This window comes from Filicampus tigris, chromosome 20 (genome assembly GCF_054856515.1).
Source record: "Filicampus tigris isolate MCC_2025a chromosome 20, RoL_Ftig_1.0, whole genome shotgun sequence".
NCBI lineage: Eukaryota > Metazoa > Chordata > Actinopteri > Syngnathiformes > Syngnathidae > Filicampus > Filicampus tigris.
In genome coordinates, this window is record NC_141236.1 from 6,069,442 (window position 1) to 6,357,799 (window position 288,358).

Sequence of the window (288,358 nt, forward strand, 5' to 3'; positions counted from 1 at the left end):
CATGCGACCATGCCGCCCTTGGCTTTGAGCAGTATCGGCAAAGACGGCGCAGCAGTGTGACGCTTCTGTAGCTGGAGAGAAGAATAACACATCGCCCGTCTGTCTCTCTATCTCGGTCTGTGTCTGTCTCACTTTCTACCCTGCGTCTCTCTCTTGCTCAAACTTTCTGACACACGCCATACACGTTTCTCTCAAGAGTCTCCATCTCCTTTCTACTGTCTCTCCCTGCGCGTTTGTCTCCAATGCTCTTTCTCGTCTGGCTTTACCTTGCTGGCTGCTCTCTCTCTCTCTCCCCCCTGTCTCACTTTTTTTTCCCCCTCATCTCTCTCCCTCTCGTTCACACACTAGCTCACACACTTCCTCTCTCTACTCTTGCATTCACTATCACTCTCTCACGCACACACACACACACACACACTCAGACACACAAACTGTCTTTTGCTCCCTTTTCCTCTCTCTCGGTCTCTCTCTCTCTCTCTCTCTCTCTCTCTCTCTCGCTCTCTCTTTCCACTGCTCTCCCACTCGCGCACTCCCTTGCTCTGTCTCAGTGCACGCGTGTGTTCGGAGGGTCTGTGAAAGCGTTTATTTTGGGAGCTGCAAGAGACGGAGAAGAGAGATAAGAAGAGGAGACCATCGAGGTAAGGAGGTGATGACTGTCTGGAATGCTTTTCTATTTTCATCCATCACGCTAACAGTAGGCTTGTGTCCGTTAACTTGGATTGGTCCTGTGTTCTGCACTAAGGTGTGTGTGTGTGTGTGTGTGTGTCAGAAGGGACTTGACACTTGCTTGTTATGTGTGTATTACCAAGTTACATTACACCATTAGAGCGCTAGCCATAATAATGAAGTGCTTTAATGCAGACTCAATTTCAGTGAGTGCTCGCTTTTTTTTTGGGGCGTGCGAGGTTGTGGCTTGACACCTGTATGTCTGCGTTGCCCAAGTAAACGCGTGCACGATTATCGCCTCTCATCAAAGTGATTCTACCCCTGCACATTTTTGAAATTTTATTTCTGTTCAACACCGGATTAATGACAGTTCGCCACAATTCAGAATTGTCAGTGTACAGCATAAACATAGATTTAACAATACAGCAGGCAACAAAAGTGAGTACACCCCGAAGTGAAAAAGGCAAAATTGGGGTGTTCTTACTGTGAGACACTATCTTCTGTGTGTGTGTGCGTGTGTGTGAGAGAGAGTGAGAAATAAAGAAAGGCTAATTTAGGCTGCAGCTGTTTATGAAGTGGTCCTCAGAGAATGGAGAGACCACCTCCTGATGCTTAGGAGAGCGAGAGACATACCGGAGGGCATGATTTACTAAAGGTTTGCACTTGCAGAAACGGATGCAAACAGATGTGAAAGCTGAATTACTAACCGGGCACTCCCGGGATGGCGTCTGCCAAATGCGCAAAATTCATTTTGCGTGTTCTTGGAAGGAGCCTCGGCAAGTTTATCATGCACGATGTGATTTATCAGACCTGAGATGAAATGGGACGGTCCGTCTGAAAGAAGCAGCCATGCCGTGTTATCACAGATGAAAAATCTCCTTTCGAATTGGAATTTTCTTGCATCTTGGGACGTTTCACTTCATGATGACAACTGATGCCGGTCTCTCGCTGAGTTTTGGGGTTTACGATGTCCAAAGTTACGTAGGATGGCCGCACACTTTGTCTCTCATCTGAAATGAGAAAATCACTTTCGAGTCTTTTTAAATGGCCCATGAAAACTTGCCACAATTCTCCCTTGACTTCTATGCAAAGCTACTGTAGTTGCCCATCTTAACTCTTTCAATGTCAGTCATAAAAAAAAAAGAGAGAACCTACTGGCTGATCTTTCAAGGTTCACATAATATTGTGTTTGGTGGCAACGTAAACACAGAAACTTGCAAATGAATGATTAGACTGTTATTTTCATCATTCTATTTTCAGTCAGCAGTGAAACATGGGTTGGTTTCACCCAAATCACCTATTTTGGACCAAAAAAAACCACAGGAAACACATTTTGTGAAAAGATATATATTATGCACAACTTTTCAGCTTTTTTTTGCTTTAGCTCAAACATCTAAACAGTCCTTTTCTACTATAAAATACCAACAGCAACAATAGAAAAAAGTGCTTTGATGGCATAATAATGCAATGGACTTTATAGTTGTAGTAGTAGTTAGTCGTGTGTGTGCATGCCTCGTGCCACGTGCATATGTATATCGTCGCTGTCCTGTGAAAAACACGGATCTCCAATTTTGGAAACTTTTTTTAATCTCCATTTTAATGCGATTTCTGTAACGCGGAAACATGTTTCATGTAAAAATAAGAAAATGAAAGAAAATGGGGAGAAGTGTTTTTCACATGTCAGCGACGATATGCATAGGTAGATTGTCATCGCTTCTACTTCTACATTGAAATAATCGTTGTCATCTCTTCTCTCATTTTGCTTTAATGACAAGATTCTTGTAACGCTCGAATTTCCGGTGGTCTGCCACGTCGACAAGCGTCAATTCTTATTTTGCTACATGCTGATCTCATCTAAAAGATACCCATTTCTGCCATCTGCTGGCCATAGATTGCGCTTTTTTTATTTATTTTTTTAACAATTTTCCAGTTTAAAGCTCTAGCCAAGACTTTTTTTCCGGCCATTACATAAAAAAAACAAAACGCAGTCAACAGCACTTTTGACGTTGACGTCTTTCAAACTATTTTACTATTAACATTGGTTGATTTAATTTCTTATTGTTTTATGGCAACGCAACTTATTTCTATGGAAAGAAATTGCGAGTTTAACAAGCATCCCCGGAAGAGATGATTTGACCCTGGGGCTTGCAGAGTAGTATGAGCGTGCAATGATATGATGATGAATTTTGTGAGAGGGACAGCTGCTTGCTGGCTTGGTGGTGACCTCAATTTAGAGGAGGCTGTAACTCGGTGTGTAAGAACTTTGCATGTGGTCCAGGGGGTTTGTTGGCTGCAGTTTGTGTCATTCATTAAACACGAAAAGACAATCGGGCGTGAGCACAAATTCATCACGTTGACTGGACAAGTCATAAAACTGTTGCGCATTAGTGGAGCGATGCCAGTTTTTCTTGGCCTATAGAGAGAATTTGAAAAGACTTACTGTCTAAAAGTCAGGCTGACACTGGCTTTGCTGTTTTAATATTGTATTTTTCACAGCTGTTGTTCTGTCACAGGAATCATAATACAACACCCATCGTTGTTCAGTGGTCACAAATTGTGTTTTTTTTTTTTTTTTCTGTGGATCCGAATAAAAGTTATACTAACAATCGTCTTGTGGTTTGGGATGTGTTGGGAATGTCTCATCCTTGCCCATCTGCTTGTATGTCATGATGCAATGTGGACGGGTCCACATCGAAAAAAGTGCAAGTGTCAGGCTTCATCACAGAGGCCGGTGAGAAATGAGGAGGTTGTTCTCCAGGAACCTTCATCTCAGAGGGCACTTGGAGGTTTTGATGGAGCTATAACCTGCTTGGATGCAAATTCAAAATGATGAAATGAGCCAATCATCTCAATATTTTACATCTTTTTGGAATGTCATGGTGAAAAATGTCCCTCCTATTTGGCCAAAGTCAAAAGGAGACATTTTTTTTTTATCACATCTTTTGAAGGTGCTGGAGCCACTCCACTCATCTCCCAAACCTCATATGTCTCAAAATGATTATTCTGAGCGATAATACTGTGATGTGGGATGTGACATAGTAAGAGTGATATTTCCTTCCTGACTTGCTCGGGAAATGGTGAAAGCCGACGATTGTAAATGTTCAATCATTACGATCGTAAACGCTTTCGGACGAGCCATGTTTTTTCAATTTCAGTTTTAGTTATTTAGATGGTCTTTGTTTACTAGAATAACCCTGATTGACATGCACCCCCCCCCCCCACACACACACACCCACGCACACCCACACCCACACACACACACTATTCTGGTTTACATGCGTCGTGGGGACCGCAGGGCTTCTTCATATCTGCGTGGGAATCGTTGGTGGCCATCTCTGTGCAGGTTTTGGTAGAAGAACTTTGAGTGATGGATTTGTAGCAGTAGTAGTAGCAGCAGTGTCAGTTGTAGTTGTTGTTGTTGTTGTAATAATGAACCTACTTGTCTCTCTGTCATACCCGTACGTTGCCTTCACACCCATGTCATCTCCATATACTCATGTGGAATTCTGTGGCATTATTATTATTATTTTTTTAAAGCAGTTGACCTTCCTTGCATTCGCAATCAGGCTGCTCATCTCGCGCATCTTGCCAAACCCATCCCACTGTTTGTTTTTTTCGTTTTTTTGCAGTTGTCCATCTTTGTTCAACCAGCACCAATAATGACTAGGTCATTTTTTTTTTTAAATACAATATTTATGTTTGGGTTTAGGATTCATGGCATTGATGAGTTTGCCTCCACACATTCGGAGGGCGTATATACACAATGACTCAACCGCTTCTTTCCTGACTGAGCCCAGTTCAAGGCCAGAACCACTCAAATCCCACCACACACACTGTGTTGACTGCAGTGTCAGCATCGCACTTGTCCTGATGCGCAAGTTCTAGGCCATCTTTGCACAAGGCTCAGAGCAATACAAACAATAATGTCTTACAGATGTTTCAGAATCAAGACTTGGTTCTGGTATAGCAAAATGGAAGATGTCGGTCCCCAAAATGTGATAAATATGCACACGTGCACACACACACACACGCACATGCCATTGTTTGCGGAAAGTGGAACACTTTGTGTTGGCAGCCACCCATCAGTGCAACATTCATGAATTTTTCAACAAAACCCAAGTAAAACACCGGTACAGTGTACACTTCCTATAATATTAATACAGCATATGGCAGCCTCCCATCTCGCAGTAATATTTTAGCAACTAATTGAATGTTTTGTTTTGAGGACGTAGAAATAATTCACTCAGACATCAACAATCTCCTTTTTCCACCCTCCTGAGCTTCTCGTTATTTCTTCTGATATTGTGATGATATGGAGCACCTCCCTGAATCGATTTTTACAGGCAACTAGGACGCAAACATAAAGTATAAGGGGGTCAAACCTCCCGTCAACTTCCTGGATCAATACGACCTATAGAGAAGCTTGTTATTTTGATAGTTAGTGCTTATTATTTTTCTTAAATTGTGGCAACAATGGCTAAATAGTTAGAAAAAAAGAAATGAGTATAGTTTACGATAATCCTGATTCTCTCTAGAGGTAAGCTGCCTTCTAACATGGAGAAAGGTTGAATTTGCTTTGTAAGAAAATACTTTTTGTTTGACACATTTTCATTGGACACCTTTCTAAGTTCTGGATTTTTAAAGCAACTAGCTGCACTGAAAGGAAGTACAACTTTTTTTTTTTTCTGTGTCAGTGGATTCATCCCGCCCCGACTTACCTCTTGTGATGATACAACTGTTAAATATTTCATACGATCATTTTTTAAAATCCAAATGCTATATCCTGCCCAAATCAACTTTAGTGGTAAAATATTTGCTAACACGCTGATATTCTGTATTTGTGTTACTATATGTGTATCTGCCTGCCACTTTCATTGACGCGTGAGCCGTCGTGTCCAGCCATCCCCTTCCCACCACCTTTCGAGTCATTATTAGCGTCACCTGTGCCACCATTCACTCCCTCGTCAGCCGTCTCCTTGCGTGTTTTGTCCAATTTGCTCCATCCCTTCTCGTCTTGAGACTTACTCGAGAATTGCATGTGTGACTTCATCCCATCTCTTGTATGTGTGTAGATCTACTGATTTGTATTCCTAGTTGTAGTCCTAATTTGTTGCCTGTGCCGCCCAAAAAAAAATGAAATAAGAGTTGTATCTTACATGCCATATGAATGCCACTTAGATGACGATGCAATTAGTGAATTCATAGAAATATATTTTTTATGGGATTCTAGTTTAAATGTAGTGGATCATAGAATCTTTGAATTTTTAAGTAGGATTTTTTTTTTTTTTTTTGCAGTGGGACATGTAAAGCAGACCCCCATCATATTCAATGAAACATTTAGCACTATTATATTTATATTCCAAGTTTATACTCCTTAATTGTAGCATGAGAGTTTGTGGTTCAATTCTGTACCCTGGCCTTCCTGTGGGGATTTTTTTTTTGTTTTTTTTTGTTGTCGTTTAAATATATCTTCTATTTTTTGTATGCATTTCAAAAATATTTGTTTACATAATGTTATTGTTGCTCACCATATAAGAAGTTGCAAAAAAAACAGCAGCGTCTGACTCGTCCCTTTTGCTCTTCCTTTAGCCGCAGCTGAACCCTGATGGAGGGACATTAAAGTCAAGGACGAGAGTGTGACGCGGTTAAAGAAGACAGGATAACAAGTGCGGGGAGGACTGACAGGAGGCGAGGAGATGGCTGAAGCACCGATACAACAACCGCAACAATCGACAGAAGAAGAAGAGCAGCAGAGTGAGGAGCAACTGAGCTCTTGCGGGTCTACAGAGGCCGATGAAGAGGTGGAAGACCTGAAAGAAGATGTCCAGACGCCCCCGACCAGACCCTTGCTGTTCATGAGGTCCTTGAGCATCGTGGACCCCGATGACGACTCCCCCAACATGATCGTCTACAGAAAAGTAAGACAAACTTTGCTGATTTTCTTTGCGATCAATTATTGTTTGACATGAGCGTGTTTGGATTCAAACTCAGCACTTGTCTCTTGTGCTAGTCTGACAAAAAGATGGAAAAAAAAAAAGACAGAAGTTGCCAACCTATCATAAAATTTAATATTTCACTGTCAAGCGGCTATAACAATGTTTTTGGTGCCAGCGAGTGCAAATCTTTACCTGTCCCAAGGTGGTTTTATCTTTTTCATCTGAATAGGTTTTCATCAAAAACAAACGAGGGCTGAAACGGTTCTGCCTTTTTTTTGTTAAATTATACTGTGAACCACCATTTATTGTAGGAAATATGTTCCAGGTGCACCAATGACACTGTAGGTGAAAATCTGCAATATAGAGGGACCATATAGAAAAAATGTTCAATAACGATGTATTAAAACATCCTTAAAGACACCTCCGCAACGTGTTTAGCCACATCAGTAGCCTGCCAAAGCTTGTTGCTACTTGTACGGTAGCTAGCTAGCCCGGCGTAAATTGCACCGAGCTACTCCAGCCTCGACCTCTGACTGGCTTTTCGGGGTTGTCTAGTTAGTGCAAAAAAAATGTTGCCTCGTAAACTGCGATGCGAAACCGCTTATTTCAATCCTTGTAACATTACATATCTAAACACTAAAACGATCAGCCATACCATATAATTTCATCGAGTAAAAACCTGTTTGCTTCATGCTAACCTCTAATGCCTGCCCGGGTCACCGAGTGGTAAGGAATGACTTTGTTGATACGCATACTCAAACTGCACGTGCGCGCAGGGACATTCCGCACTGTTAAGCACTACCTCTGGCGGTTAGCAAGGGATGATATAGAACAACAAAACGGGTATTACACTTTAATTATGCCGCATCTCCTCCGGTGGAGCTCAGTGCTGCCTGGCACGTCGAACATAACGTGATACTACATCGGGACGCCCCTATAAACTATAAAAACCCATAAAAAGAATCACAAAAAAAACCCAAAAAACTTTGGTCCAAGCAAGTGATGAACCGCAATATAGCGAGGAGGGGGGTGGTGTTCAGTGTCGGTGATAAATGGTAATGACAAATTGTCTTGGCTTGCTCTAGTTATGGCTCGTGTCAAAAATTAATCTTCATGCGCGCACCGTTGGTTGGAATATGGCGCTATGAGTGCACTATTGACATATTGTTGCAATAAAGTTGGATTATAGAGCAGGCCAACATCGCTATCGTTCCCTGGCTATCTGATGGATGTCTACGCCGCTGCTCCTATCGGCCTCCTGAGGGAAATATCAGGCTCCAGCGGCTCTGTGCTCCACTAGCTTGGTCTGCTTGTTTTGCCGGGGCAACTTTTCCCTCCTGATAACATTCACCCGGAATGACAATGATTAGAGCGTGGAGGTGGGAACTAAAGCGATTGTGTAACCGAAAAGTTAGAGGAGCTATAAAGTATTTTGAGAAGCTTGATTTTGGGTGCTTTTTCACACCAATGTTCATCTTATAAAATCGAATGTTTCAATATGTTAATATTTTTTTGTTTTCCCCGGTGTAACAAAAAACCTCCAAAGTGCTTGATTTACTTGATACAAATGCATCATTGGCATAATTCTTGATTTGATAGTTGGCCGTCTTGTGTCATGGGGGCCATTGGTAATGTAGCGATCCACAGAGATGATTTAATGGTTGATGCTACTTCTTTCATGTACTCAACTAACAAATACCTCGTACGGTACATGCTAGGTCAGATTTAGTTTTTACAAGTACAGTGATGCCTTGAGATAGGAGTGAGGAGCTGCTGCAACACATGTAGACAGACAATTAACAATGCTCGCAAGCACATATTCTTTATCCTCTGTGAAAACGACCAATATGACGCACGTAGTTGCGAAATTCTGCGTGTATTAAAATGGACAAAGCGATAAGTTGCCACTCCCATGGATGCAGTGTAGATACACGCAAGGGAGCAACAAGATGAGACGACTCCATTCCAAAAACCATCTTGCCCCCACCTAAAATAATGCAGCGCGTGTGCGTGGCGTGCGAATGAATGCGGGAACATGACAGTCGGCACCCGCCGTCACGCTAGATGAACCGTGACGCACACCATGTTTGCATGCGGCCCTCACACCAGCCAGAAAATAACACCGCTAATGTAATGACCGTACGTCTCACTGCTTCCCCAGCAGGCAGCAATTGCACGCATTTACTTATTTATAGTGCAGCAACATAAAGCATTGCGAGGCGGACGAGATTAGAAAGTGATGGGCGGAGGGCATCTAGGCAATTTGAATTATATTTTCATCGTTGTAGCCTTTGGAAAATAAAGGAAAAAAAAAATGGCCTTAAGCAAGTCTAATCTGCTGTAAACTTTTCAATCAGAATAAAGACTCGCGGAGTGCATTGTTGAATAATTCACATGTTCCAGTGTGCCGGTATATTGAAGGGAGCCTGACAATGAGGGAACAACTATAGAGGCATGTTGACACAAAGAAGACAAAGCAGCCAGCAGGACAACCGATTTTAGGTTTTTTTTTACACCAAGAAATGTTTTTATAGTAAATTCTCCATCTACGGTGCCTCTTAGTTTGCGCTGACTAACCCAAAATGCTGATTATTTAAAGGTATTTGATAAATATTTCAGGTACTGTTTTTGAGTTTGACTACTGATGAATAGGGATGGAAATTGATAAGACGTTAATGATTCCGATTCAACGTCTGCTACTGCTAATCACTTTGATTCCTTATTCGATTTTTATTGAGTGAAGGGATGAAATGATGCAAAGGATGTGACATTTTGTCATTATTATTAAATATATCACTGTACTGTAGGATATGCGCAATGTGCGAAAGGTATTTCTGCATCGTACTGTGGGGTATGGACACATGGATTTTGTTTCCTGATATCGGTAATTTTATGTTCTGATAATGATATCCGTCCATTCATTATCGATACCGCTTATCCTCGCAAGGGTCGCGGGGAGTGCTGGAGCCTATCCCAGCAGTCTTCGGGCAGTAGGCGGGGGGACACCCTGAATTGGTTGCCAGCCAATCGCAGGGCACACATTGTTCCATTTACTTACAAAGCATAGTTTGTATCGGAAAATAAAAATATGCATCCGGAAAAAAAAACCCACCATTCAAAATATTTACCGGTAAACAATTTTTCAAGGAATGTACACTGTTGTGTATGTTGTAATGTATTGTAACATAGGTACATGAATGTGCCCCCAGCAGTGCTGTAAACAAGTATTTTCTGGTGATATAGTAGCATTGTTACATTAACATTCATTCATTTTTCATACAGTGTTAACGTCTGACCTGGAGGGCGTCTAAAGTCGCTTTTGTCACACAAAAACTCAGGAATTCATTCTAGCCCGGACCCTATCCCACACAGATAGTGGAGATCGACTCTATAGGCATATTTTAGAATGCTTCTACCTTGTCAACAGGGCATCAAACCTGATACTTCAATTCTGAAGTATTTACAACATGCCCAAACATCCTTATTTGTTCAGCACATTCATCTACAATTTCCTCAGAAACGCCATTTGTTGTAGTAAGCAGAATTGCAACATCATCGGAGAAACAGATTGTGCATTTGTTGCATCAGATTGCGGATATCTGCCACTTGTCCCATATGGCAAGCATTGTGGCTATTACTTTAGGTATTACATAACCTATTTTTAGCAAAACTTGTTTATAGTGAATACTTTTATTGGGTGATTTCATTCTTAATTGACTGAGATGAATCAAGCTGCTGGATATAAGGTGATCAGACAATATCTCTTGTACGGGTATCATGCCTGTGGAATCAGTTCGTAGTTATGAGAAAGTGGGATTGTTTAGGGAGGAAACCAAAGCGCCAGAGAGGACTACACAATTTCAGCCTGAAAGTAAAGAAAGGGAAAGGAAAGGGATTATAGTCAGGATAAAGCTGCGAGAGTGTCGCTTAGAAGAGTGCGCCACCACTCCTCACTCAGGTCTGAGTGTGGTTGTAATCGGGAGGCTTCAGTTGGAGTGAAGGTTACTTCAGGTAACAATGCTAAAAGCTCGCCATTGAATTGTGGCAGACATTAAACTTTATGTGCATTGTTTATTGCTTCGGCCGAGCAGGTTGTTTTCAGCGCCCAGCAGGATGACACAAAAACTACTTAACCAATTTCCACAAAACTTATTGGAGTGAGCCAGCCACAGGCTAAGGATGGGAAAAAAAATGGGGGTAGATGAGGATAAAGGTGCAGAAATTTCCTACAATAGGACATTTGTCATTATTTGTGAAATAAATAATACATCTTTAGGATTATTTGGCTTTAATGGATTTTTCTTGTTACGCATGCACACATACAGTACAAAAGTCGCCACCAAAAGGAAATACTTTCTCATGAACAAAATGGTGTCATTGCACTTTACCTGCAGCTAATTCAAGGCCATTAAAGCGGAAGTCAACCCAAACATAATTTTTTCAAGAATATCTTCCCAGCAGGCCCACTAGTTGAAACACGGCATTCTAATTAATTTGGCATTTGTGAAATATCGATTAAGCAGCAACATGCACTTGTTTTTTAGCCATCTCTGTGGGCGTCCATTTTGTCTTCTGACCAATCACGGCTGACCCGGTTTCTGAATCTGAGCCATGATTGGTCGTTGTGAGCAGTTGTGATGTCATTTTCACTGGACAGAAGACAAAATGGCCGCCCCCAGAGGTGGCTAAAAACGAATGGATTAACACTTATTCCACAAACGCAATATTTATCAGAATGCCCTGTTTCCACTAGTGGGCTTGCATAGAACATATTCTTGAAAAAAAAAAAATGTTTGTGTTGACTCCCTTCTTTAAAAGTGGTTTGTGAGGGCCAAGAGAAAGCGACTTGTTAAGATTTTCCCAGCATCCTCTCAGCAGTTCTACTTTAAAACGATAACAGACTCGATGATTCCCAACATTTACGCTCTTACGCGAAAGGTTGCCTGTTATGAAATATGCATGCCCCGGACCGCCGTCCCATTATCTCTTCGGATGAGTCATCAATCATCCACGAACGGGAGTCGGTGAAGAATATGCAAATCGTGCCCCCGGTTTACCGCGCACAAAGCTTTGGGATGCAAACTAACAAGCTCTCCTCATAATTAACGCAAGATCCCCCGACCACCTGTACGTCCTAAACGAACAGACTGACATTTAGAGGATGGAGTGTGAGGTTTTGAAGTCGAAAGGTTAAACTGGGGCCGATCACACGAGCCGATAGTGGAGGATAATTAGAATGAGAAGTGATGGCTCTCGCCCACGGGGAGTCGTTCATCTCCTCCGACCGCTTCTTTCTTCCAGCTTGCCTTCCTCTTGACATTCCTCCTCCTGTTTTGATTCATTCCCCCGTTTGTGTCCACCTGCCTTTCTCTCTTATTAAAACGAAAGTCCGTGTGGGTGTGTGCCCTGGATCCAAACATACTGTATGTATCTGTGTCACACTGACACACGTTGCATCACTGCTGGGCTATGCTTGTATTGTTTGGAAAATGAGACGAATGGAGGCTCTCAGCATGTCTCAAGACAAGCATAAAGTTAATAGAATTGTGAAAATTGATCATATACAACTTTACTTTACAATTACGTGATACTTTTCATGTAATTTTGTCATACTAACCTTTTTTTTTTTTTTTTAAAGTGTGGCAGCAATACACTGTCCTATGGTTAAAAGTCAAAACGCATCCATTTTAGACATATGAAGACAAATCGTGCGTGTTCTTTTGTTTTAGTCAATCAAGTGACCCCAACCTTGAATTATGAAAGACTTGTATTAGGGAAATGCAAAAACGAACACCAAAAGATGGTTAATAAAACTATGGAATAAAAGGATTAAGTCTAATTTCCATTCCTCAAAGGGAAATTCAATTTGGTCTACTTCAGGTCTTCAACTTTAAGCGTTGCTAGTTTTATGAAAGCAAGACTGGAATGATTTTACAGGATATAACCTGTACCCCAATTTCCATCCGATAGCCTCACGCTTATCCTTGAAAGTTATCTTGTTTGACCGAACGCAAGACGAGTCATAAAAATGTCCTGTTTTAGGGTGACTGGGATTTATAGACATTACAATGAAAACTGTGACTTGAATTTCAAAGGTTGGCTTATGATCATGTACCCTTCTCTTCCTCCAAGAGGAAAAAAATACAATTCTGGTCACATGCCAATCATATCGTTCAGGTTAGCGCTCAACGCTACTTTTGCTTACCACGACTAACGCCTTCGATCGGTCAAGAGGTGTACTGAATGAATTTCAAAATTTAAATACATTCTTGAATGGTCTTGAATCTCCGGCCGGTTTGGCCTTCTCGTTAGGTCCACTGACGACTCTAAATTGTCCACGAGTGTGAATGTGTCCTGGCAGGTGTAGCTTCATTTTCAAGACGATGCTTTTAGTTTTAGTGTAAACAGTGTCTGCGAGTTGTTTGTAATAAGTTATTCAATGACTTTACTTTTAGGATGCACATGGCAGACTTGGATACTTTTCACCCTGCATTGACTTTAGTCTATAGCTTTCATCCTTTGAGTCGGAGCTGTAAAACCAAAGTCATGCCCGCTCGCTGCAGCCCACAGGATATTTATTAGCCAATTTCACACCGGTCGGATATTTATTGGACATGAATCACCTGCTGGTGAGACTCTCCTGAGCTTTTTGTAGCTTTACTATTATTTTGGGGTGGAATTTCTCTAAGTAACAAGCGTTTAAACTTCAACCAATCTGTGAATGCACAGTAACAGTAACCCCGGCGGTCCCCAACCTTTTTTGCCATTTGGTTTCATATACTGACGTTACCGGCATAAAAGAAAAAGATTGAATATACAACTCACCGTTACGTTGTATTAATTAGTGGAAGCTCTGCACTTGTTTCTCTAAAGTGAGCCTATTCCATTTTGGGATCATCTTTTTTTTCCTTTCCAATTAATTTCTCTGGGTGTTTGGACTTCATAAGCAGTTTTGATGGCTCCAATCCCTCATTTGTGAGGCTGTCATGACACATTACACAGTTCAGGTTTGATTTCTGTAAATGAGCTGTAGCAATAAACCTGTGCCTTGAATATTAACATGCATAGTCATTTTTATAGAACAAAAATGTACATACAGTATATTTTCAATAAAGATAATTTGTATGACCTCAGATGCTTGTAGGTTCCACCCCCAAAAATTATATATATATATATATATATATATATATATATATATATATATATATATATATATATATATATATATATAGAAATTAAATAATACTTTCAGGTAGCAAAATGTATCCTCAGTGGAGAATGGGGGTGAACTCCATCACTGCATTGCCACAATAAATAATAAAAAATAAAAAAAATTTTAAAGAAAAAAAAAATTTAATTAGAAAACAAACAACAACGACCAAGACTAGTGGTACCTTATATCTGACTACAACTGGCTTGTTGCAGCCTTTATCTGATTTTCCCCTCGCGACTTATCAGCACACTCTTTTTCATGTGGTCTTTTTCCTTTCAGTTAATTTTTGAATTTCTGGAAAATATAATAAAATGTCCCTCACGTGTCGAGCCACTTGGGAGAGGCGTGATGACTAAGCCCAGCTGTCTGCAGATATCTAAGGAGAGCACATCGCGCCAGCAGGTAGGAAGCAGCGGGCTAATCGAATCAAGGCAGTGGCGAGAGGTTAATTGGGGGGGTTTAAATTGCAAATTTTGAGATGAAAGGATTATTACCCACATCACATGTTTCTGCATCTGTTTAATTCACGAACCCAGTTTACTGATGTGGCACATCATGCTGGATCATTAACATATGCAGCCTATTATTCAAAATAGAATTTTCTTATTCATATAAAACTTCCAATGTCTTTTTAGATGGACAACTTTGCCAAACAGTCCGCTGCATGGATCAACAAGTTAGTAATATTGGGATTTTTGGTGAAATTTCTAGGACGAGCCTCAAATGTGCTGTAACCTTTCCAAGTGTGCTTAAAAGAGAAATCAACTCAAACATATATTTTTCCCAACAGGCCTACTAGTTGAAACACGGCATCCTGATTAATATTGCATTTGTGGAATATGAGTTATGCAGCAAAATCCACCCCTTTTTTAGCTCTCTCAAGGGGCGGCCATTTTGTCACTTCTGTCGACTGAGCTTCAGAAAACATCTCAGCCGTGATTGGTCGTTGTGAGCAGTTGTGATGTCATTTTCAGTCGACAGAAGTGACAAAATGGCCGCCCCCGGAGATGGCTAAAAACGGTTCAATTAACTCTTATTCCACAAACGCAATATTTATCAAAATGTTTTGTTTCAACTAGTGGGCTTGCGTAGAACATATTCTTGAAAAAAAATGTATGGGTTGACCTTCACTCAACTTTGAAATGCACATGTTCAATGTTTTCTAACAAGGAAGTGAATGGTCAAATTCACAACAGATGTTCGATTCACGAAAGGACCAATACATTCCCCGGTCCAATCCGAATTGATATTTAAACAGTCCTTTTCATCATGAGACCCAATTGATCAAGAGTTTTTGTGGCTCATTGTCCAAGGTTATTTTTTACTCTGCCTCCCAAGTCACACGGCAACTCGTGTTTATAAGTGTGGCAGCAGCTGCCTCATTATTTCGAAGACCGTGTGCACTGCATTCAGTGCATCTGCTCTGCCTTTCTTGCAGGAATAAAACCAGAAAGACAACTCTTGGTGTTTCCCAGGGCAGTAATATCGAAAATATTGAGACACATGATGGGACTTACTCTCGTGAGGGTAGAACTCACAATTTCGCTCTCTGGCTTTATATATTCTAGCTTCAACTTCTCTTGTTATAGCTTTAAAGGACTTTTCAAGACCAAATGATGCTTCCTTTTCGGAGTTAGGAAGACGGGGGGGGGGATGATTGGTCGGAGTGCTATTAATAAGAGCAGCAGTGAGGTGTCACGGATTTAACAAAATGTCTCATGTCTTTCTACTCTGTAATCTTCTCCAGTGTAGTGGTTCTCTATAAATAGTTCCCACTCATACTCTGATGAAGGAATAGATATTATATGGACCGAAATTTCATAATCACCAGTCGAAAAATTCCATGTAAGGTCAAACAAACCGTACAGTGTACATGACTATGAGTTGAATCACTGTTATTGAGGATGTATCGTCACAAGTGACAATAATAAACATACTTACTGTATTCATATTTACTCCACACTGAGGTATTATGCTTCCATCAACACTTTGCTGCAGTGCAAATGCTTTTCTTGCTCCCATAAAATCCCGCGTCTCAAATGTCTTCCAAACCTCGCAGTTGTAATCCAAACAAATCCTCATTAGCCTTCATTTCAATCCTTTAGTGCAGTTTTCATACTTTTGAATCAATAATTGGATCAATTTGATCAGCGTGCTTTTACCTGAAGTCGTTATAGTCCTGGCACAAGTTGCACAATGAGGAGTTGATTGTTCACGGCTTTAACCCCCCCCCCCCCCCTTGTGAAGGAGTCAGTGTAAATGAGCTCTGAGGTTGTGTATGTTAGTTTATTCAAACACGCAAGCAGTGCAGCCCAAATGGAAGCAGCGCAGCCAGTCACACTTGAATGAGCCTGATGTGAATCACTTTCCAGGGTGCTCCGTTCCCTTGTTTGCTCATCTCTCCCCCAGCACAGCCGGTTGGCTTTATTGAGGCGTTCAGTGTATTTTTTGTATTTTTTTTTTATGGTCCCCACACTGACAGCAGGTGTCAAAAGAAGCCGCTTGGCCTTGATCCTTTGTCAACACTTTGACTGTTGCTTGTTCATACAGAGTGAAGGTGAGGTGAATGCAAATGCAAACGCAGGTCCAGGTGGGAATTGCTGTAGCGAGCGTGTGAGGACGTGAGTCAATCCGCAAAGAACGATTGCTTTGGTTTCGTATGGGGTGAGAGGGAATGGATGTACACGTGAGGGGTCAGGCGTCTTCTTTAGAGTCAAGTCGGAAAAAGTGTGACCCCGGAAAAAGCAACGATGCTTGATACATTCAAATGGTTGAATTGGACTTTTTACAAAGTGTTGCCTTGTGCAGTCAATTTGCTCGGTGTTTGACTTTGAGCAAATTAGGTTTGCAAAATGAAGGGTCCAAGCCTGGTTTAGGATTTTAAGTCTTAGGAAACAATTGGCACTAAGCTGCAGAATAAATAAATAGATAGATAGATAAATGATCTTCAGCCATCAAGCATTATAGGATGAGGTCATCTTCGCCCTATCGTCTGGGGGTGTGACCTCTCGTATGCGCCAGGTCACGTTTATAGCATGTTGCCGTCCCACCTGCACATACCAATGAAGGAAGTCCAGACGTTTGCTTTTTCAAGCAAGAAATACAGTTTCATTTGTTGAGTCTGTGTCAGCTGAAAATGAAAACATGACGGTTGGTCGTACACTTCGGACTGTCAACGAAGTCTTAAAAGAAAAAAAAAAAAAATCACATCACAACATTTGGAGTTGCAGCACGGTACATTCAAGCTTACAAAGTGGCAGAGCTGTGACCTAACACAGTAACTTGAAATGTTAGTTTTACACTCTAAAAACAGTTGTGTTAAAAATAACACAATTTTGGGTCAAAAATGGACCGATCCACAAATTGGGTCAATTTGACCCACCTTCTTGCGTTGTTTTGTACAAAACAGCCCACATTTTGAGGTTGTTTTGTACACAACTGACAATTTTTGGGGTTGTTGTCTGCAAAAAAAAAAACATAAAGTTGGGTCAATTTGACCCAAGTAGTGGATCGGTCCTTTTTTGACCCAAAATTGTGTTATTTTGAACCCAACTGTTTTTAGAGTGTAAAATCAAGTAATCAGTAAAGTAACCTTGATAAAGTAAGCGTGGCAACACTGTTGAAAACAGGGATTGTAGATTCGAAAAATCCACTCGAACTTGTCCTTTTAGATTATAGTTTCGATTTTGGTTTCCAAATCACGGGACGCCACCAATAACACCGAACTAAAGTGACAGCTTTACGAACTAAAGTAACGAATGTAGTATCATTGTATATGCTATGTCTTTTTAGCATTTTATATTTCCCGATTTTTTTTTTTTTTTTTTTTTTTTACCATTTTATATTTCCAGGAACGTTCGATTAGCACCTGTCCCCCAGAGGTGTACCGTGCATTAGGTGTGTTTGTGCTCTGCGCGTGTGCATCCGTGTGTGTCCTGCTTTTGTGATGCAGATGGTGACTCACACGCATAGCCAGCAATAATAATCACATCCAAACAATGCGGGCCGGGCGAACGGTTTGTTGCTCATCTGGGTTTTGGTGGGCGCTGTAATTCTTTGTTGTGAACACAGTGGCCTTGTCCTGAGAGCAAACTGTTTAATTCCTAATTAATCCCACGGATAATCATAGTCGAAAATGGATTAGCATAGTTTTGTCGGAAAAAAACAATAACAGACGTTTTCCCGGCTCAAATGAGATGTAGTGCGAATTTTGTTCCGAAATTACAAAGGGGAGCGCGGCGACACAGCAAACATTGGCTTAAAAATTGAAAGGGACAATGTGGGGGTACATAATGTAGTTCAGAGGATGGTGCTAATATTTTGTGAGCCCCTTGACCACATCTGTAAATAAATACACCTGCAGCCATTATTGAGGCGCGCCAGCGGAGAGGAGTACCACCTGTTTCTTTTGTGAGTATTAGCAAGCGGGTAGCGATTGTAAATGACGAGGTGCTCGTCAATTACGGCAAATTCTCTCAACAGCCTCCAGCTTGGAGGTGGGACCATTGGAAGAAGAGAAATACAAATGATAAAAAATGAATACAAAAATTCCCCTCAACTAAATGAATACAACAAATTACTGGATATACGGAACTGGCTGCACACGCTCATATGCTCACTCGTTTTATTCCACTGCCATCCTATTTGACATCTCTCACTTTTTAAACACAACCTACTTATTTGACACTTTTTGCCCAAGAAATGTAAATCCAAATTAAAATCGCAAAAGCGGCAACAGATAATTGAAGATAATTATATGTTTTGCTTTGAATGTTTTAAAGCACTTTGAGTTGCATTTTTATGTATGAAAAGTGCTATATAAATAAAATGTGATTGATTGATTGATTGAACAGTCTTTCACCGTCACCATCCCGAGTCTCGACTTGTCTGAGGCATAAAATCACGTTTGAAAGGTAGCCCAGGCAGCAAATAGAGATACGCGTTAAAAATCTAACCATAAACATCTTTGCGTTGGTTATTTAGCTACACGGTTTGAACAGTCCAGTCAGGAGAACGACGATATGACGAATATATAAAACCGAAGTGGTTTGCTAATATGTGCGCACACACTAAGGCGAAGGACATTTAAAACCCCTCAGTCACCCCAGTCAAAGGTCAAAATTAATGCAGAACAGATGCAAGATTAGTGGTTGCTAGAATGTCATGGTAGCCTCGAAGTGGCGGTAAAATGTTACCGCTATAAAAGCCCCAGTAGCGGTGTGTCTGCAACCAGATGAAATCATCTCATTTAATTCGACCTTGATAGTGCCTGCGGTATCATTCCAGTTAACTTAGTGTCATCATATTTGCTGTACTAATTTTTTCCTTTGTCACTAAAGGTAGAATTTGAGCTGCCTTCCGTCGATTCTGCACATGCTCATAATGCAGTGCGTGTTTCCCTGTTTTGATGGAGGCACCGTACACGAAGGCACAATGTGACACGAATAACAATTGTCAAAATATTGATCTAGGAAGAGTCGAGAGGACACGTGATATTCCTCAGCGTAGTAAGTTAATATTCATCGGCCGCATGATGCCCTACCCGCACATAAACGGCTTCCTGTAGTAATCGATTCCGATTAAACAAGATGGAGTTTTGTTTGCATCTGGAGACACGTGTTTGGGATAAGGCAAGCGATACAGGAAAGTACATCGAACTGCTTTGCATTGATATAGAATGTAAGATTTGCTGTTTTTTTTTTTTTTTTTTTTCAAGGGGGATGAATGAAAAAAAACTCAGCCACTGAGGTTAAAGCAATCCAGATAAGAATAGATTTCTTTGAATCCATTAAGATGAAGACCTCAGGCAATCAATCAGCATAACAATGTTTGTTGCTCCGTCTTCATTGATCCGGGCACGAGAACATTCTTTGCATGTTTCATTCATTTCCACCGTATAAATAATTGGTTTTATTTGCCTTTGTCATCAATCCTGTTTCGCACCTTTAACAGGGAAACATTATGGAGAACGACTTTGATTGCTTCTATATTGCTACTCGACAGTGTATGAAATTACACAACCGAGTATTTTTTATTTTTTTATTTTTTTTAGTGAGCTCACTGTCATAAAATGTCTGTATGCAAGCTGTTCAGATTTCAACCCTACGGGATGATGTTATGAGCAGCCTGGGCGATGGCGCGACAAACATGTAAACCCAAATGAAGCCGAGTTAGTATGTTGTTAAAGACACAGAATAGCGTGAACGTATCGTCAGCACGGTGGAGGGGGGGGGGGTTCAAATCCCTGCTCCGGTCTTCCTGTGCGGAGTTTGCAAGTTCTCCTCATTGTTCCATACTTGCCTGTCTCATCTTTACCGTAACCCTTTCGATTGCCAGTGATTTGTAATAAACTTTTATATTAGCTTAGCTTGAGACAAAGTACTCAAACTTTTACAATTAAAAGGAGGCTTAGTGCTTTAGGGATGAAGGATGGAGAAAACCAACACTGATCAAATTTTGGTCATGCGTCTGCATTAGAGAGACACTTTAACATCTTAAGCAACTACAGAGCTCCGATGTTTTGAGCACTTAACTCCCATTTGATCCATGAGAGTGCCCCGAGAGTGTTAATATTTCATAGGGATGCACATTGTTGGACAAGTCTTCTATGGAAGTGAGTGATCAATATCTATCAGGGGGAAGAGGTAACGTTACGTTGATGTAACGTTGTGCTTGAGACGTAAGTGTGGTATGTACGTGATTTATTTCTTTAGAATGATGCATTTAATACTCGAATGTCCAGATATAGTACAAATGTTAAACTACAGATAGTTAAAAAGTAAATGCGGGCCTCTTGAGATTGTTGTTGTGTGTTTGAGTCCATTTAAAGCAGTTAGTGTCATTGCAAATTGCTATGTTAGGATTTCATGCTAACTGCTAGCTAGTTGGCGTAACGTACATATTAGTTTGTGCTAATTTTATTTATTTTTTTACTTATTGTCATTCATCATTAGAGGTTAGTATTTTTTTGTTGCACAGGTTTCATGATGGTGACCATTGACAGCTTCATGGGAAAATGTAGTTTTGAAAGTCGACCAAATAGTCAAGCGGATTCTGGTCGATCTTTGCGACACCGCTGTAGTATAATAAATATTGAAATGGTGAGTCTTAAAATACTATCGATGCCCCAAACTTCCACGTTTGTGTAAACAACTAACACCACATTAATATGCACAAGGACGGTCGTCCTCATTATGTCTCTCCACATAATTGTGCCTCTCGAGACTCTTTCATCATGTATCTATTGCTTGAATTTCTAATTGAGGCAAAAACATTCAAAACACTGCCGAGTGCCACTTTCGACAAACCTGTAAGGAAATGATAGATCATTGGTGCAACCATCCAGCTCCGATGGCTATTGACATTCTATTCTTTCTCCTATGCCTTTTCCCACTAAAATGTAGGTAGCCCTTGTCTTTATCCTGCAGGAACTCTTGTTTTGGGCATCCTTCATTTTGAAGTGGAGCAAATCCTGTTGTACATGATCTTTCCTTTTCTTCTTTGACCTTTCTATTGGTCTGTTTCATCTTCTCTTCCATGTCCATTCTAATCTCCTTCAACGACTCCAATGAAAGCGGTGAAAGTATGACATGCCGGGCCTTATACCCGTCGTAGGTACAATAGATATGTAATTTATATATAAAAAAAAATAAATTAAAAAAAATCAACAAGATCAAGTCACCCAAATCTACCCAACAAATCCTTACCAAATAAATCAGCAATTGCGAAATGTTTTGACAGAAGTACAGGTTGATGCAGTATATATATTTTTGTCCTCTTATTATTCATTGTTTTTTATTAATTAAACATATTGGGAAAACAAGTTTGTTATATAACAAACCAAAACAGTAAGTTAAAGAGGGAGTCAACGCAAACTTTTTTTTTTTTTTTCAAGAATATGTTCTTTGCAAGCCCACTAGTTGAAACAGGGCAACATTGTCAGTATTACGGTGAAGTTTATTGTGGAATAAGTGTTAATTCACTCGTTTTTAGCCTGGGAGCGGCCATTTTGTCGCCACCCCCAGAGATGGCTAAAAACGAGTGCATTTTGCTGCTTAATTTATATTCCCCAAACGCAAAATTAATCAGAATTCCGTGTTTCTACTAGTCGGCCTGCTGGCAACATATTCTTGAAAAAAGGTTTGCGTTGACTTCCGCTTTGAATAACGAACCGTAATTGGCTCATTTTTCATTTGACACTGTTGGCTCTAATTCTAATCAAATATTGCGATTTTAAGTCAGAAACATTTAAGTCAGCAAATGACGTGGTTAAACGCTATATACAGTATTAATGGTATGCTGCCTCCAACATATACAGACTACTGTTAAACATAGATGTCCTTAACATAGACGTTCTTAATTTCTGTGTGTGGTTTATAATACATTTATAATACATTAATAACAATCTCACAATTTGAATACTGTCCAATTTAGGCGGGGGGAAAAAAATAAATAAATATTCATATATACATACATATATTCTTTTTTGGGGGGGACATTCTTCATTTCAAACAATAGACAACCATCTATATTATATAATATTATATTATATTATAATTAAAATCAGCCTTATTACTAAATATATATATATATATATATATATATATATATATATATATATATATATATATATATATGTGTATAGTAATAAGGCTGATTTAAACACACATAATTTTGATGGTTGTCTATTGTTTGAAATGAAGAGTCTTGTTTCCAGTATAGCAAAGGTGCTTCTTTTATATGTAAATATGCAGCAGTATTATGCATGATAAACTTGGCTTTTATATGATAATTTATTTAATACACAGCCTGACTAGTGGCAGCATATGTACACATTAAGCCCTCTGGTTGGGAAAAAGAGCTACAGAGAGCTGTTGACAGAAATAGAGCGGGCTCTCTCCTGCAGGGAGGTCTTAAGCTGCATGCTCACAAATGACTCGGTGTCACTCTCTGAATTAATGCGTGAAAAATGAAAAAGGGGGCCCGAGTGCAAGCATGCTGAGAAGCCGACACTGTTTGGGAAAAAAAAAAAAAAAGAACAAACACTCCGAATTGCTTCACTGTGACTGGAGATGCCACAACTGCGCAGGCAATTCAGGTAATTGCCTAAGGCCCTAAGCCAAAGAGTGGCCCCCTGAGCAGCTGCTGATATCGGTCCATATCAGCGACAGAACCGGAAACCTCATTTTTTAAAAATTGCTTTTCCATAGTCCTTTGGGTTTTTTTGTGATTTTTTTTTTTTTTTTTGGGGGGGGGGGGGGGGGGGGGCCATGGCCCTTCTTGCCTGTGGCCCCCAGGGTATCTAGACACACCCCTGGCTGGCTAAGTTTGGAGTGTTTGACACTAAAACAGCTTCCAAGATGTTTTCTGTTCACTTTAAAGTGGAAATCAACCCAAGAGAGGGCAAAGGTTCTTGTGCCCGGACTCGTCACTAAAGAGTTAAGCAGCAAAATCCACCCGTTTTTATCAATCTCAGGCGGCGGCCATTTCGTCACTTCTGTCGACTGAAAATGACATCACAACTGCTCAGGGCTCGGGTAACGACCAATCACGGCTCAGCTTCAGAAAGCAGGTCAGCTGTGTGACAAAATGGCCGCCCCCAGGGATGGCTGAAAACGAGTCGATCAACTCTTATTCCACAAACGCAATATTTATCAGAATGCCTTGTTTCAACTAGTGGGTTTGCATAGAACATATTCTTGAAAAAATATGTTTGGGTTCTTCCACTTTAAGAAAATGTGAGTTATTTTTCAGTCTACTTGGTCGCTTTGGATTGCATGTTCACGTTTGATATTCGATACAAGCAAGTGCTATTAAAATGAATCACTTGATCCCAAGTGATGCATCCAGGAGAAATGCATTAGAGGACGTTCATTTGCAAGACAAATCCCACTTCAGTAGCTTTATCTGGCTTGGAACCATATTTGGTAACTGAAGTGGGTGTTCAAAACCAAGCCTGTACACCTACTATGACACAGTAAAATAGCAATCAGTTTAGAAATAAATGGCTGAAACCTTACATAATAGGTAGCGGGATGTAAAATTAAAAGTACAAACTGGTTACAATATATTTTCTTTTACAGTCAATTGGATCATAAGATATGCTAACATTTGACGACTGCAGTTTACTAATTATATATTATTTATCTGTATTTCTCAAGAGGAAAACATATGCATAATCTCAAATATAGTTTTTGGTTCAAAATGACTCACGACATTTTTGCGGCCAGCTTTTCATTGTTTATAACCAAGGATGAGACATTTTAAGACTCGCACGTCTCCATTAGGTTATCTTTTATTGAAAGCCAAAAAAATACTTTCAGTGTACACAGTACTACAGTGTAAATGCGGCCTTTTTTTATGGAAACATAGTGCCGGTGATGTATTGGTTTTCTTCTCCTTTCACACGCTTCAGTTCAAGTAATTGGCAGGTTGGGGCATTCTTTTATGTTTTTTTTCCAGGGAAACAAAAAAACTGAAAATGTCTTTCTCTGCCGTCACACTTAGTCGGCCACAAAGCTGGTGGGATTCGAAAGTGGCTCTTAAAAGCTTTAACGTTTCACACACAACACACCCACAAAAAGAATGAACACAAAAAGCATTTCCTCCTTTTTTTTTTTTTTTTAAATTTCCATATGGCAACATACTGAATGAATTTGGAAGCACAGATATACCCATAATTAAAACATATCTCCGCTATTACTTTTGATTATAACAACAATATTACTCTTGATTTTATTCAACTATTGATAAAAATGATAAAAGTGTTACTGATGGTGAAAATGCCAACAATCGTAGTAAGGTGTCAGAAAATGGATGGATGGATAATGCTAATTATGATGATAATTACTACTTGATATATCAAATACAGTACAGGAAGTTGCTCACCAATAAAGTGTCCGAAATTCTAATATAAATTTGTAAGCTAAAGGCTATGAAAGTGAAACATGCATGAACACATCTGATCGTTTAAATGTGCCACAAAGTAGGCAGTCAAGTGTTGCCATGGTAATGGCAGATGTTTCCCACCTTTAAGTTAACACATTTGATTGGCCATTACTTCAACAGTTAAATTGCCTCCTATGTGTACGCTGCTGTTATGTGGCTAATCATTTCCAACAGCTCCATCCCTGCTCCCTCGCTTCTATACTGCCGCTTTGTCTATAGGGGTCAGAGCTATCCAATTAACCTGCACGGCCCAACGGTAACTTGTAATGCTTGGTGATATATCACTGTGTTTCATAATGAATGTGACATTTGCTCACTAATTAAACTGTCTGCTAGGTTACCACTCAACTGGGGTATTGTCATCGTGTTTTGGCATTCATTTAACAGTCTTGTTTGCCATTTACATTTAAGGTGGCACGTTTAGCATGAAGGTACGCTAATGTCTGAGATAATAGGCCGACTGGTTAATATGTTTAATTGGATTTTAGTGTTTGGTAAATTTACTATGGGAAGATATGTATTTTTCATAATCTTAAAATTAAAAAATCGGCTGGGATAGGCTCCAGCAACTCCCCGCGACCCTGTATAGGATAAGCGGTTTGGAAAATGACATGACATGACAAAATTAAAAAATGGCTCCCGGCAAAAAACACTGTAGTGGTTAATGCAACCCGATTGCAGTAGCTAATGAGTCAATGGTTGAGTTTAATAATCGTCTTTAAAGCCAGGTATGTTTTTTTTTTTTTTTTTCCTAGCTTGCTCATTTTAGTTTTCTCTTTTAGGTAATTTTATTTAAAAGAAAAAAAAGAAGAATACAGTTTCATTGTTCCCATTTAACACAATCCACAGTTTTAATGGAATACATTTAAAGGATACTATTTTCAAACAAGGTACACTTTTTTCATGAAATGATTGTTTGCAACAAGTAAAAAAGAAAATGTGTAGAAAACATATACATGCTGAATCAACTAAATTAAACAACTGCGGCACACTAAAAAACGTGAGCATCGGAACAAAACATTCGCTCCATATGCGCTGTACAACAATCCATTAGCTGCCTGTATGCTAGTAACAACAACAACACAAGTTGGAGCAGACTGTTGGGAAACAACCCAGCGCTTCAAGTCCACGTCACTACTCTGTAGGCCTCCTCTCGTTTTCTGCTGTGTAATTTATTGAGCCAAAGGGTCGCTGTTGTGACATTAGCTGCATCACAGTGGCCTTTTAGCAGCCTTGTGAAATAAATGCAGGACCCCTGCTGCTCTCCTTAATCAACATGACATCTGGAAAGATCACTGTGCAGCCAGATGCAAAGGCCAAAGGATCTGCATGTCGTGACAGCACTGATCATTTGTAGCGCTGTACCATACGTTGTGCATAGGCTAAAAGCCCTGATAGGCCAAAAAGACGCTGGCCAACAGTGACAGACGCTTACCCCCTGTGGCGTCCGGCCGGATGTCGGCACGTCACGCTGGAGGAATACACCGCAACGACGGTCAGCGACGCTGACCATTAAAGGACCTTCTGCGCATGCATGAGATGTAATACCCTTCCATACCATCGGCGGCGGTAGTCACCATTTCTCATGGTTTGAAAACTCCGACCGGAAAGCTGTTGGCCGGGGGCGGATTATAAAAACGTAAACAATGAATTCAGCTACATTCTTCGCTCACGATGTACTCCCACGCGAAGTAAACCATCACGTTCTTGACACGGTATTGTGAAATACTTCCATTGTCAACCCTCGATCTTGTAGTTGTAAGACGATTAAGGCAGCGGAGGCGTGCTCGCTGTTTTTCCGCATTTGTCACTTCCCGTCGGTGCTCCGCGCGCTGATTTGCTAGCAAACAGCCAATCAGAGTGACCAAATGTCACGACTGGCGACGCCGATTCAACATTCGTAAACGCCCCCGAAATATCGGTACCTCCGATACCAGATCTTCTGAAATTGATACTCAAATCTAAAGAATAATACTAATAATTTTGAAATGTTGATAATGTAGCCTATATCAGTGGTCACCAACCTTTTTTCTGCCACAGACCGGTTCATGCAAGTCTATAACCTTTGTGGCCCTGTAACTATTCCCTGTCTGGGGGGTGTGGGGGTGTGGGGGGGGACGAAATTTTCCCAAAACGTCTGTTTATTTTACTCATTTGCTAGCTTGTGCATTCAATATTACCGTCACGCCACGGAGACGACTTGACATGCGTTAAGAGTCAGCCATAGACGCATGTAACTTTTCAAAATAAAATATTTTCCAGCCTCAGATAATAAATAAAACGGGAGTACTGTACTTTTTTTTTTTTTTGTGCGGCCCGCTCCAAAGTGGTTGGGGACCCCTGGCCTATATCTTTAACAGGAACACAGTGAAAAGTAACTATTGATCACGTCTCAATGATATGCAGTTTGTCGGAACCACTTTTTCTTCATATACGACTATACTCTATAGGACTAAAACATACGTCGTGTGTCCATTATGCCCATCCGTTTTCCTCATGCACCTTTGCACGTATGAGTAAATAATTGATGGTGAGAATGGACGTGTGAAAGTCCTCTTTCACTCAGCCGTGTTCAATATTGCATCGCCATCCTCCCTGACATACTCTGAAGATGTTCCCTCTGCTTGGTAATATTACAGAGACACTTTGTCTTTCTCTCGGCTTCATCTCACAGTCCAGCAGCTTCCCTTTTTTTTTTTTTTTTTTTAATCCTACATCATCAGTCATCCCTCAACTTATTCTGACACAGCCGTGCTGTCCAAAAAAAAAAAAGCTCCTGATACAGCAACAAATGGACAAAGTGTGCATATTTAGTGCTGGAGTGACTGAAGGTGTGTTAATCTCCCATCCAGCAGCCACCTGGGAATAAAAATCCAGAGCTTTGCCCGCTAATGGCGTGCTGCTATCTCTCTCCGCGCCGCACTGAAAAGAAATGACTCTGTAAAGGTGAACGTTTTCCTTGACTGCTCAAGCCGGATTCATGAATTGGACCTCCTCTTCTACATTAGGAATTCCGTGCAAACGCTCGTCTCCTCAAAAGTGACACCTCCGCTTTATTTGATGTGCAACAAACAGCTCGTTGAAAAAGACGGCCCTTCGTCATCAGAATGTTGAAAAGCATTTTGCTGGTGATGAAATTGTGAGCGCTTGCTGTGAAATTTAACAGGTGATCCGAGCAAAGTCGAGCATCCCTGAGGCCGTAACATTTTGTGATTGGACCAAACGTTTCTGCTCACACAAAATATTGCCTTGACTTACATGACACGAGAGAAATATGACTCCTGCCGATTATTGAGTTTTCTTGTCATTTTACATCCAATAAATCAGTGCGATGGAGTCAGCACCGTAAATGGTGCATCTCTCCTATAAAAGACGATTCAACCCGTATTCGCAATATATTTTAAAGTGGAACAATTTGATTCGATTCCATGCACTCGCATCTTTTAAATCCGATTTTCCGATTCAAAGCGTTCTTTGTTACACCCGTCGTGTTGACTAGGAATGTGCCCTGCACTCTGGTCACTAGTCAATGTGCCCTTTTCGCTCACCTCCAGTCAGCTGGGATAGTGAGGCTTAAATGTATAGAATATCAATAGACTTTGCTGAATCACATTGATTGCGCAACAAGTCCAGGTCAGGCGTGCTTTAGCATGGATTGCTGTCTTTTCAAACCATCCAGACTTTAGATGTCAGGCATGTACTAATTGGTTTTGAGTGTGCCCGTAGGATTAATCTAACTCTCGTTTTACCCCCCCCACCCCCCGGCCTCGGCCTTATTTTATCTGCCTGCAGTTTGAGTGTGACCCACCGGTCACGTTGTTGCTGCATCACAGTCGTTAAATGACAGCCTAACTTGTTAACGAGCGACGGTTAAGTAGCGACACTCACTCGATGGCAGCGGTTTGATGCTTTTCAACTTTCAAACGTCCACTTTTGGCCGAGAGCCTCCGCACTCGCCCGTTTGCAAAGTGGCTTTTTTTTTTTTGCCTTCATTATTTGCCAAAGTGCACACTGGAGTGAGTCGCTGCCAGAGGGCCGTCACGAATGGCTAAAAAGTCCTGGCGGCTGTACCATCTCCACAATGGTTCTTCTCCAGGGTCTGACAGGGGTGGAAAAAAAAAAAAAAAAAAAAAAAGCATATGGCTTTGAGATGTGGCAAATTGGCCTGTCCTGCAGCTCGGTAGATAAAGTGTGCTGGAGGACTAATGCGTGGCCTCTCCATCTATCAGGCGGAAGGTCCTGGGGGGGCCATGAGTGCAGTCGATGGCGTTCCTCGATGCGAGGCAGATATGGGGTCTCTCCTGCCGGGTTGCTGTTGTTCTACCTTGAACGCCAATAATTGGATTGCCTCTTAGTTTGTTTGTTTCACCCCTGAAAAGATCAAGCCGTCTATTTGCTTTGCTTTTTGCGTCCCGCTTCTATCTATGAAGCCAAAGCTTGTACGCAAGATGCAAATACATAACGCAGCGGGGTATTTCTCCGCGGGATCATTTTGAAGCATTCCTGAATTTCACACTTGTTTATCCAAGCTAATGCACTGTTGTACAAATAGGCGCTATTAGCCTACAGCATTGTGTGGTCATATGAATGAAGCTGGAAAAGTGCTGAGTCGGCCATTCCTGAGTTCACACGAATATTGACATATTTGTTGTGAACGCAGTTCTCGTCCTGCTTGTATTGTTCATCGTGAGCAGTTCACGGAAGCCCCCCAGAATATACGGAGTCGTAGATAAAATGCAACGTTTAAGTAAAGGGTTGGCAAATATTGCTGGACCTCTGCCTCATGGGAGATGTATTATTTCTATCAATTCCTGCATTGCTTTGAATGCATCGACGTCTAAATCTGGAGACGTTGGAAGTGATTTGAGAGCAATTTGCCTTGCAGCACTCTCTCTTGGACATTTTATTACGGTGGTCCAACTAATAGGTCAGTTGACATATTAAGTGCTTTAAACCACATGCTTCAGTACGGAAGAGGATTAGGGCTAGCAGGGGGGATAGGTTGGCAATAGTCTCACTTTTATCTCAGAATTTGGACTTTATAGACTTAAAAGCGACTCTAAAGCAAGAATTCCGACTTTAAAGTCAGAATTCTGACTTTAAAGAATTTCAACTTTAAACGTTATTAATTTCATCCTCAGAATTGTGACTTTAAAGTCGGAATTCTGACAAAATTCTGAAAGAAAGAGTCGGATTTCCGAGAATAAAGTCAGAATTCTCACCCTTAAGTCACTTTAAAATGAGAATTCTGAGATAAAAGTGAGAATCTTGCCAACCTATTTCCCCCCCCCCCCCCCCACTGGCCCTAATCCTCTTCCATACTTTAGTGTTCATTACACTTTTTTTCTGGGTATGAAAAATGCAGTTAAGCTTCATCAGATCATACTAAGTTGTTTTATTTCTGTAGCAAATATGGCTTACTATTCACTAATTCTCAAATGGTATTTTCTACATAAATACAGCCCAATTTCAATATAGAATCCAATACTGTAATACAGTATTGCGCAACAAATGGCTTGTCTGAGCGTGGCCTTTAACGCGTGAAATCTGCGGTCCCCATCTCAAAGGGCAAACAGTAAATGAACAGACTCATCAATTCTTTTTAGTACGCCTTGCTTCACTTAAAGCTGTGTGGCATGAAGTGGAATCAATCCTCTGTGTCAAGTGCCGCCGTTGTATTTCAGCAAAGTAGTGTTGTAAATGGAGCTCACACAGCTCCTCTCTAATTGGACCTTAGAGGGTGAAACACTTGGCTTTGGTGTGTAATCTAGTGAGAGCACACTATTGGACACACTGACCTTTGAGTGTTCATTTCAAAAAGACTACAGAATAGCTACAAATGTAAATGCGCTGTCTGTAAACACAGTTACTAAACATATAATGTAAATAACCAAAGAAAACTTTATCAAGTAGACTATATAAAATATATCGCTCATCTGCCTTGTTTTCCAGATGAACTCAACTCATTCGCTGCCAGACATTTTCAGACCCTCTTTTACCCTAAAATTTGAAATCATTTGGAAAAAATATCAATAAACTCCTGGGATTGAATGGCTGGACTGTGAAAAGACGGAAATTGTAAAAGAATCTGTCTTGATTAAGGAGCATTCGATTGTTACAGTCAACGTCAGTCAAAATCAATCTCGTCACACCGTCGTAAGCAAACATGGCAGATAAGTCATTGTTTATCATACCATCCACAGTCATGGGTTTTTGAAATAAAATGCGCACGACTACCAGTCTTGTCCAACACACTCAAAATACAAGCAGGAACAAACCTAAATAAAAAGCAAAGTTTCGAATTGTGAGGAATTAAGAGACGTTTGCGTCAGTGTGATTTTTAGATATGATTTGAATGAATGAGCCATTCATTGTTGTAGTCAAAATGGTGTCGGCCTTTGGTGACTGTTAATCACTCTGATTGGCTGTTAGCTAGCAAATGCAAATCAGTTCATGAGATAGAAGTTCTAAAGTGAAGATAACAGTGCTTATGGTTCATTTTTTCAACCTGTATGTAAAAAAAAAAAAAAAAAAAAAAAAAAAGCATAGGTCGCTAGTTTGTGAAATCAATTAACTGCTACAAGGACCACATTTTATTTCTGAATATCTGAAAAAAGATGCCTGAGCTTACTTTCAAATAAAATAGTCAATGTCTAGTCCTCAATTAAAGCGAAATATTTATTTTCAAAGTCACAGAGAGCCGCAACAGAACAACACCACTTGTTGTACAGTCTATGTTGTTGTTCATGGTCATGAGTGGCCTGAGCAGAGATTCGAACCCCAAAATGTATGGCAGATGGGATAACCGCCACTCCAACATGCTGTTAAAAACGTATAAATTGCCTTCGCGCTTAATCAAGATTGTATGACAATTGTCCCTGGAATAGATTATTTTCCTATTTGCTTCAAAATCCAATTAAATGGAGGTCAACCATTGCCTCGGCAGAGATTGCATTCGACCACGGAGGTTGGGCGCTGTTTGCCTGTGAGACTCGAGGAAGCTGAACAAGAACCCAGGATGTCACATTAGCCGGGATAATTATTATAAATGAAGATGGAAAGATTCATCTCGGGTGTTCGTTTCATTAAGGGAACACGCTCGCAAAATGTTATTCGATTTCACGGTAATGACACACTTTGATCTATGCAGAGCGGATGGCTGGACTCCATCGAGTGAAACGGGGAGGAGAGCAAATAATCAGCCTCCCAATGTGATGATTACTCACATTCCGCCAGGTATGGATGTCTTTGGGAGGTCAGCAACGTTCCGATGCCACTCGCCACTTGGGGCGATAAAAACTTGTCTCAATCGATTATTGCCCAGGGAATGTTTGCCCTCAATTCGTATTCCTCTTCTCTTTGGCTGCTCTGCTCTGAGCTATGAAAACTTTAAATGAGCTTTCTGACCTATTTCTAATATAAATTCATACTTTATGGTTAAAAATACATGTACCTGTACATGTACATGTGTATCGTGCAGCGCTTAAGCTGATGTTTGTCAAGCGTGAAACAATTTCATTATTTGAGTTATTTAGCCGGCAGATGAATTTATGCATGCCATTTCTTAGGACCGACTGAGATTTACAGAGGTTTCATTTCACATACCGACATCTTTTTCAATCCCAAATTCCCATGGAATCCAACGGACCCAAATGGAGCTTCCCCGTTCTGAAATAAACTTTCAAATCACATTTAATTAAACTCAATCATAACGTCTGGCACCTGCGCCGCCTAACTTAATGGGATGCACTGATTTGGAAAAAGTGATTGGCCACCAACCTTTACTTGACAAGCCAGTAATAAGCTGCCTCGCAAGGTTGCCTGCCAAAAGCCTGCCATGGAGTCAGCATTCTTTCACTGTCAGAAAGTAAGGCATTGTTTGCCTGTGTGACGGCAGACATAGAATGATGGATGGGGAAGCCCATTGAGGAAAATATGCAGTCATTAAATATACACAACCGGCGTGTATGTATCATCGCGAGTGGAACACAAATCATTTCAGGAGCTTCTACAACGAAAGAAATGATGAAAATGAATTCGATCCGGATCACTAAATCGGAATAAATTCAGCCATGAATATAATCAATATGTCCAGTTATGTTTTTGTAGGTAACCCGCCAATCTGGCCCGTTGTTATTGTAAGATCTCACTCCGGGTAAACACAGCCGTTGTTCTGTTGTAAGTGTTGGTTGCCCCCACCAATTTTATGACGGTAGTTCATCTTTTCATTGGCTGCGTAGAAACAAAACCAAGCAATTTGTTTTAGAGAGACATAAACTGATTTGCCGGTCACAACTTCCTGACCGGCCTCATCAATTTTTGCCGGGGACCATCTCGCCTCGCTTGTCAGGCAGAACTGCAGTGGCAGTCAAGTGTGCAGAAGCCATCCTGTTGTCATTACACTTCCATTAAGCGTCACATCCCCCTGCTGCCAGGCGCACTGGCCCGAAACCAGTAAGACTCATCGTCCTCGTGACTGTCAGCCAGGCCTCGTATCTGACCTTCAAACATAAAACCTGTATTTGCCGCAGGAAGACCGTTCGCCATCTCCGCTGTGAGTCATTACGCCCACTCTGGATGAACGGCAATTTGTTTGGCGTGTGCGCTTGGGTTTTGAGACGGCGTGTCATCGTGCTGCTGTGCAAACCCGCGCGCACGCCCGCTTTCTTCCGCTCTCGTCGCGTACTTTACACAACATCGTCTCGGTTTACTCGTTTTGATTCAAGTACGTTGGCCGTTTATGGTTTGCGTCACAGTGAGCCGCTTGTGTGTTCGTATTTTATGGGAGTGTTTATTAATATGCATCCCGTTCGGAGTGAAACTTCAAGAATGCCTCAAAGGAAAAAACAGCTTCCGTGCGTCATCTTTACAAGAGCACCCGGTTTTTCCAACTTGTCGTTGCGATAGCGCCACGCAATTGTTAGCGTTTGTTTCTATTTTTCAAGCTGTTTTTGTTCTTTCAAGATGAGTTGTGTGGAAGTACTTACGGAGTGCAACCTCTTAAAAAATAAAAATGATCATCATTAGCCTCGCAGAATGTAGCCCAGGGCTTCGGGGACCAACATGTTGTGCCGCTGAGCATCCCAGCTCACTGAATACCGAATGAGAAAGATGCTGTACTTTGTGTATACAGTAAAACTGAAGAGGCTTTTGGCAAGTCGAGGCTTTAATTAATAACTCTTTTCAGTTTTTCAAATAATCCATCCCCCTCCATTTCATCATTCATATCTTTGACTGTTTCCATTGACATTTGTCTTTCCATCCATTATGACGGTTTAAGATTTCCAAAGTACCCAAGAAGATCGTTTTATAAGTTTACTTATAAACGTACTTTTGCACAGTGAGGATATTTTACCAATTTTACAGCAGCAGCTTGTAAAATGTATTCCTCTATTGATTTAAGAACAGAAACGCTGAATTTTTAGGGCTACAGTGCTGACATTGCAACTGGAATACGTGAGGAATGTACCATTCCGCCACACACAGCTCAACCAGTTGTCTCCAAATCCCTCCTCCAACAAAATGATCAGGATTTGTTATCAGGCCTCTGCAGAGCTTGCTGATGAGCTGATCGTTTGAATCAGGAATACGTGGGGAATACATCACATTGCCTCAAATAGCCAGACACCAGCGCTGCTGTCTGTTGACTGCCCGACAGAAAGTAGTTACCGTATGTCACAATCAGAGTGAACGATGCCACCGGCTCACATTCGCATCCATTGTCAAGCGCTTGCCCTCATTACGGTTGTGGGTGAGCGAGAGCCTATCCGAGCTGATTTTTAGGCGAGAAGCCCGTTGATGCTAGCTCTTGTCGTCAGTCAATTGTAGGGCACATACACTGTAGACAAACAACCATTTGCGTTCACATTGACGCCATTTATTGTCTTCAAGTTCTAATCTTCGATAAGCCTAGAATGAGTGTTATTGGAACGTGGGAGGAAGCCGGCGTACACAGCGAAAACCCACAGAAGCACTGAAAGAATGTGCAATCAAACCAGAATCTCAGAACTGTGAGACACACATGCTAGCCGACAAGTGCTGCAAGTTCCTATTCTTGTAATTGTATCCTTTGTTTGGGGTTGCACTTGCTGCCCAGCTTAAAGACAATGCTGAGCTGTTGTTTTTGTTTGTTTTAGTGGCGATATTACGGAGTTCAAAGTTCCCCTTTATAAATTTCAAATGTACAATACATAATACATTTATTGGCTAAAAACGGGTGGATTTTGTTGCTTAAACGGGGAAGTCAACCCAAACGTATTTTTTTCAAGAATATGTTCTATGCAGGCCCACTAGTTGAAACAAGGCATTCTGATAAATATTGCGTTTGTGGAATAAGAGTTAATTCACCTGTTTTAGTCCATCTCAGGGGGCGGCCATTTTGTCACTTCTGTCAACTGAAAATACATCACAACTGCTCAGGTAAAGACCAATCACGGCTGACCTGTTTTCTGAAGCCTAGCCGTGATTGGTCATTATCTGAGCCCTTGAGCAATTGTGATGTCATTTTCAGTCGACAGAAGTGACAAAATGGCCGCCCCCAGGGAGGGCTAAAAACGGGTGGATTTTGATGCTTAACTCATGTTCCACAAACGCAATATTAATCCGAATGCCGTGTTTCAACTAGTGGGCCTGCTGGGAACATATTCTTGAAAAAAATGTGTTTGGTTTGATTTCCCCTCTTTAACTCATATTCCACAAACACAATATTAATCAGAATACTAAGTTTCAACTAGCGGGCCTGCATAGAACATATTCTTTAAGAAACTATGTTTGGTTTGACTTCCGCTTTACGGTAAAACTTTCCAAAACTTTAAAGTTTTTGAATACAGTCCATCATCTTGACTTTGTAATCAAAGTGCAATTGCCACTTTAGACACAGACATGCAATCAGTGGCTCAGCTCTTGACTGTGTAGGAGCCAAAGAAGGTGATGCAAATGAAGCAGTAAAGGGGGAGCTTCCAATCAGCGAATGTCCTCTCAAACTACTTGATTGTATACTTTCTATACCCAGAAACTGAACTCAGCCATGCGGGGATTTAATGCTAGCGTAAGTGTTCTTTTTTTAAAACCTTGAGGCCTCCTCACCCTTCTCCAATCTCGTACTTGACCTGGTGATGACGAGCTTTAGAAATAGCTGCACGAAGGTTAAAAAAAAAAAAAAAAAAAGATGATGGAGGGACGATTACGATACAATCATATAATAGAACAACAATATGCTGAGTAAGCAAGTTATGCAAGAGCCGCAGGCCGGGGTGCATGTAAGACATTTCTTTGTCTTTTGAAGAATTTCAAATGAGGCACAATCAGTGAAACTATTCCACTTTTAAAAATAGTTCCACAAACAAGGTGGCCTCAAGTGTGCCTTGCGATGTGAGTGTCACTATTTTATTATTCTTTTCTGTCAAGACCTGTTAGCCATGTATGTCTGAGTAGACATCGCCGCCCCCGAGGGCCCGCACTGACATTTTCTCTCAGCAGGACGTCTACCTGTCTTCAATAAAGCCGCAGTGGTCTTGTCAGTCATTTCGATCAAAAACAGCAAAGGGTAAATTGCTATTGTCTCGGGATTGAGCATTTAATTGTTCTGCCCTTCGCCTCTTGTCACTGGCATTGATGGATAAACAAAGATAGAATATTTGTAGTAAATGATTAATGATGTGTTACGAAATAAGGGAAATTAGTCAAGAGAGCGATTACTGTTTTTATCCTTCACTAGTGAGGACACGCAGGAGCCACTGGCAGATGGCCAGGATGTTCTTGCAATATATTACTTTATTCTCTGCCCGACAGAATGTTAAATGCAGCTAATGTTTGATGAAATCTGCACCCACTCATCAAGCAATAAATCACATTGGTGATTATATTTTAGGTTTCGTTTAGTTGACAGTGAAGCCTTGGATATTTTTTTTTTTTTCTTCCTCTGGAATAATAAATAGCCAAAATTTTCTTCAAGTGTGGAAGGAGGTCATAAATCGTTTTAAATTCAACAAAAATAACTTCTAAATTCAACATTTTTTTTTTTGTTTTTGATGAGGAAAGGGAATGGATAGTAACATGGCAGCTGCGCTTCTCAGTTATTCGGCCAGCAGCCTCAGAACGCCGTCGATTCAAAGTCTTGTTGGAATCGTTTCGTGACGATGATTGGAATGTTCAGTAGCCAATGGCAGGCAGCCAGGATGTGTTCTTTTAACAAGGATGACAGCAGTCTGATTGTCACGTCGCCCCAAACAGAAGGCTTGTCAGTTGGATTTTCCACACGGGCTGCAAACATCTGTGTTGGATGTAAATGGCCGTGAATTTTCCTTCTGTCGCCACTTTTGGAGATTTACATAAGTTAGGACTATCTTTACTTTTGAAAAATGTCAGACTGTTTGTTTTTTCTACAGCCAATGCAGCATTAGTACCGCTGTTGAAACTGTCCGAGGCTAATGATGAGGCTAGCGCTAAAGCACTGGATGCTAGCGTAGTGTCATTTGTTTTTACAATTCTGAGGTGATGTTTATCCATACACATAGCCTATGTCTCAATGGCTATTTACACACTTAATTAGCTGAAAAAAACCAAAAACAAAACAAATTGTCTTTTTGGCTGAAAATGAAAGGACATGGACAACTGTGCATTACAGAAATCTGTACGTGCATGATTGTGAAATGTATTTTTCGACAGTAGTTCTCCTAAAAATAATACACACATAATCGGATCCTTCTGTTCTTTTCTGGAAAAAAAAAAAAAAAAATTGAAAAAAACATGTTTTAGCCACTTTGTCCGAAAGCAGTATTATTGTGTAAATCACTTATTTTTGTCTGTGGAATGAAAGTAAAATCGTTTTGTTATAGTTGAGATAAATTAATTTAGAAGTTGTACCTTTGTTGTAGTTAAGTTCTGTTGTTGAAGTCTTGACCTTAAAAAGTCATTTTTGTTTAGTATGCCCCTCAATGGCCAGGTATGGCAACTACATTTAGAGGTGCGCTCTACTTGGTGAGGTCAAGGGTTAAAAGCAAGATGGCCGCCTTAAGTCAGATATATGTGTGTGTGCGGACTAAATAAGGTTTTTCAAGTTCAGCATTATCTGAAAGCATCATTTGGACATTTGGAAGCATTATTTGGAAGCAACCACAACTTGACTCTGGATGTCCTCGCCTGAACAAACAAATCGTGAGTTAATGCATTGAAGCCATGCTGAGACCTGTACGTGCCCTTGAAATGTATTGAAAAATGGCTCAAACAAAACATGTATGGAACTCTTTCTTCTTTCTTTTTCATGCATCCAAAGCAACCAACATCCCACTCTCTGACACCAGTAAAAAAAAGAAAAAAAGGGGAGGGGGGAGAAAAAAAACAGCAGTGTGCACAAAAAAAAATCCCATCCCAATCGGAACAATTGATGTTTCTGCATAATCTCACTAAAAGTCAATAGTAAGTTGTCTGTTCCTGTTGCCTTGTGAAATATTTTAATGCTCCGCTCATTTTTTTTTGCCAACATATTATGAGTAACTATGAGTATAAAATTGATTACATTTTGTATCTACTATGGGTAACATTACCAATTCATGAATTGCCATGTTTTTTCAATGTTAGATTCTTGAATTTTTGAACTCTTGTTTCCATGCCTATTTCATTGCCTGTATAGGAGGAGTTGTTCTGTACTAAAAGTTTGCAGAGAAGTAGGTCAACTTCCAATAGCTGACTCAATTTTGTCCTTATTTAGACAGCAAACTAGTTAAGACTGAATCAAAAGTCCCTCTGCTGGTTTAACCCAAATATTGTTTTATATTCATTCAGTTCAACTATGAACCTTATTTTGCATAAAATCAGCTATGTAATGATGGGGAATGAATGGAGAAAGAAACATACACTCATTTACCTCTTTCTTGTTTGTCACCGTTTGCAGATTGAAGACATTGTCACTCTCATCCAAGATGAGACGGAGGGTGTTCCCATCAGGACAGTGAAAAGCTTCATGACCAAAATCCCCAGTGTTGTCACAGGTAAGTGTACATGCGTCCTAAATTAAAACATACCTAGTTTGTTTATCGACATGAATCATAACGTCTTTGCGGCATACGTTTTTTTCGGTCTTTTGTTATTAAAACAGAAGCCCTGAGAAACAAGTAGCATGTTGCAGCTGCGTTTCATTGTGCGCTGTTGTGAGGCGAGCACTGTGTTGCCTTTGTGACGAATCAGCGTCGAGCGGCTTGAAGGGGAAATCAACCCAAATGTTGTCGGGTTTTTTTTTTTCCAAGTTGAAACACGGCATTCTGATTGATATTGCGTTTGTAGAATAAGAGTTAAGCAGCAAAATCCGCCTGTTTTTAGCCATCTCAGGGATTGGCCATTTTGTCCTTTCTGTCCACTGAAAATGACATCACAACTACACTACGCTACTAAAACAGAAGCGACAAAATGGCCGCCCCCAGAGATGGCTGAAAACAAGTGTATTAACTCTTATTCCACAAACGCAATATTTATCAGAATGCCTTGCTTCAACTAGTGGGCTGGCGTAGAACATATTCTTGAAAAAAATATGTTCGGATTGACTTCCACTTTAAATAGCTGGAGGTGAAGTTGGAGTAAACATATAATTAAACGTACACAAAAGAAAATGGGAGCGTGGAAATAAAATGAGTAATGCCGTCCTCCTGCTGTCAAGGTGCCCTTAAGCAAGACAATCAACCCCTGACTGCTTCAGTGGAGCCGCTGATGTGGATGTGTGTGGATGTATGTGCGTTGTCGCTCCGCAATGTTGTGTGTGTGTGTGTGTGTGTGTGTGTGCGTGTGCATCTGTGCATTTCCCGGTGTGCATCCAAGTTTATTTCCCAGTGAGTCATGCGGTGTTTTTGTTCCGCACATCTGCCTCACTTCTCACCGTTTTGCTGCATTTACCCACGATACAGTGATCCTGTTTATTTTGTAATCTGCAAAAAAAAAAAAGTCATGCTTTCCCCTAATAGATTTTTGTCTGACTCCTTTGCGCAAATGGAAAATGCATTACCCTTATAAGCAGATCATATCAATAAAGCAGCCTTTACTGCAGTCGTGGATGGAGGTGCACAATCGTTTCCCGATGGGTGCCAAGGGCGATGAAAGTAATAAATGATGGAGAATATAACAGCAGCTCCTTTGGGAACACAGGGAGAGTGGTTGAAGAAGAGTAAGAAGAAGTGCGTGTACAGTATATCGGCGACGTGAATTAATAGCCAGCGTTAAGTTGTACAACCCTGAAATGTGACTTTTTCTGAACCATTAATCTATATCATGTTTGTGTCTTTATCTTTTACATTTTGTCAATTGTCTTAAGCTTCAGTACAGGATTTTCAAGTTGTTTGGAATTGTACCAAATAACACACTGCGTCTTTGTCTGATCTGACACAGGTACAGACATTGTTCAGTGGATGATGAAGAACCTTGCTATTGAAGATCCAGGTATGTTTTCCAAAGGAAGATTCTGATTGGTTTTTTTTTGGTTTAAAAACATCATCGGATATACATTAGAGTGGTTTAGATACCACCATAGGGTTTATTCAAAATATGAGTCATCATTCTGCCATTTTTTTTTTTAACCCAAAACAATCACACTTTGTGCCTTCAAAACAATCACACATCTTAGCCTTTTGAACGTCTGCTTAGCTTGATGCTAACAAACAAGGCAAAATGCCACAGACAGTCCAACAAATAGCTTCAGTTTCTCCGCATAATAGCCTTTTAAGTGATGGGGAGCAAGGGTTATCGTACCGAAGCAAGGGCTAATCGTAGCCAAAAATTAGTAATAATATTTTTTCTATAAAATATCCCCTTTAAAGTGTAAACGGTACCATTAGCCCCTGAAGCTGATGCCAATGTGAGAGTTGTCCATCCCACTTGTGATAGATACGTACCCCTTACAAGTCAGTGAACAAACAGTTTATTTGTTATTAGGTCACACATAGTGTTGCTTCTAAAGCCATTTTGAGGTGAAATTCCATGACCAAATACATTATAAAGTGCATGTTTGAAGATAACTGCTGTAAACGTGCAAAGGCTGAGTACTGTGTAGCGCTGAAATGCAGCGCTATAGGGCTCTATTTTCGCAAATCCGGTTCGAGGAGCAGTTTAAATCTGCATGGAGGCGTGTTCGACCAGGTGTTTGTAATTTTGATTACAACTGTTTACGAAAGGACTGTTTACGCCGTTGTGGGCGTGAACACAGCCGACTCCATTCAGCATCAATCAAAACGGCTCCTTTCCTTTCAGTTAAATGTGATTCACTCCCATCTGTGGATCCAGCGACCTGTGCGTTATCACTGCGCTTGGCCGGCGTGGCAACAAACAACATAAGCCAGTGCCCTCATTAAATGAGGTGGCGATAACCACTGCCGACTTTGAATACACACGGATACCTTCATACATACAAATATCATTCAGTACTTAGTGTAGCTTATCAGATAATTCTCATGTCAAGCGTGCAACCAGAGCAGGAGGCGTCTGGCCGTATATTTAGTAGTTATTTTGACTGGAAAGGTATCGTTGGCCTCTAGTGTAAGACTGCAGGTGCTTTCTCGAGTTGCCTAAATGAAAATATGGTTTGGCAGTATGCAGCTAAATATAGACACTAACAGACCCTCGGGCATGGTGGTGGGAGAGCTGTTTTCATTGTGGAAGCCCACAGCCTGGACACTGAGTCACTGCATGTAAACGTCAGCAATAAAAGCTATAGTCTCGCTCGAAGTTGGAGTCTTCAGGCTACAACAGTTTATCCAAGGATAAACTTGTTTGTACTGACCGTTCTCCAACGCACGTTACCATCTCGGTTTCATTTCGCAAGCATCCCAGTTGAGTTACTTGACCGCAAATAACTCAAGGCTGATGTCGTGGAACTTGCTGTGATCCGTATGTCTGTTCGACCACTTCTCCCTCAGCTGAAGCCATGCACATTGGAAGCCTGATTGCAGCTCAGGGCTACTTCTTCCCCATCTCCGACCATGTCCTCTCCCTTAAGGACGATGGCACCTTCTATCGTTTTCAGGTAAGCAATACATCAAGGTCAAACTGTTTTTTTTCTTGTTTTTTTTGCCACCTTTTCAAAGAAATTATTAACCGTTACCTCAACGTGGTAGTCTCGTTGTCCTTACTCATCCTCCCTGTGCTAGTTAGCTCACTAACAAACAGACAGAAAATCAGAAACAAATACAGCACTCCGATTCCATTTTGTAATGAACATTTATAGGACAGGCTTCTACATGTGATCGGATAATGTTTGTCTTTAGATGTCGGTAAGCGGCGTGGACTTTTTGCTCATTATTCAAGGTTAATGTTGTGCGCCTTGTTCCAAGTAATTGTAAACAATTGTATATATTTAAGATCACAAGGCTGTGAATGCAGCTGCCATGTTGGATTGCATTTTCCTCCGTGTGTTTGATCTGTTCTCTTTCTTGCAAGAAATACACTAACAAGCCAACGCTTGGTGGTTTCCAGTCTTTATTACAGTTCTTCTCAGGGCATCGAATCTTGCGCAATTGGATTTTGTTCTCTAAGACAACCAGAACAGTGCAGTTGCGATCGATTCAGCGCCTTCAGAATGAAGTGACCAGGATGAATGAGAATATTCACAGGCTTACAAAAGTAGAAGATATTCCCCACAACAAGTTCAATATCAAGTGTTCTTGATTGACGCCTAACGACACCGTACAAACATAAAATTGTCTTTGAAACACAGACAGTTTTTAATAGACTTGTAATTGTGACATCACAGTAGGGATAGGCCGATTATTGGCCGGGCCGATTATCGGCGCCGATATTCATTGTTTTGACGAATATTGGCATCAACCTTTTTTTAAGATCGGTTAGCCGATAATAAATCAATTTCAAACTGTGTTGAAATCAAAAACACGATATTTGAAAGTTTAACTTTTCTGTCATTTTGAAATTTTGGAGGACTTCGTTTACTGTGGAAAACTATATGGAGCTATTTTTTATTGATCTTTTTAAGACATGCTGACAACCCTGGGTGCTCGCTGAATTTTTTGAATTTGATGATGTATATTGTCAAAAATGTGTAGTAATAAAAAAATAAAAAAATCTCCATTATGAATATACTTAAAGGCATTTCAACAAAGTTGAGTTATTTTTTTATTTTTTTTATTTTGATGCCAATATTTTCTTTTTTACTGAAAATGAATATCGGCTCCAAATATCGGTTATCGGCCTTCTCGGCTACTAATAATCGGTATCGGCCCTGAAAAAAACCATATCGGTCTATCTCTACATAACAGTCGATGCCTTGCCACTTACAGTAGCTCAACCCAATTAATCAATCAACGAACTAACTACGAAGACTAGCATGCTTGTCATAGAATTACTCCCTCATCTCGCTGGGTGATGAAACGCCCTGTCCACCGTTTGCAGCATCCTCAGTTCTATGTTAGGATCCAGTGACCTTATTAAAAATGAATGGTGATCCGATCAAATATTCATCAAGCGCACAAGGAGCGCTGGTTTGGGTTAGAGTTGACTTAGTTGGCGGCTGCCAAAAGCCTGCAACGAGACGCGTTTCAGTAGTAGTGGTAAACCAGTCACGTCGGGGACAAAAGGAAGATAAATGAGTGCCGATATCTCACTCGTCTTTCATAATCTGCAAATACGACGGCGTTATTGAAGCCGCGCGTTAATTGTGCCGCATTTTATCCTGAAAGTCCTAATTAAAAACGAAACAATGTTCCTCGGCGGGAAAAGCAGCGCATGGAAAGATCACAATGATCTTTGTGTCGAATCGCCGTGTTTGCTTTTGACTCGTTGGAAAGGCCGAATCTCCACTGGAGCCGGAGCCGCAATTTAATTAAGGCAGACAGCGGTGAACGTCGCAATTCTTTGACCTTGCTTCTCTGGCTTCAAAGTGAAGTGCAAGACAAGACAAGCAAAGCGGAGGGAGAGGTGAGCCGCTTGCTAGTCCGCAAGGATAATCACTGTTTATTTCATTTTTACAGTCACAGGAAAGCGCAAAACCACCAGTCAAGAAAATAGTGCCCAAATATAATTGACGTCGAATTTCAAGTAGAGCGTGTGTGCTACAGTATGTCAAAACAAAACAGAAGGAGGACTGTTTATTCTTTGACTGCCGGCTTTCTTTCCCTGCTTCGCCATTGTGTATCCTGCGCCTTTCACTGCCTCTCGTTTTATTGTGCTGCTGCAATGTTCCCTCGCCTCTGCAAATCCCCGGGATGCCTCTCATACGGGGGGATTTGGAGTCAGCTATTTTGAATTGGTTCCATTTAGATAGGCAAAATATTTTGATCACACACAGCACGGAAAGTACCGCAAGGGAATCTCAGCGAGCTTTCACTTTGCCCAATAAGCCATCGCTTTAAATTTGTACAAAAGTTTGGAGAGTGCATTTCCGTGCAGCGTTTCCGAGTTCTGCATAAGGCATTCGGCGATGATGCGCACTTATTGGCTGAGTAAATGCATTTCATGCCTAAGTTATTAAGCGGGTCGAAAAATTCAACACGCCCCTTGATGAATCCAGTGTTTTGTCACATACAATAGAAAAAAATCAAAATGTTGAATGTAAACGGATAAAATGTGTCATATTGAGTCTGCTGTGTAAAGCCGACTCTAAGTACAGTAACACCGCCTTTCCGAATTTTTTTTACTCCCCTGTTTTATCTTTGTATTCTTCCACAGGCACCATATTTCTGGCCTTCTAATTGCTGGGAGCCCGAAAACACAGACTATGGTAAAAATACTTTCATTATATACTGTATGTTTAACTCATTCACTGCCAGACATTTTCAGACCCTCTTTTACCTTAACGTTTGGCAAAAATTGAAAAAAAAAAAAAAAAAAATAGAAATAAATTCCTGGGATGGTTGGACTGTGAAAAGACAAGTATATCCGTCAATGGCACTTAATGTGACATGTGGCAATTTGTCCCAAAATTGAATGAAATTCTCGAGTTATGCTAAAACAAATCCGAACCAGACAACATGGCACACACTTAACTGCACGGTGTCATGCTGAATCAACACGTCAACGGGATCAGCCCGTCGTCATTCCACTTGGTGTCTTTCAACCTGATGGATGAAGTGTGAGAGGCCTGCTGTTTTTTGTTTTTTTTCCCGCACTCGACCCGATAATCCCAAAGCAACAGTGAAGAGAAACTGATTAGAAGAAGACGAAGATTTAGATGGTCGACTGGATGGATGTGTGTACTGTAAAAATGCAAGCTCATTCATTGTTGTGATGCTCCCCGTGTACCCCGCAGCCATCTATCTGTGCAAGCGGACCATGCAGAATAAAACGAGGCTGGAGCTGGCAGATTATGAGGCGGTAGGTGCCAAAGAGCTCCTTGAATTTATTATTTATTGATCCGTTTGTCCAGCTTGGGCTAAAATACCCCCTCAAAGGTCACGCTCAAGCGGATGTGACCGTGACAAACTGTAGCTGAATTACATCACAGAGGAGTCCAACTTTTAAATGGTCATGTGGGGGTTACATGAGCAGCCAAACATGAGAATTGTTTTCAAAAACTTTTTTTTAACTACAGTATTCATTTAAATGTGATGCTGGAAACTTTTCTGGTGATTTGATGAATATGCAAGTGATTGGCTTTTCCCCCAATTTGAAAACTCCATACAAGGCTTTTCAACAGTTTGAATTGTTTGAAAATTTTAGAAATACTGACTGTTGGTTGCACTGCTCTTACATTTACTGTACAGTATTAGTGGGACATGCTTGACAGGCATGAAACTGAAATTTTGACAGCCATTTTTCACAATAGCCTAAATATAGGCCGGTCAACTTTCAATGTAATCGTGTTTAACCATCATCAAATCTATAGGCAAGCACAATTTTAAAAGATGTGAAATTATTTTTTTTCATTTTGAAGTAGTGACGCACGACCACGCTGAGCAAGTATGCTGCTTTGAATGTGACTGCTCACGTTCTTCACTTAAAAGCCCTTGTTGAGGCTCCTCCTTTCACCAAAATCAAACACATTCAGAATTATGTAATCAATTGTCGCTGTGTTAAGTTCTCACGAGAAACTGTACATTCAAGTATTGTGTGTCTTCACGCATGGTGGCAGGTAAGCTTTCCACGGTCCTAACTAATTGTTATGGATCACTAATCCTCATATAAACAAGACTATTAGTTGTTTTTTTTTTTTTTGTCTTTGAGCTAACAATACCAATTCTATTCGACAGGAGAACCTCGCGAGGCTCCAGAGAGCCTTTGCCAGGAAGTGGGAGTTCATCTACATGCAGGCTGAGGCCCAGGTCAAGTAAGTGGGATCTGTAACTACGGCAACAAGGCGAAATAAAACAAAAGGCAATGACATCAGAGCATGATTATAAAGCTACAGTGCCACTCGTTAGATTATATTACAAGTATGCACTTTGGATAAAAGTGAAATCGTTTTTGGGATGCTAAATAGCTCCCTCCTTCTTTGTTGCACAAAACGTTTGTGTCGCTTCAATCTGAACTTGAAAGACAAGAAAATGTACGACTGCAACTGTCCAGTAGTGTAAATAGAAACTGCGTTAAAGCGGAGTGTTACCTGGTAAATTGGCAAATCCCCCATATTACCTGTCGGTATCAGTACACATACCTCGGAGACTTCACAACCTTCAAGTGGTGATTCATGCTCCTCATCCAGCGCTGATAGCAGGACGGCTTGGGGTTGTATTTCTCACCCCGACCGATCTCCTCCGCAGGATTGACAGGAAAAAAGATAAAACCGAGAGGAAGATCCTCGACAGCCAGGAGAGAGCCTTCTGGGATGTCCACCGGCCCGTGGTAAGCCTCTACCTGCACACGGGGGATTGATACTGCCGCACACCTTATCTCACATCTCTTTCTTTGAGCACCCTTTGAGAAAGTTCGAGTGTTGACCACTAAGGTTCCATGTTGGTGTTTCCCACAGCCTGGATGTGTGAACACCACCGAGATGGACATCAGGAAATGCAGACGGATGAAGAATCCTCATAGGGTTAAGAAGGTACTCCATTAAAATCGGCTTTGTATATATTTTATATGCTTTGCATATTTATGTACACGTGCCTTTTCAAAGCCTATTTGTAAACAATGAATATTCTTTATTGTGATGAAGTTTTCTAAAGTTGGCGAACAAACACATCACCAAACACAAACTGGAACAGTAGTGCGGAAGTGCAGATTTACTTGTTTGTTGTTTTAATTTCACACTTGATGAGTCAGCATTTTTTTTTTTTTTTTTTAAATAAAAGCACTTGAAGGGATATTTTCCCCACGTCCCCTTTTGCAAAGTATTTCTTCCACAGTTGATACCGTTTTTATGATGGCCACAGTTTGACCTTGCGACTAATGTTTTTCATTCTAGCAGAAAAAAAAATGAACGCGTTTTAGGTGGTGTATGCTGTTTGGAGATGAAAATGTTTTTAACAAACTTTTAAGCACTGAATTGTTTTGATTAGTAGCCTATGTAAAAAAAAAAAAATTCTTGTCTGCTCTCACACATTCCCACCAATTTTCAAGGATGTGATTACAGTGTTGAACACATTCTTATTTCTGTGTTTTTAAACTTTTCCCAGGTATCCCTGTGATATTGTAATCATTTGTTGCCCACATCTAAAATGATTATTTTATTTATTTATTTTTATATATATTATACTTCACTGCTACAGTCTTGGCAGTACAAGTGAAATCTGTCTCTCCCTTTCCCTACATGCTCTTCATCATCCTCCAATGGGGCCAGTCAGTGTACGGTTTGGCAGAGGAGGGCACGCAGTCACGAAGTCCGATCCATACTCCCTCTCACCACTCCAGGAAGGGAACTAAGGAGGATGTGGAGAAAGAGGTAACAGTACAGCTGGTGAACAAACAATGGCATCATCACACATTTAGAAACTGTTCTAAATAACTGAAGTCATTTATGCATTCTTGCCATTTATTTCCCACTTCCAGATCTTATTCCTGAATGCCCAACTCGATCGGCACTGTATGAAAATGTCCAAAGTTGCTGAAAGGTAAAAAAAAAAAAAAAAGCACAAAAATGTGAAGTGCCTGATGTGATTTTTTTTGGATGCAAGTGGGCTCCAAACATGCCATTCACAAAGTTTTCCTGGAGAATAAAACCTCAAGTGGCTGGCAACCAGTCCAGGGTGTACACCTCCTCTCATCCAAATTCAGCTGGGATACACTCCATCTCACTTGAAACCCTAATGAGGACAAGTGCTATTGAATATGGATGCAGGGGAGTTTGGGCAGAAATGCACAATACTTCCCACAAACAAACTAAAATAATGAAATACTCATGGAAATATTGCCTACTTGCATTTGTCTGTGACACTCGAGCTCCCATATCGGCCCTGCGAGCTCTCCCGCTTCTGTCCCCTCCCTCAAGTCAGTGGGCATAGTCATTACCTTCTAGCGGAGCAGCAAAGCTGCCATTACTGGCGGCCAAGTGGTCCACTGCTGCCACTGCGCCCCCTTGACCGTTTAACCTGCTGACATGGCTCATTGGCCTGAGTTAATTGGTGCTTCACAGAGCACGTTTGGACCGCTAACCCATGAAACAACTTGCCATAGAACATCAATCGTGAACAGTAACGACAAGCATCATACTGTATACTGTATTGATTTTTAACCCCCCATGTCTATTTGCAACTCCAAACATACTCCAGCAACTAGCAAACATACAATGAATCATTAAGGAAATCCGTATTATTTTAACATGTTACATTTGTATTTTTATATTTCTTACAGCTTATTTTACTTTTTTCTGGAGAAAAAAAAATCATTGAATGTTTGTACTTTTTACCAAAATATTTTGTTTTTGTTTTTTTGTAACAGCCACCGATAACCAAAAATGGTCAGAAATGATTAACACGCAGACCGACTAATAAGCTCACCAACTACAAGACAAATTTCTAGTGTAAAATGTTTGATGATTGGGAAATAAAATAACCAGAATAAAATAGACACTTTAATTAACTGTCGAAAAATGTCTCTCTTAAAAGTCTCTCTCAATATAAGATACTGTAATGTTATGCACAGTTCAAACATTGACAGTTTGATTAAATATATGAAATGGGGTAAAAAAAAAAAATACAAATAAATAAAATAAAGTTTAAAGTGTAATACACATTAAAGCTGAATACAAATTTGACATAATACATGAGTGAAAACAAACATTTATAAACGATTACATTCAAATGCATTGTACTAAAAAGTTAATATAACTGAACTGTACTTCCGTGATTGGTCGTTACCTGAGCAGTGAGCAGTTGTGATGTGATTTCAGTCGACAAAATGGCCGCCCCCATAGATGGCTAAAAACGAGTGGATTAACTCTTATTCCACAAACGCAATATTTATCAGAATGCCTTGTTTCCAACTAGTGGGCTTGAATATAACATATTCTTGAAAAAAATATGTTTGGGTTAACTTCCCCTGTAACAAATATACTGAGCTGGATTTAAAAAGGAGCCACTGTACCTAATTTTTTCGAAACTATGACATGCTAGTGTTTTGTGTCTCCTGTCTTGTGTGATGTCTGTGTCAGTCTGATAAGCTATACTGAGCAGTACTTGGAGTACGATCCCTTGGTGACACCGCAGGATCCGTCGAACCCATGGACCAGTGATGACCAATCCTATTGGGACCTGGAGGCCAGGTACACTCATTATTTTCGCCATCAGTTCCAGTACTCCAAAAACTTTTGGTGGGAGGTTTTGCTGGAGAAATTTGAAAAAAGAGACTTTCAAGAAAATGTATTCAAACATCCATCCGTTATCCAAACCGCTTATCCCCACATGTTAAAATTAGCTATTTTTATTTAAGCTTTTTCTTTTTTTAGCTTTTATTTTTTAGCTTTTTCTGTTGTGTGTCGGTACTTAAATTTTTTTTTAAAAGATAATAAGTAATACTTTTTTAATCTTCATAGTGTGATTATTTTATATCAGTTTGCATGCGAATTTAGACATTGTTGTCAAAATTCCAATCTTACGTCTTATTTTTCTCGTTATATTATATTTATTTCATTTTGTGTGTTATTTTTGTGACTTCTGCTCAGGTGTACATGGGCCTATGCGATTTTTTTTCAGACAATTGGTTTTGGTTTGATTTATTTATAGACAGCCTCTGCAGTGCACGTGCACTCACAAAATACACATTCGTCTTCATTTTCTTGTCACCGAGCTGGCTTAAAGCGGACGTATTCTTTAAATAAATAATCAAGCGGCTTTTTGCAGTGAATGAGTGTCAGCGAGACGCAATAAAAGGAGCTCGGTGCAGTAGATTTAACAGCTACATAAAGCTCCGTGCGGCATATTTACAGGTAATTACTTTGAGTAATGGACTCTTTTCTGGAGCACAAAAGGAATTTCAGAGGTCACTCTGATTAATCAATCGAAATCAAATCGCAGAGCGCCACTTATGTGGTACAGACAATAAAGGACAATGTCAAAGTATTGATGTCTACTGAATGGGTAGCTGTATGATGGAAATGAACTGAACCAAATAAAATTTGAACAGACTGCATGGAAGTATGTCAAAGGTTGACCCTGAAAATAAAAAAAAAATGTTGTTTTTTTTCTTCATGTTCAAATAAACATTTATTCAGAATAATGGTTTGTAATATTAATAATGGCCCCATCCCCACTTTCATAAGAACCATACGAGCTTTCATTAGCTAGCTAGCCATGCTACATCTCGAAAAAGCATCTTCTCTTCGGATAATCTGTTAGTGTGGCCGCTTTAGAGTGTCTCGTTGTCTCAAGTCACGCAGTGGGATATTTTTCAGCCATTGGAGGCTTTGGCGAATATATTTTTCCCAACAAAAACATGCAGTTATGTAGATGCACAAGATAGATGAAGTAGCACCATTTTTCCAGGTCATAGTAGTGGTATTTGATTGACAGGTGGGTAGGGTGTGGCTTCGGAGCATACAGTGGACACGCCCATAGCGTTTGAGAGCGGCGAGAATGACCTGTATTTTTTTTTTTTCATGTTTTGATTATTTAGCACCTATACTCATTGTAGGTTCAGTAAGATGTACACTGATGGGTTACGTAAGTTAAACTTACGTATAAAGCGACCTTTGGAGTTATAAAAATTTTTAAAAACGTTAAAAAACAATATGCAACTGTTCACTCTGTCATTGCCAACCCAAAGCAAGGAGCCTAGTCAGCAGAGAGTGAAGAAGTGGGGTTTCTCCCTGGAAGAGGCTCTGAAAGACCCAGCGGGACGCGATCTCTTCCTCAAGTTCCTGGAGTCCGAGTTTAGCTCTGAAAACCTGCGGTGAGCACACGGCGCGTCGCTGCTTGTTTTGCCGAATGGAAAAAAACAAAAAACATGTATGATTTCTAACTGTTTTTTCCATGTCAGAACAAGTGACGGGTCCCTCATTGAAGTGGAAATTATTTATCTCTCTATTATGCATTGTCAAAATCCTTTACAATTATTATTAGTCGTGATGACATGACTTATTTTCCTACCACTTATTTTCACTACCACTTGAGAACTTGAATATAAACAAATAGTGGAAAAATCAATCCGGAAAGATCACCTACGAGGACATATCAGCTGTATCGCTTGTGGCGTTTGATCACCAACACTGAGCAGTGTTTCACCGATTGAATGTTGTGTAGCTTCTGGTTGGCCGTGCAGGACCTGAAGAGAATCCCACAGCAGGAAGTAGCACAGAGAGCGCAGGAAATCTGGGCCGAGTTCCTGGCCGAAGGGGCTCCCAGTTCCATCAATCTGGACTCCCACAGCTATGAGCGTACGAGCCACAACCTCAAAGATCCTGGACGCTACAGCTATGAGGACGCACAGGTGTGTGGGGGGGGGGGGGGGAGTCAAGACCATTGGAATGCAACGCTAACAATGACTGCAGTTAGCATATTTCTTCATACAGTATAGTAGCACGTCGTGTTTATTTCCAAATAATGCTCGGCATCCAATAGTAGTAATACGGAAAGCTGTCATTTGATATCCTACTTGTGCACTAGTTTGTCCGTGTACAAGGCCGGTAACGTATTTATTAGGTGGAGGCTTTTCTATGTACAAATTATCCAATGATACTTGGCAGTCAATTGTAGGGCTCATTTCGCCCAAAAAAAATGGCTTTCGCACCTACTGCTGTATTCTATTGTGCTTCTATCCACTATGTATCAAAATGAGAAAACTGGAATAGATGACTAGTGGAATTCATTTTGGTCATCTACACCCATCTGTGTGCTGTGTGTTCAGGATCACATCTACAAGCTGATGAAGAGTGACAGCTACACTCGCTTCCTGCGCTCCAACATCTACCAGGACCTGCTGAACTCAAGAAAGAAGGTTTGTTTAGCAGAACATAACACAAGACAAAAAGACAAACGGCCCTATTTTGGTAGATTGCTGCCCGTACGCTCGGCGTGACACGGGCGTGACTTCATTTTTGTGCAAGTCAAGTCTAGCGTGTTTGAAGTCGTGTTGCCCCTGTCTGGGTGTTCCGGCGCGCTGAGTTGCCTTGCCCCTGACTCATCTGACAATTTGGTAACAGAAAGTAGTCTGTGATTGGCGTAAAAAGGGGTGCATCGTAATTTTCGTGCAGAGGTCTAGTTCAGCATGTTTGTGAATTTGGTAGAAACGCTACGACTCACTGGGCGTTCCTAACGCGCCCCACCTCCCCCCACCCCGCCGGCGCATCTGCAAATTAGGTTACTAGGTACAACTGTGCATGTTCTGTCCTGTAACATTTGAGCTGTAGCTGTGATCTCCTCCCATATTAATCATTCTCTTCTTACAGCTGGAAACAGAGCAGGGCCGACGGACCTCGCTGGAGAAGTTCACACGCAGTGTGGTAGGTTTCAACTCAACATTTACAACAGTGACAATGTGAAACAAACAAATAACTGTCAAGAGAGATATTTGTACAGTATACTGTAGCACACTAGTACAGTAGCACGCATACCTTTGTTGATCATATTTTTGTATTGCTCTCATTAGATCACACATGCATGGCGATCTTGTAATGTTGTTTTAGGAGTTAACTACCAGGATCAATTGGTCTTTTATTGCACTGAAACGTACACACGCAAACATTTACAGTACTTTAACAGCTCCTGTTATTTCTCTGAGGAAAAAGCCTCTTTTTTTCCAGTAGTTTGAGAAATGATGCGCTTTGCATTGAACAATACGAGTTGTTGTTGTTGTTGTATGTAAGGCATAATTAGCCCTGGTTGGCGCATTGATATAAAGCCAGTTATCCATGGGGGGGGGGATACATGCCAACACTGTAATCAAACAGTTCATTGTACTTGAACTTCCTGCCCTCTGCTCTCGGAAGAAATATTCTTTATGAATTGTGTCTTATTAGGGCAAGTCGTTGACTGGCAAACGTCTGACGGGCCTCATGCAGTCATCCTGACGAGGTCTGGACTCTGAGCTGCATGCATGGTACCCAAAGGACCCTGGCGTGCGCGTCTGGGGTGTTGTGCGGGAGGCCATGAGGGCGCCTGACTGCTGGACCGGACCGCCACCGCGCTTCATAACTCTCCCCAGATGAGTTGACGAAGGCCGACAGCATGCAATAAATCATCCGAATGGACTCTGGGACAGAAGAATGACAGCGCGGGGGACACACACACAAAAAAAGTACAAAAGTGGTACTTGTTCAAGACACCTGGTTGATTTCTTTCCCCACTCACGTTTCTACGTTAGCGAGCTACCGAAGCTATCCATTTACTTTGATTGATGTAAAGAAAATGAACCTTGGCTGACAACGTAATGAGCTTAATGCTGGGGTTAGACTTTCTATGGAGACTGTAATTGACAGGGAAAATATTCATGATGACTTCCCACTCTGAGTGGATCTGCTGGAACATTGCACAAACAGTGAAGGTGAAGTGGGGAAAAATACCAATTGAACTCTGTATGCTGATCACTTTACAAAACACAAGCTGTAATGCTTAAAATGACGCATACATTGATATTTTCCAATGTATTCCAATCTTCCAAACATTCCACTTCATACAGCCACAGCTTCAAATATAGTGGGCGACTCTCCAACCATTCTTATGTAAAGAAGAGTATAATAATAAAAGGGGAATGCACAAGACAATGATTTGGCCTATTTTTATGGACAGTAGCAAACGTGTGTGTGGGGGTGTGTGCGCGCGTGCGTGCGTGTGTGTGTTTAAATACACAGTATGCACAGATTTAATCTTTAGCCTTTATCCAAGTAATAGGATAATACAATATATATTTTAGCTGACCAAGGCAAGTCATGTTAAAACTGCTAAATGTTCAATTTTTAATTCTAAAATGAAAATAGAATACATCACGAGACACAAATCAAAATACGGCTCATATATTGGTTTTAGGTTCCTGGAAGTTGTCACCGAAAGCATTTCTCCTAATGACCAGGAGATGGCGACAGCGTATAGCGCCTGAAGACGATATCGTGAACTGTATTGTAACCTGGAAAAAAGGGTGGTTTCCTCTGTTAAAATAATAATAATGAGGATGATGATAATAATAATAAAAGAAAAGTAATAACAAAACTTGAATGAAACTAACTAATGAAAATCAAAAATAGCTTATGATTGAACAGCTTCATTTTTAAATGATAATAATAAACTCATGAAACAGACCTGGACAAACATGGTAGTACTCCGAGAAAAGATTGAAAATAATTTGACCATATGGACATGTTCAACCAATGTCTCGTCGAAAGAACATCACAGGTGTCTTCCAACTTGTAGCATTTTCGGTCATAAATACGACACTACAACCATGGGGAAGACACAACATTCTCGCCTGGACGATTTTTACTCTTAAGTTATTCTTTTTTTTTTTTTTAAATAAAAATGCCAAGCACTCAGACCTTTTCTGTTTTGTGTGCAAAAGGCTTGGTGACAACAATGATGAATTACTTTTTTTGTTGTTGGTACCCATTCTGGAATACATTATCTTGAGATTTGTGCTTCACTGTGTTAAACCCCATGGCCGTTATGCACTTTAAATGCATGTTCCCCTTAAAGGGAATGGTTCAGTAAGATCAGTCAAGATCAGGAGTGTTCTGAATACATTGTTGAGATTTTTTAAAAATGTTCGTATATGAATAAGCTTAAATTTTAGGTGTCTCACTTTGCTCTAAGAAGCTATGCTGTCGATGGAGGATGTGAGATGGACCACCTTCTCACTTCAGGATTTCCTCAATTGTTTGTTTCATTTAAAATAAAATATTAACAGTTCCCAGCAATGGATCCACTAACATCAATGGACATCCAAACAGTACATGAGATTTTTTTTTTTTTTTATTTGTGGCCACATTATTAACATAGCCACATGTAATTGGTGCACAGAATACTAATTTGTAAATTAGATTCACATGACCAACTTTGACATCTGGGTTAGCAAATGCCGCACATCTTCGCTGGAGACCTCCGTGTCTGGTGCCCTGAAAGACAAGTGTCTTTGAATAGTCTGTTCTCATCTTTCTTCTGCAATGGCAGCTTCTCCACAATGTTTTTGTTATCTTATTACCAGCCTAAAAGAAAATGCAATCTTGTATGTCACCATAGTCTTTAACCTCCCTCATTTTTGTCCAGGCCTGTCTCATGAGTTAATTTCTTAAAGGGAAACCTGCTGAACCACAATCCAAAAGCAATGTCTGACTTTCAATGGTTAATTTTAATTAATTTGTCGTGTATCTATTATTATTATTATTATTATTGTTATTATTATTATTATTATTATTATTATATGTTTTTGTTCACAATCGTGTGCTCGACCATGGTGCTAAAATTAGTAGTATATCCCACAATCCCATGCGGCGGGGCGTGCTTCGCCTTTGCGAATGCAGCTAGTGGGTGTAAACAACATTTGCTAGGGAGTGTAAATATTTTGATAGTTTACGCGACTATAAGTTTTAAGTGAATTTGAACAAGTTGTGGTGATGGAGAAGTACACTTAGACTTCAGACAGGCGGGCGAGTGTGCGGGAAATTGCGTGTGATTGGAGATTTGGATCCTTAGAAACGTCAACAGGAAGACTGGATTACTGACAAGAGGTATGATATCAATATTGTCAAATATGTATGTACAATACACAAGTCTGTGTACAATAGCCAAACGGCAGTGGTCATCTGAATTCAGGCAAATTAACTAAACGTGTTCTCATCGAGCTACTACATTCAAGATGATCTCAGGGCAGGGCATTCTTCAACCACTTCTACAAGTAAGAGGCAAACGTTTTTACTTCAAGATCATACAGTGAAAGGCAGACATGCTAACCAAAATTAGCACCGGTGTTACGGTAAATAAACCTTTAAACAGCACGCAGGGAGCAGTCAAGGGTTGTTGTATAATTATCTTCTTCTGTGATAACTATTAACGAGGACACGGGAAAGGAGAGCACATCTGCGTTTAAATGTGAAGCTATCTTCAGAATGCTAACGATTGCGATGTGCGTGCCTTGTAACCATGGCAACAGCTCGCGGTGAGCAAGAGACGGACAGACTTTTTTTCGTCGATCGCTTTTCTTTTGGGTGGGCGTCAAAATACTGGTTTGTCATGATTTTCAGAAGGCTAACGAAACCTTTTCGTCGCTAACAGAAGCAGATTCGGTCTGGGAGGAGTTTACTAACTTTTGGTCATTGAATATTGGGTTTGGAAGCAGATACTAAAAATGTAAAAACGTCCGAATTCGTTTTTCAAAACGCGACGGGAAGTTTAAAAAAGGACTTGTTTTGTCAATATCAAAAAGATCACGCCAATGTTTGAGATTTTATGGACATTGTACCATTTCACGCTTCATCGTGAGCGATTTGTTTTGATATTTTAAGAGATTTATGTGGGCACAGGTTGAGATGTGCACGTGAAATTTGGTGGCGATTGGTCGTTGTTTATTCTCGTTAACCTTTTTCATGCACACACTGGTAAATTTGGTTTGGAGGTGGTGGTTTTGGGGGTAGAGGTGGGTTGGATGAGCGGTGGTGTCCCCATGACACGCAATACTTTGGGGGTGCCCTCGGAAAGTCTTCCCATTTTTCTCCCCAATAGTATTAATAGATATTATTACATTTGATTTCATCATGTTTCGTTGTGTGTTGCAGGCGAAGGCTGGACCTGTCGCACCAGTAGAGACACAACCGACGAAACGAGAGGCTTCTCAACCTTTCAGCAGAGTTGCCATTATCGACAAAGCATCTTGAAACTAAAACACGAACTGTTTGTGACTGACGCAGACAAGAAGACACGTGTGTTTTATTCAAGCACTTTCTTCACGATCACTAATAAAGAAACGTAACAATTAACTACACTGCCTCTTTGTCATGTTCTTCAATTTCAAAACAAGTTGACTTTGCAAACTCTCTCCCGATGGATGACGTCATGAAGTTAGTGGAAGTAAACACTGGTGGGGTTGGGGGTTATTTGTTAGGTTTGAGTGTCTTCACACAGTCCACGTGTAATGTTAGGGATGCAAACCCTCTCCCCAATTACATTTTCTTTTTTCATGTAACTGAAGATAAGCTGCTCGGGTAATGCCTGGATACATCAACTGTTGACCATAATCCTATAAATAAACAACAAAAATTCGATTTTTCCACGTCAATATGGCCGAGTGGTATAAGAAGTGGCTTGGTGTTCCGGAAACCCGGGTTCGAGCCTCACTCTTTGCTCCATTTACAAATCAAATGGAGAGCAAAGCAAGAATCGAACCCGGTCCTCCCGAAGATCGAGTTATAACACTAACCATTCGACCATATGAGATCTTCTGAGTCGGTTTGGTTGTTTATATATGTACATTAATAAACACATTTTGTCATCACTGTGACATCATATCAGATATATATTACTATATAAGAGAGGCGAGTGCTGCAACGTAGCGGTGGTCAAGTGGTAATCTACACTACTTTACACGCAGGTAACCCTGGTTCGAACCCTGGCAGGTGTCAATGACATTATTTCCATTATTTCTCTCCAGTTTTTTCCAATGTAACTCAACTTCCTTACTAGCGTCGACAACTTACCTTTCTGTGTAAAATAAAAGTTTTTATTTTTTTTTTCCCCTCTGGAAGTGACGTCATCACCGGAAACCTATTTAAGCCGCGGCAAAAGACACAAACCATTCTTTCTCAGCTTGCTGACAGTCTACCGTCGTCCTTGTCCACTTGCTGGTCCGCACACATCTCCACAAGACCATCGACAACTTTGATAAGGTGAGTGCACTGCTTAATCTTTAATAGTCTCTGAAAACTCACTGCTTTTGCTCACTTTGAACTTACAGAATCACTTTTGGCGTGCTCACTCCTTGCTAACATGGCAAGCTAAAGTGTTTGCTCTAGCGTTGGTAATGAACGCTTTCTACGACTTTAAATTGCACCAAAACGCGTTTTGGGGATGTACATTCTGATAAATGGATGAACGCAATCTAAATATTTAGTCATGGTTAAGTTGATGTTTATTCAGCAGTAATGCTGCTACTTTGTGTGACGATGACTAACGAAGCGTTTGCTCAACCCTTTTCCAGTATCTGGACCAAAGTGCCGTTTTGTCGAAGGTAAGTAAACAACACTTCACAATTAAACTGAATAAATCAAGGATATTTTCATGCATGCGTGTTAACTGTCTTATTTCTGTCCACAGACTTGCATCTTAAACAGGACGGCCTGTTTTTTTTTGGGGGGGGGGGGGGTCGGGGGCATGGCGTCGTGAGACTTTTGTATAGCTTTATTCCTCATATTAAAAATGTAACCAAGATTGGTTTTTATCACCTTAAGAATATCGCCAGAGTCCGCCCGTTTCTCTCTCAGGCTAACACGGAAGTGCTGATGCATGCCTTTATTTCCTGTCGTTTAGATTACTGTAATGCCCTGCTCTCTGGCCTCCCGAAAAAGAGCATTTCACCACTGCAACTACTGCAGAATTCAGCCGCTCGGGTGCTGACGAGAACCAGAGGGCGGGAGCACATTACGCCAGTTTTGAAATTGCTGCATTGGCTCCCTGTGTGTTTCAGGATCGATTTTAAAGTACTTTTATTAGTTTATAAATGTGTTAATGGTCTTGGGCCATCTTATTTATCTGATTTGCTTTTATCATACCAGCCCTCGCGGATCCTGAGGTCCTCTGGCGCCGGCCTTTTATTTATTCCAAGGGTGAGGACCAAAATGCATGGCGAGGCTGCATTCAGCCATTTTGGTCCTCACCTTTGGAATAGCCTGCCAGAGGATGTCAGGTCTGCAGAGACTGTTGATGTTTTTAAGAGGAAGCTCAAGACACACCTTTTTAGTTTGGCTTTCAACAACTTTTAAATAATTTATCTTTTCTTTTGATTGAAGATAATTCTATGTTTTGCTTTGAATGTTTTAAAGCACTTTGAGTTGCATTTTTATGTATGAAAAGTGCTATATAAATAAAATGTGATTGATTGATTGATAGCTACCAAAATGCCAGGTTGCTAAGCCACTAGCTTGTTGGACTGAGTATTTTAAAATCTAATGCTTACGTTCCTTGTCTTTCAGGCCACCGTGCTGTTGAAGAGGGGTCCAGCTCTGCTCTCCTCATTGGTAAAATATACACTCTTTTATACATGTACGTACACATTTTTGACTAATTATTTCATCTTGTGCTGACCAAGGGGCCTCCTGTGATCATCTCAATCAGCAAAGGTGTGTCAAATCAAGGTCCAGTTAGTGAAAACCCAGCCACAGTTTGACTTGCGCCACAGGTGCTTCCACTCAAGCAGCTTCTGGGGAGCTCGTTTACCTGCCGGTTGAGTGGAAGCACCTGCGGCTACAGCTGGACTGTGGCAGGGGTTTTACTTTCTGGACCAGGATTTGACAGCTGTGTCAGGTGGGAACATGAACTCAATGGCAACTTTAATGTTTGCTGCAGTATCACTCCAGGAAGAAGCACCAGCCAGGATTCTGGATGAAACCGAAGGAGGGGCAGGAGACCTGATGTGACTTTCCAGCAGTGTCCCATCCAAACTTCTGCTTTTTGTTTGTCCTCCAGTCATGCCAGAACTTCATTGAGAGCTGTGAAACAAGATGGCGGAGTATCAAGTGAGGTTTTTTTTTTTTTTTTTTCTCTGCAGTTTTGCCAAACTAATCAGTCCTGACTTCTCTTCAAGGTTGGGACGTGTTGGAAAAGACAAACTTAAAGTACTTGACTTGACTTTTTTTTTTTTTTTTTTTTTCTCTAGGTGGCGCAATGATCAACTTGCTGACCGGTTAAACGGGCTACAAGAAACAGCATGTTGAAAGCAGGAGTGCTGTCAGGGGCTCTTCCACCTGCTGGGCAAAGAAATTCTCTAAAAGTGGAAGGTCCTCAAAGCTGCCTACATTTTCAATATTAAGACTTGCAAATAAACATACTAAAAATAGCAGCTTGTCTCGTCCATTGTTTATGGTATTTGAAACTTTGTCCGTTTGGGAGAAGTCTCTGCACCAGTCCAGAGTTTCAGGCGCTCAACCAGCTGCTGCAGTGCAAGGTTCCAGTCTACAGTGAATAAAAATATTTTGAAGTCAATAAGAGTGATCATTAAAGACGAAACACCATTGATATGTTGCTTGATGCCATAAGCTTTTCAGTTAACGTTTGACTCTCCTTTGTTTTTAGGTCCACATGCTGGCCAACTGTCAACTTTCCCACGACAAGGTTGTCTTTACATGTCATCCAACTTGAATGGTGCACATCATGAAGCTTGCCATGGCGTTCATCAATGAGGAGCTCCTGCAGAAGCGTACGAAAACGTAACAGCATTTGAGGTTAGTAATAGAATCGTCTACTCACATGTTCCTTGTCCTGCAGATGGCGCCACTGGAGTGCTACAAGCTGCAACATGACTCAAAGTGCGTCTGCCTGAGGAGAAGTCATCTGCTGGTAAGAAAAGGGACATTTCATTTCAGCTAGCATGTTCCAGTTGTCTTGACAAAGTTGAATGATTTGTTCTTGTGTCCAGTGTGGAGCATGTTCGAGTACCTGCTCACAGCTCGAGACCAGCGACAAGCAGCGCAACACTTTTGCCTTTCTTGTTCCTTGCTCGTCCACGAGGTGCTGAAGCCAAACTTGGAGGCAGCCTGAGAAGAAATGGAGACATTTACACTTTGAAGGTAAGCCCTAAAAAAAATGTTCACTGCACAATCCTCATGCCAACTTTTCTGACCCAATACTTATGTTTTTTGTCCCCTTTCTAGGCAGCAAGGAACAAGATCATCTTCCATCATAACGCACCTGTGAAGACTTGAGTCCTGATCGCTGGTAGGTTTCCAGCCCCAAACATCTTCTGCACCAGACGTTGACTTAACTTTTGACTCACAGATGGTTTTTCTTGTCTTAGGTCCACACTTGCCGAAGTTCTTCTCGCTGGCCGACCACTTCGCAACCAGCAGACTCATCAGACTTGCAACTTTGTCTTCTCGCTGGCCGACCACTTCAGCACTTGGCAACGAGCAGACTGTCATCCGACTTGCAACTTTGTCATCTTCTTGCTGGCCGAGCACGCAGCAACCAGCAGACTGTCATCCAACTTGTAACTTGTTTGTTTGCGATTGTCTACTCTGCAAAAGAAATAAAGCTTGATTACAAATAACACTTATGCTCTTAACTTCATTCTTACACACACAATACAAAAAACTTGCTTAAAGCAAAGTAACCCAAAAAAAAAAAACCTAAAACATTTTTTCAAATTTTTTTTCCCGTTTTTTTTTCAAATTTTTTTTTTTCAAAATTTTTTTTTCCCCAGTTTTTTTTTTTTTTCAAAAGTGGGTGCGGCAAGGCTGGAATGAGGCCTTCTGATTCGCTGATGGGTCTGGAAGTGGGTGGAGCAATGCGGATAAAAGGCAGTGATTGGTTGAAGAGTGGGTGGGACTATGCAAATTAGAAGCGCTGCGATTGGTGGAGCTGGAAGTGGGCGTGGTTATGCAAATTTGAAGCGCTGTGATTGGTCGGATTTGCAAAAGTGGGCGTGGCTATGCAAATTACTGCAATCTGATTGGCTATGCAAATTCGAGCCGCACCGTGATTGGTGGGTTCAAAATTGGGCGGAGTTAGGGGCGGTCCTAGCAGCAGATAGGTTTTGGGAAGGCACTTTTGAGTCTTCAGGTCAAAGTTGCACTTCAGTCACTACATGAGACACAAGTCTTTTACTATTCCCCTCAATCTCACACGACCCAAAGCTCGATGAATTTCAAGATTGCTCAAGTTTTGAGTCGTGAGGAGACAAACAGGAGTAGTAATGTGACACTTGTGTCCACAGTAGTCGAGACTGACGTGCAACTCTCACCTCAAGACTTCAAGCGGCCTTTGGAATAGTTTTCCACTGCAGCAACCGACACGCATGAAAGGCTTCAAATGAGGGCAGATTTACCAATAAAACACAAAGACTGCAATTCAACTTGAACTATTTATTGGACAGAGAAGCTAACATGACAATTTGAAAGCATTTCACCAGTCAATGTTTGTGTGAGCTAACTCAAGTTGCACACACAGACATCCACGATGAAAGCAGCTTAAGTGTTGCCTGCTTGACGCGCTCATGTGTGATGTCACTTACTTCAAATGACGTGCACACACTTTGGCGATGGCACCAAAGGGGGACGTGAGCGCACTGGGGCAAAAACTAAGTGCACAGCACAACACCATCATCACACACTGCTGGACATGTTTTTAAATGACACTGATGTGAACCAAATTTGTCAAAAATAGATAGACTTTTTTTTTTAACATGACATTATTTTTTAACTCACTTGGCCCACATCATTGTCATTCAAAAATATGCCCAGAAGTGTCTGAAGATGGTGTGGCAGTGCATGAAACAGAAGTTGAAGTTCAGTGCGCTCACGTCCACCTTGTGGTGCGATGTGACATCACACATGAGGTCGTCAAGCACACGACTTTGCTCAATACTCACAGCGGTCCAAATGCAGCTTGGCCTTCCCTTCCGCGTGTCCCACAAGTCCGTCGGCCACACCTTTGAGGCCCAAACCTCCTCCATCCATCTGGTCAGGCAGAAAATAAAGGCAGTAAGTAACACTCTTCTGTACATAAAAATTCTAAATAGTCTATTTCAAGATTCAAGTCATCTTATGAGTAAAATAAGGTGGTATGGTTTGACTTAACATTTGCAAATGTGCCCACACACGTCATGCATCTGTGTGAGCAATCAGTTGGTGCAAGCATTTCTCTCCACACCTGACATCCAATGAGCTACTCATGCTCCTTTCAATCAACTGGTCAAGCAGGGCCTCAAAGTCCTCCAACTTGAAATACTCCGCTCATGTGTTAAAATAGTGTAGTTTAATATTGTTCAATCACATACAATTTTTATTTAAAACTCCTCCAACAGGCAGCAATCTTGTAAAATCTTGTAAAAATGCCACTTTACAACATTACATTAAGTATATTAATTTACATTTCCAAAATACACAACTTCTATCAAAAGTATACAACTTTTTAAGATGACGATGTAAGATTACACATTTTTGTCTGTTCTTTTTCGCTGTGGCCCAAATAATCCTTTGTATTTGAATGTGAAATGATTAATTGTGGAAATGGCAGATCAAATTGTCCATTATTACAATTTTGGACTCTAATTAGGGCTGTCAAAATTAAAGCCTTCATTCTGGAGATTCATTTAAATTTCATAAAAAAATGAACTCAGTTTTATTTAATTCCCGTGGCAGCTGACCTCTGCTCAGCTTGCAGCCATACTAATGAGGAGAGTCACTGGTACAAAGACAGACAAAGATGGACTTCTACGTAGTTTTATTTTGAATAGTTGCTCATTGGAGAAATCCAAAATATGTCTTTGGCGTAGCGTTCAACAGTTGTATTCTACACAGTACAACTTTAATTATGTAGCGCATTTCATAATGGCCGCAGCTGTCACAAAGCACTTCACATTACAATAACAAAACAGCAATAATATAACAAGTGAACGCAATAAATTAACACACAAATTACTATATGCAGTAGACACTGGAAAACTGCAGGAAACGGTCAGTCTCACGTCGGATCAAAAGTCAAAGACTAGAAATGTGTCTTCAAACGGTTTTTAAAAATGGACAGAGAGGGGGCTTGCCTGACATTGAATGGAAGGTCATTCCAAAGCCAAGGAAGAAGAAAAAGAAAAGGCTCCATCCCCGCATACTCAAAGAATCATATTCAAGGATCAAAGAAAGCTATTTGAGCAGTCTCTGAATCGAAATATACTCTATTTTTTAATTCCAAGATTGAGCAAAAGTAAATATCTGTTACAAGCTTTATATAAAATTATAGTTGAAAAAATGTGATTACGATTTGTATTAAATTTTGCATTAATTACTTCAAATAAATTAATCGCTTGACAGCACTAACTCAAAATGTTTTTTCCAGGATGAATTTAGATACATCATGACATTCTTAATCATTTTAAGGCGTTTTTATTTATTTTAAGATTTTCCATTTATTTATTTATTATAGAATTTACATTTCTGTAATGCTTTATCTATTTAATGATTTATTCACTGCAATTGCCAGCATAAAAAAAGCGACACAACATTTTGGTCAGCAACATATTCAAGACGCCTCTCAGTGAAGCTGCACCTGTGCACCGCATACTCAAAGGTTTGGCTAAGTTGTTGATGTTGGGGTGGAGGCTTTTTCTGTCTGGCAATGTCACACCACACTACATTTATTGACATCATACAATTGGACAGCTCTGTCTTTAAAAACTGCCTCTACAATCAATCTTTAGGGGTGCTCACCAGAGTGGTGGCCAACCATAACAACCTTGGTAACTTGCTACTTGCTTTTTTTATTTATTTATTTATTTTTTTTTAACAAAGAGGGGTTAGAAAAGTCACAACATTTTTTCAAAAAAGATACTAAGTTACCAACACTGAGCAGCCCTAGCTGTAGTCACAAAGCTCCAGGTTGTCAAGGTAAGAAAAAACATTCTCTTAGGCACCTGACAACTTTTGAATTTAAGAAAAAATAAGGATTGCGTTAATACAGAGAAATCACATTCATTAATTTTAAACATTAAAGTATTGTAAATTAGTGTAAAATGTACATAAAAATAAACTGTATATTTTAATGTACTTCAATATTTTTTTCTAATAGGTCTAACAGAAAATATTTAAACTAAAAGTATATTTATATATTAACAATATTGGGTGTCATTAGACCAGGGGTCACCAATGTGGTGCCCGCGGGCCTCAGGTAGCCCCCAAGGACCAGGTGAGTAGCCCATGGACCTGTTCCAAAAGTTGCTCACCAGTGATGGGACATTGTGATTATCCAGATGTTGTAGAAGTGGCAGGTATTTACAGAAGTAATGTTGCATATTGATATTTATGTTTCATAATTATTGTGAGAAATAATTAACATGCTCAGTGTATTCACATACTGTAAATGAAAATTCTAATCGGTACCCAAGAAGTAGCTCTCAGTTTCAGAAAGGTTGGTGACCCCTGCATTAGACTGTGCCGGTGTCCCTAATGTTTTGACCCTCTCGAACCACTAGAGGCATAATGCTACAACATAAGAAAATGGAAGGAACGAGCAGCATGCAGTACCTTTGAAGAATATGTTGATGGTGAGATGTGCAGGTAGACGACCAGCAGCAGGTGAACATGGGGAGAGATTTGACTCAAAATTAGTCACACAATTGCATCCGCGATGTTCTCGTGTTTTTCAGATCCACAAATTGGTGATTTTCACATGTGTTTTTTTTTAATGTTGTGTGTGCATTTATCATGACTGCGTGTGAATTGCGCCTTTGTGGCTCAGCGGACACCCGTATTTATTTTTGACACAAACGTCATGCCGTTTACAAGATATTCCCACACTGGAGACTGACATTTCAATCGCGCAAACAGCAAAGGCGCTCCAACTGTGTCCGTCTGTCGGACTGCGCGCACAAGGCGGAATAAGCCCATGTGACCCGCGTCATGGTAAATCGGTCCTCTCGGAATATCCCAGTCTGGGTGTGTACTCGGTCACGTTAACGGCCGTCGAACTTAACTAGCAGCGATCGCTGGTTCAAACGGATCATAACGGGAACGTCACATTGAACATTGACAACGTTCGGGCTTGGCCGAGACGCGAGGTGCGGTCGAATACAGTCGAGCACTTCACACCCGAACAGAAATAAGTGCATCAATGCATTAAAACGTTAATAACTACAAAATCAAAACAATGACATAGGCCTATATCATGCTTCGATCCATAAAGTAATTGGCCAGTTTCGTCAGCCACCTTTTTGCAAAACAAAGTTCTTATTGCAGTAAAATATTTTCCAAACACATCACGAGTCACTGTCAATCTTTATATACGAAACTACAGTATGCCAACTGAGACGTCTATACATCAGCAAATATGGTCTTGCTGTACCACACCAAAAAAGGGTGCAACCAGATCCTGTGCCGGTGTGACCAACTGAAAAAGTGCAAAAGCCCTGCAGTAGGAAAAAAAATGTTGCGAAAATAGAGAGCCTTTGAGGAGAGGGGTGGGGGCGACAAACTATTCAATAAATGAGGAAAATGCAACTTTATTTATTTATTTTATCTGACCTCTAAAATAGGCAGCGGTACGGGAGTGTGTACAATGCTGAACCCGAGCGGGGTGGGATAAAAGTCGCTTTCACCGGGACGGGTTGGGACAGGATTTTTTACTCATTCTAAGTGTTTTTTATACTGTGGTCTGGGACTTTTTTTCCTGTGGCAGTCGGATGGTACGCGAGTAAAATCCACTCCGGTGTCCTCTACCCCAGACACAGCAGTTGTCAACATTCACATGTGTTTTAAAGGCCATCCCTCTTCAGTCCGCTAGAGGATAGTGTCTGTCTCCAACAAGCCATGTATCATTTGTTCATTATGTTTTTTTTTGTTTGTTTTTTGAACAAAACGGGTCGTAAAAAAATTAAGAAAACTTGTTTTGTCAATATTCGTTCAAAAAAACAAAATGAAACAAAACTGACAACAAATCATTTTCTAATTTTGCTACAGAATTGAAAAATGGGGGAAAAAAAACAGAACAAGCGATTTGGATGTTTTATGTACAAGTAAGGCGTTCTTCTGCTGCCAATTCGACGCCGCTGTCGCAGCAGACAAAGAGAAGGCGAAGAAGAAGAACGTCTTCAAGTCAAGGCAAAACAAGCTTGGGGTAAACAAATTATGGTCGTATTTAGTTTGCCGAGTTATGTCAAATAAACACATAAAAGATCAACTTTCAATCAATCAATTTCCGAGTTTTAAACAAAAAACAGAATATAGCGCATCCCCGTTAAATGGAAACACACAGTTAGACTGCCTTTAGCGGAATGAGTAGGGATTGCCTTTCCACACATGTAAATACCTGAGACCTGTGTGTGTGCGTGAACATCTTGAAACTGCGTGCCTGCTGATCCACAAACGCACATTCGACATTTTACATGCAGAATTGAATATTTACACGATAAGTCATGATAAATGCACACAGAAAAAACGTGAAAATCAAAAATATATTTATAAATCTGAAATGCACATCTTGGTGCAACTAAATCATTCAATTCAAAAACATAAATATTTAGTTATTCAAGTGAAAAACATTTGTTAAAATCACAAATATTCGTGGATCTGAAAAACACGTGAAAATCACGGATGCATTTGTGTGAATCATTTTGAGACAAATCTCTCCCCATATGTGAAGCCATCACTCTTCCATTGTGGACATAAACCTTGGTGAGGAAAACACCAAACAACATCCAAGTCAAAGGCTTTCCTTGATTGACTTTTGATTGACAGCTGAGTTCGACTTGTGGGCGTGCTAGTTGACGAGCCACCTTTGTTGACATTATTTTACGATAGCTAACGAGCTTCCAATGACGTAGCAAGTAACAACAAACAAACTAGAAGGGCTCAGTGTCGTAATTAGGCTCCTAAATAGTGTACATATATACATTTGTTTATAAATGGCAAATAGACAGTTTAAAAATGTTTAAATTACTCACTGAAAACACAGCTGCCAGTCACTGGAAAACCTGGTCATGGAGCCGGATGTGTACAGTTCATCTTTTTCTGCCACTTCTTCTTCTTCGTGTTTATATTGGCGGGTTACATCTTGGTGCATATCGCCACCGACTGGACAGGAGATCGCAAAGGCATTTGTTATCCAATCAATGTGATCCTATGATGTTATCTTTTTTATTTATTTATTTTTTTTAATTAATGAAAAGCAATTGTACAAACATCTTGGCAGGTAACATATGCGGATGCATCCTATGATGTTATCTATCTACCGTAGGTCAAAGAATGTGTACTGTACGGTATGAGAAGGCTCAATTCAAATGGAAAGAAAAGCGTGTTTGACAAATTGTGCAACGACTCTTCAAACAACAACAACAACAACAACAACAACAACACCGTATCGTGTGTATACAATAGTGACCCTGTTAGTAACAACAGAAATATTAAAATATTTTTTATTCGCCTTTTGGTGTTGGAAGATTTTTTATACATAAAGGCACCGCTTTGAGACTTCCACTTGCCTTTTTTTTGTCTGTTTGTTGTTTTTGTAGATGCAGGAACAGGTATACATATATATTTTACTAATATCTTACAAATCTTTTAAAAAGTAACAATTTTATGAATAGAAAAAAAAAAATTCACAGTATAGCAGAGGAGTCGTTGCACAATTTTCACAATCACGCTTTTCTTTCCATTTGAATTGAGCCTTGTACCGTACAGTCGTACACAGGCTTTGACCTACGGTAGATGAATAACATCATAGTATAACATTGCTTGCCAAATGCCTTTGCGATCTCCTGTCCAGTCGGTGGCGATATGCACTAATTAGATTTAACCCGCCAAAAACAAGACGAAGAAGAAACAGCGGCAGATAAAGAAGAAGTACCAAGTCCAATTACCAAGTCTCCCGGTGACTGGCAGCTGTGTTTTCAGTGAGTAATTCAAACATTTTTAAGCTGTCTATTTGCCATTTATGTACAAAAGTATGTTTGTACACTATTTAGGAGCATAATTACGACACTGAGGCCTTCTAGATTGTTTATTGTTACTCGGTACGTCACTGGAAGCTCGCTAGCTATCATAAAACCTTTATTTTTCATCTTTTATTTATATACATTCTCGACCAGGAAAACATCTGGCATTCTTCAGAAAACATTGTCTTGATAAATTAAAACCGAAAAAGAACAATTGCAAGGCTTTTTCAAAAATGTCTTTTACAAAAATTGCTTTAAGTGTGTAAAAACACAATTTGAAAGTAACAATTATTGAGCCTCTTCACATTCAAACAAATTATATTGTTTTGCAGTTTCCACCACAGTATTTATCTTTTCACTTTTTTCTACCTTTAGGATTAAAGATTGGAAATATTTGTTCAACTCATTTTAGAAACATTTGAGTGACGGGCACTTATTTCTCCATTTGCTGGAGTGAATATGGTATTTACCTAGTATAATTATTATAGTTATCAAATTTGACAACGGGGGGATTCATCTTTGAATAAAATAAGTTGTTCATTATTAAAGGGAGTAATATTTACGATATTGTGTTTTAGCCAATCAAACAAATATTTCCAAAATAATTTGACTACTGGACATGAGTAAAAAAGATGTTCGATCGTCTCATTGTTTGTATGACAAAAAACACATGGCTCCACATCCAACTAAGGGGGCTGGAATAGCATTTCTGTATTCTCTATAAGAACATTATATTCCATACTTATCATGAAAAGAGTCAAGTGGCATAATTGATCCAGAATTATCCATAAGGTCAGCTACAAATATTATTCCCTTGTCATACCACCTTTTGTTTGAATCGAGTTTTTTGATTTATTTTTATTGTTCTGTTGTTCCATAAAGTGGAACCATGTGGACTAAAGTTGTGGGTAAATGCCATTTTCCAGTAGTGTAACACTTGCTTATGAAAGTCAGATACATTTATGGGCAGTTTTGTGATTTCAGTTTTGTAACGCGGAAACACCATTCATGTAAAAATAAGAAAATGAAAAAAAATGGAGATAAGTGTTGGAGCGACTTTGCCGTTTGCGCGATTGAAATGCCAGCCCCCAGTGTGGGAATATCTTGGAAACGGCATGACGTTTGTGTCAAAAAGAAATGAGGGTGTCCGCTGAGCCACAAACGCACCTTCGACAATTCACCCGCAGAGTCATGATAAATGCACACACAACATGAAAAACACATGTGAAAATCACGAATATATTTGTGGATCTGAAAAACACGTGAACATCGCGGATTCATTTGTGTGACTAATTTTGTGTCAAATCTCTCCCCATGTTCACCTGCTGCTGGTCGTCTACCTGCACATCTCACCATCAACATATTCTTCAAAGGTACTGCATACTGCTTGTTCCTTCCATTTTCTACTGTGTAGCATTATGCCATATAACATTAGGGAAACCGGCACAGTCTAATGACACCCAATGTTGTTATTCTAATAAATGTACTTTTAGTTTAAATCGTGTCTGTTAGACCTATTAGAAAAAAATATTGAAGTACATTAAAATATACAGTTTATTTTTATGTACATTTTACACTAATTTTACAATACTTTAATGTTTAAAATTAATGAATGTAATTTCTCTGTATTAAAGCAATCAGAGAAAAGCTGGGGCTTTGTGACTACAGCTCGGGCTTCTCAGTGTTGCTAACTTGGTATCTTTTTTGCAAAAATGTTGTGACTTTTCTACCCCCTCTGTGTTTAAAAAAAAAAAAAAAAAAAAAAAAAAGCAAGTTACCAAGGTTATGGTTGGCTACCACTCTGGCGACCACCCATAAAGATTGATTGTAGAGGCAGTTTTTAAAGAGAGAGCTGTCCAATTGTATGATGTCAATAAATGTAGTGTGCTGGGGCGTGACTTTGCCAGACAGAAAGAGCCTCCTGCACCCCAACATCAACAACTTAGCCAAACCTTTTTTATGCTGGCGATTGCAGTGAATAAGTCATTAAATAGATGAGCCATTACAGAAATGTAAATTCTATCATAAATAAATGGGAAATCTCAAAATAAATAAAAAACACCTTTAAATTAAGAATGTCATGACGTATCTAAATTGATCCTTAAAAAAAAATATATTAGAGTTAATGCTGTCAAGCGATTAATATATTTGAAGTAATTAATGCAAAATTTAACAACTCATAATCACAATTTTTTTCTATAATTTCACTATAGATATACTATATACTATACTATATACTATCACTATAATTTCATACAAAGATCGGGGATGGAGCCTTTTCTTTTTCTTCTTCCTTGGCTTTGGAATGACCTTCCATTCAATGTCAGGCAAGCCCCCTCTCTGTCCATTTTTAAAACCTGTTTGAAGACACATTTCTAGTCTTTGACTTTTGATCCGACGTAAGCCTGACACTTTTCTGCTGTTTTCCAGTGTCTACTGTATATACTAATTTGTGTTTTAATTTATAAGTAAAGTGGTATTTGAATTTGGCTTTGCAAAGTGCACAAATTATTTTGGATTTCTCCAATGAGTAACTTTATGTTAACGCTTTATGAAATTTAAATTATTCTCCAGAGTTAAGACTTTGATTTTGACAGCCCTAATTAGAGTCCAAAATTGTATTAATGGACAATTTAATCTGCTATTTCCCCAATTAATAATTTCACATTCTAATACAAAGCATTATTTGGGCCAGGGAAAAAGAACAAACAAGAATGTGTAATCTTACATCGTCAATTTAAAAAGTTGTGTACTTTTAATAAAAGTTCTGTATTTTGGAAATGTAAAGTAATACTTATGAGATAATGGAGTGTTGTAAAATGACAAGAGTAAAGTAGCATTCTTACAAGGTGAGTTAAAGGAATGTTATCAAGGGGATCAGATTGTTGCCTGTTGGAGTAGTTTTAATTTTTGTGTATCTTTGAACAATATTAAACTACTCTATCTTAACACGTGGGCGGAGTATTTTCAGTTGGAGGACTTTGAAGCCCTGCCTGACCAGATGGATGGAAGAGGCTTCGTGCTCAAAGGTGCAGCCGACGGACTTGTGGGACACGCGGAAGGGAAGGCCAAGCTGCATTTGGACCGCTGTGAGTATTGAGCAGTGTCGTGTGCTTGACGAGCTCATGTGTGATGTCACATCGCACCACAAGGTGGACGTGAGTGCACTGAACTTCAACTTCTGCTTCATGCACTGCACGACACCATTGTCAGACACTTCTGGACATGTTTTTGAATGACAATGATGTGGGCCAAGTTAGTTAAAAAATGATGTCACATTTAAAAAGAAAAAGTATATTTTTGACTAAGTTGGTTCACATCAGTGTCTTTTAAAAACATGTAGAGCAGTGTGTGATGATGGTGTTGTGCCTGTACACGTAGCTTTTGTCCCAGTGTGCTCACGTCCCACTTTGGTGCCATCACCTAAATGTGTCATTTGAAGTAAGTGACATCACACATCAGCTCGTCAAGCAGCTTTCATCGTGGATGTCTGTGTGTGCAACTTGAGTTAGCTCACACAAACATTGACTGGTGAAATGCTTTTAAATGGTCATGTTAGCTTCCCTGTCCAATAAATAGTTCAACTTGATTTGCAGTCTTTGTGTTTTATTGGTAAATCTGCCCTCATTTGAAGCCTTTCATGCGTGTCGGTTGCTGCAGTGGAAAACTATTCCAAAGGCCGCTTGAAGTCTTGAGGTGAGAGTTGCACGTCAGTCACGACTACTGTGGACACAAGTGTCACATTACTACTCCTGTTTGTCTCCTCATGACTCAAAACTGGAGCAATCTTGAAATTCATCGAGCTTTGGGTCATGTGAGATTGAGGGGAATAGTAAAAGACTTGCGTCTCATGTAGTGACTGAAGTGCAACTTTGACCTGAAGACTCAAAAGTGCCTTCCCAAAACCTATCTGCTGCTAGGACCGCCCCTAACTCCGCCCAATTTTGAACCCACCAATCACGGTGCGGCTCGAATTTGCATAGCCAATCAGATTGCAGTAATTTGCATGGCCACGCCCACTTTTGCAAATCCGACCAATCACAGCGCTTCAAATTTGCATAACCACGCCCACTTCCAGCTCCACCAATCGCAGCGCTTCTAATTTGCATAGTCCAACCCACATTTCATCCAATCACAGCCTTTTATCCGCATTGCTCCACCCACTTCCAGACCCATCAACGAATCAGAAGGCTTTATTCCAGCCTTGCCACACCTCCTTTCCCCCCAAAAAAAAATTTGGGAAAAAAAATTGGGAAAAAAAATTTTGAAAAATATTTTGAAAAAAAAATTTGGGAAAATAAAAATGAGAAAAATTTTAGAATTTTTTTTTTTGTTACTTAGCTTTAACCAAGTATTATGTGATGTGTCTAAGAATGAAGTTGAGAGGTCATGTGTTATTTGTAATCAAGCTTTATTTCTTTTGCAGAGTAGACAATCGCAAACAAACAAGTTACAAGTTGGATGACAGTCTGCTGGTTGCTGCATGCTCGGCCAGCAAGAAGAATGAAGACAAAGTTGCAAGTCCGATGACAGTCTGCTCGTTGCGAAGTGGTCGGCCAGCAAGAAGACAAAGTTGCAAGTCAGATGACAGTCTGCTCGTTGCGAAGTGGTCGGCCAGCAAGAAGCAGCGTGTGGACCTAAGACAAAAAAAAAAAACATCTGAGTCAAAAGTTAAGTCAACGTCTGGTGCAGAAGATGTTTAGGGCTAGAAACCTACCAGCAATCAGGACTCAAGTCTTAACAGGTGCGTTATGATGGATGATCTTGTTCCTTGCCACCTAAAAAGGGAAAGAAAAAACAAAAGTATTGGGTCAGAAAGGTTATCATGGATAGTGCAGTGAAATTTTTTTTAAAGTGCCTACCGTCCAAGTGTGAATGTCTCCATTTCTTCTCAGGCTGCCTCCAAGTTGGGCTTCAACACCTCATGGATGAGCAAGCAACAAGGCAAAAGTGTTGCTGCTTGTCGCTGGTCTCGGGCTGTGAGCAGGTACTCGAACATGCGCCACACTGGACACAAGAACAAATCATTCAACTTTGTCAAGACAACTGGAACATGCTCGCTGAAATGAAATGTTCGTTTTCTTACCAGCAGAGGCCTCAACGTTTGACTTTGCAGACGCACTCTGAGTCATGTTGCAGCTCGTAGCACTCCAGTGGCGCCATCTGCAGGACAAGGAACATGTGAGTAGACAATATTACTAACCTGAAATGCAGTCATCTGGAACACCGTGGAGACAAGTTGGATGAAATTTAAAGTCTCCTCGTTGCTGCATGGTCAAGTCGTCAGTTGGCTAGCTTGTGGACCTAAAGACAAAAAGGTAGCCCAAACGCTTATGGCATCAACAGCATATGTGGTGTTTCACCTTTAATGACAACTCTTCAAAATATTTTGATTCACTAGAGACTGGAACCTTGCACTGCAGCAGCTGGTTGAGCTCCTGAAACTCTGGACTGGTGCAGAGTCTTCTCCCAGATGGACAAACTTGCAAATACCACAAACTGACCAGACAAGCTGTTATTTTTAGTACGTTTATTTGCATGTCTTAATATTGAAGTTGTAGGCATCTTTGAGGACCTTCCACATTTCCGGAGAATTTCTTTGCCCAGCAGGTGGAAGAATCCCTGATGGCACTCTTAATGGAAGCTGAAGTGCACGCCAAGCCAAAGAAAAAGCAGGAGAGTGCCCTTTCAACTTGCAGAGTTTTTTGTGGCCTGTGTAGCCGGTCAGCAATTTGATCATCGTGCCACCTATAACAACAAAAAACAGTCAAGTACTTTGAGTCATCAAATTTCTTTTGCAACAAGTCCCAACCTTGACCAAGAGGAGCTGACATCACAAGTTGATCCATGCTGCACTGATCAGGTTCTTCGGCGTCACCTGGTGGACAAGAGCAAGACAAAATTAGCCTGTTGACCAGGGTCTTCAATCCTGTTCCTTGTGAGTCGCTGTTCTGCCAGTTTTCAATTGCGCCCCTCTGCAACACACTCGATTCAAACGATCAGCAAGCTCTTTAGGAGCCTGATCATTTCAATCAGGTGTTGCAACAGGGAGACAAAACATTCAGGAAAGCGGCCCTCAAGGAACAGGATTGAGACCCCTGATGCGTGTCCTGACTGCAAAGAAAAAAAAATGCTCACCTTACACCCTGCCATCTTGTTTCACAGCTCTCAATGAAGTTTTGGCATGACTGCAGAAAAAAGAGGGGGAGGAAAAACAAAAAGCAGACATTTGGATGGGACACTGCTGGAAAGTCACAAAGGATCTCCTGAGCCTCCTTCGGTGACATCCAGAATCCTGGCTGGTGCTTCTTCCTGGAGTGATACTGCAGCAAACATTAAAGTTGACATTGAGTCCATGTTCCCACCTGGTTCAGGTGTCAAATCCAGGTCCAGAAAGTAAAACCCCTGCCACAGTCCGGCTGTAGCCGCAGGTGCTTCCACTCAACCGGCAGGTAAACGAGCTCCCCAGAAGCTGCTTGAGTGGAAGCACCTGTGGCGCAAGTCAAACTGTGGCTGGGTTTTCACTAACTGGACCTTGATTTGACACACCTGCGCTGATTGATAAGATCACAGGAGGCCCCTTGGTTAGCTCAAGTTGAAATAATTAGTCAAACATTTGCACATTTATAAATGCACACTGCGTTTTACCTGGGAGTAGAGCAGAGCTGGACGCCTCTTCATCGGCATGGTGGCCTGAAAGACAACGCAAGCGTTCGACTTAAAATACTCAGTCTGACAAGATAGTGGTTTAGCAGCCTGACATTTGGTAGACATGCAAAGGTCTCATGACGCAGCGTCCCATAAAGACAGGAAGTCAGCCATTTTGTTTAAGAACTCAGCCTGTAGACAGAAATAAGAATCAACACACAGTAAGATATGTGATTTAGTCTGTTTAATAATGATATCTCGTATATAAAAAGACAAATTGTGGCATTTTGCAGTCAACCTGGTCGTTGTTTTAGATGGAAGCCTGTGAACAGAAATGATAGTTAACACGCATGCATGAAAATATACTTAAATTTATTCAATTTAATTGTGAAGCGTTGTCTACTTACCTTTGGCAAAACGGCACTTTCGTCCAGATGATGGAAAAGGTTTGAGCAAACGCTTCGTCAGATCGTCACACAAAGTAGCTGCATCACTGTTGAATAAACATCAACTTAACCATGAATAAATATTTAAATTATTGCGTCCATCCGTGTATCGGTATGTACGTTGCAAAAACGCGTTTTGGTACAATTTAAAGTCGTAGAAAGTGTTCGTTACCAATGCTAGAGCAAACGCTTTAGCTTGCCATGTCGGCAAGGCGTGAGCACGCCAAAAGTGATTAAGTTCAAAGTGAGCAAACAGCAGTGAGTATTAAAAGAGGCTATTAAATTTTGAGCACTCACCTTACATGTTTTCGATGATCTTGTGGTGGGAGATGTGTGCGGAGCAGCAGGTGGACGAGGACGACACGAGGCTGGCAGCAGCAGAGAATTTGTATCTTTTTCCTCGACTTAAATAGGTTTCCGGTGATGACGTCACTTCCAGAGGGGAAAAAAAAAAAAAAAACCTTATTTTACACAGAAAGGTAAGTTGTCGACGCTAGTAAAGAAGTTGAGTTACATTGGAAAAAAACTGGAGCGAAATAATTGGAATAATGTCATAGAGACCTGCCAGGGCTCGAACCAGGTTTACCTACATGTGAAGTAGTGTAGACTACCGCTTGACCACCGCCACGTTGCAAACCTAGTCCCTCTTAGTAGTATATATCAGATATGATGCCACAGTGATGACCAAATGTCTTTATTAATGTACATATATAAACAACCAAACCGTCCAAGAAGATCTGATATGGTCGAATGGTTAGTGTTATAGCTTGATCTTTGGGAGGCCCGGGTTCGATTCTTGCTTTGTTCTCCATTTGATTTGTAAATGGAGCAAAGAGTGAGGATCGAACCCGTGCCTCCGGAACACCAAGTCCGTTCTTATACCACTCGGCCATCTGGATGGAGAAAAAGCGAAATTTTGTTCTTGCAATATAGTCAACGGGTGGTTGGACGCGTTTTCCCTGCAGTCTTCCAAAAAAACATCTATACAGCCATTGCCCGCTTTTCCTCAGTTACATGAAAAAAAGTTAATGTGATTGGGTAGATGGTTGGCATCTCTCGTGAAGTGGTCACTTACACCACTGACATTCCACGTGGACTGCGTGATGACCTCACTTACACCACTGACATTCCACGTGGACTGCGTGATGACCTAACAAATAACCCCCAACCCAGCAGTGTTTACTACCACTAACTTCATGATGTCATCCATCAAGAGAGAGTTTACAAAGTCAACTTGGTTTGAAATTGAAGACGAACATGACAAAGAGGCAGCGTAGTTCGTTACTTTGCTTTATTGGTGATCGTGAATAAAGTGCTTGAATTAAACACAGACAAGATGCTTTGTCGATAAAGGCAACTGCTGGGAGGTTGAGAAGCGTCTCGTTGGTTGGGGGAGTGGGTGGGTCGTTACTGGTCCGACACGTCTGTAGCCTTAACCTGTAACAGACAACGAAACATGATGAAATTAAATTTAATAATAGTAACCAATAACCCTTAATACTATTGGGGAGAAACATGGGAAGACTTTCCGAGGGCCCCCAAAGTATTACGTGTCATCGTGAATATACACCACCGCTCATCGAACCCACCCCTACCCCCCAAAACCACCACCTCCAACCCAAATTTACCAGTGTGTGCGTGTAAAAGATGAGCGAGAATAAACTACGACCAAATTGGTAGGACCAATCGCCACCAAAATTAATGTGCACATCTCAACTTGTGCCCACATAAATCTCTTAAAATATAAAAACAAATCACCTCACCATTGTATGGACATTAAGCATTTTCATCTTTGAGTGCGCACATATGGAGAAGAAAATTGTAATGTCCATAAAATCTCAGATAATGGTGCGATCCTTTTGATATTGACAAAACAAGCCTTAAACTCATGCCGGACCGAATATGCTTCTGTTTGCGACGAAAAGGCTTCGTTAACCTTCTGAAAGTAATTACAAACCAGGGTTTTGACGCCCACCCAAAATAAAAGCGATCGACGAAAAAAACTATATAGTACCTCTTGCACGCCGCTAGCCGTTGCCATGGTTACACGGCACGCACATCGCAGTCGTTTAGCATTCTGAAGATAGCTTAGCATTTAAACGCAGTTTCCCGTGTCCTCGTTAATAGTTATCACAGAAGGAGATAATGATACAACACCCTGGACTGCTCGCTACTGTTTAAAGGACTGCTCGCTGCTGTTTAAAGGTTTATTTACCGTAACATCGGTGCTCATTTCGGTTAGCTTGTCTGCCTTTTACTGTATGATAGCATTTAGCTAGTGGGCGTTCGTTGTTTAATCACTTATTTCATACGCCGGCGTTGCATGGAACAAAAGCTTGGAGTGACAATTAAACAACTTGAAGAAAGAACTTTTGCCTCTTACTTGTAGAAGTGGTTGAAAAGTGTCCAGCTGCCCTATCATCTTGAATGTAGTATCGATGAGAACACGTTAAGTTAATTTCGTTCAGTTAATTTGCCTGAATACAGATGACTACTACCGTTTAACTATTGTACACAGACTTGTGTATTGAACATATATACATACATATTTGACAAGATCGATAGCATACCTCGGGTCAGTAATCCAGTCTTCCTGTTGACGTTTCTAAGGATCCAAATCTCCACAATCGCCTGCCTGTCTAAAGTCTAAGTGTACTTCTCCGTCGCTATAAATTGTAAAAATTCACTTAAAACTTGTAGTCGGGGAAACTATCAAAATATTTACACTCACTCGCCGCATTTGCAAAGCAGACGAAGCACGCCCCGCCGCATGGGATTGTGGGATATACTATTAATTTTATCACCATAGTCGGAGCACACGATTGTAAACAAAAACATTTAAAATAATAATAAATAATGATAAATAATAATAGATAAATGACAAATTAATTTAAATTAACCATTGAAAATCAGGTATTGCTTTTGCATTGTGTTTCAGCAGGTTTATCTTTAAAAAATTAACTCATGAAACAAGCCTGCATGGACAAAAATGAGGGAGACTATGGTGACACACAAGATTGCATTTTCTTTTAGGCTGGTAATAAGCAACAAAAATATTGTGGAAAAGCTGCCATTGCAGGGGTAAAGATGACAGACTATGCAAAGACACTTGTCTTTCAGGGCACCAGACACGGAGGTCTCCAGCGAAGATGTGCGGCATTTGCTAACCCAGATGTCAAAGTTGGTCATGTGAATCAAATTCACAAATTTGTATTTTGTGCACCCATTATATGTGACTATTTTATAGTCACACATTAGCATTTTGTGTCCGTGGTATGTTAATAACGTGGCCACAAATTAAAAAAAAAAAAATCTCATATTCATTTGGATGTCCATTGATGTTAGTGGATCTATTGCTGGGAGCTGTTTATATTTTATTTTAAATGAAACAAACAATTGAGGAAATCCTGATGTGAAAAGGTGGTCCATCTCACATTCTCCATCCACAGCATAGCTTCTTAGAGCAAAGTGAGACACCTAAAATTTAAGCTTATTCATATACGAACATTAAAAAAAAATCTCAACAATGTATTCAGAACACTCCTGATCTCGACTGAGCTTACTTAACCATTGCCTTTGCTGTTGCGACAGCGCTACCTCCTGGAAATTGATTGAGGTACACTTCGAAATTCAAAATGTACAGTACCCATAAAACGAATAGAATGTCACTCATCGTACATAATAACAATCACTACGCAGATAAAAGCATACCAATGCGTATTTAAGTATACGATTACTTCTTATCTTGTAAAAAGTACGCAGTTGTAAGGCTTAAGGTCCCAATGAAGAAATTGGAGCAGCAGCCACAGTACAGCTAAACGCGTGTCAGAGAGAAGCCAGTCAACAATCAAGTAAACCTGCTTTATTCATTCATGTAGCACCTTGGACAAACGTGTGGTCAATTGCACAGCAAGAAACAAGCAGAATTCATTCTTTTACAGTTTGGAAATAGGTGGAAAGAAGTAAGAAAAGGAAAGGAGGTCAACTGATTGGTGAAGCCAAGTGAGTTACTGTGTGAATTTGTGCAGTAAAAAGAAAAACCTAGATAAGACATGACAATAAGGAAGGGAAGTCATATTGGTATGGTATATTTTTTAGACCAACACAAAATGTATTAGGATATTATTTTAACTGTAGTTCATTACCATGTATTACAAATGGTTGGATTATGATTTTTGACATGTTTCTTAGCCGATTGCGCCTAGTTTTATTTAAAAAAAATATTAGCGACAGCTCTAAATGTGATGCAGTGCGCACCACATGTGATTATTTTTTGTAAAGGCACAATATTTGATCCAACTCAACTCAAATTAGTCAAGTGGTAATGTTGTTTTCGATGAAGTTAAGTGAATTTCACTTAAATTTGGAAACTCAAAAACCATAGATCGATTTACTATCATTATTTTGAGTGAACGTTGTTGCGAAATGGCGCGATGACACAAAACGGTTGATTATGCTACACTTTGGTAAGGAGCCATTACATATTTATTGAATCAGACTGTACATTCAGCCAGACTGAAATCAAGCTGCATCAAAGTCAGTCAGTATCCAAAACCACCAAGAGTCCCTACCCAAATGGACGCGCTCCATTTAACAAGCGTTGGGGAAATACCAAGTAGCTTTATGGGCTGGTTCGGCTGTTAAGCAGCAATGGTGGGACACGAGAGCGGTTGGGCTCCTTTGACTTCCAAAGCCTTGTTGAAGTGCACCTCCATGACCTTTGAGGCTTTGGTGATCTTCAGGTTCCTCATGCAACCTCTGAAGGACGTGCGGCTGGACAGAGCTGCCTGACGAACACCGTCTGGACATAACAAGTACAATGCTGATTGAATACTTTAAATTTTTGTCTTCAACATGAATGGCTGGCTGCATTCTGTTTACATAGCTAACGCTGCTTTTGCCTTCCTGCCTACTTCACATGTGCGCTACATCTGAATTTAGCATTCCACTGGACTGTGGCGAACTAATTTTGCCGTACTGCATTTTGTAACGTTGACTTTTGTGTGTTAGCGTCATACCCGGGTAGCCTCCCACGTAAATGGGGTCATTGGTGTCACAGGTGTTGGAGCGTGCGTTGGGACTCTGAGCTTGGCTCTGTTTCCCGTCCACCAGCAGCTCCACCCTGTGGCGAACCTTGTTGGCGACGACAGTGTGCCACCGGCCGTCACAGAAGCCGTCGCCGTCGGGCACGTGCAACGCCGTGATGCGCCCGGCGCCGTTGTCCACGTGGAAGAGCAGCTAAAAGAAGGTTCGCATCGATCGGTCTTGGTCTTATATAATCTTAAATGGTTCTTCATACCTGGCCCTGAACAATCTCGAGACCAAGTCCATCGTTGCCTTGGTTACTGATGGTCAAAAGGACGCCATTAGTTCTGCTTGTCCGGAACTCCAATGCAATGGACACGTCGAGACCCACTCTGTAGCTGGACACTATAAAAGGAAAGAATAATGAGCCGATTACAGTAAAAAAAATAAAATAAAATAAAACTTTACTTCACCTGCCAGGAAGAGTTTTCTAAAAAAAATATATAGTCCACTTCAACATCAGTGAATACACTACAGTTAATTAGAAATAGGCAAAAAATGCATTATGCAGAGTTATTGGCACTTAATTCCAGAAAAAGGTGTTTTTTTTGCAGGGATTAACTGTAGACTTATTTTTCTTACATCTGAAATAAATATATACATTTATGTTGCTGGGTGTCATCTCACCCGCTTTCAAGAATCCAGTTCCGTCAAAATAAGTTCCTGGCTCGGTGGCAGCAAAGCATCTTCCGATCATGTGACTCCACGTTGGCGTCGCCATGTCAAGCTTAAAGTCTTCAGTAAGTGCTTCGGTACGACCTGGGACATCCGGGGGGGGGGGGGGTTACAATGAATCATGAACATGCACGGAAAAACGAAAATGCCTTCAGATGTATAGTTGGAATACATTTTAGGGGCCTTTGAAAAAAAAAAGCATTCTTACCCGGAGCGGCAGCCTTTGTGCTGACAGGACCTCCCACCATCTTTAAGCGACGCATGCACCCGTTGATGCTGTAAAGAATCTAAAAGCAGAGGTTTGCCGTCTCAGAATTGATTTAGTACATTTCTCATACGTTTGTTACTCATATTTTTGCTTTGCATTACCGGTCCGATCCTCTTGGTGGTGTAGTTGTGCGGTAGACCACCAACGTACAGCATTCCCACCACGTCTAACAAGTCAGCCTTTAAAATGACAAGCAAAGGAACGGGACTCGTGATTTCAAATGCTTTCTTGTCACAAAATGCATTATTGGCACTTATACTAGTAATCATCATAAAAGTGATGAACCTTTTTGGGGCTAATCATCTGTTTACTGTATCGACCATCCACCACCAGGAGAGCCCTCTGCTTGCTTCGAGCCACACGGATCTGAGAGAATAAAAAAAAAAACTAATAATAATAATAATAATAAAACAAGACGTATGATAGAAAGGAATTCAGTTCCAACTAATAGCCTTTTACACTTGATGTTCAAACTACGGCCTAACCAGCCGAGTGCGTGGCTGTCCCACCTTATGCCAGTTGCCGTCATTGATGGAGAAGGGGACGCATCCAGACGTGTTGCCATGACCGAGGTCGTAACCCAGGCACACCTGTCCATCTTTGATCTGCACCATCACACAGGAGTGGATGACAAGCGTTTCAAAGTTAATACAGTACTATTACCAGTGGAAACAAGTGTTCAACTTGATACCTGAATGGAGACAAAGTCAGCGTGGTTGATTCTGGCCATGTAGAGAACAAGTCCTGACTCCTCCCGTGTCCTCAGCTCAAACTCTAAAATTAACCTGAAACACACGCACATTTACGAAAACAATATCCGAATCGATATCTGATTTCTCCCCGCTTCTAAATACAAACCTTTCTCTCACTTTGGCGTCATCGAAGTCGAAGCTCATGTGACTGTTTCTGGCCAGACCGAACTGGTAGGACTTCTCCAGTGCTACGGGGGCCACTGCCGAGGGGCACGAGTCCTGGAGATGAGCATGTCAAACATGTCAGAAACTCGGACAACATTGTCAGTTTACTGACTCTGTTTACAGCCACAATAATGAGCAGATTGTAAAATATATATATATATATCGTTGACAATGTCAATAAAACACTAACAGGTCTCTTGTGTGAAATTGTAGTCAGTGAAGCGTTTTCCTAGATTTGATCAGTTTTATGCTGACACGTAGTTTAATGTGTGGCCACAAGGTGTCACTGTTGCAATACGAGACATCAATTATTTCATAATTCTTTCATAAATCTGTTGCTATTTTCTCATCTCATCTTAATCAGTTTGCCTCCTGTCCCGCAACCTTTTTTTTTAATTCTTTCATTTCATTTTTCTGTCCAGTTTCATCCTGACTTCAAACCTTCTTGCCTTGTTCTTCTTTCATTATGTCTGTGCTTTGGTTTCATGTATCTTTTGTCATCTCCTTATTTTCAACGTGTGATCAATCTCTGAGGATTCTGATTTTGATCGTCACTCATCTGTGTGTTCCTCCTTTCCTTCCTTTACAAGTAAAGTTGTAAGCTGAAGGTGCCCAACAGAAGAAGAGTGTCAAGATACTCAACTGGGCTAAGCAACTCCATAATGAGGTCAAAGGTATTGTCTGTGTTGGGCAATACTTTTATTCAAAACTAGTTTTGCTGCAAGTCATTTGACAAAATTTTAGTGAATGGCATCACGGCTAATCAATAATGGCATTCTAGTGTATTTCTCTATGGGCATCTTGTCCAGAGATGAACTTAAATGATATAGGGGGCCAAAATATGTGCTCTTAGTATATTACATTTTCATATTACATTTCTAACTGCATGTATAAAAGGTCCAGTCTTCAACAACAAAGGGTTTGAAAAATTTAAAAATAACCATCCATTTTTCCCCCAGAGCAAAGGGCTCGCGTGTGTAAAAATGACCATTCAAGGACGGCACAAAACTGCTGAACAGCAAACCAACATTAGGGGCTAGCACTCTTTTTTTTTTTTTCCAAAATCTATTCACACCAAATTATTGAGGTACTATGTTTGTCCTGCATATCATTCCAAATTCACAAATGAATATTAGACAGAATCATGATTTTTGTTTCCTTTAAATTAATCAAGGGGCCACTCAGAGCATAGTCGCAGGCTGTATGCGGGCCACCAGTTGCCCATCCCTAATCTAGTTAATTCTCCTTCCTCATTTCTTTTTCAACCCTTTCAAATATTGCTTTTTCTCCTCCTATCTCTGCACCTGCATACTTGTGAGACAAAAGTTAGAGACACTATTTGAGTGTGTTTTTGTGTGTGTGTGCGTGTATCTTAATCTCCTCTGGTCTCTTGTTCTCTTTCAAGTGAAGACATTCCCCGCACGGCGACCTTGCTTTGTTACCGCCGACACTCACCTCTTATCATGCTCTGTCTTCATATCCGCTCCTGCTCAACCTCTGCCTTTCTTCTCTTTCTCCACCTCACCCAGCCTCCCTCTCACAAAAGAAGCTTTCTCGCCCTCTCTCTCGCCTTCTCATTCTTCCCTCCGCTCCCTCTCCTGCGGCTTTCCATTAAGCCCAAAAAAAAAAAAAAAAAAAAAAATAGCACAAGCAGCCGTCTTCAGAAAGAGTCCTCTTCGTCATTGGCCGGGGCCTTCGTCGTCGTCTTCTTCTTCTCCTCCTCCTATGCCCTTTTATTCTCTTCTTCCTCCCTCGCTTTCTCTCATCTCCTCTGTGGCTAACAATGAGGAGATGATACTCCATTCAGAGCGGCTAGTCTTTTCTTGGAGGTCACACCGATTGAAAGTAAAGTCATTAAGTCACGATTTTGGATGTGTATGTATGCATGCATGTGGACTGTGTGTGTGTGTGTGTGTGTGTGTGTTGCCACCAGGTTTCCTTTAGAGAATAGACTTATTATACGGTCGAAATGAGCCACTTTTTCAGCCGCTAGGAGTTATCTTTAGCCCCAATGTTTTATTACTCCAGAGAGAACCACTCAAAGACTTTGCCATGTTGCTCATATTGTAAATGAGTGCTCATTACATGCCTTAATACTGTTCTAACCTCTTTATGGTCTTTGAGCTGCAACTGTGTAAAGTTTAGAACACGCGAGACGATTCTATTAGCCCTAATTGCCCTCACAGGATTAATATACATTTATCTTTAACTTGGAGCTCTGGAGAAGCCGCCTCTTTGAAAGTATTTTCAAGTTGAGATGAAGCGGATTTATATTGCTGACAAAGATCAGGATTCAGTATCTGCTCACACTCGAAAAAACAGTTGGGTTAAAAATGACAAAATGTTGGGTGAAAAATGGACCGAGCCACTAATTTTTTACCTTTTTTTTTTTTTTTTTTTTTTTACAAAACAGTCAAATTTTTTGGGTTGTTTTGTACAGAACTACCCATTTTTAAAAAGTTGGGTCAAACTGACCCAATTAGTGGATTTTTTTTAAAAATTTTGAGCTTTAATGTAGTTCGCTGACTGTAAACTTTTTCTTGATATCATCAATTATACTATCGCCACAGGGGGAGGGATGGGCAACTTCAGTGATAGAGGGGGCCACAGGCCAGGCTAAAGAGTGCACACCAGAGGACACTGTGTGGTTTGTGGAAAATAAGTGGCTTATAAAACCAGTTATTTATTTATTTATTTTTTTGTTTCATATATATCAGTGTGGTCACGAGACAGAATTTTATGGCACTCACATTGTGGTGATGAGATTGCGCAAGCCTACCTACTGTGATGTTCTACAGGCGGAAGTAATCCTTACAGTGCAACTTCTGTCTTAATTACCCATTGGGGAAAGATGAAAAAAAAAAAAATCCATTTTGCATGGTCAATTGTGTGCAAGTGTGTATACCGTGTCAGCAGTGGGCGAGGCTTCAGCAGAAGTAGGTGTAGCAGTGGGTATGGCGGCAGGTGCGACAATTGCTGTGGGCTCCTGTCAGTCATCAGGGGGCGGGAAGGAGGCGATTATATGATACGGCCAGGAAGCACATGTAGCCACTCCAACCGGCAGCAGCATTAGCCATGCAATGATGGTTAGAATGATTTTTTTTTTTTTTTTTTACAGTCTACTATAACACTCTTTCTTGGGTTAAGGTTAAACTACTCAAGTATTGCATCCAGCTATATCAAGGGTTTAACCAGTAATGTATCTAAAGGCCAAGGTTCAGCATACAAAACAAACGGCCGACTATTAGCATCGCATACTGCTTTGGCTCCTGCAGGCCCATAAAGCATAGCTGGCATGCACAGTTAGCTTGCGCATCAGTGTGACTTGACAGTGCACGACCGGCTGCTAGAGAAGGAGTTTAGTGGCTCAAGGCTAAAGGGACAATAAAGAACACTTAATGGGCTGTACAAGTGCAGCGTGATGGAGCGCTAAGCTAACACAGGAAGGCCACGGATGCATTGTATCCCTTCGTCGTGTGACGATGAAGGCATGTGTTTGCCTTTGTTATGGTGGGTAAGGTAGCTAAGATATGATATCAGCGGAGTCCGTGATATTCTTCAATATTAACGTTGGTATTAATGATGAGAAACAGGCTTTAGTATGGAAAGGGTATCATAATTTGATTGGATCACTCACAGCAGGAAGTTCAGGAAGCGATGTAACAAATGCAGGCGTGGGCGCGGGGCGGTGCGGTTTGGCCGCTTCTTCTTCCTTCTCAGCCTCTTCTGTCGGATAGGGAAGAGGAACGAGCGGGGCAAGGCTGGGGCACTGGCCGATTTCAGCATTTTCAAAGGACACCGCCTGGGAGAAGTCTGACAGGCTGTGACAGGGACGAGGAGATTAGCTAGTTGAAAATGGCACTAACTGATGCAGCAGAGTGAACCAAAAAACGGACAAAACATTTCAATGAAAAGATTTGAAATGAACGACGGCGCGTGTTGATGTAACTTGAGGAAAATACATGTACGCTAAACTCCATTTCTACACTAATGATCAATCAGTCAAGTACAGATAAAACTGAAAATGCCAATTTCACATTCAGTTCGGCTGTACGTGCAAAATCAATAACCCCACGCAGGATAGCGCCCGTCAAATCTACATCCAATGGTGATATGCATGAAATAGACAGGCAGCCTGTCTGGAGGACTCGTGAGGGACAAGGAGGCATCGCATGGGGAGGGGACGGGTTAATAGGGGTGAAGTGAGGTTAGAGACGGACAATCAGGCACAATCAGAGTCATGAATATGTTTATGCAGTTGGACGGATATATTACTGCCGACCAGGCACAAAGAGACAAAGACTGTATTGCCGTCGTCATGCCGAAGGCTGCCCTGCTGGAATTTGCCGCAGCAGGGTCAAGGTGGACATCTCAGCTCTAATGAAGTGAAGTGGCGCGATCAATTGGGCCTTGGTGAACATCATCGTCGGAAAGCCAAAAGTATTTAATGCAGTAACCGTGGATGATGTCGCGATGGCTTACACGGAGTTGACCATGAGATTCCATATGCATCCCTGGAATGGGACGTTGGCCCTGTTGGATGTCTGCTCCACCTCGGCAGGAATACCGCCGAGGAATACACGCTGTAAGATGATTGGCTGGTCATTGGGGAGCGGAGATTCCCTCTTTACCTCCTCATCCACTTGGACTGCAAAGGATCTGATGAAAAGGCAAGTGGTCACCGAAATGAAAAGACCTGGAAGACATGCGCCACCGCGGCTCTCTAACCTGCCGGGTAATCTCTCGATACGCAGCGAGTGCTCTCTGCCGTCACTCAGGGTGCCTTGCTCGGGCCGTCTGATGATTCGACGCAGGCTGTGGCTGCCCGTATACACCAGCACCTCCAGGGAGCCTTTGTTCAGCATCACAGAGAGGAAGGGCTGAGGGAGAGAGGATGGATTGAACGTCATTAGGCCTTGATATCACACGCTGAGGACCACCTGATAGTGATTAAGAGGAAATGGATCCATTTCAGCAACAGCACAAGATTAAGAGCCAATCGCTGACGATTGCTGACACTCTACAGCCATTTCGGATGAATAATAATTGCTCAGAGCAACTTTGGAATTTCTGCAGGTAGATTGTGGATGTTAGGACAATGGCCCAACTGAAAAATATCCAATAATTCCAGTCAGGTATTGTGTAGGGTTCTCAACTCATTCACTGCCATTGACGGGTTTATTCGTCTTTTCACAGTCCAGCCATTCAATCCCAGGACCTTATTTATATTTTTTTCAATTTTTTTCAAACATTAATGTAAAAGAGGGTCTGAAAATGTCTGGAAGTGAACAAGTTAAGAAAACATTGGTTAACGCCATATTCTTAAATGGTTTTCGGGTGTGTTGATGCAAAGCGTGTATAACTGTATATTTACTGTGCGCTCAAAATAGCTCCATATTACACATGAAGGCCATTTTGAACTTCCAGTGAACTGTATGAGAGTGAGTGAGAGCGCAAAACTTTATAACATGAGCAAGTCAAATGACACCAGGGAGGGAAAATGGTTACCGCTAATTGGGCCAAATGTAGACAGTTTCACTAAGGGGTGGAGTCACTTTTGTTGCCAGCGGTTTAGACATTAATGGCTGTTTGCTGAGCTTTTTTGGACGATATCATGAATTCACTGTTATACAAGCCATACAGCGACTACTTTACATTTTAGAAAAGTGTCATTATCCCATGAAGAGATTTATAAAAATGTATGGCGTGTCCTCACTTTGCTCCTCCCTGGCACGTAAAGCTTGTGACTCAGTCAAGATGTGGAACTTCAACATACTGTACTTTCTCGGCACTAAGGTGCCACAAGATGGTGCTAAAGACCTTTCTGATAGGAAAGTAGTCCAGCTTTTCTATTATGCCACAAGATGGCGCTAAAGTCATGCCCAAGAGAAAACAAATCCTACCTTTCTAGTAGAAATCTAATATCATCTTTCAGCGAGTAACAGAGGATAAGTATAAAAAAAAAGTGAGTAGGTGAATTTGAGAATAGCATACCACAAATATGCAAGAGGACACGATGATGCTTTCACACTTGATCGAATGAAGTGCGGCAAAGGGGAAAACAAAGTACAACCCTTGACCGTTTGATTCTCAACTTAAATTTAACTTGTCAAGCTGCATGCCGACGTGCGTTAAACCTTTGCGGAGAGGCCAAGAGGAGACAAAGTCGGCGGGTAGACGAGCGAGAGGACCGAAGAGCGGCGAGGAGAGGCAAAAAGGGGGGAAAAGTGCGCGAGCGTGGGTCCGTGAAGAGGAATTGGGGAAGCGGCGGAGGAGCGGAGAAAGCGGCGAGGAAAGGATAACAAGAGATGAGAGGAACGCTGAGGAGAGGATAATAGGGCGACGAGATGAGAGGGCAGAGAGCAGAACAGCAAGAGAGAGACAGAGAGATGAGGGAGCGAGAGAAAGAGACAGAAAGGTGGTAGAGAGCAGCGGTGCAAGGTCAGGCTCATTTGAATTTTAATTCACTGTGTGCCACAGGGCGAAGTGGGAGACAATTTACCACTTGAAAATGGAATTTCAATTTGAGGTCGGGGGACAAATTGAAGCGAGATGTAGCTACAACATGCCTCTCGCCGTGCTGGCTGCACGCACGCGCGCAAGAGCGTCACTTGGCACGCGTTCGGACAAAAAGACGCACACTCTTAGCACGCGCGAAGCGGTAACATACATTTGCGCGGCGAGCGGAGGACACGTGTACACACGCAAGCATGAAATCAGACACTGACGTGCTTGACAAAACCTGCGCGCTAACCACGTTTGCTGGAAAGAAGGCACGCTCTTTGCTAGGCTTTCATATTTGACACTTTCAAGTCAGCTTTTCAACTCAATTCAGCTCTGCTCAATTTTATTTGTGGAGCACTTTAAAAAAACAGCCGCTGCTGTAACAAAGTGCGGGTCACATGTAATGTACGTTTGTTTGTAGCGTATTGTTTTACAATTCCTGGTAACAGCATGCTTCTGTTGCACGATATGGAGAACTTTGGAATGGTTGATACAAATAACACAGATCAACAACACATTTTAATCCGAAATGACTTTGTGTCCCTGAATATATTTTTGATGCTGATTTAAAAAATGACCTTTTACTAACAGCAGTTTAAATGTTTTTTGTTTTTTCAGGTATTTTCATTTTTTGTTTTTAAGTTTGACCAATAAGAGCTTGCGCAATACAGAATATACCACGCGTAATTTATAGTTGTGACATTTCAAATAAAATTCCTACTGCTGCTTCACCAGTTTGAGTTGGCGGTGTTAGCGCACTTACCGTCTGAGGAAAAAAAACAAACATATAATGGGTTGTATACACAGAAACGCATGACCTGCGTTATATATTTGGGCTCCTAAAATACCGACTCTGTGTGGACGCAACGTAGAAACCTTTGGGCATACGCTTAAAATCCTTAAAACTTAAAATGGGCAAGACAGCAGCCATATCAACAACAGCAATTGTGCTATTTCTATAAATCTCTGCAATTGTTTACATTTTAGAAAAGGATCACTTGTACAACATTCCCAAAGCCTGGTTCACACGCCACGATTTTAAAAGTGTCGGCAGTTTTCCAAAACCTGAGAGACCCCACACATGATGGGAAAAAAAAAAAAAAAATTACGGGTATAACAGATTTGAACGCACAGTGTGTGGAGTGCAGCCACATTGCGAACACATCACACACGGGCTGATTTCATTCATGAATATTCCCAGGTCAAACCTCTCGAGATGAAACGTGACTTCAGAGTAAACAAACGTTTGTGGATGAAGAGGACGCAGTTTGTTTTCAGGCAACATGAACAGAAAAGTTGTTGGTCAAAGGAGTTGAGACAGCACAAGCGCAGACTTTCTTTTGTACCGTGACGGTTTTGATTATGGATTCCCCGCCGAGCTTCCTCCCTGCATCGTCATTTCGCTTTCTGTTTGCCTGCAAGTCACTGTCAAGCGGCTGCGTCTGTCCTCAGGGCACACCACACACGGTGCACTGAAAAAAGTTTTTGGTTGAATTCACTCTATTTTATTTTGTCAAGTGGTTGCACAAAATAAAATCATTTGGGTCCAGATACATTTTTTAAGTAGAATGTGTTTTAGTGACGGTAGAAAGTAACAAGCGCAAACGAGGTAGTTACGTTATGCACGTTCATGTTTAAATCTGGATATTTCATTTGCCATGTATGCTGGAGCAACTCTGTCCGCTTACGCGTGTCAACGGGCGATTGTGAATGTTTCAGAAATCGGTATTTTGACCTTAACCTGATTATTGACCACATGTAAATATAGTCATCGTCCCATCAGAGGTGAGCTATTTTTAGAACAGTCCCACAAGTCAAAACAGTTTTATTTAGTTATCTCAAGGCATTTTATGCATCCAGCATGAAAATAACCACACTTTTTCGACATTACAGTATGTAATCTCTACCTTTTTATATGAAAAGCAAATGAACCCCACGTGAGCAGGCACATGACGACAGAGGCAAGGAAAAACTCCTTATATGGAAGAAACCTCAAACAAAACCCAGACTCTGTTTTAAGTTTTATCTCCATTTCTGAATGTATTTTCTACGTTCGTCATTTTCTTTTGTCACTTTCCTCTTTGGCCGCCTCCCAAAATGTTCTTCTCCATGCATCCGGCGTTCGTTCTTACGCAATACTCTATTTTCTTTTCGAATGGTGTCGTGCCCTTCAAATGCCTGACTTTCACCTCCAAATCCCCTCCATCTTTTGTTTCTTGTTCTCTTTCCTCCGCCGCCACCGCTCTGTCCCGCTCTTAGACATCCATTAGTCAGGGTCAAGTTGAGTTGATGGTGTTCTTAACCTCGCTTAACCTTTCCACACTCACACATGCGCGCACACCGTCCCTTCCAGCGTCGTTAGTAAAAATAGATTTATGAGCCCAACAACCAGTAATGATGGATAAACCAGAGGTAACCCTTTGTCCTCACACGCATACACGCACACGCACGCGCGCGCACACTTTGCATTCACGTCAGCTAAATCACGCATGCACCCACAATTTTCACAGTGACATTCCTGTTCTGCTTCGCGGCACCATTAAATTAGCCTCAAGAATAAATGCAAACACATATTTGTATTATACAAAATTGGGATATAATACCCATTATACATATGATGTGATAATAAAATGGAATACTATTTCCTGTGTCCTGTTACCCGTGCTTTACAGGAAAGAAAAAAAAAATCCTCAAGCGACCCCATCTTTAGGTCTATTCTATTGATCACTTTCAGGGCACATAATACTCTCACATTAAGACCGTCTCCCACAACACATCTTTGCACACAAGCAACAATTATGACTACAATATATGTGATAACTAAACAAATAATTCACAGCGGAGGTCAATTTATGATTGGTGACCATTTGTGTGTGTGCATGCATATAGTATAATTTAACTTATACTTAATAACTTATGGAAGCTCATTTTGCTGAAGTGTTTGTTTGTTTTATGGTAATTTATTGATCAACACTTGTGCATAATGGCCTTTTTATTGTCTGTTATTATTACTATTATTTGTTATTATTTATTGTTTATAAAATGATTTGCCACAGCCCCAGCTGTTATGAAATGCGCTGTATAAATAAAATTGTATTGGACCGACTGACGGACGATTACAAACCTGTGACGGACTGGCGAATGATGGACTTGTACCCAGGCCATTGACAAATGACGGACCGGCAAAATTTCGTAAAATGCCCGCCTCTTATAATGAGCGCTGTCGACACCCGAGTGAAACCTCATTACGCAATGAGATTGCAATGATGGTGAAGTCATACACTTAGTGTAATGGGTGTGTGTGTGTGCGCATGATTATTGGCATCCATGTCCAACTCATGTTTCAGAAAACTGGTCCATTTGCCAGCAAATGCAAATCTCGTTAAAATGCACTTATGCATTCACTTAGGGAAAGTGTGTACACATAGGCGTGTGTGTTTGCGCATGCGATAAACTCACCTCTCCTGATTGCCTGCGTTTCCTCTTCGAGATGACATTTTTGCTACGGACCTGTGGTGGACAGGATTGCTTAGTTTTCAAGTTTGCAGTTGAACACATTTTTGCCAAATATGCACACTCTTTCTTAAGCACAATAACATGCCAGATTACTTGATAAAAACTCTTTCCTAAATATTTCCAAAACATATTATTTGCAAATAACACCCTCGAAGTTTAGCTACCTCACATCATTTGGTGGTTTATAAGGACCACAATCCTTTAATTGTTTCATCAGCACCTGGCTTTCGATAATCGTATATTCCTTAGGTGGAGTTGATCTCTATATTGTGTCTATATTGTGGGTTCCTACAGTCCACTTGCCAACTTCACTAATCTCTTCAGGCGACGCCCGGATTTAGAATCTTGCACATTCACTACATTTCATCGTCTTGCATGATTGAATGAAAAAAGATGACCGCTAACCTGTTGGCCGATGGGCGGAAGCCCGCCCACTGCCAACAGCAGGGTGCCGGTATCCACCAAGGTGCTGAACGACAGGCTGATCTCAGCGCCGACCGCCAGGGACAGCCCACCGAGCTCCACGTAGCCTGGCTTGGAGAAGCTGACTGTGTATAGGTTCTATGAGACATATGCGATATACATTAGACACGTTTTACTTTAAGTGCAGTGACAGTCACAAAGCCGTGAAGACAACCTTGGAAAAGGAAGGACACTTGAGGAGAATGGAATGGCGCCCCGCTCCACCCCCCCCACCCCCACTCCCCCAATGTAAACATACCCAATACACAAGCAAGGCTTTTCAACTTCTTTGTACTTACATACAATGGCTGCTTGAGTGTATAAATAAATTCCATTAGTGAATAGAAACCCTGATGAATGCCTTGAATGACTTTGAAAAAGTCCATTGTGGAGTCAGTGAAATGCATTTGCGTAACTTGTAGGAAAACAAGCATAAAGGACATCTCTGTATTACAATTTATTGATCAAAGTTGTACTTATTAATTAAGTACTCGTCGTGATCTGTGGTTGAGCGAATACCACGTGATGTATCTTAAATCTTATAACGGCAATGGAAAAAAAAACCAAATTTCTCAAAATTAACTGTTGTTTTTAAGAAATGACTGCTCTTTGGAAAAAAAAATGAAACTTAAATTTGAAGGGAACATTATTTTCACATTATTGCTTTAAAGCGTAAGTCAACCCAAACATATTTTTTTTCAAGAATATGTTCCCAGCAGGCCCACTAGTTGAAACGAGACATTCTGATTAATTTTGCATTTGTGGAATATAAATTAAGCAGTAAAATGCACTCGTTTTTAGCCATCTCCGGGGGCGGCCATTTTGTCTTCTGTCAACTGAAAATGACGTCACAACTGCTCCCAACGACCAATCACGGCTGACCTGCTTTCTGAATTTGAGCCGCGATTGGTCGTTGTGAGCAGTTGTGACGTCATTTTCAGTCGACAGAAGACAAAATGGCCGCCCCCGGAGATGGCTAAAAACGAGTGCATTTTGCTGCTCAACTTATATTCCACAAACGCAAAATTAATCAGAATGTCCCGTTTCAACTAGTGGGCCAGCTGGGAACATATTCTTGAAAAAAATATGTTACTTACGCTTTAAGTCATTTACCAACATCTTAATTGACATACAGCTTCTGGAAAAAACAATGCATCCAATTAAAGAGGCAGCTCTACGTCCCCAAAATTCCGATCATGACGGCAAGCTGATAGCTCTAATCTAATATGGTTTTAAAAATGAAGTGAGCAGTCTTACCTCTACATTACATCCTTTCGTAACCCCAGTGTAATCAGAGCTACTGAGGAGATTATATGGAGTTCGGGATACTTCAATCTCCCGAAGGCAGCCGACGTAGCGCTTCAGCATGACCTCTGGCCTATAAAGATATTACAATCATCAGACTTTCCAATCGCTTGAAAGTCTAATAGGATCATGTCTTCATTATTGCAGCCTTGAACGCTTTGCAGAGTACGATCAGCATTGACCTGATATCAGAGTGAGCATAATCTGAATATGGCATTTGTCCTTGTTATTACAAAATAGGATTCATTCGGTGTCTGAATGCGCCGTTTTGGATTCAAGCCAAGCTCGTACTGACGGGAACATACTTCAACAGCCCCATGCGCCTTTTGTCACTGCTATTTCACAGTTTGCTATCGCGTTGGGAATGGGTGAACGTTGTCAGAGTCCCATCCCCACAAAACCCATGAAAAACAATTATATTATAATAACAATGCAAAATATGACAAAGGTCACAAACCACACATGGTTGCTGGTGGAAGGACAAATGACACATCCAGGTGGATAAAGGGCAGAGAAAGTGATTTCCAGCCGCTGTGCGGAAGAGCAACAGCCATTAGGTACAGACAGACACGCACGCACGCACACAAACACACACTCACACACAATTGTGGGCTAAATGGCACTCCAGCATCAGTGTGGCCAGCCTCATGCAGAGAACAATTTACAGTTACACTTGCTGTAAAAAACGAACTCGTCTTCCTTTACCTGGATTTCATGCTGTTAGGAAAACACACAACAATGGCACATTAGCACCTCAACTATGACTGATACGTTTACATTTGTTCCTGAATTACACAGATTAAATCGTGAAAAACATTAGACAATGTTGAGGATTTAAAGAAAGACATATTACTCTCCTTATACCCGTACGGAGTAGTTATCTATTTTTGTCAGTAGCATGATGTAAAGAACTTATTTTTGTCGCGAGCCACATCGTAGTTACGGTTGCCGTCGGAGGGCCGTTATAACCGTGAATCCATATATATGTACGATCGCCTTATATTATCACACATACACAACAAATTGATCGATAACTGGTTTTGAAATCATGAGCCAGTAAATTGTTTTTCAACAATTTTTAAAAAATGCATTTTTAAGAGGGGATTGGTGTCAAAATGATTGCAATATCTCATATCTCAGTACTGTTAAAAGTAAAGACGGTTTGAAAGGAACATGAAGTCGGCACATGATTTGCTTTCGCGGGCCACATAAAAGGATGTCGCGGGCCGGATCCGGCCCCCGGGCCTTGAGTTTGACACCTGTGATGTAACGAATATGTGTTCTAACTTAGATGTTCCACTGTAACCAATCAGGCCTCAGCTATCATAATGTGTCCCGACAGAAAGACGTTACCTGTAATTTCCAATGGTAGGTAGGCCTCCAAAATAAATGCTTTGCTTCTCCTTGAGGTTCAGCCCAGTGGCCGTACCCAGAGATGTTGCCCCTATCTTCTCCTCAGCGCTAGTGTCGATGTCCACGATGGTAACTGTGGCTGGACAAATAGTTCGCAAAGACATGAGCAGGAGCAGGAAAGTCTCACGTCTCTTTGGATACACAATCTCGTTGTTGTTTACCTTGCTTCTTGTTGCGAGACATAGTGAGGGATTTCCAGCGTCCATCGTTTTGACGGTGATCTGATATGGCGCTGCCAATTCCTGACCCCAGATCAAAGTTCATCTTCACCTTGCCCCCTGCTAGCTCCAAAGACATGAAGTCTTTCTATAGGGAGCAAAGGTGGAGGGAAGATATTTTGTCAACAATATGGGTAAATAAATACGGATTCAACGTGTAGTAGTCATCTTATATCGTCATATCCAACTTCCATACCATATCATCAGTGGCCAGATACATGAGCAGTGCATCCGAGGCAAACGTTCGGAACTTGAACGTAACACTGGAAATATTCGGGTTCCATCTTGTGGGTCGTCCCACCGCGGCGTAGCCTTCCCCGTCCAGCTGGACAGTCCCTTCACCATTTGACGATTGGGGGCTAAAAAAACAACAACAAAAAAACAAAACAAAAAGATGAATTCTGGTTTAATATCGCAGCTGGAACAAGGGAATGACCAGATTGGCTGTGTGACATTTTGTCCATGATGTCATGTAAATCTGATCTGCCCTGTATCAATTACACCAGGTCGTTCATTTTCTCAATTTCAAAATGTTACTTTTTTTCCGGCTATATAATTGATTTCTGTGTTCGCATACCTGACAACACATCCTTTACAGTCTCCCTGCCTGTCCCTGTAGTTCCAAAGTCCAATCGGTTTACCATCAAGGAAGGTTTCCCCCATGCAGCCTGTGAACGTTGTTGTCCTCACAGCATCGGCTTTCTAAAAGAGAAAAAGCACGACAGTGATGAGAAGAGTTTAAAGTCAACCCAATCGCGCAAAGTTACCTTGATCGTGCCGAGTATTCCGCCCACAAACAGGTAAGCGTTCTGGTCCACGTCCAGGATGGTGTAGGTCACGGGCGAGTTCGCGCTGTTCGGGGTCGGAACCACACCGGCCCTCGGTCCTTCTAGAGGGTACACTGATATGGTACCATTCAATCCGTTGCTGCAGACAGACAAGAAATTAGGAGGTAATTTTATTTCCTGGCGCGCATTTCCTGGAGGACATTTACGACCGCCCGTGTTCTGTCACATGGAATCAGCTTTTATGATCTGGCAGTGTAAAAAGATGAATGAGAGAAAGTGATTGCGAGGACAGTTTTGCAGCGGGCGGGACCTCTGAGATGTACAGTGAAATTGATCTGCCACCTTGAATTTGTTGTTTCATCGTACCCAACAGTTGGGGAATGGAAAGTCAAAGCCCCCGCGCACAACTATCTCCGTTTTCACTGAAAGAATGTGCATGTGCAAGATGGCCCGGGATGTTATGTAAGAGCCGCAGGCTGACAAGGCTGCAAATGCTTGATTTCCCAAGTGAAACAACGTAATTCCATTTAAGAAATGATGTCCTCTGGTCGTTTGGTTTTTATTTACGTTTCTATTTCCGGCTGTTGTCAGGTAGTTGAGTGTGTCATCGGCTCAGTGACATCAGTCAGTATGCTCCCAGAAGAATTAAGCAGGATATTGTGCTGAACATTAAACGCAATATTGTGAATACAAACTCGATTTTACGGGAACATGGATAGTACACACTCACAATGTCAAGTCCTCCACAATGATGTTAGGTATACATAAGATTGTATTTGAGCCATAAAATCCAACAATTCATTGCATTACACACATAGGAAAAAAAAACAAAAAATGTATAAAGTGATATTTCTGTTCACGTGCACATTTTAATTGCGATTGGTGAAATGTTTTCCATTTTGCATTATCTTATCACGTGCTTCATTTTTCTCTTTTAAACTTTGAATGGAGAGTGTTTTTTTTATTTTATCTAAGCTGAATTCAATGATTCCATCTCTATGTGACAAAAGCATAACATGAGGATTAATTTAATTGGGGGGGTTATGTCTCTTGATGTTTGTTGATGTCTTCTGTATTCGCGTACGTACATGACTACTTCCACATATGCCGCCTTTGAAAAGAATAATGAGGTTGTTTCTACTGTTGTAAAATATACTGTTAAGCATCAAAACAAAAAATGCGTTTATGCAGGATGGGTCAGTAATAAAGAGTATGCATAACTCTTACCGAGAAGCTTCTATTCTGTGCCAGTTCCCGTCATTGATGGTGAGATGGGGATATTCTACTCGTCCCACACCTGAACCCACGTCCCAAAGGAAATACACCTTGCCCTTGCGCATCTCCAGAGCCAAGAAATCAACCTGAAACACACAGTCGACGAGCAGGCCATCACTTTGTTGCAATTTAACAGAAACGAAAACAAAAAAAAGACACCCTCAGTTTTGAGAGAAATACAATGAAACCACACAAATGATTACTTCGATTACTCAAAGAGGAATTTGTGGAATAAGTATTCCATATGTGTATATATAATTTGTGGCTCAGATTCAGAAAACAGGTCAGCCGTGATTGGTCGTTGTGAGCAGTTGTGATGTCATTTTCAGTCGATAGAAGACAAAATGGCCGCCCCCGGAGATGGCTAAAAACGAGTGCATTTTGCTGCTTAACTTATATTCCACAAACGCAAAATTAATCAGAACGCCGTGTTTCAACTAGCGGGCCTGCTGGGAACATATTCTTGCAAAAAATATGTTTGGTTTGACTTCTCCTTTAAACGTACAGACTGAGTCAGTGAAGTCGCAAGAACTTTAACACCTCTGCCTCTTTAAGCCGATTTTCTCAGTTTTGTATTTTGATTAATTTTGTTATTATTATGGATGAGCCGCAAAAAAAAAAAAAAAAAATGTAATAAGAGGCTTTGGAGCATATGCTGTAAAAGGAATAAGGCTCACACTCAGCATTATTATTCATATAGCATTATGCACACTTACAGATTATTAGGGAGTCAAATTTGAGGACCCCCCCCCCACCCCCGGGAGAGGAACGGCCATTATTTTATTCATTAGCACAGATCACAGAGCCGCGTCGTCGCTTTTCAGCCAGAATTACACACGATTAGTGAAATGTTAGAGGTGTGTGTTCACACACACACACATGCAGCATGCCTATTCATGTGGAATGTTTCACTTATGGGGAATTTCAGTCACACACACACACACACACACACTACTCGTACACATAAGTGCTCAAGACTTCCCAGTCAAATGCAGCAACGCTGTGATTTCTCAGGGGGAATCAACCTAAAAGTAGATAGCAACCAAAAGCTGTTAATTGTCAAGACTAGTTTGAACACACACACACACACACACACACACACACACACACACAAGCATGCATATGCTTATAAAGGCATTTTGGCATTCCTTGCAGTACTCTCGTTCATGCGCATGTGCTGTAATTCACTGTTCAATGCAGAAATAGTTTGAATGTTACACAATCTAGAGCGGAAAGTCATCATACATTTTATACTGAAAAAAAAAAAAAATTCTAATGCGCAGCGTGTAACTGGTTGTTTGATGTTTACTTTGACAGTGGAATTCAACAGCTTGAAGCCACTTTTCTGAGGAATAGTTTACCACGAAGTGACTTGAGTTGATTTCGCGGCCACCACGTTGCTGTCGTATCTTGAAAAATTCACGAACTGGGTCACTCATATCTCAAGGCGCCGCTGTACCGCTTGCGGCCTCATGCGTATAAAATGTTGGCATTTCCATATGTTGGCACGGAACATTCATTTGTTGGCAACTTAGCCTTTACAAGCAACTTTTGATGGAATGTTTGGCTTTGTGTGATTTTGTTGACTTTTCCCCCCCCCCCGACACTTTTCATGTATATACTCACATATTTGGCCGAACCGAGGTAGAAGAGCAGATTATCGGGCGTGGTGGTTTTGACGTGAAGAATGATGGTGTTGTACCTGCCCTTCCTGATGTCAGGGCGGTAACTCCGCAGACAGTCGCCGCCTGACGACACCGACACTTTAATCTAAAAAGAAAGGGAGAGTCAAATCGAAACCGATTCCGTGTGTGCCTCCGCGAAAGGTTCTCCGGTGTCCCTTACCGAGTTGGCTTGTTTCCTGGCTTGGTTAATCAGCTCCTTGATCTGTGAGATGTTTCGCCTCAAATTGTCTTCCAGCTTTTTGATAGGCTTCAGCTTCTCCAGCAGCCTATCAGCTTCGTCCTCTAAATCTTTCACTTTAGCTCCGGCCGCGTGGACTGATTAAAGAGATGGGGTACGGAATCAACGACGTCATTGGCATTACCGAACTTTACTGCTGAGGGAGGCGGTGCGTGACCAAGAGAGGGGGGGGGGGGGGGGGGGGGATATTGAAAGCAGCTGAATCACTCAGTCATTGATTGAACACAGAGAAGGAAGACAAGATAAATAAAGAGCAAGAGAGGTGGAGGGAGAAAGAGAAAGAGCCAATCAATTAGTGTAGCTCAGCTCAGCATTCAAAGAGAAGCTTGTCTATACTATTTATTTGAACGGACGCTGGTGGAAGGCAAAGCGAATAGAGTTCCATGCTTTGCGGTGTGCGTAGAGCTCATGCTGGAGCAGAGCTGAGGCATTATTATTATTATTATTATTATTAGGAGCAGCTACTGTGACTTTATAGCTTCAAAAGACACTGATAAGAAGAAAGGGTGGTGCGCCAATACTCTTGTTCAAATCAAATACGTCCAAATTGGGGCAATTATGAGCTGATTAGTTTTTGGAGGCCTGCAGAGATCAGATTCACGTAACATGGTATTGGGGCACCATTGATAAGTGTTTATAAGGAGATAAAATAGAGATACATACTTATAGCTGTGGGGGTAAAAGACAAAGACAACAAGTTCTTCAATTAAAACTTGCGCTAGAACAAATTATCCAGAAAAAAAACATAACGCTTCACTTGTGCGACAAAATCACAAGCCGTTACGACACACATACTGTTTTTCTCCGGGTCCTGGATCATCTGGTTGGCGGCGCTGACCGTGTGGGCAAACTGGCTGAAGTTCTTCTGTATGTGGTTGACCTGAAGGTTCAAGGTCGCCAGGCGCTCCAGGACGTCGATGGCCGTAGCGTTTGCCTCGGCGGCCACAGCCTTTGTCGCCACCAGCTTGGCCGCTGTGTCTGCCGGACAACAATGTTTACATATGCAGTTCACGCTGGCAAAAAGACATCAAGCCGATGCATGCGTGTTGAAATGTTGGCAGTCAGAACAAAAGTGATGGTGGATCGAGGTTTCTGCACATTTACATATTCCAAATAAAATGCATCAAAACATCCTGTGTCATTATGCAGCACATTATTACTATCAATAATCACAGGGAGTTGGACAGTTTTCACACATTTTTCACACCTCCTAAAGTTATATATTGTTCCTCATCTGAGCGTCATGTAACCAAACAATAATCTCAAAAGGTTTGAATTACGATTTGGAGAGCAACAAAACGGAACTGTGAGCTTGGCCACATTGGGCAAAAAATGTCAGTTAAAGGCAATCGTGTTCTTGCGCCGGCAAAGAGGAATAGTCCATACTATAGGTTTGAAGAAAAGAAAAGGTTATCGCCATTTTAGAGTCACTTGGAGTGATCTGAACTTGAAAATGATAATAACAAGCGTTTGATGTTTGCACGTGCTCCGGTAGTTTTATCTGACCGTTGATCCATCATATTGAATGGGTAACCTCGGAACTTGTCAAGTTGAGTTTACAAGAGCAACTGAGCTCCTTTCACACGCTCATTGATTTCACTGTCACTTCAACTCGCACTCTCTCTTACTCACTCGCACGCAGTGTATTCGTGCAGTCATACCATTGGGCATAGTGTTGAGTGTTGTCACCGTTCCATTGATAGCTTTGAGCAGGTCTTTGGTTCTGTCCCTTGCGGATTTTACTCTGCCCTTCAGTCCAGACACACTCGCGGCATTGTCTGCAGGAGAAAAGTAAACTGAAAAGGTAGCTGAGGCGAAACTGTGGCAGTCATTTTTGGGTCAAAAATCAGTTACACTTGCTTAAAGTGGAAATCAACCCAAACAGCCATCTCTGGGGGCAGCCATTTTGTCTTCTGTCGACTGAAAATGACATCACAACTGCTACTACATACTGCATAATTTCGTAACGACCAATCACGGCTCAGCTTCAGAAAACAGGTCAGCCGTGATTGGTCGTTACATGAGCCGTGAGTAGTTGTGATGTCATTTTCAGTCGACAGAAGTGACAAAATGGCCGCCCCCGCAGAGGGCTGAAAACGAGTCGATTAACTCTTATTCCACAAACGCAATATTTATCAGAATGCCTTGTTTGACTCGTGGGCTTGCGTAGAACATATTCTTGAAAAAAAATATGTTTGGGTTGCCTTCCCCTTTAACTATTGTTTAACAAAAGCATTTCCATTGCCTGCTTTTACACATGAACATTTTTTTGCATTACACGATACCTTTGACATCATTATGGAGTTGCTGAGCCTGGCTGAGCAGCTTGAGACTCTTCTGAAGGGCACCTTGAGCTTCCTCCTTGACTGGGATCTCTGGGCCTAAAGCCTGCACATGCACGGACACACGCACATCCCCCACACACACACAACACATACACACAGGTAAAATAGAAAAACCAATGACAAAGAACGCTTCAGGATTTGGGAGCCACTCATGAATTAAATAGCTTTCACCCGGCATACAAAGGTGAAGTCATCTGCATATCACCTTTCCGCTGTCAGATTGACCACTTTGCATTGCTAAATGACATTCCCACAAAGCTTTTCAAATGGCGGAAAGGACCTCTTTACAATATTTCTACACCGCTGCCCTCTAACATCGCAGCCTCTTTTTACTCATTCTTTGTCCGATACCGCTTATTGGCAACGGGCAATGAACATAAAAGAAGGAAGACAAATTGGACGAAATTGAACCCAGTGGACTCAAATCCACTCGCACAAACCAAAATGAGGCAATACTGTATATAACACAATCATTTTTCCGATAAAAATACAGTATGAGTACACTGGCTTTAAATATCAGAATTATCTGTACAACCCTGCATGCTATGAAAATGTTTAATTTTTTTCTGCTTCATTAATTGTCATTAAGAGTAATTTCTATTCCATGTACAATGCTATCACATATTTTCCATGCTTTTTTTTTTTGATAGAGGAACATAATGATAGGATTCGAACTTTGAAAATTTTCTGCCAAAAACAGTACGAATAAAAGGTTAAGTTGAGCTATTTTTTAAAGCAACACTGTGTCATGTGAGTTTTTGTTGGTTATGGCGGCGCCATGTGGACAAAAGCGGTAGTGTTTTGACAAAAGTCAACCACATTTCCCATGCGCGTCAGCGCGTAGTGTCGTGAAAGCCTGCAAGTTGGACTGACTGAATTACATTTCTATTTCCAGTGGCTGTGTGGAAGATGAATAGCGATGAGGTAATGAATCTAATTTTGTTCAAACAATACTTTTATTTTGTTGTTTGTTTTGGGGCTTCTGCCTTGACACCAGCAACAGCACGTAGACGTTCAAATTGACTTCCGTCCTTATAGCGAAAGGAGAAAGTGAGTATGCCGTAAAGCAATTCAGAACATTTGTATTTTTGTTTTTGTGTACCAGGGTTGCTCCCATCCTCCTCAAAGTTGCTTTGTGCCAGTAAAAAACGATATAGACCCTCCCCCGAGGGCATGACAAAAGTCCCATTCAACAACTTGTAACTCAATGTTTCATCAAAAGAGTTGTGAGCATTTTTTATTCAGGTCGAATTCTCACCCAATGATGCTTTAAACTTCGCTCTTACTTATTTTTGCAATTGTAAGAATGATTGAAAACAATCACTAAACACTGACTGCTGGAGAGTACAAACTGTACACAACTGTACAAATGAACTGTAATATTATGGAACCGGTACAAGGCCGTTCACTCTGAACCCGATGTATCGGAGTACATTGAATGTGTTTTATTCATTAAAAGTAGAAAGATTTCCAAGACGACAAACGTACGCGTGTACTCCTTACCATTGTCAGCGCTTCTGACGCAGTCTGTTTGGCCGCCTTCGCCTCTTTCTCGGCTTGGTCCACATTCGCTTTAATGTTTGTGTATGCTTTGAAGGCAGCCGTAGCGTTGAAGGAGAGATTCTTCGCTTCGGCCAAGATTCTGCGAGAAGAGCAAAAGGGTCCATTTCTCTTTTTTGCCGTGTTACATTTCGCACTGTGACTCATGGTTTACCCATCCAAAATCGCAGCCGATTCATTAAGCTGTTGGGCGTGATCCTCGGCAGCGCGCACACGATGAGCCAGGCCGCCGCCACTCAAACCGTCGGTCAGGTGCCGGACTTTGTCATCCAGCTGGTCGTGAAGAGGACCGAGGTCTTTTCTCATCTCCTCTGCGTCCTGCGAATGTCACACAACACTCAAGAGTCAGATTGAAACGCAGCATTTCACTAGCCGCAGAGTGTAACACAATCTTTCAACAAGGCCCTTTGTCGCACCTCTAACTCTTTATTGATGTTGTCGGAAAGCTGGTTGGCGTCATCCAGGAGGTTTTCTGCTTCCCCGATGACCTTTTGGGCTTCTTGTTTCACCCCTAGGACTGCGGCATGCCTCCCCTGTAAAAGAACACAGACGGGCATCTTTCCAGCACATTCATTAAAAAAAAAAGTCCAATATTTCAGAAGCATGTCAGGGCTGAGAAAGTAGCGTCCGTTCTGACCAAGCTGCATCGTTTTGCACATCCGATATTCATTATTGAGTGATGATAAATAAAGGATAATAATATGAAACCAATATTGGCACAAAATAGTCATAAAAGCAATCATAACCATATTTAAAAACAAAACAGAGAGTGTACCCTTGGCGCTAATAACGTCGGCAGCTCCCTAAGTAATGCCACTTGTAGGCGGAAAATTAATTACTTCATTGTAATTATCTATTTGGAGCAAACTACTGGGACATTTTCTTTCAACATTTGACACGTAGTGAGTTAGAATAACCCCTCTGCTCTACACTGTAAAAATAAATTCTGACTTCACTAATAGATATAAATATACTTTCTAAATCATATCCTTTTATTGTGTATATATATATATCGACAATCGGCCACATTACATTTGCTGAGGGACTTTATCATCTACATTGGTGGACCAGCCAGGACACCTCATGTTGTGTCAGCACAATCGCCACTTACCAGCACTACTTTTCATTTGTGTCGAGTCCTTAGCCCAACTTTGCTCAATGTTTATTTCAAGACGTGATGAAGCTTTGGAGCAATTATTCATTCGTCAGCTTTTTTTCAGTGAGTGCAATTTAAGTAAGAAACACTTTCAATTAAAAAGCTGCAAGATGGGTTAAATGAACTTCGCATTCCCAACACCGTTGGGGGCGCGCAAAAGACAGTGTGGATAGGGACGTCGAAGAAAATCCGAGTGTCATTATTGGGGTGTGCCGCTGCAAAATGTTGTGGTTTACCCGCTACCCCCCAAAAAAAAAGAAATAACAATCATAAAGTACCTCCAAGAATGTGAGGTTGGCTTGGTTTTGTCCAGCCAGCCAGCCAGCCTGCCTGGTCTTCTCACGGGCAGAGTAAAGAAGATCTTGAGCCTCCTGAAGTTTGCCCTCATGGTCTGACATTTTGCCTTTTATCTAAGAAGGAAAATGAATAATAATGAATAAATGTAGTTCAGTATCATTGAATCACAAGGTTTATAAACTATGAGTTGCAAGTACCTCTGCTTTTAGGTCTTCTGTTGCCTGATGAGGATTTCCGAATATCCTCTTCACTTTCTGGAACAACTCTTCTGCTAGACTAGTTACAAATAGTTAAAAAAAAAAAAGGGGAGTTATGTTTAATCCTGTTTGAGTTAACTTATAACTTAAATAACTATTACAAGTCATCGGATAGTCAGCTGCTCTTTGCCAAATAGTGAGCCGACATTTAAAAATTCACACATTCGTAATTTGCAAAGATCTTACAATGCCATCCCAGCCAAGGTCATCTGCATGTAATCGGCGCATGACGTTTAGTATCCCAATTACTCGCGAGAACAAGTTTTGAAAACCAAACTTTTTCACCTTTGAAAAGGAGTTTTATGAACATTTGTATGTTTACCACAGAGGCACTGAATGCATGATTAGCATTAACTGAGACAAGAAGAATCGAGCTCTCCCCAGTTGATGCCACTCAAAGGATTTTGCTCAGTTTTGGCGGATACATGCAAGGTAATTAATGGACTTGGTATAACATTAATGAAGTCTATGGGGGGGACAGGGAGATGAAAACAAGAGTAAAAATAAATATGTACTCTAAATGATCACAGTGACGATATAATGTTGACGAAAAACCTTTGTAGCAAAGTTTCCAGGCATTTGTATAAAGATGTGTGTTTTATTGGCTATTTTGATTGAACTCTGCGCAGGGTCGAGTCTCAAAGACAAGAGCGTGACGAGGGCGATTTATCTCCCGCCTTATTTTCCACATCTTCCAATACTGTGTCCATCTTTTAGTCTTTCCTCCGTTCACCCCTATTCTCGTATCTCTGCATCATTATGTGCGTTTCTCCCCCCGAAGCCATAGTTTTAATTAACTTATCGACCTCGTCAACATTTAATGCGCTAAAGAGATAAAGTGAGAGAGGCGGACGGGGGGGAGGAAGAGAGTAGATTACTGATCGAAAACACCAGAAAGACTTCATCAGCACAAAGTTGTTGCTTTTTCAGAGTGGAGCAGTGCAGGATATGTGTTCACTTGGATAACGTGCGGACGACTTTTTAGTTTATTGCATTGGTTTTATACTGACTGTAGATTAAAGCAATAATAAGCAGTCAGAGATAATGTGCCTTGAATTGACAGCCTTAAAGTCATCTTTTTTTATTGGCATGGTAGCACCAGATCACTTGCTATAGCGGTTTGTAATAAAAGTGGACCTGGTAGAACGTCTCTATGTTGGGTTAGCACTAGCATCTTTACTAACGTTACTTTTTAGAATTGCGTGTAGTGCTCTTCAGCAGAGTCCATTTTAAGATAAATATTAAGATACGGGGCTCTATTTTCATGAAATCTGCGCGGCGTGTGGTACATCTCTGCGCAGAGGCAGGTTAGACCTAATGTTCGTAATTTAGCAGATGACTGCAGGCCGGCTGATCTGCAGATGCGCCATCTAGGAAAATAGACGCCTTAATGTTTAACTCATTCACTGCCATTGACGAATTTACATGTCTTTTCACAGTCCAGCCATTCAATCCCAGGAACCTATTTAAACATATATATTCTTTAATTTTTTTTCAAACGTTAGGGCAAAAGAGGGTTTGAAAATGTCTGTGAATGAATTAAATATGGGCATCATGATGATAGCTCATCTATTTGTCAGTGACTGAGTCATAACCACAGTGGAATAACAGTAAGTTACATTTCACAATTGTCAAGGGAGCCCAAGAGCAAAAAATAAATACATGCTCACCACCGCCTTCTGGTGGTCCTGAAAATGTACTTCAGTTTACAAAGAATGTATAGGTTTTCTATCTTTACTCATTACATAGAAAAATAAGTCAAATTTGGTGCAGAATAATGTCTGAAATCATCGCGTGATTTTAGAAAAAACATTTTTTCCTAATGTTTATAATGAGCGGCAGTGCGGCCGCAATAAATACTAGTTAAGAATGTATACATTGTGTGTGTATTCATACTCCATCTCTTCCTCAGCAATGAGCCGCTTCCCTCCCAGCTGCCGTTTTCTCATCTCAGCCAGCATGGCCTGAATCTCCTCCTTCATCTCCTTCAAACTTTTTTCCGGCGTTCCGTCCCCGCGCGCCAGCATTCGGTTCAACTCGTCAGCTTTGGACTGAAGGTCTGGAAACAAAGATGAGACATATTTGCGACATGTAGAGCTTTTATGCCGTAAGCTTGAAAAATAAAAATAAGAGGACACAATTTGATGCCAGCAGACAGTGACCCTGAAAAATGAAGCTTACAGCGGATAGAGAAAGTGACAAGATCATTATTAAAATACCATGTTTATAAGCTTTCGTCAATGTTAGTCCTATGAATGGACAATTTCGGCACAAATCTTTCTGATTTCGGTGAGAAAAAAAAAAAAAAAAAGGAATGTTTTTGCAAGAATGGAGCTGCAAAACTGGACAAATAATATCAAGATGAAAGCAAGAAAGCTTTGGCGGATGCCATATTTACGTTTCTCCTGCAGAACAAAAGTCAATGAAATCCAAAAGTAATCGGTGATAAACGGTGGGAAATCCACTAAATGAGGATTGATTGAAACCATTAAAAAAATTGTTGTGATGATAATGAGGCATGCATCAGTGTGTTTTTTTCCCCCTACATTAGAAGAGAATGACTTGTATCCATTACATAATGGATATGTGCGAAATTGTGTGTGCCGGTCGTCCATTACGCTATGCTACAGTACGTCTCTAACGCTGATCTGATTAAAGCGAGTTGAAACTTCACGCTGGTGAACGTGTGAAAACATTTTTGGAGTGGGTGTGCATGGTCACAGCGATGCGGCCTTTCTTCTCATCTGAAATGTAAACATGATGTGATTACAGCCGAGACACAAGCAAAGCCATCACGCTAATGAACAGCTGCAGCGTATGTGTGTGCACGCGTGTGCCGCAGAGTCTGCATGTCACAGCCGTATAATTACATGCTGGGATTTAAAAGCCAATTAAACACTTAAAAACGTGAATGGAATCATATTATGATATCCAGTAAACACACATATACACACTGAGCTTGTACAGTATTTCCTTGCCTCATTATCTGCAAGTGTGCACGCGTATTAAGTTGTATTCTTCGTACATTTCTGCGTCAGTGTTTATGCACATTGCTTAGAGTCTCTGTATGTGTGTTTGATATCCACTAATTATGTCCCTAATTGCTACTCTCAATCATCCGCTGAGAATCAACTCACACTTCACACACACACATTCACACACAGCCATAATCACGCGGTGATCAGGCAAAGGGCCAGAGAGCTTGCCGCGGCAACGAGGAGAGGAAAGTTTCATCACTTTCGTTGCACCCCAGACAACATAACATTTTTATAATCGCAGTTATGTGAGCAGCAATCGGATTTTACAGCATGTTATCTGGAAAAGAGCCAGCGAGGAGGGTGTTGTGTCGAAAAAGAAAATACAGGAACAGGAATGTTCTGTGAATGTGTAAGTCAGAAACTTATCTTGTTAAATGGCTACGGTAGGTATCAACACTGTTGATTCAACGGTGAGTATATTCTGAGGAGTGAGTGGAATTAAGTATTGATACTGTATTTTCCAGACTAAAAGCCACGACATTTTTTCCACGCTTTTTCAATTGACGCGGTAAATCAATAGATTTAGCTAAAGTCTCGTCGCATCTGACTAATGAATTTACCGAATACGTCACAGTGGACCAATAAAACTATCCCGAGTCCGCCCTCATACTGAATACTCATCAAACATTTGCGGTTGTGGTGCGCATGCGGGCTGCCGAAAATGCGGACATCTGTGTACGTAGCGATACGCGGATGTGTAGGAACGAATATAGAGGGTATAGTATACAGTAAAATGAAAACAAGCATCCTGAGTTGAGTTTATTAAGCATAGGGAATGAGTGCCATAAATACAGCCATCTCTGCAGTGCAACCGCCATCTATCTTTTGTTTGTTTGGCGACCGACTCCAACTGCAGCTAGCACCTGACGACAGGTGCTAACAGCTAGCCACGGAAGAAAGCATTTCTGGCCATAGAGACACATCCCCTGCATCTCTTGTGATCTCTGTCTTTGCAAATATTCCATGCTATAAAGTGGAGAGCTCCCGATATTAATATATAACAGGTGTGTTTTGTCAATTATTACAATAATTGTGTCTGATGATTGCCTTTCTGAGCAATTATAAACAAGAATAAAGCGTATATCTACAGTGTGTGGAAAACGCACTTAGTATTTTCCGCCATCCAAAAAATAGTTGTGACCATACACTAATCTTTCACACTAGTGCAAAACAACACACCAATAAAATGGTCCAGAAGAGTGGTATGGTCGAGGGCCAATCTCTTGGAACATTTTACAATGGAAACAGTAAAAATTGTGTGCCATACTGAAATGATCCAGCCCATAATAATGTTTGATGGAAAAAAGGCTGAAGTGTTAGAACTGAGAAAAATAAAAAGAAACTTTTCTTCTGAGGTTGAAAAACAGCATCACTATGGCAGGATGAACAGTGTTATTATTATTATTAATATTGTTGTGAATTTTTTTTTTTTTTTTTTTTTTTTTTTTACAACTTTGAGATGTTTAAAGACCCTTTTTAAGGCCACTTTAATCAAATTCAAGGTATCTAATTCATTAAATGTGACCACTAGGAGAGGGTTTGATCTCTTTTTATCACAATATTTCAAGGAAAAATTTATTTAGTCCAGGGTGTACCCCACCTCTCACCCAAGGTCAGCTGGGATGTGCACTATATATAAAATGGATGGATGTCTTAGGAAAACAACAACATTGTGAAAGAAACATTTTTTTTTTTTAATAAAAAAATTACTAGCTCTTATCTGACAGTGTTGGTGTGCCCAATGTATGTATAATAGAACTAAATACGGAGACAGCAGAGCGAGAAACGCAGTCAACAGAAGACTCCGAGAGAATTAACGGAAGCAAGGTGCTGCTCATCTGCGCTACCTTGAGCTCCCAGCAGCGTGTCCCTGATGAACTTCTCCAAGAGCTCAGCTCGCTTTTCAATTCTGTTGGCATCATCTTCCACTTGTTCTCCATCAGCAGACACCTTAGTTGCCTACACACAACACATACACACAAGCATGTTAAATAAAGGAACAGGTTCTTGACTTCCCATGTCAAATGTAAAATGACATGAGGAGCATCAATATTTTAGTTTGTTGCCTTTTCTTTTTTTTTTTTTAAGATTACCTTTGTGATTGTCTATATCCACGCTGCCATGTGCCAGTACATACTATACATGAATTATGTACAACTCCACTGAGATACATCCACAATCACACAAAAGATTTCAGGAATACAAGAAATGAATCGTGGGTGCATGCACACACACAGTCGGGTAGCAGAGGATGTAATTATTGATATTCAATAGGACCTACAAGTCACTACAAATGTATATTTAAACACATTTGTTGTGCTAGTCAACTTGTTTTACCTCTCTGACGCTCCAACATCCAGATTTATAAAAGCATTTTTTTTTTTTTTTAATGTTACAGGCCTCAAAAAGTTGATTTGGTACAATAAAAATATCTTTAGCTTATCTCTCTCTGCTGGACAGGTGATCAAACCCACAACCTACTTTCACAACTCACATTTTAAATCACTTGGCTCAGGCTGCAAAATTGCCTCAACCTGTTGTACAAGTACTCAGACTTGTATTTTTTTGCACATACGGCAAAGTAAGTGCCTTAAACTATGATCTGACTCTGTGCCAAAGCTCATTTGCGCCATCCCGCGATGGTGAGAGACAAAGGGAACGACGGCAAGGCACACTAGTGACTTCAAGTTGGGCCGGGAGCAACAAAGGCGAGCGCACCCTGCTGTGTAACTGGTCCATCTCAACAACCAGTGATCCCAAGTTGGAGTCGGCCAGCTGCAGTAATCTCTCTGGGGCTTTCTGAGGTGACAGCATGTGCTGCAGGAGAGAGAGAGAGAGAGAGGAACATGAAGGAGGCACAACAGACGGATGATGTCTGATACATTTTGGCTCAGGGCTCAGACTCTTCAACCTTGCAGCTCAGGGAAGAAGAGAGTGCGAGTGGATAAAATTTAACTTAACTGCTGTTGATCATGGATGACAGCCATTACGTGTCTTATTTTCACGACAAGGGATGTGAAGTACGCAGGGCGAAATGGTACCTTGAGCTCTTCGGTCATGTTTTCATAGCGGTACAAGATCTTGTAAGGTGGCGGCAGGGGCGTGGTCAGCGTGATGTCGGTGACGATGCGATACAGGCGGTCCATGTCACTGAGGAGAAGACCTGTGCACTCGTCGTCACACGCTGTGCACACAAAGTAATAAGTTGTTGGAATTTTGCGAAATAAATCTTTCACATGAAGCCTATCTAATTGTTTACCTCGGATATTTTGGTATGATGTCATTTATTTGGGAACACCCTGTATTATATTGTAGAAAACAAATTCAATTCCGTGTGTCTGTATGGCTTTTCTACATTTTCAACTACATCCTATTTTTTTTTTTTCAAGTGTGGAATTTTGATTGTTTTTATGGCTGACGCAGTGTCATAACCTTTAGGGACCTACTACGAGAGTACCAATTGAACACCTCGGTGTGTGAGAGCGCACAGCGCAGGGAGCTAAGCGCACCTGTTATGAGCACACACGGCAGGATGAGAATACACATAAATTGCGCATCGGGGGACCCATTCAGACACACGCAGAGCACGATGTGTGCGTGCGTGTAGTGTCGAGTTTTTCTTTCCTTTCTGCAGCCAGCGGCTGATTTATTGCTGAAATTAAAATTTCTGACGGGGGGAATCTAAGATAAATTAAAGGGAAACACTTTCTACTCTATCAATCTATGACAGAACCGGAGCGTGTGGGAACACACACACACACACACACACCCACATATTAGCAGAAACACGCGCACACAAAAATATCATATACTAAAAAAAATGTTCCAACCGATCAACATAAAAACAACCAATCCCTTATTTAATAAGATGAGTATAAAGACTGGAAAATTCCTTTGAATGTTTTTTTTTTCAAAGGCATAGTATTTAAATTTTTACGGAATGCATGACTTTAACATACTCAGCACAAAAAAGTCATCTTTTAATTATCACATCTGTTATTAAATTATCACATGTAATATTAAAAGTGTCATGTACAGTATGTTATTATCACTGTAACAACTATGGGCACCCCAACAATGCATACGTTTAGACCCTGTAAAGTGAAATCAGAGATTGGTTTTAAACGTATATGATACATGTTTGAATATAATTGCTGGAAATGTGCAAAGACTGAGAACTATTTAGTAATTAATTGTAAACAAAAATCATTGAACTGTGTTTCATATATAAAAAGCTATCTTGTGAAATTTCAATGCTCAGATAGTTAGCTAGCTTAGCCCACACCCCCGAAAATGCATCTTTCCTTCAGGTTGTCTGCTGCTGTGGCCACTTTAGAACGCCTCGTTGTTGGCGTAAGTGTGCTCACGTGGATATATTTTTAGTCATTTATAGTTATATAATGCTAAACAGAAATGCATCAATTTTTCCAGCTCTTAGTAGATTGAGAGTAGAGCGGGGCGTGGTTTCAGCTGATTTTTTTTTTTTTAATAAATATAATGTGTATATAAATTAATGATTTAATTGGAGGTTTGCATGATCTTTTCACAAAACACATGCTGCTCACTGCAAAACACACCACATGCAGGTGCAACAGGGGAATCGTTCATTACCTTGATGTGAGCTGTTTGTTTGTTTTGGATGGCAGATACAAATGTTGTCATTTATATTTCTGCAAGTCAATCTGCATTCAAATCCAATGTGGTTGGCCTATGGACATCTTTTAATTGGAAAATTAAATATTTGTAGTGTGGCGGTATAAAATGAATCTGCCTGGAGGTTTTTCAAATTGTGGTCTAGATACACCTCATTTAAAAACATCACATTAAATGCAAATTAAAGTGACATGGGAAAAGGAATACCGGAGGTGATTTTTCCTTGAATTCTTCTTTACGTTAATAGTTTTGTCTGCGCGGCTTTTTAAAAGAGAAATACAAGTTAAGTTACTTATTCCATTGTAGTAAGCAAATAAAAGGAAAGTGAAACAGCAAATAAATAAAGAAATAAGAAACCCCCATCATTCTCAATCAAACCTTGTTGAAAAGTCTAACAGGTCTAAACTGGTTGCAAGTCTCCATTAGTCAGAGCGGCAAAGCGGAGGGCTCGGCTATCACAGAGCGAGCGAACCGACATCTGATTGCCTCGGTCCATGTGACCCATCAGGAGTTGTTATTATGGTTTGGGGGGGGGGGGGGGGGCAACGGGTCAGCCGGTTTTGTGTCAGGCTGTGCTAGCACAATTGCGCAGCTAATGCACGAACACACGCTTGGCACCTGAACGCGTCGAGCAATCACCTCTGCGACCAGCTAGCAGCAATTTCTTATGAGCATCTGTCTTACAAACTTTTTTCTATACTCTCCCACATACACACACACCTACCTCAAGACAAGCTAATGGAACTAAATTGGCCCCACCATTATGATCATATTAAGTTTAAATTAGCTCCAAATGACATTGAAATTATTGCCTAAATGACTGGAATTTCAATTCTGATGCAGACCCCTCCGTCTCCCGGGGCAACCGGGTGAAAGCTGCTCATTTGCACTTGGCTCGGCAAAATAAAGTAAAAATGGCAACATAAGGTGAATGCGCCTACAGAGAAACGATTGGAGGAGAAAAAAGTGAGCTGAGGGAGGACGCCCGTGGGCACACAGTGTTGCAATTTGCGGTTTTGTCTTGGTTTCTGTTGTTGGAAAGCAGCCAAAGAGAACTGCATAGTGATTTTAGTTTTCATTAATACGCTTTTGATGTTTTCATTGATTTGTAACTACATGTCCACTTTGTTTTCATTGGCATGAAAACAGTGACCGGTGTAAAACTCCTGGGATCGATGACTATTATTTGTCCGTTGAATGAATCATCTTTTGGAAGGGCTCAATATGCCCAAAAACTAACTCACTCAGTTGTAAACACAGATAAGTTATATAAAATTAGCCCTAGAAAATGTTTCACCAGGCATCATGGAATTTGATGGACAGTGCGCAAAAAAAACAAAAAAAACAAAAACAAAAATCTACACACCCCTGTTTAAATGCTGGATTTTTGCAATGTAAAAAAATGAGACGAAGAAATTATTTCCAAATCTTAAATTGACATATTGACGCAAAATTGCATTGTTGTCTTTTTTGCGATGCCATTTCATATGGACTCGGACTGGAGTAAAAATTTGCCAATCATAAAACTACGAATTTCTTGAAATCTGTAGCGGCGAGGAATTTCACCCAATATACACAAAAAAACATATCAGTATAGCTATAAAGGTGGTTTGTGTCACTCAAGGTATAAATTAATACGCTGACCAAAGGCGCTTGATAAATAGCACAGAAATAACCGGAATTCAAAATAAAAAATGTGTTAGTCCTTACAGATGATCCCAGATGGTCCACACACATGCCTTTCCATGCACTGGTCACAAGACCTCCCAGATGCCCCGAACGTGCACTGGCATTGGCCGGTGACAGGGTCACATGGTCCAGGCAGCGCCCCCCACGGGGAACACTTACACTCCTCGCATCGCCCACCAGGCGTCCGAGGGTTACCATGGTAACCGGTGGAACACCTGGATGGGAAAAGGAAACAGCGATTTCCCATCATTAGGGAAGTGAACCGACCAAGTGCATGTTTTACCGCTCCCGATTTGTATTCATTATAAAAGCTTCAAAGTAAATTCAACATCAAAACTTTACAGAGAGTCACAGAACCAAAAATGTACCCTGAGCAGCATAGTTTTGACTTTATGAAATGAGGTATGCAGGTATGCTTTGATCAAGAGCAGGCGTCTCTGGAATTACACCTTTTGCAACAAATGTTGGAAAAAAAAAAAAAAAAAAAAAATCAATTTTGCTTCTCACCTTTCACAGTATTTCCCCTCATATCCCTCAGGACAGGCTGTGCAACGGTAGTCATCGTAGCCTTCAGTGACGCAGAATGGACTAAAACTGGACACGTGGAAAAAGTTCAGTCAGTAATATTGACATGAAAAAAAAAAAAAATGGCAAAAAAACCAACACAACACTTGGGACCAACTACAGTAGCGACACCATCAGTGCAATAAGACCTATACGGTCACGGTTATTTTAAAGACAATGAATAAGTGTGGAAGACAGCAACACATACTTGTTGCCAGGATTAGTAAGCGGGCAGGCGCAAGGTTTGCAGTCATCACGGAATCCTCGGACCACGCCGTAGAATCCCGGCGCACAGCGCTCGCAGTGATCCCCCTCTGTGTTGTCTTGACAGTTCTTTACAGTGCACACAGACGTAAAGACACAAGGGATGTAAATGTCTGGATGCTAAGAGGTCATTAATGCAATTGTAAATTGAAATAAAACCGTTTTTTTAATCACGTTTTAATTTTCTTACCAATTGAAGAATAGATAACACGATAAAAAGGACGTGTGAAGTGTTCTAAAAAAATCTGAGAATAATTATCTCAATTATCAAATGTAGATCTGTTTGAATAATTGAGGGAATTTTGTTTAATGAGTCTTCTTTTTTTGCATGAATCCTATTTAATTGAAGTAGTTACTCAGATATTCATATTTCAAATGCTGCATTTTTTTTCAGCACTTCTGCATTCACATTTGCAAAAAATGTTTGCTCGAATGGCATTGTTCAGATCATCCAGTCATATTTATAAGACTGACGATACTTTGACGTACTTGTGTGAGTATGAGTACTGGCCACTGTAGAAGCAGCTGCCTAATCAGTGAAAGAAAAAAACATTTCTTTTCACATTTCAAGGCCGTCTTTTTTTTTTTTTTTTTTTTTTTTTTTTTTCCATTTGAGGCAGGAAATATTGTCGTTTCCTGTTCTGCATGTCACGCTTAACAGTCTAAATAGCTTCTACACCCTAACCCGAATACAAGTTCCTTTACCGTCTTTGTTAGAATAGTCACAATGGACACACACACATGCATACAGTGAGCGTTAAATATACACAAAATGCCTATTTCTATGTGTGGGTGTAGTTTCAAAACAGGTCAAACTGCGCTGTGTCATGCATAAAGGTGTTCCCGGGTTAGCAGGATTTAGCTACATAAGACGAGCATTATTCCCCCCTGCAGGGTCATGACTTGTGCTGCTTTTGTTTCTTCAAATGAGACCTTCAATCAGCTGCAACAGGACGTTGCATTTCCATTAACTTCCTGTGTTCCTCGTTACTGCTAATTACCCCAGAAACAAACTCGTTTAGCGTTTTCAATTTGGCTCGCTCGGTTAGAAAATTCTAATGACGCCGTTATGGAAGGCGCAATGAAAATGGGCACGGAAAACGGAAATGGCTGCGAGGCAGAACAGAGGTAGGAATAAAACAAGTGGAAAGGGAATGTAAAAGAAGTGAGAAAATTGACTTGACATAATTGTTATTTGAAAGATAGTGGATTGAGTGCTCCGAAGCAAGGATTCATACACGACTTAGGCTGGACTTTACTCTTCCATTCTTATTTCGACGTTTTCATCACACGGTTTTACTGCCTTATAAACAACAATCCGTGCCAGCACTTTGCCGCTTCTTGATATCAACTGTGAAATTCAAATTCTCCTCTCTTGGAGTACCTTTGGGCCACGATCAAGAGCGACAGAATGACGCGAAATAGCAATAAGCCGGTTCTTGTTAATTACAGCGAGGCTAATTAAACTTTCTTTCCTTAGTCTCACCTTAATCTACATCCAGAAGCTACCTGGCATATGGCCGCTGCACGGTGCTCGAAAAGTGTCTCACACACACACACACACACACAAGTTACCTGGCATATGGACGAGTCAGGGTCACAGGTGGTGGAGTGGCCGCTGCACTGGCACTGAACACAGCTGCCCATGCCCACAGCGGCGGGGACTCTGGAGGCCGGAGCAGATGCGTGCGAGCCGCTGCGAAGGCGGTAGAAACCTGCGGCGCATTCCTGCGGAGGAATCGACAGAAGGACATCAAAAAAAAAAAAAAGGAGACCAAAAAGACACGAGTCAAGATTGAACAAAGCAGGCAATGCACAAGGACCTTGTCGAGCGTCAGATCTGGGGTTTTTTGTGTTTTTTTTTGTGCGAGCGTGTGTTCCCGCAGTCGTAATAAAATGTGAACGATAATGGAAGTGGCACACAACACCACTCATGGGCTCATAATTATCCTAAATTGCTATTTCTCAAGGCAACTGTTGACCTCGGCTTTCACACATAAAGCCAATTAAGGGTTATTCCCCTCGGTGACTTTTGAACACACAATAGCGCGCACGCATGCGTGCGCACAGATATGCAAGGTAACTCTCCATCCCTGTGTGTTCAGCAATAATTAATGAAGTCCTTTTAAAGAGCCATCTGCTCCCTCTGCTCGAGCTAAACGCCCATTTTCGAAATACTTTAATAATGACGGCGGCGACAAACAGGACGCCCATCTGCTGGCAAAGCCCTCGACAAAAGTTTGAAATTGAGCTCCACTTTATTATTTGCCATCCAGTTGGCACCCTTCGGGTTTGTCAGACAATAAAGACGGATGGTCCGCTGCCCTTTGGGTAAGCCGCAGCAGACTAAGACCAAGGTTTGAAAAAAATTTGATTTACAAGAACAAATTGATGACCATCACATAGTGGAATTGGCCAGAGCTGTGGCTTGTGCGTATCATAACGCCCTCTCCACAAAATCCTCACTCGACTAAAAATTGGCTTAGCCCGTCTTTGCTTTCTGTGGCTTAAGAAGAGAAGCCGGACTCAGTTGAATTGGTTTGACAAACATCACAATTGAACGGAGGGGCCTAATCCCAGTAAGGCAAAGCAAAACACAAGCAGCAATTTAAAGCTGCAATATTCTATTGGACACACACCTCAAAGTTTATATTTGCTCAAGAAGTTTAAAAAGAGACCAGAATATCATTCATGTTTGCAGACGTTCAGTATATATAGCCAACACAACACCGTAAGAAAAATTCATAATATCCCAAAACAATCCATGCGAATTACGTCATGTTTTATAATAACCTCATTATGTTATGGTGCATGATATGGAAGTTCCACCCTGCCCCAGTGACCGCTAATTCACAGTAAATAGGTAACCCTTTGTCAACAAAAGGCCTCAATGGCCGCTTCACACCATAATGGCCGGTTAACTGTTCAATTATGGTGATGGGTGGTTGAGAAAAATGTCTGCATCTTGTTATGATCGTCATGTCCAACAAATTTTGTGTCAATTGGTAAAACTAACGTCACGGGCTGATTTTTTTTTTTTTTTCGAACCTTCCCGTGATTTAGTTTAGGAGGGATGTGCTTGGCACCCCTAAAATATGTACATTTTCACCGGGATTTTCAACATTTCAAAGTTTACCAGCAATTTGCAAAATTGGTGAGTTTCAAGGCATGTTGAGCCCCCCCAAAAAGGGTGATCCTTTTGTCAAAATAATAAGAAACAGCGATTCCAAGAAAACTACCAAAAAGCAATGCTCGTAGAATGAAGTTCATTTGTGGTGAGTTGATTTCGGACGCACCTCACAGGACAGTCCGGAGTATCCGATAGGACAGTCACATTTTTCTATTTGGTAGGCTTTCTCACTCTCTCTGGTGGGTGTACCGGCTTCTGCCACAGTGAGACTGATCTCGGAAATACTGCAAAGGACAGAAAAAAAATACAACGAATTTTTAGTTTGGAGACGACAGACATCATTTTTCACATTTCAAAATAGATTGTGTGCAGTTTACCGGCTGTGTCTCATCTGGTTGCCATGTGACGCCTTGATGAGGACGTAGTCCACATAGAACAAAACGTCCATAAAGTCCTGGCGTGTCATTAGCTGTCCATCTGCGTGCCTCCACTCATGCTGTCGACAGGAAATAAAAAAAAAAACAGAGTTAAATAGAACAAATATAAAACGATAGTGTGTTTGAGTTCCCGAAGACTTTAACATACCTCTGTCATGTCAATCTCGTGCCGTGTGAGTTGACCAATCTGGAGTCCCACTACGTGGCGTGTCATCACAATGTTGTGGTTAGCTCCGCCCTTAATGACGACCTGGGGCTCGTATGAGGAGGGACCCGTTTCATCTCTGGCTTCATAGTACACGGCATACTTCAACTTCCCACCGTACGCAGTGATCTGATGGGAACACGTCGGGGATGGATCGATGACCATATCAACACAGAATTACAAAATTGATGAGGAAACCATTACAGGCGCGGTTCCTACCATGGAGCCTCGGAACTGTTGCGGTAGTTTCCAGTAATAAGGCTCGGATAGAACTGTGGTGACCAGCTCAGAGTGTGCGAGGATCTCTGGGTGTTGGAAGCTTACTCCTGTGTTTGTCTCAACAATGCTGCTTTTATCCACCAGGGGAAGCACGGTCTGCTCCGGCCTCAGCGTTAGCTGCAATGCAAACCGGACGGTGAAAAAAAAAGAAAAAAAAAAGAGCACACTTCATGTTTGACATCGGGAAAGGTGTTTATTACAGTGTTGCTATATTTAGCGAATATTTGGACCTGACTAGCAATAACTAATGGGGACAATACATTGTATCAGACAGACAGTAGTAGCTTCAATTGTATTTTCACTCATAGAGTCAGCACTTCATCAATAATGAACAATTCGGAGAAAACAATGATAGAAATAGGCAGTTTATAAAATATTTTTGGGGGATATGTAATTATACACTTGATGAATGGGGCAGTCACTCCAAATGGTATATTTTTCATAACAAAACAATAAAGTGTTTGAATGGTTTAATGGTGTTGTAGGTAGCGTCGTTTGCTATCGGTCTCTCTCCCCTGGGAATAGCCGATGCCACTGTAACCCATGAAAGTGTTGCTACCGTTGGGCTATCGCTGTCTGATGTGTGAATAACATTTGAGTTATTACCAACAGTCTGGAGTAAATTAAAGCGGTTTTCACCCTCCCCGTCTCCCTTTTTATTTGTTTTCATTTCAGAGTTACGCGAATGATATCAGGGGTTCATTATTGACTCTGGGATACGGTTGAGTTGAGTGGTTTTAAAAATAGATTCATCCGATGGCACTCAGCCCTTTTTATTATTTTTCATATATCCCTGAAGTCCTAAAGTGTTGATATGAGGCTCTCAGAGAGAGTGTTTGGTTGAAAAGACAGGGTGTGAACTCTATTAAACTTATATACTGAAGCTCCGACTTACGACACTAGCCGCATAATAAGAGACATGGTCGCACATGGGAGACTCCTTATTTCAATCTCCATGATAACCCGACATGTATTCTAATTCAAACCAAGCAATTAATTTATGACAAATAACATTAAAATGTTATTATAAAGGATTCATGATTTCATAACATCTAAATGATTATAACTTTAATGACTTTACTCTCGCACTGGAATTTTTATACTGTGCAGTGTGTGTGTGTGTGTGTGTGTGTGTGTGTGTCTACTCACCCACATCCTGATGAGGCCTTGTGACTCAGTGCAGGAGTGGGTCAGGCCGTAACAGTAACATTTGCTGCAGCCGAGCGGATTTTTCAGGGACAATCCGAATGTGTTGGGCTTGCAACGGTCACAGTTGTCTCCCATCACATTTTCCTTCAAGGACACACAAAGACGTACATAGATTGATTGGAATTTAGGCATGGAATGAACTTAAAGTGGAAGTCAACCCAAACATATTTTTTTTCAAGAATATGTTCTATGCAAGCCCACTAGTTGAAACAAGGCATTCGGATAAATATTGCGTTTGTGGAATAAGAGTTAATCCACTTGTTTTTAGCCATCTCAGGGGCGGCCATTTTGTCACTTCTGTCGACTGAAAATGACATCACAACTGCTAAGCGCTCAGGTAACGACCAATCACAGCTGACCTGTTTTCTGAAGCTTGGTCGTGATTGGTCGTTACCTGAATAGGTTGTGATGTCATTTTCAGTCGACAGAAATGACAAAATGGCCGCCCCCTGAGAAGGCTAAAAAGGAGTGGAATTTGCTGCTAATATTCCACAAACGCAACATTAATCAGAATGCCGTGTTTCAAACACTGGGCCTGCTGGGAACATATTCTTGAAAAAAAATGTGTTTGGGTTCATTTCCTCCTTTTATGAAATAAAATAAAAAATAATCACACGCATACCTTGCAGCTGCACTTCCCAGTTCGATCCGCACAGGCACAAATCCTTCGCTCAAAATCACAAGTCTCACTTTCCGATCCTGAGATGTTACACTCGCATGAGGTGCACTGTCAGGAAGGTCACAAAGACTCAAAACACACCTCTGATGAAAACACTGCCTTCATTTCCATTACAATGGTGTAACACCAATTCAAGAATCTGCTTTTGAAGTATAATAAGTCCATGTTGATAATTCATATGATTTACCTGAGGAAAGTCTCTGTAGCCCAGCTGACATTCATTGCATTTCTCTCCTCTGAAGGAGTCATGGCAAAGGCAGCAGCCTGTGTTGACGTTGCACTGCTGTGTCACCGAGCCCACCACGCTACAGCCACACTCCTGCACGCACAGGAAGTGTACGGGAAGAGCAGATTTACTCAAATGAAATGGGGGGGGGGGGAAAAGAAAATGCCAACCTCGATATTGAGAGCCGCGTCTTCTGTATGAGTCAAAGTAGTCTTTTAGACAGTCTACTTTTAGAATTTTACAGCCTGACATTCAAGTATGGCTCCTCTGTTCCTGAACTGTGCATGATAAATTACATTGACTGTTAGTGGTCATGGTACCTTGCATCCGGTCATGATATCGTGGCCCCAGTGGTTTGGGGCGCAGCGGTCGCACCTCTCGCCAAGTGTGTTTGGAGGACAGATACACTGTCCTGTGTTGGCATCACAGTTATTGCCCACATGGCTGCAGAGACACGCTGTGACAGAGCAAAGGAGGGAAAAAAATACCCTTATAATTATTTTCTTGATATATTTTATCAAATATTTTCTCTTAAGATATCACATTCTAATAGGCCGCAGGATATCTAACTTCTGACTTGTCTCGCGGTAAATTAGCTGTCACATTAAATAGACACAAACATCATATTCATCCCCAAAACGCAAAGACGAGCCAAAGCAAATAAATCCCAAGCTTATCATTTGTGATGACGGTGTGACTGAGCTGGCGGTGTTCGTCGCCGCTTGTTCTTGGCTGTCAATCGTGCTTGGCATCCTTGACATCTTGCATAAGGAGATATGAAGGGGGAGCGCTATTCATAGTCGCCACTCTTAATCCTCATTTTAGGCAGCGCGAATAAAGTTTGCGACACCTGCTCCTCCTGCTTTGTGGATGATTCAAACATCCGAGCATCTCAAATATAAACATTGCCAATTATGAAGGCCGCAGGCTTGAAATAGATACTCTGAGGCATTTGGGTGGCACAAACATGACCACGGCAAGAAATGAGGCCGACTCGGATGAATAAGTCGCATAGGTCCCCACAACGTAAACATGGACCTAAACAACATTGTGGGGCAATCACGTCAGCGTCTAGTGAAATGCAAATAATCATTAAATATGTCGTCTCTACATTACATAAAATCATCTTAAATATTGTGTGGAAAATAACTCTTTTGTTTACACATTTTAGGTGGTGCTGTTGCTTTGGGGAACAACATATTTCCAATGAGCGCAACAGTTGACTCTGAATAATATTGTATGAAAAGAAATTGTTTGGTACAAGATGGGCTTTTTTTTCTGTAAGAGGAAAATGAAGGGCATTTATTTGGGAAGAAGCTTTTATCCGATGTGGATAATGTTCCTCTACTATTAAAGTAGAGGCCAGTATGACGCATACCGTAATTTAATTCATTAATGATAAGTTTTGTCTTATCCATTTCAATATCACTCGTTGATCCATTCATTTCATTTTGACAGTCACAACACCAAGAAAGGAGCCAACCTTCATTATTATTTAAAAAAAAACAACAAAAAAAAACAGGTGCTTACAACCTTGGCTATTTGACTATATTTTTGTGTGCAAGATTGTCGACCAAGGTTTAGTTTCACTGAAACAGTGTCAAAATTGTGAGTGCAATTAAAACTTTAATTCAGCAGATTTTAGTGTGAAATGTAAAGGCAATGCTTTGGTAACAGGATGAGCTTATTTATTTATTATTTTATTGATTAATTTATTTATTTATTAATGGATGAAATTTATTTATTTATTAATGGCTGAAAGCGTCTCCTTATTACCTCTAGTAACCTTTATTTGCATTGTTTGTATACTTTTTTTATGCTCTTGAAAAAATAAACCATACAATTAATATATTTTGAATTAGGTGACTTCAATTAAGTATTGCTTGTAGAGAAAATCAATCACCGTGTGATAATTCCCCCCACATGCCTCCAAACAGTCTCGCTTTGCTTACGTGTGCAGCCTCCCTCTTGGAAGTTGAAGAATCCTCGTGAGCAGCGGTCGCATTTGGGTCCGGTGACACCCGGCTGGCACCGACACTGACCGTTTTCGTCGCAGTCAAACGACTTGGAGCCAAAGGAGTTACAGTGACAGGGCACACACTGTCCACCTGTGGCGAGGCCGTACGTCTGAGCCTGGAGACAAAAAGGACCAGACAAGGTGAGAGGTGAGGCCAAGCCTTCCAAACGATTTAAAGCGTAGCAAAGTTCACTGCACACTGGATTGTCTTCATGTACTGCATCAAAGCTGTTGTGTATACTGTATTTAAATACAGAATATATGTGAGTGTTATCAACAGCCACAAACAAATCCCTTGTGGGTTTTACGTGAACATGCTTGGCCAATAAAGATTATTTTGATTCTGATTCTCTTTGTAGATTTGACAGATGTTTGTCCTTGAAGAGCAAATCAACCCAAAGATATTTTTTTCAAGAATATGATCTATGCAAGCCCACTAGTTGAAACGACATTCTGATGAATATTGCGTTTGTGGAATAAGAGTTAATCCATTTGTTTTTAGCCATCTCTGGGGGCGGCCATTTAGTCATTTCTGTCGACTGAAAATGACATCACAACTACCCAAGGCTCAGGTAGCGACCAATTACCGCTCAGCTTTAGAAAAGAGGCGAGCTGTGATTGGTCATTCCCTGAGCCCTGGGTAGTTGTGATGTCATTTTCAGCCGACAGAAATGACAAAATGGCCGCCCCCGGAAGATGGCTAAAAACAGGTGGATTTTGCTGCTTAACTCATATTGCACAAACGCAATATTAATCAGAATGCCGTGTTTCAACTAGTGGGCCTGCCACAACTGAATCGAATGCGGTGTCTTTATCTTTTTTTGTCTTTGTCTTTTAGGGAATCATGCAAGTCACACAAATGAACTAGGACACGTCAAAAGCACACAACAGGGTATAAATATTTCCCGCAACCAATGTTTTTATATTTCCTTATGCATCCGGAGAAAAAAGAAAGTTTCATAACACAAGTTATAATCTCACAAAATGAGGATTTAAAGGCGATTTGAGTGTCTAACCATCTTCAAATTAGGTTTTCTATGCACCTGTAAATCATCCTCATTAGTAGTCACCAGTCCACTGGAGCTCTCAACTGTGAGGCAAATGTGCACACTACGATACTTGGGCACGTGCTGCCCCTTGTTAATCTCTTTTCTATAAAAAAAAAACAACTTCTGAAAGCCTGTTAATCATAACAGCTGTCATGTTCACACATGAAATCGACACAACCATGCTTCATGCCACCGTGCAGTGTTACCGCTGCACTGGGCCAGTACGCCCCCCTGGGACAACCCCCCGTGCGAGAGGGGCCGGCCCATCTTCGCTGTACGGCGTCCACGGGGACGCGCTCCACGGGGCGCCGCGTCTCCCGTCTCTCGTAACCTTGGCGACGCTGGTCGCAGCGCGTGCCCGCAAATCCCGGGCGACAGATGCAGCGGCCCTCAACGTCGCAGCGTTGAGAGACGGAGCCGAGGTGGGTGCAGCGGCAGGCCACGCATTGGTGGCGCTCAGCATCCCACCAGTAATTAGGCTGGACCAATCACAACATAGATCACATGACATGATCGCATGACACCGAGAGAAATGAAATCATGACTACCCAAAAAAAATAAAATAAAATAAATAAAGTGCATTTTTTTTCTACAACAGTATCCTTTCCATATTTTTGAAAATTGCATTTCTTATCAACAGATTGTTGAACATAGTGTCAGTACATTAAAACGGGCATTTGTTTGTTTTTAATTAAGAAAAACAACACATTGTATAAAAACAAAAGAAATGTAAAGGAATAATGGTTTAAAAAAAAAATAATACTGGTAATTACTATACGTTCAAACAAGTTACAACAACATTTGTTGCTCTAAGGGGCGTGGCCTAATTAGTCCTTGCCTTGCTGTGAGCATTTGGACATGAGTTGAAGCTTCTTGCGGGTGTTTTTACTATGCATTTGTATCAAAGCATCAGGAATGTGAACGTATCAACATAATGTGTCTGTTGATTTTGCTTTTGGTTTAGAATTTAGTTTCATATTTTCCTTGTCAGCGTCTGTCTCATTACGTAATGTGTTCTTACTTTGAGTTTTGATTTTTATTAGGTCTTTGCTAATTTTGTAGTTGGATACTACCCCAGTGTCCTTGCTATTGTTTTTGTTGAGAAAATCGTTCGGTCCGCCCTGCGTTTGGGTCCTCAACATGACAATTAGCATGTCAAAACACTTACCACGCAGTCGTCACACTGGCGTCCAACCACGTTCTCCCTGCACTGGCACCGCCCGCTCTTCTTATTGCAGACTTCCGAGACGGAGCCATTAATATGGCACTGACAGGCTGCAACAGGAGAAGAATCATATTTTGCATGAATTATGTGGGTTTTAAGAGTTCACTTCACGCTACGTTAAAGTGCTTAAGGTCGTCTTCAGGATTAGCTGTTGACATCCACTTTATTATCCCGCGAAGCAAAGCTCCTCTCTTCCCAAATAAAGTCTTAAGTCTCTTTATTTTAGAAATATGACAAATCAAGGCCATTAGAACAACATTCATGATCATTTTTGTCCTATGGCATATTTCTGAGGCAAAAAATGAGCTTTGACTAAACCAGAGCGAACATTTATCCAGTATTTCATGACTGAAGCTGAACAGGAAAAACAAAACACATTTTAAAATTCCTTCTATTATATAATAAACAGCCGCAATTAGGTTCCAATTAAGTTCTGCTTGAGGCACATATTTTCTATTCAGGCTTAATATTTTTCAGTAAAGGTAGAAGATGCCATTAAAAATTGATTATGACTTCCTTCCATGTATTGTGGATAGAATATGCCAGGAGTGTGGAATATTTCTTCCTTTTGTATGATTCTCATGGCCTTTTTTCCTCTTTGAAAACGAAGGTTAAATTCTTTCCAAAAAGACTAAAAGGACGTTCTTGTTTTAAAATGATTACCAATGAGTTGAGAACTTCTTTAAAAGGTGACTAGTCCATAGACTTTTAATTGATCTGAGGGAGTGTTTATGCATAGGTGCTGCTATTTTGGTTCGCAACGTCGCTTTTTAATGTGTATGACCAGAACTATGTGTTTGTTTGTTTTTTTCTTTCCTGTTGGGAAAAGTCTACTTGAGCAAGGCGTTTCGTCAACTTGGATGATGAATCCAATGACTAATTGGGGTACGGTGTTCCTTAAACCGTCAGCCATTATTTTGAGCAAATTGAGAGAAAATTGATAGTATATATGCAAATGGGATAAAATTCAGTGCTCGTACAAATTAGAACTGTGAAACCTTGGAAGTCTGCGCTTCGCCGAGTGCCAGTCTACTCCCTCAACTTTATTTAAACTTTTGTGCATCTAAGTTGCACTGCAGAAACAAGACTCACAAACCCACGCGCCAATCAGCCTCATAGAAGAGCAATTAAAAGCCAGAACATCACAACTCCCATCTGGCAAATGAGGTTGTCACACACGAATGCGCACCGAACAAAAAAAAATAAAAAATAAAAGTCCATCTCAAGAAAAGAGAAGCTCGCCTCACATTGCCACACATGTACGCGCTCATCTCCTGCTCGATGCAAAGCAGACAGAAGGACAGACCTGAGTGTGGGCTGAGAAAGTGAGAAAAAAAAAAAAAAGGGCTCCAGCAGATGTCCACACTCACACAGAGAAAGACACATCAATACGCATGCGACGGAACACGACATTTGGGCTTTGCACACAAATGCAACGAGGCAGACAAGCACGTACCTAGAACAGTACATGCGCCCACCTACACATCCAAACATGCAAATGAATGCGCCAGCATACAAGTGTACACGCACATATAAAAAACTGTTTGACACACGCTCGCTCAAACAGTCTCTCGCCCCTCTGGTTTCACCCTTTGGGCGACCATCTGGACTCCATTCTGTCAGTCGTCACAATGCGAGCCTTGTTGCCGCCTGAAATGTGGGATTTTTGGGCTGTTTTTCGTCGGCGCCGTCCTTTGATGATGGGGATAACGATGTTTGTACAGCATGGAAACGATCTTGTGTTATTAAGCAATCAGTCATTTCATCTCAAGTCAAGTCATGGTCAGTTTATTTTTAGAAAACTATTAAGTCAAATTCTCCTCAAGTTGACAGTTTACTCAACTGCAGATTGCGGGACATGTCAATAAGAGGGAGGCCTTTATTTTAAAAAAAAAAAACCTGACAAACAATATTATTCGGCAGCATTCCCAGCTTAAGTGTAGTGCAAAATGCAGTTGTTTGCGCCGTTGTGGGTGTGAACACAGACGGCTTGTTTCCCAGTGAATGGAAGTGTCTGGTTCCATTTAAATTCTTTGATATTGTGGAATTAGATATTGACTTGCTGAAGTCCATTCAGAAAATCAAAGTGCGAAAAGTATATTTAAAAAGAACTGCAAGCAGATTTCCATGGCGGGACGATCAGAGATCACCGCTGTGAAGTGGACACTTGCCGATCGCCTTGCACCACGTGCATTCGTGTCGGACTGTGATCCCCTCACATAGCTGCGTCCTGGCCCAGGGGGGCGTTTTCAAAAATGTAATGAAGATGATAATCATAATGTGCGCGCAAATCCACCAAAATGGTGACACGCCACCTGCGCCACAACTTAGACCTGCTTTTAGCAGGTATGAGGTCTAGATTACTTTGTCGCCAATTGTCAGGGGCGTCTAATATAAAATGCCCTCAGTCTGCCGGCACGGCCAACACAGTGCAGCGCGGTCTGCCAAATTCCCAAACACGGTAAACTAGACTCGCCCCAGAAAGAAAATGAAGATGTGCTAGTTTTTACACCTAGCACACATGCGCCTTTCTACGAAAAGAGAGCCATAAATGTTTGAAAGCTTAGATATTTCAGCTTTAACAGAGACAAATGTAGCATTCTGCCACAAACTGGACTCTACCTGTCAGGGCAAGGGTAGAATTTAAATTGTGTGATTTCGAAAAGATCCGGAAGGTTTTATTGATCCACCAAGCATCGACGGTACCTTCATTAAGTCAAAGGAAGGAACCTTTATTACGTTATTGAATTACGATGTACCCTCTCGTTTCCTGCGACGGGACAAGAGTAATGGTACGATTCACATATCTACTTGACAATGTCCAGAAGACCTTATCTCGAGTGAAAAATTGTTGGTGTTATATTGTTATTGAATTGAATCCTCAGACACGCTCTGTTGCCAGCCTCCCTCTGAAAAAAATGAATGAAACCATGCATTAATGTCAACCGGAGGGATGTTTACAGCAGAAATGGCCACGGATGTGAAAGCTGACCTCAAAACAAACCAAAAAGTCTGGCATTTTTACAGTCTAATGGAACACAAATGGACTTGACCCAAACTCTGAGGCGCCACTCAATAAAATTCATTAAGACTTGGAGCGATAAAGAGAGCCAGAGAGACAGAAAGAGTTATTGTCTTTTAATAATTCCTGCTAGTCTTTTGTCATTTGCACAGGATCAATAACAACCCGCCATCTCGCAGACATGAGCAGCCAATCAGCACTGGAGTAGTGCCATAGATCAGGCCGATTAATCAATAACCATTTAGCTAGGTGGAGGGAAAACGGCTACAGAACAATGAACTATCAAACGTACATTAATAGTCAAAGTCGGCCCATCTAGCTGCCTTTGTGCTTTTATCCGTCCGCTGATTGGACAGCCTGCCTATCTCTCGTTGCGGGGTGTCATTCTTTTCCCCCGTCGGCGCCGGGCAAAAACCACACAGGTCTTGGTTTTTCACAGACAAGCGACATCTGCGCGTGTATCTCCTTTTTACACCGGTGGCGTTCTCGCTCTTGAACACAGCTGGCTCGCCGGCGAGCCGCTCCGACATCACACGTCCGCAGCTGCTCGCAGGTAGCCGGGCCAAGCAAGACAACAAAGCGAACGAGCGGCGAAAACACGAGCGGCGCGCACTCCAGATGGTCTACTGACTGTTTCTGTATTCCGATTAAAGACAACAGTTTGTAACAATTGAGCTTTTCACAAAGGAAATATCACTTTCCGAGTGTAACACCCCTGCTGGCACAGAAGCTACCGAAAGTTGCCATTTAAGTTCCCCAAATGAAGGTTTGACCAATCTCACTGAACTGAACTTATTTACATTTCGGGATCTCTTCGACTTGGCGCACAATCGTACGTCGTGAAACTTTGAAAAAAAACTTACGCTGGCAGTTCTTTGCAGCGATGGCGTCGCCAAAGAATCCTTCGTCACAACTGCCGCAAGCCGCGCCGCCGTAACCATGCCGACAATGCAGACACTGGCCTGTGATTGGATCGCAGCTGCCGGGTGTGGACAGGTCCAGGTTACCGTGGCAATCACAGGGCTGGCAGGAGCCTCCTGGGACAGCGGGCTGTCCGTAGTAGCCGTTGGAGCAACTGCGAGGAAGAATGACGACAGAAGACTTGGGTCGAAACTTGTCATTTATACAGACTCGATAGCCAACACGAATCATGCGTAGTGGGGACGAGTGTCAATTGTTACACCATTCCAATCATTTCTGCTTTGACACGCTTTCATTTGATTCATAATTAAAGGAAGGCCAAATGCTAAGACTTGAAGTGCTGCTCGATGCCATGAGCAGGGTGGGGGAGAAAAAAAAAAAAACGGAATTGAGATGAAATAAGAAAGGATGGGTGATATTGTCGGGGGGGGGTGCATGAGTGGAATAGAAGAGGACAAGAGAAGGGTCTTCAGATTGGAGAGAGAATTGAGTTTAGAGAGGAGGGAGTGGAAAAGGACAAAGAGTGGGAAAGAGTCAAGAGCACACAGACATTATTACTGCTGACCCTCTATGGGACTCAATAGAGCTGGTTTATTAGCTTTTGTGTGTGTGTGTGTGGGGGGGGGGGTGCTTGCGTGCGTGTTTCAAGAAAAACAGACGTTTACTGCAGGTTGCAAATTAGAAGGGAAAATATGAAAAGACATTTATTATTGTGAGCCATTTAATTCTATACTCTTGGTAACGGTGGAGTTTCATTTAGAAAAAAAAAGCTCAGGAGAAGTGACACTACTTATAGTTGTGGGTTCAGAAAAATGTAAAGGACACCTGGTCAGAAACGTCTCAGCGAGAAGGAAGTTGACAATGAGCATGACTGGTAAGATTGTGTGTGCGTGTAAGAGAGTCGTTATGTCATGTTGTGTGTCGACGGGGCTGTGACAGTGGCACCAAATTGAATGCGTGCATTGGAGGGGAATTCCAAATAGGGTTGTCTATGGAACTCAACTCCAGAAGGAATATATTTCTACATTTTTTAAAATTAAATTACTCATCAGTACAGTGTCTATTTGAGGATGCCTTGTATTTAAAAATGTGTTTTTAGAGCCACTTAAAACGAACTGTAGTTGCTAACGTTTATTAACATTTGGTGACCTTTTAAGAATCTATCCCTTTTATTTTCTCTCCACTTGTGCAATCAGATGGGCCAGTCCAAAAATTTGGATTGTGACCATCACGGTAAATTACATCGTAATGGCTCGCAGCAAGTTAACAAGGACATTTGGTCAATTTATCTTTCGGTGGATTCACTTTACAAAGACTGCAGAGGCTGCATTTGACAACACTCCCTGTAAAAAGCGAGTATTACGCTTATTTGAGTGATTATACTAAAATAGGGATTGAACGACTTCAGATATTTGTAGTCGGAACTGAGGTGATGATAGTCAAGTCGACGTTGACGAATGGATGACATCATTGATGATTTTTTTTCTGTCACACAAGCTTGCTCACCCATCCACTCATTCACTGCTAAGTTGCATAGGCCCCTCCCCCATACTCGCATTCAGACACCTTCAATGCCTAGTCGGAATTTGAACAACTGTTACACCAATTCATGTAACACAACAAAAGTGTGTACAGTAAAAAAAATGTGTTTTTGTCATATTTGTGGACTGTTTGGAATATTTTACAAGTGACTGTGCTATCAGTCTCCTTTTCGTAAAATATTTCCACACTCTTGAGGCACTGCCAGTTTGTTGTGCTGGCCGACCACCTGTTGAATTCAGTGAGGCGTCTGTGTCCAAAACACTTGATTAGCGAACCACAAGGTTTAACTCTTTATGATAATATCATGGCTACTTTCATGAAAAACATTTTTCTCCTCACGATATATTGCTGTTTTTCTTCTAATATTTCAGCTTTTTTTTCATGAAACATTGCTTTTTTTTTTAAACATTGAAAATGTTCAAAATCATTTGACCACTTTTTTTCCCCCCACAACATTACACGTTCATTTTCATAACTTTACCCACTTATTTCACTTTATTCTCACCTTACACAGATGCACATTATAACTCCACATTCTGAATACAACTTTAACAGTTCATCTTTAAGTGTTTTGCCCTCAGGCAAATGTAATCCATCATGCCTGAGGGGGTTAGTCTATATTTACTCCCCATGTGTCATCCAGCAACATCATAGAATGTAGACTAGTATCCACAGTTAGGCAGACTTTTAATAGAACTAAAGGTTCAGCATTCCGAATGTCAGACACGTATAAATGAGGCAGGCACAGAAAAACATGGGTGTACTAGTCCTCAAAGACTAGAAATGATAATCATACTGGCTTGTAATATTCATACACAACATTTTGTGAGGTGTACGTTAAGTATGATGACCACCTCCGCAGAGACAAATCACTGCTATTGGCTCAGGCTTCCCTATGTGTTTCGGGATGTCTTGCAAATGAGGATTTTACACAATAAAGCTGACAAAGTACTGTCAGGAAGGCTTATAGACGCTGTCCATTAAGAAAGAAAGTTAGCTTCAAAGGGTGGGCAGCTTAAGAAGCCAGACAGCGACAGACTAAACGGGCTATTATAGGATAAGTGAGGATTTTTGTCAGTGATTGACTACGATTGATGAGAGGAAAAAATACTGAAGAAAAACAATTAAGTGGCTACAGAAAAAAACTTAATAGCTTATATTAAATAATTATACATATTAGTGTATTGTGTTTGTTTGCACTATTTAGCACGAAAGAGTGCTGAATTTTAATTTTGACATCGACACAAGAAATGTTCTTAAAATTACATCACACATCGTTGGTGTCGGGCCGAAACCTCCAATCTCACAATTTGGTAAATTTCTTTTTTTTTTTTCACAAATTTATACTATTGGTCAGTCCACATGAGTGGGTGATTTTTTTTTTTATTTATTTATTTATTTTTTACAAATTTTAGACCAATATAAAGTGTTGACAATGGCTTGCACTTGTTCACAATGTAATGTTAATGTTTGAACTATCATGCCGTTTGGGGGTCTCCTGAAAAGTGATGATTTTGGAGGTACAAGCAATGTTTTTATTTATTTACATTTGAGTTCTCCTGTCGTTTGTGCAAGTGCACTGGTGTGTGTGCGCGTTACCTATCACATCTTGCTCCGGTGTATCCAAGCTGACACTGGTCACACAGCAGCTCTCCTGCCTGACTAAGGTGGCAAGTTGGGCTGAAACTGTTGTGGTTGCCGGGATGCCAAAGTTTTAGTTTAAGTTGTTGTTTGTTGATCCCGTGACGTTGTCCCACAGCGGAGAGCGGGGCGGTGAGGATGACGATGAGGAAGAGAGAACAGAGATGGGTTAGGGCCATTGTTCGTCTTGCTGTGTCCCCACAGTCACGCACGTAACATGCTGCACACTCTGGTTTTACAAACACTCTCGCACTTAAAATGTATCCGAAATGAAAAGTGAGTGAGTGTGACTCAGTGAGAGCGAGTCACCCTCCCACTTTCATAAACTATAGATAGTTCTGCTGGATCATGTTCCGAGCCCAGACTGGTTCATTAGTTGACTGTGTGCGCTCAACTGGCCCACATAAACAACAAATATACAAAAATGTATAAACAGCACTTGTCCAAAGTTTGGACAGACTTTTTCATTCAATGGTTTGAGAAAGTGTAGACAAACCTTTTACTGTTCCCGAATATGAAATAAAATGAAATATTTGCATATACAAACAAATACAGCTAATGATAACAATAAAAATAAAGATATACAAATTATAAAAATTCTAAAGCTGTGTGATTTGGTTGTAATATTTTGACAATCATATGTTGCTAAAATAATGCAACCATAACACTAGGAACGGCTCGCAGTAAGCTGCAGTGCCGGTCAACACCGCCGTACTATCTACAACCATGATAATAAACAATAGTAACTAAAATCTTTGTGACAGTGTCAATCAAAACGTCAAATTTCCAAAAGGCTGACTATTGGATGCTCCTCTTATATTGGTTTAATCGTCAGTGCAGGTGTGCCTAGTCAAGGTCTCGGATTGTATGATGCGTATGATTTTTTTTTTTTTTTTTTGACGCAAATTAAAAATCACATCTCACTGATCTCAGTTGTGATGGATGGAAGAAGTAATTAAAAATAAACATAACAGAAACTCATCATGCGAAAACATGGCATGAGGGATGACTCCGATTACAAAGAGGAAAATCTCAAAATTGACTTATGTTATATAAGCAAATTTATTGATTAATTTTCCTTTGAGCAACAGTAAATGAGAGTAGATCCCGTGGCTAGATGTCGATAACTGACAGAAAAGACTTGACGCGTGCTTAGGATTTAGGTAATTGAGCCCAGGTGTAAATGAAAAGCAACCACACTGAATACGAAACTGATTTTGGATTGATTCTCTTTAAATCTCTACACTTTATAAAAAAAAAAAAAGGCATTAATAAGATCTTTGACATTCTCGCTAAGTGAAACAGTCCGTCTGGTTGACTGGCTGTTTGAATGACAGGCTTGGGTGAACATAAAGCAAGGGAATAGAGGGCTATTTTTAAGGGGGCCGCAGGCCTGGCACCTCCAGGCTATTATTACTGCAGGGGGAGGTTAACAGGAAGACGGGGGAAGCTGCGCAGACTGAAAGAGAGATGTGTACTCTCTTTAGCTCAGGAGAGGCAGTTTGGACAAGGCTCATCGCCACTGCATCATGAAAATTCTCAGCTGCTGTCTGTGTGGGAGGGGGAGTGGCTTGATTTAATGCATGCTGCTATTTAATAAAAATACATGGAGGTCTTCATATAACCAACTCCTCAATGCAAAGTGTAGTGTGTGTCCACTGAGAGGGGGGATAGAGGATATTTAACTTTAAATGTACTGTACATGCAAATATAAAGTTGGGGGGGGAGCGGTTATATAGTGGATCTAAAAAGTCTACACACCCATGTTAAAATGTCAGGTTTTTGAGACCAAGGTAAATCATTAAAGCAGCGCTGGGCAAGAATTCGACTTTAATAAAATGTTTTCACAACTCTTTTGATGAAACATTGACTTACAAGTAGTTGAATGTCACTTTTGTCATGCCCTGGAGGGCGGTCTGTATCGTTTTTACTGGCACCAAGTAACTTTGAGGAGGATGGGAGCAACCCTGGCACACCAAAAAATACAAATGTCCTGAATTTATACAGCATACTCACTTCCTCCTTTCGCTATAAGGATCGAAGTCAATTCGAATGTCTACGCGCTATTACTGGTGTGATGGCAGAAGGCCCAAAACAAACAAAAAAAAACAAAAGCATTTTTTAAACAAAATTACATTCATTACCTCATCGCTATTCATCTTTCACACAGCCACTGGAAATAGAAATGGGATTCAGTTCAACTTGCAGGCCAACGTGAGCTCAGGATTTCACGACACTACGCGCATGGGAAATGTGGTTGGCTTTTGTCAAAACACTACCGCTTTTGTCCAAATGGCGCCGCCATAATCAACAAAAACTGACTTATGACACAGTGCTGCTTTAAAAAAAAAGTTCTACCATTAATCTGACCTATAACATCAACAACTTAATTGGGGGGAAAAAGGAACCTTTTCAAGGCAGGAAGTAAAAAAAAAAAAAAAAAAAAAAAGAAAAACTACTAGGATAATGTGGTTGCACAAGTTTGTGCACCCTCTTCAGAATTAATAAAGATCATTCGAACTACTTTTAAATGAGTTGGCAAACCGGTGACCTTTCAAACCCGATGAACGTCAAATAAAGTTCAGATGGTCTGGTATGCTTTTTCTGTCATCTCAACGTATTAGTCAGGAGAAGGGTACAAAATCATCTCCAGGCATTTAATACTTCAGTTATTTTCATGTACCCTCTCAACATTTTTTTTTTTTCATTTTAGTTGTACAGCTTTCCATATTTAATAGTGGAAAGATTTAGGACTATTTCATTTATTTATTATATCACATACACCTGCGTTTGAACATGGGTGTGTATAAATCCTGCCTTTGATTTTGTTCCTGTTTTTCCCTGTTTAATCTTTGTTTCACATCAGGCACCTTTGTAAGTCTTGTTGGACGGAGCTTCCATGTTGCACCTGTTGACAATCATTTGCCACATTATTTAAACTCAGTCACAGCGAAAGGAAGGGGCTGGATTATTTCCAGATTGCTTGTTTCCACTGCCTCTGCGTTTTCGCTAACCCGCCTCGCTCTAACTGCTAGTTTGCTTTAGTCCCCAAATCTCAGTAAATATGAACGCCATTTGTTTTGATGATCTTGAGGGAGTAATCTATCACTAATCTACATTAATAGAGTAGTGACTGTGATGTGACGTGAGAAAGAATGCAAACAAAGAATTCTTCGTCTATCATTGTTAATGAAAACTACAAAAAAACTGTTTACGATACCATGTCATATTTCATTTAAAATGAGATATTTCAATCTGATCTAAATATTTATTGCGCAACCTAACATTTATTAGCTCAAGTAATATGATCCTTTTCAGCTAGACATCTGTGATTTTTAGCCCAGCAGAGTAGAGGCAACACTCCAAAAGGTTTTAATTTCCTCTCAGAGGATGGAGTCACCAGCTGCGTCAGATTTTTGGTGGCTCTAACAGTGACTTTAACCATCTTCGATGACATTTACACCAACTTTTTCTGTGATGCCTTTCAAAAAAAAAACCAAAAAAAAATGAAAAAAGAAGAAGCGGAGAAGATGATGAGGATAGAGAGGTCGAAGGAGGAATTGAGTGCCACGGGACCCAAAGGTCAGCAGAGAGAGATTGAGTCATTTGATGACAATTTTTTAGAATTAGCCTCGGCGTCGAGATAACTTACTTGTTACTAGGCACATTGAGAGGGCAGGCGCAGGGCTGACAATCTGTCGATGACCCGTGGGTGGCGTCGCCGTAGTAACCAGGTTGGCAGGTGTCACAGTGGGGGCCTGTGGTGTGGTGTGAACAGTCCTGGAATAAACATACAATACAGGTGAGATCAGTCATTCCCCAACCAGGGTGCAATGGCGCACTTATCAGAGGTGATAATCACCTGAAAGGATCCAATTTCACTTTTGTGAAAATTATTAGTTACTCATTAAGAATATATATTTGTTCCCTCGAGTTGCATTGAAAAATTGTGGCCCCTTCCAGCATTTAAAGCAACACTGTGTCATGTCAGTTTTTGTTGATTATGGCGGCGCCATGTGGACAAAAGCGGTAGTGTTTTGACAAAAATCAAGCACATTTCCCATGCGTGCCAGCGCGTAGTGTCGTGAACTCCTGAGCCGTCCTTATAGCGAAAGGAGGAAGTGAGTATGCCGTAAAGCAATTCGAGACATTTGTATTTTTTTTGTGTGCCGGGGTTGATCCCATCCTCCTCAAAGTTGCTTTGTGCCAGTAAAAACGATACAGACCCCCTCAGGGTATGAAGTCCCATTCAACTACTCTACTTGTAAGTCAATGTTTCATCAAAAGAGTTGTGAAAAAATTTTACTGAGGTCGATTTCTTGCCCAGTGCTGCTTTAAGTTTCCCATCCCTGATATAGAGTATAGAATGCCTGCCCACCCATCAAGTATGAAATTAAATAACCAAGTTAAAATATTGTGAGCTGCTGATTTTGATTTTGTTATTTTATTCGTATTGTGTGTGTAAACAAGACGTTCGGAATTTCTTGCCAGATTGTGACTTGGCAAGATCGATCAATGAATATCTGAGGATATGGATACTATTTGACTCCTTACTGCTGCTAAACAAACAAACAAACAAACAAAAAAACATTCCAGAAAAGTTTGTTTTTCAAAATGATTGCGTATTGTTAATTTCAAAGTTTATATAATCACAAATAATGAGGATAAGCACCCGACAAGAAGAGCAACATTAAGGTTTCCATTAAAGTGCTTTTGCAGATTATTATGGGGCCGACAGCAAAAGGATAGACAAACCGAAGAAATTGATGGCTAACGATGCGGTACAGGATGAGCATCGGATCGCATTTTGTTGCCATAGTAACCAAACACTTAGGGCTAAATGAGATGAGCCAGAACTTTGTAACCGATGTGCTTCATAATCAAGCGGCAAATGGTAGTATTAGTGAAAGTCAAACACGGTGGTAATTCAATTTAGAAAATGCTTTCATCACATCGCAATTGGGAGAACTGATTGTCTCACACTGCATTTTATATATTCACACAAACGCACATTTTACTTGCCCTGATGACATAAAACCGGCAATTCTTTTAAAGCCATTACGCTGCAGAGGTGCGAGCGTGCACGTGCGTGATGTGCGTCAACCATGTTCAGTCACTCTGCTTTGGGCATCCATCGGTCTGCCAATCACTGCGTATGAATATGTAAACGTGTGTATGCGTGTATGGGTGCCTGTGAGTGATTAACTGTCAAGCTGTCTCACATCGGGTACGAGGTGTGTTTGAGCGAGTAAAAAAGAAACCACCCACCAATCTGCCACAGTGTTGGTTCTCTCCTGCTCACACAACACACTTCACAGCGCACTTGTTTGTGCAGATTTGAGTCTGTGCGTGCTAGCCCGCGGTAATGTGCACATCGACCGGGATGATATGGGGGTGTAGGTGAAAAATATGAATGTATTAATCAGCTATCCCTCAAACGACCTTTAGATGGTGTCTGTTTCTTTTTGTGGGCCATTTTGGAAGTAGTAGTACCGAGTGGCTCATTAGGGATGGATAAGCTATTTATTTTATAACACTTGCTCTGATGTTGTACCAGTATTGCTTACTGCCTTTAGAGGACATATTTTCATGTTATCTGGGGACTGCTATTCCAAACTGTGATGCATAGCGCGTGTCCTCAATTCATTGGTCTTGAATTACATCGTTCCATTGGCATTTTGCCTTCGTAACAGCATTTCTCCTCGTTTCCACGTGGTAATGCAATTTTTCCGATAATTAATGTCTGCGGAGGGACAAATTAGGTCATTGTTAAATGAATAAATCACATCTTATAGTGAAAGCTGCATTTGTTGTTATGAGCTCTTCTGACATTTTAATGGTTTAGTCAATACTTGATGGTCACCCTAACTGGTGCACTTTATTCTGACATTCGCTTCAGATTATAGAAACTGTGACTCTGTAATCGACCAATATGTCGACCTTTGTCTCGTGCCGTCATACGAAGGAGAAATTTCGCTACTGGCACTTGAGCACCAGAGAGAACACGCCCCAGCTTAGCGCTAGCTAGCAGCTTGTATGACAAGCGGATGGATTTATAATTGGTCCAAAAGGATACGCGCTTCAGAAAATGGATGGATGGGTGGTTGGAAGAACATCCTGGGTTGTGCCATTTAACAGCGTACGATGGGGGACCCTGGAGGTTAAAGTATATTAAACTAAAAGTTGATGCTGCTTTGCCGTTAACGCGTACGTATTCTCTATGTTTTCAAAAAAGTGAATTTGAGGCTTCGCAAACCGCTTTGGACATTATATGGTGTAGATAAAGCACGATAAAAGTGCACTTCGTTTACCATTTTGATAAAATTGGATGTTTCTTTTTTTTGTGGACAATCTAATGACGTGTTTTTCGGCAAAAGTGCAATTAGTATTCCATTTGAATGGATTTGGTATTCAGTGGTTATATGGTGAACGAACAGTGGATTCGTCCAACCCCTAATTAATATGATTTGATATACAGTTGTAGCTGTGCCATTGTGGGAGTTTAAAAATCCCCCCAAAAAATCTTTAAAAAAAGAAAAAAAGGGATGGCGATGAACTTACCAGGCAGTGGCCTGTGACCTGGTGGCATTGTGTGGAGTGCCCATGACAATGACACACTTCACACACACCGTTGTACAGATTTCCATTCACTCTTCGGAATCCAGCAACGCAAGCCTAAAACACCCATTCATAAAGGAAAAAATTAAATGCAGTTACTCTCGGTTGCTAGAATGCGGAGTATTTATGCTTTCAATGATATTGTGCATCTTTGAAGACAGAGGGAGAGGAGTGCGTTTGTATTGATAAAGTGTTAAATTGGTTGGCATTCAGCCTAATTTTCTGAAAACCAAAATCTGACCTCTAACATTGACCACTTTAAGTTATCCAAACTTGCCGTATCCGGGTTTTATTTAGCTTATCTGATGTACCAAAATAGTTTCAGTTGAAAATAGTTCAAAGTTAAGTATCATCCTGAGAGTGAGATTTTAAAGAGCTCTTCTCTGGTGTTTTCGGTATTGGGCTGTTCAGATTTATTAAAGGTACGTTTGACTTCTGTATTATACAGAACAGAATAATACTCTCAGATCAACTGAAACTGTAGTATAATTTATCATAAAGAAAAAAGCAGAGGACGTTTTGATGTTTCGTTTACACTCCCCATTTACCATTTTGGCAAGAATGCAAGCTCTCTCACTTTAAGACACTGTGTGTATCTAGCAACATGACTCAACTCATTAGCTCCTACGAGCAAGCAAAATTGCAGCCTCCATGTCTTCGGAAGATTATTTTTGAACATTAAAGGCTTGATTGAAGAGTTCAAAGGCGATTGCAATTAGCTCGATTCAAATTGTAAAAACTATGAAGAGGTCCTTGAATTGTGTTCACCTCACATGACGTTCCGGCATATCCGGGTGGACAAGAGCACATTTCAACAGCCGATGCTGTCATCTCTCCTCTGGCAAAGGGATAACCTACTTGCATTGAGAATAAGTGGAGTCTACACAAACAAACACAAACATGTTAGAACTTTTGAAACCATCGTCTATTAAAAGTAATTGCGCGCTAATCTAACTGTGAAAATGGTCATTTTAGAACTGCTACAGTGTGGGATCCATTGACTCGAGGTGTTTCTTTACCTGTACACAGCACTGGGTTCTGTACTGTAAGAGGCTCTGACCATCAGTCTGGTCATGTTTGCCAAGACGGTCATGAAGTCCCTGCGACTGACTGGCTGAGCAGTGTCTGAAACCAGGAAGTTTTCGGCAAGGAGAGCGACGCTATTGCTGCTCGGTGAGGACGGATACACGGGTAATCCGTACCGTCTGTCCATAATTTTGATCCCGCCACCCTGCCAGAGAGTGGAATATGTCATTCTGTACACATGAGTTCCAATTGACAAGTTGTGATTTACTTCAAAGAACCAAAATCACCTTGGAAGAAATCATTTAAGAATCATTCAATGAAGGGCTGAAAGTTCTGTCAATATTTGCGAACGGACTCGGTGAAAAGTGATTCGAGCCTAGGCCCGGGCATTTGACGATCTCTTGTTGAGAACCGATCGATGGCATGTAGCGGTTAACGCAGAGTGACAACGGCTGATGGAGAGGGAAGGGAGGGAGAACGTGAGCTCACCATGCCGATAAGCCATTAAATAACAACTAATTGAGGGAGGAGAAGGAGGGCACACAGGGAGACGGGTAGCAGAAGTTGTGCCGAGGCAGACGTGCATACCGCATACAGTTTACGGGCCAAGCTACAGAGGGAAAGAGAAGATCGACAATTAGATGCACAATCAACTGACGCTGAAGAAACCCTGCCAAGGAGATCAAAAGCCCAACTATCTTATGTCTTATAAGATTGTCCGATAAGATTCAACATTTGCGACCGAAATTTGTGTGAGTGTGTCCAAGGCAAGAGTGTTGTAAAAATGACTGTTTGGGAAAAAACTTGGCTTCGAAAATGCTTCTTAACATCTGGGGAAACTACTTTTATACAAAACACAACAACAGGTAATGCTTGTATATTTTTATTTACAATCATTTCCTTGTTTCTAGCCCCGCCCTGTTTTGGGAGAAATCCACTCATGGCCCATCATGATTCTTGGTGAGTAGCAGAAATGATGGCAGCAGAAACTATTAGTGAGGTAAGAGAACTTTTTCTTTACACAAAAAAATACAAGTCCGAACATAAAAAATCCAAATCCATGAAATTACAATGGGGTAATATTTCACGTTTGAGCATGGATACCAGCAAATTTGGAGAACGTGAGTGCGGTGAAAAAATGATTTTGAAGGAGAAAGGGTGCAAGGAGGGTCATATACAAAAATTCTGTGTAAATATCCCATGTTACAAAGTGGACACCTGCATCTTATAGACAAGTGCAGCCTTTATATGTATGACTTTTCCCCCCCTTTTTTTAAATTTAGGCGGGTCAGCTGATATTCCAGTTCACACAATAGTCCAAAAATGAAAGTATAAACTAATTTAAGTGCAGGTACTACACCCAGGTAGCTACAATACTGGTCAAAGTTTTAGAACGCCAACATTTTCCTTTTTTTATTTATTTTTTATTTTTTTTTCGATATTTCATACACAGTGTCTAACTGGACTCTGAAATGAAAGCAAACCAAAATGTGTTCTACATGTTCTAAACGTTCGACTCATTAAAGTAGCCACTTAACACAAAATACAGTCAATTGTTTATGTAAATCTATTAGCATTTTTTAATTTCATTTACAATAGATTAATTAGATTATTTAATAAGCTACATGACAAAAACAGGCGATACATTTGAACGAACCAATTTTAGGGAGGAGCTTAATTGACGGGGGCAACGGGGGCAGGCTGAATGTGGCCCCGGTGCCTTCCTTTGCCCATCCTGAATTTATGCCGGTTTTTATTTGCCCTAAGTAATGACACACTCTGTAACTAATGTGTACACGGTATTGATTTGAGGGATGGCCACTACTTGAGGAAATATGATACTTTTGTTTGTGTCACTGTCGACAGAGGTACTGAATTATTTAACAATACGGCATAATGCTGAAAAGCCACAAGGCAAGGATTTATGTACTGTGATTGTCTTTTATTTGATTTGAGGATGCGCGGTGGTTAGCAAGTCTGCCTCACAGTCTGAGTGGTTTTCTGCAGATACTCCGATGTCCCCCCCCTCCCAAAAAAAAAACATGCTTAAATTGACATATGGCCCAGAAAGGCCAGATTCTTACAAAATTCTCCTTGCACCAGTAGTAAGTCGTTGTGTCGCTTGAGTGTCTTCTACCGACTGCTATTGTAGAATTTTGGTTTCGTCTAACTTGTGCAGGTGTATGCCTACCTAATATTGTTTATGTTTGGTCACAAAGATGATTGAGAGATAATTGTCCATTAAGCCATTGGAGATGCATACAATGCACATTTGCGTGCTTGTGGGTGACTGTTAGACAAACAACGCATGTTGGAAGGGTTGATTGCCGCGAGACAGACAGCAAAGAGAGAGACGGCTAGCAGCTTGACAGCATGTAGGTGGTTCGTTATTGTCGTCGTCGCGAGCAGCTTTTTGTTGACAACAAGGCCGACACTTGTCTTTATGCTTTTCTCCTCCTCCTCCTCCTCCTCCTCCTCCTCCTCCTCCCAGTCTGTCACTCTCACTGACATCTCTTTAAATAACATTTGCTGATCTTTCATTCTCGGTTCCTATACCTCTGTCTTTCCTCTTCCTGCTTCTGTCCAATTAGTCTCATAAATCAATTCTATGGTTTCCTTTCAACCATTTTATTGGTTGTAAGGTTTATTTAAAACAATTTGTAGTTTTTGTGCAGCACATGCGCGCACGGTTTAGCGATACGAATTATGTAAAGCATTATGAATAAGTGTGTGCTTTGCTTATTGCTGCTGTTCATCATATCGCCACTAGCTGATGACATAGTGACATACTGAGAGACCAGGAGGGGAGAATTTTCATAGACTGTTTTATTGCTAGTCCATCATTGATCTGAGAGTTGGTAATGTTTATCCGGCCACCTTAGGAACAAATCTGGGTGTAGCCATTTCAAAAATACTCTATAATAATAATAATAATAATTAATATAGTGTTTGGGTTTTTAGGGATATTAAGATTGAACTTACCTCAATGATAAGGTCTGGTTCTGAAGTGACTCTAACAGTCTGTTCCTGCTGATCTATAGTGTAAGACACAGTGTAGACCATGGTCCCTCCATAGGCTGGTACCTAAGAAAAAATACAACACCAACTGTAAACACAGTGAATTTTTTTTCGATTATAAGACAAAAATACAAAAATACAAAAAAAAAAAATCCTGCCATTTCTATGCAGCATAAGCAATGTGCTGAAACATCACTCTAAAAGGCTTGACATTGGATTCCCAATTACTGTGCATTGTGTGGGTAAGTCTGTTTATTAGATAAACTATTTAGCGGGATTTGCTGATACTGCAAATATGCAGGGCTATACTGATGATGCCCATAACAGTAGGAAAATGTCTTCTGAATCCGAGCCATTAAGAAACCAAATATTTAATTACATGGATTAAAGCCTGATATTAAAAGGAAGACGCGGTGCACTTGTGGGTGATAGTGTACACTTGCTGGACCATGAATATCATGAAGCCCTCTGTCAATATTAAGATAAGTGGGATATGTTTGCATGTAAGGCAAATGGGTATTCAAGTTGAGAATACTACATAAATGCATTAGATAATGTACAATTTATTTTCATATATATGAATAAATTGTGTGCGTATATTCACTATCCAATAGAGGACGTCCTGAATTTACAAACGAGTTCCGTTCCTACACTGTCGGATTTCACCGTTAAAGTCGAAATTTACGTCAAAAGACTTTATTATTCTTATTATTATTATTATTTATTTTTATGCAGTATTTAAACTAGTTTTTTCTGATATCAATTTTGCTTTTTGTTTTTCAGAATGCTGTGTTTAGACTAGTGGGGCAGCATATACATATTTTCAAGGAAATTTGGAAAACATTAAAATCGTGTTTTCATTAATTGTTTGGCGACTTATATTTGATGTTTAAAAAAAAGTCAATTTATAAAAAGTGCAAAATCCTATACATGTTATTCCTATATTATTATTAGCCAGCATTATGAAAGCTCCAAAGTACCGGTCGTAAAACCAGTGTAGTACAACTAGTGATTGATGGTTTTTCATTCACCAAACTTTATATACTGTATAAACGCAATAAGAATGAGAGAACGAGAGTATTTCTGTCAACTACACAGAATCGTCTTTACAGTAGAGTAGCGCAACGCTGCGTCAGCATGATGGCAGAATTTATTCCTCTCTCTGCAACCTGAACGCTCACACAAGGGAGGGGGTTGAAGTGAAGGCATAAGATGGCCATAACAACAGAAAGAAACGGACATTGTTGAGGAAGAGGAGCAAGAAACCGAGCTTAGGACAGTGAGGGAAAGTTACAACGGGGAGTATGGAAGTGGATTTAATGCCTCTATAAACCTCTTCCATCTTTTGCACTCAATCTTAGACCTGGAGGAGGAATCACCCATTTCACAGCTGAATGAAAACACTCACACACACACACATGCACTGTACTGACCATTTTATTGACTAACACTTATTCTCCATCTAACCCCATTTGCTGATTTGGACTCTGGACGACAGTAAAATCATAGTCGAAAGGCACAGTACAGCTAGCGTTGAGGGGCTGCATCACGATTAACCGACATGCCCTCCAGTATGGATGGCCCATCTAATCAAATGGAGCCAGCACTTAATAGCGAGACTGTAAAAGTAAAAGACACAACACAAGACGACAAATTGGCTATTAACGTAATAGTGCAAATGCTGAGACACGCAGCCACACTATGATGCTACTGCCCCCCCGCCCCACAAAAAAAAAAAAACACATTTATTGGATAATGTTCTTTCCTTTATGTATGTGAAAACAGTGAAAGTTATGAGCGACTTTGATTTAACAAAAGTAACAAAACTCTTATTTCAGCTGTCCTTGGTCTTTCAAGATGTATTAGCACACAAAGCAACAGTTCATCAACTTGTAGCTTATGAAAAGTTTAACTATTATTTCATTTAAAGCAGAAGTCAACCCAAACAGATTTTTTTCAAAAATATGTTCCCAGCAGGCCCACTATATGAAACACGGCATTCTGATAAATATTGCCTTTGTGGACTATAAATTAAGCAGCAAAATGCACTCGTTTTTAGCCATCTCTGGGGCGGCCATTTTGTCTTCTGTCGACTGAAAATGACATCACAGCTGCTAACAATGACCAATCACAGCTGACCTGTATTCTGAATCTGAGCCGTGATTGGTCGTTGTGAGCAGTTATGATGTCATTTTCAGTCGACAGAAGTAACAAAATGGCCGCCCCCAGAGATGGCTAAAAACGAGTGGATTAACACTTATTCCACAAACGCAATATTTATCAGAATGCCCCGTTTCAACTAGTGGGCTTGCATAGAAGATATTCTTGAAAAAAATATGTTTGGGTTGACTTCCACTTTAAGTGTTGTTGTTTTTTTTGTTTTTTTCCGGGTGTTATAAGCATGTTGAAGAAAATGTGTCAGACGTTCATCGCTTCTTCAATTTCAGACATTCAATGTGGAAAGTAATCAAAGCTTTTGCCATGGCAACCTAATGACCGAATCTCTGCACTGGGGAGCGGTAATAAAAGAAAGTCACCGTGGGGAGTAGAAAAGAGCAAGAAAGTCTGAAAGCATGGGGAGGGTGGAATTAGAGGGGACAGAAACAAAAGAACAATAGTGGCACTGACACACTGGCAGCTACAAAAGACATCAGTGCGATTCCCCCTTGAGAGCTCACTAAGCCTGTTATTAACTCTGGTGACCGAAATAAAGAGGAAGAAGGTATCATCCTGGCGGTCAGGAACCCCAATCAGAAAGTTCACGTTGCTGTCGGTACAAGGAAAGCATGTGGCTGCTTGAGAAAGTCTCATTTTAAATAAGTGAACTTCCTTAAAATGGAATTGTAAAGCATAACATATGATTTGATCACATTGAGCACTTAATATCCGTATACAGTCAATGTGAGCGTATAACAAGAAGAAAGCGAGGTAAGAACACACAGGCATGATTTAAAAAAAAAAAAAAAATTTTTTTTAAAAACATGGGAAAGATGAGGAAAAGATTTTATGGTCTCTTCTTGGGAGTGTGTATTTGGTATAAAGCAAGATTAGGTATAAAAATGACACACACACACATTACAGTTTTCCCATGGCATTCCCACCAGAGCCTCCCATGCGTATGACACGCAAACTTTGAATATGTTTACATATGCAAGTAAAATTGTTATTCTGACCTATTTTGTTATTATTTTATTATTACTTCCAACCAGACAGCCGTGTGTATTTTAAAATGATAAATATACGTATGTGCAACTTCCTGCTCCTGACGGGGCGGCATTAAGCGTAGGAATCGTAGACTAGGCTAACGGATACCATATCCTCATGAGATTTTAACAACTGTGGTTAGAGAAAAATTAAAGCAAGACAATTTTGACTAAAACGCGACTCCACTTGTTGAGATTCTAGCAATAACTCATTTTTAGGCCCATGATGAAACCTCCAATTATAAACACAAAATACGTACATAAACAAAACTGTCACTATGAAAAAAAAAAAAACGGTGGGCGTTGCTTGATTTATAATTCTGATGAACAATTCATTTGTAGAAAGGTCTCATTTGTGATCTTGTGTTTCTTAATGACACATAATTTGACTTGTGCAGGTACAAAAGTATTCATAGAATCCTCAGAATACATATAATCCGAATTTTGATCCTAGTCCCACAATTCTAATCGACTTCATATGTTTTATAATGCTTCAATGATGAATATATTTGTGAATAGGATCACGGAATCAAAAAAATATATTTTCCCATGGGGAGCACAGGATTGACGTGCAGGGCCCCTTGCAAACACATCACAGACACACAAACGTGTGTGTGTGTGTGACAGCAAATTATTTGTCTGACAAAAAAAAGCGGCACAAATCTGCCGAGATTGATGTAAGGGCATCTTTTCAGCCATGTAAGTGGGGAAAAAATGAAGAGGGAAGAGAGGAGAAAAGAAAGTGGAACGGGCAAATCCATCCCATCGTGACCAGATTAGGAGCGGCGCCGCACTGCAACGTCCCACGCATCCATTCTCGGATGGTGATCCTGGCAGATAAATATTTTCTCGCAAAAAAAAAAAAAAAAGAAAAAAAAAGTGAATTCATTTATCAAACTGTGATATGTCACAGGGACACAAACATGGTTCTGGACAAGGCACCATATGGGGAAGCTAAATCGGAGGAAAATCGTCACACTAAACTTTGTATACTTTGACGTGAAAGACAATCCCACAGCGTGTCAGGTTTTAGCAGCGTTTATGTTCGGTGAAGACACTTACACGTTCATCTATTACGCTTCCATTCATTCCTTTTGTCTCCAGCGACTCTCCATCTGTCTCTCCCTGTCACTCCTTCCCCAACAAGTGAGGAACATTCCCGCTTTCCAGCCTTTATCTGGAGTGACAGTGAATGTGTGAGTTGGAAGCAATTTGTCTACTTGACTACTTTGACTGAAGGCGGATGAAACTGTTGAGAACTTGAATACTGTTTAGCCCTGAACTGCTTTAAAACACTTGAAAATACCTCACTCTGCTCAATGGCAATACTGAGAAATATCAGTGATGGGAACACAACAATTCGGTGACACAAGAATGAAGCAAAGCAACCCAATAAAAGATTCCCATACACAGCATTTGCCTTTTTTTTTTTTTTTTTTTTTTTTTTTACAATTTTAAAGTTTGTACTCATTTTTGTAATATAAATGAGAGTCGTGCGTCCACTGTTTCTAACAGATAATCTATGAGAGCATCCTTGTGAATGAGCAGTTCTCAGACCCAGACAAGCATTAAAATACCCAAATGTGCTTTCTGGACCAATAAGCATCCACTTAGCGTGCTGACGGGCCAATGAGCATCCTTGGCTTGAACGACACAGCAGGTCATGCGTGAAGCGCGGGAATTGTCACGCACACACTTAGACGTACGTAAAGCCAGGGCTAGCTTGTCATTACACATGTCACTTCCAGTGACATCCTCTAAAGTAACAGGAAGTAGTAGTAGCGTGTGTGTGTGTGTGTGTGTGTTTGAGTTTGTGTGTCAAATCGGAGTACGTCCGTAACACGATCTTTGACTGAAGCAAATAATCCCTTTTTCATACCGTGTACACGCACCGACAGAGCAGACAGCGGTATTTGTTTCTCATGTTCAGATGCATCAGTTCTGCTTTGCTGTCCCCAGTGCCTCTAAAACACATCATTATCCGACTGATATGGGTCTGACAGTGTGTGTGCGTGCGTGTGTGTGTGCGTGCCTACTGCCCACATTCAATGGAGAGATGTGTTTTCGTATACTCATGTCTGTTAATACGAAATGTACGTACGACACTTATACCACTCTAGCTGATACATTTTTGTGACATGTTCAAAGTAGGACAGGTTTAAGGTTTACAACATGCACTCTAAAAAAAATAATTTGGGGTAAAAAATGGACTGATTCACTACCTGGGTCAATTTGACCCATTTTTCTTGGTTGTTTTTGCAAAAACAGCCAAAAAATTGGCTGTTTTGTACAAAACAACATAAGGTGGATCAAATTGACCCAATTAGTGGATCGGGCCATTTTTGACCATAAAAAAAAATTAGATGGTGCAAGTGAGTGCCAGCCTTGTTTTGGTTCCAGTATGTTTTTATGGTTAATACCCAGTCGTGATTCAATTAACTGTGCGCAGAGATGTGGACTGAATATGACGCACAACAATGGAACGCACTTTTGGCGGACACCATGGTCTCAATTCGATTGTTTCTTCTTTGCCAATGAGAGTTTTGTTTCGTGCCACGCAATCACCAGCAAACGCAGCGAAAGGCCATTCAGCTTGAAGTGGACCGTCAAAGACAGAAACAAAGAACTGTGGGAAAAGGCAGGAGAAGGAAGTGGAGAAGTTCAGAGGGCACCGTCTTTCCGATGATATATATACCATTTGAACATGATCCAAATAAAACTGTGACCTGTGATTTAGACACACGTCTTCTAAGGCGACAGTAGACAAATGACTATGAATCCATAATAGCCTCCAGGTTCCCCCAATGGGATGGATTAAACTTCACTCTCAACTCTTCAACTCTCACAATTCTTCAAGTGATGGATTGGAAGTAAGTTTCTTAGTGTGTGTGTGTCTGACTTCCTGTTTTTGCAGGCTGTCTTTGTTTACCGAGTTGCGTTTCTCTTCCTTGCCCAAGATCTTTATTGTGGTGACGCCAAGCAATTTTTTTTTTTTTTTTTTTTTTAGCTCAGGGGCGGGAAATCGTTTTCGATTTCAGTATATGAAGTCCTTCGTATGTCATACCAAATTTTTGAAAAAAAATATGATACAAGGGTCAAACAAATTTTCTTTAGGGTTTTATAATACTTCCTCTTACGTTTTTTGTTTTTTTTAATAATTGACAATGGGCAGTTGGCTCTTGACCCTCGGTGTCATTGAACGCCCGCAATGGTGCCATAAGCCAGTTCAGGGTTTGCTATTCTGAACTATAACAGGATTTCAACGGACAAATCTCTTGCAAGTATGTGCAACAAGAATACGTTATTATTGAGCTCAACGGGCAAAACGATATTTACTCTAAAAGACATACAGAGCGGTATACAGAAGAGGAGGTGCTGAGGGGAGATTCGAGAGGCATGATTAAGGAACAGGAGGGGAGAAAAAAATGGGAGTCCTGGAGAGACAGAGTGAGTTAGAGGAGGGGGCCCACGAAAAGAAACAAAGATGGAGGGATGGTTGGAGGGACGAAGGGGAAGAAGTACAGACAAATAAATGAAATGACAAGCCGGGGCCTGCGGGCGGTGAAGTAATGAAATGCAGCGGCAGCAGTCTCTTCCTCGAAGCCATGACACCCAGACAAACATCACAGGCAGTCTGCTGTGGAAGAACAACGCCACTTCGCATGCTTGGACTCCAGCTATTTGCCAGCTCAAGTGTTAAAAGTCTAATCATGGCTAGAGTGACAAAAGAAAAGGAGGCACGCGTTCAAATAGTCGACATTAACAGAAGCCGATCCAGGGAAGCATCGCTGGGGGGAGGCGGGTGTCCCGGCAGGATGAGTCCTCACAAGGCCTGCTAGCTTCCGACCGTTCATTTTTTGATCACGCGCATTTGTTTGTGCGAGTCAGTCCTAATGATGCAGCCTTGGGTCAGAGACGACGCATTTGCCTGTCAATGCGGTAATAAGTGCGCAAAATAACCTGGAAGAGTGTGTCTTATGGCTGGTTTTATGACAAGAAGTAACAAATCGTGCAAAGAACACTTCATCATGTTCCACATCACAAACATGTGCACACATCAACAACATACAAGAAATGACTCACAGAGTAAATCCAGAGCCTGAAATGTAGGGGTGTAACGATTAACTGAAAATGGATTAAAAATCGATTCTAACAGATTCATCGATTTGAATCGAGGCAAATCGAACTTCAGCACTCACAAGCCCTATGCGGCAACACCTAACAAAAGACAACATACCTAAATCATTAGAATATACTAATTTAGAATACTAAAAAAATGATATATATCTTTTTTCCCATTCCAGATAAATACTACATTTTGAATGTGTAGATCAAATTATGCACTTGCGCCAAAAATCCTTGCGTATTGCGTTTGGGGGTGGCTGCAGCACCACACTAGCGCACAGAGACACGCATGGTAGTGATTTTTTTTTAAAAATCCAATCGAAAATCGGGAACTGAAAATCGAATCGGGGCTTCAGTGAATCTTTACATCCCTACTGAAATGACAACATGCATCTTTTCACGGAGCACATGTCACCGGATTTCAGATTTACTCCGTGTTGAGCTTTTTCTTTCTTTTTGTAAAAGGCTCTCACTGACGGTAAAAAAAAAAAGCTGCTTAATAAATAAGGCGAAGTGGACAAAAAGAGTACAATGGAATCCAATGGAGAGTGAGCTGCATGTGCACTTTGTTTGAAACCCCCCCCCCCAAAAAAAAACATTATGATAATATTACGAGTATATCATTTCACTACGCAGCCTCCCTCTCACCTTATTTCCCAGGTATGATTCGGGTGCGTTCCAGTAGTAAGCGTTGCCAAGGTTGTCCACCACGTCTGCATGGTGGACGCTTAGATACTGAGGTGTCTGTCTGTGAATAGGCCACACGATCCGTCCCGAATCCCCACTCAGGTACCAGCCAGTCAGCGTGCTCTCCTGCGCAAAAGTCATTCAAAAAGACGGACAAGGTTCATTATTGAGCTCTCCAATTCAGTGATTCCCAACGACTACGCTGCAGTCCAGCAGTTTGACGTGACAGATCATTAGGGCCTCAAATCATTAGTTTTTACGATTAAAAAGTCAGTCATGCATATTGACAGGCAGAACAAGTACGGTAAATGCTTTTCCACTAGATGACCGAAGGTACAATTATTGCTATTTGCAACACAGAATAATTGTGCTCAACTGACAACAAGTTTTCAGTAAATGGAGTCGGTATTACCATTATTTTGGTATATACAGACTTTTTTTGCCTGATGGTGTGTTATAAGATTCTAACAAAATAATGGAAAGCCTCGGCTCAGTAAACATTGAGAAAAACTGCTCTAATCCACTTTTTTTTTTTTTTTTTTTTTTTAAATGAATGCAGAAGAACTCATACCTCTTCTGTTGAACAAAACTTGAATCTGCACCAAACTGAACACATTCAATAGATGCCCACTTGCTGCATATACCTGCATGCGTGTTATAATTAAGAAATGAATCAGAGGTAAGTGGAAATATAATAATATTCTACGCAAGACTTGATTTTTTTTTTTTTTTGCCTTTAAACTTCTGCCTTGAACTTGAATTGTGCTTAGAAATTCTGCACATCTGTCACATGTTAGCCCTTCTGTGTGTGTGCATGTGAGGACCACCTCAGACACACATCTGTCATGCAATTAACCTGACCTTGGCTTACCCTTTTGAACACCCGCACACACACACACACACACACTATCAGTGTCTAAATCAAAGCTGTCATTCTGTCAACGCCCCCTCATCCCATCCCCTCACTTGTCAGTCAAAAAGTTTTTTCCTCTTTTCGCCTCTCACTTCATCCTCTCTCATCTTCTGGACTATTGCATCTTTTCCTCATTTCTCTTCTCACTCCAACTAATTCTGGCCAATATTTTTGCTTTGAAAAAAAAACAGTTAAAAATAATGTAGACTCCTGTCATCCAATACCTGGATGAATTTTGATCAGGCAAACGTTTTCCTGTATGAGTCGCAATAGATTATGTGGTGCCCCAATGGCAATTTGGTTTTCATAATTTATAGGGTGACTTTAATGCCCAAAACTGTTTAAACTACTCTGGGTGAAAACGGGTTCATCCCTTTCTCCAGCTCCTCTCTTCTTTTACGCTCCCATCTGCCTTTTCCACTGTAATAATAACCTCACTTATCTTACTTAGCAGCTGTCCGTGTCTGCACTTGGATCCTACAAAGACTGAACCGCAGTTAAATACCCGCTGCGGATTCCTCCGCCTCCTCCTCGCTATTGAACAATGTTTGCTTGTGAAAGCCAGAAAGGCAGATAATCCTAATCATAGTTTGTGTGCCATTTCTTACATTCTGATAAACCCACGTGGAGGCAGAGCACAGGCTCGTGACGCCCATGCAAGAGCATTTCTCGCAGCCGCGGGGATTGTCGCGCTGGAGATTGTAGAAACCTAGCTTGCAGCGGCCACAGTTCTCCCCTTCCACATTCTCCTGTTGAGCAAAGATGACAGAGACAAAAAGACAATGAGGGGAAAATAATGTCTCGTGAGCATGAGAAAAGAGATTTATAAAATGCCTTGCGGATGAGATTAAACATACAGTTGATCCATTTCCAAAATCTGATTAAACATATTTGTTGTTGGCAGATTCGGCTCGTCCAATCAGGGCGAGTCACTCACATGATTTGTTTGCAATATTTTTTATGATCGATACCCTTTTTGACACATCGCACCTACATTTTAGTTGCCCAGGCTTGGGACGGGCAGTCGGTGGGGGAATCAAACCCATTTCATAAACTCGGATTGTGTTTAAAAACACTTTATTGAGATATTGTTCATCATTATTCATCCATATTTTCTGCTAACCTATTAACTCATTCACTGCCAGACATTTTCGGACCCCCTTTTACCCTAACGTTTGAAAAAATGTAAAAAAAAATATATAAATAAATTCCTGGGATTGAATGGGTGGACTATGAAAAGACGAGTAAATTCGTCAATGGCCGTGAATGAGTTGATAAAATTTCACGCAGATTAAAAGTTGAAAAATGTATGGAGAAAAAAATAGTTCACCCTTTCCTCCAATTTTTAAGCTATGAACGGAAAAGAAATGACGTCCTACTTTTCTCCCATGAAGTATTTATGTTTTCATTGTCCAACTGTGTCCAACCGAACAATGACAGGCCATAATGGATCGTCTTGATAGTTATTATTTTTCCGTGTGTGTGTTTTGTTTGACCTTGCACATGCAGGGTGAAGTACACGGGTCACTGTTGCTGCTTCCCTCGATGCTGCAGTTACACGGCTGACAGTCCGGGAAGCCCATATAACCGATAGCGCACCTAAAGACAAATGGATTTAATAACACAAAAAGATGAAGGTGATGCGTATTTAAAAAAAAAAAAAAAAAAAAAAAAAAAAAAAGGATTCCATAAACAGTAGATCGCAAGGTCAATTTAGAAGTGTTGCAAGGCTCCAGGTGTAAAACCAAAAAACAGCTGACCTTGCAAAGCAGGTAAACATGCCTGCATGTGTAACACGCATCTCAGAGGAAACATTACACATAATTAACTGCCAACAGAGATTCGGCCATTAAAAACGAGTTGACTACGCTGCTTATTTTGCTGGCCTTAATTGTTGGCTGAACGGCTTTACAGGAGGATTATCTGATTTAAGGTGACAGAATCTTTTAGAAAGAACGAAAGAATTTGAATAAGACTACAATAAGCAGCCCCAAGCCGAAGAGAAGACAATGTCATCAAGTCGATGAAAGCGAAATGCGGCTTTTATTTCGTAAGCTTAAAAAGGTTGTCTCAAGTACAGTTTATTGATAAATCGTTACAAGTTTGAATGAAAACTGTTAAGGCAATTTTCAAAGACTAATTGGAACAGACAACAGCTGAAAGGTTCAGCTCACCTGTCACAATCTGTGTGTGTATTTATGTGTGCGCTACCTGTCACATCGCAGACCGCCAAACCCTTCCTTACAACGGCATGACCCCGGTGGCTGGGCTGTCAGTCAAACACGCACACACAGAAAAGCACACACACATTTTTTTTTTTTAAAACAAGCGTGCAAGGGCGAAGTGTCGTTCTTGCATCTTAAAAAAGGTATCACGTCTTATTCGTGTAAAAAATAAATAAATAATCCGCCGAAAAACAAAAACAAAAAAAATGCAGTCTTCACTGAAAAGGACGACTTAAAATGTACATTTTATGAAAAGTTTAGACAAAAAATGATCAGATTTGGACTGTTACAAACAAACAAAACGTCTTTGTTTGTGGAGTTAATATTACAAATAGGGCAATAAATAGTTAAATAAACCCCTTAAAGAGAAAGTATTCATGTCAAGCCATAATTAGGCATTAGAAACGTATGGGAAAAGTACTTCAAGAAAATAGGCAGAAAACAATGATAAAAAAAAATTAATAATTTAATTCCAGTTTGTGAGAATTTGGACTTTTCATGTAATTGATGTTATTATTCTCCATTTAGTCTGAAACTTATCTTAAGATCCAAAAGAAACATATTTACTTTTTTTTTTTTTTTTTTTTAAATCAAGAACTGCACATCCACAACATGGTTGACAATAAAATATTGTAGATGGACCAATAGTTGAACCTCTAAATTTAATAACTTATTTTTACTCTGTTATGGCTATTATCATTATTATATGGCTATATTACAATGTTAATCATAAAAGCTTTTATTATGTTTTAAATTAAACAGATTTAGTTAAACCGGGGAAGGAGTCAATAAAACAGAATTTTTATGCATGAATAAAACAATATATATAAGAACTATCATCTATGGACTGCGATAACCACAAACTCATTTTTCTGCATCATGAAGACAGAAAGTATTTTGCATACAAGGCGTGGCCTGGCTCGAGTCGGCAACGCAGCTTCGGCCGTCAGAACCCCGTGAGTCACATGAGCAAGGGATGCAGGGGTTGTCATCCTCAGCGTTCACCTTAGCATCACAAAAAGACCAATTATTAACATCCGGCCATTGACTCTCACTCATACCGTATAACCTAAATGTTGGATTCCACTGGACAAAACCTACTCCTGCAGGTCTGTAGTAGCCGCTAACGCAGCTCTGACAGTTGATACCATCTGTGTTGTCACGGCATGAGATACACACACCGCCCCCTCGGTATTGGCCGTGGACGTCCTGGCTGAGTGATAGGTCTGCTACAGTCTGATTAAAGTAGCATTCCTCAGCCTTCCCGTGGCAGTTACACTCTAAAAGCAAGGACGGAGAAGACAATCGGTTACACCCGACTCAACTCCCCATCGTATGTTTGCCTGTAAACAATTCGTTTGTGTTACAGTCATCAACCTCCGGTTCATTCCTCCGTATAACTGAGGGGAAGCGGTGTTAAAATGATGCTTGTTGGAAATGATCATGGTCTTTTGTTTGTAATGGCTTCATCGACGCTAATGTGTTCACAGGTATTTTTCATTCAAATTAGAAAACGGGGGAGGTTTTATGGCCGTCTAAGTAGGTAGCATCTTTTCACAAATGTAATTTAGTGGCTCTAGTCCTGTAAATTTACAAGCAAACGCGCGGATAAAGAGGCACAGAGTGTTTGTATTTGTGAATGGCCCGGTATATAAAATGAAATGCAAATGTCATACTTGTGTTACTGCTGCGTAATTCTGAGGGTGCCGTTTCGCCTGATCACATTTTTTTTTTAAAATAAACTTTATATTAAAAGGTGTCTCTGGAATGCCTTCCCACAAGTGGAATATCACACAGCGGAGTAAATCTTGTTAGCTGCTATTTTAGATGTGGATGATTGTTTTGTTTTTTTTAAAGGGGGAAATCAAATTCACCCCTTTTTAGCCATCTCAGGGGGCGGCCATTTTGTCACTTCTGTCGACTGAAAATGGCATCACAACTGCTCACAACGACCAATCACGGCTCAGATTCAGAAAACAGGTCAGCCGGGATTGAGCCGGGTCCAGAGATGGCTAAAAATGAGTGGATTAACTCTTATTCCACAAACGCAATATTTATCAGAATGCCTTGTTTCAACTAGTGGGTTTGCATAGAACATATTCTTGAAAAAAATATGCTTCGGTTTATTTCCCCTTTAAAGCCATGAAAATAAAGATTTAATGACCCCAAAAAGGGCAAAATGTTGTTGTTAGAGTCGAAGGAAGGACCACGATAGTTTTCATGGTTCTGTTCTGTGCTGGAACGTCATCATCTGACAGACCATAATTTAAACGGCTGCGGTATTGGGTTGGACTTTTAAGGGATGCTCTGTGATTTTTCTGTAACCGTTCCAAGGTGTAAAGCGCCTCTCACTCAAAATGAGCTCATCCGCCATCCTAATGAGGACAAACACTATGTAAATAGATTTATATTGGTGCATGGATGGTGAGGAAACGGCTGATTAAAATGTGTCTTTCATGACAGTACTTGAAATTAGTATCACTACTAACAGCCCCTCTGGATCTGTAATGTGGTCGATAAAGCACAAGTGTAAAGAGCGGGAAAAAAAAAAAAAAAAAAAAGCAAGGCAAGCAAAATGTGATGCGTCAAACACATGACAAGTGCTAAGCGTGTCAAATGTCTTATAGAGTGTGCAAATGTGCAGCATGTATTCATGCACATTAAAAAAAAAAAAAAAAAAAGTCATTTATTGCCAAAGAATTTGACCCTCCACCCACTCTAACCCACCCATGCACATCGGCGTGTCGTGGGCTTATACATTAATGCAAACATCACAGTTGTATGATTAGCAGGCTCCGACTCTCGTCACACTGTTTACGCATCCTCAATGAGGCCTGCGGCACTCGGTGTTTGGTCACACATCAGGCCGGTTTGATCTCAAGATCGATAGAGTAGAGGGCCATGGTCCGGGTTTGATCTCGCGGTTGGCACCGCTGCTGTGTTCAGTCGCTGCCGGGCTTTGCGGGGTATTACTGGCAACGACATCTCCTGGACGTCAGCGTTCCCGTGGGCTGCCGTTCAACGGCTTGTCCAGTCCCAGCTTTTGATCACTTCTAACAAGGGTTGTAAAAGGGGGTGACGCAATGCACTTGACTCCTGCCATGTTGTTTTTTTTCCCCTTTAACATTGTGATCAGTCAGTGTTTAACTTCCGATGGTTATTTGATGCCTCAGTGGTGTGATGTCATGCTTGATTGGCTCAGTGATTTCCTTTCGTATCATATGCTAAACAATATGAAATTGGTTCCACTCATGTTATCGGTTTCTCAGCTGGAATTAAAGTCGGTATTCACCTTTTTGAAAAATAGTGACTAAAGGGCTTGGAAAAGTTGCCAAGTTGGCAAAACTGACTGATTCTGTGTGTGTGTGTGTGTGTGTAACCGACCGTACATCGCATGGCTACTTACTCTCACAAACATGTCGAGTGACAAAGGTTCCGGCCATCCAGGCTTGTTGGTGGTAACCAGGGCAACAACGATCGCAGCTCTCGCCGCATGTGTTGTGTTCACATTCACAGCTAAACTTCTGCATGAAAACACAGATATTACAAAACGGTGAAATATCTTGAAATTTCTAAGTAGCTACTGGAATCTATTAAAGTCAAAATCAACCCAAACATATTTTTTTTCAAGAATATATTCCCTGCAGGCCCACTAGTTGAAACACGGGATTCTGATGAATATTGCGTTTGTGGAATAAGTGTTAATCCACTCGTTTTTAGCCACCTCTGGGGGCGGCCATTTTGTCACTTCTGTCACAGAAAATTACATCACAACTGCTGACAATGACCAATCACGGCTGACCTGTTTTCTGAAACTGATCTTAAATTGGATTAACTCATATTCCACAAACGCAATATTTATCAGAATGCCTTGTTTTAACTAGTGGGCTTGCATAGAACATATTCTTGAAAAAAATATGCTTGGGTTGACTTCCCCTTTCAAATAGCTCGGAATGTCACAATATGGTGTCTTCTATACCTTCAAGTCCAATTGGCTAAATATCGTTTAGAACAAAACATCAAGCATCCAAGAACTCGCACACTTTTGATGTTGTCTTTCCGACATATTTTTCAGCACAAATAAGTTAATCAAATATGTGATATTGTGAAGATCTCAGCATAAAATATCTTTCCAGAACCAAAGTGTGAATGAAATGCGGCTCAACAACAATCAACTAAATGTTCAAATAGATGGCTGCAAAAGGTAATTACTGGAATTTGTAAGTGGTCTATCAAACAATAATGTATTCACAAGGGAGAGCAATAAAAAAGATCTTGTTTCCCTTTCCACATTATCAGCTGGTAACAAATGGGGTTCACTGCCACCTTCCTGAGAGGAAAGAAATCATAACACAGTTGGAGCACAATACTCCAATGGAAGACATCTGCCAATTTCGAGGCTTACTAATTCAATTTAGTACTTTCTGTAAATTGGTTGATGAGAAGAGGCTGCCAGATTGAACAGAGTACAATAGCGCATCACGGGCCAAGTTTGGTGATTTTGGCATGCGCCGGGTCCTCCCCCCACACTTTTATCTGAGACAAAATGCTGCAGCTCTTGGCTTGGGGCGGCTTTTGTGCTGAGCACGCATCCTAACAGATGTTCTGAGGACAATCAGCAACAAATCAGCTCACAGGTCTTCCTCTATGTCTGCCCTTTCAACATCTGCCCAGGACTTAACCGCAAGGATGGGTGACCGTGAAAAAAGAGCGAAATGGACTGCAAAAACATCCGTCAAACTATATTGGCCGTGTTCTTTTTTTGGGGGGGGGGTATTCTATTAAAATCACATTTTGGATTCTATTTAGTTTTCTGATTTATTTATTTATTTATTTTTTACGGTAGGTTCACATTAGGGTTTTTTTTAAAAGGGAATAAAAGAGAATATTTTCTGTATTTACCTTTTGCTACAATGGAGGCTAAACATGTTCACTGCAATATTATTGATGTTTGGGATAAAGAAAATGGCAGCCATCAGACTCAAGCCAACAAATTGTTTGGAAATTTTTCCCAAACCTGAAAGTCTCCCATGTTTGGTATTCCAGATGAACCACATTATTCTTCCTTTGCCAATAAGAAAAAATGAATAATGAACTATGGAGCATTGGTAGCATAGCGGTTCACACAGCCACAATTCAAGCAGAAGACGTGGGACCAAGCGTAACTCAAAGAGATAATGGGATGATAAAATGTAAAATAAAGGCTATTAAAATAATATAACACTCTCAACTGTGATAATTAAATACAGTACTTAAAAAAGTATTGAAATATTCTCCAATAACTACTGTGTGCAGCGATAGTTAAGAAAATGAATTCACTCCATTTTATGTATAAATTAATCATAATTAATTATGGACCAATGCATAATAATTTGAATACATGCATAGATTTTTTTTCCCTTAGACTTGGGGATATAAATGTATTTCTGTAATATGAGGTTGTGGTAGAAAGATCAGAAAAGAATGAGAAACAAAAAAAGAACTGGCACTCCATAAGCAAATGACGACATCATCTTGAGAGCGAGAGTAACACAATTGTCACATCGAGGTACGGCTCATTTCAGCCCGAGGACACGTGCGGGACAAGAGGCCACAAATGTGCGAGGAAAAGCACGAAAGATCAGGTGTCTGCTATCAAACACTCGACTGTTTGAACTGACGCGCCAGACAACACCTGTGTCCCCTGTAGGAAGAAGTTTGATAACAAGGCTGCGCATGAAAACCTCAAAGCCTGAGGCGACTTGATTTGTATTTTTCTTTACATGTTATTACAAGAGGGTTACGTTATGTTAAAATGTGAAGGAGTTTAGTGGGTTACCTTGGTAACACTGTGGAGTGGACAGGCCTTTGCGTGACCATAACAGATGCACATCCCTCCAACTGAAATGTCCTTAATGGAATAGTAGTACTGAGGAGAAACAAAATGAGAGCATTCATGAGTGTGCTGGCATATTGATGAGATGACATTAACCTTATAAAATAATGTGTCAAAAAAATGACCTTAAAGTAGAACCTTAGAAGGAAGTCAACCCAAACATATTTTTTTCAAGTATATGTTCTATGTAAGCCCTCTAGTTGAAACAAGGCATTCTGATAAATATTGCGTTTGTGGAATAAGAGTTAATCCACTCATTTTTAGCCATCTCTGGGGACGGCCATTTTGTCACTTCTGTCGACTGAAAATGACATCACAACTGCTCAGGGCTCAGGTAACGACCAATCACGGCTGACCGTTTGTTACCTGAGTCCGGAGCAGTTGTGATGTCATTTTCAGTCGACAGAAGTGACAAAATGGCCGCCCCCTGAGATGGCTAAGAAGGGATGGATTTAGGTGCTTAGCTCATATTCCACAGGCGCAATATTCATCAGAATGCCGTGTTTCAATTGGTGGGCCTGCATGGAACATATTCGCAAAAAAAATCTGTTTGGGTTGACATTATGTCATTCTAACCTACTTTTAGTGATTTATTAGTATTTGTGGAGCAACCTGGACCACCTTAAGATTGAATTGAGATTCATTGACTTAACCTTACACACCCCTCGTAAAGTATTGGAACAGGAAGGCCAATTATTTTATCTTTGCCGTAGATTGAAATGCCAATATGTGATAATGGATCAATCGTTCATCTGCTATAAACAAACTTTACTAGGGCCCAATAATTGTGTACGTGGGTTCTGATGTGACAGTCCTTTTCCCTCCTACTATTGAATGGCTTAAAATGTCCTCATAATGAAAAATGAGGCTGCCAAAATGTATTCAAATACACCTATACTATCATAAAGATGCATTACAACCTTTCTTAGGATTTAAAATCCCTTTCCAGACTGCCCACATGAGTACGATGAAACGAACAAAAAGCACAACGTGCCATCAGCCTCACCCGTCTCGTCACGATGGGATCGATATCTTTGGGGTCATGCAGTGTCAGCGTCATGAGGTCCGCGTTGAGCGTTCTGATCCTCTGAAACACCAGTCTGATGTAGCGGGCGGAGGTGAAGTTCAGCAGGGTCGTGGACGGGTCATCGGCACTGGGACGACCATTGATTAAAGATGTGTGGATCTATACGAGGGAAAGATGGATAAATAGTGACATGGGACAACTGAATGAAACTTAAGGCAAACGTTAAAGGCGCATCGAGTCTTTTACTGTGACGGATAGTGGCAGAGGTGAGAGGCCTGTTGGGTAACAGATCGGTAGGAGGGGAAAGGACAGTCACATCAAAACACACACACAAACATGCATCTACTGTGCTGGACTTTAAATCCGCTTGAAATTTTTTATCACTGAGTTGTAGGGATGTAACGATCAATCGATTCGATCAGATCAAGTTGCTTCAATGCATCTAGAAAATGATGTCTTGAAACGTTTTTTCATCCCAGATACATATCACATTTTGAATGTGTCGATCAAAGTATGCTTTTGCGCCAAATATCACTGCGTATTGTGTTTGTGGATGGCTGCAGAACCACACCAGTGCACAGAGACAAGCATGGTAGCAATGCTTTAAAAAAATCGAATCGAATCGAAAATCGGGAACTGAAAATCGGATCGAATCGGGGCTTGAGTGAATTCGTTACATCCCTAGTGAGTTGGCATTAGAAAGACACAGCATGATGAAGTCCAGTTCAACATAACTATATTAATAATACTATTATATGAACATTTTTTTATCGTGCCACTATGATGGGTCAAAATTAACCCAGTTTGGGTCAAAAATAGGACGGCCTGCTACTTGGGTACATTTTTTGTACATGGGTCAATTTGACTCAATTTTCAAGTTTGTTTTGTCCAAAACAACCCATTTTTGGTGATTGTTTTGTCTAAAACATCGCAGAAAGTTGGGTCAACTTGATCCAAATAGCGGGTCGGTCCATTTAAAAAAAAAATGTTTACCCAATTTTTTGTTTTGTTTTTCTAGTTCTTCTATCAGCCATCTCAAAAATGTGGCCAAAAGCAACATTTGGCATCTGCCAAAAAGTTGTCAATTGTGCCAAAAGTGTGCGTGTGGTGAGGAGGGGAATACTTGATGGGTGCAAGCTGCACACTTGGAAGTAACGAAGGAGATGGCGGTGTGGGTGTGAATGTGTTATGAGTGACACTGCGTGTGTGGGTGTGTGTGTGTGTGTGTTTGTGTGTGAGAGACATCGCCTCTGACTCATTATAGTTGCACTGTGATCAGACGGCTAGGGAGCTGTCAACCACAAGCGCGCATACACACATTCGGCACATTCAGACTCCTCCGTTACTTGCAGCTCTTGACATCTCCTCGCTCACACCCCCTCCAGTGCTCTCCCACAGGACAAACACACACGCACACAAACATATACAGGACAAACACACTGGGAAAAAAAACACACACACACAAACACTTGCACCCATGGGGAAATGTGCACACATATCCAGACAGGCGACTACAATTAGAGCCTGTGTAAGAAATGTAGGTGTGTGTGCGCGTGTGTGCGTGTGTGTTTGTGTGTGTATCCTGGAGCCTCCAGTTCATTAATGTCAGTTAAGACCGCTATTCCACTTTTAGCATACAAACATAATTGTAGCACGACAATGATAAACACTTGTTTTTTTTTTTTTTTTTTAATCGAGCAACCACTCTCTGTATAATTATTTCACTTATTTTATGTAAACTCTTATGTAAAAATTGCCTGAAATAATTATGGTTTTAATTATCACAAAGAAAAAGTTTGGTTTATCATTTCTTGAATGTCCTCTGCCCATCCGGCTCAGAAAAAACAACAACACAATTACCGTACTTCGTTCGGTAAATAATCTAGGAAAGGAAATCTTTAGCAAAAACAAACTATACATCGATAAAACAGACAACACGGTTAAGCAAAACAGAACAATAATTGGGCTTACGAAATGTCGTTTGAAGCAGTAGAGTGGCCTTGTCGCACTAATAAGGTTGGTTCGATGCCCATTTACCTCCACAAACCTTTTACCAGCAACCTTGGTGAGTTGCCTTGGATGGCAAAACTTCATTCCCTTATGATCACTATATTGTGCGCGACAGTCCTGTGCGCACAATGTAATAAATTGTAACACAAAATAACAAAATATTGAACGGGAAAAATAAAAAATAAAAATCACTTGTCAGGTCTTGTGGGCTGTAGAAGCTTCGAGGGCAAGTAGAAGTGAATGTAAAACATGCGGACCGCAATGGACAGTGTATTTGCAGAGAACTCATCTGTCAGTACCAATTTTGTGCTAAGCCATGTTTACACCAAGAGATACAGTTGGCGTTGGCGTGCGCTGCCACTTTAGAGTGCCTCATTGTCATGTTGTGAAACAACTTGGTGTGATGTACTCCAGCCACCGGAGGCTTTCAGCGGATCTATTTTAATGGCTCAAACATGTTGTGATGTATCTGTATGGCGTTAGATTGATGCCACAATTACGTCAGCGTAATGTCAAATACCGCGTACAAAAATGTGTTTTTTGCGTTCAAGAATGTGTTTCACGTCTACAAAAGGCACGCACAAGATTGTTTTTTTTTTTACGCTACACAATACGCCGATTGACGCTTCTATGCGATATTTGACGTAAAGTGTGAATTGTACTGCCTTTTTTTTTTTTTTTTTTCACTGTACCAACATGTTTGGCAGCTAATCAGTGGGAATCGCATCACTAATCATGGAATCCGTCAATCAGACTGTAACATAAATAATGTTACCTCTCCATTCTCCAAAGGGTGGATCTTAGAATAGAAAGATGTGCAGATAACTTCATCGTCCCTGGTGTATGACGGAGGTCCTGTCCTGGGATTCATGTTGAACCTGGTTAGGCACTCCGTATCTGTGAGGGCGAAGAACTGCCACGGTTCATAGGTCTCGCCATCTATTGAACGCTCCAAGATCCAGTTACCTGCAGAGGGACATATTTTAGTGCAATGGATGCATGTGAACAAAAGTATGACCTATATTGACAAGGTTTATGATATTATATTTCATTGCATTCCAAAGTCCATGAAGGTATATGCTGAATACTAACTAATCTTTGCCTTAACGGAAACGTCTGATTATTTTAGTTTTCAGCAACTTTTATGCATTACATTAGCACCAATTCTGTTGTAAACACGACATAAAGGTGTCCTGGCAGGGCCACCAAAGTTATTGATGACTGAAGTAGGTGATACAAGCCTAACTTGGCAATAACGTACACTATTCTTCTTTACGAGCTAGTGTTCCGTTAAAATTATTCTGAAGATTTTATTGGAGTGAGCAATTTGTTTGACATATTGTAGCTGAATTCCATCATTACATATAATGTAATTTGATTATTAGATTTAAAAAGAGTAAAACTGTGTTCATTTTTCTGAAATGTTTCACTGCGCTTGTTGCCTATCTTCCCGTGTACTGTTTGTGGTCCAGGTTGCTTGTCATAATCAAAATAACGCGGCTGGCTGCTTAACTAGTAATGATATGATGAAGTGGAACGCTTACCCGGGCGAGGAGAGTTGGCAGCCTTAATGATCACATAGGCTATCTGGAAAACCTGACAATATAAAGAAGATTAATGAGTCAAACTGACACATTTAAAGCAGACTGTATTTTCAGCACAGCATTATGTTGACATATGGATGATGACTACAGGTACGTCTCACTTAGGAAAGCGGGGAGAAGCCAGATGACCATTAGTGGCATTTCTTTACTACATGAACCTCTTTCACTTAGGAGAATAATCATTTCTCAAAGGACCGCTGGTGTTGGAGGCGCTTTTCTTGGATGTCTCTCTCTAGACTGGAACGTTCCAGTTTAGATCCCCATAATCCTATTAAAGTATCATTGTGCAAAATAAAGGAGTGCACACTGCCCAGTTACGTGAAAACATCCTTCAAGTGTGCTAAAGGTCGAAAAGCACTTATAGAAGCGCATCCATTGAAATGGACATTCAATGTTGTAAACACCATAAGTAGGCTGATATACAAGTCTAAACTCAATTCAATGCGAGTCTCATCTTTTGATGTGGGCAGCAGTGTCACATTGCAGGGATCCAAGTGGCTACAGTGTGGGAGCGAGCGCATTTCAGAGTAAGCTGATAGCGGTTACTCACAGCCGTTACAAAAGAGCGACTTTTACACGCATTCACATCAAATAGAAGGGTTAAAGTGTGTGGCTCATCTTATACTGTGCTTTTGATCCGACAAGATTCGGGAAAAGGGATTCGTTGCCAAGTCTACGGATTAACGTGCCGTCAAAAAAGCACCAACTGAAACAGTCTTCTAGCTTAGTACAAAAAAGTCAAAAATGTTTGTCTGGTCAGATACTAGTAAGCGTTTTTACAAACAGGCTGCATCACAAGTTGCATTGTTTCGAAAACGGGTGAACTGGCTTTTTGTGGCTCCTTTCTTGTTCACCTGCTGTATACTTTTTGTAAGAAGAAATTTCTTCTTTGGGAGGTTCTTAACACTGAAATGTTAATTTTGAAATAAATACTGTCACTGACATTTCAAACAGTGACAGTGCGGAATTGGATTTCATGTACAGCTATGGTTTATTCTAGTCTATATTTACATAAACACCTAGATATATTTCTGTACAATATTGAGGCACAATAATCAAGCCTTGCAAAGTCATACTCGGATGAGTTTCGTGTGGAAGAACTTGAGTCCTGACCCTCCACCCGAACTGGAACAGAAAATTGTCTGATAGCCAGGTCCCTCTCCTCCAACATCAGTGACATGGGACCTTAAGAATGTTCTCTTGGATGAATGGACAAATGGCACTGATACTCCAACATCTTGAACAAAGTTTTCCCAGAATACAGATAACTACAAAGGGGAGCTCACATTTTCATTATTGTTACATATAAGCAATTTGAAAGTACATAGTGGATGGTTGTTTGCTACATAGACAGTAGATCCCAAAAGTCTACTGGTTGATGCACAAATACCAAGTAGTCATCAAGAACTTTGAAAAAAATACCTTCATGTTCCCTCTTGTATACATTGTCTTTACAGTCAAAACAAGCCAAAGATACAACAGATCTTTCAATCAAAATGGGTGTTCTCCCAACCCGAGAGTCCGCGGCCAATGGCTCCTACACACGCAAATGTCCTTTGGTTTATGGGTCAATTCAAATAATGTTCAAATGCGCACAGGTCCAGAGAGAAGGTTAAATTGGTAGAAGCGTTGAATGTGAGCAGGTGGAAGGAGGAGCTACGGAGCCTACTACCAGACCATGGCTTCGGTTAAAAGGCTAACTGATAGAAGTTCGTCCTTAGGTTCGTGGACTTCATAGCTCGCCATCCTTAGGATTGAAGTCCCAAGCAGGGCACCTGGCCTGCATGGACCAAACAACCCCATCAAAAGTCAAATTCAAACTTAAGCTAACAAAATGCTAACAATAGGCTAGCATTAGCAATTAACAATATCACATTGACCACGTTTCTCATTGCAGAGCATAAGGTCCTAGTTTGAGATGTGTTAGCATGCTAATTCTAGAATGAACAATACTGGAAATAAATTAAATCTACAAATTAGCATTGCAGCTAACGCTAGCAAGTGAAGACTTCAAAACTCATCAGTTCAGTAGTTTTTCAGACAATTCACATAAACAGGTCTCCAGCACGGGGAAAAACACGATCTGGTTCTAAAGGTTTAACGGCAGCAATTTAAGTACCAGATAATCAGGTACATTTGGAACTGTTGAAGTAAATGAACTGACCTGCAGCCGAATGAAGCCAAGGCATCTTATAAAGCGCCTAGTTGACTGGGGGATTGGATGATTGCAATCATGTGCTAAGGTGCGTTGTGAGGGAAAAGAACGCAAAAATTGGGAATTTAAACCTACATGATATTTGCGTGCACATTTTAGCATTAGAGCAAAATGAGAACTTTGAAGGGTTTGTTTTGCTTCTCCAGCTGACCATTTAAGGCCTGCTGCATCCAGCGTATTTGTGTAGCCTGCCATTAAATGGACTGTGATGAATTCATGTTGTCTTTGTGAGCTTTGGACAAACAATTTGGGAGGAACAGCTGGTGTTGAAATATCACTGATGGACACATGCTACAATCTTTGTTGGCTTGAAAAAAAAAAAAACGGAAACATTCTAAAAATGTGACTTGGAAATTAATCATGAAAAGATGGCGTGACAGTTAATTAGGAGAATGACAACAGTCATATAAGTGAAGTGAGTTCTGGGATGCTAACATAAAAACAAGAGACAAGCTGACAGGTGCACATGCCACAAGACGGCCTAAAAATTTACTGTCACTGGAAATGTGTTAACATCTCACTGGACTAATAAAGAGGTTTTTGGCCCACTTCTTCATCGTGTGACACATCCAATTTTCTTTCTTGCCAAACTTGCAGGCAAGAGAAGAGCAGATATTCACTCTGGAGTCGTCTTATTGCCCTGTTTATGCACAGAGACATTTTGAATGCTGCAGTACTGCGCATAACAGTGTCGAAAAAACATATTAAAATAGGGCTTGCTGCATAAAAAATACAAAACTGAGACTGTTTTTATTAGTGTTTTCCACATCTGCTTTAGTAATGAAGAGATTGTAGAAGAGCCAGACAGAGAGAGATAAAGGCCTCTGGATAAAACATTACAAAAGGGAAATCTTCCGCGTGCATTTGTGTTTGTGTGTGAATGCATACACTTAAAGACGTTAAAAAAAGAAAACTAAAAACGTATGTGCCAACACAGCTAGCTTGGTCGGAATTCGGCTTTAAGCTTTGAAATAGTCTATTGCACAGAACAACAAATGCTGCAATCTCTCAAGAATGTTTTGCTTTGGGCTGAACTGTTGTCAAATGCAGGATGTCACCCCCTTCCCCCAAAAAGTTTCACGTTTTCATTAAAAACACTCAATTTCAGTCAAAGTTCTTGCAGAGGAAAAAACTCTTACTGTGATCATAATGCTCAGTTATGAGACTGGTTCCGTGACGATTTGATACCATCTAATGATTGCTGAAAGACAGCTACTATACTGATAGTACAGTCAGCCTTTGGAAGAAGGGCGGAGCTGATTATATTTTTAAGTCCCAAAATGTGAAAAAGAGAAGGTCTGGTCATGAAATATATTGTAACAGGTAGAGGTATAATGTTACAAAAATGTTATCACAAATGCTATATCCTCTGAGAATATTATTGTGCTCAAGACCACCGATCTGCTCGATGGCCATCGTAGCATTATTTGTGTACAGGAAATGGTGCTAAACCTAAGACAACTAGATGGTTGACTAATACATGTTTGATTGACAATGAGAATTTTCAGGATGAAATTCAAACATAATTGTGTGTGTGTTGTAGTATTCAAAAGTGTGGCCGTTAAAAGTGCTTTGACTGACAGCTGTTTTCAGGATCCCGAGCGCTCTGAAAGATTCTGCTCCCGCCTCCCCCAATCAGTGTGACCCCTGTATCATTAGACCAGATTCATCAAACTGTCCATGAATAATTTCGATAATAACTGCAATTTACCGGAATTTTTAAGTGGCTAGCTCTGGGACATTTACTAGCAATTCCACAGGCTGCATTACTGTATGTTACTGCTGTACCATAAAAGAAAGAGTACTCTGCAAAGTCTTATAAAAGCATCACTGTTGGGCAGAAAACTCCTTTGTCCAAATTTGATCAATTTTATATGATTTCACTAATCAATACTGTTGGTCAGTCCCCATGTGGGTCTGTTATTTTTACAAATAATTGACCAGTCTAAAGTGTTTCAAATGGGATTGCTCTCTTTGACGATGCAATGATTATGACTCAACATTCTATCGGTTTCCTGAAAACTAATGGTTTTGGAGACGTGAGAATTTGATCCAATGGCAGATATATATTTTGATAGATCAAAACGTCTTTGGACTCGGCCGACTTTGCTCAGCTACGTAGCAAAAAAACATTTAAATAGAAGCAGACTGTGCACCATAGAAAAGACAAAAGTGCCTTATTAACTCATTCACTTCCGTTAACATATTTATTTGTCTTTTCACAGTCCAGCCATTCAATCCTAGGAATTTATTGATATTTTTTTCAAATTTGTTATGGAAATGTCTGGCAGTGGATGAGCTAAAAGTGCTTACCTCATGTGTTGCCAGGCAAAGTTCACAGGGCAAGATTGTGACTGCCCCAAAGGTCAATTTCATTGTAGATGATGATGGCAGAAACAACTTGCTTTTATCGCTAACGATATATTGAGCGCTACTTGAGTTCAAAACAAGCTGTCTAAAAATATGTCACAATTATAAATGTGTGCATCACACATCCATCTAAATTAACAATATCCAGCACACATTCGCCAGCAACACCAAGGAGCAAGATCTAAAACGGCACTCGTTTGCTTTGGAAACTGTGTCATTAGAAAAATAAGAGTGTTGTGTGCATCAGCGATGGCTCAGGAGGTGGTCGCCAAGAAAGAATGTCTCTAGCATTAAAAAGCTTTTAAAGAATCTGTGCACGCCAAATGGAGCAAGATGATGATTGTCGTCCACTGCCAAGCCTGCAGTCAACTGTTATAATCAATCTTCAATCAGTTCTCTGTGGCGCTCTATGAAAGCTTGACAGGGACAAAAGAGGAGACGAAGGGTCACTGCACCGTGACCTGATATTAGAACTCGTGTCAGCTGTTTTGAAAGTAACCCAAACTTCCAAATACCCAATTGGGAATTCCTCAGTTTCAAATAAAAAGGGTAGAAATGTATGCAGTCGATACGAAAGAAATGTATTAACATGTGGCTCGTCATGGACGTAGTGCCCATCACAACATCAGTCATTGACAACACGGAAGCATTTATACTTCCCCATTGGCTCAAAGGGCAGAGAACTTTTGCATTATTTCGCAGTAATCTTGATTTATCACCGGTGCGTTTATCTGATCTGTCTGCTTGCACTGCAGTCACGTTGGCATATATACGATTCATATCTGATTCCTCTCCACTGATGATCAAGGCCCAACTGGGATCTGAGGACATCCGAATATGCGAGGAACCAAATTGGAATTGAGTAGTTTATCACATGTCGTATACAATCCGGGTTGAGGAAAGCATCGTACGACTGCGGTATCGTTTGTGAAAGTGTAAAAGTGTGCTTGTTTTCTACCTGTTTCAAGTCCAGTGTTATTGTCACATAGTGGTATTCCATTCCATTCTTGATGGAGGGACTTTGCCACCAACGGTTGGTCCCATCAATAGCATATTCTATGGGGTGGCGCTCTATAGACAGAGAAATAGCTGTAAACTTGAAAAAAACTTGGTATGGACAATCCAAGACACATCTACAGTGATGAATTAGTGACCAATTATATGATTATGAGCTCTCTTGAAGAAGTGTGTGTGTGTGTGTGCGTGTGTATGAGTGAGAGTCATTCTTACCAAATGGTTTCGCGCTGTTCTGATTGCAGATTCGACATTGTGGGTTTCTTACAGGCTGACCTGGTACATGTTCTACTAGTTTACAGAACATCTCTGGCCCAGATAGACCACACGTAGCGTTGGTTGTAATATCTGCCATGGACGCCAAGTTCAAAACAGCCGGGAATAAACCTGGGGAAAAAAAAAAAAGATAATTATCATTATAATGTAATTATAATTACAGCACATAGAAAAAAAAATGCATGATTGAATGATGAAGGGTACTGAAAACAAATTATAAGTAAGCAGAAGCATTTCTCGGGAAAAGTAGTCGCATACTTTCTTAATTAGCAATATGTGCACAATATATATATATATATATATTTGTTGTTACGGTATATTGTACTGAGGTGGTAAGAAATCAAACCTGATCATGAGAATTTTTATCAAACAACCAAAAAAATAGTAGAAAAGGAGGTGATTTATTTATATATTCAATGACTTTTTTATTCAAACTAAGGATAAACCAACTAATCCTAATAAGTAAATACCAGAATGAGATTCAATGCTCAACATATGACAATCTGGCAAACAACAGACAAACACATACTGTACATGACAACCATGAAACTACAAATATCTAAAATGTCTGAACAGGCCAAGTCGTACTTAAACAGGTGCCATGACATTAAAATATAAACACAGACACATAGAAATGAAGTCATGTCGTAAACAGGGGGTGGGGGGGGGAGACGTGTGAACCAGAAGTGGAGGAAAGGGGTGCGAGTGCATGTGTGTGTCCAGATGCGGACAGCTGCTGGAGCAGATGTCAACACCATTGAACTGTGAAGAACATTCAAGACATCCAAATAACCCCTCGTATAAATGTACATATTCTCACACATAAATCATGCTCAATATGATGTCCAATAAAAACTACTGTTAATGGCAAACATTAAAGAACTACCATAGGTAATGATTGGACCCTAAAATGACGACTTCCAATCGTTAAAACGTATGTGGGAGTAGTCTCATCCATCCATTTCATTTCATTTCATTCTCAGGGAATTGAATCGATCGCAACTGGACTGTTCTGGTGTCAGCCATTTCGTCATCAATTACTTTAATGGCCTGTAAAATTGGTGGACCGGCCGAGACATCCTTAGAGAATGTTAGCGAATTCTGAATACTTAATGAGTTGCGATGGAACTAGTCACAGGTCAAATCCCATTCACTCCCATTCCACTCATATTCCAATTTGTTTGTGGATTACATTTTTAATCTGTTTGATCTAGTCAGTGCATCAGGAATTGGATGTTTTTGTTATTTTTTTTTTTTTCTAATTTGTCAGTTCATGACCAAACCTCATGAAGTGATGGCGTCAACACTGTTTAGATATTGCGGGATGTAAAAAAATGTAATAAAGATTCTTCTGGCTTTCTGTCTGCATAGGCTGCCATAGCAACCTGCTGGTAACGTTCCATTTTGTTATCATGGGTAAAACCTTTCTTCACTCCCTTTTCATGTTGAACAAAAAGGTGGGAAAACATCGGGGACAGGGATCGGATTTCGAATCCAATGAATGTCATGCACACAATGACGTTTTGCCTTCAAGGTTCTTCACAAATCAGTCTTGTCTCCCTGCCCTAAAAAAAACCCAAAGAAACCTGCACATGTGTCAATTTATTACCCGTCTGTGTTGGAGAGTGCTAATAAGGTACCATTTTGTCTATTTAGCTCATTGCTAATAAGTGAAAGGTTCTGTCATTCGGACTAAAATACAATCGTGACATTTTTTTAGTGAACATAATGGATGTAGTATCATCACGTCACGTACATTGTCACATGTTTGTGTGCCTTGGCTCAATAACGATTGGTAAAACGGGGCGAGAGAATAGTGAGCCACGCCACTTGATCAATACAGTCACTAAAACAAGACATTAGTAATGGAGATCAATCTACATTAAAGCAGAAAATGTCCCCAAGGTTTCTTTATTACATTGCGCAAGGAAACACTGTTTGCGTTTTCTGTCATGAGAGGAGATGAGTCTTCATATTGTGTGTATGCTCCCCCTATGTGTGTGTGTGTGTGTGTGATGGATGTGTTATTGTTGAGTTTTGGGTCTAGATGTAAGCATGATGGAATAAAAAGGAGGTTGAAAAGGACGGGATCATCTCTCTGCGCACCTCCCTCTCCATCTGCCCCTCCACCCTGAGCACTTCAGCGTTACCGGCTGGGGAAAATATGGAAAGATTGATGAAGATGCCGGGATGGATGGAAGGATGCTCAGAGAACGGTCGTATTGTTTAAAAGGGTCAAGGCTGGGAGAGGAATGAAGGATGAGACTACTATAATCCTCTATACTCACACGTACAGTATATGGAGGATGTGAATGCATCTACATATAAAGTTGTGTGCAAGCTTAAACTCAAAAATGAAAAATGATTAAGAGCACTCCAAGTAAATTCACTTCATGGAAAAAGTACAGGAGTAAAGTTTTGTGAAAACTCAGAATCTAAACACAATCCAATTTCTCTGTACTGTATTTAAAAAGATTAATATAAAATACCCCATAGCAAATCCTTTAAATTACAAAAATCACTTTCTGAGACAATACTTGTACAAAGTATTAACCATACTAGCAAAGTTAAAGCGGTCAAGTCAACCCAAACATTTTTTTCAAGAATATGTTCACAGCAGGCCCACTAGTTGAAACGGGGCATTCTGATAAATATTGCGTTTGTGGAATAAGTGTTAATCCACTTGTTTTTAGCCATCTCTGCGGGCGGCCATTTTGTCTTCTGTCGACCGAAAATGATATCACAACTGCTCACAACGACCAATCACGGCTGAGATTCAGAAAACAGGTCAGCCGTGATTGGTCGTTGTGAGCAATTGTGATGTCATTTTTAGTAGACAGAAGACAAAATGGCCACCCCCGGAGATGGCTAAAAACGAGTGCATTTTGCTGCTTAACTTATATTCCACAAACGCAAAATTAATTAGAGTGCCGTGTTTCAACTAGCGGGCCTGCTGGGAATATATTCCTGAAGAAAATATGTTTGGGTTGACTTTCGCTTTAAGTCACATTTGCATATTCCTAACTGTAATGCAACTGTAAAAAGAAGTAAAGCGCTCTATAGAAACACACACAAAAAAAAGTCAAATTCAATTATTGACTAGTTTGATAATCACGAATGGACAACTTGGGGCGGGGTTAATATTAGCGTGGCGAGGAAAACTCTCAGTGTTGACAACTAGTAGCTTCTTCAAGCCGCTCTTTAAAAAAAAAACGTGACTTTCTGTGGTGTTATTAGCGACTATTAGATTAGAGAGCTGTAGATATTCCTCCACGTGAAAACTCTAAACAAACCGTTCCGATAAATGTTCAGACAGGCACAACTAGGAGGGTAAACAAAAGATGAATGGATAAACAGTAGCCTACATGCAAAGCTCCATACAGTTAAGACACATTTTTCTCTTTTCAATGTTATTTACACACTCTGAATAATCATTTCCCATTGGGAAGATATTCAACTTCACTTAAATCAAAAAACAAACCATTTTTGTAACTCAGTGGCTGAGACACTATCTGTAAAACAGCAAGAGAACAAAACTAATTTCCTGTTTCTAAAGGACATCACAATCACCTCAAGATACTCAGACAGATAACATAGCACTTTAAGAACACAACACATCTGAATTTTTTTTTAAAACAAACGTCAGCATCAAGGATTTTAGTAAGAAAAGAAGTTGGGCATTTCCAGAAAATCAAACTGACCAAATGAATATAAGCAAATGAAGAACTGGTTATAAATGCACAAAGCAAACAGCTGAGGATAACAACCCACGCTGAGATCTGCGCAAACATGCAAGGTGACCTCTCTGATCTCTGCATATCATGAGCTTGATTTCTCGTGCGCACTTCAAACCTTGACATTACTCAGAGGAGTAACGCCAGAATGCAAATGTCCAAATCATTTGGATGGGATCTTAACCAGACGGGAGAGGATACAGATGAATGCAAACATCTGAAGGTTGGGGTGGTGTGGGGAGTGGGGGATCATTTACATGAGCTCGAACAACTTCTGTCAGTGAGGGCTAAAATTTGGAAAAGCAGCAACAACTTTACATAATACAAACTGTTTGAGACATTTTTCAATAGATTTCAAGGGCATGCACAGGTTTCAGCAGGGCTTCAATGCATTAACTCACAATTTGTTTGTTCAGGCGAAGAGTTCCGGAGCCAAGTTGTGGTTGCTTCCAAATAATGCTTCCAAATGCCCAAATAATGCTTCCTAATGTCCAAATGATGCTTTTAGATAATGCAGAACTTGAAAAAACCTTCTCAAACCAAGGCCTGCTTGCATGCCTAGCTCTTTGTCCACACACACATCTGACTTAAGGCGGCCATCTTGCTTTTCACCCTTGACCTCACCAAGGAGAGCACTTCTCTAAATGCAGTAACCATACCTGGCCATTGAGGGGCATACCAAACAAAAATGACCATATAAGGGTCAAGACTTCAACAGCAAAACATAACTACAACTTCTACAATCATTCATTTCAACTATAACAAAACGATTTACTTTCATTCCACAGACAAAAATAATTAATTTTACACAAAAATGCACAACTGCTTTCAGAGAAAGTGGCTCCAACACATACCTCGCAAAAAACATTTAACGTACACATGGTGTGCAGAATGGCCACTCTGTTTTGTTTCTATGGTTACATAATTCTTACTGAAATGTTGATTATAATAGTACATAACTAAACCCCACTCTATGGTATAATTGCTTGACAATAACTCATGATTCATTTAATGGCGGCTGATATAATACAAGATGGTTGACCCTGCTGATTGTCATGTGTTTACATGGAGGAAATGAATAGAATGGATAGTTTGCTTCTTCACGTCTTCAGCCACATTCATTCGAAAGGGGTCACCTTTAGTTCTTAACCAAAAACCATCCTATTTTTTTTACTAATAATCACCTGTTATCACTGATCATTGACGGGCTTATTTACCTCTTCCACAAATATAAACTGACCTATGATCCATCACAAGCGATACACCTCAAGCCGCATAACTAAATTGGACAATTTATATAAGACTTACCACAGTACTGTATGTCCCAATAACTACACTGCAAAGAATTCCCACCGACTGAAAGGTGAAGGAAATTGCTTAGTGGTCTAAAAATAATAGACTGGCTAATACACAATAAGCAAAAAAAAAAAAAGAGGCATTAAGTCTCAAAGCAATCACGTCAGGAAAAGAAATCCAATATTATTAACCAGAGAATGCAACTTCTGAAGGAACTGACATTTGTGCATACCCAAGACCTGAAATAGCATAGAAATGTTTGAAATGTAGGACAAGCAGGTTGTAATACATAAATACATGATTTATTTTTTAATTATAGGCTCCACCCAGCAGATGTACATAAATTAGCATAAGAAAAAAAACAAAATAACACAGCGACAAAATCCATGAAATCAGATTGTGTCTGACGCTCACAAGCTGCTTTCGCAATACAAAACATCCAGTCGCTTCATTAAATCCCTGCAGCCAACTGAACACAGCAGGACTCATTAATACTGTGCATCATTGCTGCTTTTATTTTTTTTAAACTAGCTTTTCATGTTTTATTCATGAAATGTAATAAGGGACAAATACAGTGATAGAACATCTGCTACAATCAGATTAGAGTCATGATCTAAGGCTGTGGAAAAAAAAAAGATAAAGGCCTCAATTAAAAAAGATATTTCACCCACTATTTTTCAATTACACTGGTGGAAATCTATTACCGAAAACAAATATAAAAACGCAAAGGCTGCTGACTGTTTCACCGAACAATAGCTTGACCATTATGTCTTGATTTGCTGAACTGTTGTTGTCATATTTCAATGCCAGGCAGCTGCTATCGCACAGCATCAAGACCAGTAGTGTGAGTTGAATTGAAAAAAAGTGTATTGAAAACAAAAACAGAAGTGTTTTTTTTGTTGTTGTTGTTTTTTTAAATCTGTTGAGACGATCAATAAATATGCAATACTTCTATCTCGTCCGTACAATTTGCCGCAATAAGAATGAGACGTATCTATCGTTTCGCCTTCACTGTCTCTTGTTCTACATCTGGTGGTCACTTTTCGCTCCACCCTCAGGGGGGTTTTCGCAGAAATGAAAACTAAGTCAACATCCTCCTCTCACTCGGACTTCCTGCCTCGGCATGTCATCCAAGTCTGAAATGAAGCTCCGAAATGAAAACCTCCAGCAAACAGCCGCCCTTGGTAGAAATACTGTCGTGAATTATTTATTAAACAAACAAAATAAAAGGCAGCGAGCACATGTGAAAGACAGGAGGAACGACTGCGGGCAGATCAGAAAGGTCAGGCAATGTCTCCAACCCACTTCCCTCCTTTTTTTTCCCAATTAGACCTCTCTCCATTGATTCACAATGGCACCACAACATCTCAGCCTCTCCGCTGCCAAACCCCATGCGACTTTTATATTTCTGACTGCCACAGTAACAATGTCATATAAATGTAAGTATCTTTATAAAGAGCAGCAAATGATCTGTAATTACTTAGCATCCGATATATGCCTACAAAGTTAATAGTCTCTGAGGTTCCATCCATCTATTTTCTATACTGCTTGTCCTCATTCATCCTCACATGGATCACAAGTAATCTTGGGTCACATACAGAAAAATACAATCATGCACACTCACATCCACCCCTAAGGGCAATTTAGTGTCTTCAATAAACCTTAGATGCATGTTTTCGGAATGGGGGAGGAAGCAGGAGTATCCAGAGAAAACCCACACAAGCATGGGAGACAATATGAAAAGTTTCAAAATTGCATTGCAGGAAAGCCTAAACTGAGAGTCGAACCTCAAAACTGCATGTGAGGAAGACTTGCTAATGATACAAAATTTAGACGTGATTAAAAATGGCTGATTTGAGGCAAATGTATTCACACCGCGTGTTGAATTGTTTTTAGTCACGTCAGAGGTGGTTGACTTATTTTTACACTTGAATGTAAACATGTAACAATAGAATGTTTTTTGTTTGTTTTGTTTTTTAATAACAATTGCCCGCTAGACATGACGGACAGAGAAGTGACAGTGACGTGTGTTTGTGAATATCTTTTTCCACACATGCTCTCTCTGTTTGTGTTTGTGGTGGGACTGATCTGCGCAAATGATGTCCTCTTCCAGACGGTCATAAAGTCAGACTAAACAGGAAAACCACCGAGTTATAGGCGGTTAATCCCCCCTTCCTCGCGCAAAGACACGCACAAGGGGGTTTCGATGCCCTGTGGTTCTCTCAGCAATTAAATTCATGTTGCAGACAAGAAGGCCGAGCATAAAGCCACCGTTGTCAGGCACGGACATCAAAAACTGGAAAATTACAATTTGGACAGCCAGTCAATCAAACATTCATTTTTTTCAGCATTGAAAAGGTACTGTGTGACCTCTTAATGAAAAAAAATCAATTCGGATCTTTAAAAAAAAAAAAAATGAAGTAAAGCAAGGATCTTTATGTGCAATTACTCCTGGATAAGTGGTTGGCGTGATTTAAGCCAGTTCAGGACAGCTCGTAGTAAATCTATCAAACCGTGTTACGAGTGGTCCCTCTGTTGAGCTCGCACACACACACACGCACCCACACACACACATCATACCTGATGAGGCAGTGATGAGCACATTGTTAAATCATCCCTAAGCACCTATGAAATACACATGTATGATTTAAGTAGGAACTCATCCGGGCTAGCCTTGCATTGCACTCACCCAGTCATCAGCCAAGGTTGCAACATACACACAAACAAATACACACATTTACACTGTCTGGGGGATATGGTGAATATGTTGGGCTTGGTAATGAAAACATGCCATCGAGCAGATTTACAGGAGAGCAACTTGATCTCTGGCTCCAGCGGAGAGTTATTACTGGTGAAGAATCTAATCTCAAAGCTACAACCGCTATAAGCTAACACATACACGACATAGGCAAGAATGACAGCATCATCTATGGCATTTATATTTAGCACGGCAAGCACGGTCTCTCACGCTGCTGATTGCTCCAGCTTGGAGTGAAAAGTCTTGCTTAGTGATACGGTGACGGTTCATTTACGGGAGCATGTATATGGAACACTCACGTTCGGCGACGGCAGACGCATCTTGACCTTGCAGTAGTTGAGGCTCCGCTACTTGAAGCTCATAACACTTTTGTGATCACAGCAAAGCAGCATTGAGAGACGGCTGCGGTGTTAGCCGTCGTTAGCATACGTAAGCTTTCAGACCAACGTCACGTCTTTGAAATGGCCAGTGGAATTTTAATATCAACAGTTTCAGTTTCAATAGTATAGTTTCCTGGAATGCAACTGAGCACAGTGAAGATTATTTCCTTAGTGTAGTCGAATTAGTATTTATTTTGTCATGATCCTCGCTGACAAAACAACGGGAGAATTTAGATAAGGACATTGGCAAGACACAACAAGTACGCAAGTGGCTATGGGATGACGTGTGGGTTTACAATATCAGTGTTCCATTTCTGTTTTTGTAGATCAGTGTGTGCACATGCTCAAACGGACTGAGTACATTTAGTATTTGACAGGCCAGGAAATAACATCATTTTCTAGATGAGGCCAGTGGGGACACAAGGGATTCTGGGTAATTGGAAATCCAGATGGACGTGCATGAGTTTCGCACAGGAAGGAGTTACAGAGGAGATTGAAGTGAACAAACAGGCAACAAACGTTAATAGCGTTCATTGCTGTCTTTTCAGCTCTCATCTTGGTTTTATTTTTCTTATTCTCTTCTCATTTTCCATTTTCAAATAATCTCTGGTCTCATGTTTGTATTGTACTCCCCTTTGTTATCTATTGCCTTGACCAATGGCTGACACACGAAAAAGTAACAGTCATTGACTAAAGCATTGAGTGGCAGAGTCCATACGGTACAATCAGCAAACTATGTACAGGGGGGGCGGGGGGCGAGAGCCAGTAATCACAGGGAATATTGACAGGCTCAATCTCTCTGACGAAAGAGGAGTACGCAACATTCTTAGAACGACTTATGGATGCTTGCATCGCAATCAGTCTCTGTTAGCACTTTGCCGTCTGCAAGCGGACGAGCAAAGAAGTAACTTAAGGACTTCACAGCCTGTTAGCAGATGTCAGACAACAATTTGAACACGAGATACAATCATTTCAGGCCAGCACGAATAAAAAGGCAGATGTTCGGACGCGCATCAAAAACAGGGTTTGTACATCCGGTCGCAGTGATTCATTTTCGTACACTTGTGGTGGGTCGAGCTATACACACACCGTTCATTAGTCAAGAGAGAATTGGCCTGCCTTGACCTATGTATGTGTGTCCCTATGTGTAGGAAACAAAAAGCAGTACTTGAAAAAAACTTGGGAAACGAAGGATGACATGATGAACCATTACTAGATAGATCTATCTATCTAGATATAACTATCTAGATAGATCTATCTATCTAGATCTAATTATCTAGATAGATCTATCTATCTAGATCTAATTATCTAGATAGATCCATCCATCTAGATCTAACTATCTAAATAGATAGATAGATAGATAGATAGATAGATAGATAGATAGATAGATAGATAGATAGATAGATAGATAGATAGATAGATAGATAGATAGATAGATAGATAGATAGATAGATAGATAGATAGATAGATGTATCTATCTAGATCTATATAGATAGATAGATGGATGGATGGATATACGATAATTTAGTTAAATGCATGTTTTAGTGTATGCATGTGTTCAATAATTTCCCATGACCACACACACCAGACCAATGCTCAAGCTAATAAAACAGACGAGGAGTCCTGGCTGGTCCACCAAAATTATAGAACACAAATATAGGTGAATTGAGGTGGCTGTGGTTGTAACAGAGATGATATTCTCCTTTACCAAATGTGCCATTTACCATTACGTGGCATACTTAAGTTAAGACCATTACAACAATCAGTTCAAGTGATGTCTGTGTTCAATGCTTTTAATGCCGGGCTCTCACACAGTATTAAAAGATGGCTATTGATCAGGACGGAGCTAAACTGCAGGGTGCTGACTCACCGATTTTGGGCTGCACTGACGACAACACCTCTGCTAATAGCTGGTCTGAAGCACGCGCTCACTGCTCTGGCAGGGGAAATGTTCAGGCTATTGACTGCAGCAGAGATGTGTCTTTGACACTAAGGAATTTATTAGTGTTAATGTGGTGGAGTTTCCTTTGAGTCTTGGTTTTTTGTCAAGTCACAAATTCCGAAGTTAAAACAGGACATTCCATTCGGGGTCTTTCCACATGAGTTTTAGTGTGTTTCCGCACACGTGTAGCGGCGCACATAGCATTCATTACAGTGGCACTACGGACAAACTGCTCCCTGGATAGACATTGATTTTCACCCAATGGATATCACTGTTAGCAAAACCTAATAGCTTGGTGGGTAATGGGTACAGGTTATGAATGAGCCCCTATGGGCAGAAGAGAGGGAAAGAACAAAAGGAGAGAGCAAATGGAGGGTCAAGAGAAAACAAATACAGGTGAATGAAGCATAAGAAAAAGTGCAATAAATGAGGCCGGAGAAAAGGAGACAAATGTGAAATGATGGAATTGAGGAAATTACTGATACACCTGTGCTGCATATTGAGACTGAAGACGAGCGAAGGAAAGATGAAGACTTTCTCCAATACTATTGTGAAAGAGGTAAACAGAAGACGGAGGCTGATTCTGCTCATGACTGAAACACTGATCCCTCCACGCATCATCAGCTTGGACCCTGAGCCGACCACGGGTAAAGACGTGCTGCCTCAGCAAAGGAAACACACACAAATAAACAGGGGAGACTATTGGAGGGAGACTGAGCATTGCCCAAGCAAGTAGATGAAATCCCGATCCCCGATTACAACACCGTTTGTATTGTGAAGTCATTCGAAAACAGCCTCAATCTCTGAAAAGTGTCTGCAATGTGAGAAATTCTTTGCACTTGGACATGTGCCCAGCAGCGCAAAAAAAATTGTAGTATAGCAAAGTACAGAATACAACATGGCTTTATTGCTTTCAGTGTGGAGAGGCGATGATGACACACAGCGGAGGCATGTCTGTTGTGAAATAGTGATGAAATGTTTGCATTCAACACGCTACTTTAGACAAAATACACTGCCCAGCCAACACTAATATTTTCTTGAAGCGCCTTCAGCAATGATCACCACGCACTTTCCCCATGACATTATTTTCATTAGCTTACGCAAGGCCCCCGATATGTATTTCCACTCAAATCAGCATTCTTCTTTGGCCATCTTGTATTGATGATGGAGGGGTGGCTCCACTGCGGGAAGATGTTCCGTGGGGTTAATGTCGGTTTCCCTGCCGAGAGTGGCTCATTTTGCCACAAGTTAACAAACCTCTCGACCGCAACTCCGAAAAGTTATCATACAGGGATGATGCTGACATTAAGGTCACAGCAGCACTGTTTTAATACCTGTGTGTGCAGAACTTAATTTGAAGCTCAGAGTATACCCCCAAGATATTTCCCAGCGGGTCAGATGTTATTTGCTCAGCATCTCGCTAAAGCATCCACAAACCTAGATAAGTCGGAGCTTTCTAGATCTGCTGTTGGATCATTCATGTCTGCTGGTTTGGAACAGCATCTGTGTTTAATACTCTGTGATGCTCACTCTAAAAACAGATGGGGTAAAAATAACATCATTTGGGGTCAAAAATGGACCAATACACAAATTGGGTCAATTTGACCCACTTTCGTGCATTGTTTTGTACAAAACAGACCATTTTTGGGGGGTGGTTTTGTGCAAAAATATACATTTTTTTTGGTTGCTTTTGCAGAGAACAACCAAGAAAGTTGGGTCAAATTGACCCAAGTTATGGATCGGTCTATTTTTGACCCCAAATTGTGTTATTTTTGACCCAAGTGTTTTTCGAGTGCTTGTTACGTGTCTACAGACCATGCACTCTAAAAACAGTTGTGTTAAAAATAACACAATTTGGGGTATAATATGGACCAATACACAAATTGGGTCAATTTGACCCACTTTCGTGGATTTTGTACAAAACAGACCATTTTTGGAGGTTGTTTTGTACAAAAATACAAATTTTGGGGTTGGTTTTTTGCAAAAACAACCAAGAAAGTTGGGTCAAACCGACCCAAGTTATGGATCGGTCTATTTTTGCCCCAAAATTGTGTTATTTTTAACCCAACTGTTTTTCAAGTGCTTACAGTGGAGTACAAAAATGTTCTTGCCCCATTGTCCATGTTAACTCTTTTATTCCAAAGCACATTTCATCCAGTTTGATAACAAACAGATACTCAAAAATATGAACATAGAGAGTCCTAAAATATCCAGCCCTCACTTTTCACAACACATTTGTTTGCGTAATGGCAGCATTACTACAGATCGTTGTCACATATTTACAAAGCTGACGAATGTAAGCTACCACAAGCCCGATCAGGTTAATCCAAACTAAACCGTACCACTGACTGTCTGTCTAAAGGTACAATGACAATATTCTTGGTCATCTTAATTGATTTTTGCCCTTCATCAAAAGACCAGTCATTTCTAATTACGGGGTTTGAGTCTGGGTTACTTAGTTCTTTTGCACCGAATTAGTTTATCGAATACAAACAAGCATCTCCCAACCCAGAGCAAGTAAACTGACAAAAGGCCTTTATGCATAGCGTCCCAACAAACAATGAGCACGTTGATTTTGCTCTCACAGTGGAGTGGGTTTCTCGCCGAATAAATGTGCTGACGGACCACCCACCATCATAGCTTCACTGAACGCTCAGGTCGGCTCTCCTCTACGGATCCAAACAAGGTCAGCAAAGAAGAGAAACATCCAAATAACTCACTGATATTAAACCCTGTCGTCGAGCGCTCTCACTAGCCTTTAAGCCAGGGAAGTCTCGTAAGTTATCGTTCATCGCTGGCCGAGCAATTTTTCTCCTTAAGGCCAACCATCCAGATAAGAATTAATAAAGCAACACATAACTACCCAACCAAATACTTGTGTCCTCAGCAGGAAAGTGACATTGTGGTCTAACTCACAACCTTGCACAATCACAGACCACCACCCTTATTCCCAGGCGCAGCCAGTCTATTACTGTTCCGGTGCCGCAAAATCCCTGCGTACAGGAACACACACGCACACACACACACACACACACACACACACAACACACATTTTTCCATTTTTCATCTTTTGTCAAACGTGAACATTTGCTCTGCATTAGCCTCTCTGTGGGTTTGCCTTGGACCACAATAATGGAAATAGAAAAACCTAATGGAAATGTGAAATTCGGAATACGGACCTCTCCCTCTCGCTCGATCTCGTCCATACACACGGTATCAGTGAGAAAAGCCACAGGTATAATGGAAAATCAAAATGTATGCAGAGACTTTTTTTTTTCTGCCACCTTACCTCCACTTCTTGCAGTATTTTTCTCTGTCTTAGTTGTTTGTCTACACACACACACACACACACACACACACAGCGTGTATAAATGCCCTATAACCAACCAGGCCATTTCTGATAGACTCTTATTCTCCCTGATGCTTTATCAGCGGAATCACACAAACATTCAGCAAGAAAATAATGGCTTTTCTGTTTGCTGTCTTTTTTTGTGTGCGTGCGTGTGCGCGCGCATTCATTTCTACCTTGTGTTGATGTGCGCTGCATACTTATGTGCCAGCAAAGATAGACATCAGTATTCTTTGATTCAGTGGTTCATTTTTCAAACAAGCCAACTGTGATATTTTTTTTTTTTTTTAAGTCACCCATGTACTTGACAAGTCATTTAAATAAAAACTCAAGTCATTTCATAGCCTGGAGTCCTGTCATCTATTCATGTTAAACAGATTTTTAATCACGGGTAGTCGATCAAAAACCTGCGCTTCATTCTGCTGCTTGCACACTTACACACTGAGGCTAAATTGTTTGTGCCATGGCGCTACAGAAAGAAAACCCACAAAGGTCACTTTTTAGTGGTCTAATTGAATCATTTCAAAACCCACAATCTTGTCCACTCCTGGCGTACAAACGACTCTCGCTGTCTTGGGTTTGAAAGGTGCATTTAGCTGTGTGTTTTGGATCTTTATCCTAGGGAGAACCCCGCGGCGGAGATCAGCACATTTGGATCCAGAAAGCCTCCGACAGAGAATCAAAGACACCGCTAAAAACAACAAAGAACGGCTAAGAACAGACCATCAAATCTAAATACTATCGAACATCTGTAGAAGGAGATTAAACATGCAGTCTTGAGAATTCTTATTAGACCTGAAGAGTATAGCGTGAGTAAAACTCTTTGTTTTTGCCTCTGGAGGAGTTTGGGCATTTAGACTAGGACCGCACAGCAGGGTAAGGTTATGATAACCTGAGACAAAGGAGGGTGATTCAGTCGGGTCGAAAGATCACGAGTGTGAGAGGTTAGAGTTCAACTTAATATCGGAGGTCGTGACAGAAAGGAAAAAAAAAAATCATCACAGCAGGACACGCAGCATACCGACAGATGCAACAACAAACCTTCCAAGGCGTTCTCTGGGAATCCCGTGATACCGATCCGCCGAAAAGCATGCTGTGACCATGTGTTGAACAAATATGTGTGGGAGAGTAAGCGGCATATCATAGCAGCCGCGAAAAGCAGCTGCTATGAATCCGTGCACAACTTCGAACGCAAACCAGTCACGTTTCAAATCGACGGAGGCTCAGCTGGGTGAACATAAGCCAAGGCGCAGTTGGGCATTTTGCGAAGTCGGGAAATCACGTCATTGATATTATGTGGAAGGTTTTAAAAGTGCTTTTGGAAGGAAATAACTTCAGAATCGTTAACCGGCTTTAGTCGTCGACAATAAGCCCAACAAATTCAAAACACCCCCCCCCCAAAAAATGAGAAAAGCATTACGACATCTTACACCTGCAGGAAGTGGAAGTCACAATAACAGCTTCCACTCTTCTGGGAAGACTTTCGACAAAATTTTGAAGCGTGTCTGTGAAAATCGCAGTCATCCCATGAATGTTTGATGGTTTTTGCACATGGACTTTGTTTTTCCGGTATAATATAAACATATACCAACCACCATCAAATAAAAGGATCTTGGGGTCTCACTTGTTTGAACTACCGTCAGACAGTTTGCCCTCAATGTCCTCGCCGTGGATCAGCAGGTTTTAAAGTGGACCAAAGCAGCAGCACCTCCACAAACCAAGAGAGAAAGAGCAGGGAGACAAACAAAGTGAGGCCAAACACAGATCTGGGCTATGGCTGCAGAGGTTGTGAGCCATATTCAAACTCCAAGATGAAAGGGAGGCTGCTGAGGAGGAGAAAGAGATGAGTAGTGGATGGAGTGTGGTGTGGGGGGGGGGGCAGTAAAGAGGGGCGAAATGATGAAATGGTACAACACAAAAGTGCAGAAAGCTTTTGATGGGTGGAAATGTGAAAATGGTACGCAAATCCATCAGTGAAACATGTTTGATGTTTTCTTTTTTTTTTTTTTTTTTATATATATATATATATATACATTTATAGCCCATCCGGATTTCACAAAGCATGTACAAATGCTATTTGTCAGTAAAAGGATACGCCAACGAGGAGGATCAGGAGGCCGAGGCACGAACGGAGAGAGAGGCACGGGAAAGTAAGTAGTAGGCAAGACAGGATGTAAAATTGTCAGGAGCGGAGGAGGGGAAAGTAAGTGTGCAAGTGTGTGCGTGTGCACGCGTGTGTGTGTGTGTGTGTAGAGGGGGAGGCTCATTATTGACACCATGTGTTACCCCAGGAAGCTCCTTGGCAAAATATAAGCATGTAGACAGATCAGAGAGGGGGGGACAACATAGAGAAAAATAAGAGAGAAGGAGGAAGGGGGGGTGGGGGTGGGGGTTAAACTCTTTGCAGCTGCAGGCCTGCATGTGCGAGTACGTGTCCAAGGGTTAGCCGGGCGTACATCTATGTCAGGACTTCTGTGTTGCTAACCACAAGGTCAAACAAGCTAATCCCAAAAGTCTTAGAACCACAAATATCTGACAGTACACTAGTTAAAATTCAGGACATTTGACTTGGGAGGTTGTATGTGAGTATGTAGATGAAATACAGTAAATGAGTTCTAAGGTGGTGAATAAAAATCAGTCAATTTGGATATACAGTCTGAAAATGAGTCAAATGAAATAAAATCCTAGCCGACTCTCAAACGAGAGTCATCGAAGGTGCTCGTATTTAAATAGCGCTCAAGTGTTTGGACGAAAGAGGGCGATAGGCTGAGCTACCCACACACTTCACATTCAAACAGGTGAAGAGGATCAAGACAACAAGATGCTCTTTTCCTGCGAGTGCGCCAAAAGCCTTGCGCTGACAGTAATGAGTACTCCAAAGAATTTATTTGCATGTAGTATTTTTCGAATAATTTAATTTAACGTCATTGTGTCAAGTGAAACAGGATTTTTTTTTTTTTAATGATTACTATGCATGCCTGTGTCTCCAAAATTTTGGGGTAGCTCCACATATTTGTTCAGTTGAGAGATTGGGATAAAACGTGCTTCTGTTTTGGTTAGCAACACACCTAGTTGTCACGGTACTCTACTCTTTCATGTCTTTGTGAACAATTTTGTCTATGAATTTAGATCATTTGTGACGAGTACATAGTACTAATCATTTTTTCTTGGTGAGAAAAGGGAGATGTTTGTTTTATTTGGAAAACATATTCCAGTGACAAATTGAACCGCATCGTCCATCAAAGGCATTCCCACTGTTGGAGGAAAAAAAAACAAGGGTAATGAAACAATGCGGAATGGGGGAATAAACTGAATTTAGGTCATTTTGTGTTGCTTTTCCTACAATTTATTAAAATCTACAACTGTGGACTCCCCAGCATAGATAAATTAGACTTAAATTCCTTGTATGAGATTCCACTATTTACACTGCGGTGCAGACTGAACCCTCATGGGACTTTGTTTTAGATGCGGCCTAAATTAAAGAATGTGAGCCGACTTCAGCGGGGACTGCTATTATTTTCAAAAAACGTCCTCCAATTGTACATCTATATGTTCTTTTGGTAAAACAGTACAGATGCAGGCGCCTCTGTCAACACACACACACACACTTACTAATTCATCAACTCTCTCTCTCTCACTAAGGCAACGTAGAGGTGGGCAGCAGCTATTGTGTCCCTGGAAGAATTAGCTATTGATTTTCTCCTTAGCGTTATCAGTGCAGCTCTGACAACAAACCAGCTACATAGTACACGTGTGCACGCACAGGAGAAAGACCTAGATTTTATTCTGCAAAGGGGTGCGCTGTTTTTGGTGGGCACAGGCCCAGCGGGAAAATGCCAAATCAAATATTAACATGTGACAGTAGCATATACACAAACAACGATACATGAGAAAAGTCAGACAAATAGCAGAACCAGCGTTCATTAGGACAGTCATCATACAATGGGGGGAAAAAAGTGTTTATGTATCACGCTGTGATGTGATACTAACTACCAACTCTTTTTGCAATTAATTTAATCCCTAACCGAGTCACACTGAGCAACATGGACATGGAGATATTACACTTTGGTCTTTTTTACCTTGGCTTTCCAGTCCCCAGTACTGACAGGAAAGATGTCACATCTTTCCGACTTAACACTTATTTAAATTTAGAACCCAAAGGAGTACTATAATCCACACACACACACACACACCTGTTAACATTCAAGTGACCTATGTCTTTGGCACAATGTCATTGATCACGTTTCCTCATCCTCATGGAGTTGTAATGCTTGCTAGTATTTAAAACATCTAAACAGGCCTAAGCTCACTAACCCTGGAAAACCATTTCGCTGCAAAACCCCTTCCAACGGGCCAATAATGCACCAAAAAGAAAAATACCAGATCTTTTGAACCCATTCCGCTGAAGGGATAACTGGGTGATTCCTATAATTAAAAATAAATACGGTGGATAAGGCTGACCACTCTCCACCGCAAATTAAAGACCATTTACAATTGGCTTTTTCATTTGCTCTCATTTTCTCAGATGTTTTTCGATTGTTCTTGCATTTGCTATAGCGCTTTGGATTGTGTTAACTCATACATGTTGTGTTAATACATCGTCCTAGCTCAAATTGTATGCTTTGGTGGGTCCCTCCACCACTCCCTCATTTTTTTCCCTTCACTCTAATTTTGAAGAAAACATCACTTACTTGGAGTAAATTTAACTTTCCGATTTGAGAAAGTTTGACAAATTTCCCAACGGAGCATTCTATCAAACCCATCCAACTAAGCGTGGCAGCTTTCACATTAACAAAGCAGGCTGGGATCAACATGTTTCCGAAACATAACATTGAGATGGATCCGTCTCATGAAAATATTGATTTCTCTAATGGCCTGGAGAGAAAAAATAAATAAATAAAACACCAGATTCATATCACATTCCCAGTGATGCCTCTAGGGAGCTCACAAGTCATTCCGCGCACCTTGGTTAAATTTGCATTACCATAAACTGATAAACACATCTTTAATTGCTTTGAAGATAACTTTTAAAAATTGGTATTAGCATTGCTAATAGTACTGAGAGGAACACACATTCACTTACACCAGCACGAATCATCAAGTGGTGTCTATGAATGTTGCTCATCAATTTTACAAAGGGACAGTACATGCCAGCCTGAAGAAATTTTGCTATTTGACACCATCATACACTAAGTCACGTTGTTTTAAGAAAACAAACAAAATTAAAATTGAAAAAGTTACTTGATGAGAGCACAGTGTGTAAAAATACTAAAAGCGCTGAGTACCTCATGTGACGTAATCATTAATGGACTCTTGTATAGCCACAGACAAACAGACATACGCTCACCTCTTTGCTGCGCGTGGCCACATTGCCATAGCAACGCGGCGAGGAGCACCAGCCCGAGCCGCGTCATGTTTGTCCCGTGTGAAGATTTTGGAGGAGCCGGCGCGCCACTCGGTGCAGTAGTTGAAGCGAACTTTGCACTCCTCCTCCTCTTTCCTCTCTCTCCTCCTTCCCCTCTTTGGTCTAAAGGGAAACGGAGGGGAACATGTGGAAATGTTGTCCAGGGAAGAAACCAGAAGTTTTGATCCAACTTGACAACTGTTTTAGGGCTCCTCCTGCTGCCCTGCACCACTCACCACACGCCGACTGAAGCAATGACGCCATGTGCGCAATTCAAATACAGACACAGATGTATGACAAAAATGTTAAATATGGACAAAATACGTGCATGCATGCAAAATACGTCTTAATATATTTACTTTTTGATAATACATTTTTCAATGCATGCATAAAAGCCTGACAATTAAACAGCATAACCACATTCTGTAATTTTTTTTCCAGTGCAAAGGGCTCTCTTGCATAATAATTACCATTCAAGGACAGCACAAAACTGTTGAACAAGAAACCAACATTAAGTGCACAATTTTTTTTTATTTTAATATTATTGACCAAGTATGTGTGTCCTGCATATCATTCCAAATCCGCAAAAAAATATTAGGCCTACCCACGTTGTAGTATAGGGCAGTTAGTATATGACCCAGTGTAAGCACAACTAAGACATGTCTGCCATCTGGTGGTGAACGGTAATATTACAACTTAAAACTACCCCAGCATATTCAAAGTTCGGCACCCGCGGGTTCACATATTTGCATTCCCCCCCCTTTTTTTTTCTCCATAATTTGTATTTGTCATAGTTTTTCCAGGATGTTTTCCTTTTTTTCTTTTTATATGGATTTTTCCATGCATTGTAATTTATAGCTATGATTTTTCATTCTAAAAAAAACCTCCTGTTGCTGAACCTAACCCTTCGTTCATAAATATTATTAAAATATATGACTTACTATTACTATTACTATCAGCGCAAAACTCTCATCTAGAAAACTTGACCTGTGTCTCTGATTGAAAAATGTTAGTAACAATTTGTTGACCGGTGTAATCGGTCTTTCCCCGCCTAAAACCTCCAGTCGCAAGCCGTCTGTTTTTTGCATGACGTTTTTTCGCAACAAACTGACAAAAACACAAGTGCCGGTGGCAAAGAAAGAGGCTCTGAAAATCAAATCAATAAACTCGCACTTGATTAACAAGATTCTCAATGATGAAAAATTGATGAATAGATCCATCACGCATGGACCAACACGACCTTCTCCTACCAGTATACAAATGCAAAACACAAATGACTTCTGTTTCCGTGCCAAGCAGTGTGCTGCGTTGGAAAGGCATTAAGCGTGCACCACATTTCATCTGCTCCAATTGTGTTTAAATATGACTGAACAATGCGGTGGCGTGTATGCGGGCCGTACTTATAATCAAATAAAGCACGGCCTGGATTGCATCCTTGTGCTCGTGTAATGCAAATAGCTTATTATGCGGTGAATTCGGAGGCGTGTTCAATTGCCGCACTCATGTTGAAGTGGTCTTCCGCTGAATGACTGTAGTGTGATGGAACCGTGTCCCTGGCTCTGTAAGGATGACATTAGGGGGGTCGCGGAGGAGCCTGCGCACACACACATCCATGCCATCAGAAATAAACACACACCGGAAAACAAGGCTGTTAGCGCATGTTCTGACGCTCCTTAAATGAATACATTTGAGGACGAGGCGTCTCGATTTCATACACAGATTTTTTTTCATTTTTTATTTTTTTAGCACTGTTCTGAGTTTCGTCTTCTCACATTACAATAACAGTTTGGCTAATTGAAGACTGAATTGTCCGTAGGCGTGTATGTGAATGGTTGTTTTTGTTTTGTCTTTTTCTATATGTGCCCTGCAATTGGCTGGCAATCAATCTAAGGTGTACCTTTGCCAAACAATATAATACATTTTAAACCCTGATTCCAGCTGTTTAATGAATTCTTCCAATGATTGACTTTAAACTGCTGTATATTGGACTTTTTATGTATTAAAGTCCGATGTTGGTTATTCATACATTAGCTCTAGGTCAAGGTTCAGGATAAATAGTGGGTTATGTAAATGTAAAACGCACTAAAATACCACACTGGATTAAAGTGCTGTAATTGAAGATTTAGTGGGTGCTGGAAGTCCCATAAATGGAGCACATTAAAAGTATGACTCTATTTGTTGAAGGGCTGATGGATGACCTAAAATGTAAAAAAGAACAACAGTTTTATCTGCCATTAAACAGAAAATATGAATTTCCCGGTGCTAGTTTATTGGTGCCAATATAACTCACTGTGTGCCAGCTTCATAAAGTTTTTATTGAGGGGCAAAATCACAGCCAAAAAAAAAAAAAAAAGCATAATATTTCTCAAGCTCTTAAGGCAGCCACTTTGGGATTAGGATGAAACTCAGTTTGAATTCCAATTGCTTGTTAATGACTTAACAACACAACAGTTTGTCCAGCGCAGATAAGACACAGACCTGGGGTAATTAAATAAACTCACTTTGCTTGCAGGGCATTTCACTGGAGTGCTGCTTCATGTTAATTTGGATTAAATCCACACTATATATACAAACAAAAAAGTCACAGAAAAAAAAACATATTCGATCTGTCTCATTTCAAATTATTTGGTTCACTCAAGAATTGCAGGAAGTTCGCAATACCACGTCATCATCCATCCATTTTCTATATAAACGGAGAGTAGAATATTATTAAAATGATCTTTTGAAAAATCATCCCTCTCTGGCCTATTTTATGCCTCTAATTTAATTTTGAACCATCATTTGTAAACTTGGTACTGCAAAACTGGCTAAGCGGAATCTGAACAGGAAAGGCAGAGGACATGACCGAATAATATATGTCGAAGTCGTCATTCTTGCCAGTTCGTCAGGTAAGCGGACCACTTCTTTTCTATATTTGATTGATTGTACATTCCATAAAATACAACGTCAAACCGGTAACATTTCATGTTTAGCACCTTTCCAGCAGAGATAATGCTGAGTTGACGCCTAATTGTTTTCACTGTCTAAAAACTGAAAGTCCGAAAGGAATTTTTAGAGGTTTAGTGGAGTCACAGCGTGCTCCCGTCATCTTAATCATTTAATATAAGGTCGTCAGCTCAGCTGTTTTAGATGAGTCCTTTCCTATTCTTGGCCTTACGACATATCAAAAGTGTTTGATAGTCTTTCAGTCGTTGAGAACCAACAACCAAGAAATGAGAAAATGCCTAACTTGGTCAGGCATGTAAGGGTGGGGTGGAGAGTAGTGAAGTGAGGTGATGTTCAAATCTTGCTAGCAGCTTGAACAATGCAGGCTGCACCTTTGAAGTGCTTCTAATGAACCCTAAATTATTTTCAGATGTTCTTGTGGGCTTTTCCCGACATTTTTTTTTCTTTTTGGCAAAAGTATGAAGGTTTTAAGCTAACACTGGCTGCTATTTTGAACTGTTCATAATTCCCTTCACCTTGTCTAAAGCTCTTGGTCCAGTTGAACAAAAACAGCCCCAAAGCTACCACCTTCACTGTCGATATGGTGTTATTTCGGTGATGAGCAAAGTTGCGCTTGAGCCTAGTTTTGTTTTTGTTGTTCCCTGTTGCTTCAGATGGAGCAGTGGGCGTGTCCTCGGCAGCAGACCTGTTCGCCATCACAATCACTGGACTATTTAAGGACTGCCAGGCAGACAACACACTGTCAGATAATTCGCCTTGCTCACGACTGTATACAAGTCAACAAATTTTCTAGACGATTCTGTTCATGTCCTTTTTTTCCGCTTGGTATTACCTTTGTTCATGTAAGTAGATTTTTTACCTTAGATTTTCTCGGTTTATATCATATGCGTTTTTGGGTGTACTTGTTCTTTTGGAACACGCTATTTCCTTACCTTTTGCAAGCGTTTACTTAGTTTCTTCCTGGTTCGTTTGGAACCAGGGTTCTGAGTTGCACTTTGTCGGTCATGTGTTTTTGTGTAAATCAATAGTATTATTTGTTCTATTCCTATCTGAGTTTGCTTCTTTTAGAATCCAATTCATTCGAGTGTACACCAGAACGTAGCAGAGCCACACCTACCTTTTGGAATTATGGCCAAAAAATCCAAACTTGGTTTCGTCTTCTTCAGTTTTTGTCTGTTTACTGTTTACCAATCACTGGTTTGGGGATATAACCTTAAAAAATAGTGCCTCCAGTTAATTAAAAGTAAAACCTGTCTGTTCCTGCTTGTGCCTACTCATTCCCATGTGGTGGGGAATTGTGCATGGAGCATATGCTCAAATTATCGCCCATGTGCCGATAGGACAGCAATTTCAAATCATCCTCAAGGGAAGTGCAAAATGTATAACAGACCATATTTTGTGAAGAAGAACGTAAAGCATTGGAATGAGTAATCAACCTTCCATGGATGAATGAATCATAAAGGCCTCACTGGCTGGAGTTGAAAAGACCGTCTCATATCGGCGGCGTCTTCACAGCCAATGCGGGATTTTCGTTCCCCGGTCCCTAAGGCTTGCTGTGATTGGGATCGGCTTCAGGTTGTGCACAGAGTAGCCAATTAGGAATTAACTGGCAGGACCACAGAGAGAAAGTAGAAGTGACAGAGGGAGGGAGGGAAGGCGGATGGTGGTTGGCGATGGCGATGGCGGGGGGTCATCGCGTACTTGAGCGCCGCATTCCTCCCGAGCCGCTTTCATCCCGAGCACTTCCGTTTTTCCACATCAAAGTGCGACGTGAGTGTGTGCATGTCTGCCTTGTGATGTGCTTCCGCAGCTCTCACAGCGAGGCTGCGCATCACCATGTTCCAACATCCAAAACACAGACGGGCCATCAAAGCAGCTCCGTGTCTCCTCTGATCTCTCCCCCTTCCTCCTTCGGCCTCCCGCAGACCAAAAAGGTCGGGCCTGTCCTCCTCCCGCCTTCCCTCCTTTTCGCCTCCGAACTCGCACCTCCGTTCTCCGTGGCAGCTCGCTTGGCGACGTGCCAAGGCGCTCCTTCGTCTTCCTCGAGCTCTCTGGGCCTGTCGCCAAAACATATCTTCATCTACTCATCCTCTAAACAAATCCAGTCAGTCTTCATTCGTCTCCTTTAACTTAATTGTTCCTCTCCTTTCCCCCTGGATTTTTTTTTTTTTTTTTAACCCCACTACGCACCATCTGAGCATTTATATCTTCCACAGTATAATGTGAATTTATTAAACTAATCACACTGCTGTGGTTGTCATTAACCAGCATTGTCTTTTCTTTGTGAAGTACGGCTATTTCCTCTCCATATTTCATACGGATATGCTGCATGCGAATCCATCTGCAAGAAGCTTGTTCGGTTCACAAATGCTGTGTTTTATAATTGGACTACAATTTTAATTGCTGTCGGCACTAATTAGATGGTTTATCACTTCCCTTTGAAAACTGTTGTATAGCTGAATTTTGCTTATGTTGTTAAACTAATTAAGGTAATGCGCAATTTGCCATTAAGCCATATTCATTTATTTCAATTCGATTTCTGTACCATTTATCCAATTCAGGGTCGTCAGGAAGATTATAATGTGAATACTACGCATTTGAAAGAGGCACTTTGTGTATGTGCGTGCATGCGTGCGTGCGCGTATTTGGCGAGTGAGTAAGTGTCATGACTTGGCTCTGATTCAACATCTTTTTTTCTCTGTGCATGTGACCCACTGTGGGAGTGAAATGAACCAAGAAACAACTAGAAAGGGAACAAAAAGAAGCAATGATTTCAAGTATTTTTCACACTGGTTAAAACAATGAAAATATGAAAGTGAGAGAGAGAGAAATATGATGAGAGGCACTGTTAAGAGCAAAGAATGAAATTAAACACTGTCAATTATTTAAAACATGATTTTGCTTTATAAGGTTGAGGTCAAACTACTTGACACTTTGGGGCAAATTATTTCAAAATGAATAAAAATCTCACACGTTTCTTCTTCCAGGCAGTGGCAATCTTTTACCGTGAAATTTAAGGTGGCAGGAATTGAAATAAATACACTTTTAAAGATGAATGCTCCCAAAACATGAAGGCAAAGAAATTTGGGTCAGATCACATCTAGCTGCTATTTCTGATAAATTTCTGCTACAGGTGCTGCGTTTAATGACTGACATGTAAATTGACTAAAGATTGCATGACCGGCGACTGTGCACAGCATGGGTTGGACTTAAACTGGACAAATGCTAGGATACAAATAGTTGGGTCTCCGACAGTGAAATAACAATTTTCATGAACTGCCATTTTGTGAAAAAGTGCCTGTGAGTGAGCCTTTCTGATTTTTATTCATTTTATTGATTTATTTTAGATGTTCAGAAAAGTTACGATTGGCACCAGCACCCCCACACTGACTTTCTGCACCTTTGACTTGAAAGCCAGGCTGGGTGAAGATCAAACATTTTCGAGCGACGGTCGGACTATAGGAGCACTATAAAGTCAAAGGCAAAAGGTAAGCAGAACTGCAGTGTTAAATGTTAGCGGCATTAGCTTCAACTAACAGGCACAGACGTGAATGTGGTTTTATCATACAGTAATGATGATTTTGTTACTAATGCGAGGGCAATGCACAGGCAAAATGAGAGGCGACAGAGAGAATTAATCTTTTCCAGTGGTGAAAACATTTTTGAAATGCCAGAAACCAAAATTGTGACATATCGTCTATTCAGAATTGGTCTGAATGATCCAAGAGTGTTTTGTTCCAATTCTTTGTCAGCTTGTTTGTGTGCGCCATGGTTGATAAGTGCTAAGATAGAAACTACCCACTTTAATCATTAATACACCATAGGCATGTTTTTATACTGATCTTTTGTTACTTTGTGTTATAATCTTGAACAAGTTTGTTATTTCTGTCCAAGGTGTTGTTCGTTCGCTGTGGCTCCTTCCACCAGTTTAGTCTAGTTTTAGTAATCTATATTGTTCTCCCCACATTGACCTTTCGTGTGACAAGTGGCTTGTGACGAAGTGCTGCCTCCTCAAGTGAAAATATATCAATGCTTTCATTGTCTTTATGGTTGCCCACATTTCCCCCAAGTCTCACAGTCAGCTGTAATGGGGAAGACAGGGTAAGCAATTACTTATTATTTGATCCTGACTTTTTGGGAGAAAGTCTGGTCACCACAAACAAATGTCAAAACCCTCAACAAATTCTTTTTTCTGACAGCAATATAATCGAACGTTCCCTGTCAACGCTAGCAAAATGCATTTGTACATCCATTCATCTATTTTTCTATCGCACTTGTCCTCACCATGGTCACGGGCGAGCTAGAGCCGATGCCAAAATATGAAACTAGTTGTTTTCAAATCACATCCTGGAATAGCCATGCCGGACTACGCAACATTAGCATCAACACAACAATGTAGCATTCGTTTGGTTTGGCCTTGTTTTTTTGTCAAACTTGTCGACCAATTTTGCTCTCCTGCAGCAAAGATGTGAATGAAACGACCTTCTCTTTTATGCTCAGATACTTCTTTAATAGAATAAAAATCCATTTCTATCAGGCTTTGCAATGGACACAATGAAAATAAATCCTTGTGGCGGTAATCAAATCCTTTCGCTTTCTAAAGAAGTGTCAGGTGAGCATTGCAGTGACTTTTTGAAAAGTAAACGAGTAATTAGAAAAAAAGATACAAAAAGGAACTGTCAAACGTTTATTGAATGCTAAAGTCCAAATGCAGTAATATCTGGCTGCATCTGCTTATTTATCATAAACGGCTTCAGATATCATAAGTGTCTTTGACTACTATGTCCCAGGTGTTCATGACATTGCTCATGTGATTACACCATCCCACACAGTGAGAACATATGAATATGGAACAGGGAATGTGGCCAATAAGCAACATATCGTGGAGCCGGTCGTGAGTTGTACCATTCATTTAAATTAAAAAATATATATATATATCCAATAACCAGACAATATTAGCTACATGCTGTTAGCATTAGCTAATCTGGTGGACTAAAGGCTAAATTATATGGTTGTTTTGTGTCTATAACATGTAATTGGTTTTATGTTGAGTTTGACATAATCTGAGACTGCCACCATACAGTGCCCGTATCTCAAGTTTGTGCTTGCAAGTCAAAGCAAACAATCGGCCCGACTGATCGTATCTTGATAAACTTGTAAGTCAGGTGACTTATATCTCAAGGCACCACAGAACAACACCAAGCAAGACGAGTTGTTTGGCATGGGCAGTAATCATTTGGCTTTTTTTTTCTGGTTTGGTGTCAAAATGATCTTCATATTTTAATCATCATCATTTTTAGAAGCCTCATAAAGAAAAAGAAAAAAAAGAATCAATGTTCCCATCGACGCTGTTAGTTCTGTGACCTCTTGTTTATTGATGCATCATATCTTGTTACCAACGCTGCAGTCGTTCCCGCTAAATTGTACTCTAATTATCTGTGATGATCAGTTACACACGATAATGTACATGCTGGGTTTTTGCTTGCAACATTTTGCTTGGTTAACCACATTAAAGCTGTCATCACCAAGTGACATGTACTGAAGCTAACAAATAGAAGCATTCACTGTACAATGAGTGACATTTGGGGGGTGACAGGCACCTGGCAGCATTTTCCTGAAAATGCTGGTCAAAGTACACTGTATGCAAGCCTAATGGCGTTCAATTTGAACCCATCCATTATCAAAACTTGAATACCAGAATATTGTTCTTTTTGTAACATCTTCATCATCTTTTTTTTTTTATATTTATATACCGTAGACAATCCAATTCAACTAAGTGACCATATATGGTTCCTTGCCCTTTAGTGGAAAAAAACAAAGAAACATTAATATCAGCATTATAACGCACTGACTAACCTTGATAAAATGTGATGCATATATGTTATAAGGTCATAAAATAAAGGTTTTATTCCGTTATTTGTATAAAACAAAACTTAATACGCTGAATCAGGCCTACAAGTGGACATTTCTAGTCTGTCAGTCAATAGAGCTAAATGTATTTTTTATTACCAAAATTCAGTATTTTAGTCAGACTTATTTCAGTCCAATTCAAACAATACTTTATTCATCACTTAGCATGACTATTCAACCATAAAATGTGAGCATCCTCAACTTGCCATGATTGTTCAAAGCCGAGAATTTATTTTATTTTTTATTTTTGGGCTTCGATAAAAACAAGCAAATCTGGCGTGATCCACAACTCTTGATTGGCCAAATGCTGCAAGAACGTTGCATGATTTTCTTTTTTTTGTTTTTTTTTTACACATATGTGACCAAATATGGTAACTTGCTCAATTAAAGGGTTAAATGAAGTGTTAAGCTACAATGTACTCTTTGTCATGTTCAAGGGAAGTTTTGTTTTTATTTTTCCCTTGCCCTCTTGGGGGTTAAGATCAGGGGATGTCGTTAATGTTGTCAACTATGGGCATGTGAAGCCCTTTAAGACTTTTCTGTGATTAAGCGCTATATAAGTAAATTTGACTTGACTAACTAGCGTTCCCATGCTGCAGACAACAACACTGCTATTACATTTGTTGTTCCTTTTACTCTTACCAGAAGTTCAGTCAACACCAGCAACACTTTTAAATTTGCATACAATACAACCATTAATATCATTTTTGAAGTCTTTTTTTTTTCAAAGGAGCAAATCAGGGAGTTGCATTGCTCAAGAGCAAATGTCGACCGGTGGAATTGGACACCCCTGCCTCAGTTGGCCAAAAAAGTGGTACTGACTTGTGAAAAATTAGTTAAAACATTAAAAAAAAAAAGTAAAGCCGCAGTCACATTGAGTCACCTTTAGTCAATTTTCAAAGCTGAAAGGAGCCTCATTAGTAATGTCCCCGTTTATCAGCACAGGGCTTTTACAGCCACAGGCGTGGGACACTTTCCAACACCAATTCAGCTGACGGAGGTAGAAAATTAAAAAACCTCGGCTTACAAACGGAAGAAACGTAGCAAAAAAAAAGGAGAGCGGTGAAATGATGAGAAGAAGGTGAGGAAAAGCAACAGTTGAAAAGGTGAAGAGGGAGACAAAGATAGTAGAGGGAGACGTAGCATGCTAAGTGAATTAACTCCAGCGGATAAGAAGCTTTGCGCTGACTGCCAACTCTGTTAATCCACCACCAACCCCTCCCCTCCACACACACACACACACACACACACACACACATCTGACCCACTGAGACATGGCACTCATGTGTGAGTGTGGATGTGGGCGTGCCATAGGCCCATTATTTTGATGCCTGCCTTCCTGCCTGTGTGGGCGTGTGCACACAACCATACGCTTGCCTATACCTGTCGTCAATACATAATATATGCAAGACTATGATCAACTTAAGGGTTTTTATACCTACTTACTGGACACACCATTAGGTACAGGCAGTTTTAAACACTTTCAAACTACATAGATCAAATAATTATTAAATACATATTCTTTCTGATATAGTGGAAGAATTTTTAAAGTGAAAGTGAGTTATATTGTCCACAGACTATGTACAAAACACAAAAATTCAAATGGTGACAGATCACATTGATCTAAAGAATAAAAGTGTCAAGTATCTGTACTTAAGTAAGTGCTATTGAAAACCATGTAAGTAAATTTGTGCTTTGCAATTGGCCAGGAATCTGTCCAGGGTGAGGTCATCTAGACGCTAATAAAGAAGGCACTATAGAAAATCAGTGGCTGTACAGGTGTACTTAATGGTTTGGTCAATAAGTGTATAACTTCTTTAGTGACCGTGCTAAATATAACAGCATTGTTAAAAAAAAAATCTATTTTTTCCCCCCCATTAATTAAAGGAGCAAAAAGACACAAAAGAAAAAAAAATCATTTACGTCATCATGTGCCTGTTCAGAGTGTCTTCAGATGGTGTAAATCCATGCAATACTGTATGTCACACAGCGATGTCAGGAGGAGGCTAATGCGGTCATTTTTTCAACGCTCGGTCCACATTTTCACATCAGTCGCACTCTATGAGGTTACATTACCATAAAGAGGAAAGCCGCGGGTTAAAATCTCTTAAAGACTCGTTGCAGAGATTGATCCAATGATGGCTCCAGATGACCTACCATAGTGGTCTTTTAATATGGGTGGACCAGCTGCGACGCCTCTCATGTTGTATTAGCACTTGTGTCAATGCTAACCTCGCCGTTTAGAGTGGTGTGCAGTGCTTGTATAACCAACACTAAATGGACCATAAAATGATTCATTGCGGCAACCTAACCAATATCAGCTGCCAACTTTAATGGCTTTTGTCGCGGAGGTCACTGATTGCTAACTCGTTAAGGCTGTAACACTGATTGGTCAGGTACATTGAGCCTTTTTGGACTGTCGCCAGATATTAAAAAAAAATAAAAATGAAAAAAATCATGGGTTGCATTTCCAAACAGGGACTGCCTCTGCCTTTTATTTATTTATTTATTTTTTTATGTGCACGTGAATGTGCACGTGAACGTGAATTTCAGTGCTAAGTATCAGGTTAATAATTTTGTGATTGATATATATACTGTACTGCAAAAACTGTCCCATGTGCAGTCCTATGGTAATGGTATTAACTTAAATTTTGAGATCTGGAAATTCAGAAATTGTTCTGGAAGTGAATTTCTATGGGTTAGCAGCTCTACAACAAATGTTTTCTTGGTTAGTGGCTCTGCAAACCCCTTCCTGTTACTGTATGTAAGATGTCTAGTTTAGTTTTATTACAATTTTTACTAGCTTTACACCTGTATTAGCATTGCAATTGTTAAAATAATACTTGTACACTTTAAAATTTTATGAGGGTGACAGTTTAATCTTGGAATGAATTAATCCACTTCACAATGGGAAAATTGATTTTAGTTGGAAAAACCAGCATTAACATTAACCTATTAACATTTTTGTTGTAGGCAATGCATTATTTATCTTTTCACATTTTCTGTAGTTAAAATATAGTTACTTCTCTTAAACATGATGGATGATGGTGCTGTAAACCCTTTTAAATTTCATTACTTCCCTATCATTGAAGTCCTCGTAATTCCCTATACATTTTGTCAAATGTGCCTGTTGGATAATAATTTATCAAAACAGAAACATGTCGGTAATGCTTTCTAGTTGAGTTGCCAGGGACTTAAGTTGGCCGGTACATGAGTAGAACCACTTTGGTGAGGTGTCAGTTATAAATATTAACATCCTACTCGTCCCTCACGTCTGTGCTTACTCATTCGTCAAGTTAACTCATCCGCAAATCCATCCTTGGCAAGACTTAGCTTTATCTAAGCGCACCTGTCCACAGCTCCAGCAATTTCCAGCCCTCTGCCTCCCCACCACCTCCTCATCGTTCATAAGTCCTTTGGCTGTAACACACTTCACTGTGACACTGCCAGACATTGCCATCAGCCCTCCAAAAAAACTCCCAAATTGATTCTTCATCCCTGCCATATCCTTTTAAAGCAGGCTGATCAAAACACTTGCTGGTTTCTGCACCGCCCACCTTGCATTTCTTAGGAATTTAGGAATTTGCTTTCTTATTATTTCCATATTACAAAACTCAATCAGATTGATTTTGCCCCTCAAATTTGAGCTGTGGCAAGTGCTCACCACAAATTTATGGCCAGTCAACCCGCAGGATTAAACAAATATAAACAAGAAAATGACAATAGTGTGTGGCAGCATAATGAGAGAATTATGATAATTAAAAAATCAAAATAGGCTTGGCTTACAACGAACTGCTTCGACCTGAGGATCAGCAGATGTGGAGCACGTCCCATCATAGAAAAGCTGCCAGCAGAATACGGGCCATTCCACTGAATTGGAGCCATTTGTGTCCCCAGGAAATACTGTAAAATGCAAGCACAAATTAATTGTAAAATGCATTTTATACACTAAAGTGTCCAGCAAATGATCTGATTACGTATTTAATAAATACAATTCAAAAATTCATTCAAGCTACCTTGAACACTGGAAATATAGCATTTTCTGTCCCTGCTTCCTAAAATGAGACTTTCCCAATAATACAATTATTTATTTAACAAACATTATATTTACATAATTGTGTTACTCCTTTTCCCAACTATACTTGAAGGGAAGTCAACCCAAATATTTTTTTTTCAAGAATATGTTCGATGCAAGCTTACTAGTTGTGAAACAAGGCATTCTGATAAATATTGCGTTTGCGGAATAAGAGTTAATCCACCCCTTTTCAGACATCTCCGGGGGCGGCCATCTTGTCATTTCTGTCGACTGAAAATGACATCAAAACTGCTTAGGGCTCAGGTAACGACCAATCACGGCTGACCTGTTTTCTGAAGCTGAGCTGTGATTGGTTGTTGGTCTAAGAAGATGTGATGTCATTTTCAGTCGACAGAAGTGACAAAATGGCCACCCCCTGAGATGGCTGAAAAAGGGTGGATTTTGCTGCTTAACTCATATTCCACAAATGCAATATTAATCAGAATGCCGTGTTTCAACTAGTGGGCCTAATGGGAACATATTGTTGAAAAAAAAATGTTTGGGTTGATTTCCTCTTTTATGAATTATATATATTTTTAAAACAAACAAACAAATAAAACTAGTTTAAAGTCACACTTGCGTCCCGTGTTTTTACTGTCACGTTTACCCCTCTGAAAAATGTGGAAGTCCATAAATCGCATAGTCCACCGGAATTTGGATCATCCAGATCCTCTGCCGGTCATGGGAAGGCCAAACACTAAGCAACTAACTACCTGTAACAAAGTTCACTTATTAATTTTACTGGCAATATTGTTTTCATTTATTCTGCTCAAGCCACAAAGGTCCTTCATTACGTGACATTTCTTGTCGAGTCAAGTCTACCCAACCCCGTTCGCTGCTGCGGCAGCTGTGGTGTGGACAGACAGATGCTGATTAAACTTAATAGCATCAAATTTCAGACCGTGCGCATCTGACACACATCCAGTATATGAACTCATACACATACGCGCAACAGCCGCGGATGCGTGTATTTGTGTGTGTATGTTATGGTTCAGTCATTAGTGATATTGCTTCTCTGCATCTGTTAGCCTAATCCGGTTCACTAGCCGGAGCCTGGATGATCCTTTTGTGCATGCGTGCACATGTGTGTGCGTGTGTTCAGGTATTCCTGTCACTGAGTGGCCAATAAAGCTGTTCCCGCACTCAGCACTGCGGGACTTGCGTCTGTTTTCCCACAAATGTATATCACATTAATATTTTAATAAGATTAATTAGTCATCATTTTGACATCACAGTGGTTAATTCTTGTGCAAATCATAGAACGGAAGTCAGTGCCTCCATATGAATTAAATGAGACACATTTTTCAGTTAGATTACAATTTAAGAGTTCCCAGGTGTTTAAAAGGAGAAATCTGCAATTTCCCCGCAAAGAAAAATCATTTGTCATGTTTGTCAGTCTGACTTAACAGTAATACATGATAAATATGGTCACTGGGGGGGGAAAAAATCAGTCGTCCCTTGTCCCATGTTGTGGATTTAATTTGATATACAAGAAACCACAACGCCTGAGGAAAAGCAATCAATCAGAGACAGAGGACATTACTTTTACAAGGTTTAAATCAATTGTTGCGACTTCTAAGAGCAAAGTGTGGTGAATTAGAACCACTCTTACAGAGCAATGGTGTAATTGCTGAACAGCTTGTTCACCGACATAATTTCAGGAATAGGCAGACAAAAGATTTGGATAGACGCTCCAGAGACCCAACAATTTGTATACAAGCCATCAAAAAGTCAATATTCCATAATATGTCCCCTTTAATAGCACTGCGCTTGGCTTCCCTAATAAAATGATCAGCATATGTAATATTTATCAGCGCTGAACCATTTAAAAAAATATCGCGATTATGATTTAATATGCAATTAATTTTTTAAAGGTCCTCTTCCCCTTGTTTGCAGCAAACACAAGCAATACATTATTCAGACTATTCTATCATTTGCGATCCGAAACTTGCATTCTACGACACTGTGAGGTCGATTTGAATTCGATTGAATTGTTCAGCACTAGTTGTAACCTGTAACTGGGCCATCTTATTTGCAAAAACATCATTCAAACATAAAGATGTACTACACAGCTCAGGAGTGAAGTTGCAAATTCCCCAGCAAACTCTTTAAGATCCCCAAAGGAGACACTAGATGTAATCATCACACTAATGATTCAAACTAAATGGTTTTTTTTAAAAAAAATTTTAAACAATTAAAAAGGCTATCGAGTGGAAACGGCAACGCATACAGATAAGGCTAATGTGCTCATTCCATAGGAAAGTAAGGGCTCTATAGTTATTTCCTGTGGAAATAGCAGCTTCCATGGACGGCGGCGGTTAGTGAGATAGATGGTCCGGTTGAGAGGCGGGAAGAGTACACCTCAGCACTTTTGGACTTTATCTATTAAAGAGGTAATATTGCATGATCAAGTGGGGATGGGGGGCAGGGGCACTCATTCGCATCCAACTTGGCCTCCCTTACTTCTCTCTCTCTCTCTCTCTTCCTCTCTCTCCCCACTCCGTTTCTGTCCATTATGTTGACTAATGAGCGTAAATTTTCCACTTCTACACAGTGGTCACTGTCCCTGTTGAAGACGCACACAGTTGGAGCACGTTGCCAAAGACTAACACCAAACATGACAAATGCGCAGCCGTGGTTAAATGTGTTATTTGTGAGATTAAAAACATGAGGCTGTTTACAAGTCATTATAACAGGAGGTCAACTATAAGCTCCCTCCAGATGTTTGAGGCAGCCTATATCGCCAACTAAATCCGGATATGTCACATTAAGAAGTGTTGTTTTATTATTGTTGTTTGTTCCTGTTAAATCACTGCACATTGGTTGCGTCTATTCATTTTCTTTGGCTTGTCCTCAATAGGACCACTTGTAACTGTACCGGGCTAAATAGGTCTCCTTTTAGGACCCAGAAGCTGTCAAAAAGGCTCGGCCGCGACCAACGGGAAACAGAAGCCTCGCAAAATAGACGATTACATGGACGGAAAAAATGCGCTTCCGACTAAACTTGATACGTCTATTTTTTTTTTTTTTTTTTAATTTCCTATCTATCGTTTGCCGTCTACAAAATGGCCGTCCATAATAGGCGGATAGACGGACCGGTCCGTCACATAGGTGGTATGCCAAGCTCTGTGAAGCATCGTGAGTTACGTTGCTAATGAAATGTGCCATAAATCAGTTATTCTATTTTTTTTAATGTATTTATTTATTTTTTCAATCCCTAGGTACTGTCTTGGTACTGGTAAACAACTGAACAATGTGGGGGAAAAAAAATCTTAATTACCCCTGTGTAATACCCATTGATCTGTGTATTTTCTACAAATGAATCTGTATGCGTATAAAAAATAACATTCAAATCAAACAGATTTTTTTTTTGCCAGTGTGATGCCATGTTTTATGCGTACTGGCTGTTTCCTGTTATTTCCTTCACAGATTGGATAAAACCCTGACTAAGAACATATTAATTAAACCATCACATTTTCTTGTGAAGTGAAGCTGAACAATTAATGTCTTTTTCTCTTTATTGTTTTTTCCTTTCATTTGCCGAAAACGCATTTGCATGGGTGAGCAAAACAACCCAGCAGACAGTGATGAAATGAGTAACGGTGAGACAGTGTTGAATATAAGTATAAAGAAGATTAATTATAGCTATTCAAACAACATACAATGCAACAATGATTTAAAACCACAATGAAAATTGCTTTTGTGTGTGCATTCCTTTTCATGTCTGTCAGCTAAATTCCTTAAGTGGATGCACATGACGTTTTTGTCGGTCTCCAGATAATACCCTTGTTGTGGGGAACATCGAACTTTTGTCATACAATCATTGCATTTCACAAAAACTACTTTTTAAAGTTTGCTGCGCAGAGAGTTTTAATAGGTTAGGATAAGTTTACATAAATATGAACGTCATGAGAAGTAATAGTAACATAACAGTGTGTGAGTGCTACCCCACTGTGCCTAAATGGATTAGGAACAATGAGCGTTCTGTGGTGGACAAAGACAATAGGCACAATCCCCAGGCATCCTTGCATCACTCTCAATTTTTAGTCCTCTAAATCGCTGAAATAAATTGTCATGAAAAGATCAAATACAATGGTGAATACCTCCACCAAAGCAGAAGAAAGTGTATTTTGCGCACCTGTAACCTTAAGGTTTTAATTTTCTGCTGAAAATTCACGAACAGGTTGCTACCTGTCATTATGTATTTTGGTGAAGCAGCAAGTGGCTCATTATCCAAGATTAATATTGTACTCCGTTACAAGTTACAACAATGAGAGGTTTGGCGAAGCGGCGTGTTTAGTTCAAAGAGGAACTAAACCCCAAAACTATAATTTTCAGTATGCACATCTTCTTTATCACCCTGTTGTCTTTGGCCCCGTGGCATTTTCTCCAAAGCCAATAGTCTTGAATTTGGGTTTTAAACTGGACAATGTTTTTAAATTGGACCAGAAAATTGGCGCTGTTGTTGAATCCAGACCTTTTTTTTTTATTCTTAGGCAGGTGGCTAAAGTAAAGCCTCTCCTTTCACAACATCACTAAGAAACAGTAACCCATGCCTTTGTTACATCTTGACTGCATTGTCACTTCCTTTTGGAGTCAGCCAGTCCTCCCTCAAGCATCTCTAGTTGGTCCATTTTTTAAAACTAATTTTTATTCTTTGACTTTTGGCATGTTGCGGCGCAATGTGCTGAAGGCACGAAAATCGAAATTCAGACTTGCCTGTACACTGTTAAAACCCATTCAAAAAGGGGGGGCTTAAAAAGCTCATCCCAGTTGACTTTGGGCAAAGTCGCCAGCAGTCAAGGCACATATAGAAAAACAAGCACTTCGCACTTACATTCACAGCTATGGACAATTAAGCCGTCAATGAAGTGAACATGTAACTCGACACAGAGGGCAGTTGCTAACCACCGCTCAACATTCTGCCTGGTAACATCCATCCATCCATTATCCAATCCGCTTATTTCCTGGTAACAAACGATACAAAATCAAATTTTCAAGAGCCAACTGTTTTAAGTACGTTGACAGGGACTATTTAAAGCAACAAGCTTAATGACTAGAGGTCAAGAAAGGAAAATGAGACATGTTGCTGAGATAATTTAAGGGCAAAAAATTCAATTATTTTAATGATTGTTCTCATAAAAAAAAGGTAGATATACAAACTAGTGTGTTGATGTGTTTAACAAGATAGAGGGAGCATTCCAGTGCTTATTAATTAATCAGTAATTAGAACGATGTGATGTGTTGAAGATTAATTTACTGATTCTTTTATTGGCCATCTGCCGTGCGCGCACACACACACACACACACACACATTAGATTATGCAGTTGTGTAATCAAGTGTTTTATTTAAATGTTATCCATAACAACAGCAGTGGCATAAATTCTGTTTTACAAAGCTAACCAATAAAACTGTGCATTTGTAGTATTTGGTTTCATTAAAAAAACGACATGCTGCTAATGCATTGCACTTGATATCTGTAAGCATATAAGAGGTACAATACAGCACTACTGGACTGTGTGCATAGTCAATTTCTTTTTTGTAATTTATACTGTACTGTATATGCAAATTGATAGATACTGTAGTGCCTTGTGAAATGAGTTTAATCCATTCCTTGACCATTCTCTGAACTCAAATCACTTGTATCGCAAATTTTCTCCCTTTTAAAATGAATGGAAATGCCATTTATCAGTTACAGTGGGTGGTGTGGGAGGAAGCTGGAGTACCCGGAAAAAAATCCAAAATGGCCAAAATATATCAAACTCGGATCTCCTGATCGGAAAGGCAGATGTGCTAACCAGTATATTCCACAATGATGTTTATACCTACTATTTAGAGCTAAACGACAGGACTACAGTAAAATATCACACAGCTTGCCTTCTGCTTGTCACAAAACAACCACATGACGAAAACAAAGCTCACCAAATGCTTGATGTCCTCCATTATCCTCCTTTGTTTGCTATTACATTCTTCTGGGTTTGGATGGTGTCATACAGGAATGATTTTTATTACAACTCAGACATGATTTGGAAGTAACATGAGGTCTGATCTTTTGTTTTACTGCAATAATGTGGAAAAGAACTCTCCGACTTTTTGACTCTATTCTTCCCTGGACCCTGTGTTATCTCCTCTTGTTACAAGTGTGCTTTTTTTTTTGTAATGAGAGTGGGGCATAGGATAATGAAACTTGTCTGGAACAATACAGTGGCTTTTGATAGCAAAAGAGTGTATGATTAGCATAATAAGTGACATTTCAATTGGTCGAGAGCAGGCCTATCCAAAGCTAGCGCTTTGATAACACGCTGGAATTAATGTTGTGGATAATGGAGTCTGGGAGAAAAATCTGCAGAAAAAGGGGGTAGAGGAGGGCAGTGTATTTATTATGGGGGGGTGACGGGGGGACAACAAAGGCAGTCAGGTGTTAAGGGGGCAGGAAAAGAAAGGAGGAGGAAAGATGTCACAAGAAGTACGGCGTTGTTTCGACATGTCGTTCCCTTTTCTCTCATTAGCCAAGCACAGGACGCTGCAGGAAGGGGGTTGTAGGCAAACGATTGTAAGGATGGAGGGGAGGGGGTGACACTTTCATTTGTACTTTTAAGGTCTCCTTATTATCACCTTTCAAGAGAAACCCACTCTTTCTTATAACACTCTTTCCTCTCTCGCAGAACACAAGTTTTCATTCTCTCCCGCTCTTTCTTTTCTCTGATATAATTGCACACCTGATTAATTATAAGGGTATCAGAAAGAGTGAAAAGAAGAGATGGAATTTCAGCTCCGAGAGGATAAAGTAACCCTGCACCTACATGCTCACACACATTCTTGTCTTACTGTGTTTATGAGGACCCTCACACAAGCTCAACTGTTAGAACACCAAACCTTGAAATACGTCTTGAACTGAATTTAAACTACACGTCCAAGTGCCCAATTCCAATTTCATGCCATATCCGTTTTGACCGTCTATTTCCTTGTACATTTGAAGTGGCTCATCCGTTTACAATTATATAACACATGAACCGAACTTTATGGACCCAAATCGCACGTAAAAAAATCCACAAGCATTAACACGTATACCAACTGTAATGCCCTCGCGTATGGGAAAGGAGAGCCACAGTCACCCATGCACTTTTCAGCTCCTTACTGAATAATGGGAGAATATTACACATGAACACAATGAGCACAATCCGGCATGTGCACGGAATTTTAGTAAAACAAACACAGGACCAGTCGGCAAAATTCATACAGTTACTCAGCACAAAAATGTGAAACATTTGACGCATGCAGTGTAAAACTAGGCTCTAACAGTATTTTCATTATTAATTAATTTTACCGACCCTAAGGTAAGATCCGCGACAAGCAGTTTCATTCACGGGACACAATCTTTCGCTACAACATTCAATATTCCATTGATTGCATTTTCAGGCTCTATAACAATGATGGCTTGTTAACTCTGCAACTAAAACACCATTTAATTGGAAAAAACAATTAAAACAGCGTGCATGTAATTGTAACAACAAACCAAGTTTGTCAAGAGGAACTGAAATTGGGTTTTAAAGTTATTTTTCGGATATGGCAGATGAAAAGACATGGAAGCTCGCAATGTTTGCTTCTAGCTATTTTCAACTATCTTCTTTTTGTTTGTTTTCACCTAACAGGTAAATTGAGAAGCAAAGACAAATGGAAATAGTGGCCAAAACCCCTCTTATTTAAACTGCAAAAAGCAAAAAATGAACAGCCCAATTTCTTTTTTTGGGGTACAAAATTGGCTTTCTCGCAACATTTGTTCAAAAAGAAATTGAGAGTAAAGGAACACACCGGACGTTGTTTAGTAAGCTGTAACACTATATATGTGCCATTGGTCACAAAAGTCTGCTAGGTTTTTGTTGTTTTCACTTTTATCAGTGGTTAATTTCTTTAACAATGGCGCATTGAGATACAAGTTTAATTTGTCCCATGACCACGCTTGTAACTCAAATCACCCTTTCTCAAATAATTTTTCCCCACTGAAATGAATATTTTCCAATTCTAATCATTTTTTTTTTATACCCGTGACTGTCACCGTACATTTTTTCTCAAATTTATTTTGATAAGTCAAAGCAAAAAAACAATCATACACATAACGGCTCATATCCTGTGTTGAAAAACTCCTAAATCGGGTTCATTGTATCACAAGGCTTCACTGTCTTTTCGTCCCTATGAGAATATCGTTTCAATATTCCCAATAATTCGAGGTCGACTAGCATCCTGTTTGCTTGTGTTTAACATTAGCGATATTAGCGTGCATGTAAATATATTCGTGTCATCCTTGTGATTTGCCAAAATATGCCCTGCCTTTAGATCTTAGGCAGCATAGAAACAAATGTAACGTTATACGTTTGCAAGTGTTGATCAGAAGTGAAAAACCTGACCTACATGGATGCGATGGGAATAAATGAGCTCTCTGCTGGGACGGGTGTTGTTTTGTCTCGTCGTTTCCACATGATTGACCACAGAAATATTACAAAGCAACAAATCTCCACTCTTCCTGCCCCAAATCCCCCCCGATCTAATACTTTGGGGTTTGAATTTTAAACCTCTTCCAGAGGCCTTTTTGTGTTTTTTTCCCCTTCATTTCTCTTTTTGCTGATCTGGTCGTGGGTCTTTTATCACAACGCAATCCTTGAATACAATTTGACATATGCACATTCACCTCTTTGCTTAAGTGTACGTCTGTGTATATTTATGTGAGTGCGCATGCATAAGTGATGTGATGTGATCAGACACCAATAAGAGCAAATCTCATTAACATCAAACTACTTCAGCGCTAATCAGGTTACGGCGCAAGCAGCAAGCCAATGGCGGCTCCTAATGCCATTAAGGCGAGCCGTGATTGGATTGGGATCTTATTTCGACTTCCTGAAGGCTGCCAGCATTTTAATCAAGCAAGCACGGCCGCAGTGATGTCACGGGCCGTTAGAACAGCGAGAGAGTGATGTCACAGCTCATTAAGATCCTAAGGATGTTGGTGGGGATGAGTGGAGCGGACTGATGCGTTTTAGTCGATGCCCGCCTAAATAGACATACCAAGGCTTCATACAAAGACAATGTAGGATGTGACAAAGGTTTCGAGAGTGGCTGGATGCCTGCTGAAACTGTAAATGGAGAAACTGCAGAGGATCATGAAACATACATAACTGAAGAAGACAATACGACTGGAAACTGAATAATTTTAAGTGAATTAGCCCAGCCTTCTCTCGGTTGGAGTACTTTTCTGTTCAATTCTCAACAAGAACATTGCAGTCGAATTAATTAGAATGGCATTCAGACTGCTGCTTCCTTGGAAATGTTAGTTAGTTGGGCGAAGTGAGAACGAACTAATCCTCTGTATTGGTTTTATGGATTTTTCAAGTGAAACTGATGCTACTGGGCGTATTCAATTGAAAGTTAAAGAGATCCACGCAATTCAGGGAAACAATTACTTTTTTTGGTCATTTTTTGGTAAAACTGTCAGTATGACTTGACAATTGTACATTAGTACAATCATCTTTTCAAAAATAAATTGCGGTCTCTGACCCCACTTAGTGCCTCTTTTTTTTTTTTTTAAGGGGAAGTCAATCAAAAACATTTCTTAACGAAAATATGTTCTGTGACCCCCCGCTAGACACGGCGTTCTGACTAATATTGCATTTGTGGAATATGAGTTAAACAACAAAATCGACCTGTTTTTAGCCATCTCACATTTTGTCACTTTGTCCGTGATGGACAAAAACCGTTGGATTTTTACATCTTAACTCATATTCCACAAACACAATATCAATCAGAATGCCGTGTTTAGACAAGTGGGGCTGTATGGAACATTACTGCAAAGAATTGTTTTCGGTTGACTTCCAGTTTAAGAAACCACCACGCCCAGGGGAAACCAATCAAGAAGGAGAGAGAATATCTGATGACTACAGTATCAAATGGGAGTATGTATGCAATCGGTCTATATATTTTTTAGACAAATTCATTGGAAGCAGTGGTTGGCACGTTTGCCTTACAGTACTGAGGTTTGGGGTTCCAATCTCAACTTAGGCTTTCAAGTGCGGAGTTTGCATGTTCTCCACAAGCTATGCCTATGTTTTGTTTGTTTATATGTGCCGTATAATTGGCTGGCAAACAGACCCAACCAGAGTGTATCCTGTCTTCCTGTCCTTTCAGTCCGAAGTCAGCTGGGACGGACTTCAGTCTACCTGCAACCCTAAGTGGAAAAGAAAATGGGTGGCCGCATGACCAGAAAAGCCAATTAACAAGTTAAAATACATTTACCATAATTCCCCAAAAGTTGCCTTTGTTAAAATCTAATATTGTCTTTGGTCCACCTATTGAAAATCTCTGGACTGTGTCATTCACAAGATGGCCGCCCTATCAAGCACATTTACTGCCCCCGTGACATTAAGTTAAAACAAAGCATTCTGGACAGTTTAATCAATTTAACCTGGCCAACCCTGTTGGAGCCACTCCATTCGTTCTTTGATTCTCCCCTCGATCGTCTCAATTTGAAACGGCACGACGACGTCGATCGGCGCTCGCTCTCTCTCCCCTGGCTCTCCCGCTGCAGATCGATGGTGAGGGCGAAAAGCTAATGACCCATCTCAGCAACCAATTCACTCAGCGCTGCCTCGCTCAGTACCTGTCCAAACCTGTGAGCGGCAAAGAAAGGGGAGCGTCCTGCTCTAACTCGCAAAGTGAAAGCTTATTGAGGAGAATGAAGGCCTCTAACAAAAGCCAAATAGAGACTCATTTTGAGGGCATGGATGAGCTGCCGTAATTGTATAAGCCTCTGTGTATTTCATATAAAAACACAGTGCATTTTAATTTTGGCTTGTGATTTTTACACAATTAGCCATTAATTTACTATATTTACGACATATGGCATTGTGTGAGTTGTTTTCAGGTGTCTCCTCTTCCAGTCATATTCCAAAAACATTCCAGCTTCACCAAAATAGTAGTGCTAGCAGAACTAAGCTAACTAAGCTAACCACGGCTGCTACGCTGGTAGCATGACTGATTCTTTACAGAGTCTTGGTACAACACTGAATGTTTTTAGTTTTAAGTTGTATTTTTTTGGGAATGCTGCAACCTGAGCTCCCTTTGTGTTATCCAATCTTATGCCTTTTTTTTTTAACTTGAAAGTTGATATTCCACCATAGTTTCAGCAAAGCCGAGGCCCAAGCTTGAGAATGAAATGATTGACACCTTGTCATTCACGCCTCACTACTGTTAGATTATAGTAATAGTTTTAACAAATATGACAATTTTTTTTTCCGCGGGGGGTGGGGGGCGGGAGCACCAGTAGCAAACTCCCCCTGGTGTACTACTGTATTACATTCCCTATTCTTTGCATTTCATACTGTATCTGAAATTTTCACTCGTGATTGTTTTTGTCTAATTACTTCCTTATGACAAAAAGCTATGCCAATACTTTGTGAAAGAGGGGGAAAAAGCTTTGCTTTGTAAATACAGAGAGATTACATCTCGAGACAGTTCTACATATTCTGTGGATCAACTAGGCTTTGCAAACGAACGTCTCATGGGAAACACAAACATTGCAAAGAGAACAAAAAAAATGGAATAATATATAATAACTATAAATAATTTGTTTATATGATATGTGGAAACATAATTCCTGCAAATTTGTGTTCAGGTGTGAAGAGACTCAATAAAAACCGCACTACATTGGATAAATATATTCCCAGAGCTGATGAAAATTGATCGATGCAGCACAATATTGTCACGCAAGAATGATCACAACTTTTCCCGCCTTTCTATCTCTTGAGCTTCGTGACTCCTTATCCATCATCCATCCATCCAGCCATCCATCCATCCATCCATCTCTCCGCTCCCCTTTAGTTAAGCTCCAGTGCCTATCGCATCTGAATTCATTTGCGCCTCAAGAGATGATCACGAGTGTTGTTCTCCTATGTGTGTGTGTGTGTGTGTTCATGCATCATCAGCGCTAAATGATTATAAAGCACAGTTATTAAAAACTGCCGTAATTGCCACCCCTTTGGCAAAAACAGCCTGATATGAATTTACCTCTCTTGCTCTCCATGGGAAAAAAACACTCAAAAATTGATAGTGAGACACACACACACATACGCGCACACACATCCCCTGGCAAGAGCAAACAGAAGCCTAATGCCATTTGTCACGTCCTTTCTGGCACACCGTCAATGACAATTACAAACCTTCAAACACCAAATTCGGGTCTCAATACATCACTTGATCTTTGGGGAAGCATCCAGCTGTGAAATTTGCCATTTCAATCAATCTACAAGAGAGTAATTATCATTTTCTGCACAAAATACTTGTTTTACACTCAGAAAAGGTAATGTCTCATTAGCGCATGTTTCTTTTTTGCGGTTTCAGCAGCCACATCCACAAAACCTGTGGTCAAAAACATTTCGATTTTAAAGGGGACAATATTTTGTCTGCCTATGAGGGGTGTCAGAAAGGTTTGCATTTGTTGGTGTGTCTATGAGCCACATAAACATAGTGTAGTGGAGGAAATGCTACCTCTCTCTCTCTCTCATATTTTTGGGTGGAGGAAAGTCACAGATAGCTTATTGAAACATCTGTTTTAAATTGTTAACAAAAAAGGGATTTTTCCTTAAAAAGGAATGTGACACAAGATAGCTGAATTGACAAAGGTGCATGTTTGTCAGCACTCTTTTACAGCCAATATTCTTCAAACCTTCAGGGATTATACTGTCGTCTGTCCAAACCCAAATATTGATTTTGAATTACATCTGACCGGGTGGCTGAGGTTTCTGAGGTTAAAGGTAAACTCAGTTCATATTTATCACCGCTCTAGCAGACCCAATTTCCTCTCTGTGCAGCATTTCGAATAAAATCTGATAATACAGCCACTTTTTATCCAATCCTCTTCAAGCTAGAAGTGATTAAAAACATGTCAACAGTGAGCATTATTAAAGTGGAAATCAACCCAAACACATTTTTTTTTTCAAGAATATGTTCCCAGCAGACCTATTAGTTGAAACACGGCATTCTGATTAATATTGTGTTTGTGGAATATGAGTTAATCCACCTGTATTCAGCCATCACAGGGGGCGGCCATTTTGTCATTTCTGTAGACTGAAAATGACATCACTACTACTCAGGGCTCAGGTAACGACCACTCACGGCCCAGCTTCAAAAAACAGGTGAGCTGTGATTGGTCGTTACCTGAGCCCTGAGACACTGTGATGTCATTTTCAGTCGACAGAAGTAACAAAAATGGCCGCCTAACTCTTATTCCACAAACACAATATTTATCAGACTACTTTGTTTCAACTAGTGGGCTTGCATAGAACATATTCTTGAAAAAAATATGTTTGGGTTGACTTCCTCTTTAAGGTGATTACAAGTATAGCTGCAAATTATGAGGAGTCGGGTGTTACATGAAGGGCTCAATAACCGAGTTCTGAATTCCGAAATTTCAAACGTCAGCCTTGTTTGACTGGATTGCGGTCCGAGTTGTTTTTGTGATCAAGATGCGTCGCGGAATCAAGACATGCTCAAAAGTTAGACACTCAGTGTGAATTTGTGAATTATTCATCCATTTTCACACGATTGGCCTAATTCATGTTGCAAATCAAGCGCATCTTTTTCACATTCCGCGCTGGCCGCTCGCCTCCCAAATCAGCATGCCTGTGTGCTTGAACCAACACTTGATGAGGGCGCGGTGTGATTTGTGTCACTTCTGATGCCCGCAGTTATAAAAATATCATTGATTCGTCTTCGGCATCCGCGCGCTTGGTTGGATTCAGCCGAAGACGATACGGATTAGAAAGCATGATGTAGCGCATCAAAGCAATCAACGCCGCAACATCTTTAGCTGAAGAGGATTGCTTCATCAAACAGAGTCAAGAGACGGACCTGATTGATACGTGATGTGTGTCCACTGTGGAAAACCACTTGAGCATTTATTCAGTATCTTTGCTCTCCTGTACTTGTACGTGCTTTGGGCCTTTGGCAGATACGCGCCGTGGGTGGAGCAACCCTGAAAAGTGGTTGTTCCCTGTCAAATCTGGACTTTTTTTTTCTGTTTCGCGCTTCTGAGGCTGTAATGAGTCAAGCGCCTCAGGAAGGTGGAACATCGTACTGCACTTGATGCAGCTATAACGTACGATATGGGCAAGAATGAGGACAAGCTGGATGTAAAGATGAAGGCTTAACCTGGGGGAGTCTTCAAACTGGGTCTACATGCTGTGTAATGACGTAATCTGCCTTCAAATGCAAAGAATGCGGTTACTGAATTGATCCCCGTTGCGTAAACGTCAGAATATACTCTGAAAAATGTCAAGGTAGATACTTTCCGTCTGTCAGCTGTCATTATTTTATTGAGAATTCTGCAGAAATGAATGTCTTGTCTTTGGAAAGATTTTCTGTCTTTAAAGGGTCATTTTAAAAAAGAATTTTCTCATTGTGTAGTATGAGACGGTCAGCTGCTGAACTCACTTTGCAATCGTCGACACTTTCACTGACTGAGAACACATTACGGATGTGATTATCAAAAGCTCCGTGGACCATGATAATGTAGATAAAAGCTTCAAGGATATAACCTTGCCTTGGAAATAGCTAAGTATGCATTGTACTCGTACAGCGGCAAAAGTAGTGGTCAAGGCTGGCGTTATTATTACAAATTAGTATCAGTCGGACAGACTGGCACTTAAGTTGCTGCAACACAAGAGCAACTGTGTATTCCGTAGACATGTTTGCCCTTGTTTATGACAACTGATGAAAAAAACATGGTTATCTAATCCTTGCACTAAGTTTACCCCTTTGGCCATCTGATGTTGTTGTACAAGGGCGACTGTGTGTGGGCGGGCAATGTCCACGCACAGCATTGATGATGACGCCGTTGAGTGTTCATTTTGTTCCAGATGAGGCATTGTAGTAAGACTCAGGGGCCGCTTACAAGACAACTTTGGAATTATCATCAAAAGTAGCAAGACTCAGGGGCCGCTTACAAGACAACTTTGGAATAATCATAAAAAGTGGCCTTTTTTTAAAAAGGTTTTTGTGTAAACAATGAAGAAGGTAATGGAAGAAAGAGGCTTCCGTTCTTCAGAGGTCAATAATCCTGGGGTGGAACAGTGGACACCAGGCGCTCAAGTGAGCTGATTCCTGCTTTCGGGCAGAAACCTTGAATATCCAAATATGGGGAATTTCATATTTAATCACAAATCGCTACTGGTCTGTCCTCATGTTGTTGTTTTTCTTAAAAATATGCATTATTAACCAATTTAACGTGGTTAAAATACCTTCAGAACAAAACTATTAACTCTCGTGAACTATTAAAAAGTGTAAAAACACTGCTTCTTCCCTCACTCCATGGGAACCATGCTACAGAAGCATCAATTGGAGTAAACGTTTTGAATTGGCAAATATGTTCGAAAATATTTGCAGGTATGTTTGAATGTCTTTGCAAGTACGTTAGTACATGGCTGAATATATTTGCATGTGCATTTGAACATACTTAATACGTTGGAACATACTTGCAAGTACGTTGGAACGTATTTGCAAGTATGTTGGAATGTATTTGCAACTATGTTTAAACATAGTTGCAACTACGGTGGAACATATTTGCAAGTATGTTCCAACATATTTACAGTCAAAAAGGCTTACTCTACATTTCCATGCTTCTGTATCCATGCAGCATTTGTCGCCTCGACATTAAAAGTCTAGATGATTTTTTGAAATATTTTTGGGAATAAAATCACATTTATTTGCTTTATAAAAAATAGTGAAAACTGAATGTGAAACTATGCAAAAATCCCATTTCAACTAGGTGGTTTAACATGCAGCAATCAATTCATAATTCAGTCACTTTGGCAACGAAAACAAGTCTTCTGAATGAAATGGCTTGAGCACCTCTTAGAAGGCTAATTATTAAGGTAATTTAAAGGTAATAATTTGGACAGATCCTTTGTCCTCGCAAACACAGACCAATCATCAGCAGTAAATAACAGATCATCTAAGCTTCACAGACAGTTGGTTGGCCCTCCATCACAGACATGCAATGCAGTTTCAGGCCAAAAGCACCAAATGTCCAGTTGTTGGCCGCATGCTTCAGCGTCCTTCAGAAGCAAAGAGCTGTGAATCAGTGAAGACACACTTCAGAATAATGCACTGCTAAATGTTGTCATTTGGGAGTGAGTAAAAAAAAAACACAGCAGTAGTTTTATTCTGTCTGTGGTATATCCATAAGCTGTGTTTCATTCTGCCCTGGCTTATTCTATCTGCTGGAGGCTCGCTGTTTGTGATTATCAGCTCCAAAACAGACACAACGCACGCTCACTCACTCCCACCATCCACCTGTCATTACCAGCTGGCACACACACCTGGCTCACCGGAATTGGCCCCCCAAAAAAAGTTACCATAGCAACCATATGGTGCTGGCCTGGTATTGGTGGGCATTGTCATGGTAACGGCAGAACAGTCAAGTGGGCATTGCCCCAAGCTTGCAGGCTGGGCTGGACCTGGAACGCAAGCACATACAAATGGGATGGACTGTAGTGTATTTCTATGCTTGTAAGGACATTTAGGCTCAATGTGACCTGGGAATTTGAGTTTTATTCTTTTTTTGAGAAAATTGAAAAAAAAAAAAAATCCTTAGAGCATGTTGTAAAATTATTAATTGGACATGGGAATTTTGGCATTCAAATTTTCATCTCAAAATATTACGCGGTCAGGGTAATATTTATTTATGTAACTTCACAACTTTTTTGTTGGCCCAAACACCCTTTGTTGCATGCATGCAGTCCCCGCATTTCTATCATTGCTTTCATTTACCTTCTATCCATTTTCCAATCTTGGTTCATCCAGTTCAAGATGTATACCATCTAATGTTAACGTCAAATGTCTATTTAAAATAAACCACAGGTCTGGAGAAGTTTCCCTAATATATCAAGGTGTGTCGTTTCCTGTGAAGTCTTTCATTTGACTGAAACACAACCAACCACACCCTGGCTAAGCACTGCAACCAGTATGGGAAAGCTGGCTGTAGTAGTCCGGACTAATCCCTTGTCCAAGTGTTTGACTTTCCTGTTTGGGAATAGCATGCATGAAGAGGCCAGGACAATATACATTAAAAAAAAATGTATATGCAAAGCTGGGAGACAATGCTATGCTTGTTTGCGTAGCATGTGGAGAATAGTTTCGTTCGTGCCTCATCAGTGAGGCGCTATACAGTACGGTGTAGAGCAGGTTATATACATATGTGCGTGTTGGTGTAAACTTTTGTGGACAGAAATATGCTTGCACATTCCTGTAGCCTAATGGGGACCTCTGACTGGGAACCAAAAATGAGGCCTAAGTTTACGTGATTCAACCATATTCTGGCATGAGCCAAGTTCAATTAGTAAAATACATATTTGTTCGTGCGTACCAAAAAAAAAAAACACAGCATGCAACTGCAGGCGAGTATTTGACGAATCACTTACCTGTTTGCATGACACCTTTTCAAAGGTTCAGACTGCTTTTAGTTTGTAGGGATGCATAAGCTATTTGATAGTTGTTGGGCGAGTTTACGAAATTTGTCTTCACCAGCAAATGACAAAAGCTTGTTAAATGACGAGCTGAAAAACTGGCTTCTTGGTGTGAGTGTTTGGTATGCACAAGTGCATATTTGTGTGCATGTGTGTTTACACACTCCCACAGCAGGTTGCATACCTGAGACCTGAGAGTGTGTCAAAATGACTTGGCAAAGACAAACTAAAGTCTCCTCATATTTCTTTCGAATATAAACACACATTCTGCAGAGCTCTTCTGTTTAACGGCCAAGGTTTCAGAACTGGACCGAAACACATCTTTCACATGAGACCACAAATTGTTTGAATTTGTGTGATAGTTTGTCTACTAATGCCGCTCTCATCCATCTGTGACAAATCCTAACGAAATAAGAGCAAAGTCGAAGGCTCTGTCAACTAGTTGAGGCTGCGCAAATCGCCACTAGATTTGGACAAAAAAAAACTCAGTAAATGGACCAACCCCGGAATGGAAAACAAACACTGGATATTGAGGTTACCAATGTTGGAATGTACAAAATCTACAATGGAATTCAGAATGCGGACCTCCACCAAGCCTCAAGCGCTAAAAGGGGAAAAAAACAAAAAAAAAACAGTATTTGTGTTTGTCCATTCAGATGTTAGCAAGCTACATCCTGATTTGCAGGATTGTACCTGTTTTGATTCACGTTCACGGTTCCATTGTTATGCTAATGAGAAAAAGTGAAAAAAGATCATGGAGGGCCCAAGCTTTGTTAGGCTGAGAAATACACACTAGGTTTAGATGGCCATTTCTAAATTTTTGCTGGAATTTGTGTCGCACCTCTCCATGAAGTATTTTGAAAACTGGCTGTGCAGTTTTCTTGAAAACAAACAAACCAACAAACTATGAGTACCTCTTACCTTTCTGCTTTAATGCTTAAGTAAAAGTAATCCAGGCTTTGTATTTTGTCAATACACTTGGTATTGAAAAGAAAGCTTGTTCCTCACATTTACTACAATAATCCTAACTGCTTGTCCGATTTTATGAATTGCTGCAAAGTGAATGATCATACTTAAGAACACAGAACCGTAAAAGATTGTATGATGAGTAACACTTGACTATTCTGCTGCTTGATAGCTACTCCAACTACTCTGTTGCTGTATAGCTTAGAAATATTTTTCTGAGGAATAAGGATGAATTAGCAACACCCTTTGTTTTGTTTAAAAAGGTTGATTGTCAGTTGCCTTTAGTAGTCTGGACTAGAGTTGAAAAGGGGAGGGGGGCACCATTTCCCAATAGATTCCTGATGACTTTTCCATTTTAGCTGAGGATTTTTTTAAATGTTTAAATGTGCACAAAGTGTATAATATAGAGTGTGTAATACCAAAATGCCAATGTTTAGTCAAAACACACATTTTATTTGATTTGAATAGTTGGGTTTTGTTTATGAGACAACAAAACACTCTGCATTTCTGACATGTCTCACCATGTTTGAAAGAGATTTGAATGTGGATTTCCCACAAAGCTTGATATCTAACAAAATCAGACATTTGATGCAATCATGGTGACTACAAAGATACTTCACAAATTTGAACCCAGACTAAAAAGCTTATTGCCTTGGCTCTCTTGTCAACTACTTCTTTGCTGGTTCACAGCGACATGTTATGTCGTAATGCTGTCAAATTCGAGCATACCTGTGTTACTATTTAAAGTTTGTGTTTTGTAAAGAGTGAGAGAGAGACATGGCGACAGGAAACTGGTTCATTTGCTGGACAATTCCAGGCCAGAAATTCACACATTTCACTCACTTCATTTGGAGAACACCAAATCAGCAGTGCACACCAGCAATCTATCTGCTGTAATAACCTTATTAGAGGCATTTCTCCTCTCGATCCAGACTAAGATTGCCTATGCAAATATTCCTGTCTCCAAGAGTAAGACAACAGCAAGGAGAGGGTGCTCGAAACTCCAATACACAAGGGGGGGCCCTGCCTGAGGATAAAAACACTCAGACTATATTTACTGTTGTCTCCCTACGTTTCCACAAGCTATATTTATCGCACAAGTGTGCAAGAATTCATAACATTTTTATTTGTCATGATGTTTATTCAACCTGGCTTTGACATGCTGTCGCCGCTATTGGTGGCATCTGGGCGAGTTATTTACCTTGCGGGAAATGTGGAGAGCATTAAAAAGTTAATCATTAGGAATGCACATAGAAGTACCTAAGACTTAACAGCAATGAGTGCAGATTTCTATTTGAAGCAATTAACATAAAGGTCATGCTTCAACTGAAACACCACAGTGGAGCGATGACTTGAGATTGCACAATTGTGGTTTGTGCAAACGCCAAAAACAAAGTATGTTAGAAAAATGTCATTCAAGCGGTGCAAAAGCCAAATCTTTTGAACATGCCACCCCAGTGACCATCCTTTGTAACCCTAAAGGTATATTAAGTGCAAGTAATCAATTAAATGATTATTCATTTTCCTTAAGAGTAGTGTTGAAAACTCATAGCTATGGACTCCTGGCATAGCACAAGGGTCTTTCGCTCTTGGAAAGGGAATGGATGCGAATTTATTTATTTATTTAGATCAACCGCGTTCTGCCTTTATGATGCTGCACGTACAGTCGCCACTCGTGGTGGTTTCAATGCCACAAAGTGTTAGTTTGCAACAAACCACATTCTTTGTGACATCAGGTTGAGAATTTGCCACAATGTTTTCGACTCCAGAGATTGTTGTGTTGTTTTTTTTATTAACTACTTTCGGACTTTGTAACGTTAAGCTATTTTTTTTCCCAAATGTTTGTTATTTTTATTATGATTTCTGGCTGTTACGTCATGCAGAGGTATCACCTGTTTTTAACTCTACCATTATTTGTTTGTTTGTTTGTTTGTTAACCAACCGCTTGGCTTTGATGCCGCTCGATAATTCTCCACTCCCAAAGCGTGTTTGTTGTCTGATGACCTGCTACCAGACTCTGACGTCACGCATTGCCTGTTTTCAAATCCACCGTTTTTTTTCTTTTCTTTGTTTTTGAGCAACCTACGCCTCTTATGTGTTTGTGTTGTTTGATCACAGATTTTCTGGCTTTGTGATGAAACACTGAGAATTTGTCCCTGGTTTTCAACTGGTGTTCTTTTTAATCACTTTTTGTCTTTGTGACGTCAAGTTGCGCTTCATGTCCGATTTCAACTCCACAAACCCCGATGATGTGCACACTCTTACGTGTGTGTTGTTTGATAAACGGCTTTCTGGCTTTGTGATATAACAATGAGAATTTGTCAGTTTTCAACTCCAAAAAGTGCTTTTTTAGCACGTTAGTTCTTTGAGTGACCGATTTCTGACGTCACGCCGATGATTTCCCACTTTTTTAGGCGTTTGTTTTCGAGCGTTTTCTGGCTACGTGACGTCACGCCACCGCGCGCGCGTGCACGCCGCGGCTCGCTCATCTCCTCTCCGTCGCGCACGCGCAGCCTCACTCAAAGTGTGGCGTCCTGGCGAGTGAGCGTGTTGGGAAGCCGAAAAGCGAAAGGAAAGAATGGAGCGCTCGACTCGGCAGCGGACGCAGGAATAATAAACACAAATACTCCTCATTAGCGTTGACAGAGACACTCGAAGACGGAGAAAGTCGCGGAAGAAGCAAAACTTTGTGAGGGGAAACTGTTTTAGACACTCACCCGGACGCCGATTTGAAACATGGATACACTTTTCTCTCCTTTGCTGGGACTCCTGCTCCTCTTCTCGGCTGTTGCGGGCATCTCTGGGCAGATACAAGCAGGTAAGGCAGGAGAAAACCATGAAAGTGTTTTTGTCTGTAGACATGCTAAATGGTTCGTTTGTTCATATAGCGGCACAGGAGGTTGTTAATTGAAGCGAATTCCTGCCAGGTGTGTTTTTTTAGGCGCAGAATAAAAGTTGGCAACAACCTCCGCGCTTGTTCGAAATGTTTACAAACGCACCCACATGCCAAGACGTGTCAACTTTAACATCTTATTTCGTATAAACGGCCGCTGTCGGCGTGGAAAAACGTTAGATTTGCTCGGGAGAACGTTAAACGGACGGTGATACGACGTTGGGGTTTGAATTCGGGGCAGTTGGTTAAGCTGCGAGAACAGCGCACGTCAGTTCATGTTCTCTCTTTGACTGATAGCAAAAAAGTTTTCTGGTCAAAAGCACTTTGTAATCTGCGTCTTTGACATTTTAAGGCTTAGTCGAGACGAGGCTCGTCATAAAGGCGAAAAGAAACGGATGAAAGTTCTGGGCGGTTGTGACCCATGACGTGTGCTATTTATTCGCTGTCAGTATCGCGAAAGTACAGTCGTATGCTGTTCATGTTGCGACTGGCGGGGATTGAGCGATGGGGTCAGTTTTCATCTATTAAAACGTAAAATGGTGAATGTTAAGCAATCTGTGCAGTTGCAGACATTTTATTGCAATCCAGAATTCGCACGTTACTTGAACTGAACTGCTGTCGGGTGCATTCACCTTTAAAGTCCATGTGCGCATATATCACCAATTAAATCAATTTATGACTACTTTTCGCGACGTGTAAGTCTATCCTATGCTTATGCGTATTGGGCTGGTATGAAACTACTGTAAACGTGAGAAACAAGTCGATTCGTCTTTAAGTATTATGATGACAAATGAACGTTTTATGTATTTTTATGCATGCTACTTAAGTCTGCTTACTTAAATTATTTTTTCAAATGATGGATGCAAACATTTTACATTTCTTACCGAAATCAAATCCGTTTTTTTGTAGAAGAAACTTTTTTTTTTTTTTTTTTTTACTCCTTATGAAATCGAACAGAGGCCGTGTCAGCTTTGTCTTCGCTCACTGACATTTTGCGTGCTTGCTTTTATGTGCAAGTTTTAACTAACATCGTGTGCTATATTGTACAGTAACTGCCCTTTATTTCAAAATGATTACCACACAGTCTATATTGTGATACTATTGCTTGCAAAAAAAAGGCAAATCTGTGACATGGAGATCGGATTTACCTTCAATGTGTGTGTGTGTGTGTGTGTGTGTGTGACATGTACTGTATTTGTGAGAGCTGACCTCCAATCTGACTTCACTAAAGCTTTATTAAAGGTGACTCGCGCACACCACGCTTCATTTATGTGCCGGGCATTACCAGAAACTGTAGGAGGGGGAGGAAAAGGTCTGCTCCAGCAAGCCCAGGCTCGTTGATGATTTGCATAAAAATTACTCATTAATTACCACTTCTTGGGTGAGCTTTATTGCCCGGCCCCTCCTTCCTCTAGCCCTCCCTTCCATCCCCTAACTACTCCCCTGGTTCCCCTCCCCGAGGGCTATTTGGTCTGCAGGGCAACAAATGTGTGGAATTTCTTTGAGGCCTCCCCGGGAATGCGAGCACAGTTAATTTGCAAGTAAATACGAAATGCTGCTTTACATAGCCTAGAGGTGGGTCATCGTTAATGTGGAAAAGAGGCTGCGAGGAGAAACATGGTTGTTTCTAAACCCAAAATACAGTGGAAACTCCAAAATCGAGCACTACGTTCTGTTTGGCTGGTTGACTTCCAAGTTCTGATTTCAAAACTAATTTACTATTGTAAAAGTGAATTGGGTCAAGGGTCAAATGGTCATATGATATAAACGTCTTAACAACTCCAAAGGCATTTTTTTTAAGGAAAACGTTTGCACTTGTAACTTTTTGAAAAGTCGATAAGAGTAAAATAAAAACGGCTGACTTTTTGAAGGTGGATCTGGAACATGGTGTTTGTAGCACTATGCTGTCACCGGGTCAAGTATTAGATATTGCTGTCATTAGCTTTTGTGTAGTATATAAGTGTATACCCTTCTTCAATAATAATCGTTTTGATCCGATTCGCAGTGTAGTATGCGTACCACGAGTGGTACGGGGGTGGTATGTGAAAGAATTACTGAATTAAATCTTAACCTTGTGACTAAATCCAGTACATTTGTTTAGTAAACAGTTCAGTTGTATTTAACTTTAAAGTGCAATACATTTGCATGAACTCATTTAGAACTGCTTTACATGCTCCCTATAAACATTTGCTAACATTATCCACGATGATGGTCGGTTCGAGTTGTGCGACATATTTTCTCCAGAAACTGACCTCCAAATTGGACCACTTTTTAGGGGTTTTGGTTGCGTCCAAAAAAAAAGAAGACAGGCGAACAGTCAGCGCCTCTGTCTTGCGTCACTTAAAATGTGTGATCATTCCTCTGAAAGGCGACGCTGCGATTGGTTGAAGCGGGCAACGACAGCAGAGATGTCATGCGTCTCCTTCAAATGCACGCAAGGACAAATTGCACATCAGTTGACAAGGAATTAAAACTGCCACATTACTTTGGGATTGTTGATGTCCTTTCTCTAAATCACTCTCATTTAGCTGCTTGCGCCATCCTCTACTTGAGCCATTTTTTTTTTTTTTTTTTTTTTTAATGTCCCGATGAAATGATGCCGTATTAAATGACGGTGTTTAATGTGAACGGGGTGCTCTCTGGCGTCTGCGCTTATCATCGCTGCTCCGCGGCAACCTCGTTTGGGCTTATCACCTCCACGCTCCGAGTAATAAATGTGGCCCGGCGTGTCTGCTGCGCTGCCTTTACAATGTCAATAAGTGACTGCGTGTCAATGTGACAACTTCTCGAAATGCACTGACCCGCGTTGACGGCGTCTTTAATCTTAATGAAGTGCAATCATTGTGCTCCATTAGCGTCCCTGGGCGAATCACAACAGCTGGTTGAATTATAATTGGAAATCATGTTTTTGCATTCGGAGCCCAAGTACAAAGTTGGTTTAATTATAATGTCTTTACGGCGCCGTTTGGAAGATGACATAGAAATGTTTTTTTTTTTTTCTCAGCAAAAATGAGGAAGTGAGGAGGAGGAGGAGGGGGGAAAACATGCAACCATTGGGTTTTGGCCGTGGGCATCTCGGCCACTCAAGACTCTGTGAAAACGGCGGGAGGGGTGCATCTGTGTGTTTTTCTGTCATTTCTGCTTTGTGTGTGTGTGCTGTCACTTATAGAGAGGCAGTGTGTTTTTCTTCTTAAGCCTTCTGTAGTAAAGTGATACAAAGAGAAGCACATGAAATGCTTGCTTCTCATTTGGATTCCCATGAAAATCCTTCCTCATTTTACTGTGGCCAACTCAAAGAGGGTTTTTATTTATTTTCCCCGTTAAAAAGTATTGCCTCAGTCCGTCGCCATGCCGATCTTCCTTAATGTCGCCTTCTCTTCAAATCAAACGCCTCTCTGCTCAAAGCACATCTCTTTCTATGGATTTCAATTTGGTTGCAGATTAAAAAAAAAAAAAACTTCTTGAAAGTACTGGCTCATTTCTTCAGTGGTTTGGGGGATGAGGTCTGCAGGCACCCACACGCGCGTGTGGAAAATGTAATTAATCTGCTCAGAGAATTCATTAGCTAATCCCTCATTAGACTTGTGTGCTTGGATGAATAGCGGGCTTTTGCACTGAAAGACGTACCAGCCGCAAATAGTGTGACCTTCCAGTCACTTACACGGGGTCTTATTCAGGTTTTCCAAAGTGTGTGTGTGATAACCGTCAGCTTGATCTTCAAGTGGGGGGCGGGGGTGAAAAAAGTTGTGCAAGTTTGGAAGAAAAAAAAAAATTTGGTGTAAAAATGAATTTTTATGAAAGATGTCTCATTTCAGTTTTACTGAATAAGTGTTCAAAACCCAACCCCGCATTGCTAACCGTTTACTCAGAGCCCTAACGCATAAATTAAAAATGTGCACAACTCTTGACGATAACTTCTTCCCACGATGATCAGTCCAGTGTTGCATGAAGGGTGCCAGGCATTAGTCAGAAAGTCAACAGTGAGGGTGCCGAAGGAAATGGAGGGGAGAGATTGTTTGCAACAGATCCCGAATCCAGGAAAGATCATCTCCCTGATGAATGATGGTGTTGGCCTAGTGTCATCCATCTCTGTGGTGCCCTGTTGGGCTCGGGTCACAGCTGTCTGTACACAGAGGCATAAAACTCACCACTGCGCCACACGTACACATGTTCAAAACACACTGCTACACTTCCACACATGGCTGAGTAATGACAGATTAAGTAATCAACACTCAGCTGATTAATTATACTGCAGTTTGCACATGCTCGCCAAACACGGCTAGTGGGCCTTATTCTCGCAAGAATTTGCACGAAAAGTAAAGTGCGCTCATCAGTCGAAAGCAAACGTACTGGTAATTAAGTCGTGATGGAGACATGGCTGATGTGCAGCAGGTGATGGCGGATTTGGGAAGAAAATTTACAGGGTAAGCACAAGTGTAAGGGAGCAAAGGTTAAAGGTGTTTGTGGGGGGGGGCAAGCCATGTGTTGGGGAACATGTGCAAGGCTCTTTTCGCTTCCGCAACATATTTTCAGCCTATTATGAGCCCGGTGTGAGAATGTTTTTTTCAAATTTCAGGTTTCGTCTCTTTTTGATCCGATATAACTTGCACTGGGTTGCGGCGAATAGGGATGTAACGATTAATCAAAAATCGATAATAAAATTGATTTAAACTGATTAAAATATACATAGATGTAAAAAATATATATAATTTCAATGGAAATTTTGATCACAAAAGGACTTAATGATAGCAATCAAATTGATTGTACATTTATTTATTTCCATGTTTAGTTTTGGCACGAGCAAAACACTGATAAGACAAAAATGTCGTTTAAACAGTTAAATTTATTTGTTCATTTTCAAGATTTGTTTTTGTAAAGTGACAAAGTTACTGTTTGTAACACGGACAAAATGCAGATCTTAAAATAAAACACCTTTTGGTGATAACATGAGTCATTTTGGTAAAAAAATTTAAAGAATCGAATCGAAATCGGCAACTAAAAATCCAAAATCAAATCGAATCGGGGCTTGAGTGAATCGTTACACCCCTAGCAGCTAATGTTGCTCTTCCTAATATACTGAATGGAGTATATTATGTGCATGCTATGTATCTAATTCTGTCTTATTGTGTTCTCTGTTGCTTTCTCGGACCCAGCACACATGGGACGCTCTGAAAAGGGTGAGTTTCAGTTAGCCAGCTAATTGCTGAGCTCCATGTCACCATCACTAGTTAACCTCCCTTCTCCGCCTTTTATGCTAGGATTCTTTTACATGTTGTTTCAATGGTGTTGTTTCTTAATCATCCATCTTCAAGATGTGATGTTCCATACTAACCGTCACATTCATCTTAAAAGTGTTTTATTCCATTTAAATGTTGCAAACAAGCTCACGTCCTTATTGTTTTGTTAACTCACAATGTTGGAACTTGGGCCTTGGTGAAGGGTTTACTGGTTGTTAAAATATTTTGATCCAAAACATTTTGCAGGTGCTTTGTTGGTCTTATCGGGACAGCTGTTGGTCAATCTGTTTGCCATTTTTGGGTATACCGGCGTTCCTTCATGTGTCACTCTGAGTAGTGAGGCAGCTGGTGACATTTTTAAAGTGTCCAGGTGCTGTTTGTTTAGCCGAGGCTGCTTCCTGTTCAATGAGTTCAGTGCCCCTCCCCCTGGGCGCCAGCACTGACCAATACAGAATCTAATGCGACTTTACGTCTTTTGGGTTTTCGTCGTGAAAGTGGCAGCTTAGTAGCAGAAACCACAGACGCCTCGGGGTGGTTTAGAATCTTGCTGTATTTTCCCACAAGGCTTTGCTGTTATACTTTAAAAGAACATGAACATTTCATTTTGTGTTGAGTCACTTTAAAATACTTCAAACTGTTTGCGTGTTGGTTTTGTGCTGCATGTCTGCGGATTGTGTGGTTCTCTGTAAAACACATGATTTAATGCAAAAATAACAGAGACCTAATGGAAGTGCAGCGGTGCAGGAATACTGTCAGTTCACATTAAGCAGGATAGGCTCTTTGGCAGCCCTTACATGTGTTCCAACTAATCTCACTCCCATTTCAACTCAACTCTGTCCCTGAAACAATGGATTTGTGACCACTTTAACCACTCGCTCAGCTCTTCACAACTTACCTACCATGAAGGTCAACACTCTTTACTGTACAACGATAAGGTTTGTCAAAAAGAAAAAAGAAAATCTGAAAGTGGGCTTGATTTCTTGTCGGTAGATGCAGCAATAGAGTTTGAAACTTATTTCCTTTGGCAAGATATTATTTTTGTCCCTCCTAAGCACCATTTTGTTCCTGTAAGCATGCGATGTTTGCCGGTGATTAACATTGTGAAAGAGCCTTTCTTTCTCCTAATTTTAGCTAATACACAACAATATTTGGAATATTGAAACATGCCTGAGGGAATGGAATCTTAAAAAGTTGAGCATCAATGAAGTTACTGTTGTCACAGTTAACCGACTGTGGCGATGTCCTGCATGTTTGGCCAATGTGTGATTCTGAGGTCAAGCCAAACCGGGGTTTGGAAAATCTGATGACACACTTGGTTTGAGTGAAACCAATTTAAGATTTGAAGTAAGCAGTGACTGGGCCACCGACTATCATTCTATAAAGGTACATTGCTTGAAGAGCGTCTATAAATAGCATGTCAATAGGAATTTCTCCAAAGAGAGTGTTGTTTTAGGGCATGTGCCTTTTTAATGTTTATTTTTACCAGCGCAAAAGAGATGAATTAGACAAGCCAAGATAAGAAACTGACTTTAAAGTGGCAAGTAACCGCATTTGTTCAAGTGGGCGATAAATCACCCATGAAAAGTCCATTTTATTTTACTTTCTAAGACTCTTCTGTTTTGTGGACGCTGAATAAATGTGACTGCCGTCTATGTAAAAAATGCGACGACGGCACCGAGCCTCTTTATAACAGGCTTCAGGTGGCCGCCAAAGGGCTCTTTTGCGCGTCCCTCTATGTGCTGAAGTGGTTTCCATTAGTCCAGTTAGGAGGACATCTGTCATGAAAGCAGCATCGCACACGCATACACACCAAAGTAGCCATAAGCGTGCAGTACACCATTGCCGGTCTCATTCCTGAGAACAGTCATGAGAAAATCCCAGGGGATGTTTTTCTTTGGGACCCATTTCGACTGTCTTTACATTCATGTCCAGTAAGTCTCCCCTTTAAGCTGATTTGGTTTTGAGATAGCTGCAAAGCTTTCGAGATATTTAAACCCACCCTCTCTGTGTGAATCAGGGGGGGCTTACAGACGGATGACCGCTCCATTAAGATTATCATACCCAACTCTCTATCGTCGTGTTGGCGCAGTGTTGGGCCTCTCTGTCAGCAGGGGCAAAGATTTCAATTGTCGAGCAGACATTGTAGAGCTACAAATGGGTGACGAGTTGACTTAACCATCTGAAACGAAAACCATCTGTGTGTAAAGCTGGGCTTTTAAAGTGTTTTGAATGTGAGAAGGGTTTGCTCCACATGTCGCTGAATGGAGAAATTGTCCACGACGACCATTGAACAATTTACACAGCTTGACTAGATGTCTGCGACATTTGCTTCAAGCTGTTACTATCATAATAAATTGAGATGAAGGCAACAATTTTGCAGTTTGATTACTAGGAATGCTCATGCTAGAAGCAAGGCTACCAATCTACTTATTTGTACCTTATATGAATACGGTATATCGCCGTTGTCCTGTGGAAAACCCGTATATCCAATTTTGTCATAAAAAAAAAAGTGCACGGGTAAAAAAAAAACGTTCATTTAAAAATTTTCATGAAAAATAAAAGGGTATTGCTAATGTTGGGTGTAAATTTATTTAGTTAATTATACCAATTCAATTGATCCATAGCTTGATTAAAAATGACATTGTGGATGTGTGGCCAGCATGGATGTAAACAAGTCCAGCGCCAATCGATGTATCGTTCCACCAACACGATTCATGTTTCATCCTTACTATGTCACCTGTCTGTATCATTTCCTCCACTGATGTTATGCATTCATCTGTTTGGCCGCCATCTGTCTTTCTGCCTTTCCTACCACTGTCCCCGCCAGTCGGCATGTGTCCCAACTGTCAGCGGATGGCGAGTTGACTGCAGACACATGGCCAGACTTGACGGTGATCCTACGCACAAACCTGCGGTCCATCACTCGTAACAGGCTGGCACTGTGCAACAACATCTGCCAATCGCCGGTCTCTGCTCGTCCTCTGCCTCGGCTTCGAAAAGGTCCGCAAACAAGCGAGTGACCATCACCATAGCTACTTCCTCATACAGTCCGACCCTCTTATTTACGTAAGAAAGCCATCTTAACCACACATTGGACCGTTAAACAACCTATTAATGCAACTCAATTGTTAAAGACTGCAGTAAGGACATACTGCACTCTTGATGTGTTTTGATTAAGTTCATAGTTTTGCACAGCTACCCAATAGCACGAGTATTTTATACATATGTAATGTTAAAGGGGAAGTCAACCAAACATTTCTTTTCAAGAATATGTTCTATGCAGGCCCGCTAGTTGAAACAAGGCATTCTGATCAATGTTGCGTTTGTGGAATAAGAGTCAATCCACCCGTTTTTAGCCATCTCAGGGGATGGCCATTTTGTCACTTCTGAAAATGACATCACAGATGCTGAGGTAACGACCAATCATGGCTCAGCTTCAGAAAACAGATAAGCCGTGATTGGTCGTGACCTGACCCCGGAGCAACTGTGATGGCATTTTTAGTCGACAGAAGTGACAAAATGGCCGTCCCCAGAGATGGCTAAACGCGGGTCCATTATGCGGCTTAGCTCATATTCCACAAATGCAATATTAATCAGAATGCCTTGTCTCATCTAGTGGACCTATATAGAACATATTCTGGACAAAAATATGTTTGAGTTGGCTTTCCTTAAAAGACTGCCTGCGGAGTGACAAACTTAAATTTATTTGTCGCCATTCAGCAAGCTAAACAATAGCTTTGTGCAGGGTTTTACGTTCAAGGCGCTGTACTAGAACCACATATCTTCCATGTTATTACTCAGGATGCTTGTGGGAAAAAATGGGGTCAAGTTGTGCTTGTCCAATAACAAACCGGTATAGTTATTTGCATACTGCAGTATGTTCTTACCACAAACTTTGATAAAGGCAACGCGGTCAAATTTTTAACTGTCGGCAACGCCACAAACCCAACATTGAAGTTTTATATTGGACGCAGCCTTGAGGTTTTTCATGAGAGTTGTCTTTTCTGTTGATATCGACACCGGTTACACCCTAATAGAAGAAATCGCACTACTGTGATATTTCAACTAAGCTGACTCCACTGTGTCTGCTGGACTCTTCTCACCTCTCTTATCCACATTCAACTCCCAGGCGTTCTACTCCACTTGGAATTTATTGCTCACTAACATAAACACAACCGACCCTCCCCCAGTTTTTTTGTGTGTATTCTTTACTGAATTACTTTGCCCCACCCCCACCCTTCTTGTTCTTTTCATCCTCACCTCCATTGCCGCCTCCTCTCCGGTTTTCGTGTTCCCCCTCCCAACAAGAGCCGGGGTGGGACTTTGTGCGGCCAAATCCAGATGGAATGGTGTTGCATTGCAGGGATAAAGTGTGCAGATTATTTTAAAGATGGAAATGGTAAATGGTAAAGTAGGTCATATTAGCAGGGGAGCGACATGGAGATTCAGAAATCCCAGTAATCCTCCTGGAAATAAATAAGCAAGCATATCATAACTTTTGGCAGCAGGGGAAACTAAATATATCCGCTTTGTTTTGGAAAAAACAAATATTAATTTGCCCCCTATAAGAGAACTAGTTTGTTGTACATGAAGTATAGCTGTTGTGTGATTTTTTTTTTTTTTGTTTTTTTTGTCTGTCACGCTCTTAACTGAAAACACGATCAGGGCATTCCCTCCTTTTCATTTTCTCCTCACTCAAATCTTTGCCAAGGTCTCTCAGTATTGCCTTTTTTTTTTTTTTTTTTTATCTTTGTTGTCGTTTCTTAACCTTCCCCTGGAATGCTTTGGTTGGTCTTTCTCCCTGGTTCGTTTCTCCTCTGACAAACTCACTTTGTTTGTCTTTATTCACTGTCTTATTGTATTAAGTGACTCGGTTAACAGTCACGATGTCTCTCTTGGGCCAAAGGTAAATAAAGTGTCGATGCAGAAGAATGTGTGTGTGTGTTTGCATGCGAAGGGAGCTGTCTTGTTGGAGTAACAGTTAGCAGATACAGCCAAGCCTCACCACGACATACGACGTCGCTTGCGTTTAGCCTCACAAACATCGAGACACACACAAACACGACGACCTTAACTTGGAATTATTTAGTCTTGTAGGATTACTGCCACCGCTGCACTTGAAGTTAACTCCACCTTTGAAACGGTACTGTAGTAGTCGGTATGTGTGTTTTTGAATCAAAACAAATAAGTGGTTCGTGGTATGAATGGACTCACTCAAGACTAAATAAACACTTCAATAGCAACTTGGTGAACGTGCCTACCCAGCGAGAGTTCTTTCTCTCCATCGGGCATCTTGGCTACAGAACGACTGTTTATACCAAGAGGCAGACCTCACCTCTCAGGCCCCTCCTCCTCCTCACATCTCTGCAGACCTCAAACCTTCACCGTCAGGCTGGACATACGTGGAATAATTCCAAAATAAAATTGCTTTCCATGTCCGGTTTCGGCGTTTTCCGATTATTGACATGTCTGGGATGAGTTAAAGAGAGAGTGAGGAAAAAAAGTACATTCATGTAGTTTTATTGTTTCAGTTGTTATGTCTTTGTGACGATTTTCGGTCCAAGCATGCAATAAATTACGATATTTCCGGCTTGACGGCGACGTATGAGGTCCAACTAGACACTTTATTGTTTATCTGCTAAAGGTCAAAAAGGTAAAAGCACGGGTGTGCCTCGGGTGTACTGTCAATTTGTGATTTTATCAACAGAGCTTTTTGAAATTCTTCTCCAGGTGAACTATTCTCCTGCATTTAAAAAATGTCCTTTGCTTTGCAGACGGCTGCGTTATTATAAAACCGGCTCCAATTTGAAAGCGGTTTTAAATTGCATTTTTGTTATCGTAGCGATTGTCTTGGCCTGTGTTCCCACATGGTGTTCAAATTTTGTTGGCCTGTCCAGTACATGCCAAAACATCACGTGCTACTATAAACCCGTGTAATTGCCTATAATCAGCAGCCTGAGGAAAGTAATTTCTGGCTAAGGTACGATGGCAACAATAGTGAATTGAGGGGCATTTTACGCATGGGCTGGGTAGTTAGGATCACACTAGAATCAAAATTGAGCATAAAACCCAAAGCGTAAATTATTTTTTTTTAAAAACTTGACGAAGGAAATGTTTGTTACTTGGGTTTAGACCCCTGATGTGGCTGTTTAGCGCTTTCAGTGGAACGTGGCAAGAGCTTCCTCTGTTTGCACCCTATCTCTTCGACACACACACGCACTTCAAAGGCACACATGGATTGCTAAACAGTGGGAGCCGCATGTGGTTTAGGTTAGCCACACTTTCCCCTTGCACTGGCCCCAAACTAACCACTTGTACTTTACCATGGTCAAGTATGACATTGCATTCGCCATACGCTTCTCTTGTGGGTGTCCTTGTCTGTGCACACTGTTTTGTGCGGAGTACGTGGCCATGACCATGGCCATGTGTTAGCTTGTCGCCATCTGACATGGTCCCAACAGTCCCAACAACGCTGATATCGTGTACAAGAGTCTACATGGCTCCCACAAAACCGCTGAGCATATTTTCAAGTATTTTTTCTTGTACTGGAATGGAAAGAACTTCCCAAACATGTTGTGAACTGCAAACCGTTGATGCTTAGTGCATAATACTCAGGTACATTCTCAAATGGATCAGACAATCAAGTGCTCTCTGCTGGCTGCGAAACGAGTGACACACATTGGCGCTTGCAGTCCTTTCTGAAATATGAGGTGAAATGGGAGTATATGATTCAGAAGAGCGGTGTGCGGGAGAGGAAGCAATCGCTGTTTCAAGCGTGATAAGGAACCATGCGAGAACAGAGCAAAGCGACACAAAACTTGCAGCTGCACTCTTTCATTCCTGAGCTGCTTCATATCTGCTGATAACTACGTCGCGCTGACGCGGGGAGGGAAAGTTTGCATGATTGATAGGGCTCAGGCACTTTCCCCCCCGTCCTACTTCTTGACGCAATACTTATTCGCACATGTGCGAAACAGACCGGGCCCTAGTTCGGGTATGCACGACAACTCTAATCTCAGATCATTAGTCTACTTTCACACGGAGTACACAGAAATGGACTTTGACCTTCAGTCTCATAGGTGTGTTTGCTTACTCTGTTAACTGACTGGAAACCTCCACCAAGAGTTGTCAGGTTTCTCCTGTGAGGTCACTTTGTTTGTGTTTCAGGGGTCTGTTTCTCTTTCACATTCTTTTGCTTTTGGAAGGCCCAATGAGATGAAGTGGAGGGTAAAATGACTACTTAAGTACTCTCAACGCCAATACTTAACTTCACGTGTAATGGTCGTCTTGGGCAGTTTCTCTTGGAATGGCAGGAAATGAGTGACAATTTGTTCGTCTCATCAAGAAATTGTCGACAATTTGAAGCATGTTTTGGTTCCAAGATTTCTGAAACTAACCAAAGTGGATACAAAATTGGGGAGCAGAGTCAGTGTAGAACTTTTGTTCGCCTTTTGAGGTAATATGTGAGCCGTAAAACAGTGCGGCAATTGCCTGCACTTTGTCATACTTTGTGTAACGGAAAACAGACAGCCGCGTCTTGGTTTGGGTTGAGTATGATGCAGCAATTTAAATCTGTTTGTCTCACATAGGTAACCTATCTTTCTCTTCATGATACGCTCACAGTTTCAGTGAACATGGAAATCACTGCCCGATGCGGCATGGAGGGAAGTCGATGCTCACTAGTTGGAGAAGAGCCAAACCCAAGGCATTATTAGAATATTGTGTAATGTTTAGTCAGCGGAACAGCATGCATTTGCTGCTTTATAGACTTCCGGGAGTGTCAAGGAGATGGACATAAACAGTCTCTTTTTGAAAAATTATTTTAGCCACATATTTCCATTCTACTGGTTACTCGGTTTGTGTTTAAATAACTGCCAGACATTTTCAGACTCTCGTTTACCCAAACGTTTGAAAAAAGTATAAAACAATATATAAATAAATTCCTGGGAGTGAATGGCTGGACTGTGAAAAGACATACAAAAACGTTTTTGGCAGTGAATGAGTTAAATGCGTTCAAAAACAACATTTTGATCACATTCATATGATGTTGAGAAGAGTCAGATTAACCAGTTAAGGCCTAAAGCGCCTTTCTCAACAGCTCCCCAAAACCGTCGGTCGCCTTTGGAATTATCCTTGAAAACCTGAAGTTCTCCCAGAAATTCAACACTTACAAAATGATTAATATCTCAGCCCGTGTAGCAGACAGAAACATAATTCCAAAAGAATTAAAGAGCTTAGACATGTGGCTTTCACACAGGCAGAATTTATTATTATTTACTGTTTCAATCAAAGATGTAAAAATAACGTGTCAGTGCAAGAGAAGCACTATTTTAATTAAAAAAAAAAATCGAGTGGTAATTACCATCCTCTATTCTGTTACAAAGACATCACTATCGTCATTGTCTACAAACCATATCATATCACGTTCGACTGGTCGTGCACGTCGTCTATATGTCACTGCCTCGCGGTCTCGCGACACCGTCACGTGTATATTCTCTTGCATTAAGTTAGCTAAGAGACGGAGAATTGGATTAAAAAAAGGACGGTGACGTATCCGCTCCCCCGGTTTGAAAGGTAGAAAGACGCAACAGCGCTCCCGGCTCTAGTGGTAGAAACGTGGTTATGCGCTCCCGGGCTTAATGGGTTAAGTGGCTTTGTCTGGGATGCATACTTTTGCGTTTCTGGAATGTGAGGTTATTTATTTGAGATTTCTACTTATCCTTGTCTCTTTCTTTGGTATTTGGGGGACTTGAGTCTATGAATTGAGTTATACAAATTCAAGAGGCCTAATTGTTCTATGGAATCCTCACAAGTATCGTGTGTGTTTTTATGATGTTACTATTCATATTGTATTCATCTCATCTCATGTTTCCATTCAGATGCAGAAGATTATGAGGTGGATGTTTTGCGTGTAAAATTTATTTAACTCAGTCTGACCTCATTGGCTTGTCAGTCACCACCTGGGCCAGGAGGAAATTAACTAAGAAACCACTCTACCTAACAAAGTAACGGTTGCCCTCCAATTTCATGGCTTCACTGTGTTTGTCCTCTTCATCTCAAATCCCGTTCTTGACGAGAGGCGGCAGGTGGACAGCGAGAGAATACGGGAATTTCAAGCCAAAAGAAAACAGAACGAGACGCTTGTCTATGTGATACTTGCTCCCTGGCGACTTTGCGCTGTCGGTTCGTCATTAATTATGCATGCGGGGATTTCAGTTAGCCTAAATGGCAGGCCAGTGTCAGATGCTCCTCTCTGACGGACCCCCCGTGTGTATGTGCATGTGTACATGTGCTTCCTTTTGCAGTGGTGAACTCTGGGATGAATCTTAATGGCCATCATTAACCCTTTCACCTGCTCCCTGTACACTACACGCACACACACACGCATACATAAATACACACACAGAGCGCCTGTTTACCAGACGTGGCAAGCAGAATGCTCTGGTGTGCGGCGTGTGTGCGCTCCTGTGCAGCGTGTTTCGAGTGGCAGGTTGATGGGGGCAGATTTGACACAATTGCTCTTTGAAGGATGCACTCGGACGAAAAAGTGGCTCGGTAGAGGAAATGCGCCAAAGATCAACCAGCCTCTCTGTGTTAATAGCTTTCATCATTTTGAATGAGTGTAAAATCTTTTTTTTTATAACAAGAGTTTTGCAAAGCTCTTTTAGTGGGGGCGGGAGATTATCGATCACAATCCTTTCCAGAAAGCTCATTGAGCTCCGTTGTGTATGAATTTGGAAAAACCATCACAGGCAATGCTTTAGGATTCGCCGTCATTATCCATCTATTGGTCAATTGTAGGAATGGCAGGTTTAACAACTGGGACGATTATCGGTGCCAATATTTGGCAGGTTGACGAATATCTGCATCGGCCTCATTTAAGAATCAGACGGCCGATAAGAGACTTAAAGCTGACTCTTTTGTTTAAACTTTTAGTTAACGTTATGAGATTCCGTTGACCCTGTGACCCCCCTTCAACTTTTGTTTTGCTTTAAAATGAAAAGTGAAGGTTTAACGTGATTGATTGATTCTTTGCGCCGCAAAACGTCTCTGCTCATGTTGCAGCATTGAGGTGGCAGAACCCGAGTTCACAACTGCTGAATCGTTACATCACGCCAGTGACTGGACTCTGTCATTTGTTTATATGAGTTTGTGTATGTACTCCCTCCCATCTGTTACAAACTCCTGCAGCACTAGTGGACATAAGGAACACGCGCACGCACCCCCACGCACAGGTTACAGCTGGGAAAATGCCCTCACCGTTCCACCCATCCTCCTTCCTTCCACCTCCCTGCAGAGCCTCGGGACTCGTCCAGGTGTCCATTCTCCTCCTCCCCCCCCGACCCTCTTTGCTCTTTTTCCACACTTGTCTGCCTCCCCTCCGTCTGTCCTCTCCATGTTTGACATGCTTTTGGAGCAGCGACAGATTCCTCGCATGCATGCGGTGCGACAGCCAGCCTCGAAATGAATGTGATACAGGAAAGAACACGCAGACATGACACAAAGGCGTGACATAGTTTGGACCAAGTTTGTTGCGACGTTTCCTCGGCCTGAACGTTAGGGGAAGAGCTGAAGCGGCATTCCCATTCATTTCAATGGGGAAAGTTGATTTGGGATGTTTTGAGTTTTTAGCGTGGTCACGCAAAGAATCAAACTTGCAAATCAAGGTACCACTGTGTGTACATGTGTGTATACAACCCCCTCCAAAAATATTGGAACTGCAAGTTCAATTCCTTTGTTTTTGTTGTATAAAACTAAGACATTTTGGCTTCAGATCAAAAGTTAGAAGTGCAGCTTTTATTTCATGTTGTTCACATCTAGACGTGTTAAACAACTCAGGGCAGAGCACCTTTTGTTTGAAGTCACCCACATTTGAAGTAAGCAAAAGTATTAGAACCTGTGCATGTCAAACATTACATTTCCGGCTTTGGGTTTCACATGTGGAAACTGAAGACTAGAGAGCTGTCGACAGGAGAAAAGCAAACCATTTTGAAGCTGTGAGAAGAGCTATTGCACAAACATTGCGCATAGCAATACAACAATTTGGAATGTCCTTGAAAAAGAAAATAAACTTACTGGTGCACTGGGCAACAGACATCAAACAAGTCGGACACGGGTATCAACAGCAGTCTTTCTATGCCGTAGTAAATGTTATTTCACGTTCTATGGTTATCATTACTCTAGTTTATCCTTCAGATGCCTACTTCGCTGAAGTCTCGTGATATTTGCGGACATCCCAGCTACGACATTAGATAGAAGTACAATAGCAACATTGCAAAAAAAAAAAAAGATTGGGAAAGCGAATATAAAGACCCACCAGCAAAGAAAAGAAAATACTCTAGTTTTTGTGCAGTTTCAGCTTCTATAAACCCAGGAGCTCTGAATACCGCTTATTAAGCAGAGACTGCGTGTGTTTGTGTGAGGGTGTGTGTGTGCGACAGCGTGATTTATTGAAACGCACTTCAGTGGGAGAACTGCAATGATGAGACTGAGAGTTGGGAGTAAAAGTCTCACACACACACACACAGCGATGCAGAGCAAAGCCAAGTTCTTTATTGTATTACAGAGACCAGCTTGTATCAGAAGGAAGGCAAGAGCGCAAAGAATGATGAATGTAGAGAGTGAGGGTTGAATTCATTGTGATTGCCCTGGTGGACTCTGTTTTTCAACACAGGGCCTATTTTTTTTTTTTTCTTTGCCCCCCTCCCTGCCTTTCACTCCCCCCCCCCTTTAACATCTCTTGACTACGATTCCCCTCCAGTGTCATTGCTTCTCTTCATATATATGCTTACCAATTACATTCAACAGATGACACCGAGCGATAGAGGGAGCGACACAAATGGAGGAGGGTGAAGGATAAAGAGTTAAGAGAAGTATACCCCAAAAAAAAAAAGAGAGCGGGAGCCTGAAAGTGGGAAACGACACACATTGGCAGGAATAAAAGGGGAGAAATAGAATGTGACAGACAGATAGGAGAGAGAGATTGAATAGATAAATGAGATTTATCTATAATGAAATCCGCTTTAGTCTGCATGGCGGAATGTGCACCATTCAGCCTTTCTGCTGTAACAGACAAGAGTTACCCTTTTAATATTCCAAACATCGGTGTGTGCTTGAAACGCGGGGTGTGTGCATAGTGTGGAGACGCTGACTTACCCTCAATGCAAAGTTAACTTACTCCAGGAGAGACGAGCTTCTGTTGGATCATTATGAGCCGCAATGAATATGCCATATACTTCAGCCCGTCATATAGTGGCCGTGGCTCGTGATGTTTACTTGCTCACGTTTCCTCAATACGGTTTTACTGCACAAGCTTTGAATGTTCCAAATCTCTTCTCCAATTATACCAAATGTATGAATACAAATGATGATAACAATACACTGACTCATGACACTCGTGAAATAGTCTCAGATTTGTTGACAAAGAAAAGCGATTGTAGTTGCGTGTCACACAATTAATGTTTAGCATTAGTAGTCATGCAGCAGTAAAGATAACCACTGTGAAAAAATCAAATAAATGAAAAATAGTACTTCAAACACTGTATTACTTAGCTATTCATTATTGTTGGTTAAGTAATCTCAAGAGTGCGCTGTGTTGTAAAGGCTCTGAATTTACTATGTTGGTAATTTGGGTTGAAGGTTGGTAGAAGTTCAAGGTGAGGGCAGTGGGTGAGCATAAACCCAAGATTCTATTTACTTTGAGGTCAAATTGCGCCAAATGTGCTGTCACAGGGCTACACCTACAAGCATGTTTGTGTATGGACATCTATTCGCATTTCCAAGTCCACTCCTCACACGCAGTCACATCGCCTCAGGCCAACGCACACACATGCGCGTTGGTATCCACACTCACATTGCCCACGGCTACGCATTCAGTCCAAGGAAGCTGCTTTTTGCTCTCCAAGTTGTGTGAGTGTTCCCCCCCCCCCCCCTCTCTTTCTACGCCCTTGGCATACCATCACACACTCAACATGTATTCAGGGATATGTGCAGACATACATGCACATTTTAAATCTTGGCTCTATAGACTTAAACTCCTGTGGGCATGGCACCATAACGCACACAGACAGGCCCCCTTATGCACTTCATGTTTGTGTTGTACATTTTTCCAAATTCTAATACCCCTGCCATTTTCTCTCAATTTGAGGGGATGTGCTTGTGGAAACTGGCTGCCTCTACTTCAAGTGCCAATTCAGAACTTTTTGCATAGTGTTTACCTGTTTTCTTGAATACTGTGCATTGATTTGAGTAATTTACACTTCATCTCTGGGGCTTAAAGAAATGATTATCAGTGTTTCCTTGTCGACATTTTTTTTCCCAAAGAGGAAGAGAGGAGTGGACATTAAAAGCAGGCGATCCCTCTCCCTCTGTCTTTCTCTCTCTGTGTCCGTGCCGCTCTAACTGCCTCTCCCAGCATATAACAAGGCATTCTGTCCATTTGGATTACTTACATTAACATGAGCAAGAAAAAGACTGTGCTCCCCATTTGCCTGGGTGAGCACTTCAGAGGAAGAGAGAATGGCCGTTTTGTTATTTTTTTAATGTCTGTTTCATGACCTGGTCAACAACCTAACAGAGACCAGATTGTTGTGTTGTTCTGGAACTGTGCCACGATCAAAGTGGAACAAGCATCTTCTACTTGATAGCTGTAATCCAGCAATGGGCAATTTGAATGATGGAAGGTTCTGCCACAAATGTTTTTTTTGGTTTTTTTTAGGCCCTCTTCTTCTCCTATGGAGAAAGTGTTATTAAGCATTGTCTGCCATCTAGTGGTGAACAACTTGTTGTAATAACTTAAAAATGATCAGGTACGATCGAGGAAATATTTTTATCGTTGGAGTCAAATTATTCCAGGGTCCACTCATTTGACCATCCCTGCTCTAAGCGATGATTACAGATTGCGGCAAAGATGCAAAAGAACCACTGTTGGTGGTGACTGTGAAGTGGAGCTCGAGGTAAATGATCAAGAGGTGTAACGATGGATTTAGTAATAGAGGGGATTATGACAATGCAGCCAGTCTTTACTTGTTTTCCATTATCAAGGCCCATCAGCAGTTCATGGAACAAACACAAACAGCGTTAATTGCTTGGCACGTAATTCGGCATGGACGTGCCTCAATGGGCCCAGAGCTTGTGAACATGTCCGAATGTCTAGGGAACAAAGGAAGATGATGTTTTTATGTGTGTTCGAACCATGCTAGTGGTAAAGTTTAAAAGCACGGGCGCTACAGAGAGCACTGGCTGTCATTTGGTTCCACAATTAGGCATTTTCTGTATCAGAATATAAAGCCGCCTTGAAGTAAAAAGATCCAGGTTCAAATTTTTCATTTTAGCATGTTCTCCCTAATAGGAAGCGGTTAAGTCAAGTGTGAAGTCAAGTTTCTAAATCCTTGTCATATTGAGAACAGCTATGACAGCACTCAATGTTACATAGGCATCCTGTTTTTCTCTTTAGGCAGCAACACATTCTAAAGAATTAACAGTGCCACTAATATGCAGCCAAGTCCTGATCGCCATTTCCACCTCAATTATCTTAAAGTAAAAGTCAACGCAAACATTTTTTTTAAGAATATGTTCTGTGCAAGACCACTAGTTGAGACAGGGCATTCTGATAAATATTGCGTTTGTGGAATAAACACAATGGCCATCTCTGGGGGTGGCCATTTTGTCTAGTGACAACTGAAAATGACACAAGATTCAGATTCAGAAACCAGGTCAGCCGTGATTGGTCGTTGTGAGCAGCTTTGATGTCATTTTCAGTCGACAGAAGACAAAATGGCCGTCCCAGAGATGGCTAAAAACGAGTGCATTTTGCTGCTTAATTTATATTCCAAAAATGCCAAATTAACCCGATTGCCACATTTCAACTAGTGGGCCTGCTGGGAACATATTCTTGGAAAAAAATATGTTTGGGTTGACTTCCACTTTAAGACACAATCAGCAATGATTTCCACACAATCGACCTCATAAATAAATTATGCCCATCCTTCATGCGCTACACGGTATAGTTAATAATTGGAGAAGGGCCGGCAGAAAACATGATGGTCATCTACCTAGCGTTTCTTGTTCCTGTCCCCAGTTTTCAAATGAGAGGAAAAAATCAGGTCATCCTTTCTTTGATGGTTTTACATGAAACTAAACAGGAAATAACCTGAAAGAACGTCACACCATTACAGTGTACCTTGGTGATTGTGTTCAGTGTCTGTCTCAAGGTCTTGGGGACCTGGAAAAGGGGGAGTACATGCTTCAGCGGTGCCCTCCGCTAGTTGTCCTTCCCTAATGGTAAAATGTAAAAAGGCCCCTGGCGGAGTCCTTGCATGAGAAGGAACCAGGACACTTGGTCTGATGTCTCGGGGCAACAGGCCACAAAATCATCACTCCCCAATGAAACAGACACATCAAGATTATGGCTGCTCCCTCATAAAGGAACATTTTCAGTCTCTTAAAATTTGTATGAAACGCCACATATTCATTATCAGTTTGTTCTGTAACGGATGAAGAATGAACACATTTAGCTCTGATAAGCATTCACACATCACAAATAGCGAGAGTTGTTTTCAAGGCCATGCAGGATCCTTGTGTGACAAAAGTGTTTTCTTGTTCATTATATGTTTTCCTTCGACTTTACGCTAGCATTTATATAGTGGCGCCGCAGAGCAATTCATTCATTACTGTCCTCAAATCAATGGTCTGGCTTCTCTGCCAAGGTCGAGAAACATTTTCTGCTTACAGGAGAACGTTTTGGCTGTCAGCTAAAACACAAGTGATGGCCATATCTGCGCAGCACTGAAAAAAATATATGAGTGGACGTGTTTAACTGAGGGACTAGCATCCTTGTTAATCATGTTTGTGCGTTTTTTTGCATTTGGTTTCCATGGCGTTTTACAATGCTCACATTTAGAACATTACAACTCGGTGACCTTATCTCCCTCATTAGAATGGCTGATAATAAAAGAGTCTCTAGAGTGTTAATCGATTTAGAAACATGAGTAACCGTGTAGTCAATGGAAGTGCACTGGCGTAATAAGCAAAGATAAAATGTTTAATTTTCTTGCAGCTAATGGGCTCTGGAATCACATCACCATATTTTCTTTACCGTCACTGAATAGTATACCGGTACCGGTATAATATACGAGTACGCACCGATTCTGAGTGTCGATACCACTAGTACATTTGAGAGTGATTTATTTTTTTTTTTTTTTTTTTTTTTTTTTTTTAAATCTGAAGGTTCTGGTCTCACCGGTGGTTGGTCTACCTAGCCGATTCAAACTGAGTTGAATAAATCCTTTTGAAGCTGGAGCTAACCACAGTGTAAAACTGTAACACCAAGTATTACAAAATATAAGTATGTACAATTCCAAAAAAAGTAGGCAACAGGTGAGTATAGCACTCTGAATAATACACAGCTAAGTAATCCGGTATTTGCATCTGTCATGAGTACCCAATGAAATAAGGCCGGTATTGGCCCAATACGATACCTGTTATCGGTACTGGCTACACTAGTAGGCCCAAGTCGATTATAAAGTGTACTTCCTCAAATGGTAGTTGCGGGGACTTAATGTTCTCGTTGTCTGCACCAAGCCATTATTTGAAGGAAGTGAGTGTCAACCAGTTCCCAATGGTAAACAAAGATAAACATGCATCAGATGTGACATGTTCGAAAGACTTTAAGACACTTTACTCCATACACAACAAAAAAGTCCCGGTAGTTTGTTTGCATGCAGGGATCGAAACAAGGAACTTTTTCATCATTTATTTGACCATTTAGATTCCAAACAGCCCATATATTTGTTTATTGTCCCCATTGAGGTCAAAGACTGAGACAACGAAACAAAGCGAGAGGACACATTTAACAATGCTGTCTGGGGTGTGCGTGTATGTGTCAGCCTGAGGCAGTGCACTGTAACCTGAGTTAGAAACCGGTTGAGCTGATTCTAAGAGCTTTTAAATTTCACAATGGGCCAACACAAAGCCACTCCTCTGTAGTCACCACACACCTGCCCGCCTCACCGCTTGGCGCATTCATACAGTTACACAGAATTGTGTCAAAGGTGAATTCATATCATTTGCCACTACAGTTTCTTTCGTCTGCCATCCCCCCCAAAAAAAAAAAAAAAAAAAAATACCATTTACTCCTTCACCAGACTCCCACCATGACACGAGCAGCAACTGAATAACTATGATCGTTCACTTTATTTCCTCTGAATGTCTTACACACGCATTTACTTGTATAGTATTGTCCCGTTGCTAAATGTAACAACAGCTATCCTCAGGCAACTTGCAACTATCGTAACGAGATGACAACTCCCAATACTAATTTTCTGCTTATATGCACACCCTTTTAGCTAGAGGGCAGGGGGAGTCAAGGGCTTTTGCATATCTCATTTCTCGCTTTTTCCCCTCAGGGTCTTTTGCTCCTGTATCAGGCATACTCTCAAAGTGGTGTTTGACCACATTTTACAGGTAAAAGTGAAATCGAGCGCACCCATATCCTTGCACACTACACAATGTCGTGCTCTCCTCAGGCATCATTCCAGTATGTCAGACAATGTGTTTGTGATGGAGCCTGGTGGAAGAATCAGAAGCAGTCGTGTTCACATTCCTGGATTTCCAAGCAGGGGCCTGTTTGCAACAACTTGCTACATGCTAAACCTGACAAGACAATAATTTGCAAAGAAGTCGAATATCAACATATTTCGTGCGATACCGCATTCAGTAAGCCAATGAGCGGTTTAGCCTTTAGATTGGCTTTTTTTTTTTTTTTTTTTTTTGCCACACTGGGACTGGCCAGAACATGGTTGTGTTAAGATTAAATGATCTATATACATGAACATAGTGTTTGTGTTGCTGTTTTAGAATAGTTAACTTTATTTTATACTGGCCTGACAAGAATTTGAGAAAAGTAAGATGCCATAGGTGAATCTCGTTATTGCAAATTTGTCATCAAAGTCAACTGGTACTTTCATTTTTAGCTTTAAAAATAACAGCGGTTTACATATTTTACACTTATGTGGGATCACAGTTAAAATGTTACTTAAAATTAATTTCGCTGGCATTGCGAAAGACAGGTTCCCACTGTAAATTGCTTTTGGACCATACGCATTGTGGGTGTAGTGTTCTGTGAAGTACGGCTTTTCAGCTTAACAACAGACACCTTCCGTGTACAAGCAGCAATAACTAACATTGGATTTAAAACTTGTTTTATGCTGTACACCATTTTGAGAAACAAGGTCTGGCCACTTGGGACATTCAATTGGATTTTCGTGTGCCGTTTTTAAACCCTAGCACTGTCAAGCTTAACATCGTAACAGAAATTATTGTATGTTTAACTCAGCAGATCCCTGGTGAGATAGTTCTTGTCTGGCCTGCTTATATCTGTTAGCCCCTCGTGTATTTGTTTTCTTTGTTTTTGAGCATCTGAGATTTCCACCACTGTGTTGCATGCTCTTTGTCTGTGCTAGGAGTGAGAAGTACATTTCCACCAGGACTCTAAATGCTATCGTTAGCTATCTTTTGTTGTGAGACAGAACTGTGTCACAAACACAGATAAAGGAGCTCATCTGACACTATCTTTCATGTTTGGGTTTATATAATTACATTTTTATCGGTCTCACAGGTCCAACAAACATTTTTCCGATTGTTATTTTTGGTGCAGTTTCCTCTTTTAAGTTTAAGATTGTATTTTTTATTAGTTCAAATGTTTACCATTTTTTTTCCTCCAGCAATGTCCCGCTTTCTAGCGTTCGTGCTGTTTCAGGTTATTCTTTGTATGTGGGTTCATAGAACCGCTTTTGGTTGGGCTAGCTGAACAACAGAAATGCTTCTGTTGCACAACCACAGGATAGACTAAATCCCACCCGCTGTTCGCCCAGTAAATTGGTCCGCTTTTGGACCGACTTGCCGGTCAATTGGAGGGGTCAGCCTGTGAATTCCGCGTGTCCCCAGTCTGCGAGACTCCTGATACAGATTGAACCTGATATTTTTTCTCCTGATAGTAGGAATCTTCCTCAACTCACGTTTCTCATAACTTACTTCTGCGTAACCCTCGCATCCCATCATTTCCCCTCCCCCTTCCCGCTTCCAGTTATCCTGACTTCCACCGTATTTCAATTTGAGTGTGTTCCTGCCTGTGTGGGTTGGCATTTAATGTGTGTTTGTTCTGCGCTTATCTCATCCACTCCAGACCGCTTTTCAGTCCAAAACCTCAGCTCTGGCCCAATTGGCTTAAGAGACTCTCTGCACCCCGTCCGCTCAGTGGTCGGCCCATTCAAATCTTCTGCAAAGGCTAAAGCATTGTCGTATTCCCCTGGTAATCCATCGGTGAGCATGCACAAGGTTTGGTTTCACAGTCTAGAGAAGATGGATCAAGTAGATTTTAGAGCCGTTTTTTTCTTTTTTTTTTTTTTTTTTATCAGCAAGCATTGAGCAGTGCCATTGTGTCCATCATCATGGTCCAAGGTCTCTCGCTGGTGTGTGAGCAATCACAATGATCATTCAATGATGAAGTACAGTCACGATTACAACGCATAGATGCATGTCAGCAAGATAAGTCATGAAAAAAAGACTGCTTCCTGCGCTGTTCCCGTTCTGCTCGAAACGGAAAAAGCTAACGTCGGTCCTGAGTCAGTCAGTCAGCATTTTGAGGTCAAGGGTGCGGTAAAAGGGAGGAGGGAAGTAGCCAGTTCAGACATGTCGTTTGGGGATTTCGGTACTAAATTACCAGCTGCGCTCTCAGTTCTGAGAGCGCAGCTAAGTGCTGCCAAAGGGCTTAATCATTACCCCCCCCGCCCCATTCGGAATCACACACATTGACATAGCTTCTGATCCTGGAGTTTTATAGGCCGGTCTTTTTAAGTGATGCCGTCACCTGCTCTCCCTTTGCTGCGGTGGCAAATGTTTACCTTGTCATGCTTGACAGAACACTCCATCATGTCAGATTTCACAATGCCCTCCCGTGTTTTATAGTGAGCTGTTGAGTGAGCACTTCTAGTCGCAACACGTATACCACGCTGATTAGAGACAGCATGTGGGCAACCGGGCTAAGTGTCAACTTTCCTGAGAAGGGAGTGAAATCTGACTCCCTCTGGACTTTAGGCTGGACTCAGTCACGGCTAGCAAAGGCACCAAGGGGGATGGGTGGTAAAGATAAGCCTGGGTGTGTTTCCCAATCCTTTCTGGCCTCCTTTGCACCAAGAATCGACGGAGACCTAACATTCCCAGCCAAGTAATCGTGGCTTTTGTGATTGACAAACCTCCCATCTGGGTTCCTGCACCTTATCTACTCCGTCAGTCGGTCAAACAGTCAGAGTTTGAAATTGCTAAAAAGGGAACAACACTAGTAGTGTGCAGTGACTATATTAAAGATATTGGAAGCTGTCCACACCTACTGACGCCATTTTTTTACACACTGAATCCAAAGTCTTTTTAGCCATCTCAGGGTGCGGCCATTTTGTGACTTTCTGTCGACTGAAAATGACATCACCGTTACTCCGATAAGGGCCAAGCACGCTCACGTGTTTTCTGAAGCTGAGCCATGATTGGTCTTTGAATATTTGTGATTGGCCTTTTGTCAGCCATATAGGTGTCCTTTACACATAAAGAGTGTGAAAACGAGTTGTTAGTATCTTTAGCCTATCATTTTTGTCTAATAGAGTTTTGTGTCTTCTGGACAAAAGGTTCTATAGTTAACAAAATGTTTACTTTCCAATATTTGTTTGCAGTTTTGTAGGCCACTCGGCTTTCAAACATGGTGACGTACTGCTTATAAAATAAATCAAAGCTGTCTTTCCACAAGGTTTAATACAAACATTTTGAATTTATTTTTAGACAGTTTTTCAATACAGAATTGAACTACATTTGTGAGCTGCATGTTGCTGACAAAGGGCCATTATGACATCAAGAAATTCCTCCTCAAAGCTTTGTGGTCAATTATTTCAATGGCAGGTCATTAGTAAGTTGTTTTCTTCGCAGATGAAGCGTTTGCGACGTCCTAGATTCACAGCTTTGCGGCCTCTTTGAATAAACACCATTCCACGTGTTTTTGTCAGACCATTCAAACCCTCAGAATGAGGGCGAGATTTGTCTTGAATGTTGAATTGGCAACATGCGGTGAACGAGGTCATAGCTGGAATAAATGAAGCAGCTGTCCGTGCAAGCTTTTCATCAATTTATTGCAAATAATAACAGGTGCTGCAAGTTGCTTGGAATTGTGTTGGAAAAATGGCATTAACCCCATGAGAGGAGCAGGATGAGGAGAGGGAGGATAATTGGGGGGGGGGGGGAAGAAATGAAAAACATACATTTGCTCTTTTACTTTCAATGGAAACTCCTGAATCAACAGAATACGCGCACGTATACTTGTGAGTGCACACATCTGAGATTCAATTACAGCATTGTGAGATGAAGGAGAAATTCTTCTGCCTTCAGCATTTCCAATTAAAGTACAGCTCTGAGTGTGTTCATGTGTGTTTTTCAGCGCCAGTCATGTGTATTTGGCTGTGTGACTGCGCATGCCGGCGTGTATGGTTAACAGCCGAGGTGTGTGTGTGTGTGTGTGTGGGTGTGGGTGTGGGTCCTGGCTTTGATGGCATTGCCGCTGCAAGGACCACTGAAGCGTGACAGGAGAGACAGCGAGGAGGGTGTGTGCGTGTTAGCTGGAGTGTGTGTCGGCCTCTGATGTCACCTTGTATCATTTCAGGTTAATTTCAACTGCTCCCAGACAGTTGTGCAGAACAAAAAAGCAAAGATGACACTGAGCAAATGATAAGACGCAACTTTATTAGGACCCTTTTGAAGTCAACATCAATTGAGGGGTTTCTTGGTAATGCCAAACAAATGAAATATTTCATGACGGGAGTCCGTGTCAGGGTTGTCTTACCTTTCAGATTATTAATGTCGTCTGCCAATGCTGGTTGGGGCAATCAAAGTAAAAATGTCACAGACCTTTTTACACATTTGCAAGCGCTGGCCTCAGTGATATGGCTTTAAAATAAAATGTAAAAAATAAAACAGGATGATTAAATATTAAAGTACTCGCTCTGGCGTCATACATATCTGCAATCAAAATGTTTTTTCTTCATAGATATTTTCGATTAACATATCTTGAATAAAAAGATGTCTTTGGCTTCAGTCATGTCGAAAAAATGTGTTGTCATTTCAAACCCAATAAGACGCAGTCCAGATGTAATTAAACCCTGCATGTTTGGTATAATTAACACTTTTCTGCAGTAAAAACATTTTGAATAAGTGCAGCGGATGATGTATATAGTTTTCATTAAGAGTAACTATGGATGAGAAGAAATGAATAGCAAAAGCACGTTGTCAAAAAGCCCTTAAGAGTTTCAATTTAACAGGTTGCTCTTTAGATGCACTCTTGAAGTTTCAAATAGGATTAAGTTTAACTCATACAACTTTAGCAGAACACTGCACTGCAGTTTCAAGTGATATGACATTGAATACTTAAGAACATATACTTAAGTTACGTAATGCTCCAATGTCTCACCATTTGCAGATCTGAAGTGTTTCAGGCAGACAATGAGAAACTGTTTCATGCATTCTTATTTGCATGGCCAAAGGTAATTGTTAATTGTTATCTCTGGCCGAGTTATAGTAGCATAAACCAAAATAAATCAGTTGCAAAGAAATACCAAATGTAGGAATTATTGCCATATTAAGCAATGGATGCTTCTGCAGTAACATACGGAATTAAAAATGGGCCCTCTCACTCTCACACCTGTTGGGTCATGCAAAAGTTAGGTGTGCCGGACAAAGGATTTGATGCAACTAAAGCACCAGGAGTTGATTTATTGCACATACACATGTCAAGGTGCCTATGAATCTATTCAGGATCCTTCACCACACACAAGACATTTGCGTAAGCTCCGATGTCATGGACTTGAGTTTGAATTTCGTGAGACATTGATCTTTGCTGGTGTCTTTGCAATGGCCAATTTTTTCGCAATTCAGCGTCACCCCCGTCTGGTATACTGTACGTAGTTCAAATCTGGTAGCAGACAAACAAAATTGCTAGGACAATTTCACTTGGAAGAGCATCTAGAAACTTGACTTTTTCTCCACTCGTGATAGACATGCCTTCCAAATGGCATGTTGCTAAATGAAATTGAGTCGCAATTTTTGTTAAAATCCGTGGGCCAGTTTTGGGGAATCCTGCCCTTGGTTGCCTCATAAGTGTGATCCAAGCTAATTGTGAGCTATTAACATGGTTAATGTGCTTTGTTGGCGGCTCACCTGGATAGAAGCTTGTTTCTTGCACAGCAAAGCACTTGTTTGGCCGTTTGGCCTTTGGGAGGTCGGGGTCATTTACAAATAACTGCAAAATCATTTTGAGTGACAGAGACAAATGTGTCTGCTGCCGTTGAAGACTGCATCCGTCCTTTGTCACTGTGCATGTGTGTGCGTGCGTGTTGGCGTGCGTATATTGCCCCCTCTGCCCTTGAGCCGTTATCAAATTCCTCTAATTATTTTATTATGCAAATGAGACGCCATTATTTCATTAGCTAGGCAGCCAATCACAGAAGCTGATTAGAAAGTGATTAGCATGCAGTCGTTTTCTCTCGCACGGTGTCCTTGTGAATGGAGTAACGGGCAAGGGGCATAATGACCCATCTGGATACAAGCTCGTGCTTATACTTTGAAATGTGTTGAAAACCTGTTCTGGTTTAAACCATTCATATGTGCTGTTTAAATATGCTTTGTATTTACTTAAAATGGATGCCATACACTTCTTTTGCCTTCCAAGGAATGTTAGTGTTGTCATTGTTTTAGTTTGACTGAATATGTCTGGTTGTCCAGTACCAGCATCAAATGGCAGACAAGGTTTTAACATGTACATGGTGAATATAACGGGCCCCCGCTTGTAAAGTTTTAAGATGGTGGGAATTTACCTCATCAATCCCCTGCCATCTGGTATTTCACTTTACCCTCTTGTGTTCCAATATGAACCGCTTAAATAACACCGTTGATATATGCAGACACCCTCTCATGTAGTACAACAAGTAACTCTGTCACATGAGCCCACTATTAACTACAGCTGTAGTACAGTGGTGAAATACTGCATATCCTTATAAGATTGTGTGCAATGTATTTGGTTACATGAGGTTAAGCGCCTCTGTCTTACGGCATTGTTCTGCGGCGCTACATTCGTAATGATATACACTAAAATAACTTGACAGTACATTTCGAATGTACTCACTTTCATTTTCCACATTTTGTCATGTTAGCGTTGTTAGTGTTAATTCCATCGTGGCTTAAATAATTATTTACAGAAAAAGATGGTTACTTTCCAGGTCCCAATGAGCACAGCGGCATCCATCATCCATAAATGGAAGATATTTGGAGCCACCAGATTCTTCCCACAACTGTCCACCCCTGTTATACTGAGTGATCAAAGGAGAAGGGCCTTCATCAGGGAGGTGACAACCTGATGGTCACTCTGTTAGGGCTTCAACTCTCTCCTCAAAAGGCACCTGAAGAGACCATGAGAGACAAGAAATCTCTGGTCTGATGAGACAAAGATTGTCAGCATGAATGCCTGACGTGATGTTTGGAGGAAACTAGGCAATGATCATTACATGACCGTACTACTGTCCCTGCAGTTGGTGGTGGCTGCATGATGTTGCGGGGATTTTTTTTCCAGTGGCAGGTACATGGAAACAATTATGATTCATTTTTAGAATAAGGCTGTAAAATAACAAAAGATTGACATGGATACTTTCCAGATGCACTGTAAATGCCTTACTGACAGTGTTTTGTTTAATTCCAATACATTGTGGCTATACCTTTATAAAGTAACCATTGGAGGTACGTGGTCATGTCTTGTAACTCAAATCTATTCAAGGCGCATGCTGTTACTATGGACTCAAACCATGACATGCACACTTTGCTGTTTCCCCTCATGCGGAGAACTACCAGACAGATATATGTAAACTGACACACGAACAGCGGAGGACAAAAAGTCATGTCGCTCCGTGCACGCCCACATACATACACACTCACATTTCAACATCAGCAGAATTAGGTTCCAAGTTAAGTCTTGAGTTCAAAGCGGAAAAATGTGTGTTGTCAGTGGCACACTACATGCCCTCTGCACAAAGTGGCGTCTCCACAAGCTAACTCGTTGTGACAAAGACTTAACAAAACTGAACGGAACTGGACTGAAACGCACAGAGCCGGGCTGGTTTTTACGAAGAACGCCAAGAGGAATGTGATCCAGTGCGTCTCCAAGGCCGTGAGTCACAGACAGCTATACAGCCAGCAGCCGAAAACAGTCACTTAGTTTGACGTTAACGTGTTTCTCCTGCGGCAGCGGCTGTCTCCTCTTGGTCTCCCACTGTAGCTCCCACTCAGATCAGTGGGGGATCTCAAGGCCCGTCGTTAATGCTCTACGTCATGGCACGATGCAGCCCGCTCTAGGACACAGGTAGCCGTAATGCTAACTGGATACTTACGAGATGTTCATTGCCGGAAGTACTGGTTGTGCGTCATCGTGACTTGCTCTCGGATGCGTATATCCGATTTTCATTGGGGTTTTGGATTTTAGAGGAGCACGTCTTATCTGTGGTTTAGAATAGATCTTTGTTGTTGTATCATCATAATCCATGTACCATGAAAGGGTACTACTTTTACGAGCAGGGCACCAGAAGGTGAGATTGTTTGGGTGGGATGTATGGGGAACCTTTACAATGGAATTGAAAGACAATGTGCACCAAAATGTTCAACCAACCTTAAATTTGCAAGAAAAAAATATGCATTCCGACCAGCCTTGATGTGAAATGGTGCTAATATATTCAGATAATTTGCATGCAAGGGTTTCCCCCCCACCACATTTTTTAATCTTGCGCTGAACAATGGATCATTTGATCTGAAAAACTAAAGTTATTAGTCACTTAATCAATCATCAGCTGTCATGCTTGGTCTCTTAGTTTGATGAAATCAAATTCTGGATGGCAACGTTTTGTTTTTTTCTTTACTTTTGTGTGACTTGTTTGCAGGAACTTTCAAACTGCAATGTATCTCTTATCTGGTGTCGACGCCGTATTGCAGCTCCTATGACCAAGAAGTCAAGGGGAGCCATCAAACCTTGGTCCCCACTAACAATTAGAGACTTGTATCAGATGGTAGTTGGCTTTTCTTTGTAATATGCCCCAAAGCTGCGTTATTAACACAAACCATGCAAGGCTGCGAGGTCAATGAATCAGATGGCTGGTTATAATCAAGTGCGCCTATCAGCACTTTGCCGGTACAAGCCACGTATCATCGCAAGTTGATTGGGTCTGCTGCCCACTAGGGACAGGCGGCGTCTCTCTGTATTAGAGCGACTTCCTGTTTAGGGAGGGTCCCTGTAGCGGCCAGCTCACACACGCGTGCCTAGAGCTGGTGGTGATGGACTCAGATGAATCGCTGAAGGCTGCTGATGGTTGAGTCAGGGGTGATTCTGTCTAACCTTGATGGATGACTGTTGGAGCTCCCACTCCTGGTGCTTTATTAATCACCTCAGACCGACGCAGAGAAATATTCCAGAGAGAGAGAGCGCATTGAAAGTTTGCGTCAATTACCATTTCTGCTAATTCAAGCTAATAAACATTTTTAATGGGAACCTGTGTCAATTTTACAATTGCTCTGTTCGCCTCTGGCAAACCAAATGCCAAACATTATGTCCCCCCCCGCCCCCTCCTTATTCTGCAATTAAACGTGTTTCTATTCCCTGTTGCAGGAAGCTGTACGTTTGATGAGGGCTTCTCCCAATGTGACTACCAACAAGATCCCTACGATGACTTTGACTGGGCCCACATCAACACTCAGGAAGTGCCCTACATCTCCCCATACCTGCCCAAAGGTGAGATTGTATTCTTAATGGAAGAATATGATTAAAAGTGGCGGGTGCCTTTCACATTTGAACCGGTTTGGAATCGGAAACCAACAATTGGACAAATTTGAGTCTTTAGTAAAACTAAGATGTATTTTTTGGGGATTATTGGATGGAGATGAGGTACCCAGATAAAACCCAAGCAAGCTTAGGCAACACTCAAGAGATTTGAACTCTGAATGTCAGAAATGTGAGGGTGACATCGCAAACACTAGCCCACTTTGCCGTCTAGTTTGGAACAAGACGCATGTAAAAATAATGCAGTTTTGACATTACCAATTTGCAAATGTGTTAAAGCTCCTTACTGTCCATCAAATGTAGAATTGATGTTAGGTGGACATCATCAGACCACCAAAATGAGAGCTTCTATTTTGGAGAAATTATGGTGCCACAAAACTGGCTGAACCAACCAATCCGTTCAAGAGTCGGTAGTAAAGACTAAATTAAAAAAAAAAAAGAAAAAAAACTGTGAATTGTCACAGTTTCAGTTGTTGAACTTTTAAAACAGGGCCGATTAATTAGGGGGATATTTTGGATATTTTGTTCTAGTCTCACACTAGTAAAGCAATTAAAACACAGTTCTACTCACACACTCGCTTTCTTCTCCGTAATCTGTTGTTTTTTTTCCCCATGATGGTGATGATGAGGGGGGAATTAATTTTTTTCTGCCTCAGGGTTGACCGTCTAATTAAGAACAGGAGGTCATTAATCAAAAGAGTGGAACAGGGAAGGTTGCCTATACTTTACAATGTTAAAAGTAAAATGCCTTAAGTAAAAACTTACATGCAATGTTGAGTCGTAGCTGGGCATGCAAAAAAATGCAGTAGACCAAATCTCTTTAGTAAACCGCATTGATGATTTTCAACTGTCTTTCCCTAATTCCCTTCTCTCACACCTCACTCCTTTCTGCTCTTCAGCTGCGAAAGATTGACTTTGTTACCATGACAATGCAGCGCTGTTATTTATCTCTCTGGCTTATCATTGTGAAAACCCAACCTTCCTGACATTTAGATAAAGGCTGAGGAGCTCCATGTTTTTGTTTTTAGTCTTTAGTTTTTTGCCACGAAACACACATTTTCCCCTCCTGAGTATTTCGGGGCATGCTTGTGCAAATGATGAAGATGCTGGCCCCGTGGTGTCACTTCGCTGAGAGGCAAGAGTCGCAAGCTTGAAAAGGTTAATTGCCAAGCCCGAGAGCATACAGGATATTCCATGAGTTTAAGAAGTTAGTCAGAGGTGTTGCTTGCTAAAGATCCTCACCTAAAGGCATGGTTACATTTGATGTGATGATAGTCTCAAATGGAGCAGTAGTGTTTTATTTTAGGCAAAAGATAAACAAAGTAGAATGGCATAAGAGAAAAGTGCCTGAGGCTCAGAATTTATTCAAATGCACAAGCCAACTATGACTTTTGCTGAAAAATATGGACATGTACACGTTTAAGCAAGGCAAGTATTTTTTTAAATGAAATGATCACCCTGAAGGGAATCATTTTAAAAGAAATAGTCCATGACAGGATCAAACAGTTATCATAAAACCTTGAACTGTCCTAACAGTCCTAACTCCGATAGAAGTCTAATATTAAGTGCGCCAGCCTCAAAACAACAATAAGCGTTAATGCATAATGTCCAGTTCGTCACACTTTTCAACAATGACTTTGACAACAATAATAAATGACACACAAGTTAACAACAGCTAAAACAGAAAAGCACAACTGGAGTAGACCATTGCAAAAAAAAAAAAAAAAGAAAAAAAAAAAGACAATTGGCGACTATTAGGTTTGAGTCTCCAGATACGATCAATTAAATTCATCATTTAGCAAATCATTACAAATGACTGACTATGCTCATCCTTACTGTTTATATTTATGGTTCAGTCATTTGTTTGTGCATCTCAAAATAGTACTCCTTTAAATCCCACATCGATTTGTCCTATTTTTTAATTGCCAGTTCTGCTTGCGGTGACAGTGAAAAGTGTTGGAAGGGTTTTGGCCCTTTTTTGCAATCGTGATCAAAACCCATCCATGTAATCGCCACAGGGCTTGCTTTTGGCGCATGCTGCCATGGCGGCGTTTCGGCACTACGTCGGCCGGCATTGTGTGCGCTGTGCCAGTCGAACATTCATGGACTGAGACTCTGTGAGTCACCGGACCAAAGTAGCTACTCTTGACTCATGATGTTGTCAGCGAGCTTCACTTCAAACCAATTTGGCTTCTTGTCACGTCTCTTTTTTTTTTTTTTTTTGTCATCTGTGGAGGAAGAGGAAACAGGCTTATAACTGCAATAAAGATGCTTATTTGTCTATTGAATGCTGTTCCATCAATTTCTTAAAAATATGTTTTGGGAAGGATGCCATTAGAATGAAAAGCGTGTCCTTAAAAAACATAACTAAATGGTGATGCATTTGGTATATTGCTTGCTATTCTGGATCCAATTTAAACAGGTGCGTGAAGTAAAGTATAACTTTTACCAACAGGAGGATGTTGTTACGTTGAAGAAAAGGCGTCTTCCGTCTGAACTGCACTGTTGCTGCTGTGATGTGACAGATCTAGGCCTGAAGTCTGTCTCGGGGGTATTTTTAGCCTTGTTACGTTGTGTCGTCATTCCATTAGTGTCCGTTTTCGACATTGGCAGTTCAAAGACAGCAGCCATCTAAGGGACTGGCAGATATCCGGTGTTTTAGTTTCATTTTGTTTGGTTATTTTGTCGTCTTTTTGCTGAAGATGAGGTGTATTGCTGTTTCACTGCAGGGTTAGGGAACCTTTTCCTCATCAGGGGCCATTTGCCTTGAGATTTGCGCGGTGGTTCGGATCAAATGCTCCTAGGCCGTATACGGCGCTTGGGCCATTGGTTACACACCCCTGAGAGGTGCGGTACGACCTAGATCGGTCATTAGATAATCACAAGGCATATACAGACAGCATTCAAAGCAATGGGAAAATTGGATCATTCACTTAATCTCACATACATGGAGGGAACATGCAACCACTACCGGAGACCGGAGACGATATTCAAACCTCAGGACTTTGAACTCAGGCATGCAAAAACCGCTATTTCACTGTGCTGATTCCTCCAATCCTAATGTAGTCTTTCTGAATTCTTGTCTGCATCCATTGCAGTTGTGCCCTACAACTTCATCAAAATGTATTTGTTTCACCTGTTAAAAAGTTGCTATAAATGAGTTTTATCAGACAGTGCTATGATTAAGAGAAAGGTATCTTGCCATGGCATGTGTTGTGACATATCTGGGGCTCTGACTGATATTTGTATTTTTAGCTAGCACACAGTCTTGGCATCTTCAATCCACCTCATGTCAGAAGGAACAGCAGTGACACCTATTGCATGTTTGTGCAAGCAAGACTAATATTAGAGTCTTTTCGAGAGGTCCTTTTCTGGTCTAGTGGATGCCGTCCAGTTTGGATGAAGGCATTCTGTTTCCCGCTGGTGGTATTCACACGCAAGTTGGATTATTCCCGAAAAAAAAAAAAAAAAAAATGTCAGAGAGACTCAACTGTCGTTGTGTACGTGTGCAGACGAGAGATGAAACGAGAAAGGCCCAATGATTGGTATATAGTGCACGTGGGCGCTGCATTGCAGACGTTTTTGTGTGCTCCAAATGAAAATGTGCTACTGTTTGCCCTCCTATTCTTGTGGAGAACAATATATTCTCACTGTAGATTATCTGAACAATGACAGATAATCACTACTCTCCTATAGCCAATTGCAGCATTCATATTGTGCTTATTCTAACCGGCAAATAGAATTAGCTGCCTTGAATGAAGCATTGTTCACACAATTTGAGCACGGTATGTTTAATGTGGCATTGTGGGTCTGCTGAAAGCATCAGTGGATATGCTGTATTCACTATTAGCGGAACATATAAAATGGCGGAATGTTTTGATGAACAGTATTTCAGCATTGTTTTGCATGTGGGCCCATTTTGTACAATACATGATATGTTCAACCGGCAGATTATAGGCGAGATTCAAGTGTCACATTTCAATGTATTTCACATCAACATCTGTTGAGCCCTAAGATGATTAATAGACCATCGGGATCAGTTCTGTCATCACTATATGTATGCTTTTCAGCAGTCAACTACAGTAGAGACCAAGTATAATAAGCAGACTCTTAGCACTCGGGATGCACATTTGTGTACATTTTTTTGATTAAACAATGAGGAAAAAAACGTGAATTATCATTCCCTGTGTAGTGGATTAGAACGAGCTCTATCTGAATGTTGTATTGAGCAAAATGCTGCCCTAAGAGGTGGCTTCATGGATGTAGCTAAATGTCACATTGTTATTGGCAAACAAATGAAACGAAAGCTGCAGCCATTTGTCAAAACCTGATGCAAAATATTCCTGTGTCCAGGTTCCTACATGTATGTGGACGTGTCTCAGTATGAAGTTGGGGAGAAGGCCAGGTTTCAGCTCCCGGTGATGAAGGAGAATGACACCCACTGCATTGACTTCAACTACCTACTCACCAGCGCTGATGGCTCCAGTCCCGGTACACTCAATGTCCTAGTAAAGGTAATGACATCTTATATTTTCTTTTCTTTTCCAAATGAATTGCCCACTTTACAATGACACATTAACCTTAGTGCGTTGATCCCTTACAACATTGGTAAAACAAAACATCAATACATATCAATGTGAATGCATTTACTATAATTGGAAGTTTTGAAACCGTTTTCTTTCCTTATATCTGCAGGTTAACAAGGGCCCCCTGGCCAACCCTATATGGAATGTAACAACATACACTGGTAACACCTCGACCACAATGAAATTCTCATGTGATTAACTTTCCCTGCACCGGGGTGACTCCTGACCTCTGTTGACTTTTGCCTTTTCAGGTAAAGACTGGCTGAAGGCCGAACTGGCCGTCTCCACCTTTTGGCCCAACGAATACCAGGTGAATTCCCGTCACCTTTAACCACTAACAGCTGTATTTGCTCACAGTTCCCTTTTTCTGTGTGAGCAAATGTTTTGGCACACCTGGCCAGTGGCCGCTACACCTACAGGAAGTGAAAGCAACTATTGTGTTGGTCTATAATGGCTTTCACTCTTTTGATTTTGGCGTGTGGGAATTTTATTTCAAGTAACACAAATAAATATTGATATTGCACAATTTGAATGTCCAAGTCAAAGATAAAGTAGAACTCCAGTTTGAATCATATTTCAAACACTCTCAACACATTATTTGAAATATGTGTTTTTTGTTTAGGGTTTTTTTTTTTTTTTTTTTTGCTGTCAAATCAATCTGGACGTGTAAAACGTCTTTGGAGCTGTCAATTTGGCCTGAACCACAAACCCTGACTGGCTGATAAACAGATTGCCCACCTACTTGTACTTATTTCTTTAGGGTGCACATGGACAGACAACCCTACACAGCTTCAAAAACAAACAGCTCATGCTGTGAGGCAAGCTGCTGATTTATTTGTGTTGACTGGGGCTCAGGAGGTGACGATCAGGCAAGAAAGACTTAGTGAGAAGCGATGGGGTGACTGCGTGCATGTACGTGCACTTGCATCTGCGTCACCAATTGGGGCAATGCTGCTTGAGCCTGTATTATTTGGGATATACGGCAGTGTGGAAACGATATTCACACAGAAGTAACTGAACCCATTTTTATCTGTATACCTGTACGTTTTTACAATTTTAGAGGTCTGTGCATATCTAAATAGTTGTAAGGTGTTGCTGACGTGCGTGTGGCAGATGAGTGTCGAATGGGTGTCAGTGTCAGGGCATGCACACACCCATATCCTGATTAATACACGTAGCCTTGGGACCCAATCATGTTACTGTAAAGCGAAGGGTGGAAGAATCTTTCAAATGACCCATCTGGTGCCCATGCCGCCCCCACCCGCCCCTCGGTGACTATGAGGGGAGGAGGCCATCCTGAATCGCACGTGTCAACATGTTGTAATTGAACGTAATCAATTCTTGTTTGCTGAGGGCTTATGGAGGTTTTGCAGGGGATGAAACAGGTTCTTTGGTTCGAGGTTATGACGCCACCGTCATGTTCAAACACGCTTCTGTTGGCATTTAAGCTTGCATGGTAAACGAGTCTGGGGGGGGGAGTGTAGGTAGACGCCCACACTGCACCAGCGATAGATTCTCCAATCATCAGATTCATATTTTGGACTCTTTAGTACTTTCGGTACTGTTTGACTTGTGCTGATTATGAACAAATAACTACATTAACTTATCATCCTCTGAGTGATCTGTGGTCACTGGCAGTCATCACAAATCACCAAGTGTTTATGTGAGTCATTTGAGTTGGTAGTAGACCAGACAGCTGTGAAACCATGCTTTATGACAGGTTGCAAGCAAACTATTCTTAACCGGTTTGACATTTTAATAAAGTTCATTCCAATCCCTATTATATAACACTTGCACGTGCACTTTACAGAACTTGAATGTGGGACGAAGTAACAAGCAATAATCATGTGGATGTATATACACACACAGAGTATATATGTTTTTCAAGTGGACAGATGTCTTTGAGCTATGTGGAAAGAATGATAGGATAGATTGGCAATTGAGGGTGGGTTCATGGACGCTCCCGCGGGTGATGAATGACAGCAACTGGTTCAATCTCTGGCGTGTCCTGAGAGCATCCCTCTCTCATGTTTTCAAAAATCCACGACATCGTCTTTTGTTGCAGTATTTCTCGTTGAATCATATTTTTTAAACACCATAAAGCGAGAGGAAATAACTTGAATCTATATTACTTGACTACATGTAGTGTTTAAACAGCAAACACCTCAGCGCCGTAGTAAGTGTCAAATTGGAGGTGACATTGTCTTACAGTGCGGCCACATTCGTGTAGATTGGGAAAAATAAACCGTGAGAATGCAATGAAATGGGAAAGGATAATGAGACAGGGATGGGAGTGGAATGAGAAGCACATATACTGTATATACTAGGTTTGAATCTCCACCCTTACCGCAGTGGCTTCTATTAGTTTTTTTTCCCCTATCATTTTTCTGTCAGGCATTTTATGTGTACTGAAGGAGATTACTGTGGTCCAACAGGAAGAGCCATTAATCTTGGTGGCTTGTTGGACCGAATATATGAATCCAAGCAGCAGACGGGAGTCATATTGTTATCTATGCCTCCTCCGGGGGTTTCACCAACTTCATCTTGTTGCAACTTTTTGCATTGATCTATCTCTTTGACGTGTAAATAACAACAGACTTTGACTCCAATAGCTAAAGTTGTGCTAACATTTTTGAAACACAGGTAAAATGTTTTTAATACTTAGTTTATCATAACATGATTAAACGTTTCTGTATGGTAATTGGGAACTGTCTTTTTGAAAGCCCAATAATCAATTATCACAACAATTACCGGAAATGCAGTTTGGCGTCCTCTTGTGGCATCTATAGGCAATAGCAAGCTTTCCTGTGTGAGGGCGTCAATTTGGGGATTTTACCTATTCATAGCAAGGCTTGGTCCCTCTCCCTGGTTCACTGTCCTCCCTGATTACAGGGCAAGAGTGTAAGTCACATCCTTCTACAATAGCATGCTAGAAATTAGCATATAAATGTTAGAATTTTAGTAGTATTTTATTAAGTTAAATTATTAGTTGAAGTTTTTTTTCCGCATGGTTAATGTCATGTTTCTTCTGGTCAACACTCTTTAGTTAATCCTTTCTACGGTGACTTCTTCCCCCCCCCCCCCCCCCCCTCTGTCCGCAGGTCATATTTGAAGCAGAGGTATCGGACAGGAAAACCGGCTTCATCGTTATAGATGACATTCAGGTGCTCAGCTACCCATGCGGTGAGTCATTAGCATGCCAGCAATTAGTCGTAGTTCGCTGAGTCGACGCTTATAGCTTCGGCCACTAATTAGACTGAACCGGGGATGGTTTTTGTCGCAGTCGAACGGACAGATAAGTGGAAGGTGACTCGGGGAAGGGAGGGATGCGGCAAGAGGGGACATGTTGTAGTAGGTAAACGAGAGAAGTAAAACACCGGAGTAAAGACTGCGAGATGGGCGGCGAGAGAAATTGGGGTGGAGGATCGGAGGGAGTGAAGCGGCAAATGAAACGGTATTAGGTCAATCATGGAGAGAAAAGATTCTGACCACTCAGCGCTCTTTTTCTTAATACACACACACAGGCATGCAGGCGCGTGTGCACACACATGCAGTGAACAGTAGCTGTCTTGTCCTGCGCTGACAGGAAAGTGATGAGGGTCGTGCTCCTTTTTAAATTCACGTTACGTTCCAAAGCTCTTTCTCTCCTCGCTGTTTCCGCACCGCCAGAGGCCTCCTCCTAAAACACTTGTGCGCGTGTCTGAGTTCATCCAAAGCCGTCGACAGGCGTCTGCGGGTTGCAAGCGGAGGAATAAAAGCAATTAAAGCCCCGGTTCGGCATTTGTCTAGTCGCAGCAGTGACACATTTTAACATGGCCCGACTTGTAAAAGATGCTATCGATTAAGTCATAACACTGGAATGTGTACTGCGTTCCAGTCGTCCCCGGCTCTGTTTGAGGTTGTCAAATTTTGCCAGTAAAGTGACCTGGAAGTGGTGTGAATATTAAGAGAGGAGCAACTCTCAATAGAGAGCGGCAACTTCCACAGTAGAAGCATTCATTCTCACAGCTGCATTTGTGGACTCACACACACACAAACCTGTGTGTGTGTTTTCAGCTGTTATCTATGATTGCAATCACCTCCCCAGAATAAAAATAGCCTCGCAGCCTCTTCGGGGGGTTCAAACGGCTTATTCCATACCTTAGTGTGGTGCTTTAAGTATTAAAAGCTGTGACATTATGACAGCGATCTTCGCAGCCAGTGGCAACGATGGGCTCCAGATTCTTCGGACTCCTCTAAAATCTAATCGTAGTAATAGTGAACATATCACTGCAGGTTACAAGATGTCGTAAAAGGTACAGATTGTTTGCACCTGTGCTGCTTCTGTCTGGAAACATTGTGATTTCAAGGCAAAGGGAAGGCAAAGTGTTAACCCATGAAGTAGTCTGAATCCATTGTTCTTTAAATGTTTTCTTCAGATAAATCCCCTCATTTCCTCCGACTTGGAGATGTTGAGGTGAACGCCGGTCAGAACGCCACCTTTCAGTGTATCGCCACTGGACGAGACACATCCAACAATAAACTCTGGCTTCAGGTAAAGACATGCACATGAGAATGATTTTTCGGTGTATTTGTGAAGTCGTCACGCGGCACGAGAAAACTATAATCAAGACTTCGTTTTGGAACTCCACCGTAAACCGTCGTTGATCCCTTAGCATATATCTTTTCAAACCTGGCACATGGATAGTTATATCCTTATACCGTTATATACAGTACCGTATATTGTGTGTCATAAATAAATGGAAGTATAAACAGACTCTATTAAATACTCATACACTAACACATACATGAAGAGAATGCGGTTCAGGGAATAGTAAAATGACAAATACACCCCAGCCCATACATTCTCGCACCTAATAGATGATTTCATGACAGTTCTACTGTAGTCATGACCTTCAAACATGTTGTCAGTGAGGATGATGTACAAGTTAGTGTGAGTGTGTGCATCGCGGCCTCGAATCCTTAATCAAGACCGTTAACCCCGTGCCTCTTTCCATCTCTGCTCTATAGCGGCGAAACGGAGAAGATATCCCCGTTTCTCAGAGGAAAAACATCAACCACCGACGATTCTCCGCCTCCTTCCATCTCAACGAAGTCACCAATCAGGATCAAGATTTGTATCGCTGCGTCACCCAGTCCGAGCGTGGCTCGGGGGTGTCCAACTTTGCCGGTCTTATCGTCAGAGGTGAGGGTTTATTGAGAATTGGTCTCCCAAGGGCTCCATATATGCTGACATTTTTTTCTGCGATTAGAATATAAAACTAAAATCATTTTATACCTACATTGGAGATGGGTGTATGTATGGACAAATAAATCCACAGTTCAGAATTTGGCTAATTGCATGGACTGTGTAGTTGTCGAGGAAAAATGTCGTGGATGCTAGCAGTTGCTTGACAGTGGCTATGTAGCTTAGCTGACTCGAATGAAACAGTGCAAAACAGCTCTCTCGCAGACACATTTTCAGAAATAGGCAGATGACAAAACTTGGTTGTGTAATTTCACACTTGGCGGGTGGGCGAGCCACTCACGAGAGACCAAACTATTTGTTTACAAGCACAAAAAAGTCCCAATTTTCCATATAAGGTCTGAATAAAATCAACACGGCAACGGTTATGGGAAGTTAAGCTGCCTTAACCCTGTAGCAACTCCCATGGGCAGAATTATTATGATCATTATGACACGGCATGGAACAGAGGTTCATAATGTTCATATTATAACACATAACATATATATATGATATATATAACTTCATTTCCCTCCTTAGTTGATATAAGGAAATGTAGTCAAAGGCCTAATTTGTCATCTACCACACCACATGCAACTATTTCCTGCATGAAAGCAAATTTGGAAAGCTATGCTTTTCTTCTCATTTTCTTACATGGAATTTAAAACTGTCCTACATCTTCCATCTTTGCCTGATAGAATATAACTAGCATAATATTGACTAACAGGGACAATGGTGAGTGCGTGCGATGGAGTGTGTGTGGGTGCATGCGTGTGCGTCATCTGTCATGTGCAGTTGACATGTGGTTAATAAGGTGTCACCGACCGATGTGTGTTTGCCACAAGATTCTTTATTCATTCACATTGAATAGCTCACATATTCAGATGATCTCCAAGGGAGGGCATAGAAACACTCGGGCTAAAGGCGAGAGACATTCTGGAGTGACAGAAAGGGAGGAGGCGAGTAGAATAGAGGTAGAGAGGTTGGAAAAAAAAAAGGTAAATGTAAGTAGTCAGCTCATTATCCCAAGAATATACCCATATCAGAATGAGGACTATGTCTGAATATGTAAACAGAGGAACAGTCTCATAGTTGTTATTCTGCATATGATACGGCAGCGGTGGAAGAAGAGTGGTGAATGTGAATATTAACTAACACAGCTTTTACATTGTCCATCACGATACGTTTTACTTTGGGGCAACAAGCAAAATTAAGTTGGCTCCAGAGAAAGACTTGACATACTGCACGTTTGAGCCCAAAATTCTGGAGAAATGAGGAAACATGTCAAAGAGGTTGTGTGGAGTTGAAATGATGCATATCCTTGATCTTATTGGACCGTTTTGAGGAAATGCAGTATGGTCATTTCTCTGTTTCTTCTCAAACAGCGAACAAAACAGAAGACACATTGCTGGTATTTTCGCATTAATAGTGGGAGGCTTTTCATGTTGTTGTTTTTTTATATGTGACAGAGGTAAGAAAAAAAAGGGTAAGTGAGCCACACAGCAGGAATCTGTTGTCTAATCATGAATGTCAGCCATCCCGATATGATGATAATGATGAAAATACATTCAGGCTCAGCAAGTGCATTGTATGCTTGAAATCAAGAGTCTCTTCCAAGCTGTGAAAAGATGTTTGTGCATCTCTGAGGGGTATAGGCATAAAAAAAAAAAATGTTAATCCTATCTGGATGTGCGAAGGGTATCATAATAAAGAAATGATGGCAGCTTGCGTGAATGTGGAAGAGGAGCCAAATCATGTTTATTTATTAGAAATATCAAGACGAGAAGCAGAGGGAAATCAAACTTTTTTTTTTTTTTTTTTTTTAACCGATTAATAAAGTATGCAGTTTGAATATGTATGCAGGACATGTAGTGTATATGGACAGGACTAAGCTGCATTAATGCTGTGTTTATGCTCTGCGTTTTTATTTTAATTTGTATCCCGTATTGTGAAAGAGGCAGCGGGAGTTTGGGAAAATTAAGATAGGGGAAATAAATCTATGCTAATCTGGAAAAACAGACGAGAAGAAGAACGCAGGTGCGTTCCCAGATATGACTTGTATAGATCAGCAGTGGGACATTGATCCAGCTTTGATTTCCAGAGGCTGCAAGTGGCCCGCTGGGTGACTGAGATTGCCTGCAAGCGGGTACAGTACACACAGGCCCAGTCCACAGATATTTACTCTATGTAGATGACAGAGATGTGCCGTTGTCTGCTCAAACGTCAACACCCGACCGCCCCCCCCCCCCTCCACCAACCACCCCCGCCCCCCTTGTGTGTTCATATGTGTGTGTGTGTGTTCGTTTGTGTGCCGTGCCTGTCAGGATCAGAGCCTAGAACGCTTTTTATACTGGCACAAATGCACGATTGGAGATCTGACTTGGGATTCCCACATCACTCCTGTGTAGATGTTATTGTCTTCGGCAAGCAGGGAGAACGGCAAACATCTTGTTAAGCAAATCATTTGTTGACAGCTTTCACATCTATTCATCAATCATGCGTTTCATTGAGCTCACAAATAGTCTTAGGATGAGTTGATTCAGCAAACAAGTTTGATGTATTTTGGCGTGAAAGTCAGCTGAAAAATTGTCTTCACAATAATATGTTCTATGCAGCCCCACTAGTCTAAACTTGATATTCTGATTAGTATTGTATTTGTGGAATATGAGTTAATCAGCAGTTGCTCAGGGCTCAGGTAACAACCAATCATGACTCCGCTTCAGAAAACAGGTGAGCCGTGATTGGTTACCTGAGCAACCGTGATCTCATTTTCAGTCGACAGCAAGTGACAAAATGGATCAAAATTGTAATGAGAATCAGACTGCCGTGTTTAGACTAGGGTGGCCGCGTACAACATATTATTGTAAAGAAAATGTTTGGATTGACTTCCCCTTCAAGAAAGTGAAAGAATTGGTTCGTGTGCGTGTATGTTTAGTATACATACTGTACAGAGTATGTTTGTGTTTGTCAGTAGTTGTTTTGTCAGAGTGCAGCTCTAATAAAGCTTTGCCCTCTGGTTCCTACAGTGACAGAGCACATCATCATGACACACACACACTCACCGCAATGCCAGCTTGCATTATACGCAAGACATGGCCTAAAAAGCTCCCGCAATATTACTGTCACACACACACACACGCATGCACGTGCACGCGTGCAGACGCACTTGAATCCATGCAGCTGTCCTATACGCGTCTTGAACAACTTCGAAATGGTGTATTTGCTCTTACAACCTCCAACACGCTTACTCATCCAAGTGATAATGACAGCCGGAGCTGCAGGTGCTTCAGGAGTGCAGAGAATCGTTGCGGTTGTTGATCGTCATTGCTAAACACACCATCGTCTGCCGTTGTGGAGGGCGCATGTCGTCCAGTGCATGAGTGGTGGCCGGAGCGCTTTGTGAAGACAAAACTTTATTGACAACGTTGCTGACGTTGGACATCGATGCCTGATGGGCTCAAGTCACAGATCACCGATGCTTTTAAACACTTTTTTTTTTTTTTTGTCCTTTGTTCCTTCTTTGCTAAGTTTTGCTTTTTTTTTGTTTTGTTTTAAACTTTTTTTTATCCTTGGGGTCTGGCCCATCTTTTGGACTGATTTGCTGTTTTTCTGTTCCTCTCTTTCATTCTGTTGCCTTTTTCTTTCCTTTTCTTTCTTTTTTTTTTAAATTGCATTCTCGTTTGTACTTTTTTAATCCATAATTTCTTTCTGTCTTTGGATCTTATTTTGTTCATTCCCCCCAAGCATCATTAACTGACTCATGGGATGTGTCGGAATTAACACAGATAGGACATTTTGCCTGTATTTGTTTGCTTACTATAATTTACATGTGACCCCAAAAACTGATTCACACATGATTAATAATACAAAAGATTGTGACAACAAACCCATCGCATCACATCAACACCATTGATGATTTGTTGTTTTTTAGGTCATCTGTACAAATGTCAAATAATGGGGGAAAAACAGGGCTGAAAATCAAAAGCAAGAAACCAACTTCAACACTGTTTTCTCTGGAGTCACATGATGACCCACTTAAACATCTCACTGCTTTATTTCTATTTCTATTATTTATGTTTTCGATAAAATATTTCTAAAACTAACACGCAAACTTGCATTCTTGTTAACGCACTGTTTTAATGCATGAATCCTTTTGCTTTTATTTCCCATTTTACTCTCATCATGTTGTTTTTATTTGACGCCGTCGCTAGCAGACACGTTGCTGACGTTATGCGATTTCTGAACTAGCTTCAACATTCATTAGCTGAATGCAAGCTAGCGCACTGTCAAACGGCAGTGTTTCATGTGTTGGGGGAAAAAAGATGTCTTTTCAGCTCTGCCAGCCACATTCAACACACATTTAAATGCACTCCCAACACAAACAAAAACAAGCATGCATATGCACGCAGGGAGAAGAGATGTGATGGCAATGCGTTGCGTGGTATTATTCAAAGTAGTATGGGAACAATGAGCCCAAGCGTACACACACACACACACACACACACCAACACAAACAATTTAGATAATACTGTATGATAAGGCTGCAGAACAATCACATTTTTTTCTTCTGCTCTATAAAGACAGTAAGAGAGACAGATGGAATCTATTTGATTTGCTGAAGGTAATATACAGTAGGTGTGTGTGTGTAGGGAGGTATTTATTCACATTTGTTTAGGTAGAGGATGTCAACTATGTCATTTTTTGTCGCTTAATACAAATAATGTAATAAAGTACAATCAATAAGTACTGGGTAGACATTTCCTGGTCAACATAACATGGAATTTAAGAATTCCAAAGCGTGGAGAAAAATAACTTGCATGTTGCATATTAATTTAATTGTAAACAAACTAGAAAAGGACCTGAATAAGCGCCTGGTATGCTTTTGTTATTAAAGTAGAACTCTATCCCCCAAAAATTCTTTGCAATATTATGTTCTATGCACCTTCACTAGTCAAAACACTGCGTTCTGATTAATAATGCTTTTGTAGAATATGATTTAAGCAGCAAAATCCACTGTTTTTAGACATCCCAATCACGGCTCACCTGTTTTCTGAAGCTGAGCTATGATTGGTCGGTACCTGAGCACTGAGCAACTGTGATGTAATTTTCGGTCGACAGCCAGCGACAAAATGGCCGCCCACTGAGATGGACAAAAACGGGTAGATTTTACTGCTTAACTCGTATTCCACAAACGCAATATTCATCAGAAAGCTGTGTTTGGACTAGTGGGCTTGCATAGAACACATTTTTGCAAATGATTGGCTCGACTTCCTCTTTAAGTCATGACAATAAATGTTGTGAAAGTTATCTATCTTTCCATGCTCCCACAATAATAAACATAATTGTGAATTGAAATACGTTTTCGACAAGTGTCACACCAAACTGAGCATAAAGCCACAGTACATTTGACGATGCAGGTCTACCTCCGACTTGATTATTTACAACCATTAAAAACAGAATAAATCACAACATTTTTACCGCGTTTGTAGCCGCTACTGTTGTTCAAAGCCTTTTTGGATGCCGACTTCTGAAGGTAGAAATTCTTTTGATGAGCGCCGTCTTCAAAAAGTTGCGCTTGCTGTAAGATTATGATCATTATAATTCAATGCAGCTGCCGGTTTACAGCAAGCCAAGGAAACTGAACCGATGCATAAAACATCACATCTGCAATCTGCCGTTTGAAAGTAAAACTAAATTATCTTATGCGATGCGCCACAGCACTTGATAAATACAATGTAGCATGATATTATTCGTATCAGGAGCGAAGGCATTGGCGAACAGGCCTGAAATGAATCTCTTAAAAAGCACAGAATATGGACAAGAGACAGATCTGCGGTAAAGGTATGAAGCTCATTTATAACTAATAAGTTTAACACTGTACTTTTAATATGCTGACACATCACTGTCAGATCTCATCAGATCAAGTAAGTAGCTCTGTCTGTGTTCATATCGCCTTGGCGGAGGTTCTGGGCTCTCTCTCTCTCGAGGTGCTCCTGTTTGAATTAGCGGAATGTTGCGCTTTTCCCAAAGACTTTTTATCACTGCGACTACAGTATATCCCCAGACTCTCCTGTTCCTTTTGTTGCTTTGTTTTAGTGTGTTCTGTCATTCCCATGCGACCCCTCTGAAGCTTTCTTTATGTTGATCCTATTCATTGTTTTCTCTCCCCAGAGCCCCCACACCCCATAGCACCCCCCCAGCTGCTCGGTGTTGGGCCTACCTACCTGCTGATTCAGCTCAACGCCAACTCCATATTTGGAGATGGTCCGATAATACTCAAAGAGGTCTGTACTTGCTCTACAAGTTGTTCTGTACTTTTTACTCCATTTTTTTTTTTTCATAGTTTATCTGTAACCAGGCTTTTGTTTGGAATTTTGATCAGATTTCAGAACATAAATCGTCCGGAAAATCTGTTTAATGTGGATCATGATTCTTGAACATGAATTTTCCAAAGGTGGAGTACCGCATGACGTCAGGCAGTTGGATAGAGACCCACGCGGTCAACTCCCCCAACTATAAGTTATGGCATCTCGACCCGGACACCGAGTATGAGATCAGAGTCTTGCTCACCCGACCGGGAGAGGGCGGGACAGGCAAAGCCGGACCGCCGCTCATTACGCGGACAAAATGTGCAGGTAAGAAACAATGAAAAATACAAAATTCATTCCACAAAGAACAAATCTCTTCAGCCAAATAGTGCTTTTTATTTTGCTTGAATTGCTTCAAGATGCGATTAGAGACAAAATGGTATTAGCATTTCATATGCTGATTAGCGTGAGCAAAATGATCACCATTATCCATCGACTTCAGGGATGATTCCTAATTTTCCCTCCGTCGTATAAATGTGTATTAGCTTAACGATTGATATTAGTTCATCCATCTAGCGTCAAAACTCACCGAACCTTCATCGTCTCACGTCTTCAACTTCATGTCTTTCACGTCACCCCCCCCCCTCATCTCTTTCTTCATTCCATATTATTCTCCCAGCGGATCAATAGGCAGAGGGCAGAAACTCTGTCTGACATTTGTAGAAATAAACGTGTGGAATAAAAACACAGCTGGCCTGGGGGAGAGGGACAGAGCGAGGGGGACTCGGAAGAAAAGCAATGAGAAACAGAATGAGGCGGCAATGATGGGAGATGATGAAAATACACAGGAGTGAAGGAGCGCACGCGGCGAGAGGGGTGTGAGAATGATGAAACTTGTGAAGGAAAATGAAAAAATGAAAATTCATAACTGCGGGGCCCGACTGATGTCCGCCAACCAATGTTTTTGTGAGCGTGTGTGTGTGTGTGTGTGTTGTGTTTATTGAAAGCGAGGGACTTCTTCCACGCGAGTCGTGTATTGAACAGTTTCCTTTCGGACCGGGTGGAAATTAATCTTCTTGTCACTCACAGGTTTGCGTGAGCGATGGTAACTCTTTGTAACCTACACAATGTGTGGCTATCGGTCCATCAGCTCACAATGGAGTAATGAATTCACTTGAAATGAACCCATTTGTCCACTAAATAGAGGACATTTGTGGAGCTTGTGCTAAGATTTACAGCCGAGAGGTGCGGTATTTGACCGCATGTGTGTTCGGCATAAGTCACGCATGCGCCCACTCGCAGACATATTCCGTTTGTTTTTTTTCCTTGACATTTTGATATTTTTGCATGTCCAAGTGTACAGTATTTAGAATTTCCGCCGCATGTAAACGTTTCATCCTCAACAAGCGCGACAGATGTGGCCGAGCTAATGATTAGTTGACTGACTGAATACACCGCAACGAGTCCTGTAGTCATCACATGGTGTGTAATATCTTGAAAGAATACATGAAACGGAGGATCATATGCCGTATGCTAAATAGCATGCGTTCTTGCTTTAATATTGAAATGATGTCACGCTGCTTTTGATGCGCATACGGACAAATGCACACAAACGCACCAGGTTGTGGAATTGTGCCTCGCGATGCACTCAGAGCGCTGGAAATGTTATTTAAATGGTAATGATGCCTTTGCCTTCTCTGTTTGCTTAAAGTTTGTCTGATCCCACCACCTGTAGTTTATTGAATATTTAACGCAAAAACCTTCAAGGGAAATGCGTGCCAAATGAACACGGATGCAACTGTATAAATAGAATCTGATACCAATTAAGTTAATAACATACAGTCATCAAAATGTTGAGATGACAGTAATTATTCTGTTGTCTATGCTCCTTTGCTTTCTATTCTGTCTTGGTTCCTTTTTTGTACTTGATCTCAGCCCTTCCCCACAGACGCGCGCGCATGCACGCACGCACGCACTTTACTTGATTTTTCCCTCTGTGGTGATTTATTGCTCTTGTCTGAAGAGTGAAAAATAATAGAGTTGGAGTGAAGAGTTTGCGGCTGATGAAGTAGCTTTTAATCCAAAAGGTTGAACCTACAAAATGACACACACGCACCAGAGGCACGAACATATTCACACACACACACACACAATGTACAAGGGGAGTCGCAGTATTTCTGCTATTGCCGCACAGGCTCAGCATCATGTGGATTAATGGCAAAATGGAAGCGCAAAAGTCTCATCTCTGCACATATACAGGGTCCACACACACAATATATATATATATATATATATATATATATTATATATTACGAGTGCTTTTTTTAGAGTTGAGTCGGCAGTGGGGTTCTTTTCAGTGGAAGAAGCACACAATACATTTTACGTTTAAGCCGTTTTCTGCGAGCGGAATTCAAAACCAAAATAGCGTAGCTTTGTGCTATTCTATCAGAAAACACATCTAAGCTCAACTAAGTGGCTTTGGAGTCAATAAAAGCGCATTTCGTTTTTTACCAGCTTGCTGTTTTGATCTCGTATGACTCATTCTGCTGTCTGGAACCCGTGAAGGCTGTTGTAATGAACCCGCAACGTAATTAACCCTTACCGAGGCAAACGTGGATGAAAGCTCGCAAAGTGCAAATGTGCATCTTGAAGGCCCACAGAGATGTTTAGAAGTGAGAGTTTAACGCGGGAGGAATTTTCTTCCTGGTGACAGTGGAAGGATTACCAAGAACTAATTGGACAGATTAACTTGGATTTGGCTGCATCTCCCGTCAACCTTTTCTGCTCCCTCCCACTCCTATCCTCTCTCCCGTTTTTCTTCAAAAGCGTTGTTATTCTATGGGCCTCTGGCTACATACAGCCTGGCTTCTCCCTGTGGTTTCTGTTTTTTTATTTTTTTATTTATTTTTGGTCCTCAGTGTACTTCCATTTCATTTAGTTTCATTCCGCCGCCTTTGTTTTGTGTTGTTTAATACCAACCTCTGGGTTTGGCTGATATGACGCCCGCCGTCCTTGGTGTTATTGTTGGGTGTTTATTGGTATTGTTGTTGTTTTTCAAAGCTCCCGACTGTGGAGAACAAAGCCTTTTAGTTCCAACATGAATCCAACCGTTTGTCTGTTTACCGGAGGAGGGGAAAGGGACAAGGCGGCCTCTGTGGTGTTCCATTGGACCAGGTCCCGCATGACTTTGGCCTGGTTCCAGACGAGTTATCGTCGCTCCGCGTTCCTCCTCCTGTTGTCTTTCTCTCCACTTCCCCCTGCCTCTTTCGTACGCTCCCTTTATCTTTCCTTTTGCTCCCTCTCGCCTCGGTTTAATTTTCTCTCTTAAATTGCTTCGTTCTTTCTTTCCTTTGAGTAAATAGACATGGACGAGCAGCATGGCGGGTTGGAAAATAATAAGACGAGCTTTACTTTTTCGCTTGCGTTCACACTTTGCTCGTTTTGGTTTGGTTAGAATGAACTCAAGCGTGAACGCTATCATCCAAGCAAGCCGACCGAGACCACGAGCCATCAAACTTAGCAGTTTGGAAAGTTTGACCTTGAATCCCTCGGGAATGCGGTTCAATCAGGTTTTGACTTGGTGGATATGCGTTTGGTCCGATGTTAAAACCTGCAAGAATTCCAAGGGGTAACCTGCTGGTAATCAAGCAGAACAGAGTAGAGAGCAGTAGCAAAAGTTGTAATCTTTAATTAGCATCAGCACACACTGCAATCGGTGGCTTTTGCTATTGATTTGGCCAAAGAAAGCAAAAGGACACAAGTTGGCACGGGGAGAGACAGAATACACGGGAGATTCGACTATTTAAATGTCATCTATCCACGAACAGCTTTTCACATTAACGGGCAATGATGTTTTCACGGCGGACAATTACCTGCCGAGGCGTCGTCTTCCCTTCATCTCCATCTTTTTTATTTCCTTTTTGTTTTCTCTCACGCCTTTATGTGATTCTATTAGCGAGCCATTTAAATCGTAATGTCAAACCACAGTTGCCGCCCGCGCGCGCGAGTGCGAGACTTGCCCTTGACAATACATTCTTATCAGTGGTATGGAGGGTCGTACATAATGTGCACAATTCAGAGGAGATTACATTGATTTACACGAGACCCTTTCTATACAAAGCCATAAACAATAGTGACCCTAATCTTAGGTCAACCTAAGATTGCCCCGAACCTGAGGCACACACTTTGTGCAAGCCGAACCAGAGTTATGGCTCCTGGCACCATGTGATACACACACACACACATATTTATGGGTAATAACAGTGTGTCAGCGATGTGTCTTGCATGTGTGGTGAGCGACAGACAGATAATGGCTTCTTGTCAATGGAAGCGACAAGTTTGTGTCCTTGTGCTGTCTCCTCTAAGAGGGAAGACATGCATGGGAGGGATGCAGAAAAGTTTTTTTCTCCATTTAACACTATCTCAGTTTAGGTTTTTTGAAGACATCCAAGCGCATCTTTGTTACAATGTGACAGAAAAAAAAAGAAAAGAAATGACAAGTCATTATTTTCTTTGACTACAACGCTCGCTGCAATAATTGCATCTGAAAGCATGGATGTTTTCCATGATCTGTTTGCACTAGTGTAATTCCATTAATGCCAGGAACTGTTAAGACACGCAACTATAAATTGTGTTTTAACCCTTTCTGGATAGGATAACTGCTGAGTGGGTAGTAGCTGTGCCTTTAGAATAAAAGGGCTGTCTGATGTGTTTGTGACACGATGGCAGGTTGATGGGTAGCCATTGAATCACTGCCCTGAATGGCGAAACGCATGTTGCATAATTATGCAGTATACTGCATACATACTGTTCAACTCAAGGGTACTAACTCAAATATTTAGGAGCAAAATGCGGACATGGCAAGCAGAAAATCACTCGCGTCGGTCCAAAACTTTCTATGTCACAATTTGGTCAATTTAATATTATTCTCCTTTACTATTGGCAGTCCACGTGTGGTGATTATTATTCGAAAGTATCGATGTTTCTCTCTGTAGAACCCATGCGTACTCCGAAAAGGCTGAAGATCGCCGAGACCAGGTCCCGGCTGATTGCTGTGGACTGGGAATCGTTGGGTTACAACATCACCCGCTGTCATACCTTCAACGTCACCATCTGTTACCACTACATGACAGCTAACAACCGCAGCAAGGCCGACTGTCTGGACATGGACCCGAAAGGTACCGACAGTACCACGCAATGTTTAGTCGTGGCGACATTGTGTTAAGCTTACCAGATCGTGAAATTGTGTTCTTTGCAGCACCTCGCCACATCGTAGGGAATCTTCCACCTTACACCAACGTCAGTCTGAAGATGATTTTGACCAATCCAGAGGGACGGAAAGAGAGTGATGAAACGATTATCCAAACAGATGAAGATGGTGGGATATGCTTTTTTGACATGTTTGTCTATGAAAATATCTATGATGCTCAATTACAAATGATACAAGGCCCATGTTTGCGAGGTTTTGTTAGGCAGTACACGGGTGACACACAAAGAAAAAACAAACACATTGTACCTTTAGGGATAAGATGTGCCTATTAGGCACCGAAAAGGGTCAACACTATTACCTTGAAATCGAATAATTAATCTCATGGGCTGTATTAGTGTGTATTGTGTGTTAAAAGACAAAACAAGAAATTGACTTGCAATGCCGGAGCCTTTGGTTAGTAAAAGATGTAATTAAACATGCCCAACGTGGCGTTGTACTTTTTGTATTTGTGTATGCATATTTAGTAGCAGCATTTGAACAACTCTGTATCTTTTCTTGAACAGTTCCAGGTGCAGTTCCCACTCAGTCTGTAAGAGCCACACCATTTGAGGATAGAATTCTTCTTCACTGGAAGGAACCATCAGAGCCCAACGGGATCATCATACAATATGAGGTAGCTATCAACAGAGAAGAACTCTATTAGGCGTTTGCCGATCAGGGTTTTATGCGGCTGATACCGGTCAGCCATGGATGAGATCTGCCGATACTGATCGCATCAATTAGCTGTACAATTTTCAATTTCTTTTTAGAGCTGCAACTAAGGATTATTGAATTAATGTCTACCAATTATTTTCCGGGTTACTTTTGAATGTGGAAGGGGAGTGGGGGATCATTACACTGCACTGCACACAGGTGTTCACGCGTGGCTGCAGGCCGCAAACTACGAGCTGCGGTGATTGTTTTTTTGTGATCATCGGCCGATCACGATATGGTGGCACAACACGTGTGCCTATGATAAAGATGTGTATTTTCGTTTTCGCCCTGCGACAGATCAGCTACAGCGGCCTGCGTTCTTTCGATCCGTCAGTACCTCTGCAGCGGCCGGGACTGACGGCTCTGCCCTCCAACACCACCCACCACCTCTTCTCCCAGCTGCACCCAGGGGTCACCTACCAGCTCTCCATACGAGCATCCACCTCCAAGGGATTCGGTCCTGCGACTAATCTGAATGTCACCACTAATATTTCAGGTAGCAAATGTTTATGATTATGATCCGTTTATCACCATGAGACAGTATTTATTAGGTAGAAAATGACTACCATTATACTACCGTTGATCACTTCCCGTGATGTAAACGTGGCATCGTTTTTTTAGCCCCAACCATTGATGAGTATGATGGATCAGAGGCCTTTCTCAATGAAACTGCGACAACCATCACTGTTCTGCTGAAACCTGCACAGGCTAAAGGAGCACCTATAAGGTAATACATAAGTAGCACAGTATGAAGCATATATTTACCTTTATAGATTTGCCTGGCAAACACAATTTCTTTCTCCTAAGTTACCAGTAATGGCAAATTAAACATTGTAGAGCAGATTGAGGGTGTTTTTCCCTCTCAACCTTATAATGACTCACTTTTGAAAGTGGTGACCAAATCCATAAAGTAATTATTCATAATTGTGTGTAGAAACATTACAATTGATTTTTTTTTTTTTCTAACAGCGCATACCAGATTGTAGTGGAGGAAGTGAATCCCCGGCGAACTCGCCGCCAATCCTCCTCTGACTGTTTTGAGGTAGTTATAAACATCCTTTGCAATTCATGTTCTAAGATAAAATGTATTTTCACTAATTGACAATTAGGATTTACATGTTTCTGAAGTACATTTGTAAGATCAGGTCTTTGACTCAGTGTAAAACCGAATGTATCATACTGTTTACAAATGTTTTGCTTCACACCCGCTCACCCAGGTTCCAGTTTCTTATCACAGTGCATCTACTGGCGGATCCCCGTATTATTATGCCGCCAAGCTGTCCCCCAGCAACCTTCCTGAGCCCCTCCCGTTCACAGTTGGAGACAACAAGACATACCAGGCATGTCCCTTTCAGCTTAACTGCATATTTGGTGGGGTTTCCCCCACATTTGTGAATGCTAAAGTGAAAGTATTGTCTGACGGTCAATTGCTTTTTAATCCTTTAGGGTTTCTGGAATCCTCCATTGGCTCCCAGGAAGAACTACAACATCTACTTTCAAGCTGTTAGCAGCACTGAGCGGGTAAATACTCGTATGAGCACTCGCTGTGCACATGGGCTAGCATTATTTCTAGAGGCTTCATTGCTAAAGCTTCTTAGGGACTTAAATTCTATACAAAATAATGGGGTTTTTTTTGTGTGTGTCTTTTTTCACAATTTTCTCATGGTAGAATTGGCCTACAATGCAGTGGTTATAATCAAGGTTTTTAATGTCACTTTGCTGATCTAGCATCACATTGTATAATTCATGCTTCAAATATGCATATGGGAACTACAATGCAAATTGTTAGCTCTCTTGGTTAATGTTGTTTGTCGGATAACGACTCACAGGAATGGACTGGCCATCCGGCCCTCCAGGCAAATACCCGGTGGGCGGGCTCTTTTTTTTCTTCAAGAGACCGGCCCACCATTTAAAGCAGGTGGCCCATCTACAATATAGAGACGAAACTGAACCAATAAGGATGTGGAACGAAAGCTCCATCGCTTAAACTTTAAGGGGGTGGCCCTTTTGGTCCAACATGAAAAAGGACACTCACATGAGCCAGTGAGGATATAGTAGTTCCAATTGTGTCGCGTGGCATTCCCGTTTGTAGTTTCACAGTCATGTAGGGAAGAGAGCAACGGTCGTGTGGAAGCAATATGGAGGAAACAAAAACTAAGAAAAGTGCAAAGAAATGGGAAACTCATCTGAGATGATGCAAAATGTGCCAAAATCACAGATTTGTTCTTTGGAGTGGATGTTGTAGCGCCACCCCAGCAACAAGAGCAGGTTGAGCAGGTGAAGAAAGAAAGCAAGCGGCAGGCAGGCAGAGGAGCAGCACAGATGCAGGCTTTTGAAACCAGGCGACACAGTGAGCGGCAAAGTAACTGCCGGTAAGCTGGTTGTAACATTTAGATATAGATAGAAGGCACTTGAGCAGATGGAGGTAACTTCAGCTAGCTGTCGTCATTGTTGCCCATCAATATGGCCATGAGTCATGACAATTGTCAAGAGTCACTTAACTAAAAAATGCACACAAAAGTGGTGCAGTTAACAATAGATGCTACATTTTTGAGGATGTTGATGATACATTCTGATTGAAATAAAATATACCCATGTTAAGTTCTTCTTTGCTTTGCAGCATTCTTATTTGAAGGACTTTTAAAGTAATGGTTGCCTGTAAATTTCTTATAAGCCTAAAGGTCAATTTTTTTTTTTTTTTTTTTTTTTTTTTTTAATATAACACTGCTATTTGTCAAAAAGCCTGCATGAATCCAACTACCGCCTTTTCTTTTTGGTTACCTTGGTTGATGTCCGGCATGACTGAGCCTATTCCGTTTATCAAAAAAAAATATATATATAACGTAACCTACTAAATAGGGCTGGATAGAGCCCAATGAAGTAAGATGGAAGAGCAAGCATTAGTCTGGTGTTTCACTAGTTTAGGATGTTGCACAATTTCCAGATATTTTTATGTTAGTATATTATTTATTTATTTATTATATTTATTATTATTTACAGAGTTTTCAGTGTACCGCTTGACAAATTGCAGTCATATCTCACTCTCTTCCTGTCAAGCTCAGCCAGGCCGTTGCGCTAAAAAGAGAGATTCAGGCTTATTTATTTTTTCATTTTTTTATTTATTTATTTATGGTCCCAGTCCTGTCCATGTTGTAATTTTTGTCTTCTTTCCTTTTAGGAAACTAAAACCCAGTGTTTGAGGCTTGCTACTAAAGGTAAGAACAACATTTAATTCATTCATTCCAAATGAGAAAGTGTCATGTTTCTGTTACTGGTATACGACTACAGTAGTAGTTGTTTTGTGTTGATGTTTTTCTGTCCTGTGGTTGTTTTTTCGTAATAGCAGATTGTTGTGAACTGCATTAACGACTTATCATCCTCTTAGCAAGGGCGGAGTGTTCCGTAAGAGCGGACATCCGCATCATGAGTATTAGAGATGTAATGCTAGAGAGAGAAATGCATTTGTGTGTGTGCATGTGCAAAGCATCAGTGTGCATGGTGTCTAAATGTGCTTTTTTTTTTTTTCTATCCAGGGCCATATGTTTGACAGCCTAATACCCTGGTTTTAAAAGGTGCTTATTTAACCTGGAAATACAGACATACGCTTATAGTTGTTTTGAGGAAAGATGGATAACGGATAAACGGAGGTGGGGGGTTGCGGTGGAGCGCCTGGGTCGGGATCCATGTTAACAAAAGATGGCAATATGGCAAATGAATGGTGGTGCTGTGAACACACTGCAGTCCCAACAGCTGCTGTTGGGTGTAAAAAGGTCTGTGGTTGGTCTTGAAATGTGGATGTAGATAGTCCATGTTTTAATGACATAAATTTAGGCGTCATTTCAGTGAAATGGCTAAGTGGAAAGGTCAGAGTCGGTGCACACAAGCAATCATGTCGTTATTGTAATAAAAAAAATGGAAAAAAAAAAAGAGAGTATTGTCAGCCTTCATTGAACAGACAGACCTCGCTTTGCCCTGCTAGACCTTGAAGGATTGTTAAACTCGACTGTAAAAAGGGACATTATTTCGAGTACAATCGGCCTTAATGACCGCAGAAAGAATCATTAAAGTGGATTTAGTTGTGTGTTCCATAACGGCTGGGTTATGGAGCAGACAGCTGGATAGAGAGAAGTCATTGGTTTTTGGTGCAATCATTATTATTCATCCATTATCCAAATCCATCTATTTTAACAAGTGTGCCCACCTGATTTCAAATCTATAAGGAACTGTAAATGGACAACACAGTATGTTAAAAAACGCAGGATACATTAGACTGTATATTAAAAAAAAAACAACAACTCTGGCGTGAATACTTGGACACTATTATGATATTATGCTTTTTTATACTGCTGGGCCAATGGCAAGTCAGACTCATGACCATGGCGACTGTTGGGCGGAGCCTGAGCCTTTCAACTAGAGTTGCTTCTACTTGTAGGACGAGAGCCCAGATTTGGGGCCGGGGCGCGTCACAACAAAGCATGCGTGAGAGTGTTTCAGTTGTGTGGGTGAGTGCGGGGAAAAAATCTATAGTGTGTGTGAAGAAAAAAAAACAATTCGTAGTGTGTGGAAGTGTTTCAATTGTGTGTATGAGAGTATATTGTGTGTATATGTTTAGAGTTCTCAACAGTCCTCTGACGTTGTATTTGTTTTTAATCAATCAAAATGCTCATGCTGGCCTTCGGTTCAGTTTGAGGACACATGGCCATGAAAGTTCACACAGAGAATACTCAAGTCCCCAAGTGGTGGCTCAGTTCCATTTTGTCCGGTGTCTCATTTTCCCTCCTAAATAGGAGCACAATCAGGAGAGCTCATGTTACCAGCGTCATCATATTGCAAGTTTTTGCTGATAGTTGTGAGTATTAAATAGGTCATTGTCCCTTTTGTGGCGAGTTGCGAATATGAGCAAAGTGACACAGAGTTGAAATTTTCCTGCAGTGATGAGGGAGAAAGGCACACTAATGGTCACAGGGGTCAGACGACTGTCCCTTCCTTTCTCTCTCTGCCCGTCTGCGAGTGTGTGAGCGCTGAGGCATGCATCCGGGAGGGAGGATTAAGTGTTGGTGGTCCTATTAGGTCATCTTGGCTATTGTGTATTGTCATCGCTGCCTCAGGGACTTTTTGTATGTGTAAGTGTACTGACCTGGATAATTTTTTACAGGAATTAAAAGCTACTGCAAGCATTATGAGGTCATACTTGGAACATTCTAAATACCGTTTTGTTTTGTTTTTTTCATTCTCGACTTTACGATACTTACATGAGTAAATTAATACTAATCACGAGGACTGCTATTATGCATTTCAATTTCAATTTTTAATTAACCAGAATAAATGCTTATTTGAGATAGTTATGCATCATCTTATACATTGTTGTAGTTCCTTATTTTTAAAATATTATAATTTATACATTCTGACTTTATTCATCATGGATTTTTTTTTTTACCCATGATGAAAGGTCATGGACCTTAATTTAAAAGATGAATCTTTTATTCATGAAGTTATCCATGTATATTCCATTGTTACCTCATGTAGTTGTACTGCCTTCAACTGAATTGGGCAACAATCATAAACATGTCAATTTTCTTGTATATATCACGCTGTTAACATGCGAGGTATGTTTTCATCCGCATACCCCCAATTAGTTGGTTGATAAATCATCAGAAGTTACTATATTTCCCATCTTATTAAGGAACAAATTATACACCGTGTACACTTCAGCACAAGTGTCCTGTATAGTTCAGTAGCATTTACACTGTGGATGGATAACATGACATAATGTCAGCATCAGAAACATTTTACAGGCGGATGACAAAAAAGAACAAGAGATTATGCTTATCTTGTTGATATTTAGCATTGTAAGTGGATTGGGGTTTGATGGATACGCAGCACAAAATCTAGTTTTGTATTTTCTGCCTTATTTTGGGATTATTTGGATTATCATAATACAATAATGTTCTTACAGTGCAGTACGAACTATTACGGTGTTATGAGATCACTAAATAGAGATTAAGGAGTATCAAAACAGCCTTGTTCTTTTGTCATCAATGACAACCACATGTTATGGACTTGTGAACAATCCTTGACAGTATTTGCTTGATTCCTCAAAATTCCTTGAAATGATGAGTAACGGTATGAAGGCAAAGTTGGATGCAGGAGCTCAGGAGCACGGAGAGAAATCAATCAAACCATGTTCTGTGTTTTTCTTTACTGTGCTAACTTTATTGAAACAACAATAGAAAAGACACACATAGATTTTTAATGAGTTTACTGTGGATATTAATGCTAATCTAAATATTTCTGAGTTTGATAAGATCCCCAGACGGACGCTCTGGCTATATTTCGCATCATGAATGAGAGTTACCATGGTATTCATGCTGGCAGGAATATTAAAGTCTTAATTTGAAGTGCAAACACGCTCAAAAGTTGTTATTTCGACCCCTTTCCACATGTGACATTTGCTTTACAGAGGGCTGCACAGTTGCAAGGAATTTGGGTGAAGAAGTAAAATATTTCCTTTTTTGACTTTTGCACCTTATTAAAACTCATTCAGTGCCAGACATTTTCAGACCCTCTTTTACGCTAACGTCTGAAAAATGTTTTATTAAATATATAAATAAGTTCCTGGGATTGAATGGCTGGACTGTGAAAAGACAAATATCTCGTTGGCAGTGAATGAGTTAAATAAACATTGATTGATTAACTCATTCAATCCCAAAGACACGTTTATATCCCAAGACATAAATATGTCCTTGGCACTGAATGAGGTAATACATCATTGTTTTGAAGCTCATGTAAATGTATCGTTTTCCTTCACCAGAAAATAATGGACTTTAATAAATTGAAATCAGTGGATAATGTTCAGATAAGAAGCGCAAATCACAAAGCTGATGACTTGCTTGCCATCATGCCGAAGGTGCGACCGAGGAGCCCGAAGTCATCCCCGACCCGGCGAAGCAGACGGACCGCGTGGTTAAGATCGCCGGCATCAGCGCCGGTGTCCTCGTCTTCATACTGCTGGTGCTGGTAGCCATCTTACTGGTCAAGAAGAGGTGAGTGACACTCCCCGGAATGTTTGCGACGCCTCACCGTGCGCACGCATGCAGGTGAAAGAACGTGCAAAGACAGAGATGTGCACATTGATTCATTCTCTTGTTGTGTTGGTCTCAGTATTTGCTGTAGTAACACCATCTTCCATTCATCCACCATGAAAGTTGATCTCCCTGTAGAAACACTTTTTAGGATTTGAAATTTATTTATTTGTATACACACATATATAATACACTTTTTTAATAGTACACTTTATGCAAGTCGTTCCTTGACAGAAGAAATTTACACCCCAGCAGGATGTTTAAGGTCAAAATGAGTGAGAAGTAGGTGATCATTGACAAAGATTTCATATTGTGAGAAGCGGAGCAGACTGAAGAGACCACAACGACTCTAGAAGAAATCTTGACGCATATTAAACGGGTCACCAGTCCTACCAGGGCCAGGCGTGAGTCCACAATTGACTATTTCAATATACTTCACAGATATAAAAAAAATCATTCAAATCACACATGAGACAAAGGACGTGTCAGGTTTGCCAGAAACCGCCTTTTCAGGACATGACTGCTCACTGAGCTTGTTGGGTTGGATCAATATCATTAATACGGCATAGTGTAAACAAAAGTCATATCCATAATTAGACATGTTGTTATTGCCAGGTGGTTAAAAAAGTCATCAGCATGTTGTTTATAAGTGTCAAAGGTTAGTTGAGTGAATAAAATATTGAAGCTAAATTTGCTATTGGGTGTGATGTGGGATTATGTGATAGTTTGGTGAAGAGCATCACCATGTGGCGACACGAAACGACTACAACTCAGTAAAGTCAATTTAACCGCAGTTCAAACCTTTGGGAGATGGGTTGTTCAATATCTCCGTCTTATTGACAGACTTGGCCAAGCTAGATAAGGCTTGATAATCCACACGAGTCTTGAAATAAAATGTTTAATGTTGATGCACACAATAGGTCGGGTTGATAGCATTTGCTTGATTTATGAGAATATTGATCAGATCATGACAACTGTTTTCTGATTGAGAATCTTTGGGGAGATCAATATCCATTGTCACTGAACCTTTCTTGCAACTTTGAGCAATACTGCATCTTTAAAATGGTGGGACAAGATGGCGAAGCTTTGACCCCATACTTGTTGAACATCAATTCAATCTCTAATCTTGAGGATGGATAATGGCAGCAAGCTATTGCAATGATGGTAAAAGTGGAAAACAGAGAAAGGGGGTTTAGCAGCTTATATTGAATTAATGGTTAGCAGTCATTACTTTTCGTTTTTCGGAATTTGTTTTCAGCTTTGAACCTGAAATTTTTGGAAAAGATATGGCCCCCTAGTGTTGAAAGCAATCCTTTTTTTGCATGACCCAAAGATGCTTTCTTCTGTTTCTGTTGTTGCTGGTTGGGACCTGCAGGACAGTATTGTCCTCATTTGCATATTCATGACCCTTATGTCTCTTTGCTTTCTGATTGGCTCACAACCCCAGGAGGACCTACTATTCGTACTCTTATTACCTGTAAGTAAACAACAAGCGAGCCAACAGTCAGCTGTGTCCAGCTGCTGATCTCTTACTGGGCTAATTAGTGGCTAGATGTTGTTATTTTATTTTATTCTTCTTTTTCTTTTTTTTTTTTTCTTTTTTTTTAAAGATGCAGTATACTTTTTTCAAGACAAAACACACATTTTCAGCTCTGACCAACCAGCCAAAGCCATCCTCATTGACGCCCCGCCAGGGTGGGGGGCAATTCACTGCCGCCTCAGTCATATCAACTCTTTTTACATTCAAATCTTTGACATATTTGACAGCACTGAATGAATGGGGGGGGGGGGGGGGTAAAAATAGCAACACGTGCACAAAACCAACAGAGATGTAGTCAAAAAGGACTGGACTGAATGTGAATTGCCCTCAGCCCCGGTGTCCTCCACGTGCTCCAAAGTCGCTCTGAAGCAGACGTCTTGCTTAAAGGGCCCAAGCTGTCTACAAAGCAGGCCGGAGTGGGACCACACGGGCCTGAGCGTGTTATTTGAAAAAAGAATGCTGCACTTGTGACTTGTAGCTCTGTGTGCATGTAGTCATGTGACCATCCATCCGCCCATCAAGTCACAGGTATCATGGACACTCGAGTCTCTTTGCTGGCATTGGATCTGAACGGCTGCGCCCTGTTTTTGTGGGAGGCCCTTTTGTTTTGCTCCTGTGGTGGTTTGTCT

General features: G+C 40.8%; 4 protein-coding genes and 3 long non-coding RNA genes across 40 annotated transcripts in view; 4 read left to right on the forward strand and 3 right to left on the reverse strand.

Annotated features, from left to right (window-relative positions):
- Positions 1-270: 270 nt before the first annotated feature.
- Positions 271-53,824, forward strand: rgs6 (regulator of G protein signaling 6). 3 transcript variants are annotated; one of them, XM_086019516.1, is made up of 18 exons: positions 271-638; positions 6,256-6,584; positions 38,654-38,750; positions 40,135-40,185; positions 41,658-41,764; positions 44,419-44,470; positions 44,999-45,063; positions 45,939-46,015; positions 46,449-46,530; positions 46,658-46,732; positions 47,468-47,569; positions 47,677-47,738; positions 49,277-49,387; positions 50,887-51,012; positions 51,363-51,549; positions 51,967-52,056; positions 52,508-52,561; positions 53,078-53,824. In XM_086019516.1, the coding sequence occupies exons 2-18, from the start codon at positions 6,363-6,365 to the stop codon at positions 53,126-53,128; spliced, it is 1,611 nt and encodes a 536-aa protein (XP_085875642.1). In that variant the 5' UTR covers positions 271-638; positions 6,256-6,362; the 3' UTR covers positions 53,129-53,824. The 3 variants fall into 3 exon arrangements, with proteins under 3 accessions (XP_085875642.1, XP_085875643.1, XP_085875644.1); XM_086019517.1 differs by lacking the exons at positions 271-638; positions 6,256-6,584 and adding exons at positions 37,730-37,917; positions 38,036-38,178; XM_086019518.1 differs by lacking the exons at positions 271-638; positions 6,256-6,584 and adding an exon at positions 37,730-37,917.
- Positions 53,825-57,781: 3,957 nt separating this feature from the next.
- LOC147128012 (uncharacterized) lies at positions 57,782-61,227 on the forward strand. The gene is made up of 9 exons (XR_015084022.1): positions 57,782-57,925; positions 58,237-58,266; positions 59,228-59,272; positions 59,601-59,770; positions 59,911-60,450; positions 60,519-60,590; positions 60,670-60,820; positions 60,905-60,968; positions 61,048-61,227. It is a non-coding gene; the product is annotated as an uncharacterized LOC147128012 (long non-coding RNA).
- Positions 59,885-67,735, reverse strand: LOC147128013 (uncharacterized). Of its 2 annotated transcripts, none has more exons than XR_015084024.1 (7): positions 67,681-67,735; positions 65,267-67,407; positions 62,620-62,707; positions 60,942-61,267; positions 60,690-60,787; positions 60,501-60,584; positions 59,885-60,440 (listed from the first exon to the last, which is right to left on the reverse strand). It is a non-coding gene; the product is annotated as an uncharacterized LOC147128013 (long non-coding RNA). The 2 variants fall into 2 exon arrangements; XR_015084023.1 differs by having other exon boundaries at positions 60,501-60,587.
- A 755-nt stretch (positions 67,736-68,490) lies between these two features.
- On the forward strand, positions 68,491-76,212 carry LOC147128014 (uncharacterized). 4 transcript variants are annotated; one of them, XR_015084044.1, is made up of 7 exons: positions 68,491-68,628; positions 70,044-71,759; positions 73,097-73,414; positions 73,566-73,657; positions 73,760-73,851; positions 73,927-73,988; positions 74,072-76,212. It is a non-coding gene; the product is annotated as an uncharacterized LOC147128014 (long non-coding RNA). The 4 variants fall into 4 exon arrangements; XR_015084043.1 differs by having other exon boundaries at positions 73,951-73,988; XR_015084042.1 differs by having other exon boundaries at positions 73,760-73,988.
- Positions 73,065-76,860, reverse strand: LOC147128015 (uncharacterized). Of its 6 annotated transcripts, XR_015084039.1 has the most exons (13): positions 76,062-76,213; positions 75,726-75,811; positions 75,617-75,640; positions 75,432-75,510; positions 75,319-75,363; positions 74,809-74,993; positions 74,483-74,548; positions 74,246-74,418; positions 74,082-74,169; positions 73,757-73,974; positions 73,533-73,677; positions 73,388-73,448; positions 73,065-73,307 (listed from the first exon to the last, which is right to left on the reverse strand). XR_015084039.1 is itself a non-coding variant. In XM_086019749.1 (6 exons), exons 1-5 carry the CDS (start codon positions 76,848-76,850, stop codon positions 74,545-74,547), a joined length of 375 nt encoding a protein of 124 aa, XP_085875875.1. In that variant the 5' UTR covers positions 76,851-76,860; the 3' UTR covers positions 74,184-74,418; positions 74,483-74,544. The 6 variants fall into 6 exon arrangements, 2 of the variants coding, with proteins under 2 accessions (XP_085875875.1, XP_085875876.1); XR_015084040.1 differs by lacking the exons at positions 73,065-73,307; positions 73,388-73,448; positions 73,533-73,677; positions 73,757-73,974; positions 74,082-74,169 and having other exon boundaries at positions 74,184-74,418; positions 74,809-74,858; XR_015084038.1 differs by lacking the exons at positions 73,065-73,307; positions 73,388-73,448; positions 73,533-73,677; positions 73,757-73,974; positions 74,082-74,169 and having other exon boundaries at positions 74,184-74,418.
- A 2,750-nt stretch (positions 76,861-79,610) lies between these two features.
- lama2 (laminin, alpha 2) lies at positions 79,611-190,671 on the reverse strand. Of its 4 annotated transcripts, none has more exons than XM_086019244.1 (72): positions 190,531-190,671; positions 171,665-171,835; positions 171,393-171,505; positions 165,790-165,841; positions 165,021-165,142; positions 162,215-162,394; positions 161,152-161,241; positions 158,740-158,857; positions 156,435-156,613; positions 156,239-156,338; positions 155,320-155,377; positions 154,605-154,707; positions 153,717-153,857; positions 152,157-152,321; positions 144,145-144,246; positions 141,156-141,367; positions 140,905-141,016; positions 140,080-140,193; positions 137,171-137,298; positions 133,477-133,563; positions 130,278-130,489; positions 126,336-126,442; positions 124,054-124,234; positions 122,422-122,558; positions 122,063-122,194; positions 121,819-121,923; positions 121,137-121,280; positions 119,928-120,104; positions 119,652-119,837; positions 119,444-119,562; positions 119,233-119,350; positions 117,512-117,664; positions 115,881-116,005; positions 115,616-115,702; positions 115,130-115,323; positions 111,808-111,950; positions 111,485-111,583; positions 110,614-110,725; positions 107,625-107,787; positions 105,669-105,747; positions 105,453-105,584; positions 104,435-104,551; positions 104,173-104,336; positions 103,962-104,100; positions 102,399-102,501; positions 101,775-101,891; positions 100,909-101,091; positions 100,036-100,190; positions 99,817-99,960; positions 98,143-98,276; positions 96,895-97,054; positions 96,705-96,829; positions 96,324-96,486; positions 96,071-96,215; positions 95,850-95,988; positions 94,449-94,569; positions 93,135-93,290; positions 92,673-92,723; positions 87,438-87,589; positions 87,192-87,368; positions 86,347-86,530; positions 85,615-85,695; positions 82,651-82,763; positions 82,484-82,577; positions 82,302-82,397; positions 82,078-82,158; positions 81,894-81,971; positions 81,733-81,811; positions 81,477-81,608; positions 81,064-81,194; positions 80,783-81,002; positions 79,611-80,565 (listed from the first exon to the last, which is right to left on the reverse strand). In XM_086019244.1, the coding sequence occupies exons 1-72, from the start codon at positions 190,595-190,597 to the stop codon at positions 80,405-80,407; spliced, it is 9,414 nt and encodes a 3,137-aa protein (XP_085875370.1). In that variant the 5' UTR covers positions 190,598-190,671; the 3' UTR covers positions 79,611-80,404. The 4 variants fall into 4 exon arrangements, with proteins under 4 accessions (XP_085875370.1, XP_085875369.1, XP_085875373.1 ...); XM_086019243.1 differs by having other exon boundaries at positions 165,021-165,211; XM_086019247.1 differs by lacking the exon at positions 190,531-190,671 and adding an exon at positions 175,860-176,069 and having other exon boundaries at positions 165,021-165,211.
- A 33,555-nt stretch (positions 190,672-224,226) lies between these two features.
- ptprk (protein tyrosine phosphatase receptor type K) overlaps positions 224,227-288,358 on the forward strand; it is an 80,094-nt gene continuing 15,962 nt past the window's right edge. For 3 of the 20 annotated variants that reach the window (XR_015083746.1, XM_086018145.1, XM_086018147.1), the window contains exons 1-22: positions 224,231-224,813; positions 230,042-230,065; positions 256,857-256,979; positions 261,381-261,541; positions 261,723-261,774; positions 261,865-261,923; positions 264,715-264,796; positions 266,032-266,147; positions 266,624-266,798; positions 273,009-273,121; positions 273,292-273,472; positions 278,140-278,322; positions 278,403-278,522; positions 278,918-279,027; positions 279,405-279,603; positions 279,729-279,834; positions 280,077-280,149; positions 280,325-280,447; positions 280,554-280,628; positions 282,286-282,322; positions 286,015-286,150; positions 287,637-287,666. Coding sequence is in view for 19 of the 20 variants with exons in the window: in XM_086018145.1 (XP_085874271.1) it covers positions 224,732-224,813; positions 230,042-230,065; positions 256,857-256,979; positions 261,381-261,541; positions 261,723-261,774; positions 261,865-261,923; positions 264,715-264,796; positions 266,032-266,147; positions 266,624-266,798; positions 273,009-273,121; positions 273,292-273,472; positions 278,140-278,322; positions 278,403-278,522; positions 278,918-279,027; positions 279,405-279,603; positions 279,729-279,834; positions 280,077-280,149; positions 280,325-280,447; positions 280,554-280,628; positions 282,286-282,322; positions 286,015-286,150; positions 287,637-287,666 (2,360 nt within the window). In the remaining variant the exon portion in view is untranslated. Of the gene's footprint in view, positions 224,814-230,041; positions 230,066-256,856; positions 256,980-261,380; positions 261,542-261,722; positions 261,775-261,864; positions 261,924-264,714; positions 264,797-266,031; positions 266,148-266,623; positions 266,799-273,008; positions 273,122-273,291; positions 273,473-278,139; positions 278,323-278,402; positions 278,523-278,917; positions 279,028-279,404; positions 279,604-279,728; positions 279,835-280,076; positions 280,150-280,324; positions 280,448-280,553; positions 280,629-282,285; positions 282,323-286,014; positions 286,151-287,636; positions 287,667-288,358 lie in introns of all 20 variants that reach the window. The other 17 variants (XM_086018146.1, XM_086018152.1, XM_086018159.1 and 14 more) reach the window with 15 other exon arrangements.

Excerpts from the sequence above, each read along its gene's own strand:
- rgs6 (XM_086019516.1), top strand. The coding sequence starts at position 6,363 with ATGGCTGAAGCACCGATACAACAACCGCAACAATCGACAGAAGAAGAA. Across the intron at positions 46,016-46,448 it reads CAGGCTGAGGCCCAGGTCAA|GATTGACAGGAAAAAAGATA; the intron begins GTAAGTGGGATC and ends TCTCCTCCGCAG. Across the intron at positions 51,550-51,966 it reads ACAGCTATGAGGACGCACAG|GATCACATCTACAAGCTGAT; the intron begins GTGTGTGGGGGG and ends CTGTGTGTTCAG.
- LOC147128015 (XM_086019749.1), bottom strand. Across the intron at positions 75,364-76,066 it reads CACAAGATCATCGAAAACAT|GCCACCATGCCGATGAAGAG; the intron begins GTAAGGTGAGTG and ends GTTGTCTTTCAG. Across the intron at positions 74,994-75,318 it reads CAGCTCTGCTCTACTCCCAG|TATCACTCCAGGAAGAAGCA; the intron begins GTAAAACGCAGT and ends TGTTTGCTGCAG.
- lama2 (XM_086019243.1), bottom strand. The coding sequence starts at position 190,597 with ATGACGCGGCTCGGGCTGGTGCTCCTCGCCGCGTTGCTATGGCAATGT. Across the intron at positions 165,212-165,789 it reads TGCCAACTCTCCTCGCCCGG|GTAACTGGATCTTGGAGCGT; the intron begins GTAAGCGTTCCA and ends GTCCCTCTGCAG. Across the intron at positions 111,951-115,129 it reads TGGACCATCTGGGATCATCT|CGTGTGACGACGAGTGCACA; the intron begins GTAAGGACTAAC and ends TTGTGTGCACAG.